The 288,358-nt window shown below is 41.1% G+C and overlaps 3 protein-coding genes and 1 pseudogene across 10 annotated transcripts; all 4 read left to right on the forward strand.

Annotated features, from left to right (window-relative positions):
- Positions 1-28,836: 28,836 nt before the first annotated feature.
- On the forward strand, positions 28,837-148,968 carry FCHO2 (FCH and mu domain containing endocytic adaptor 2). Of its 2 annotated transcripts, XM_028089651.2 has the most exons (26): positions 28,936-29,039; positions 43,845-43,936; positions 63,974-64,048; positions 65,842-65,983; positions 66,075-66,227; positions 78,466-78,570; positions 85,234-85,332; positions 86,253-86,349; positions 99,378-99,422; positions 102,645-102,717; positions 105,874-105,898; positions 107,852-107,909; positions 108,159-108,334; positions 109,777-109,788; positions 110,236-110,260; positions 112,392-112,434; positions 114,612-114,703; positions 118,813-118,916; positions 123,154-123,283; positions 127,206-127,317; positions 130,614-130,769; positions 131,100-131,232; positions 141,714-141,913; positions 142,597-142,661; positions 146,127-146,291; positions 146,620-148,967. In XM_028089651.2, the coding sequence occupies exons 1-26, from the start codon at positions 29,007-29,009 to the stop codon at positions 146,640-146,642; spliced, it is 2,433 nt and encodes an 810-aa protein (XP_027945452.1). In that variant the 5' UTR covers positions 28,936-29,006; the 3' UTR covers positions 146,643-148,967. The 2 variants fall into 2 exon arrangements, with proteins under 2 accessions (XP_087879471.1, XP_027945452.1); XM_088023345.1 differs by lacking the exon at positions 43,845-43,936 and having other exon boundaries at positions 28,837-29,039; positions 146,620-148,968.
- LOC114198286 (U4 spliceosomal RNA) lies at positions 98,366-98,521 on the forward strand (annotated as a pseudogene).
- Positions 148,969-174,554: 25,586 nt separating the features above from the next.
- Positions 174,555-183,024, forward strand: TMEM171 (transmembrane protein 171). 7 transcript variants are annotated; one of them, XR_003607071.2, is made up of 5 exons: positions 174,555-174,801; positions 176,921-177,626; positions 180,972-181,113; positions 182,491-182,614; positions 182,749-182,834. XR_003607071.2 is itself a non-coding variant. In XM_028089645.2 (4 exons), exons 2-4 carry the CDS (start codon positions 176,990-176,992, stop codon positions 182,528-182,530), a joined length of 819 nt encoding a protein of 272 aa, XP_027945446.1. In that variant the 5' UTR covers positions 174,555-174,801; positions 176,921-176,989; the 3' UTR covers positions 182,531-182,838. The 7 variants fall into 7 exon arrangements, 6 of the variants coding, with proteins under 6 accessions (XP_027945446.1, XP_027945441.1, XP_027945445.1 ...); XM_028089645.2 differs by having other exon boundaries at positions 182,491-182,838; XM_028089640.2 differs by lacking the exon at positions 182,491-182,614 and having other exon boundaries at positions 174,613-174,801; positions 182,746-183,024.
- A 31,821-nt stretch (positions 183,025-214,845) lies between these two features.
- On the forward strand, positions 214,846-215,785 carry TMEM174 (transmembrane protein 174). The gene is made up of 2 exons (XM_028089655.1): positions 214,846-215,468; positions 215,638-215,785. The coding sequence occupies exons 1-2, from the start codon at positions 214,846-214,848 to the stop codon at positions 215,783-215,785; spliced, it is 771 nt and encodes a 256-aa protein (XP_027945456.1).
- The last annotated feature ends 72,573 nt before the right edge of the window (positions 215,786-288,358 follow it).

Genomic DNA, 288,358 nt, shown 5'->3' on the forward strand with positions numbered 1-288,358 from the left:
GACGGGTTGTAGGAGAAGATACTCAAAAGCAGCCTAGTTATTAGTTACTCAGGATCCTGATTTGCTGCTGCAATCTCAGAAATCATTCCTGAAGCTAAAAAAATCCTTTTTTTTTTTTTTTTTGGTAAGTCTTTAACATTTTAGTGAGACTGAAATACAAACTTCATGATGTTTTCACTTTATACTTTTGAACTGACAGGCATTTTTATCCTGTGATGAGTTCATAATTCATGTGACTCCATAATGTACAGATGATGGGAAAAGAAGCACTTGAACTAGACAGCTCCTGAATATGGACTTTGCCTCATTCCCATACAGTTGAATATAGAAACTGCTGAAGCTGTGACTGCCATTTTGTAATCCTTGATCTGAGTTGTGTTCACTTGATGTAAAAGAACCTCTGGAAACTTCCACATTGATGTCCAGTCCAACACAATCAAATTACAATGTAGAAATTCAACACAAGTTCTAAGCCATTGGCAAAAGTGACAACTGGAAAAATTGGTATACTAAGAGCCTTTAGGCTTTTATGCAATTCATTCCATGCCTATTACAGCGATCTTTCCCTGACAGTTGGTTTTCTTATAAGTGTTCCCTTTCAAGCTTTATGTTGCCTTTTGAAGAACTTCGTTAAACATTTTAAGAATTGACTACTGTGCACACAGGAAGATAGTGAATTGGTGCATTGTTCTCGGTATCCAGATTTGCCTGTTAATATACATGGATGTGATAGCTACATTATTGCATGGACAGTTTATAGAACCATCTTACTACTAGTGATGGGCATTCAGAAGTCCTCAATTTTTATTCAGAAATAAAGTCATGATGAATGTCCCCATGCTGAAATGTTTGCATATGCCTGCAGTGATTTCTTAGTGCACTTGCCATATCGAAAGAAGATGGCTGTGGCCCGGCTTCCTTTCAGATAATATAACATTTCCATACCCGGCAGCAACTTAAGTGGGTGATACCGTGTGCTGTAAATTGTCATTTAATAGCAAGGTTTTCGAACTTTAGGAAATTCAATATACAAAATCTGTTTTCCTATTACATATTTAACAGTTGTCTAAGTCTTTTGTCACAGGCCCATTCCCTGGTTTCATGGAACTTAGATTCTCTGGTAGGAATGCAGATAAGAGTGCCATGGTGGCAAATGCCAGGGAGAAAACACAGATGGAAGATAACAATGGTGGGGAGAGAGCCTTGATATTTTTAATGAGGGGAGATAGAGAAGGGTCTAAAGGGTGTCATTTGAGCAAAAACGAAGGAGCAAGCCCAGGGATGTTTGGGAATGAGTATTTCAAGTAAAGGGAACAATAAGACAGATTCCTTAAGATGGTAGCATGTTTGGCATGCAAATGAGAAGGGTGTACCGTTAGAGCTGGCTGCAAGGGAGAAGAGTAGTTAGTGGTGATCCAAGAGGTAACTGAAGGGGCCTGGAGGTATAGGTCATTTTTGCATTTGAGTCAAGGAACCATCAAAGGGTTATCTGGATTTGTTTTAAAAGAATCCAGATTTGCCAACATACGGGTATGGGTTGTGAGGGAACTCAAGAGGACTCTTGCTTGGTCTGACTTGAGCCCCTGGAAGGATGGAAATGTCATTAACTAGAATTGAAAAAAATCTAGCATTTGGGTTGAGACATCCCTGTGGGGAGAGAAGTAGAGTAGGCAGTTAGGAGTACAGGGCAGATGACCTGGCTACAGATAGAAAACTGGTAATGTATAAGTGGTGCTTCAAACCATGAAGGTGAACATCGTTTGAGGACTGGGGAAGAACGGATGGTGACTAAACCAGACACACTCCCAACACTGAAGTGTGAAATGATGAAACTAGAGAACCATGATACATTGATGTATAGAATAAGAACTTTGCGTTTAGCTTAGCACCATGGAAGCCATTTGGGCAGACTGATGGGTATAGAAGAATCAGAATAGGAGCTATGTTCTTCGTCCAAGGGTTAAGAGCCCATAGGTTTTCCTTTCCCTCAAGGCCAAGTAGCTTTGTTTCCTAAAAACTGAAATTGTTCAAGAAATGTGGAAGCTTTTCAAGAGTGAGCAGGTCAAAGTGGCCAGAGATTCAGAACTTCCCTAAATAATAGGAAGCTTGTCTAAAGTTTAAAAACTTTTCCCCAAAAGATTAGCAACAGTTTTTTGTTTCGAGATAGGATTATTGCAGAGTTCGTAAGAAAAAGCAAGAGATGCCAGAAACATTGTGAAAGAAAGGTAGTGGTGAGGATGGGGCAAGCCCAATCAGCTGTTTTTTAATTATGGCTACAGGAATTAAAACTGCTTCAAGAAAAGGCAGCTCGAACTAAGTCTGGAAACATCTAAATATACATGAAACTAGTATATGACACTTAAGTGAAAAAAGATGGATTATTTGACAGCTGTTGGGGAAACTGGGTAGACATTTGCAAAAAGAAAGCTTACTCCTACCTCATATTGGGTAAGAAAATTCTAGACAGCTCTAAATGAAAAATACTAATAGGAAAACTTTAAGTTTCTTTTATATAATCTTGATGTGGGATAGGCATTTCTAGGTCTGACACCCCAAAAGTCTTGAGATTGGTTTAAAAAGCCTAAAAGTTCTGCATGACAAAGTAAAAACTTGGAGGAAACTTTGCAGCTCCTTTCTCAGAAAATGGTTAGTTTTCTTTTACAAAGACAAGTCAGTAAGGCAACCCAATAGAAAAATAGTCAAAGGATAGTAATAGTTCACAGAAGACTGACTATAGTTTTATACATATATTCAAATCAGTCAACTGAAATTTATACTTAAATTGCTTTGACATAGATGAATGTTAGAAAGGCTTGGTGACGGTGTACTCCTCCCTGGGGAATACAGAAATGGGAATTCATACATTGTTAGTAGGCATGAAATTAATACAAATGAAGGACAATTTAGAAATCTCAAAATACACCTCAAAATTACAAATACACATCTATACCCTTTGACCTTTAAATCCTTCTCTGAGTAGTCTATACAATAGCCCACAAAAGAAAAGATGCCACATATCTTTCACACTCACTAAATAAGCAAAAACTGAAAATAACAGTGCACAACAGAGGAACAGGAACTCACAGTGCTTATTTAGCGCAACTGCTTTGGAAGCCAGTTTGCCATTAGTTGAACACTTGTATGTGCTAAGACAGTAATTCTATGTATATACCTTAGAATAGCTCCATATATGTGCCAGGAAACATACAAGAATCTTCATATTGGCATTGTAATTGCAAAAAATAAAATAACAGTCGAAATGTTCTACAGAATGGATAAATTTAAAAGCAGAACTGAGCAGGGGCACCTGGCTGGCTCAGTAGGTGGAGCGTGCGACTCTTGATCTCGGGATTGTAAGTTTGAGCCCCACCCTGGGTGTAGAGATTACTTAAAAACAAAATCTTAAAAAAAAAAAAGTCCTGAGCAAATTAGCTAGTTTAGGTAGAATGCCTACAGAAAAACCATTCATATAAAATTCAAAAACAGCCAAAACTAAAAAATAACATGAATAGGGATGCATACATGTATAGTACAAAATACATGTATAATACAAAATGAAGATGATTACATCTTGGAGAAGTGAGGATGCAATCATGAGTGAGTTGTGGCTACATTTTATGGTTATTCTTTAAGTGGTACATAAATAAGTACTCATGTATATTTCACACATAAGTTCCTAGCAAATTCATCCTTTGTAATAAAATCAGACCTAAACTGAAAAAGCAGGCAAGTTTCTGGTAACACATCATGTGTTAGCTCAAGATCATTTCAATCCAATATACTTAGGAACTAAAGATCCATAAGAATTTTGTTGTTAAACTTCTGAGGTATTCAATAGTTTGTACAAGACCAGGTAATATAGTTCTATATTCACATTTCTGGCAGTTTTACTGATAAACTTCTCTAAGTATTTGATTTTTATATTTTCACTTTCAGGCACATATTCCCAAATAAAGTATATTTAAGATGTTGTCTTCTTAACACTTATTTCCTTATCACAACTCAGACTTTCAAAAATTTAACTCATGTTCGAAAGCCCACTCTTTATATGAGAGAAGGGAGTTTTTTGGGTTTTTTTTTTATGAACTTTGGGATTTTATAAGAATTTCTTTTTGTTAAGCCTCGTCCTTTTTGTCAGTTGTAGGCATGCACATTTTCTTTAAGGTTTTGTTTTTATTTTTGAGAGAGAGTGCCAAGAGGGGGTAGGGTCAGAGGAAGAAGTATGCTTCCTACTGAGCAGGGAGTCCAGTGCGGGACTCGATCCCGGTACTCGATTCCGGGACTCCAGGAGCATGACCTGAGCCGAAGGCAGTCAGCCAACCAACAGAGCCACCCAGGTGTCCTTTAAGGTTCTTAACATGAACTTTAATTGTACACCCAAGGATGTATAAATCAAAATATTTCCACTAGATGGAGCCATTTACCTAGATTAACCCTGTTAGTACACTGTTTTGTAGGAACATAATGCATATACATATAAAGTGCAGATTTTCACCCCAACACGTCATTATTACATGAAAATAATCTTGAATTTTTTTTTTCTGAATGCAATTTTTAAATTTCAATATTATTCTCCCTTAGAACATAGGGAATCTTCAAGATGCTTCCTTAAATTCACTACAGGGTATTATGGTCTAGGCAGGACATCTCACACTTGAACATGGGTACATGTTACCTGACAATCTTGTTTAGGAGCAGATCCTGATTCAGTAAGTCTGGGTGGGGCCCAAGAGTGTACATTTCTAATAGATTTCCAGACGTCACCATGGTGCTTGTTTACGGACCTTACTTTGGGTTGGCAAGAACCTAGAGAGTTCTTAGGAACCTGAAGTTCCCTTATTGACAGGAGGGACTAAATGGTTATGCAAACTTCACAAAAGGTTAGGGTCTTTGTGTGTCTTGTCTGCAGTGCCTGGAGCAATTCCTGAAACAAAAGCAGATGCCCAGTAAATGTTGGTTGAATGAAGACAGTGATTGCTTTGTGTACATTAAGTCATTTAATCTTCTTGACAGTCTATGAAGTCAGCTTTTTTTTTTTAGATTTATTTATTTACCTGAGAGAGAGTGAGAGAAGCAGACTCCCTGCTGAGCAAGGAGCCCAATGCAGGGCTCAGTTCTAGGACCCTGAGATCATGACCGGAGCCGAAGGCAGACACTCCACCCACTGAGCCACCCAGGCGCCCCCAAATCAGCTTCTATTATTATTATTATTACAATTATTATTCCACTTCACAGACAAGGAAACTAAACCCCTATGTAGTGGAACCGGGATTTGAACTCAAACACATAGTTGAACTTGTCAGTCTGGCCCCAGAGCCTGTGCTTCTAACAAAAATACTATACTGCCCCTCATTTTTAGGTAACCTCTCACCAACAGAGAGAAAAAGTCACAAAGTGATATAGACACTTACTGTCCAAAGGCTGTTGTAATGTATCGCTTTATGGCCACTTGTTCCTGACAGATTGGGGGTTTGCTTGCTGCTACATAGTGTCCCAACAATGGGAGTCAAGACGGCACACTATCAGCATGCTGACCATTTCCCCATTTTCTGAGTTGGCTTACAGATTGGGGTGGGAAAGAAAGAAGAGACATTCAACTAAGACCCACTCTGGGTTCATGAAGGAACAAGGTGCCCCCCCAGTACATACCTTTTATCTAATTTGGTTAAGTTTTGTAGTTTCATTGACCAAAGGAATGAACAATGATCCCAAATTAGAGATGACCAATAGACAAAAGCTCCTTACATGCCCCTTGGGATCCAACCACATGGAGTCATTTAACATCTCTCTCGCCGGTGTTTGCTGAGCCAGGATCCTGTGTTGGGCCATCTCTGGCTTTCTACTGGGAATTTCTATTCCAGTTATACCATCATATTGTCAGAAGGAACTTTTACTTTATATTTATTTGTATTATTTTTTCTGATCTTCTAGGGTTACCATTTGATCTCAGTGGCAAACCTGGTCAAAAGGAGATGGATCTACCAGAAGTCTACCAGAAGTCACTCATTATTTAAACAGTCATGGGGTGAGTTGTACTCATAAAGTTTATTCACTATTACTGGAACAAATTTCCTACAACAAATTCTATTTTATATGCTTTCTGGTGAAAACATAAATTTCTGTAGCTTTGCATTTAACACTGAATTAATACCCCAGTAAAAACATTTTCATGAAATAGTTTATGAAGACCCATGGATCTCTCAGAAAGTTCCTATCTTCTTCCTAGGAAACAGAAAAGTCAGAGCCAGTATAAATTCAAATTTCCATGAAACCTTTTCCCTACCTTTTCCGTGGCTTAGTTCCCTGTGATCCCAAGGTCCCTGGCACGTAAGTTCTCCAGTCTTCTCTTCCATAATGAATAACTATCCTAGCTCAGTACTTTGAAGAAATATTTACCATGTTAAAATTGTTTCCTTCCTCTGGTTCTTATGGGCCAAATCAAATTTTCAGAAATTTCTGTGTCATCTGCCTCTTGCTACATTTCCCAGCTCACATTCACCCTTGTCTTGACACTCCTTCCACACCGACATCGTTGTGCCTCCAACATGGGTGAAGTGAGGAACATCTTACAGTCTTCCCACCATCTGTCCCTACATCTCTTCCTTTTTGATTCTCATGGCTTATATTCTTTTTGGTCATTCATATTTTAGATTGGGTATCACTTCCCCATGGGAGCCTTTCCTCACCACCCAATCCAACCTGCAAGTCAGTTTCTGTCATATCTCGGTTTTATTTTTCTGCATCACTGGTTTAGGTCATCATGTTTCTTTGAATCCCCTCCGATCTTTGACAGTTTCTCAGTTTCTTCCTTCTTCCTGACCTTGACAATTTTGAGGAGTATTTGGTATTTCATAGAATTTTATTTTATACTTCTCAATTTTGGATTATCTGCTGTTTTTATTTTAAATTGGGGTTATGGATTTTTTTTTTTTTTTGGAAAGTACCGCAGAAGTGAAGTACCCTCCTCACTGCATCACATCAGGGTATTTGTGACATCGATGTGACTTATAACTGGTGACGTTTACATGGATCCCTCTGTTAAGGCATTATCAGCCAGATCTCTCCGAAGTGACATGATGTTTTTCTCTCTCCATATTCCATTCTTTGGAAGCAAGTCTTTAAGTCTAGCCCTCACTCAAGAGGAAGGGAGTTAAACCCCACCTCTGAGAAGGGGGAGTGCTTACATATATCATTTGGAATTCCTCTCTAAAGAAGATGTGCCCCTTCTCCCTTATTTATTTGTTTGTTTGTTTATATCAGTATAAACTCCTAGAGATTTGTTTTATTCTTTGGGTTATAATCCACTACTGCCACTATGTGTTGCTCAAATGGTTCCAGCTTTGATTATTGGGGACACTTTCAGGATGGTTTCTGTGTACTTTGGACATGTCCCTATCCTTTCTTATTTTTATTTTTAGTACTTCCTTACTTTCTGGCACTAAGTGATGCTCCAGATTCATCTTGTATATTTCCTGCTCCAGCCCTAGAATCAGCTGTTTCTCCAAGGAGCCCCGTTTCCTTTTTTGGAGAATAGAATTTGAAACCCAAGATCTGGGTGCTGGATGTACTAACTGCTACTGGAGTATAACTGTCCCTACATCCTCTCACTGGACAGAGCAAGGAAATAAATGTATATACACTAACCCATGTAACACGTATCTGTATTTATTTCTGTATCAGTATGTAAAAATAAACATAAATTTATACTGATATCTCTAACTCTAATCCATTCTGGTCTTCCCTTCTGCCCCGCCTTGCTTATTTATAACTTCTTTCTCTCTGAAAGTAATAACCCAGCACCACTTATCTTCAAAGTATTTACTTATTTGCTCAACTCCAGTAAACATGTAAAGCAGTTTCAGAATTTCTAACCGGAACCACTGAGAGAAACAAATTTACCACCTCGAGTGCAGTGCTCATGTATAGTTCTCTTTCTTCAGCCTTATCGTACCCAGTCAGAACACCACGTCCTCACCTTGCCTAGAGCTCAGCTCCTCTTTTCACCCTACACGTAGACATACAATTAGATTCATTTGTATCAATCTGCATTTCATACTTTGATTTCTGCCTCCCCCAACTTCTTGGTTGATTTTTTAAAATCAGCCTCCAGTAAAAGTTCTATGGATTTTGACAAATGTAACAAATCATTTCTCCACCACCCCAGTGTTACGCAGAACAGTTCAGTACCATAGAACATTTCAGTTCAGAACAGTTCAATACCCTAAAAAATTTCCCCATGCAACAACCCCTTTGTATTCAGCTATTCTCCTTTTCAACCCTTGGCAGCCTCTGATCTGTTTTCCATTCTTATAGTTTTGCCTTTCTAAAAACATCCTATAAATGAAATCATACAGTATATGTATGTAATCATACAGCCTCTTGAGTCTGACTTCTTTTACTTTGGTGAAATGCTTTTAAAATTCATCTATATTGCATGAATCAATGGCTCATTTCTTTTTATTGCTAAGGAGTATTCCGCTGTATGAATATACTACAGCTTATTTATTCTTTCCCTTGTTGAGGAACATCTTGGTTGTTTCCAATTTTTGGAAAATTCTGAATGAGACTGCTATAAACCTGCACATACAGGTTTTTTTTTTTTAAAGATTTTATTTATTTATTTGAGAGATAGAGAGCACGAGAGGGAAGAGGGTCAGAGGGAGAAGCAGACTCCCTGCTGAGCAGGAAGCCCGATGTGGGACTCGATCCTGGGACTCCAGGATCATGACCTGAGCCGAAGGCAGTTGCTTAACCAACTGAGCCACCCAGGCGCCCCCACATACAGGTTTTTGTGTGAACATAAGGTATTCCCTTGGGTAAATATTAATGGGTAAATGTTTTTGTTTTAAGTCTTTAAGTTTGGGGGCAATTTGTTACAGAGAAATAGATAACTAATATTTTCTTTTTTTCCTGAATCATTTGAGAGTAAGTTGCAGATGCTGCTTTATCCATAAACACTTCAGTAAGTATTTCATAAAATACTCTCTTGCATGACCACACGAAAGTGACCAAAATTAGAATCTAATTTGCATACTAATTCAATTTTTACTCATTGTCCCAATAATGTCATTTATAACAAAATAAAATGTTCATATCACTCGTTATATTCAGGCAGGCAGGTGCGTGTCTCTTTTTATCCTTTAATCTGGAAAGATTCCTCAGTCATTGTCTTTCATGATACTGACATTTTTGAAGAGGATAAACCAATTATTTTATAAAATGTCCCGCCATTTGGGTTTATCTACTGTTTCCTTACTATTGGATCAGAAATATGCATTTCTGACAGGTGCCAGTTTGTGCTGTTATTAGTCATGTCAACTTTGATCTCTCTCTGTCGCTCTCGCTTTTTTTTTTTTTTTCTTTAGAGAGCATGTGAGCTCATTCAAGGAAACTTTGAGATTTGCTTAAACAACACCTTCAGATTAGGGATCTTTAGTATTAGAGTGCTTTTATGTATTTCTGGTGGCTGACAAAACTGTACTATTTATTTATTTATTTTTTATTTATGTGAGAGAGAGAGAGCATGAGCAGGAGTAGGGGGGTGGGTTGGGAGGGGTAGAGGGAGAGAGAGAATCTTAAACTGGCTCTATGCCCAGTGCAGAGCCCAACCCAGGGCTCCATCTCACAACCCTGAGATCATGACCTGAGGCGAAATCAAGAGTCCCACGCTGGTGTGGCTGGGTGGCTCAGCTGGTTAAGCGTCTGCCTTTGGTTCAGGTCATGATCCAGGGGTCCTGGGATAGAACCCCACATTGGGCTCCCTGCTCGGGGGGGGGGAGGGAGTCTGCTTCTCCTTCTGTTCTCTGGCTCTCTCATTCTCTCTCTCAAATAAATAAATAAAATCTTAAAAAAAAAAGAGTCCCATGCTTAATTGAGCCTCAGGCACCCCAACTTTGATCTCTTAATTAAGGTGCTGTCTACCACATTTCTCAAATATAAAGTTGCTATTTTTCCCTTTGTAACTAGTAAGTATCTTGTGGGCAAATACTGTAAAATTATGCAAATATTCTGTTTCTCATTAAACTTTCACTCCTTCATCTCAGCTTTTTTTTTTTAAGATTTTATTCATCCACTTGACACAGAGAGAGAGAGTGAGCACAAGCAGGGGGAGTGGCAGGCAGAGGCAGAGGGAGAAGCAGGCTTCCCACAGAGAAGGGAGAGCCCGATGTGGGACTCGATCCCAGGACTCCGGGATCAACCCGAGCCGAAGGCAGTTGTTTTTAACCAACTGAGCCACTCAGGCGCCCTTCATCTCAGCTTTTATTGATTACTCTTAAGTCAATTATTATTATGCAGACTGTCAAATTGTGTTTTCCTACATTTTTTAGTTGGCCTTCTATTAGAAGGAAGGGCTTTCCTTTCTCACTGTTGTCCTTTTATGTGTATTATGATTACTACTGTGGATGGATTTATCTTTGCTTTTTATCTGTCCCAATTCTTTTTTCTCTCCTTGACTTTTTTGGGGGAGATTGATTATAGCTCTCTCTTCTTTCTTTAATCCCATTTTTTCCCTATTAGTTTGAAAGTTATATTCTTTGATGGTGATTTTAGCTTTTTTAATGTGCCTGTCTAATGTGTCACTCAGTGCTGTCTACAATTAACCAGTATCTTTTTTTTTTTTTCCTTTGGAACAGTGCTGGGAGCTTAGAATGTTGTAACTCTCTTCATCACCCTCTCCCACTTATGTGCCATTATTGAATATTACTTTAGTTTCTTGCTCTTTTTTTTAAAACTCTATAAAGTATGCATTATATTTACTTTTATATTTGACTTTTTGACTTTTGTTTGGGTTTATCCACGTATTTGCTATTATCTTTCCTTATCATTTCTTTTTGTATCTCTAATCCTTTATCTAAAGTCAATTTTTATATGCCCAAAGTATATATACTTTAGGATTTCCTTTAGTTGTAGTAAACTCTGTTTTTGCTTGTCTAAAAAAAAAAACACTCTTAATTTTGTTTTCTTTGTCAAAAGATATTTTGGCCTGGTAGATAATTCTAGGTTGACATTTATTTTTTCTTAGTACATTAAAGATATTATTCCACCCTCTTGAGCTGTACATTGTTGCTGTTGAGACAGCAATTTTCAGTACAAATGCCTTTGAGGCAAAGGGGTGGTGGGGTAGGTAATCTGTTCTTTTTTTAAGATCTTTTTTTGTCTTTGGTGCATATTTCACCATGATGAATCTGCATGTGGAAATATTTTTAATTTATCCTGCTTGTAATACACCGGACTTGCTAGGACTGATGATAATGTCTATTAATAATTTTTATCCATTCTCTTTGTTAAAATTAACTACTTTATTATTTTTTATTGATGTATAGTTTGCACACAATGTTACATTAGTTTCAAGTGTACAATATAGTGATTCAACTTCTCTATAAGTTATGCTATGCTCACCACAAGTGTAGCTGCCATGTGTCACCATACAGTACTGTTACAATATCATAGACTCTACTCCCTATGCTGTAAATTTCATCCCCGTGATTTATTCATTCCGTAACTGGAAGCCTGTGTCTCCCACTCCCCTTCACCCATGTTGCCCATTCACCTCCCAATCCATTCTCTTTTAAAATATTGAAACTTCGGGGCGCCTGGGTGGCTCAGTCGTTAAGCGTCTGCCTTCGGCTCAGGTCTGGTCCCAGGGTCCTGGGATCTAGCCCCGCATCAGGCTCCCTGCTCTGCGGGAAGCCTGCTTCTCCCTCTCCCACTCGCCCTGCTTGTGTTCCCTCTCTTGCTATGTCTCTCTCTGTCAAATAAATAAAATCTTTAAAAATAAAAATAAAAGCAACATAGTATAAAAAAATTTTTTTAAATAAAATATTGAAACTTCTCTTTCTTTATTTTTTAATCTCTTATTTACTTCTGGAACTGCCATTAAATGTTTGTCAGAACTTGCTCTATCATCTCTATCTTTTAATATTCTTTTACTATTTTTATCTCTCACTGTCTTCAGAGATTTATCTTTCAGATCACTAATTCTTTCTTTAGTTGTATCTAATCTGTCATTTAACCCTCCCATTGAGTTTTTTTCTAAAATTTTCTAAAAGATTTTATTTATTTATTTGAGAGAGAGCATGCACAAGAGCAGGGGGTGGGGAGTGGGTGGTGGGGAGGCAGAGAGAGAAGGAGGGGGAAGGAATCTCAGGCAGACTCCATGTCCAGTTTAGAACCTGAAGCAGGGTTCCATCTCAAGACCCTGAGATCATGACCTGAGCCAAAACCAAGAGTTGGACACTCAACTGACTGAGCCACCCAGGCGCCCCAGCCTCTCACTGAGTTTTAAGCTTTAATAATTATAACATTGACCAAAATTCTAGTTGACTCTTTTTCAAATTTGGTCATTTTACATAGTCTCTAATTCCTTGATCTTCAATCTTTTTTTGCCTTTAAACATATTCATTGTAGTGGTTCATACTCCACATCTGATAATTTCATTATCTGAATTTATTGTGTGTCTGACTCTGGGTATCTCTGATATCTCTATCACTTATGGTGCCTGATTTGCTTGTGTTTTGTGATTTTTAACTTTGCTCTCATATTCCTTGAAATTTTATTCACTGAAATTCTTGAGCCAGGGGTTTAAATTATTGTCCCCCAGAGAGGATTTTTAAAAAAATTTCTTTTATTTATTTGAGAGAGAGCATGAGCGAGAGGGAGAAGCAGACTCCCCACTGAGCAGGGAGCCTGATGCGGGGCTTGATCCTAGGATGCTGAGATCATGACCTGAGCCAAATGCAGACTGAGCCACCCATGCACCCCACCCCAGAGGGGATTTTTATTTTCCTCTGCTACTTATTTGGCATGTAAATAGCCCAGGGCCACTGAAATAAGTTCTCTGCTTGAGGTGTTTGTTTGTGTTTTCAAGCAGCATGAATCCAGACTACAAATTCATGTAAGTGCTAGCTTGTGTTTATTTTAGCAGAGATTTGCTTTCTCCATCCACTGTGAAGGCCAGGATTAACAAGTTTCTTTGCTTTTCCCTTCTTTACAGTAGATTTGTTTCTAGTTCACCTTTACTTGATAACATTGCCTCTGATGTACCAAATTATGCTAAATGTGATGTTGTAAATCAGTAACAAAATGAAAATTTAGTAAACACTTGTGTGATAACTTGAAGAAAATTCAGTTAGGTCCCTATACCATGCCTTAAAATATATTCTTAAGAGATTAAAGATTTGAAAGTGAAAAGTGAAATTAGGGAAAGATTCTAAATATACTCTTTATATTCATTTTCTTCTGAAGCAACTCAACAATTTGGCAGAAGTGCGGCAAATTTGGTCACTATAGAGTCCTCAGGGTAAGTACCACCGATGAGACTGAAGTTTTGGATTTTATGGAGTCAAGCAGGGGATATCCAGGAGTGTATCTATTGCTGCCTGACAAACCACTTCAAAACCTGGTGGCTTAAAACAACAACAGTCCTTTATTTTGCCCATTAATCTGCAATTTGGGCAGGGTTAGGAAGGGAAGCACATCTCTACTTAACATTTCATTGGCTGGTAGAACTGACCTGGGGACTGGAGGATCCACTTTCAAGATGTGTCATTCATATGACTGGTAAGTTGGTCCTGGCTTTTGGCTGGGATCTCAGCTGAGGATGTGTTCCTTGGGTTTCAGTTTCTGGCTGTATGGACCTTTCCATAGGCTATGGGCTTCTTCATAGTAGAATGGTTTGGTTTCAAGATGTAGTGCCCCAAGGTAACCAGATGGACGTGGTGTTGCTTTGTATGACCTAGCATCAAAAGTCACGTAGTATGATTTCACTGTAATCACAATCCTGCCCAGGTTCAAGGAGAGAAAACATAGACCCCTCCCTGCCACACCTTTCAGTGGGAAGAGTATTAAAGTCACATTATAAGAAGAGCATCCGGTATGGGAGATATGGTTTTGCCCATTTTTGGAAAACACATTCCCTTACAAGGGGATAGGCTGGCTGTAAACCTGGCTCTTTAATGTGACCTGGGACATAGCCTGCTGAGCTCCTGGATGATCCTGCACACGTGAGAAGGACCTAGGAACTGCTGCTACCTGATTGTTTCACAGTGCTTTTGGAGTTTTCCATCAGAGGGGAAACCACTACAAATCGTCCCACACACCTACCTGGAATCCACCTCCAATACTGACTCACAACTGTCACAAGACTTCTCAGTTTGGAATCCTGCCTCAACGATTTATTGACTGTGTGACCTTTCTGTGTCTCAGTTGCTCCTTCTATAAACTTGGGATAATAATAATACCTACTTTAGAAGATTGTCATGATGATTAAATGAATTAACTCATGGAAAGGCGTAGAGCAGTGTCTGCCATAGTTAACCTGAAGGAGATTCTACCTCAGGGAAAGACTCACTCTGTTCTGTCCCATCCCATCCCCCATGTTTCCAGAGTGAAGTAAAAGTTGCTCCTGGCCAAGGAAAGCCTTCCAAGTGTTGGGGTCCCAGTTGCATCAACCAAAGAGTCACATGGAGGAGATCTGGAATTGACTACCTTCTGAATAAATCAGAGCAGTCATCTCATTTGGCCCATGAGAGTGGAAAATGCTCACCTGGATCCTTCTGCTTTGGCCACTTGCTGCCCCTAGCTGCCCTCCACCCTGCTCCTCTCTGGCCCTTGAGAATGGCCTCCATGAGCACAACATTGTTTTCCCATCCAGAGCCCATGTGGGGATGCAGATAGCCTCATTCAATTAATTACCCAAGCTTCCTTAGAAATTTCTCAGCAGCCAGTGAGCCGGGTTACTTGAACCGTCCTTCAGGACAATGAGCCTACAGGAACACCAGTGATCAGAGGAGGACAATCAACCTTTGAGAAATAAGAGGAAGTGACTTCTAATGAAAACAAGTTAAGACATGAAATAGGAGAAGGACTTCTGCTTTGCCACCCCTTCTCCAAATCCCAGTTAAGTAGCAAAGAAATAGAAAAACAAACTCAAAACAGCACAGGAATACCAGAAAGGGTGCGTCCAGCAGACCAATATAGTAAGGAACTTTTTGAAAAGAATAAAGGAAATGGGAATTGATTGAGAGACAAATCTACCAGAGCAGAAGAACCTAAAATGCTTACAGAGAACAGGGCACTGGAGCAGTTAATGAAATAAAGAAACAGTTGAACCATACCCCTAAAACTCTGCCAAATCACCAACTCCTGGAGTTGCTCCTATAGCAGCTAACTCCATTGTATGGTCTTAGATGAAGGCCATGGGTATAGTTTTCCAAAGTAATTATTTATCTCAGCAGACGAAGGTTCTTAGGAGTCTATGTGCACATCTTTTTCCAACTCCCACGAGTGATGTGATGTTGCTAGCTTGAAATTGGCCCAGATAAGGAAAATTGATACCATGGAAATCAGCAAATGCTGCAAATCAAGGTGTGCTCCCCTCATCCAGAGCTGGTTGTTAAACATTTACCAGCATACTACTCCTCCAGGGTAAGCTAAGATTGGAGGAAAAGGACAATGCCCGGAGGGTCAGAGAGACTATGCTAAGAAGAGAAGTTACCTACATAATCTGCCTATCCCATGAGGCAGATTCCTGTAACCAAAGCATGCATTCACTGCCAGGTAAATAGGACTTCTTATTTGAAGTGACGAAATGCATTCCAACTATGAATGAAGTTCAGTTCAGACCTGCACATACAAATAGGAACAGAAAACTAAATTTTGGGAAAACCAAGAGCATGAAAGAGAACAGCAAATTCAACAAACAGAACTCGCCTGGGATAAAAATATAGAGTTAATGGAAACAGATTAAACATAGTTAATATGCTCAGAGTTAGTTGAAAGTGTATCATGCCCAAAAAAGAGACCACTGTTGTGAAATACAACCAGAATTGATGAAAAATTTAAAATACGATTTCTAAACCTAATAGTTGGGCCAAATATGCAACAAATGAGTTGGAAAACTGAGTTGAGAAAATTCTTCCAAAATGGTATGCCACCCCCCCAAAAAAGTAAGAAGAAAGACAGAAAGAGAGGGAGGGAGGGAGGGAGAAAAGGAGGGAAGGATGGAATGGAGAGAAAGAGCATGAGAAGAAAGAAAGAAAAAAGAGAAAGAAAAGAAAGAAGGAAAGAAAGAAAGAGAAAGGAAGGAAGGCAGGCAGGAAGGAAGGATGGAGGAGAAAAGAAAGAAAAGTAATGTTAAAAGACATGGAAGATAGATATAACAAAAATTGTAGGTATAGGACTGTGAGAATAAAAGGGAAGAAATTATCAAAGAAATATGAAGGGCACCTGGGTGGCTCAGTCGGTTAAGCGTCTGCCTTCAGCTCAGGTCATGTCCTGGGATCGAGCCCCACGTCACCTGCTTCTCCTTCTCCCTCTGCCATTCCCCCCCAGCTTGTACTCTCTGACTTTCTCTATCGCTCTGTCAAATAAATAAATAAAATCTTTAAAAAAAAGAAAAGAAAAGAACATTTCCCAGAACCAAAGAGGGACATGAAAAGAAGGGGCCTATTAAATGCCAAGGAGAATTAATGCAAAATTATCTTCTGAATGTATCCAAGTATTAACATGACAAAGAAAAGTCAAGTCTTTTCCTGCCTCTGTTTTTAGAAACCACCCATAAGTAATTTGAAGAATGAGAAACAATAACACCAACTCCATATCTGATGAAACTAGAAGGCATCTGAAGCTAAAATAGGAAGGAGTACTGCTGGCCTGGCAAAGGTCAAACAGAGATGCAGGGAAGTTTGGAGCCCAGAGCTGCAGAGCTGAGGAAAAGCCAGTAGAAACCATGACTCCAAAGTAAAGTACGTTGCTTGAAGGTGAAAATCGATAGTCCCTCTTGCAACAATGGAATGAAGAGGTAGGAACTCCTCTGGAATCAGTTTGTTACTGAGAAAAAGCTAAAGAAGTTAATTTAAGCATGAAATATCATAGACTAATGATATTTTTTAGGAAGTAGTCTGGTGTTGAGGGAGGAGGGAGAGGGAGAGAGACTGTGTTCTTGTCATCCCTTGCGTGCAGACCTCAAGTAGGCTACAGAGAAGCAAAATCTAAAGGAACTGATGCACACACATAACCATGTGTCATGAGGAGAGTTTCTTCTGACCATGAAGGCAGTCTTGACCTTTCTCACACAAAATTCCAGTAAATTGCTGTCTAAATAGCTTGTTTAAAGCCGAATAAGTTCAGAAAGAAAAAAAAAAGAGAGAGAGCTGTCGTAGGAACAATAGAAAGAGACAAGAAAGAATGGTAGGGAGGGGGAAACAGGTAAAACAAATGACAGATGAAGAATTCTCACCTGGAGCAGATAAAAATGAGACAAAACAAATTGTCATGAATTAAGTTTTAAAATTGTATCTCTATTAAATTCATCTGTACAAAATAAGAGCATCAAGCAGAAATATTTAAGGGAACATACGATAAAAACATGAAGACAAGTTTTTCTTCATGTTGTGATATAGGATAGTTGGGTTCAGGGAGAAATGGAAAGAAAAGAAAAATGGTAGAGAGGCACCTGGATGGCTCAGTCAGTAGAGGACATGACTGTGGATCTTGAAGTCCTGAGTTTGAGCCCCATGTTGGTGTAGAGATCACTTTTAAGTTGGGGGGAAAAAATTGCAGATAGAAACATGACATTGGAAGCAGCACAATGGAAGATAGGTTTTGCTGAAAGCACAATGTGGTAGGTACACAGAGGATAGGGTTAAAAAAATACAGAACAAAATGAAAAAGCAACACTATCATTTTGGAAAACAAGGAAAAGAAAATCTATGTATGCATGATTGGTGTCTGTCAGTCTAAACCTGAAATAAGGTAGTCAAGGTATCATTCAAATGAACATTTAAGAAGTATCTAAGATCTAATTCAAAAGAATATTCCAGTAACCAAAGACTTATACCAAGATTGAAGAGACACAACTTATTAGCCAAATCTACTTGCCAGATGCCAAAATTTGTTCTCCCCTTCTTCCAAAGAGCTGGGCATATGACTGGAAGCCCTGCATCACTGTTGGTGAAGAGTTGTCCTATGATCTGAAACACATGTTGCAGACAGTTCCCCTAGGGAGAAATAAACTTGATTTTGTTAGGACCATTTCATTTGTGATCTATCAATAATTTAGCCTATCCCAACAGACTCACAGAAAAAGTGAATGTGGAACATCTACAGGAAGATATATTGTAATACATTCGTTTGACTTCAAAGAAAAATAGATAACCTTTTGAACAGACAGGTTGAAAAAATAATGTAAAAAAGGAAAAATAATTCAGGCTAGCTTCAGACTTCTCCACAGGATATTTCCTACTAGGAGAGAGTAGAACAGCCCTATAAAATTGAGTAAATAAAATCTGACACAATAATTGTACACAACCAAAGTAGTCAAATAGTCACTGAAGCAAAAAAGGTAACAGGGGAACACTTTACTTTTGTTCTATTTTGAATATACCTTCGGTGGTGATGTTTGTATTTTTTCCTCCCAAGCATCCACTAAATTTTGTTACTTTTGGTTGTTGCCCTAACTCCCAATCCGAGTTTCACCACCATTTTTTAACATCTGGGAAAAAAATTATTTTGATTTCTTTCTTCCCTTTTAATATTTAAGTTCTTATCTACTTTTATTTTATGTATTTTTAAAATAGGCTCGATGGCCCATGTGGGGCTCCAGCTCACAACCCTGAAATCAAGACTTACACACTCTACCAACTGAGCCAGCCAGGCATCTTGTAACTTTTTATCGTTTTTTAAAATGGGTAGTGCATCCACATGGAACAAAACTCAAAAGGTATAAAAGCCAGTCTTCTTTTATTTCCTGTTATCTAGCTCCTCTCTTCAAAGATCATCACAATGGCTTCTGGGTCTTTTGGCTAAGACTAAATTCAAAGGCAGCAAGGTTACCAGTTTCTTATATATCCTCCCCAAGATAGGATATATACACATAAGAAAATACTCATAATATAATATACATAGATTGTGTATATATGTGTAAAATGTTTATGTATATATATAAATGTGTGCACATATACATATATGTTTGCATATATGTATACATATTATAGTTTTCTTTTTTTTAAGATTTTATTTTTAAGTAATTTCTATACCCAGTGTAAGGCTCGAATAACCTTGATAACCTCGAATAACCTTATAACCCTGAGATCAAGAGTTGCATACTCTACCAAATGAGCCAGCCAGGGGCCCCTATATTTTTTTTCTTTTTATGCAAATGGAAATTTGTTATACACTCTGTTCCACACCTTGCTTTTTTCTATTTATTAATATATCTTTTTTTTTAAGATTTTATTTATTTATTTGACAGAGACACAGCAAGAGAGGGAACACAAGCAGGGGAAGTGGGAGAGGGAGAGAAGCAGGCTTCCTACCAAGCAGGAAGCCCGACGCGGGGCTCGATCCCAGGACCCTGGGATCATGACCTGAGCCAAAGGCAGACGCTTAATGACTGAGCCAACCAGGCGCCCCTATTTATTAATATATTTTGATGAATCCCCATAACCACCAATACAAGCACGTGCACCTGCAAAAAGAAAAAGAAAAACAAGAAAAGATGCCATAAAGAACAGTATAGAGCTATTTTTAACAAGATATAAACTACTTAATCTAAAGGGTTTATCTGTGAATAATGGAGGAAAGAAGAAATACAAGTGAGATTACCCAGAAGGTAAAGGTTTAGCAGCTTTCCTTTTTTTGGAGGAGTTATACTTGAAGACAGATTGAAGAAAGAATTGGTTTTAGCTAGCATGTGGGAAGTGGGAAGAAAAAAGCAATAATAGACATCTTCTGGACCTAAATGAAAAAAAAAACTAATGACAGTTTGTTCTTGAAACTATTAAAAAAAAGCATTTTAAGGCAGATGTCATCCAATGAAGTTGCAAGGTTCGAAATGAAATTTTATTTTGTCGCCTTTTGATCTGGCCAGTTGGGCCCAGTCCAGTGGCCTCCCTGCAAATAGTTCATCAGAATTTGTGGTCTTAAGGATTTGATAGAGAACATTACTGTCATGCCTACAGACTGATTTGGTTGTCTGTTCCCTCTGCCTGTCAGAAGTGACTGTTTTTTAATACAATGACCAGACATCCTGTTTAGGGTGGGACAGCTCTAGATTTTGCCTGGAATCTGAGTTTTGGACAGTTACATTTTTTTGCATGTTTCAGAACTGACTGTGAGGAGAGAAAAGACTTTTTTTTTAAAGAGTAAGATATAAAAATACATTTGTTTGAAATTTTTATGGGATCCTTAGTACTTCACATTCGTATTCATTTGGAGAACCTGGGTTAGAGAGACAGTAACCAAGGAGCTTTCTGATGAACACCAGACCATGAGTTAAAAAAACCAAACACAGGGGCACCTGGGTGGCTCAGACGGTTAAGCGTCTGCCTTCGACTCAGGTCATGATCCCAGGGTCCTGGTATCGAGTCCCACATCAGGCTCCCTGCTCCGCGGGGAGCTTGCTTCTCCCTCTGCCTCTGCGTCTCTCTCTCTCATGAATAAATAAATAAAATCTTTAAACACACACACACACACACACACACACACACACCCAAACACAAATAAAAGCCTTCGTTGGATGAGTTTAACTTTCACCCTTGACCAGTCATCTTTTTTTGACCTCTTGTGTTTCTTGAGGACTCACCTACCTTCCTTCATAATACTTTGCTCATGCCACTGTTAACAGTGGTTTACCACTGTTAATAAGTTTACCACAAGTTAACAGTAGTTTACCATTGGCTAGTTGTTTGACCTTGGCAATGTTTTGAATCTTCTGGAGCATACTGTCTCATCTGTAAAATCAGGATCAAACAGTAGTGGTCTCAGGACACCTGGGTGGCTCAGTCAGTTAAGCGTCTGCCTCGGCTTAGGTCATGATCCCAGGGGCGTGGGATTGAGTCCCACATCGGGCTCCCTGCTCAGCGGGGAACCTGTTTCTCCCTCTGCCTGCCGCTCCCCCTGTTTGTGCTCTCTCTCTCTCTCCCTGACAAAAAATAAATAAATAACAGTAGTGGTCTTATAGGGTCGATGTGGGGATTCAAGCAGGTAATACATGAAAGGGGCATTCCTCATGCAGAAGTACAATTGCACATGCAGTTACGGGGACTTTTTCCAACTAAGTGATCTCGATCCTGTTAGACTTATTAGCTGTAAAACTAAAAGCACCCTCCTGAAGCTCAATTTTACTCTGGATCCCATGTCCTTTCCTCTACTCAAGGACCACATTTCTATAATTATCTCCCCTTTCCATCTCTTTGGCTCATCCTCTCTGGCATGCAAGCATGACTTACCACTGCTCATCTTAACACTGTACCCCTTTCAGCCCCGTTCCCTTCAATGTCTGCCTACCCCACCCTTCCCTTTCACAGCAAAACTTCTTGAACAAGTTGTCTTTACTTGTGGTCTTTACTTCCCCTTCTCTCTTCAACCCATTCTAATCATATTTATATCTTCGCCACTTCAGAGAAGGCTGGCTTGCCAAGACTCCTCCCTCCATCCTGCTAAACCCATTGGTCATTTCTCAGTGTTTGTCATCCACTGACCAGTTGTTTTTTTTTTTTTAAAGATTTTATTTATTCATCTGAGGGAGAGAGACAGAGAGCACAAGCGGTGGGAGAGAGGCAGAGGAAGAGGGAGAAGCAGTCTCCTTGCTGAGCCAGCCAGGAGCCTGATGTAGGACTCGATCCAGGACCTGGAGATCATGACCTGAACCGAAGGCAGATGCTTAACCATCTGAGCCACCCAGGTGCCCCCATCCATTGACCAGTCTTAAAACATTCTCTTGGCTTCAGTGTTGTCCCCTTTTCCTGGAGATTCTTCTACTTTGCTGCTCTTCCTTCATTTCTATTGCTGGCTCGGCTCCTTCTCCTGACTGAAAGTGTACAAGTGTCCCAGAGCTTTGTCTTCAGCTGCCCCCTCCTCTCCTCTCTCTCTGTGAGCTCATCTATATTTGTTGATGACCCTCAAATTTACGTCTTCAACCTCTGTCCTGAGCTCCAAAATCATACGTCCAATTGCCTGATGGACATTTCCCCTTGGATTTCCAGTAGGCACCTGAAACCTAACAAGGCCAATCAGAACCCTTGGGTCTTCCTTCCTTTCTCTGAAACAGCTGCTTTCCATATCCTTTCCATCTCTGTGGCACCCTTTTACATCTGAGTTCTCAGGCACAACTGCTGGGATCATCCTTGATTTCTTTCTTCCCCTCACACCCCATGTCCACTCCATGAGCAAATTCTGTCAGCTTCACAGCCAAAATAGATCTTAAGCCCGATCGCTTCTTCTTATCACTTCCACTGCTGTCGGCTAGTCCCTGCTGCTGTCTTCTCTTATCAGGACTACTGCATCTGTCTTCGGTGGCCTCCCCTTTACCACCACCTCCTCCCCCTCATCTTTTTGCACAGAGCAGTCAATGTGATCTTGTAAAACATAAATCAGGTATCTCTGAAGCTTTAAAACCCTCTACTAGCTTACTATGCTTGGAAGCCTAAGTTAGCTCATTGCTAACTCTGGGCTTTGCACGGTTTGATCCTTCAACGTGGACCTCTCTGCAGATGTTTGCCTGGCTCTTTCCTTTGGTTCATTCAGGTCTCTGCTCAAATGTCACTTCCTTAGGGACACTACTCTAGGTGAAGAAGTCACCACTCCCCACCACAATCTATCCCAATTATATGTCATAGCATGTATCACTATCCAAAAGGATCTCACTTATTTATATCCCTGTGGTCTGTCTTCCCACACTCAGTGCAACAAGAGTAGCAGTTATGTGTTTTTCACTGTTGGACCCCCCAGTGTTTAGAAGAGGGCCTAGCTTGATATAGGTGTTTGCTAAATGCTTGTTACATAAATGGTTGGGTGGAGCTCCCTCCTTCCCCTCAGTTGTCCGGGAAACTCAGGGACTATCCTTCTCACTAGTACACTGTGCTACTGCTGAAATCTAGTGCTATCCGGTGTGCAGAAGGTGCACCGAGGTCTCTGCTCAGGCTTCAGCAGATCTTCAAGGGAGACCAAGCCCATTCCCTCTATTCTTAGCTGATCTAAAAGTGCCTCTTCTTGTGGGTTCCTATGGTGACAATTCCTAGTACTCTGTTCTTCCAGTTCCCATATACAGCTAGCTCCTAGGTGGCTAGCCGAGCCCAGAAATACTGCGTTTTAAAAGTTGCTGTGGATTCTACTACCCCAGAGACCCAAAGACCTCTGTGCTAATGGAAGAAAGCCCCTGTGAATCCAGGTCAATTTCCTGTCACTTTCTTGAAAAGAGGGAAAGAGAGAGAGAGCTAGGGGGGAGAGGGAAAAATGAAAAAGGACAAATTGAATTTCTTTGAGGTTATCCTTCTGAACAAAGAGTGATTTGTTCATTTTTCATTTAATAAGTGTTTATTGATTCTCAGCTATACACCAGATACTCTTCTAAGGCACATTATTTTATAATTGTCATCATCTCTATTGTCTTATTTCTTATGAGTCTATATTAGATTATGAATTTTGTAAGAGCAGAGATAGTCTTTTCATTGTGTTAAGTGCCCGTAATTGTCTATTGCTTGAATCAATGAGAGGAGAGAGTTAATGAAAGACCTGGGAAAGATTTGCCCAGTTACATTTATATTTAAATGAAAACAAATAACAGTGATTGCTCTTTAAATCATACTATGTTATTACATTAGAATTACGTAGAATACGTTAGAATACATACCACCCTACCACATACATTTTCTGTTTTCTTTTGATTTTTGTCCACTTATATGCATATTTGTACACCCTTATAATTTTAATGTATCTTCCATGTCAACTTCTGCCTTTCCACTTAACATTAATGACATATTTGTATGTTTTTACATTATTTTACCTTCATGGCTTTCTGTAATTGAGCAATTTCTCTTTTCTTACTTTTTAAAAATTAAAAAAAAATTTTTTAAGTAATCTCTACCCCCAGCGTGGGGCTCCAACTCATGACCCCCCCGAGATCAAGAATTGCATTCTCTGCCAGCTGAGCCAGGCAGGCGCCCCTATCTTTGCTTTTTAATTTTGAGACCTGCGTTGGGTTTCCTGTGATGACTAGCACTGTAAAGCCCTGACCAACCTGTCAGGTGTTTTGTGTTTCTTTCACAGACGTTATGATGGTAAGAGAGTCCATTGGAAAGTACATCTCATTCTGGAGTTAGAGATGATGCACATCAAAGGGCAGGCAGTGGATCCCAGGTGCACTCAGGAGAGAAGAAGGGTGTGCCTAGCAAGCTGCTCTGAAATAAGAAGAGTGTATGTAGGGTGATATTTACCTCCGTTCTGCACTTTGATTAGCATGTTTCTGTCTCCTTGGCCTTGTAGAGCAGCCTGCCTGGCTACCACCTAGTAAGCTTTTGCTTTTCTTTCTGTTTTCCGTAAAGCTATGGCTTTCAATATGTTGCTACTGAGTAGGGAAAAACAAGAGAACACCAGACTTCAGGGATCTGCCTCTTTCTCTTCTGCCTTTTTTTTTTTTTAATAGATAGAGCTGCAAACCTCTATTTTTTTTTTTTTTTAAAGATTTCATCCGTTTATTTGACAAAGAGAGAGAGATAGCGAGAGCAGGAACACAAGCAGGGGGAGTGGGAGAGGGAGAAGCAGGCCTCCCGCCGAACAGGGAGCCCGATGTAGGGCTCAATCCCAGGGCCCCGGGATCATGACCTGAGCCAAAGGCAGACGCCCAACGACTGAGCCACCCAGGCGCCCCTCTCTTCTGCCTTTTAATGGAACTTAGTTCTTCTGCCGCTTGTTTTCGTCAGGTACAAGATAAGTACAGAGGACTATTGCATCTGACACAGGATGCTGCCCTTGAAGAAATTAGCAGGAAACAGGTGTTTATAGGAGCTTCTTCTCTGCCACTCTCATCTTGGAAACAACTAGAAGTACATTTGCAAAATTGTATTGAAAATAAATGGGGAAAATGTGTTTTACTTTATAGCCCACTTTTCTGGACCAGAACTAGTTTTGTTTTTGTTTTTGTTTTTTAATATTTTATTTACTTATTTGACACGAGGGGTAGGGAGAGCAAGCACAAGCAGGGGGAGCTGCAGGCAGAGGGAGAAGCAGGCTCCCCGCCAAGCAGGGAGCCCAATGTGGGGCTTGATCCCAGAACCCTGAGATCATGACCTGAGCCAAAGGCAGCTGCTTAACCGACTGAGCCACCCAGGTGCCCCCAGAACTAGTTTTAAATGAAGTAATGAGGAAATGGCCTTTGTTTTTTTTGTTTTGTTTTTTGTTTTTATTTATTTATTTGAGAGAGAGAATGAGATAGAGAGAGAGAGCATGAGAGGGGGGAGGGTCCGAGGGAGAAGCAGACTCACTGCTGAGCAGGGAGCCCGATGCGGGACTCGATCCCGGGACTCCAGGATCATGACCTGAGCTGAAGGCAGTCGCTTAACCAACTGAGCCACCCAGGCACCCAGGAAATGGCCTTTGTAACTAAATGTTGATTAAGGGGGTGTGAGCTGTGACCCCAAGATCAGAAATAAGAGATCAAACTAAGGAATGAAAAGGGGGACATTCTTTGGATATCTTGTCCTCAATTCTGGGAGACAAGTCATATTTTGTAAAACCAGAGAATGTAGATTTAGGTAATTTTGTGTTAATTTCTCCTGTCTTATTTGCTACCACTTGCCAAATTATGTTATAGCAGTTATGTTATAGCTTTGGTTATAACATGCATGCTTGGGGCAGAGTTTAATGGGGACCAGCAACATCCCCTGGGAGCCAATTTTGAATATTATTATCTCAATTTAATTTTATTTTTATTACAAAAGGCAACTTATCCTTTAAGAAGTGTACTCAAGCTGGGGCGCCTCGGTGGCTCAGTAGGTTAGGAAGCTGACTCTTGATTTCAGCTCAGGTGATGATCTCAGGATCCTGGGGTCAGGTACCACGCCTAGTGGGGAGTCTGCTTGAGAATTTTCTCTGCATCTCCCTCTGCTCTCTCTCTCTCTCTCTCTTAAATAAATACACCTTTTTAAAGATTATTTATTTATTTATTTGACAGAGAGAGAAAGAGCACACAAGCAGGGGGAGCAGCTGAGGGAGAGAGAGAAGCTGAGGAACTCGATCCCAGGACCCTGGGATCACGACCTGAGCTGAAGGCAGCCGCTTAACTGACTGAGCCACCCAGGCGTGCTAAATAAACCTTTTTTAAAAAAGAAGTATACTCAAGCCCCAAATAATTCTTTTGAAAATATTTAAAGTAATGTAAGAATATTAAATCAAGTAGAATGTAAATAATGCTATTTTTATGAGCTCTAAGACCTAGCACCAATTAAGAGTATGAGTAAAAAAATGGAGTTACTGCATATTCAAAGTCTCATCCACCTTGACGTTTCCCTGATAGGTTTAATCATTCACCTGTTGTTTCACCAAACATTTATTGAGTGACTATTAAGTGCCAGGTGGCATAGGCAGTGAGTGGAACAGTGTTGTTATCTGTGTCAGTTTTTAGTAATTTCAGAATGTGTTTGGATAAGCAAGGGCTAAGTGTGTGGGTCACAAATACTTAACAGCACATAAGTGAGCTACCTTCTCAGGGCCTTTATCTACACTCTGCCAGAGTGTATGTGCATCCCAGGAAACCTCACTTGAGAGAACAGAATGTGCCTGATACTACCCACATTCTTCTTCTAGTTCACCATCTTGTCTGAAATTTAGTCACCTTAATCGCTATTTACTCTAAATTCCCACAATTTAAATATCAGGCAATACCAGCATATGGTGTTTTGGCCCTAATGAACCTTGTAAATATCCAAATACACAATATTTATCTTTATGGCAAGACTGATTTATGAAATCAGAGGTAAGAGTACAAATGGAGACCAGTGTACTATGCTAAATTGTCAGTGTTAGAACACTAAAAAGAAGGAAAATCTGTGCTTGATACCACGTTGTTATGCAAAACAATATTCTGTTATGCAACAATCTATTGCATTCATGCTGGGAGGAAAAACTGAACAAATTAACTAATTTGTCTTCTCTCTTACTTAAGCACTTCTGCTGCTCAGATTCTGCCTGAACTCCAAAGGAGTCTGTCTCTGATATGGGCAGCTATCCCACCCACAGATCAGGAGTGGCAAAGGCACCTATTTGTTTTTTAATAAATTAATGTGTTTGTAATATGTAAGGTCCTTTAAAGCATGGGTCTAGGATCAGGCTTTTCCTCCCGAGGGCTAAGCAGGGTAGTGCCTAGGGACACTAGGATTTTAATGCCAACCTTATTTGCAGAGAGATCTAGAGGGCTGTATGGTTTTTAGAATTTTTTCAGGATGAAGAAAGATAGTGCTAGACTAATGGTTTAGAGAATTGTAGCAAATTTCTAAGTTAGACTTTCCCAAAGACTTGGTGTAAATGACAGTGTTATGAAGACTTTTTAAAGAAAAGGAAATAGCAAACATATACAAAATGAGTGTAGTACTGTATAGTGAACTACCATGTTTCCATTACCTAGGTCCTAACAATTATCAACTCATGGTCAATCCTGTTTCATGCATACCCCTACGGATTGTTCCTCCCTCAATGAGTTATTTTAAAGCAGACTGTTACATCCTATGTATTTCTAAAAAATATTCTTAAAAAAGATATAATCACAATATCAATATCCACTTATTCCCAATTCAACAAATACTTGACAGTTTCATCCATGTGCAAGGCATTGTGTGGTTTTTGCTTTTGAGGATGAAAATCTTTTCCACCAAGAAACACATGACATAGTGTTCATTATGTCTGAAGTCACAAGATCTGAGAAGGTGGTGATGTGTGTATATAGTTGAAGCTACACTAGGGTGCCTGGGTGGCTCATTCGTTAAGCGTCTGCCTTCGGCTCAGGTCATGATCCCAGGATCCTGGGATCGAGCCCCACATTGGGCTCCCTGCTCCGCAGGAAGCATGCTTCTCCCTCTCCCACTCCTGCTGCTTGTGTTCCCTCTCTTGCTGTGTCTCTCTCTGTCAAGTAAATAAGATCTTTAAAAAAAGAAAAAGCAACACTAAATCTATTAGTTGAGCTTGGTTTCAAGAACTGCAGACTTCGGATTGAGCTGACCTGGTGACAGTGAACTTGAGACCTCTCCACAAGGGTTTAATTATTTTCCCCTAATCTCTGGAAAGCAAGGCATGATAAGGGGATTTAGTTTATGTTATGCCAGGACGTGTTTAAACTTGTTTCTTTTTCCAAAATGTACAAGTTGCTAAGAGAACTAGGGACTTAAATGAACAAGTCCTGGAAAAGACTTTTTTTTTTTTTTAACTGCTTGGGTCAGGGAAATTCGTTCGTTTCGGGTCATGCTCCTGCCTGCCTCCGGCCGGCCTGCCCGGTGTCCTAGGGGCGTGCTAGAAGTCAGCGGCTTCGGCCAGGAATTTGGTGCCTGGGTCTCGCGCTGCTCCAGAAGACTCTCAGGCGACACTGGGCGTTTCCTCCTTTTCCGGCCTCGGAAAGTTTTGTTTTGGTTCTTAGTTCCCTGTCAAGGAAAGGCACCCTATTGACCAAAGGTTTCCCAGTCTCCTCCCGGTGGCCAGAAGCCAAATTTCCCCCATCCCAGCTAGACCAGCCTTGGTCCCTTCAAGATCCTCCAAGGCCAGGAAAGCGCGTCTTGCGTAGAGGAAGAGAGGAAGCAGCCTGGCTGCCGTATCCACTGCCGTTGGCCGGCCCTTTTCTTCGCTCATCCCTGGGCCAGTACCCATCGTACCGCAAAGGGTGCGGGCAGTCTCGTCTGTGACTCCTCAAGTACCCGGTTCTCCACCATTCCCAAGAGAATACTCAACTTGGCCGCGCCCGCGCGGGGGAGAGGTGTAGGTTACTAAAAATCCAGGGATGGGACGAAGAGCGCATGCGCAACCAGGCAGTGGCGTTCAAGAGTTCGCCCGGCGGCAGCAGCCGCTAGGTGGCGCATGCGCCCTGGAGGGTGCGGGCCGGTCTCCGGGAAGAAGGCGGCGGTGGCGGTGGCGGCGGCGGCGGCGGCGGCGGCGGTGGGGAAAGGCGGGGGCGCCGTGGGGGCCGGGCCCGTGTTTACACAGCGGCGGGCGGGCGCGGACGCGAAACCTGGCGCGGCGGCAGCAGGATGGTCATGGCGCATTTCGTCGAGAATTTTTGGGTAAGGGCAGGAAATTGGGTTTTGGGGTACGAAGCTTTCTCCGCGTGACCTCGGCCTGTGTGCGCTCCGGGCGGCGGCGTTGGCGGCCGCGGCGGCGGCGGCGAAGGCTCCGCGATAAGGGCTAGTGTCCTCGGACCGCCGCCGGCTGGGTCCCGCCTGGATGAAGCCGGGCGAGCGCCGGGTCTCGCAGGCTCGCAGCCCCTGCGGGGGGTTGAGGACTGTCAGCGCGGCCCCTCAGCCCGCGGCGGGGACGCCTAGGGGCCGCCCGCCGCCCGCGCTGGGACAAAGCGCCGGATGGGGCGGGAGACAGGACCCGGCCCCGGCGGAGGCTCTGGGCGCCCGGCGCGCTCCACGGCTCGGACGCGGCCGCCGGGCCCAAGGCGCGGCCGCCTCCCGCTGCGCGCTGCCGGCGAGCGCCGGCCGGAGCCGGGCGGAGGGGGCTCACCTCTGTCCCGCACCGCAGCCCCCATCTTAGCCCTTTTGCCCCCCACTGTTTCCACACGGAATCCCTTGCGGGCTTGGCCTGGATCGGCACTTCCTCTCGGCCTCGCAGCTCGGCTCTTTGGTCTGCGCCCAGGACTTTGCCTCTGGGCCTGTTCACAAAGCGTATAAAAGTTGAATTTAATGTAACAGGATTCCTTGGGCTTAAATGCACGTAGACTTCCCCTCGTGCCCTGTGCTCCTTCCCTTTCCTCATTCTTTCCACACCCCTTCTCTTAACTCGGTATTAGTATTAGGTGGTTCTTTGAGAATGACTTCCAGTCACCGTGTGGAGTGTTTTTCTGCAGTTATTGTTTGTTGTAATGGAAGTGCAGTTCAGCCGAGTGCGGGAAAAGTAGCATGTTTACCCCGGTATCTTGGGTGAATCTCATTTTAGGTCCTGACAGCTGCAAGTACTACAGTTCCATTTTAGTTTAAATTTAGAAATAATTAAAGGAGTGATCTTTCAGTGAAGAAGAGGTGTGTCTTAAATTCTTATTTCTAAGTGTATCACGTGTGGACTTAGTAATCAAATCAGTTCATAGTTGTCTTGAGTGATTCTTGTTTTCCGTAAGCGACATAAGTACGAGACATTAGGTTTTTCTTTAAAAAATAGCTTTGTAAAGTTACAGTTCCCATACTATACAGTACACTCAGTTCAGTGTACAATTCAGGGGTTTTTCTTATGTGCAGTCACATCACCACGATTTAGAACAATATCATTGCCTCAGAAAGAATCGCTGTATTCATTAGCAGTCATTACCTCTTTGGCCCTTAACTCAGCCTAGGCAGTTTACTAATCTATGCATTTGCGCCTGGATAGATTGGTCTCTTTTGGACATATCAGGTAAATGGGATCATACGTGTTATCCTTCGTGATTGGCTTCTTTTCCTTAGCATGCTTCCACACTTCATCCGTGATGTAGCATGTATCAGTACTTCATTACATTTTATGGCCAAACATTCCATTGTGTGTGTATACCACATTTTATCTGTTCATCAGTGATAGACGTTTGGTTGTTTCCACTTTTTGGCTATTACGAATAGTACTGCTATGAACATTTTTATACAGGTTTTTGTGTGGAAATATGTTTTCATTTCTTTTGGGAATGGAATTGCTGGGTCATATTGTTACTCTTTAACATTTTGAAAAACTGCCAAACTGTTTTCCAAAGTGACTGCATAGTTTACAATCCCACTAACAATGTAAAAATGTTCCAATTTTTCTGCATGCTGGACAACACTTGTTATCGGTCTTTTTTATTATAGTGGATGGGTGTGAAGTAAAACCTCATTGTGGGTTTGATTTCCATTTCTCTGATGGCTAATGAGCATCTATTCATATTTTTTTTGGAGAAATATCTTTTTAGATTCACTGCCCATTTTTAGATTAGGTTGTGTTCTTATTATTGAATTGTAAGTTTTTGTATATTCTGGGTAATCTTTTATCAGATATATGATTTTGTAAACATTTTCTTCTATTTTGTGGGCTGTCGTTTTTCCTTGATGGTGTCCTTTTTTAAAAAATTTATTAATTTGTTTTAAAAATTATTTTTAATAGATGACATATAACATGTTTCAGGTGTACAGCATTCAACAATTACATATATTATGACATGCTCACCAGTGTAAGTGCCATTAGTTTCTTACAGTATTACAGTATTATTGACTATTGCCTATGCTGTACTTTTCATCCTCATGACTTATTTTATAACAGTAGGATTGTACCTCTTAATCATCTATTTCACCTACCCCGCCCCGCAACCACCAGTTTTTTCTCTTTATTTGTGAGTGTTTTTGTTCATTTGTTTTGTTTTTTAGATTCCATATATAAGTGAAATCATATGGTATTTGTCTTTTTCTGTCTGACTTGCTTCACTTAACATAATATACTCTGGGTCCATCCGTGTCAGAAATGGCAAGATTTCATTCTTTTTTTTATGGCTGAGTACTCCATTGTGTATGTATAGCACATCTCCTTTATTCATCTGTGGATGGACACTTAGGTTGCTTCCATATTCTTGGTGATTGCTGCAGTAGACATAGGGGTCATGTATCTTTTTGAATTCGTGCTTTCATTTTCTTCAGGTACATACCCAGAGGTGGAAATACTGGATTGTATGGTATTTCATTTCTATTTTTAATTTTTTGAGGAACCTCCGTATTATTTTCCACAGTGGTTGCACAAATTTACATTCTCACCAACAGTGTGTGACTTCCCTTTTCTCCACGACCTTGCCGACACTTGTTATTTCTTTTTGATAGTAGCCATTCCAACTGGTGTGAGGTAATTTGATATTGTCCTTTGAAGCATCAAAGTTTTTAATTTAGATGAAGTCCAGTTTATTTGTTATTACTTATGCTTTTATTGTTCTATCTTAAGAAGTTTTTCCTAACCCACGGTCACAAAGATTTACTCGTGTTTTTTTCTACGGGTTTTATAGTTTTAGCTCCTATATTTAGGCCTATGATCCATTTGAAGTCAGTTTTTGTGTTGTGGTGCCAGGAGGAGGTTCAGCTTCATTCTTTTGCATGGATATGTAGTCTCAATACCTTTGTTGAAGGGCTCTTCTTTCTCTGTTAAATAATCTTGGCACCCTTGTCAAAAATCAGTTGACCATAGATAATATGGCTTTATTTCTTGATTTTCAGTTGTATTCCATTGTCTGTCCTTACACTAGTCCTACAGTATTTTGATTACGGTGTCTTCGTAGTAAGTTTGGCATCAGGAAGTGAGAGTCTTCCAGATTCGGTCTTTTTTTTCAAGGTTATTTTGCCTGTTCTAGGTCACTTGCATTTCTGTATGAATTTTAGGTGCAGCCTATCAACTTAATTAATTAGTTAATTTAAGTATAGTTGATGTGTACAACCGATCAATTTTAGACTTCAGGTTTTAGGCAATTTATAAAACTATTAATTGGATTTTAAATTGACATCCCAAAATGTTTTGCTTTTTTTTTTAAGTTTTTATTTTTTTTTATTTATTTAAGTGATCTCTACACCCCATGTGGTGTTCAAACTCATGACCCCAAGATGAATCATGCTCTTCCAACTGAGCCAGCCAGGCGCCCCTCGAATGTTTTTTGATGGATGAATGTGTTCTTGGGGCTCCTGGGTGGCTCAGTCGATTAAGCGATTAAGCATCTGCCTTCAGCTCAGGTCATAATCCCAGGGTCCTGGGATCGAGTTCTACATCAGGCTCCTTGCTCAGTGTGGAGTCCGCTTCCCCCTCTGCCTGCCGCTCCCCCTGCTTGTGTGCGCTTGCATGCACTTTCTCTCACAGATAAATAAATAAAATCTTAACAGAAAAGAATGTGTTCTTGATGCTTGCTAAGTTAATTCCAAATTGTATATTAAGATTTTTTCAGAAAGTGAAGCATAGTTTACTGCAAATTGTGCATTAACATTTTAAAGTTATCTTTTGTTTCTGTTACTTGAGCTGTGAACATAGCCTTGCCTAATGATTTTAACTATTACGAATAATGCTTTCTACAAACATTCTTGTACCAGTTTTTGGGTGCCCCTTGTCCCTCTTAAGGGAGGAATAGGAATAAATTTGGATATCTGAAATCTAGGGAATATTCCTAGTCTAATTTATGTTTTTGTCTTTGCCTTCACTTCCCCAACTATTGAATACAAACAGTTAAAAATAGATTGCATTTTATTTACTTCCAAGCCTGGAATTGGGGCTGAAAGCTCTAATTTGGAGCTTTATAAAAAATTCCAGCGGCACCTGGGTGGCTCAGTCGTTAAGCATCTGCCTTCAGCTCAGGTCATGATCCCAGGATCCCCAGTGGGATCAAGCCCCGCATCGGGCTCCCTGCGCGGCGGGAGGCCTGCTTCTCCCTCTCGCACTCCCCCTGCTTGTGTTCCCTCTCTCGCTGTGTCTCTCTGTCAAATAAATAAATAAATAAATCTTAAAAAAAAAAAAATGTTCCGAAGGAGGACTAAATGAACTGGGGAAGACTAGGAACAGGAACTAAATAACTTCTGAGAATTTAATAGTTGTCTAAGACAACTTAAAAATGTACATATTTTAGGATCATTTATAATTTCTTAAAATAGAGAAATTACAATATTAGTTTCACTTTTCTCCCCTAATATTTAAAGTAGCACTGTCGGGACAAATAAAACTTGTCAAAGTGAGGTAATGGGAAACTTTAAAGTTTCTAACCAAACAACCTATTAATTGTTGTTTTCCCTACATATAAAAAGATAAACCTTTTTGTTGTGGCATTTGTTAGAGGAAAGTTTGAATCATTCAAATTATTTTCAAGCCCTTTTGAAAGTAGCACATCCTGCCTTTTTCTTTAAAGTATAGTTTTTCTTAACTAAAACGGTATGCTACATTACGAATTAATATTATACTTTGAAGAGAAAAATATATTTAAGACTTCCTACACAACAGGTGTTTTGTTGCTGATAAGTCATTTTTTGCCACAAAGTATAGTGCCTTTGATAATTAAGTTGAAAGTGTTTTTTCTTTTCCACTAAAATTGGATAACAAAATTAATTTTGATAGCAGAAATCCACACTATTGCCTTAGTATATAAAAACAGTTGTTAGTCCTTCAAAAGATAGTGTAACTTTAAAAAAATTTTTTGCAGATATTAGTGTCTCTGTATACTGTTTCTCAGAGTAGGGTACTAATTTATAATGCTCTTGAGATTGTCTGTGTTAGCATTGCACTATAGTAACTAAAATGGCTTTCTGTTTTTATATAAACCCAGGTTATTTAATTGAGGAGTTAAATTTTTTAAAAATTTATTTTTTTAAATTCCAGTGTGATTAACGTACAGTGTTACATTACCTTCAGGTGTACAGTATACTGATTCAACGATTCTATACATTACTCAGTGCTCATCTTGATAAGTGTACTTTTTATCCCCCTCCCCCATTTCCCCCGTCCCCACACCCACCTCCCCTCTGGTACCCAGCAGTTGTTCTCTATAATTAAGAGTCTATTTTTTGGTTTCTTTCTTTCTTTCTTTGTTTTGTTTCTTAAATTCCACATACGAGTGAAATCATATGGTATTTGTCTTTCTCTGAGTTATTTCACCTAGCATTATACTCCCAAGATCCATCCACGTTTTTGTGAATGTAAAGATTTCATTCTTTTTTTATGGCTAAGTAATATTCCATTGTATATATCCATCTTCTTTTATCTGTTCATCTATAGAGATGGACCTTTGGGTTGCTTACATATTTTGGCTATTGTAAATAATGCTGCAATAAACATAGAGCTGCTGCATATATCTTTTTGAATTAGTGTTTTCATATTCTTTGAGTAAATACCTAGTAGTGGAATTACTGGATTATATGGTAATTCTATTTTTAACTTTTTGAGGAATCTCCATAGGGTTTTCCATAGTGGCTGTAGCAGGTTGCACTCTCATCAGTAGTGCATGAGGGTTCCTTTTTCTCCACATCTTTGCCAACACTTGTTGTTTCTTGTGTTTTTGATTTTAGCCATTCTGACTGGTGTGAGGGGATAACTCATTGTCTTTTTTAAGATTTTATTTTTTTATTTGCGAGAAAGAGAGTACATGAGTGGGAGGAAGGGCAGAGGGAGGAGGTTGCCCTAGCAGATTCTGCACCCAGCCCAGAGCCCGAAGCAGGGCTTGATCCCACAATCCGGAGACCATGACCTGAGCCGAAATCAAGAGTCGGATGCTCAACCGACTGAGCTACCCAGGCATCCTTCTCATTGTGGTTTGGATTTGTATTTTTCTGATGATGAGTGATATTGAGCATCTTCTCATGTGTCAGTGGCCATCTGTATATTTTTTCTGGAGAAATGTATGTTCGTGTCTTCTGATTTTTTAATTGGATTATTTGGTTTTTTTTGGTGTTGAGTTGTATTAAGTTCTTTATATATTTTGGATACTGACCTCTTAAATTTTTTTTTTAAGGAATGGATTTCATTGGTGATAATTATTTAAGGGGAAAAAAATAAAACATACCTGATTTAAACACCTTATAAATATTTTGTATAATAATCCTGATGTCTATAAAATATTAAGCATTCTCCCAAAGACATCAAGTATTCTTTAGCATATATCACATTGTAATGAACTGACATTTTTAGTTAGGTGACCTTTTCCAAAAATTATTTCCAGTCAGCATATCAAGAATGAAATAATTATCTTGGGTGTTTTTATCCTGAAGTATTTCTTTGTTTCTTGTCCTTATTTCTTTTATTGTTTAACCAGTACAGAAGTCTCTTTCCATTTGTCTGTTGGTTTCACTGGTATTGTCATGCTTTACTTTTAAATAAAATTGGAGCACTTGGTTATATATCCAGAATTTGATCCATCATTTACATGGATAAACTGGGAGGATTAAAATGTTTTTTAAAAACCTGGAATTGCTATTAGTAGGACTTTGAAGTGCAAAACATTGTATTTTTGCTTGATTTTTTAATCTAAATTTAGTATCCTAAATGAGATACTAACACCCATACACATACCCATACACACATATTCTTGGGGGTATATCCATATGCAAATTTAAATATATATATATATATTTTTAGAAAATTAGTTGAGGTGATCATAGAAACCAAGAATATAGACTTTCTTTTTATTACTTGAAATTTCCAAATACTGCTTATGATATGATCCCATTGGGTGGTACACTGAAATTTAAGTACGTGTGTATGCATACTTACATATACACTAATTAACAGATTTGCAAAATTTACGTGGTTCAGTATTCAAAAGTACCAAAGGGAAGACAGTATAAAATCTTTTTCTTTTTTCCCAGCCATCAGGATCTCCACAAAGGCAGTAGTTGTTACCAATTTCTTCTATAGCTTTCCAGAGATGATCTCTGTATAAACAAAGAAATTATATACACTAAATTAAAATGTGTTGTTGTTTACTTGTTAGCCAGTTAGCCATGCCCACATTGTTTTCAGCTGCAACACACTAGGAAAATGCAAACTACAGATTCATCTACGTTGGTTCAAGTAGACTTGACAGGTAGACATTATAAAATCATAGTATTTTATTTTATTTTTTTAAGATTTTATTTATTTATTTGACAGAGAGAGACACAGCGAGAGAGGGAATACAAGCAGCGGGAGTGGGAGAGGGAGAAGCAGGCTCCCTGTTAAGCAGGGAGCCCAACGTGGGGCTCGATCCCAGGACCCTGGATCATGACCTGAGCCAAAGGCAGACGCTTAACGACTGAGCCACCCAGGTGCCCCCAAATCATAGTATTTTAGGTAGCAGTAAATTTTATTGTGAGGCTCTTAGAATTTTGAAGGATGGAATGGTGGTTTTTTTTTTTTTTTTAAGATTTTATTTATTTGAGAGAGAGAGAGTGAGAGATAGAGAGCACGAGAGGGAAGAGGGTCAGAGGGAGAAGCAGACTCCCTGCCGAGCAGGGAGCCCGATGCAGGACTCGATCCCGGGACTCCAGGATCATGACCTGAGCCGAAGGCAGTCGCTTAACCAACTGAGCCACCCAGTCGCCCTGTTTTGTATTTTTGCTTTAATTGTAGGAGAAAGTTGAAAGTGAGAAATTGATACTGATTTAGTCTGTGTAAATTAAATTCAGGGGAAGGATTTTAGAACATTGACATGGAAAGGATAAAAATTTGCTGTCTGGGTTATTTTGTAGCTCTGTACACTAAACCCTGGATGCTCTAATCCTTTCAGAACTACTTAAATTATTTAGGCAGAGGCATGGGAGAACAGGTATGCTTTATATCATCCTGCACATTTGGCTCGCATAAGCCTTTTGGAAGTAGTTTTTTTGAGTACTGTTTCTTGACGTTATCCATCCTGGTTTGACAGTTCTAAAACATTTAACAAAAGCACCCTAAGAAATCCATATAGAAATATGGGGCCATGGAGACGTAAAGGGAATAAGAGTTTTCACTTTACCTAGTGTGGAAAGATGAAAGAATACTACAGTTGTAAGAATGTTAGTAGCAGTTTGGTCCACAGAGATGAGCATAAGTTGGTCAGATGTGGGGGAGAAACAAAAACAGTACTACAGCAACTAAGACCTAAAATGGTAACTGTTGGTTAAGTTGTTGGAGCATGTTGCTGGGATGGTCAGATTGAGAGGACTGAATTGAGAAGTGATTAATGAACTCTAAGATGAAGTCGAGACACCCAAGTTCATTTAGTTCTATCAGGCACATGCCCCTTGATGGAATAGCAGGAATAAAGGTTATGGCAGATAGGAGAAGCATGTTTGCTTGCCTTTAGGGATCAGATGGGGAGGTACAGCGTCAGTATAGCAAACTGGAGACGCTGGACCTTAATACTAAGAAGTGTTAGTTTTCAGTTGGTTGAAACAAGAGCCAGTGACGATGGTTTTCCTTTTTAATTATAATCACTGTTATGTGATAGGTAGAACAGAAGGAGTACAGAAGAAAATTAAAATTATGTATAGCTTTTCCCTGTGTCCTCTAAGGTTTTCTTTAGAAATACAGCATGCACAGTGGGTTCTGCTGTATTCTGTAGCTTGGTATTTTTCAAATGATATTACCCTCAGGCATTTTTCTCATATGATTAAGTATTATTTGAAAATATTTTGCAGTGACTTGCATAGGTTTCCATGGAATAAATAGGTAATTTTTTAAACTGCTCCTAAAAAACTTTGTTTTTTTTTAATTTATGAATTAGGAGATTTAACTATTAATATGAACAAGATGTCAGTTTAAGAAGGTAGCCTTTACCTTTGAATGTGCAGATTGAAGAGTTTTTGAGAAAGCTGAAATTGTTATTTTTTATTTTGAGATTAATGAAAAGTACATTCATTTACAGTATATTACAGAAAATTTGGAAGTTATAAAACAAAAAAATTATCTCATAATTCTTGGCTTCTGCTGTTTTTGTTGAAGACACATAATATCTTTTAGATGGCTTTTACGGATTTAACTTATTTCTGGAAGAGGTGATTTGAGAAAAATGGTTAAATGAGAAAAATGCTTGAAGAGGTGAGTTGTAACTGAAGAGATTAGGGAGTATCTGAGGGGTTAGAACATAATTTCTTTAATGTAATAAGATCTGTTTCCTTCAGTCAACCAACAAATGTGTTTGAGTGACTTTTGTACCTGCAGCAAATAGTTCTGACTGCTGAACAGTGCTCATTTTACATCTTTAATCACTGTTTTCTGCTTTAAAAACATCTTGCCAATGGTTCTGTAGAATAGTTTTGATGATCATGTGTGAAAATTTCAGTGTATAAATAGAAGGTTGACTAGAAGAGATTGTAACTTGGGGTTAAATGTGCTATTTACTTATAGAAAAACTGCTTACATAAGAACTGGAGCAAAAGGAAAATGTAGAGTGGTAGGAAGTGATGATATTTATTACCTTTGAGGCGGTTTGAGGTTGAAAGGAAGGTTAGGCGTGTTATTTGCTGTTCACATGACAGCACCTTCTGACCCTTTGATCCCCTGCCAAAAATTTTTTTAAAAATTTAAAAAGGAACAAGGTAAAATAAACTTATCAATTCGTAGTCTGATTATACAGTATACACTATCTTCTACCTGTTTTCCAGCTTCTTGGAGTCATTAGAAGTGAAAGGTATCAAGGCTTTTTGTTTTTAGTGTTTAATTTACCATTGCTCTTAAAAGGTTCTTTGGAGGAGAAGTTTCAAACCATTAGCTAAAATCTCTGGGGTTTATAACTTTGTGTTTTTCCACTATTACTATTCATGGGTCTTAAAAACCGAGGTACATTAAACAGTTCCATTTTCGTTAAAATAGGAATTTCATTGCTTTGTTAATAGAGATTTTTTCTTCAAGTGGGAAGGTGTTAGGTTGTATTTTATATCTCTTTAAAAAAATTTTTAAGTATAAAGTGATGTTATAAAATCAACCAGAAGATGCCTTTGAGTTTCCAAAATAGGTTTGATGATGTATTCAGACTTTTTTTTAAAAGATTTTATTTATTTATTTATTTGAGAGAGAATGAGAGAGAGAGAGAGCACATGAGAGGGGGAAGGGTCAGAGGGAGAAGCAGACTCCCTGCCGAGCAGGGAGCCCGACGCGGGACCCAGATCCCGAGACTCCAGGATCATGACCTGAGCCGAAAGCAGTCGCCCAACCGGCCGAGCCACCCAGGCGCCCTGTATTCAGACTTTTTAACTTGAAATTTCAAGTATGTCTTGTAGATTCTAAATTAGACTAAAAAAAATCTGAATATTTCCAGTGACTTGGTGACCTTACTTACAACTTAATTATCTTTTTAGCTAAATTTCAGTTCAGTTGATAATTTAAGTGCAAAACCATGCATGGTGTGATCTCATTTTTGTATTAAGTAACATGTACTATATGTGTGGGAAAAGGAATCTGGATTGATAAATGTCAAACTGTTAAGTGTTGTCAAATTAGAGTGGTAGAAACAATAGGTCTTAAGAAGTTGGTTTTCTTAAAAGACTTGTACGATTCTGGACTAAACATCTTCAAAGGATGATAAGGGTTTTTTTTCTTTTCCCTACTTTCTATTAGGAATTATTTCAAAGATTTTTAATACTTGTTTATACAGGATTATAACAAGATTTTGTTTGCCCCAGGCCATAATCATTGGACTTTTATGAAAGTGCTACCTCTTTGTAAAGTGCATGGAGACCAGCAGGTAAAGGATCCTATCTTAGTGTAAATCTTCAAAATAATGGTCTTCCTTGTACCAGCAATGGTGTTAATAGCAGCTTTTGTCAGTTAATACTGCAAATCTCTCTGCAAGAATGAATTGATTGAAATAGATAAAAATATTTGCTCATGCCTTTGACAAGTTTATCGTGATATGTTTTATATATTGTGCAGTTCACTTGCAGTGTACAGTTCAGTGGTTTTGGGTAATACAGATATATGCATCCATCATCACAGTCAATTTTAAAACATTTTCATTACCTTAAAAAAGAAAACTTGTACCTTTTATCACCTCCTACCTCACAGCCCTCCTCCCTAGCAACCCACTCATCTACTTTCTATCTCAGCATATTTGCTTATTCTGGACATTTCATATAAGTGGAATCCTACAATATGTGGTCTCTTGTGTCTTGACTTATTTAACTTAGTGAAATGTTTATGATGTTCATCCATTTATATTCTAGTTTATGGGTATACCCTACTTTGTCTTTTTATTCACTGGTTGATGGACATTAAGTTGTTCCTAACATTAGGTTATTTTTGGCTGTTAATGGTAATTGTGTCCTGCTTTTTTCCATTGACAGTATATCTGGACAGATTTTTAAAATTAACACTTAAAAATCTGCATTTTTTTTTTTACTGCAGTCTTAAAAAGCACCATATATATTTTTTATTGTAGGATATACTGTCATTTACTTAACCAGTAATATTAGTGGATGTTTTTGAGTTTTTTTCTGATTTTTCACTATTATAAATAGTACTTCAGTAAATATTCTTCCACATTTATCTTTGTATCTGTGTTTCTGTAGTATAGATTTCTAAAAGTAGATTTGCTGGATCAAAGGGCGTGAATATTTACAGTTTTAGTAAAATATTGAGGACCAGAAGACATGTTTAGTTGTAGTTCTATTTGATAATAAAGGTCTATTGTCAAGTTATTTGTGTGTTCACCATGTATTCGTAATTAGCCAAGGAAAGCAAGTTCTTGCTTGAGTTAAAAGAATATGTTAAAGGAAAAAAATATTTTTGTGTTGAAAATAACAGGAATAGATCCACTTCAAGGTCTAAGGTGATAAAATGGATATGCAATTCAGGAATACTTATTGCTATTTTACTTTTCTTTGAATTAGAGCCACCTACTAAAAACGTCGGTGGCTACTGTAAAAATCATAGAACCTGTGTGCAGGTAGTTCTGGGTAAAAAAAAATACTGGGTAATCTCAAACGGTGGCTGGATTATAATCAGTTATGATTGTCAGTTTCAAGAGTGGTCTCTCCCTGTCACCAGAATTTTCAGTGTTTTGTGCAGGTGAAGACACTGAAGCCAGATGGGTCTAGACCTGAGCTCCACTGCTCTTTATTTTTTGACATATAAATGTGTGTATATTTAATATTTATTCATCTGTTATCAAAGCTATAAATTAAGTTTTTGACAAGGTGACCATACAACTTGGGTTCTTTATTAGACACTTTGAAAATTTTTTTTAAAAGACAGTTGTATGTGTATGTAAGTGTGTGTGTGTATGTGTAGAGAGAGAGGGTGCTGCTAGTGCCATTTGAAGTAAAATTTTTGCTTAGTTTGTGCTAAAGAAAAGGTCACAAGTAATAAATATTTGTGTTAACAAGTTTGTGAAATTATTAAAGAATAGTGCTTGGAGTCAGATTCAAGTTTTTTGACCTCAGTAAATGAATGAATCCCTAAATAGAAATGATAAATGGATTTGTAATCATGTAGGGTGTTTATATTTAGTTGTTAATGCCTTCTGAGGCAGGCTTCTTCTATATCACATGCTTATTAGAATGAGTTTTCCTTGTCTTTCCAAGTGAAGACCTGAGGGATGGAATAGCTAGTACTGTTTCCCAGGGTGTATTATTGCTGCTATATTAATATTGTTATGTTGTATTAAATGAATTAATAATCCTCATTTCCTTATTGGGAATTTTAACTAATATGTTATTTGGATATCTGAAGTTCCTGGATAAGGAGCTTACTTCTTCAAGGTCTTCTTAATAAAAACCCAGATTTCTGAATATAATTTAACCTTTTCTTGATTGCTTAATGTTTATAATACTGTAGCAGTAAGCAAAACGCTCAGGACCTTATTACCTCAATTACTAGATGGTCTCCAAGTTCTTATCTCCATTAAAAAAAAAAAAAGATTTTTTTCTTTCTCTTGTAAGCCTGGTAAATAGTATTTCTAACAGTCTTTGTGCCTGTTTGAATAGCTCTTTATTCCCAACTCGCTTCTAATTTGAATATGTGTAATGCACCTTGGGAACCCAGATAACCTGACTGGTTAGATTTTTTTTTTAAGATTTTTATTTATTTATCTGAGAAAGAGAGAGAGTGAGTGAGTGAGCAGGAGTGGGGGGGTGGGGGAGGGGCAGAGGGAGAAGGAGAAGCAGACTCCCTGCTGAGCAGGGAGCCTAACTGGCTCCATCCCAGGACCCTGGGATCATGACCCCAGCCGGAGGCAGAGGCTTAACTGACTGAGCCACCCAGGCGCCCCCAAATATGACATTCTATTTTATTTTTTAAAGATTTTATTTATTTGAGAGAGAGTGCATGGTGGGGGAGGGGGAAAGGCAGAGGGAGAAGCAGAAGCAGGCTCCCCGCTGAGCAGGCAGTCCCACGTGGGGCTCCATCCCAGGACCCCAGGATCATGACCTGAGCTGAAGGCAGATGCTTAACTGACTGAGCCACCCAGGTTTCCCCCAAATATGACATTTTAATTTATTATATATATGGCAAAATAATTACTTTCATATTAGTTTACAAGTTTGTTAGGGATCACTTCAGCATAACTGGAAGTTCCTATGTTTCCTGTTTTTGGTGAACTGTGAAAAAACTAGGTTTCATATTGTGTAATTCTTGCTTATTGTATTGCTATTTCCAGCAAATATATTGAATTCTTCACTATTTTATTTTCACTGAAGAAAAAGAAAATACCAATTGTAAAGAGAGTTGTTGAGCTTAGTTTATTAATAGTCTCTATTTCATTTATAAAACTGGTATTTCTGTTTTCTTCCCTATGACTTACTAATTTAACATTTATTGGAATGAATAAATGGCAGTAAAGGTTTTCTAGGATTGTGTAGTGGTCTTGTTCTGTTAATTTCCCATTAGTTGGGGACGAGGACTAGCCGATGAATGTTACTGCTCTTTTGTTAAAATTTTATCTTTCTCACTTCTCAAGTTGTTTAAGTTTACTAAAAGACTTTTATTAGCTACTAGAAGGCATTTTGTGGTATTGAATGTGTAAGTGATTAGTAATAGACTGTCTTGACTCAGAAGCCAAGATTTACTTATTTTAAAGTAGGGACTCTGCCTTGAATAATCAGGAATCCCTTAGTGCATGTTGAAGGAATTGAAATGGGGTTGGTAATGTATTCAAAAAGATCCATGGTTATCTTTTCTAAATTATGCTGCATGTTGTTTTTTAAAATTTCAGACTTAATATACTGTCATGAGTGATTATAGAATGTGTGCATGTGTGTTTAATGTGTGTATATGTGTATATAATAAATTGTAAATGATGTCAAACTGTATTCCTTTGATACAGTATGAAGTCATATAATGAGCAACATTGGTTGAATTAAGGAGAAGTTGCTCACCTGAGCATTGGAGTTGCATATTGGTTAATATAGGGTTATTCTCAAGTCATTTTGATCTTTTTTTGTTGTTAAACTAAAAATTTTCTTCAATTTTAGGGGGAAAAAAATAGTGGCTTTGATGTCCTTTACCATAATATGAAACATGGACAGATATCAACAAAAGAACTAGCAGATTTTGTGAGAGAAAGGTATGTATTTTTTTTTTAATAAGTAATTTAACAGTCAAGTTAAATTTTAGAATATAAATGAGAAAAAAAAATTTGTTTTTGAGAGAGAGTGCATGCTCTAGTGGTGTGAGGGGTGAGAGAAAAGAGAATCTTATGCAGGCTCCCGGCATGGAGCCAGAGGCGGGACTCAATCTCAAGACCCTGAGATCACAGCCTGAGCCAAAATCAAGAGTCAGATGCTTAACCAGCTGAGCCACCCAGACGCCCCAGAAAATTTTAGTTAGATCTGGATTAAACTAAGTACACTCTTGAAAAGCATAGTTATTATAGTTTTATTTTAAAGTAGTGTGGTTATCTGGCATCTACACACTAAGGGCTGCATAGTGGCTCCAAGGAGCATTGCTGAACTCCTGGTTTGTATTCATTGTTTGTAAATAGCATTACAAACAATATGAATGTAAATACATAAATGTGATACAGTAGAAAAACTGAGGAATTTTGTAGGATAAAGTACCACCATTTCTTTAAACAAACATGTCATTAAACATACGAAAATAATTTGATAAGTCTAAGGTTTTTGAATTTGTAGTTTAATTATGTATTACTTATTTACTGATTTATTTAAATTTTAAGTAGGCTCTATGCCCAGTATGGGGCTTGAACTCACAACCCTGAGATCAAGAGGTGCATGCTCTACCAACTGAGCCAGGCATCTGCCCCTCTGAGTTTTATTTTAAAGCAGTATAAGTGTATATTTTAAAATTCTCCAAATTTATAAAATGTGATTGTCTTTAAGACTCTTAGAATATAGTAGTCAATTTAAAAACTTAAAAATCAATGTAATTTGATTTGATTAAAGCTATTTTGTATAGTACATTAAATGTTAAAAAAAAGCTCTTTTGTGGCTAGGCCCACTTAGTAATTTTTATATGAGCACACTTAAAATGTTTACCTTAGTAATATGGGGATGTGTGTGTTTGTGTGTGTGTGTATGTGTGTTTAAGATTTTATTTGTTTATTTGAGAGAGAGCACAAGCAGAGTGAGGGGCAGAGGGAGAAGCAGACTCCCCACAGAGCATGGAGCCCCATGTGGGCCTCATTCCGGGGACTCCAGGATCAAGACCTGAGCCAAGGCAGATGCTTAACCAGACTGAGCCACCCAGGCACTCCAGGGATGTTTTGCCTTTAGATATAATACTCCAATTTGGGGGGCACTTGGCTGGCTCAGTTGTTGGAGCATGCAACTCTGAGTCTCGGGGTTGTGAGTTAAAGCCCCACGTTGGGCGTAGAGGTTACTTAAGAAAAAAAAAAATACAGTACTCCATTCATTTATTCTTTCAATAATATATATCCCATGTCTGCTGTGTGCTAGGTACTTGTCTGGATTCTGGGAATATAGGGGTAAAGATACAGCTTCTGCCGTCATAGAATTTACCAGATGATAGGAGTTGAGGAACAAGCTGTTTTATGTAAGACCAATCCTCTTTTCGCTTTCACTTCTCTTTTGGAGTTAAGAGGGAGTCCAGAAGCTCTAAGTGCTATGGATAAAGCTGTCCTTCACTGGCTTCTGCCTCATCATTGGCAGGAGTAAAGAAGAGGTCTCAGAATGCTGTGTTTCCTGGCATGTCCTCTAGCCTTCCTTCTCCCCCAACACTTACATCACTAACTATAACCACTTTGAAATCATCAGGGCAATTGTCATCATGCCTTTTAGCCTATTTATGTCAGTCACCCTAAGAAGTCCACGACTCCTGAGTCATCCTTTCTTGTCTAGAAACTAACCCCTTTATGATTCTGTGGGCTCTAAGACAACCCCTCCTTCTGCTACTCCTTTCCTACTTTAATGTTTTCTTCATAGCACTTACAACCATCAGGTATGTGATATTTATTTATTTGTCTGTCCCTCCCCTCTAGAATGTAAACCCAACAAGAGCAGGATTTTTTTTTTTTTTTTTTTTTTTTTTTGGCGGCTTATTACTCTATCTCTTGCATTTGGGAGAGTGCTTGGCTCTTGGTAAGGATTTTTTGATAGATGAATCTCTGACTTTACTGCCCTGATCCAAGCTATTATTATTGTTGCCTGAACTGCAACAGTAGCTCCTATCTATCTATCTATGTTCATTCTTGTTCCCGTGCAACTTATTCTCTGCACTGTAATTGGAGTGCTTTTTCTAAACTGCAGAGAGGTTGCTTACCTCTCCTGTTTAAACCATGTCAGAGTCTTCCCATTGCTCTTAAGGTGGGCCTGCCTCATCTTGGTCTGACCCCAGACCACCTTTCAAGCTTTAGTTCATGCCAGTCTCCTCCTTATTCTTTCCTCTCCAGAGACATTAGCCATTTTATTGAAAGACATCTTCCAGTCCAGGCTTTGTACATGCTTATTCCTGTTTTTGCCTAATTAATGCCTGCTTGTTCTTCAGAGGTCAGCAGTGTGGTCCCTTCTTCACGGATGCTTTTCCTTATTTCCCTGACTTGGTCAAAAACACCTGTTATAGTATCTCTAACATCATGTAGCTCTTTGCAGTATTTATAAAATTTTATAATTACTCATTTTTTATTATTTGTTTCTATGTTTCCTTATAAAGGAAAAATGATATAGTATTCTCTTGTATCCCAGTGCCTAGTACAGAGCCTGGCACAATTAGATACTCCTGTTTCTTGAAGGAGTGAGTGAGAAAGAAGGGAAGAAAAGATAGACACATAAACATATAGTGTGCACTAAGGGGTGTGCATACATTACCTCATTTAACTGTGAAAAGTCTAACTCCCATTTTACAGATAAGAAAATTGGGGCCTAGAAAGGTTAATTTCCTGTCAGTCATTCAGAGTTTCTCTCCTCCGTTCATCCCCTCTTCCCTACTGGTCTGCTCCCTTTTTCCCTCCTCCATTCCTCCTCTGGTCCTTTTTTCCTGTTTGTCTTTCCTCCCTTATTACCTTCCTCCTTCCTCTCTTCCTTCTAACAGCTTTATTGAAGTATAGTTGACATACAGTATACTACACATTTAAAGTGTATGATTTGATCAATTTTGACATATACATATACTCATGAAACCATCACCACAATCAAGGTAGTGAACATACGCATCATCCCCTTTGTAATTTCTCTCTCCTGTCTCTCCCCCTCATCCCTGAGCACCCACTCATTTGCTTCGGGCATTTCGGTTAGTTGGCATTTTCTAGAATTTTATATGAATGGGATCATATTGGATATACTCTGTTATCCAGTACTTTCACTCAGTATAATTACATTGAGATTGATCCATGTTGTTGCATCTGTTAATAATTCATTCCTTTCTACTGTTGAGTGGTATTCTATTTATGGATACCGCCATTTATCCATTCATCTGGCAAAGGAAGTTAGTTGTACCTGTTTTTTGAACTTTGTATTAAGTATATCAATTTAATCATATAGAGAATATTCTTTTGTCTTCTTTTACTCAGCATATTTGTGAGATTCATTTTTGAGTTTAGTATAATCATTTTCAATGCTGTATGATACTAAATTTTATAAATATGCCAAAATATATTTGCTACTATTGACAGACATTTGGGTTGTTGCCAGTTGTTTTTGCTATTATAAGTAATACTGCTTTGAATATTCTTGCACAAGGGTCTTGCTACACATATTTGTATATTTATATTAGGTATATACCCTCGAGTAGAATTTCCAGGTCATAGAGTTATGTATGTGTAACTGTAGTAGGTAATGCCAAAGAATTTTCCAAGGTGGTTGTACCAGTTCACACCAGCAGCAACCTTGTTTCAGAGTTCTAGTTGTTCCATGTCCTCATCACCACTTGGTATTGCCAGTCTTTCAATTTGAATCATTCTTATAAGTAGTAGTACATGTCTCCCCCACTTTTCAGAAGTTTGTGTTATGCCACTTTGCTCTTACCTGTTTTTGCTAACCAAGAACAATCCTAAGAGGGTTTTCGCTTTTGCAAAAAATAGCAAAATGAGAAAATAGCATTTGGCATTAGTTTTGCAGTGAGCCCTTATGGGGGCAGTGTGCACAGGGAGAGTGGCGCTGCCAAGCTCCTTCCCTGGGAACTATGCTCAGCATCTCAGTATCAAGCCGCCATAGTTTTGAACTGTGTCTGTGAGCATCTGTGCCTTAGCTCAGTGTATTTTGTGCATCTGTTAGCAAGATGTGCCCTACGGTATCAGAAAAGCCTAAGAGGGGTAATTTTTTGGGTCTGTTAAAGCTCAAAAGTTTTTCCATGTAAATTAGTGGTAATTGCTTCTTTGCTTTATGCCATTTTGGCTTATGAAAGATTTCGTAGGAAGGCTGTACTTTTATTTATTTTGTTTGTTTACTTATTAAAGATTTTATTTATATATTTGATAGAGTGGAGAGAGAGTACGAGAGGGGGGAGAGTCAGAGGGAGAAGCAGACTTCCCGCTGAGCAGGGAGCCCGATGTGGGGCTTGATCCCTGGACTCCAGGATCATGACCTGAGCCAAAGGCAGACGTTTGACCAACTGAGCCACCCAGGCGCCCCAGAAGGCTGTACTTTTAGATGGTGAGGGATACCTGTATCTCATTGTGGTTTTAATTTGCATTTTCCTGTTGGATGATGAACTCGAGCATCCTTTCACGTGTTTATTGGTCATTTGCATTTTCACTTTTATAAAGTACCTGTTCATGTCTTTTTCTATAAACTATTTATTTGAGAGACAGAGAGAGTGCACATACACGTGCTTGTGGGGGAAAGGACAGAGGGATAGACTCCTCAAGCCAACTCCCTGCTGAGCCTGGAGCCCAATGTGGGGCTTGATCCCATGACCCAGGAGATCAGGACCTTAGCCGAAACCAAGAGTGGGACGTTCAACCGACTGAGCCACCCAGGTGCCCCCCTGTTCATCTCCTGGGTTTTTTTTATGTTTGTTTTTCCCCCTGTTTAAAGAACAAATTGAAGGAACTCCATATATTTTGGGTGAAAGCAGTTTGTCGGTAAGGTATTACAGATTTATATATAAATCCACTTGATTTTTATATATTGACTTTGTGTCCAGCAACCTGTTAGTCCTTGCTTATTCTGATAATTTATCTGTAGATTGTTTTGGATTTTCTGTGTGTGCAGTCATCTTGTACAAATTTTATATCTCATTTTCCAGTCCTTATACCTTTATTTTTCTTGACTTACCATACTGGCTAATAAATACTTCAGGTATAATGCTAAATAGAAATGGTGATGGCAGGCATCTTGTCTTGTTCTTAGTCTCACATTTATTTCACTCTTGCGTGGAGCCCAGTGCGGGGCTTGAACTCACGACCCTGAGATCAAGACCTCAGCTGAGATCAAGAATCAAACGCTTAACCAACTGAGCCACCCAGGCACCCCTCACCTTTCACTCTTAAATATGATATATTTATTCAAGTTTTTTCCTTACTGTTAATCAAATCATGGAAATTTCCTTTTATATACTTGTTTTGTAATGTTTCTCTTTTCTTTTTTTAAAATTATGAATGGATATTGAATTTGGTCAGATACATTGCCTGTATCTATTGAGATGTTTTTCTTTCTTTTTTCCCTGCCTTGTTAAAATCTGAATTACTTTGAATTTTGAATGTTAGACTAACTTTCCATTTCTGATATAAACCCAACTTGGTGGAGATATGTTATCACTTTTACATATTGGCGGGTCAGTTTGCTATTTTATTTAGGATTTTAGCATCTATATTTGTGATCGAGATTGGCCTGAAAAATTCCTTTATCTAACTGTCCTTAGGTTTTGGTATCAAGATTAGTTAGCCTTATAAAATGAGTATACCTCATTTTTTTATTCTCTGAAAAAATTTGTGGAATATTATAGTTTCTTCTTTATGTGTTTCATAGATTTTACTAGTAGATCCATCTGGGCTTGAAATCATCTTTATAGGAAGGTTTCAAATTATATACTTAATTTCTTCAGTAGTTAAAGGACTATTCAGATATTCCAGTTCTTCAGTGAGTTTGATAAATTTTATATATATATATATTTTTAAAGATTTATTTACTTATTTTAGAGAAAGCTCACGCATGTGTGAGTTGGGGGGAGGGACACAGGGAGAGGGAGAGAAGTGGACTTCCTGCTGAGTATGGGGGTGGAGGACTGGCTTGATCCCATAATCCTGAGACCATGACCTGAGTCACAATCAAAAGTCTGCCACTCAACTGACCGAGCCAGCCAGGTACCCTGATAAGTTATACTTTCAAGGAATTTTAAAATTTCATCTACAGTTTCGATTTTTTTTTTTCATTTTTAAATAAGCTCCATGCCCAGTGTGGGTTTTGAACTCATGACCCTGAGATCAAGAGTTGCATGTTCTACTCACTGAGCCAGCTGGGCGCCCCCTTTTAGAACTTTTTAAATGCCTGCTGGATCTGGATTAGATGTCCCCTTTCCATTCCTGACGGTTATTTATGCCTTCTCTATATTTTATGATCAGTCTCATTTGTCACTTGTTGGTTTTAATAGTTTTTATAAAAAAGCAACTATTGGCTTTGCTGATCCTTTTTGTATATTTATTTTCTATTTCATTAAGTTTCTGTTCCTTATTTCCTTTGACTTTGTGTTCAATTTGCTGTTCCTTTTCTAACTGTAAGATGGATGTTTGACAATGATTTTCAACCTTTTTTCATTTCTTTATTTTTTTTTAAATATTTTTTTAAGTAATTTCTGTACCCAAGGTGGGGCTCAAACTCAGAACCCCAAGATCAAGAGTTGCATGCTCCACCAACTGAGCCAGCCAGGTGCCCCAACCTTTTTTCATTTCTGATATATTCATTTAAGTCTGAAAATTTCCCTCAAGCATTGCTTTATTGTGCCTCACTAGTTTTGAGTAATAGAATTTTCATTATATTTAGTTTAAAGATAGTCTCAGTTTCCTTGTGCTTTTTTTTCTTGCCTCCCTGGATTATTTAGAAATATATTTTTAAATTTCCAAATATGTGTTGATTTTTAAAGGTATATTTTTGCTAATCTTAATTACATGTAGTTAGAGAACATACTCTGTATGATTTCAGCATTTTGAAATATGTTGACGCTTGGATTATGGACCAGGATAGAGTGAATTTTGGTAAATATCTGCATGTACCTGAAAAGTCTGTGTTTTGCATTTTTTGTCTATATGTATTTAAGTTTGTGTGTTCTTTTGTTCAATTCTAATATATACCCACTGGTTTTTGTTTTTTTATCCTGTTCATTTTATCATTTCCTAAGAGAGTTACATTGAAAATCTCTCATTTTGATTGTGATTTTTCTGTTTATCCATGTAGTTCTGTCAATTTTTGCTTTTATATATTCGAAGCCATATTAGTAGGTGGCTACACATTCTTTTTTTTAATTGAGGTGTAGTTGACACACAATGTTAACATTAGTTTCAGGTCTACAACATAGTGATTCGACAACTGTATACTTTATGCTATGCTCACCACAAGTGTAGCTACCATCTAGTACCATACAGTGCTATTATAGTACTTTTGACTGTATTTCCTCTGCTGTACCTTTCATCCCCATGACTTATTCATGCCATAAATGGAAGCCTATATCTCCTGCTCCCCTTCACCCATATTGCCCATTCCCCCTCATCCCTCTTGTTACCTTCCTTCTGGCAACCACCAGTATGTTCTCTGTATCTTTAGGTCTGTTTATGCTCTTTTTGTTTGTTTGATCATTTGTTTTGTTTTTTAGATTCCACATATAAGTGAAACCATATGGTATTTGTCAGACAGTTCACCTACTGTAATCCCTCTAGGTCCATCCATGTTGTTGCAAATGGCAAGATCTCATTCTTTTTTATGGCTGGCTGAGTAATGTCTGTCTGTCCATCCATCCATCCCCAAATTTTTTTATCCATTCATCTAAGAGTGGACACTTAGGTTGCTTCTATATCTTGGCTGTTGTAAATGGTGCCACAGTAAACACAGTGATGCATATGTCTTTTCGAATTAGTGTTTTTGTTTTCTTTGGGTAAATACCCAGTAGTGGAATCACTGGATTATATGGTATTTTTATTTTTAATTTCTTTGAGGAACCTCTGTAATATTTTCCACAGGGGCTGCATGAATTTACATCCCCACCAACACTGCGTGATGGTTCCCTTTTCTCCACATCCTTGCCAACACTTGTTACTCCTTATCTTTTTTGATACTAGCTATTCTAACTGGTGTGAGGTGATATCTCATTGTGGTTTTGACTTGCATTTCCCTGATGATTAATGATATTGAGCACCTTTTCATGTGTCTGTTGGCCATCTGTATGTCTTCTTTGGGAAAATGTCTTTAGGTGTTCTGGGTGGATACAACTTTAGAACTAATACGTCTTCAGGTGAATTGAACTTTTTATCATTGTGAAGTGTCCTTTATATCTCTGGCATTGTTTTTTGCCTTAAAGTCTACTTTGTTTTTATTAAAGTGTCATCAGTTTGCTTTTGGTAAGGTTTTTTTTTTTTTATGTTATGTTAATCACCATACAGTACATCATTAGTTTCTGATGTAGTGTTCCATGATTCATTGTTTGTGTATAACACCCAGTGCTCCATGCAGAACGTGCCCTCTTTAATACCCATCACCACGCTAACCCATCCTCCCACCCCCCTCCCCTCTAGAACCCTCAGTTTGTTTTTCAGAGTCCATCGTCTCTCATGGTTCGTCTCGCCCTCTGATTCCCCCGCCTTCATTCTTCCCCTCCTGCTATCTTCTTCTTTTTTTTTTTAACATATAATGTATTATTTGTTTCAGAGGTACAAATCTGTGATTCAACAGTCTTGCACAATTCACAGTGCTCACCATAGCACATACCCTCCCCAATGTCTATCACCCAGCCGCCCCATCCTTCCCACCCCCCACCACTTCAGCAACTCTCAGTTTGTTTCCTGAGATTAAGAATTCCTCATATCAGTGAGGTCATATGATACATGTCTTTCTCTGATTGACTTATTTCGCTCAGCATAACACCGTCCAGTTCGATCCACGTCGTTGCACATGGCAAGATTTCATTCCTTTTGATGGCTGCATAATATTTTGTTGTGTATATATACCACATCTTCTTTATCCATTCATCTGTCGATAGACATCTTGGCTCTTTCCACAGTTTCGTTATTGTGGACATTGCTGCTGTAAGCATCGGGGTTGCACGTACCCTTTCGGATCCCTACATTTGTATCTTTGGGGTAAATACCCAGTAGTGCAATTGCTGGATTGTATGGTAGCTCTATTTTCAACTTTTTGAAGAACCTCCATACTGTTTTCCAGAGTGGTTGCACCGGCTTGCATTCCCACCAACAGTGTAGGAGGGTTCCCCTTTCTCTGCATCCCCGCCAACATCTGTCGTTTCCTGACTTGTTAATTTTAGCCATTCTGACTGGTGTGAGGTGGTTTCTCATTGAGGTTTTGATTTGGATTTCCCTGATGCTGAGTGATGTTGAGCGCTTTTTCATGTGTCTGTTGGCCATTTGGATGTCTTCTTTGGAAAAATGTCTGTTCATGTCTTCTGCCCATTTCTTGATTGGATCATTTGTTCTTTGGGTGTTGAGTTTGAGAAGTTCTTTATAGATTTTGGATACTAGCCCTTTATCTGATATGTCATTTGCAAATATCTTCTCCCATTCTGTTGGTTGTCTTTTGGTTTTGTGGACTCTTTCTTTTGCTCTGCAAAAGCTTTTTATCTTGATGAAGTCCCAATAGTTCATTTTTGCCCTCGCTTCCCTTGCCTTTGGCGATGTTTCTAGGAAGAAGTTGCTGCGGCTGAGGTTGAAAAGGTTGCTGCCTGTGCTCTCCTTTAGGATTTTGATGGTCTCCTGTCTCACATTTAGGTCTTTCAACCATTTGGAGTCTATTTTTGTGTGTGGTGTAAGGAAGTGGTCGTTTCATTCTTCTGCATGTGGCTGTCCAATTTTCCCAACACCATTTGTTGAAGAGACTGTCTTTTTTCCATTGGACATTCTTTCCTGCTTTGTCGAAGATTAGTTGACCATAGAGTTGAGGGTCCATTTCTGGGCTCTCTGTTCTGTTCCATTGATCTTTGTGTCTCTTTTTGTGCCAGTACCATACTGTCTTGATGATGACAGCTTTGTAATAGAGCTTGAAGTCCAGAATTGTGATGCCACCAACTTTGCTTTTTTTTTTTTCAACATTCCTCTGGCTTTTCGGGGTCTTTTCTGATTCCATACAAATTTTAGGATTCTTTGTTCCATTTCTTTGAAAAAAATGGATGGTATTTTGATGGGGATTGCATTGAATGTGTAGATTGCTCTAGGCAGCATTGACATCTTCACAATGTTGGTTCTCCCAATCCATGAGCATGGAACGTTTTTCCATTTCTTTGTGTCTTTCTCAGTTTCTTTCATGAGTGTTTTATAGTTTTCTGAGTACAGATTCTTTGCCTCTTTGGTTAGATTTATTCCTAGGTATCTTATGGTTTTGGATGCCATTGCAAATGGGGTCGACTCCTTAATTTCTCTTTCTTCTCTGTCTTGTTGTTGTATAGGAATGCCACTGATTTCTGTGCATTGATTTTATGTCCTGCCACTTTACTGAATTCCTGTATGAGTTCTAGCAGTTTTGGGGTGGAGTCTTCTGGGTTTTCCACATAAAGTATCATCTGCAGAGAGGGAGAGTTTGACTTCTTCTTTGCCGATTTGGATGCCTTTGATTTCTTTTTGTTGTCTGATTGCTGTGGCTAGGACTTCTAATACTATGTTGAATAGCAGTGGTGATGGTGGACATCCCTGCCGTGTTCCTGACCTTAGGGGGAAAGCTCTCAGGTTTTCTCCATTGAGAATGATATTCACTGTGGGTTTTTCATAGATGGCTTTTATGATGTTGAGGTATGTACCCAGTATCCCTGTTCTCTGAAGAGTTTTGATCAAGAAAGGAGGCTGTACTTTGTCAGGTGCTTTTTCTGCATCTATTGAGAGGATCATATGGTTCTTGTTCTTTCTTTTGTTAATGTATTGTATCATGTTGATTGGTTTGCGGATGTTGAACCAACCTTGCAGCCCAGGGATAAATCCCACTTGGTCGTGGTGAATAATCCTTTTAATGTACTGCTGGATCCTATTGGCTAAGATTTTGGTGAGAATTTTTGCATCCATGTTCATCGAGGATATTGGTCTGTAGTTCTCCTTTTTGATGGGGGTCTTTTGTCTGGTTTGGGGATCAAGGTAATGGTGGCCTCATAAAATGAGCTTGGAAGTTTTCCTTCCATTTCTATTTTTTGGAACAGTTTCAGAAGGGTAGGTATTAATTCTTCTTTAAATGTTTGGTAGAATTCCCCTGGGAAGCCATCTGGCCCTGGGCTTTCGTTTGTTGGGAGATTTTTGATTACCACTTCAATTTCCTTAGTGGTTATAGGTCTGTTCAGGTTTTCTATTTCTTCCTGGTTCAGTTTTGTTAGTTGATACATCTCTAGGAATGCATCCATTTCTTCCAGATTATCTAAATTGCTGGCATAGAGTTGCTCATAATATGTTCTTATAATTGTTTGTATTTCTTTGGTGTCGGTTGTGATCTCTCCTCTTTCATTCATGATTTTGTTGATTTGGGTCATTTCTCTTTTCTTTTTGATAAGTCCGGCCAGGGGTTTATCAATCTTGTTAATTCTTTCAAAGAACCAGTTCCTAGTTTCATTGATCTGTTCTACTGTTCTTTTGGTTTCTAGTTCATTGATTTCTGCTCTGATCTTTATTATTTCTCTTCTCGTGTTGGGTTTAGGTTTTATTTGCTCTTCTTGCTCCAGCTCCTTTAGGTGTAGGGTTAGGTTGTGTATTTGAGACCTTTCTTGTTTCTTGAGAAAGGCTTGTATTGCTATATACTTTCCTCTTAGGACTGCCTTTGCTGTATCCCAAAGATTTTGGACAGTTGTGTTTTCATTTTCATTGGTTTCCATGAATTTTTTGAGTTCTTCTTTAATTTCCTGGTTGGACCCATTCATTCTTTAGTAGGATGCTCTTTAGCCTCCATGTATTTGAGTTCTTTCCGACTTTCCTCTTGTGATTGAGTTCTAGTTTCAAAGCATTGTGGTCTGAAAATATGCAGGGAATGATTCCAATCTTTTGGTGCCAGTTGAGACCTGATTTGTGACCTAGGATGTGATCAATTCTGGAGAATGTTCCATGGGCACTAGAGAAGAAAGTGTATTCTGTTGCTTTGGGATGGAATGTTCTGAATATGTCTGCAAAGTCTATTTGGTCCAGTGTGTCATTTAAAGTCTTTATTTCCTTGTTGATCTTTTGCTTAGATGATCTGTCCATTTCAGTGAGGGGGCTGTTAAAGTCCCCACTATTATTGTATTGTTGTCAATGTGTTTCTTTGCTTTTGTTATTAATTGGCTTATATAAGTGGCTGCTCCCATGTTAGGGGCATAGATATTTACAATTGTTAGATCTTCTTGTTGGATAGACCCTTTAAGTAGGATATAGTGTCCTTCCTCATCTCTTATTACAGTCTTTGGTTTAAAATCTCATTTGTCTGATATAAGGATTGCCACCCCAGCTTTCTTTTGGTGTCCATTAGCATGGTAAATGGTTTTCCACCCCCTCACTTTCAATCTGGGGGTGTCTTTGGGTCTAAAATGAGTCTCTTGCAGATGCATATTGATGGGTCTTGTTTTTTAATCCAATCTGATAGCCTGTGTCTTTTGATTGGGGCATTTAGCCCATTTACATTCAAGGTAACTACTGAAAGATATGAATTTAGTGCCATTGTATTGCCTGTAAGGTGACTGTTACTGTATATTGTCTGTGTTCCTTTCTGGTCTGTGTTGGTTTTAGGCTCTCCCTTTGCTTAGAGGACCCCTTTCAATATTTCTTGCAGGGCTGGTTTCGTGTTTGCAAATTCCTTTAGTTTTTGTTTGTCCTGGAAGCTTTTTATCTCTCCTTCTATTTTCAATGACAGCCTAGCTGAATATAGTATTCTTGGCTGCATATTTTTCTCATTTAGTGCTCTGAATATATCATGCCAGTCCTTTCTGGCCTTCCAGGTCTCTGTGGATAGGTCTGTTGCCAATCTAATGTTTCTGTCATTGTAGGTTACATATTTCTTCTCCTGAGCTGCTTTCAGGATTTTCTCTTTGTCTCTGAGACTTGTGAGTTTTACTATTAGATGTATGAGTATTGACCTATTTTTATTGATTTTTGAGAGGGGTTCTCCGTGCCTCCTGGATTTTGATGCCTGTTTCCTGCCCCAAATTCGGGAAGTTCTCTGGTATAATTTGCTCCAATGTACCTTCTGCCCCTCTCTCTCTTCTTCTTCTGGGATCCCAATTATTGTAATGTTGTTTTGTCTTATGGTATCACTTAGCTCTCGAATTCTGCCCTTGTGATCCAGTAGTTGTTTATCTCTCTCTTTCTCAGCTTCTTTATTTTCCATCATTTGGTCTTCTATATCGCTAATTCTCTCTTCTGCCTCATTTATCCTAGCAGAGCCCCCATTTTTTATTGCACCTCCTTAATAGCCTTTTTGATTTGACTTGGTTAGATTTTAGTTCCTTTATTTCTCCAGAAAGGATTTCTCTAATAACTTCCATGTGCTTTTGGTAAGTTTTTGCATGGTATATGTATTCTTTTCTTTGCTGTGTCTGTGTGGTGTAGTGTGTTTGTTATTTTTAAAGGCATTTTTCCTTTAATTGGAGAATTTAGCCTATTACATACAGTATAATTGTAGATATATTTGGGTTCAAATTTCTTGTCTCAGAGGTTGTGAGACGTTTGTGTAAAGGTCCAGGAAGTAAATATTTTAGGCTTTGTGTGCATCTTATCTCTGTTGCAGCTATTCATCTCTGCTGTTTTAGCACAAAAATAGCCATAGCCAACATATAAAATAAATGAGCTTGGCTGTGCTCTAATAAAAATTTTATTTATGAGAACAAAAATGGGCCATATTTGGCCAATGGAAGTGTAGGTTGCCAAACAATGCTATTTTAGTATTTGTCATTTATTTGTCCTACTTATATTGTATTTTTTTCCTCTTCTTTCTTGCTTTTTGGCCTTTTTTTTTTAAATTCTCTTTACTTCTATTAGCTTAGAAGTAATACCCTCTTCTACTTCTCTTGTAGTGGTTATCCTAGGTTTACAACAAAATTGAGAGGAAGATGTGGAGATTTCCCATTTGCCCCTTGCCCCTACACATGCATAGCCTCCCCCATTATCAACATCCTCCACCAGAATGGTATATTTAAAACATTTCTTTTAATTTCTTAATTTTTAAAATTTTTATTTAAAAAAATTTTAATTGTGGTGTCTGGGTGGCTCAGACAGTTAAGTGTCTGCCTTTGGCTCAGATCGTGATCCTTGGGTCCTGGGATTGAGCCCCGCATCGGGCTCCCTCCTGAGTGGGGAACTTGCTTCTCCCTCTCCCTCTGCCTGCTGCTCCCACTGCTTGTACTCTCTCTCTCTGTCAAATAAAAAACAATTTAACAAACTCTTAAACGATTAAAAAAATTTTAATTGAAGTATAGTTGACATACAAATTTGTCTTAGTTTCAGGCATACAGTGTAGTGAATTGACAATTCTGTGCATTAGGAAAAGCTCACCACTCTAAGTGTGGTTATGTTCTGTCACCATACAAAATTATTCCAATATTGTTGACCCTGTTACCAGTGCTGTATTTTTCATACACATAAGTTATTTACTATAACTGTAAGTTTGTATCTCTTAATCCCCTTCACCTATTCTGTCCGTATCCTCACCCCCCTAGAATATGGTACATTTTTTACCATGGATGAACCTACCCTGACACATTATAATCACCCGAAGTGCATTGTTTTGCCTTGGGGTTCACCCTTGGTATTGTACATTATACAGGTTGGACAAATGATAATGGCATGTATCCATCATTACAGTATTATGTAGAGTATTTTCACTGTCTTAGGAATTCTTTGTGCTCTTTTTCACTCTTCATAGTTTTATCTCTTCCAGATGTCATATGGTTGAAATCGATTGGCTTCTTTCACTTAGGAATATGCATTTAAAGTGCCTTAATGTCTTTTCATGCCTTGGTGGCTCATTTCTTTTCATTTATTTGTTTATTATTTAAAAAAATTTTTTTTCTAAAGATTTTATTTATTTATTTGACAGAGAGAGACACAGTGAGAGAGGGAACACAAGCAGGGGGAGTGGGAGAGGGAGAAGAAGGCCTCCCACTGAGCAGGGAGACCGACGTGGGGCTCGATCCCAGGACTCTGGGATCATGACCTGAGCCGAAGGCAGATGCTTAAGGACTGAGCCACCCAGACGCCCTTCATTTCTTTTTAGTACTGAATAATATTCCATTGTCTGGATGTACCGTAGTTTCTCCATTTACCTACTGAAAGATATCTTGGTTGCTTCCAAGTTTTGGCAGTAATGAATAAAGGTGCTATAAGCATCTGTGTGTGGGTTTTTGTGTGGACATGTTTCCAACTCCATTGATAACAGGGAATTCCATTGCTGGATTATATGGTAAGAGTATGTTTAGTTTTGTAAGTAACTGCCAGACTGTCTGCCAAAGTGGCTCTATCATTTGCATTTCTACCAGCAGTGAATGAGAATTCCTTTGCTCCACATCCTTGCTAGTATTCGGTTTTCTCAGTGGTTCAGACTTTGGTCCTTCTAATAGGTATGTAGTTGTATCTTGTTTTAATTTACTTTTCTTGATGATACATGATGTGTAGCATCTTTTCATATGCTTATTTGCCACCTTTATATCTATTTTGGTGAGATGTCAAGGTCGTTGGCCCGTTTTTAATCTTGTCTTATTGTGGTGTTCTAAGAGTTCTATGTATATTTGAGATAGCATTTTTTTTTTAGATTTGTCTTTTGCAGATAGTTTCTCCCAGTCTCTGACGTCTCATTTTCTTGACATTGTGTTTCACAGAGCAGAAATTTTTAATTTTAATGAAGTCCAGCTTCTTGATTTCTGTCATAGATCTTATTATCTTTGTTGTAAAAGACATCACTATATCCAGGGTCTTCTGGGTTTTCTCTATTGTTATTATTTTCTAGAAGTTGCACAGTTTTACATTTCACTGGATTTTTATTTATTTATCTATTTATTTATTTTAGAAATATGAGAGAGAGAGCACACGCATGAGCAGGCAGGAGGGGCAGAGGGAGAGGGAGAAGCAGATTCCTTTGCTGAGCGGAGAGCCCGATGTAGGACTCAGTCCCAGGACCCTGGGGTCATGACCTGGGCCAAAGGCAGATGCTTAACTGACTGAGACACCCAGGTGCCCACAGGATTTTTTTTTTTTTTAATTCAAGATCATTTCAGTATCTATTGTTGAGATGTTAGGTATCAGTAATTATAGCTTCTTTAAAGGTAACATTTGGTGATGTGAAGGGTTTAGCTGCTTTTAAGATTTTCTTTTAGTCTTTCAGCAGTTTTCACCTAGGTATAAACATATATCACCTGGGTATAGATAGACATAGTTTTGCTAGGTGATGAAATAAAGAATTATTTTTATTTTATACTCTTAGGGTTTGTTGGGCTGTTTGGATCTGTGGTTTGGTATCTTTTGTCAGTTTTGGAAAATTGTCATTATCTCTGGAAATAATTCTTGCCTATTTTTTTCCCTTTACACATTAGATTTTTTTTTTTTTTTTTTTTTTTACTTTGTCCTTTCTCTGTTTCCCATTCTTCCATTTCTCTTCTCTGTTTTCCATTCTTTTGTCTCTCTGAGCTTTATACCAGGATAAAGTCTTCTCACTTCTCTTCTGGTTTACTGATTCTCACTGTAGTGTATTGAATCTTCTGTTTAACCTCATGGGTTGAGATACTAATTTTTGATACTGTATTTTTCACATACGGAGTTTTTATCTTTTTTTCCAAATTTGCTATGATTTCCTTCACTTTTAAAAAAGGATTTCCATTTCTCTACTGAAATTCTTTTTTTTTTATTAAGATTTTTTTATGTATTTATTTGAGAGAGAGAGAATGAGAGATAGAAAGCACGAGAGGGAAGAGGGTCAGAGGGAGAAGCAGACTCCCTGCCGAGCAGGGAGCCCGATGCGGTACTCGATCCCGGGACTCCAGGATCATGACCTGAGCCGAAGGCAGTCGCTTAACCGACTGAGCCACCCAGGCGCCCTCTACTGAAATTCTTGATTGGTTGGTTGGTTGGTTGATTTATGTACGCTCTGCACCCAATGTAGGTCTTGAACCCAAGACCCTGAGATCAGGAGTTGCATGCTCTAGTGTCTGAGCCAGGCAGATGCCCCTGAAATTCTTTCTTAAAATTATTTTTTATTATTTATTTATTTATTTATTTATTTATTTATTTTAAACATATAATGTATTATTTGTTTCAGGGGTACACGTTTGTGATTCATCAGTCTTACACAATTCACCATACCACATACCCTCCCCAGTGTCCATCATCCAGCCACCTCATCCTTCCCACCCCCCTCCACTCCAGCAACCCTCAGTTTGTTTCCTGAGATTAAGAGTCTCTTATGGTTTATCTCCCTCTCTGGTTTTATCTTGTTTCATTATTTCCTCTGTTCCCCTATGATCCTCTGCTTTGCTTCTCAAATTCCACATATCAGTGAGATCATATGATACTTGTCTTTCTCTGATTGACTTTTTTCACTTGGCATAATACCCTCTAGTTCCATCCATGTTGTTGCACATGGCAAGATTTCATTTTTTTTGATGGCTGCATAATATTCTGTTGTGTATATATGCCACATCTTCTTTATCTGTTCATCTGTCGATGGACATCTTGGCTCTTTCCACAGTTTTGTTATTGTGGACATTGCTGCTATAAACATCAGGGTGCACGTACCCCTTCGGATCCCTACATTTGTATCTTTGGGGTAAATACCCAGTAGTGCAATTTCAGCGTTTTGAAGAACCTCCATACTGTTTTCCAGAGTGGCTGCACCAGCTTGCATTCCCACCAACAGTGTAGGAGGGTTCACTTTTCGCTGCATCCTCACCAGCATCTGTCATTTCCTGACTTGTTAATTTTAGCCATTCTGTCTGGTGTGAGGTGGTATCTCATTGAGGTTTTGATTTGGATTTCCCTGATGCCAGGTGATGTTGAGCACTTTTTCATGTGTCTGTTGGCCATTTGGATGTCTTCTTTGCAGAAATGTCTGTTCATGTCTTTTGCCCATTTCTTGATTGGATTATTTGTTCTTTGGGTCTTGATTTTGATTTTGATAAGTTCTTTATAGATTTTGGATACTAGCCCTTTATCTGATATGTCATTTGCAAATATCTTCTCCCATTCTGTCGGTTGTCTTTTGGTTTTGTTGACTGTTTCTTGTGCTGTGCAAAAGCTTTTTATCTTGATGAAGTCCCAGTAGTTCATTTTTGCCTTTGTTTCCCTTGCCTTTGGGGACGTGTCTAGCAAGAAGTTGCTGCGGCTGAGGTTGAAGATGTTGCTGCCTGTGCTCTCCTCAAGGATTTTGATGGATTCCTGCATCACATTTAGGTCTTTTATCCATTCTGGGTTTATTTTTGTGTGTGGTGTGAGGAAAAGGTCCAGTTTCATTCTTCTGCATGTGGCTGTCCAATTTTCCCAACACCATTTGTTGAAGAGACTTTTTTCCTTTGGACATCTTTCCTGCTTTGTCAAAGATTAGTTGACCACAGAGTTGAGGGTCCATTTCTGAGCTCTCTCTATTCTGTTCCATTCTTCTGTGTGTCTGTTTTTGTGCCCGTCCCATACTGTCTTGATGATTACAGCTTTGTGATAGGGCTTGAACTCAGGACCCTGAGATCAAGAGTCACAGGCTCTAGTGACTGAGCCAGGCAGGTGCCCCTGAAATTCTTTTTTTTTTTTTTTTAAGATTTTTTATTTATTTGTTTGACACAGAGAGAGAGAGAGAGAGAATTCACAAGTAGGCAGGCAGGCAGGCAGAGGGAGAGTGAGAAGCAGGCTCCCTGCCGAGCACGGAGCCTGATGTGGGGCTTGATGCCAGGATGCTGGGACCATGACCTGAGTCGAATGCAGACACTTAACTGACTGAGCCCACCCAGGCACTCCTGAAATTCTTGATTTATGTACTGTCTCCTTGAAGACAATACATAAACTCATAAAATCTAAGCTTTCTAATCTCAGCATTTGGAACATTGCTTATTTGTTCTTCCTGGTTTTTGTTCGTTTGTCTTATTTGCTTATGTGCTTGATGGTTTTATGAATGTATGTAAGACATCCATATAGGATCTAGTATCAGGGTTTGAAAAAGTACAGTTGGTAGTTCCTTTGAGAGCTTGCCTACTTAGGTTTATCCTTACTCATTGAGTCTCAACTTGAAGGTATGGGATTTCCCATGCTTCCCATCTTTGGTAAGTCTGAATCTAGTTTTGTCTCCCTTACCCTGTGAGGCTGTGAAAAGCTCTGCTCCTCTTCCTAGTCTCAGCTCCTGCTTCTAGATGCCCACCAGGGAAAAGCTAACCAACATATCTGATTTACTTCTCTGGATATCCTTCTCTTAGATCTTGGCTTACTCATTCTTAATTGCCTCCTGAGCTCTCTGATGCCTTTTAGTTAGCCCCTTTTCTCCATGCTTTTGTGGCTTTCCTCATCAGGAGGTTTTTGTATCAGTTTACTACTGCTGGATATTGAACCACTTTTTTGTGGCTGTTAAACTTATCCCATTGAGATATTAATTTTTTTCCTGTATTAACTTTTTTTAGATGATCAAAGTACCACCCTTGTGATATATTAAAAAGACACACAGAAGGTTAAAGGAGCAAAAAAAAGTCACAGTTCCATCAGTGAGAGACAGTTACTGTTAATAGTTCCTTTTTATTAGAGAGCTGGTTTTTGTTCGCATGGGGTTAGGGAAGAGTTTGAAGTAAGTTTGGTTTGGATATTCTGAGTTTGAGGGGAGTAAGATACCTGAGTATCATGACCACATACCTACTTTTTTTTTTAAAGTAAGCTGTATACCCAACCTGGGGCTTGAACTCATGACCCCGAGATGCAGAGTCGAATGATCTACTGACTGAGCTAACCAGGCACCCAATACCTACTTATTTTTAATATATAATTTGGGTTTTTTGTTTCAACAGTTTTAATTATATTTTGATAATTTTTCTATGTGTTTGAGAGCTCTTATCCTATGGAAATTTGATTTAACAGAGCTACAATAGAAGAAGCATACTCCAGGTCAATGACAAAACTAGCAAAATCTGCAAGCAATTATTCGCAACTTGGGTGAGTTAATTTCTCTGAAAAACTCTTTTTCAATATTGATTTAGGCACAGTTCTTGAGAATATTAAGTTCTTGTTGAAGACATAATGGTTCATAAATATAACATAATGTACTTATTTGGTTGTGGTTATATTACAGAAATTCTACCCTATTTTTAGTTAATCAGGTGGGAGATAGAAAAAACATGGGTTGACTTCACCTGTATTTCCTGATAATAAAGATGTTGACAACATTTCTGTTTTTGAAATGCGTGGTTCTCATAAATAATGGATGATATTTTACGTGTTGTGTCATTGGTTAAGATTATAAAGATTTTAAATATTAATGTTTTACTGATGCATATTATTCAAGAAATTGAGTTTCCTCTTTCTGTATTTTTTTGCACTTAAACATAACTTCAGATTGGTCAGTTTTCTTTCTTACTGCTTATTATACATTAATGTGTATTACTTGAACCCAAAAAAGTTCTGTATGTTAAACTTTTAAAAATGTAATGATATTTGACATTCCTTAAAGAAACCTGTACTTAAAGAAGTCTTATGTTGAACCCCTTTACAATGTAAAGAATCCTTTGGTAAAGGGACACTTCCATCTTCCTGCTTTGTGAAATCCACACTGTCATGTTTACATGAAGTGATGTACATGTATTTTGGTGCTGTAGTGAGTGGATACTTTTCAGTTACCTATTTTTGCTCTCAAAATGTTCCATTTAACTCCTTGCCAGATTTGATGCTGATTTAGATTTTAAAGTGTGAGGTGAGATCTAATCAGAACAGCCCTATTCTAAGTATCTTAACTTTCCTCTTTGAAATTCTTTACTATTGCTTAAAATGATCACTGCAAGTTAGCATTCCTACTGGATAGGAAATGTAGTGATTGGGACAGAGTACATATTAGGGTAAGTAATTTCTTTCTCTGCCCTTTAGCCTTGTGCTTCTGTTTGTTTTCTAGTAGAGGTCTGGTCATGGAGCAAAACAGGTGATGTTGAAAATATCTTAGGTAGTACCTGAGGAAAACGTAGGATAAAATTATCTTTAGATCATTCCTTATTGACTAGATTGTTTTAAGCTAACCATTGACATCCTAAGTACTATCTAGGATATAATAATTTAGTAATTCTTGGATATACTTGAACCTGCAGAAAATACTAAATTCTCAGTATTATGAAGAAATGGTAGGAAAGTAGGTCATGCACATGTACCATGTAGTGGAAAGGGGACTGTTTTAGTGTTAAAGTGCACAGATAAAATTATCTGAAACAATATTTCAAGTAACAGTGTTAAAATAATTCTCATGATTATTAGTGATGAGGACTCATAAAATCATGTGTGCATTTGATTTTGCATGTTTGAATTCAAAGGAACTTTTATTTTCTGGTGAAGCATTTTAAATGAGCCCTGCATAGTTGAAAATTGAAATTTGGTAAAAAGTTAATTTTTAACAATAGACCATGATTAGAAAGGCTTCTGATACAAGTGAAAAAAAACCAAATCAACTCAGAAAATAGTATGACATAATTAAGAGAGAGGGCCCGTGGCCAGACCTGTGATAAATAGTTAACTGATTTCTGTGTACTTAAGGTCCAAAAATATTTTAATTAACCAAGGAGTAAAAAAATCACTGTCAGAATGAAAAATCACTGTCAGAATGAAAAATCATTTTATTTGTGATTTATTTTAATTTCCTATTTTGTCTAATTAAAATTGCTCAGTATAACATTATTTTTTCTGTTGGTTTTGTTTTGAGCCTTAACCTTTTTTTTTATTAAATAATTCCCATATTTCCTTTCCCTTAGAACATTTGCACCAGTGTGGGATGTGTTCAAAACATCTACAGAGAAATTAGCAAACTGTCACTTGGATCTTGTTAGAAAATTACAAGAATTAATAAAGGAAGTTCAGAAGTATGGAGAAGAACAAGTAAAAGCTCACAAAAAGGTATCAGTTTTTTCCTGTGAAAGGATTGATTGATCACATATTGAGTGCATGACAGTTCAGTCATTTTGATGAATCATTTCATACCATACAGACTAAAGAAGAAGTTGCAGGAACTCTGGAAGCTGTTCAAACCATTCAAAGCATAACTCAGGCCCTCCAGAAATCCAAGGAAAATTACAATGCCAAGTGTGTAGAACAGGAACGTTTGAAAAAGGAAGGAGCTACACAAAGAGAAATAGAAAAGGTAATTGTAGTAAAAATAATATCTCTGTGGTTTCAAAGCACTTTCAAACATAAGACTGCATTTAATCCTCACTCAGGAATAATCTCATATTAAAGTTGAAGACACTGTGCCTCTGAGTGTTCATGATTTACCTAAGTGAAACAGAACTAGGTTTGCAGAATATGTCGTGTATGGTAAATACATTAGCAAATACATAAAAAGAAATAATTTCTTTATGCCGTTGACATTTGTAGGCTATTTTTATAGTAAGGTACTTGATAAGATACTACTTGGTGTGAGGTTTAACGTGAGGTAAAATTTTTTTTTAGTCAAGATTGGTATATTTAGAAAGGCATAGATACTTGAAGATACCTAAGATGTGTTGTGGGTGATGTATTGCCGACTTTGAAGACATTTATGTAGTATTGCGGTAAACCACAGTCCTTTCCTCCACTCGTGTTTTTTTTGAAAGTAGATTTTTTTCCCCCTTTCAAAACAGTTTAAATTAACCATTCACTTGTTTGATGTGTTATATCTCATTTAGGAGCACGCCATAGGGAGTGAAAATTTTGAAAGCTTTCTAAAGTATGTGAAATATCCAATAAAAAAATGAAAACCAAATTGTAACTGTATTATAGCAATTATATAATTATAGAAGTGTACATACATGGACAGAAACTAGAAGAGAATATGGAAAAATCAAAACAGTTGATGGGTTTTGGCATAACTGATTTCCTTTAATGTTTGTGCAATAAATAATAATTGGGAGGGAGAAAAAGATAAGGCACAATAAGTTTACTATTTTAAAACACCATTCCAGACACAGCATTTGTGAATAAAGTATAAGAAGGGAAAACAGAACAAAATCATAGGACCCAAAAAAGTAGAATATTATCTCCATGAACCAGAAACAGAACAGAAACTCAAAGTGGTGTGTAGAGATTGATTTTGCAGGTTTTGTTGGACTCAAAGTCCTAAGTTAGGCTGTGGAATTTATGCTCTTGTGTGGTAAAAGGGACTAAGTGTCTCCCATCTGAGATAGAGCACAAGGAGTCCCACTCACTACATGAAGCAATATTGGTAGGGAAAATAATCTTGGGCTGCTGACTAGGGCTAAAGCTTTATTGGAAGATGAGGGCTTATGGACGCAATTTTGGACCAGATCAAGCTAAGGAACCATTTCATGACTGTTTTGGCTTTATCCCCAATATTCTTCCAGGGAAGTAATTAAAAACTACTTTTATAAGACTGATACTAAATTGGGGACTTTGAGGGCTGGCAGGAGATGCCCTGAAAACTGCTAGGTGGGGATGGGTGAGCACAAAGGGTAGAGCATAACACAATGCTAGGTGGTAACATTTACATTGCTTTCTATGGCTCTGTCCCACAGCACTGATGGAGGGAGAGAGAAGAGGAGAAGGGGAAAAAACAAGAAACCTCCCATTTGAAATGAGCGAACAACCAAAATTCTAGAGTACATCCAAGAAATCTAATACTAGGACAGCAATAAATTTAACAATTGGAAAAAGAATTCACTCCACATAAAATTTAAATTCATAAAACAGGGGTGCCTGAGTGGCTCAGTCGTTAAGCGTCTACCTTCAGCTCAGGCCACGATCCCAGGGTCCTGGGATCGAGCCCAGCCTTAGGCTCCCTGCTCCCTGGGAGGCCTGCTTCTCCCTCTCCCACTCCCACTGCTTGTGTTCCCTCTCTCGGTGTCTCTCTCTCTGTCAAATAAATAAAGTCTTTTAAAAAAATACATACATTTATAAAACAGATGAACAAAAAAGTTTGTGTTCAGTATGTGCAAAGAGATAAGTGAATATAAACTAGTAAAGAGGATTAAGGAATTAAAAGAGGCATAATGGAATAAGATCTAGATAGGAAAACAGCTAATTAGAAAACTTGGAAATGAAAAATATGGTTATTGAGAAAAAAGTAATAGAAAATACAAACCTGGGTGGCTCAGTCGGTTAAGCATCTGCCTTTGGCTCGGGTCATGATCTCAGGGTCCTGGGATCGAGTCTTGCATTGGGCTCCCTGCTCAGTGGGGAGTCTGCTTCTCCCTCTGTGCTCTCCCTCTCTCTCTCTCAAAGACAAACTTTAGACTTTAGACTTGATGTGTCAAAGAATGAATTTGGAAGATGGTACTGAGGGAACTCACCCAGAACATAATACAAAGAAATAAAGATTACTGGGGTGCCTGGGTGGCTGGTTAAACCTCTGTCTTCAGCTCAGGTCATGGTCTTAGGGCCCTAGGATCAAGCCCCGGGTCGGGCTCTGTGCTGAGGAGGGAGTCTGCTTCTCCCTCTCCCTTTGCCCCCCCCCCACTCATGTGTGCCCTCTCATTCTCTCTCTCAAATAAATAAAATCTTTTTTTTCAAATAAATAAAATCTTAAAAAAAATAACAAATAAATAAAATAAAGGTTACCGACATTCATCTAATGTGAATTCCAGAAGAAAATGGAGAGAATGGTGGTCTAGTAGTATTTAAAGAGTTAATAGCTCAGGATTTTTTAGACCTGAGGAAATTCAGTAGTCCACAGATTAATACAACACTGTATGTTAACTGGAATTAACAAAAAACTTTAAAAAAATGTGTGTATATATAAGTATTAAAAAAAAAAAAAGAGTCCCCAGTTAGAACATTCTTGGTATTAAGCAGGTTACATAAAGATAAATTCAGACCTAGACTCCATAGAAAAAGAGAATATTGAAAGCTACCAGGTATTTCTTGTTTTCTCACATCTTTGAAATCAGAATGCATCTTCAGCTGATGATATCATATAATCACTGTTGGTAAGGTAGTTTATGTGTGTATTTTTATTGCCTTTGTGAACTTGGTTATTCTATGTGGTAGCACGATTAGACAACTGCAGCACTTTGATGTTTTAGTTAACAGACCATCTTAAGACAATTTGAGGAAGGAATTGTTCTGGTTTTTGTCAGAAAACCTTTTGTTGAGACCTTCTGGCAAGATCAAGAAAATGTGAGCACTGGTGTTTAGAAGAAAATTGGGAGATAATAATGGAGCATTTTTAAGAGGTACTACATCAGTAATGGTCTTGATGACGTTGAGGATAATATTGTGTGGGGAAAAAAACAGACTTCAGCAGTCTCTGAATTGGAAAGTAATTGAGAAGGTTCAAATCTGAATATGAGGAAGATACAGGAGTATGTCAAACAATTCATTTTGCTTTCCTTTTTATTCTGTATCACATGGGGTGGTAATAGAATAAAAATGTACTTCTAAGTAAGTCTCTCTTTTAAAGTATAAAATTAGAATTTTAAGTGATAAGAAAGCATTTTATGCTTTAGATGATAGCATTTTTCTATTTTAATGGTACACAAGATAATATGGTGTACTTTATAAATTAATGGCATGTCAGAGTTAGTAATAATCATGTAGGTACATTAAGCATAACTTCTAAAAGAATAGAAGTCTAAGTCTTTTAAATAAGGAAAAAGAAAAGAGGATATTAAAATTTACTGATAGGAGAGAGAGGAGGAAATAGAGAAAAAAAGAATGGTAGTCAGAAAGCTCAAAGTAAGCTGGAAGAAGTAAGTTCAAATATACCAAAGCCATAATATGTATATGAGTGAATTAGACTCCTCTAATAATAGGTTGTCAAATTGGAAAAAATTCTTACTATGTAAAACAACTTTAATATTTAACAACAGAAGACTGTTTCATATAATGGGACTATTCAGCAGTTAAAATAAATTTTATAGGGTAAAATGATAGATCTGGGATTTAAAATACTATATCAAAAAATATTGGAGGGGAAGAATGGATGGAATCTTGAAGTTACATGATGGGTTAATGGAGTTTATTGCACTTCTTTGATGTGTTCTAAAATGTTTATTATAAAAACAAAAAAAAAAAGCTAGAATGACATGAATTAACATTGACATGGGTAAAACTAAAAAGCATAATGTTGAGCAAGAAAAAGTTCCAGAAGAATATGTAGATTTTGATGCCTTTCACATAATTTTTAATTCTCTGCAAAAAAAACCTTTTAAAGTATAATTAACTGTATAAGGGACATGCATAGGGACAATAAACACTAAGTTACATAATGGAAGTTACCTTTGCAGAGCAAGTGGGGAATGGGATTGGTAAGGACATGGGGCCTCCCTTTGTCTATTTAATAATTTTTTTCCAAAAAAATGAAAAAGATAGGAACAAATATAGATAAAGCCAACTATATTTCAAAATAGATTTTTTTTTTAAATGTGAGCTATAGGAACAGTTCCTATAGGTCAGTAACATACCGGTCAATAAATTGGTATGAATCCCATATCATTAATGCGAAAGTGTGCTATCTGAATTTGAAATTTTCCAAAGGGTTCAAGTACTCCTCAGCTAAATACTGCTCTTTATTTATTTTTTTGTGAAACCCAGTGGGTTTAACTTAGTACCTAGTATGTAGTGACCACTTGAAGAATATATGGTACCTAGAAATTACACTTGAGGAAATGATTGTCTGAGTCCTTTGATATAAACTGAAAAAGGTTTAATATAAGGTAATGATTTAGATTAAATTAAAGGATTTCCTTTGGGTTAACATACTAGGCAGAGCTGTAGCATATGGTTGTGTCCAAGTGTTGTGATTTGGTGATCTTTGCTTCATTTACCTTGTGGTCGTGTGGACAGATTAGAGGAAATGGTGCTTTTTTCTTTTTCTTTTTTTTTTTTGTTAAGATTTCAAGAATTTATTTATATGAGAGAGAAAGAGCGTGAAGTGGGGAAGGGCAAATGGAGAGGGAGAGAGAAACTTAGCAGACTCCCGATGCAAACCTCGATCTCATGATCCTGAGATCAGGACCCAAGCTGAAACCAAAAGTTGGACGCTTAACTGACTGCACCACGCAGGCAATCATAGATGCTTAAACACAAATATTTCTCATAGTATATCAGTAAATTTATTTAAAATGCTAAGGAAATGAATAAAATGTGGGACCTATTTTATTATCAGTAATTTGTTAAAGTCAATCTTTTATTTGTGAGAAGAAATGTAGCTGTTTTTTTTTTTGAAAGCATAATTTCCTCATTTAAGAACAAATGCTCTAACTTCCCTTTTCAATAATGACTTTATGAAAGTGGTCAAATTCATTACTACTTGGATATTCTGTTTTTTATATTTCTACCCTAGAATTTACAGCATTTCTAAGTATATATACTATTTAGAAAGTTGTTTTGACTTAAATGAGTATTGCTGTTTAGTTGTTTCCTCTGAGGGCTCTTTCTTGCTTTAAAAAAATAAAGATGTTCCCAATACAATTACATTCTAAAATTGCCTCTGCATCTTTTTATATGATACCCTTCTTTTTCTTTAAATTTGTTTTTGTCACTACTCAAAACACTTTGTGAGTCAACAATTTTTTTTTCATTTTATTCCTTTATGATTAAGTACCCCTTTTGTTAGTTTTCCAAGATACTTCTCTAGGTTGGTACATAATTTCCATGATTCTGGCCTATTATTTTTACTTTTGAAGAGTGAGGGCTGATGTAAAAAATGTAAGTTAGAATTTTAAAGGGTATCTTCTCTCTTCTTTCATGCCTCAAATAAGAGAAGTGAAAATTTCCCCAGCTTCCTGGTATCAGAAAGTACGCTCCAGAAGACTTACCCGTCCATTTATATTCTGAGTTTGGTCCTGATCTGAACTTCTGAGATAAAGACAATAATTTTATGGTTGGAAATAGTGGAAAAATAAGTTTGTGCTGAGTTGAAAATTAAGTAGACTTAGTTTTATAGTGAGAATATTCTGGGAGGAAAAAAGAAAGTTAAGAAAAGTATGCTGGTTTAAATTTTTTAAAATTATTTCTAAACCTGTTGACTCAGTAAAAATTTGAGTACCAAAACTAGTTTGAATTCTAGAGACTGAGTGTTGGAAGAAGAAATGATGCTTCAGGAACTTCTTTCTATCTCTTAAAGTCCTATAATTATAATGAATAATGTAAAATAATTGCTTTGTTTACACTGTAGAATTATATCATAGAGACGTCTTCTAAAAGGAGGAATGCCCCTCCAGGCAGTCATCTTTTATTCCTGTTAGATTACAGATTCCTTGTGAGTGAGAAACTGTCATTGTATCATCTGCAACACAGCATGTATGTTTACTTGGAAAAATAATCATTACAGCAAAATATTATTTGAATTTTTCCTGTTTGTTAATATAACACAAATTAAGAGCTTTTTTTACTTTAAATATCGGCTAAAGACTAGAGTCTTGGCTTTTTAAATGTCTTATTCAAGTATTTTTCTGATTGTTGGATTATGAAGTGATAATTTGTATATAGTAGTAAGTGTTTTAGTTCCTACCCTGTGCTTGTCATTATGGTAGATGTTATGAAGGTGATTACAGGCTAAAATACATATTCTCCCCTTCTGTATTCAAGAAGCTTCCTTCTTTTTGGGCAGCATAAACATTGAATAGTGCAGAACAGGAGGTTAGAGAGAGGTTTTAATGGTAAGTTTAGAAGGGGAGGTATCCTATTTTGTATAGAACCTGTAAAAAGAAAACAGGGAAGATCTCATGAAATAAATTACTTTTAAAAGTTTAGCCACCAAACAGAAAATAAAATAGTATAGCCACAATCATTATAGCCCTATTTGGGGGGACTTTTCCATTTTTATGAATTTTTTCCAAATTGCAGATGTCTCTAGGGGTGATCACAACTCAAGTCTTCATCAATAGCTAACATATAAATGACTAGGCAGCAGAACAAAAAGAGTAGGTGTTAGGATAAGGAACAAGCAAAGAAGGGGCTGCTAGTGGGACTATGTTGTTTTGCTAGGCTCTGTCACTGAAAATCACTCCCTGGACTGTAGGTTGCTGATCCTTTTTTTTTTTTTTTTAAAGATTATTTATTTGAGAGAGAGAGCGAGAGCACAAGCAGGGTGAGGATCAGAGGGAGAAGCACACTCCCCGCTGAGCAGGGAGCCCGATGTGGGACTCGATCCCGGGACTCCGGGATCATGACCTGAGCCAAAGGCAGACACTAAAGGACTGAGCTACCCAGGCGCCCCTCATTCTTTTTTTTTTTACTATGCATTTTATTTGTTTTTATTAACATATAATATATTATTTGTTTCAGGGGTACAGGTCTATGATTCATCAGTCTTACACATGATTCACAGCACATATCCTCCCCAGTGTCCCATCACCCAGCGACCCCATCCCTCCTACCCCCCTCCACTCCAGGAACCCTTAGTTTGTTTCCCGAGATTGAGTCTCTTATGGTTTGTCTCCCTCTCTGGTTTCATCTTTTTCATTTTTCTCTCTCTTCCCCTATGATCCTCTGCCTTGCTTCTCAAATTCCTCATATCAGTGAGATCATATGATACTTGTCTTTCTCTGATTGACTTATTTCGCTCAGCATAATACCCTCTAGTTCCATCCACATCGTTGCAAATGGCAAGATTTTGGGTTTTTTTATGGCTGTATAATATTCCATTGTATATATATACCACATCTTCTTTATCCATTCATCTGTCGATGGACATCTAGGCTCTTTCCATAGTTTGGCTACTGTGGGCATTGCTGCTATAAACATCGGGGTGCACGTGCCACTTTGGATCACTACATTTGTATCTTTGGGGTAAATAACCAGTAGTGCAATTGCTGGGTCATAGGGTAGCTCTATTTTCAGCTTTTTGAAGAACCTCCATACTGTTTTCCAGAGTGGCTGCACCAGCTTGCATTCCCACCAACAGTGTAGGAGGGTTCACTTTTCTCTGCATCCTCGCCAACATCTATCGTTTCCTGACTTGTTAATTTTAGCCATTCTGACTGGTGTGAGGTGGTATCTCATTGAGGTTTTGATTTGGATTTCCCTGATGCCAGGTGATGTTGAGCACTTTTTCATGTGTCTGTTGGCCATTTGGATGTCTTCTTTGCAGAAATGTCTTTTCATGTCTTCTGCCCATTTCTTGATTGGATTATTTGTTCTTTGGGTCTTGATTTTGATTTTGATAAGTTCTTTGTAGATTTTGGATACTAGCCCTTTATCTGATACGTCATTTGCAAATATCTTCTCCCATTCTGTCGGTTGTCTTTTGGTTTTGTTGACTGTTTCTTGTGCTGTGCAAAAGCTTTTTATCTTGATGACGTCCCAATAGTTCATTTTTGCCTTCGCTTCCCTTGCCTTTGGCAATGTTTCTAGGAAGAAGTTGCTGAGGTCAAAGAGGTTGCTGCCTGTGCTCTCCTTCAGGATTTTGATGGTCTCCTGTCTCACATTTGGGTCTTTCAACCATTTTGAGTCTATTTTTGTGTGTGGTGTAAGGAAGTGGTCCAGTTTCATTCTTCTGCATGTGGCTGTCCAATTTTCCCAACACCATTTGTTGAAGAGACTGTCTTTTTTCCATTGGACATTCTTTCCTGCTTTATTGAAGATTAGTTGACCATAGAGTTGAGGGTCCATTTCTGGACTCTGTTCTGTTCCACTGATCTATGTGTCTGTTTTTGTGCCAGTACCATACTGTCTTGATGATGGATGACAGCTTTGTAATAGAGCTTGAAGTCTGGAATTGTGATGCCACCAGCTTTGCTTTTTTTTTTCAACATTCCTCTTGCTATTTGGGGTCTTACCTGGTTCCATACAAATTTTAGGATTATTCCATTTCTTGAAAAAAATTGATGGTATTTTGATAGGGATTGCATTAAATACGTAGATTGCTCTAGGTAGCGTGGACATCTTCACAATATTTGTTCTTCCAGTGCATGAGCATGGAACATTCTTCCATTTCTTCAGGTCTTCCTCAATTTCTTTCATGAGTATTTTATAGTTTTCTGAGTACAGATCCTTTGCCTCTTTGGTTAGATTTATTCCTGAGTATCTTATGGTTTGGGGTGCAATTGTAAATGGGATCAATTTCTCTTTCTTCCGTCTTGTTGGTGTATAGAAATGCCACTGATTTCTCTGCATTGATTTTATATCCTACCACTTTACTGAATTCCTGTATGAGTTCTAGCAGTTTTCCACACAAATTACCATATTATCTGCAAAAAGTGAAAGTTTTACTTCTTTGCCAATTTGGATGCCTTTTATTTTTTATTTTTGTCTGATTGCGGAGGCTAGGACTTCTAGTACTATGTTGAACAGCAGTGGTGATAGTGGACATCCCTGCATGTTCCTGATTTTAGGGGAAAAGCTCTCAGTTTTTCCCCATTGAGTATGATATTTGCTATGGGTTTTTCATAGATAGCTTTTATGATATTGAGGTATGTACCCTCTATCCCTACAGTGTGAAGAATTTTAATCAAGAAAGGATGTTGTACTTTGTCAGATGCTTTTTCTGCATCTATTGAGAGTATCATATGGTTCTTGTTCTTTCTTTTATTAATGTATTATATCACATTGATTGCGGATGTTGAACCAACCTTGCAGCCCAGGAATAAATCCCACTTGGTCGTGGTGAATAATCCTTTTAATGTACTGTTGGATCCTATTGGCTAGTATTTTGGTGAGAATTTTTGCATCCATGTTCATCAAGGATATTGGTCTGTAACTCTCCTTTTTGATGGGGTCTTTGTCTGGTTTGGGGATCAAGGTAATGGTGGCCTCATAAAATAGTTTGGAAGTTTTCCTTCCATTTCTATTTTTTGAAACAGCTTCAGAAGAATACGTATTAACTCTTCTTTAAAAGTTTGGTAGAATTCCCCTGGGAAGCCATCTGGCCCTGGGCTCTTTGTTGGGAGATTTTTGATTACTCCTTCAATTTCCTTAGTGGTTATGGGTCTGTTCAGGTTTTCTATTTCTTCCTGGTTCAGTTTTGGTAGTTTATACTCTCTAAGAATGCATCCATTTCTTCCAGATTGTCTAATTTGCCTGCATATGGTTGCTCATAATACGTTCTTATAATTGTATTTCTTTGGTGTTGGTTGTGATCTCTCCTCTTTCATTCATCATTTTATTTATTTGGCTCGTTTCTCTTCTTTTTGATAAGTCTCGCCAGGGATTTTTCAATCTTATTAATTCTTTCAAAGAACCAGCTCCTAGTTTCATTGATCTGTTCTACTATTCTTTTGGTTTCTATTTCATTGATTTCTGCCCTGATCTTTATTATTTCTCTTCTCCTGCTGGGTTTAGGCTTTATTTGCTGTTCTCTCTCCAGCTCCTTTAGTTGTAGGGTTAGGTTGTGTATTTGAGACCTTTCTTGTTTCTTGAGAAAGGCTTGTATTGCTATGTACTTCCCTCATTCTTGTACAGACTGAAAATACAAGTAGTTGGTAGAAGAAGCTTAAGTCTCTTGATTATACACACACACACACACACACACACACACACACACACACACATCTGTCTCCCAGATAGCCAGAGGAAACCCAGATAACCACACCTTTAAAATTTTTTTCTCAAATCTAGCAAATTTCTCTCTGCTTCCTATGAAAATACTTAGTAAATTTCAAATAACCATCTCATCTAATTGTTATGTGTTTAAGCAAGGCCAGGATGTTAGAGGAAGTATACTAACAGTAGTATAAATAATGTCAAATGGCCTGAGACAATGGAAAAAGAGTTAAAAAAAAAAATCCATAGGAGCAAACTAGAAAATCAGTATAGGTTTTACCTACTTACTCTAGGGATGGAGAACTCAGTACAACTGTCAGATACAATAACAACAAGATTCAGTTATATATCCTCCTGATGGTGTTGCTTTTAGAAACCATAATAATAGCAGATACCATTAATTTTGTATATTTAACTATATGCCAGTCCCTTTCCCAGTCATTTTACATAAGTTACATTTCATCACTGCTAAACCTTTAAAAAAATAGGTGGTATTCTTCCCATTTTAGGAATTAGGGAACTATATAAAACTCTTAGACAGAGTCTTCTGGCTCTAAAAGCAGTTCTCTTTATGCTACAAGATAAAGTGGCATCCTATATTATTTATTTAAGAATGCAGGAAAGCATGGAGCATATGTGTTTACTAGAATGTACATAGTTATATTTTAAGGAGCATACAGAGGGGCCTTTGTAAAGAGTAGAACTCTACATTTCTTGCCAATCCCAACCTTTCAGGTAAACCCAGCTTCTGTTTCTGCTTCTTATTTCTAGACTGCTGACCGTAGCTAGAGAGGATTACGTGGTGTTTGGATTGCATGTACACGAATTCTGTTTTCCAGCTTCACTGAGCCCTCAGTGACTCTTAGGAGTATTTTTACTCATCTAACATCATCTGTTGTACCTTCTATAACCCTGGCTTGAAATGTTTCTCATTCTTGTGAAGCTCCTAGCCCTACCCTACTCTTCTTCACTCTTAGCAGACCATCTCTTACTCATCAAGAAAATTGAGATATTTATATCTTCTCTTTTTTTGATCTTCCTTAGACTCTTAATTTCTATCAACACTCCTTACTCCCCAAGCTTCCCATGTCCAAATTGATCAGTACTTTGAAAATAGTCAAGTTTCTGGATAACCATATGTCTGCTTGAACCTACAAGTTCCACAAACTCTTTCTTCTTCTTCAGTGTATATCGTCCATAGAATTTATCTTTACTTCTGTGGCTTTGTTGCTTTCTGCTGTTTTCTAGGTAAAAATAGGTTCTACTACTTTCATGAAGTCCTTGAGGAAAAGATCCCTGTATAATTTGTCTTCATATTCCTCGTTGCCTAATATTTAATATATTAAGTTTTAATTGAATACGTAATTCTGATAAAACTTGAGTTATAATAATGCAATAACAATTTTTTAATAATAGAAATCTTGAAAAAATTAGGCAAAAATATAAACAAATTTATAGATTTATTGGAGCATAATGGAAACTGAGAAACATCAAAGAATGATTTCTCAACTTTTGAACTGCCTTTATAATTATTAATCAGACAGTAAATGGAATAAGTCTATGTCGTGGGAGGAAGGAAGACTTGCAGGTGTGGAAAAGAGTGTCAAGCATATTCTGATGGTATTGTCACATTTTTGTTGATTGAATTCTTAGAAACACCATACTATTATAATGTGGTTATATGATATTAGTCTGGGTTATAAAATGAGAGTATTTAACTTTTCAAAGCACATTCCATCAGACAGGAGAATCAGCATTTAATTTCTGCGTTATTCTGTGGCTATAATAAAAATATTACTAATGAGGAAAAAGGTGTTAAAGTTAGTTTATGTCATATTGGGCTCACCATAGGCCTCATCCCTTAAAATGCATTGAAATAGTTATTTCAAATGAACTTATATATCAGGAAAGAAAACAGGTCATTGTATAGTTAAAGTGTTTTTGTTTTGTTTTTGTTACAGGCAGCTGTTAAATCTAAGAAAGCTACAGATACCTATAAACTTTATGTGGAGAAGTATGCATTAGCAAAAGCCGATTTTGAACAGAAAATGACAGAAACAGCTCAGGTTGGTATTTTTAAGCTTTAAATCTAAAACAGGATATTTGTTTTACTGATACAAATAATATAATTCTTGTGTCAAATAATTTTTTAGTCTGTTTTATTAATGCTGTTTTAAAGATACACATCTTGTTTTGGAGATCGAGGACCAAGATGCAATAACTATGACATAAGGGATTATTTAGGTGTATCAGAAGAGGCTGTTTCAAGAGAATTGGGGCAAGTGAGGATATTGGTAGATGATGAAAACAGGGCTGATTGTTAGTTAGCCTTATGTATGAATTTTAAAATTGACTTCTGCTTAAGAAAAAACTGGAAATGATTCATTGCTGAGAATATAGCCATTAACAAAGAATCAAGAATCCCTGCTCCTCATAGAACTTCCATTTTAGTTAGGGAGGACAGACAAAAAAGTCTGTTTCCCATAAACTTGGGATCATTTATATCCCATTTGATGTTCTTAGAGCCTTAATTAAAGGCCTAGGTTTAAGATGGGTACCTTTTATGAATCATACCTAAAACTCCTACCCCCACCCTCTTGTACTTTTTTCTTGTTTTGTTTTTCTCCTTAGCACCTATTACCATGTAATATGCCATGAATGTTGTTTACTCTTATCAGTCAGGATAGGCTGGGTATGCTGAGGTGATGAAACCCCCATATCTCAGTGGCTTACAATAGCAAGGGTTTGTTATGTTCTTATTCATCATGGGTTGGCTGTAGCTATTCTGCTTATTCTTTACTCTGCTGTTGATGCTGGTGAAGAAACCTCTTCTTAGAACATTATTCTTAGTCATCATATTTGAATGTAGTGAGGCACACTGGTTCTTCTACCCATGTTTTTTTTTATCGTCTATCTTCCTCCACTAAAATATAAGTTCTGTGATAACAGGGGTTGATTTGTTTATTATTTCCTCACCACTTTTAAAATAGCTTCCAGCTCATGGTAGGCATTCAATAAGTGTGAAGAAGGACTTAATGATATGCCTTTTTAGATTCTAGGAAGTCTTCCTGCTTGGAGTGATGAATGATTCACATCTGAGAAATCAAAAGGCTTTCATGCTTGTTTGCAGGCATATATGCATCTGTCTTTACTTGCCATGTTGCAGGCACTGTGCTAGTTGCTGGGTATATAACAGTATATACATAAATAAAATATCTCCCTGCTCTAGGTGGAGTATACAATATAGAGGAGGGAGGCAAACATTAAATACATGATTAAATATAAAGTTATGATGAATTATTAAACCTGTTACAAGAGAAAAGAAGGATTCTATGAGATGGAATAATGGAGCAACCTAATTTGATTTGGATTTAGGAGTTAGGAAAGGCTTTTTTGGAAAAGTGAGATTTTTTTTTTTATTAAAGATTTTATTTATTTATTTGAAAGAGAGAGAATGAGAGATAGAGAGCACGAGAGGGAAGAGGGTCAGAGGGAGAAGCAGACTCCCTGCCGAGCAGGGAGCCTGACGCGGGACTCGATCCCGGAACTCCAGGATCATGACCTGAGCCGAAGGCAGTTGCTTAACCAACTGAGCCACCCAGGTGCCCATGGAAAAGTGAGATTTAAAACTGAGACTTGAGGGGCGCCTGGGTGGCTCAGTTGTTAAACGTCTGCCTTCGGCTCAGGTCATGATCCCAGGGTCCTGGGATCGAGCCCCACATCAGGCTCCCTGCTCAGTGGGAGGCCTGCTTCTCCCTCTCCCACTCCCCCTGCTTGTGTTCCCTCTCTCGCTGTGTCTCTCTCTGTCAAATAAATAAATAAAATCTTAAAAAAAAAAAAAAATACAACTGAGACTTGAAGAATGAGTAAAGAGACACATTCTAAGGCATGAGTGTTCCAGGTATTGAGGACCCCTGGATATAAGACCCAGAGGTATGAAAAAGCTGTTGAATTGTAGAAAGCAAAGAGTGCTTACTGAAACTGAGTGAAGAGAGAGAGTGGGAAGAAGTAAAAGAGATAGGGAAGGACAAGGCTCTATAGTAAGGGTTTATTTAGGTTTTCTTTTTTTTCTTAAGATTTTATTTATTTATTTGAGAGAGAATGAGATAGAGAGCATGAAAGGGGGGAGGGTCAGAAGGAGAAGCAGACTCCCCACTGAGCAGGGAGCCTGATGCGGGACTCAATCCCAGGACTCCAGGATCATGACCTGAGCCAAAGGCAGTTGCTTAACGAACTGAGCCACCCAGGCACCCCTTATTTAGGTTTTCTTAAGAGCAGTTGGAAGAGGGTTCCCCTTCTCCACATCCTCACCAACATTTGTTGTTTCCTGTCTTGTTAATTTTTGCCGTTCTAACTGGTGTAAGGTGGTATCTCATTGTGATTTTGATTTGTATTTCCCTGATGGCTAATGATGTTGAACATTTTTTCATGTGTCCAAATCCCAAGAAGTTAGAAATAATCTCAAAATTTTTAAAAAGAAAGAGAATAGGACGTAAGTCAAATAAAGGAGAGAAAAATTAAAAAAAAAAAAAAAGAAGTTGGAAGACCCTGAAAGATTGTATGCAGCATGGGGCTCGATCCCAGTACCCTGGGATCATGACCTGAGCCGAAGGCAGACGCTTAACCGACTGATCCACCAGGCGCCCCCCTGATCTGCATTTTAAAAGATAATTTTGTGGAGCATGGATTATAGTAGGGCCAAACGAAAATCAAGAGTCTAGTTTGGAAGGAGAGTATAGTGGTCAGGTGAGGATGAGGGGCTGTGTGGTAGTTGAAAGAGAGAATTGAGTGTGTTTGGAGATGGCAGGGGTTGGAGGATGGGGGGATTATTGGGGAGATCAGGATCTCTTCTGGGTTTTGGCTTGTAAGGTCGTGTGGTTAGAGATGAATGGGAAAGACTAGATGAAGAACTGTTATGTTAGTTTGAGGGGTTGGAAGGGGATCAGATGTTCCATTCTGAACATGTTATATTTGAGCTGCCTATACCTAAATGGAGACATCATGTGGGCAGTTGTGGAAGATCCAGATAATCTGGGCTGGGGATAATGTTCACAGTCCTTTGTTTACAGGTCTGAAATCCAAAAGCTCTAAAAACCGGAAGTTTTTTTTCTGTAATTCATTTGGCAGCAAAACTTGACCACAACTAATGTAAGGCTATTAATTTTATCCTACCAACATCGAATATACATGTTTTCCTTTAGAAATATTAACGTGTTTGATACAGAGATGCCACTGCAAATCCTGCTTGCAGTATACGGTAACAACACCACATTACCTTTATTTTAAAAATTCAAAATGTTTGAACTCTGAAACATCTGGTCCCAGAGTTTTGAATGAAGGATTATGAGCTTGTGTAAAATAAGGGCTTGCCAGTACTCAAAGCCATAATGACATCATCTTTCAGTAGAGTGTAGGGAAGAAAGGGCCAAGCTCTGAGAGACTCATCATTGACAGTTTGGTAAAAGAAGGGATGCTGAGACCCAAGTAGGAGAGGCCAGACAAGGAAGAAAACTGGGAAGTATAATGTCATGGCAGCTGGGAAATGATAGTATTTCAAGAAGGGTTTAGTTAATTGTAATAAATGAGCCTCTAACTCTAGTGAGAGAAAAAACTTCAATTTCTATAGCAACCAGCATTATTGTAGACTTCAGCAAGCGTTCTTTTGGCTTTTGAATCCTTAGGAACACTTGTTTATAAGACAATTACTGGTTCATTAATTTTGCATCAGTGTGATTAGTTTCTGTCAGAAAATGTGTACCTTTCAGCTATTTAATTTGGAAAAATTAGAATTTGCTAGAGTCAGTTTTTTATTCGTTCCTATTATTTTATAAAAGTGTTCTGAAAGAATTTTGAGCGCTCATCTTTCCCTCTCATTTCTTTCTATTTTTTCATTACTTTTTTTTTTTCCACATTGGCATTTTGTTTATTCTGGTACTTCCAAGATGGGGACATTAATATATTTGAGCAGATGTATAACCATGCTGCTTTTAAGTAAAGGTGATGGTTTACTGTGCTAATGTGTGTATGTTTGTTCTCTCTCATGTTCCCTCTTCGTCTCTGTCTGTCTGTCAGACTAGTACAACGGCAAAATGGGCTATCATTTCTTAATGGATAGTATACTTTAAATTTTAATTTCAGTTATTTAGAAGTGAAAAGAATTCTTTTACATTTCCATCTTTCTTTGTTCCAGGCCAAGCATGTTGACCTGATTCACTGTCAGTCTAGTGAAAATCAGATTTGGGTGACAGGACCTATATTTACTAGTGGGAAAAGAAGTTGAGTCTGTGGGATGAAGGAGGTTAGGATTTATTTGGAGTACTGTGATTTAATTATTTTCATTTGGGGTTAGGAAAAAACATTAAAATTGTGAATTTTCTTTGTTTATGCTTTCTACTATTATTTAATGACACTTAAGAACTGGAAAGAATATGAAGATTTTGTTTAAACAGATGGCTCATTCAAGGAAGCTTTGAGATTTGCTTAAACAACAACTTCAGATTAGGGACTTTTAGTATTAGGGTGCTTTTATGTATTAGAGTGGCTGACAGAATTGTACTTTTAATTTTTTATTTTTATTTATTTATTTTTTTAAGAGAGAGAATATGTGAGTGGAGCCGGGGGAGGGACATACGGGGAGAGAGAATCCCAAGCAAACTTCCCATTGAGCGTGGAGCCTTTTGTGAGCCTCGATCTCAGAACCCTGAGATCATGACCTGAGCTGAAATCAAAAGTCAGATGCTTAACCGACTGAGCCACCCAGGCGTCCCCAAAATTGTACTTTTTAAAAAAATTAATGTAAGAATACATATGAATGTGGTGAATTTGAAATTGCAAGGAGGAAAAGTCTGATTTGTTCAAGAAAGTTCATTTATTTATATCCAAATACTAGAGACTATAGTCCCATTGTTGAATTACTCTATGTTTAGTCATCACTAATTCTGAGGAATTGTGATATTTAGCAGATCCGCTACCCCCCCAAAAAAAACCCAGCACAGTTTCTAAATTGCATCTAAATCACGCTTTGAGTTTTTGTGTGGCTTCATGCTTCAAGATATTTTTAAATAATTAAGGATATGTCTTATTCAGTGTAGCTCTTTCAAAAGAGAATGAAGGTGGCACAGTTTTCTTGGAATTAGGGCTTATCCGTATGAAATTTGTGGCTGTTTGACCTAGCTTTTCTGGATTTGGGTCTTAACCAGTCTGTGAGAAAATATCTTATTCATTAAATTGCAGAAATTTAAGCTGAAGGCAAATTCTTATAATAGGAACATAAAATAGAATCATGCTTCTGTGGGTATTCCTCACTTCTTAAGAAAGTAATTCAGAATCTTGAAATTCTCATTGATTTGGTCAAATTTAGTGAAAGCAAGACATTTTAACTCCACCATTTCTCATGAATAAAATTGATTGAAGTTTTTGAACTATTGTTACATTATTGCCAAAACTATAATTTCACCATTACTGATTTTTTTTAAAAAGTTCAAACCCTTGTGATCAATGAATATGATCATTTAGCTTAGTGATTTTCTGATCACATAACTCAGTGCTAAAGAAAATTGTGTATTAAATATGGGGTGAGGAAACTTAATTTGATAATCTAATCTAACCAGAAAAAATAACAAGGCATTTAGGCCTATTCCTTAGAACTGATTAAATTTGAAAAAAAAAAAGGGTAATCAGGTTTGTGCAGTCGAAATGACAAATGTATTTTGTTTGAAAATAGCTAGTTCAGCATTTCCCAAATCCTGTTTTGAGGAATAGTATTGTTGTGTGAGATATCAATAGATACTCAGAGAAGAAGAAAAACACAAAGGACTGTGTGGTCAAAGAAATTTGGAAAACACTGGGTTAAGCAAAATGAAACATGTTTTATTTCAGTATTTCTTAGGCTTCTTAATTTGTTTATTGGAAACCAAGTCAAGCAGTGGTTTTCTTCCCGGGGAATAAATATCAGAATGACCTGGGAATTTTTTCCAAACAACATTCTCATCTTTTTCCACTCCCATTCCCCAGGGCATAGTAGAGGATCTATGCATTCTATAGTTTGAAAACATTTTCCTGGTGACTGGATGTATCCCCACCTTCTGTTGAGAACTGCTGAGATGGAGTATACAGCCTTTTCTATATTTCTTTGACCATAGATTACCTCTTTTGAAGGCCATGTATTAATATTTCAAGGATTAGAAAGACACTTTGAGAGTCTTCGGGCTAGATTATAAAGTCTTCAGAAGTAAACAGTAGCTTTTGCTCTGCCAACTAACTGCTCTTCAGTTGGAAACACTTCTGCCTTGGCTTTTGTGACACTTCTCATTTGGATCTCCTTCCAATTTTCTGACTGTAATTATAGATTTTAATTGTGGTGTCTTCAAACTCTGAACAAGTTCATACATGCCTGAGAAATGGCATAACAAAAAGTTAATATATTAAAAAGTTAAACATTTCCGTATATTTATTGGATCCATTTGTCTAGAAGTATTGTTAAACATTACATAATAATGTTAATTCACTAAATTTGGTTAGCTGTATTGAGATGATTTAAAAGGTCTTTTGATTGCAGGGGCATCTGTCTGGCTCAGTGGTAAAGCATGTGACTCTTCATCTCAGGGTCAAATTTGAGCCCCACGTTGGGTGTAGAGATTACCTAAAAAAATAATAATGTTAAAAAGTTTTGATTTCAGAGTGTGTGTATTTTTTATGTATATATGTAACTTTTCATATTTGTTTTCCAGAAGTTTCAAGATATTGAAGAAGCTCATCTCATTCACATAAAGGAAATTATAGAATCCTTGTCAAATGCTGTAAAGGAAATTCATTTGCAAATAGCCCAGGTAAGTTTTTCCTTTTGTTGAAGAACTGATTCATGAAAATTTTATGTTCATTTATGACTCTTTAAAAATCCAAAACTCAATTTTTTTTTTAGATAAATATACATTCAGGTAAGAATGTGTATTTACATGTATTAAATTTAAAATAAACTGGATTTTTTGGGACTCCTGCGTGGCTCAATTGGTTAAGCGTCTGCCTTCAGCTCAGGTCATGATCTCAGAGTCCTGGGATTGAGCCCCGTGTTGGGCTCCCCACTCGGCAGGGAGTCTGGTTCTCCCTCTCCCTCCCTCTTGTGCTCGCTTGCACTTTCTCTCAAATAAATAAAGTCTTAAAAAAAAAAAAGAACTTGTACTTAGAAATTTTCCAAAAATAGGGGCTCCTGGCTGGCTCAGTTGGTGAAGCATGTGATTCTTGATCTCGGGGTTGTGAGTTCGAGCCCCACGTTGGGTATAGGAATTACTTAAAAACAAAAAAATCTTTAAGAAAAAAATTTTTTTCCCCACAAATATAAAAGCAATTTAATTATGACAGTTTGGAGTGCATGAAATAGAGTAAAGATGAGGTCTGGTATTTTTTATTATTAAGGATCTAAAAATTATTAGAGATCTATATAAGTTTTAATTTATCATAAGAATTATGTGTCTAAAGCATTCAAAGATGAGGATAGTAAACTTCCTTGACTTCTAAAGACTGTGGGGCTGTATCTTCAGGGGTTCATGTAAACTGGTTGATACCCACAGGTCTACTAACACTACAAGGTAACAGAGCATGTTAGGTAAATGAAAGCTCTCAAAGGCTTTGGGTCAAAAAAACCCACATATTTTAGTGCAAGGAATTTTAATTTCTTTGTGCAAGTTTTGTCTGAAATACAATAAGAATTTTTGATGGAAAAAGAAAAAATATCTTCATTTCATTTTAATAGGTCCATGAAGAATTTATAAATAACATGGCTAATACTACAGTTGAAAGCTTGATTCAAAAATTTGCTGAGTCAAAAGGCACTGGGAAGGAAAGACCTGGTAAGATGACAAACTCTGGGGGCGCGTGGGTGGCTCAGTTGGTTGAGCATCTGCCCTCAGCTCGGGTCGTGATCCCGGGGTCCTAGGATCGAATCCCACGTCAGGTTCTCTGCTTGGCAAGGAGCCTGCTTCTCCCTCTGCCTGCAGCTCTGCCTGCTTGTGTTCTCTCTCTCTGTCAAATAAATAAAAATAACATCTTAAAAAAAAAAAGATAAACTCTGTAAGTAAATGTATACAAATCTCGCATCTAGCAACAAATATATTTTAATTTCCCAAACTGCAAAGTGGAGCTTAGGAGATACCTAAAAATCTGTAAAATACCAAGTATCATTTACTTTGTGTCCGATGATATGTTAAATTAATATTTTTATTCTGGCCTCTAGTGGTTAATAATTTAATATTAAAGTGGTTGTTATAACCTTAATTAATATGTTGTCATTTATTTACATTTTTCAAAGGCTTAGCAACAGAAGCCCAGTTTATTATTTTTATTTTTTTATTTTTAATTAAAAAAATTTTTTTAAGTTTATGGACGTTGACACAGTGTTATGTTGGTTTCATGTGTGCAACATGGTGATTCACCTTCTCTGTGGGTTATGCTATGCTCACCAAAAGTGTAGCTACTACCTATCACCATACAACACTATTGCAATATCATTGTCAATATTCCCTATGAACAGAGGCATTTTAGTAAGAGGAAGGTGGGAGAGAATATTGAGCCCTCAGAGCATTGAGGTCAACAGAGAACTTTTCATAAAATTTAATAACTTGTAAAATTTTCTTATATATATATTTGTTGCATACATATGTTGACTATATATATATGTTGGATATACATATATATATATGTTGAATATATTACCTATATATTTGTTGCATGCTCTAAAACATTCAATGTTTTACACACTGGAGATAACCAGTGAACAAATGAATACAGGAATCCTGGTTCCTGTTTTATGAACAAATAATGACAGTATCCTGAATCTTTAACTTTTAATAAGCATGTTATGATCTATCAAATGTACTAAGCCCATTGTCTTGCTCTGCTCAGCATAGTCTTCCAGATTTCTTGATTTTGTTTATTGGTTATGATACCATGTTCTTGTAAGATATTTGTTTCACTCTACAGGTAAAAATAATTCAGCCTAGTAAAGAAAATACGGTTTGGAATTCAGGAAAATGGTTAAGTGATTTGTCAGGAAGTCTGGGAGCCATTTTTCTTTAGTGCAGTTCCCAGAACTAAGGCTTGTAACCTAAATCTTCACTTTTTCTATTCAGATTTTATTAATTTTCATATCATTGGTTCACTTAATATTTTTCCCTTCAAATTTTCTTTTCATGCTTTCTCTACCTACCTGTTCAATTGCAGCATTTTGTTTCTGAATACTGGGACAGTAGAGATTTCTTCTCTAATCCATTTTACATGTTATACATCACATTCATATTTTGACTATACAATTATGAACTTATAATTGCACTACTCCTAAATCTTTGACTTTTCATTATAGACAGAATGAAATTTAGGCTCTGGATTTGGATTTAAAGCTTTTCAGGATCTGCTCTGACTAGTCTTTAGTTTTTCTGTTATTAGCCTTCACTGTAGCCAACTGGAACTGCTTGCTGTTTCCTATACATGCCCCTTTTCCTTCTTGGTACCTTAGTTGCCCTTATATTCTTATTCTAGGAAATGCTATATCCCATTTCCTTCCTGCTCCACATCTTCCTATTTGTCAAGCAAATAAACTCTTAAATACCCAGGTCATTTGCTACTTCCTCCATCGAAAGTGCCAGAGAACTTGAACTGTACTTTTTTCCCCTCCTTTGTTATTGGTGCTGTCTACCTTAAATTTTAATAATTGTGCAGATGTGAATAAAAGTTCTGTATTTGATTCATCTGTTTATCTTCTTTATGGGTGAACAGTACATTTTGGTTGAGTGAGTGAACAAATGGACATATCATAGTAAAGGTAGGATGTTGGGAAGGTTGCAGTGGATAGATTTGCTATTGCTATTAGAAGAGTCTTGGTGAGGACTAGTACATAATTATGGTTAAAGTTTAGTGAGACTTACTCTCTGCCATGTAATGTGCCAACCACTTTGCAGGCAAATTTTGATCTTCAACAGCTGTTTGAAGTAGGTACTATTATTCTCATTTTAAAGATGAGGGAAATGTTGAAAGGTTAAATGATTTGCCGAAGTTAGTACATGGCAGAGCAGATGGTAAAATGCCAGGATTCTTGACACCAGGGCCTGTGCTTTGGAGAAATTAGAATAGAACTGAGTAAGTTCACATATATAAAGAGAATGAGGATGTTGAGATATGTAACTACAGAAAAGTGTTAAACCCTAAAATTCCTTATAAAGAGATTAAATTATGGGGCGCCTGGGTGGCGCAGTTGGTTAAGCGTCTGACTCTTCACTTTGGCTCAGGTCATGGTCTCAGGATCGTGAGAGCAAGCTCTGTGTCAGGCTTTGTGCTGGGTGTGGAGCCTGCTTAGGATTCTCGCTCTCCCTCTGCCCCGACCCCCTGTCTCGCTCTAAAAAAAAAAAAAAAGATTAAATTTTAAGTGAAGACCAGTTAAGAGAGGTAAAAACAGTTGGAGAACAAATACAGTTTTTATATAGAGCATTGAGAAGTGCTGATAGATAAAAGCAAAGCTGTATTGCCCGACTAAAAGTGCCTTAGAACACTAAACAAGATCAGTAAATTGTATTATTATCGGTATCCTGTTTGTGACATTATGTTGTAGTTTTGCAAAATGTTATCATTGCAGGAAATTGGGCAAAGTGTACAAGGAATCTCCCTGTATTTTTTTTTTTTTTACAACTGTCTGAATCTAATTATCCTAATAAAAATTACAGTTATTTTAGGGGCACCTGGGGGTCTCGGTTGGGTGTCTGGCTCATGGTTTTGCCTTGGGTCATGATCTCAGGGGTCATGGGATCGAGCCCCAAGTCCAGCTCTGTGCTCAGCGTGGAGTTCACTTGGGATTCTCTGCCTCTTCTTCTGCCCCTCCCCCAGCCTGTGCTTGAACATGCTCTCTCTCTCTCTAAAATAAATAAAATCTTTTTAAAAATTTCAGTTATTTTTTTATCTGTAGTATTACTTAGCCCTGTAGTTTGTGGTCTGTTCTTTACTAGCAGTGAAATTTTTAAGCCTCATTGCTCTCATCTGTAAAGTGGGGATAATAATAGTATTTCTTCATGGGGTTCTGAGGGTTATATGAGATAATGTAACATTTATTGAATACTTAAGTGCTATGTTAAAACTAATACATTTCTGATAAGTAGGTAGCTACTAATAGATACTGTTTCTTTTATAAATTTAAATTTACTGGCCTCCGGATATATTGTGACATGTAGAAGATCCCTGTAGCTAAATGGTAAGGCCAGGAATGGTGATGACATGGACTTTCTTGGAATAATCACTAAGCCAAGAATTAGGTGACTGTTTTAGGGTGACTGTTGACACTGTGACTATAAATGACTGATTTTCAAAAAAAGTGATCCTAGAACTAACTTTAAAAAGAAAGAATGGTGTCGGAGTGGAGTGGGTGGAATAAATATTACTTCTCTAGTTGGCTTGCTATGGGTGACTAGTTAATAGCTCTTTCTTTGTATTTGTTCAGCTTATGGGCACCTGAACAAATTGAGTCTGGGGGCCTGTTTCAGTGATGAAAATTTTGTGTTTCTCAGAAAAATAATATACTTAAAAATTTGCATTTGATTGTATGGAATTCATAGACTTAAAGGATTTTGTTTTGTGAGATGTATTCTAACATTCAATTGTGTGAACTGCTAATTGCTGTTAATATTTTATTTCTCTTGTTTTGTAAGGGCCTTCTCTGGTGGATGAATTCCTTCTTAAACTAGTTTTCATCCTGTGGGATTTATATTTTAAAAAGAAAACAAGGTTGTTAAAAAATTTATATATCTAAAAATTAACCTATTTTTCTTGTGCTGAAAAATGACCATTTTTTCTTTAGTTATTCAAAGATACAACCTTTAACTTTATGTCCAATTTTCCTATGTAAATCAAACACTTTGAGAACATTAAAACTTTTTTTCCTATTCATTGAGACTATTTTTATACTACTTATTATATGAAGTGCTGTTTTTGTCATTACTTTTTAAAAAATTAAGATGGGGCACCTGGGTGGCTCAGTCAGTTAAGCGTCTGACTCTTGGTTTCAGCCCAGGTTGTGATCTCAGGGTTGTGAGATTTGAGCCCCCATGGGGCTCCATGCAGAGTCTGCTTGTCCCTCTCCCTCTCCCCATCTCCCCACTCATGCACGCATGCACGCACACACACTCTCAAATAAAGAAAATCTTTAAAAAAATAAAAAATTAAGATATAATTGACATATAGTATTGTATTAGTTTTAGATGTGCAATGTAATGATTTGATGTATGTATATGAGAAATGATTACCAAAATAAGTTTTAACATACATCCCTACACAGTTATTTTCCTGGTCATGAGAACTTTTAAGAACTACTTTCTCAGCAGCTTTCAAATACACAATACAGTGTTGTTAACTGTAGTCACCGTGCTGTATTATTATTACATCTCCAGGACTTATAATAGAAGTTTGTACCTTTTGACCATCTTTAATCATCTCACCCACTCTTCACTCCCCAACTCCCACTTTTAGCAACCACCAATCTGTTAACTGTATCAGTGAGTTTGGTTTTCTTTAGATTCCACATATAAGTGAGATCATACAGTATTTGTTTTTTTCTGACTTAATCACTTAGCATTATGTCCTCAAGGTCCGTTCATATTGTTGCATGTGGCAGGATTTCTTTCTTTTTTTTTAATGGCTATGTAATTTTCCATTGTATATATACAACACATTTCCTTTACCCAGTCAGTGGACAGTTAGGTTGTTACGCCAACTTGGCTATTGTAAATAAGGCTGCAGTGAACATGGGAGTGTATATATCTTTTTGAGATAGTGATTTTGAATCCTTAAGATAAATAGCTACAAGTGGAATTGCTGGATCATATGGTAGTTCTATTTTTAAGTTTTTGAGGAACCTCCACACTGTTTTTGTCATTACTTTTTAAGTACTACTGGCTCTTCTGGAGTTAGAGTCAGTGTAAGTAGATGCTTTGAATATCAAAGTGCCTGTGGTCTGAAGAGTTATGAATAAACAGGTGTTTTTTAATTGTGAATATCTTTCTGTGTTCTAATGACATCCTAGTATGTCTGGCCATTCTCATGTAGTTTAATTGCCAAAGGAAATTAAAACCATATTTTTGGAGTTTCCTGTTTTATAGTCATTCTGCTAATTTTGCTGTATGCTTTTTATAATTCATGAAAGTTAAGCAAGTTTCCATTTATAAGAAACAAAAGGATAAATAACCTAAAAAGTTGGTAGGCCAGTATATAATATGTTTAAATAAAAGATTTTGCTTAAAAACTTACCTGTATTTTCATTATATGATAATATAGGTTTATAGCTCTCATTTGAGGACTTCCAGGGATTATGCTGTGTAAAGATAAAAATATGAAAATCCTGAGAAAGGTACACATGAAAAACAGCCACAAATGAAAAAGGAAAAATAAGATTCCTGTGGTCATACTGGCTAAATGAAATTGATTGATTAGTTTAAATACTTGGAGAATTTTAGCTTCTATATTATGTTTATTATTTTATTTTTTTTTACAGATTTATTTTATTTTATTATTTTTTAAAGATTTATTTATTTATTTGACAGAGAGAGACAGCAAGAGAGGGAACACAAGCAGGGGGGAGTGAGAGAGGGAGAAGCAGGCTTCCCAAGGAGCAGGGACCCTGATGCGGGGCTCCAACCCAGGACCCTGGGATCGTGACCTGAGCCGAAGGCAGACGCTTAACTGACTGAGCCACCCAGGCGCCCCAAAGATTTGTTTATTTTAGAGAGCGCGTGCGTGTGAGGGCGTGAGTGGGGGGGGCAGAGAGAGAGGGAGAGAGACTGTTATGCAGACTCCTTGCTGAGGGTGGAGCTCAAAGTGGGGGGGCTCTCTCCCAGGACCCTGAGATCACGACCTGAGCTGAAATCAAGTTGGACACTTAACTAAGCCACCCCAGCATCCCTATGTTTTTTATTTTAAAATATAGGGTAAAGCAAATAATTTTTTAAAAATCTAAGGTCATCTTTCTGTAGAGCTCTCAAGGATTTGGAATAATGCCAAATGTACAAATAGAGCTTCCTACCACTCCCCCGACCAAAGTGTTCTTTTTTTTTTAAATCAGAGAAGCAAAGTGCTTGTGTAGAAAGCAAAATTAAAAATAGCTAAGAAGAGACAAAAGACCCACAGACCACACCAGTTAGGTTGTGATTTCTTGCGTTTCCTATTTCATAGCTTGGGGGAATGACTTAGAGGAATCCTCCTCTTTCATGATGATGATTAGGAAAGAAGATAATGTAGATTAGCACAAATAGAGAGTAAAAGAAAAGAGCTCTCTAAAAAAGTAACATAGAGGGCACCTGGGTGGCTCAGTTGGTTAAGCGACTGCCTTCGGCTCAGGTCAGGATCCCGGAGTCCCGGGATCGAGTCCCGCATCGGGCTCCCTGCTCAGCAGGGAGTCTGTTTCTCCCTCTGACCTTCTCCCCTCTCATGCTCTCTCTCTATCTCATTCTCTCTCTCAAATAAATAAATAAAATCTTAAAAAAAACAAAAAAAGTAACATAGAAAAGTAACATAGAAAAAAACTTCTGTGAAGAAGTATACGTTTACCTGTTGTATCTAGCCACTCAGGGCAGAGGCATAGAACTCTGCCCGTGGGATGTATATGGAACCTGATAATGATTTTCTTCTATATCTTTTAGAGCAGGAATCAGCAAACTGTGGCCATTGAGTTAAGTTTGGTGCTGCTTATTTTTGAGTTGGGTTATAGCAGCTTGTAGAGACTTACAAGCAAAGAATTTGGTTTACGTTTTTAAATGATTGGGAGAAAAAATCAAGAGAGTATTTTGTAATGCACAAAAAGTAGAAAATTCAGATATCATTGTCCATAGAAGTTGTTTTGAACAGTCGCACTTACTTGTTTGTGTATTGTCTGTGGCACCTTTCGTACTATAACAGCAGAGGTCAGGAGTTGTGACAGATGTTATAGCCCACAAAGTCTAAAATACTCACTGTTTCACTCTTTGCAGAAAATATTTGCCTACCCCTGTGTTAGAAAGTATACTTTCTATGGGATGTAGTAGTAGGTGTGTCATACTGCATTGGAATTGTGTACCTCATAATAGTATATAATCTTTTTTCAAAAGCTGATTCTGCTCTTCTTTTTGGGTTCAGAAATGATTTATTCTGATACCTTGCACTAACTCCATCTGCAGTCATATCACAGCATAGTAATTCATTCTTATAATAATAATCCTAAATTGTGAAGTAAAGATTAAAATGTGAGCAGGCTTTGTTTAAGAAAAGCTTATTTCATTAATTTGAAGTAGCCACTAAAAATGTTAAATGTATAAACACTGGCAGCAAAATAGAAGTAAAAAAGTAAGGTAAGCTGATTACAGTTTTTACATGTGCATAATAACAAGGGCAGAGTTTTAGTCCTTTTTGCAATATGTAAAAAGCTAGCTTAAACCACTTTGAACTTAAAAGGAAATTTATTGGAAAGAAACTGAGATCTCCAAAATCAGGAATATAGCCAGGCTGCAGAAGGAAACCTAAACCTGTAGGAACCCTAAGTATCATTTTTCCTTCATTCTGTTTATTTCTACTGCTTTATTTTTTTCTTTGCACAATGGCTTTCTTTGTTTTTCCAGGCATGTGACATAAGGTGACCTCTCTGTAATTTCTAGGTATTTCTATTTGTTCTTTAATTGCAGCCACAGCTCAGAATTAACCCAGGTTTTAGTCCCTTTACAGATTTCTGGGAGAAATAATCTGGTCCAGGTAATCTTGGATCAGGTAATTTTTCTAATTTAGTCAGTTCTGACTAGGTCATATAGTATAAACATGGCTTCTGTACCACTTGTGGAGAAGGGGGAAGTTCCCAGGAAAGAGATAGAGTGAGCTGGGTATAATCACCCTAGGTTTTATCAGTATCACAGAGGGTAAAAACATGACTCAGTCTAGGAGGTATGTCAGATATGGAGGTAGTGTCAGATTTTGGATATGTAGGAGATTATATTTCACTGTTAAGATTCTGTGTTTGGAGAACTAGATGAAATTTTGAAAGTTTATGAAGTTTTACAGTGACTGAAATTTCAGTATTGAAATTGACTATTTTTCATTTAAGACCGTGGTTCCTAAGTTTGCCTCATCACTGATTCTTAAGCCTTGGGAACATACGAGAATCAGTAGTGGAAATTTTTCTTTTCCTTTTCATTTCTCCCTTCTTCCTTACTTTTTCTGTCTCTGTGTCTCCCTCTTGGTACCCCCCGCCAGTCTCTTTTTAAAAAAAATGTATAGACAGTTCACTGCCCCAGAAATTCTGATTTCAGTGGTCTAAGGTGGTGGATCCTTGATACCACTATATTTTAAAACTTATCGGAGTCTAATGTGCAGCCATTGTTCAGAATCCATAGCATTTTATCACTGGATGCTTGTTATAAATTCAGAATCTCAAACCCTACCCAGGCCTACTGAAAAAGGATCTGCATTTTATTTATTTAAAGAATCTGCATTTTAATAAGATCCCCGGGCAGCTTATATATAGAGTAAAATTGGAGAAGCACTGTCTAGAATTAGTGAATTATCTGGCAATGGACCCAAGGGTTCCCTCAGACTGTAGTTCTCGAAGTGTGATCCCAGGACCATCTACAGTCACATGGGAGTTTGTTAAAAATGCACATTCTGAGCATCAACCTAGACTTTCTGAATAGGACACTGGGGAGATGGGGGCAGCAATTTGTGATTTAATGAGCTCTCTAGATGATTCGTAAGCAGGGAGCATTGCACTAGGAGATTCAAGTAGGTATTGGGATTTGGAACCACTGGATTGAGAGAATTCTTTCTACAAGCTCTTTATTAAAAGAAATACTCCTGAAGTGAAGGGGAATTAATGTTGCAACTTAACTTTCAAATGATTTAACAAGCTAAAAAAGAAAAAAAAACTGTATGTGTGTATGGGTATTTGTAGAGAAAGGAAAAGCAAATAACGGCAAAAGGTTATTTTCTACCATAGCATTTATGAAAATGATATGACCTAGGGGGACCTATCCAGGTCGCTCAGTCGGTTAAGCGTCCGACTCTTGATTTTGGCTGGGGTCATGAGTCTTGGGGTTGTGGGTTCCAGCCCTGTGTTGGGCTCCGTGCTCAGCAGGGAGTCTCCCTCTGCCATGCCCTAGCTCATGCTCTCAATCTCTTTCTCTCTTTAAAAAAAAAAAAAAAAAGACATGACCTAAGTTCAAGTAGAGTAACTAGTTTAAGGTAATTAGCCAGCAAGCAGGTGGCAAAACCAGAACTTGAGCCTCCATGCCCTTTGTACATCACCATAAGCTGGAGTTTGATGTTGTTTTTCATGTTAGCTTGCCTGAGTTCACCGTCCCAGGCATCTAGGAATGTGGCTGTGTGGCATTCTACAGGCCCAGGAGCAAACTTGAAAATTTAGTCATTGACTTCCATTATTATGACTAACTCTCCCCTCCCCACCCCATCTCCTCCTTCCCTCCCACTCTCCTGTTGTCATAGTTCCCTCCCTACCCCCTCTTATCATCATTCTTAATATTAGACTTTGGGATCTGGGCATGTTCATACATTTTATTTTGGCTTCTAATAGAACCAAGTGTTCTATGTTTTGAGTTGGGCATATGCAGAAAAATGCTTGATTTGTGTAGCCCAGACTTACTATTTCAGTTTTCAGGCCAGTTATTAACTAGATAGAGTTGCAAATTTGCCCTGATTTAGAATTGGTTTCAAAACAGTGGGAACTATTAAGTGTTTTACTTTTTAAAATACTGTACCTCATCCATAAAATGTGTTGATTGAAGATTGCTGTTAAATTGTCTCTCCTCCTGTAATATTTCTTAAAAGTTTTGATCCAAATTAGAATTGGATGAATTCTTTAGGTTGTTGACTTTCTCTTTTTTTTTTTGTAGCAATAATTTATTCCTACCTGATGATTAAAGAAAAATCCTCTGTAAGAATTGTTTTACTTTATTGTTGACCTCGTGGAGGTCTGCCTTTAATTGAACTCATGATGGCATTTTTATATAATGTGTAAAAGAGCATCCGGAGACAGAGCCAACATGGTCTTATTTGCTTTTATACAAATTAAATTGCCCTTGTGGCCCAGCCTAAAATCTAAGTGCTAAGAGCAGTTACTTATTTTGACAACAGAATTAATTGAGCCTAAAACAGTTGAGATTCCAGTTGTAGCAAACTATTCTTTCTGAGTCTCACTCTGGCTTTGGGACTGTCAAAAAAAGTAACTTGTCTTATGATTAAATAGCAGAATGATGGGCAGTGGACTTCATTTGAGGGAGATGCTGAATAAACTTTCTACTTGTGAAACATTTCAGAAGTGACATGCTGCAAGGGGGTCAGAATGCGCATTGATATCCAGCTGAGCTGGCAGCTGGCACAGAGCCAGGCATGCACAGCTTTGCTGTGTGAAGTGGCATGTGGAACATGTGCCATTCAATAAAGAAATATTTTTCATGCATGAGTTAATTTTTTAAAGGTATTTTTAGTTTTACTATACCAGAAACTTCACATTTCTGTCTTTAATAGAAAAGCTTATGTGCTGAAGGTACTCAGTGTAAAACTTTTATATGTATTTTACAATTTGAAAGGATCTGGCATCTTATATTTCAGAAATGTTTGTGATTTTGAACAGTTTATTTTTATTGGACATTTCCCTATTCCAAATGAATTTTAAGAGGGTGTTTAGAAAAGATAAAGGGAAAAGCAATTGAGATATATCTGGTATAGGAAAAAGGTTTTGTGAGAAGAAAGTGTACAATTCTGTTGGAGGGAACTTTGGTAGAGTTAAGGGGTGCCTTTGCTATTTCCATTTATATGAAAGCATCCAAAGATCTTAAAAATATATATATCATATTTGCTAAGATAATGTTATAAAAGTCTTTCTAGATACTCTATTTTAAAATATTTGTAAATAATGCAATTTGTTTGGTATTGATTTTTTGTTTTGTTTTTCCTCTCTAGAATAAGCCCATAGCCTGAGTAATTGATATTCTGTAAATAGTTACTGGGCACAGATTATGTGATACGTAACTGTAGGAGCTCTCAGATTTATTTGATAAGTTGTCATAGTCTCTTAAGGTTTATTAGTAAGTGATAAAGCTAATAATACATAATAAACTGTTGGTAATTTAGGTAGAGATATTTCATTCTTCATAATTTTTACATCAGCTAGTTGCTAATTATCAGATGGACATACTACAGTTCTTTACCTTTATAGATCTTTCAGTTTCATCTCTTTGTAAACTGTTAAGCCTCTAATGGATTTTTTTTTTTACAACAAGCTCAATATAATGAATTCTTAGCTTCCAGATTTGCAGAGTGGACTTGAAGTCTTTAAATTTTTAATTAGGCCATGTTCTGATTCTAAGGCTTTTTTGGATGGAAGTAGTGAATGTATTTTTTTCTTTTTTTTGGTCACATGATATATATCATAAGAATACTGTAGTAAGAAAGGTATTGCTAATTAATTGATTAGGACTTTATCAACTCACTTCTTTTGAGTTTTTTTAAAAGTATTTTGCTTATCCCTAAATGTTAAAGTACTGTATTTGAATAGAAACCGGAACTGAAGAAGTAGACCTTAGATTTGGGATCAGGAAGAAGGACATTTTAGCCAGTATTTTTAGGTGTTCCTACTTGTAGAGAAATCTTTCTTGTTAATCAGTGCCTTTCTTTTGTAATGGAATCATCAATGAGAACTCTGATTATGAACTATCATAGGTACAGTTAAACTTAACGTCTCAAAAGAACCAATAACAAAATCTTCCATTTTCTACTCTTCAAGCTCTATTTTTAAATTTTTTGAAATAATATGTTGAACCTATTACCATTCATAAGTTATTTCAGAAAAATACTGGACTTAGCTTTGTGCAGTGGCAGTATCATAGCCAATGAGGTTTATCCGAGGCACGATTATTGCTAATAGAAAAATACTGGACTTGCATAAATTTAAGTATTAAAAAACAGGGCTAAAATGACAGTTTAACAGAAGATAATTTTTTAGTCTGATACTTAGCTTTGGGGATGTTTCAGTAGAACAATGATTCATGCTTTTGCTAACTTTCTTACTACCTAAATAATTTAGTATTCCATGTAAATGAAATATACCATTATATGGGATTTAAGGCTAGTCTTAGCAGATCTGTTATTTTAGGGCTATTTTGTTTTTCACCTGATTTCTATTTTATCATCTTCTTCCTCTCTGTAGTCTATCCCTCATACCAGTGCTAAATTAATTTTCTTGTAAGCCACTTTGCAGGGGCATGTGTGTATCACCTCACATGAAAACTCTTCCCATTACCTGCAAACTACAAGTTCACATTCCTTGACCCACCGTACAGTTAGAGCATCACCACCTAGCTACTATGCAATTAGTGCATTTATTTATTCAGCAGATATTTGTTAAAGACCTATTATTTGCCAGTTCACAGTCGTCTACTAGACAGACAAATTCGCAAGCTTACATTCTAGTAGTATTTACTATGTTGGTCCCCCTGCCCTCCCTATTAACAAAACCAGGGATTCAGCAACTGCCTTTTATTATGCTTGTTTTCTCTCAAGTATCCTGCAAGCTCCTTGAAAGCAGAAACTACAGATTAGGTTTGTGTCTCCGGTTCTATAGTATCATATATAAAAGGTTTTCAGTAAATTGTGATCATAATAATAGGATCGTCTCAGTTTTTGTCACTGTTAGGATTATTTGAATTTTAAAATTATTGATATTTTAATTAATGCTATCAGATAACACTAGAACACATGTCAGGTCAGTTAAAAAAGCTGTAATGGGATCTGATCTGATTGCTTTCCATCAACTTGCCTTTTTTTCTTTTTAATTTTTACTAGCAGTTGTTCATCTGTTTTTTTGTTTGTTTAGGCCTCATTGAATTTGAAGAGTGTGACCCTGCTAGTGCAGTTGAAGGTAAGTTGACTACTTGTAATAGTGTTAACTAGCTAATATCTTCTGTTATTGAATAAGTAAAGAGTGGCTGTTATCCCTTGGTGTCAGCCTGTCTGTGGAGTGATACAGAACATCTGAATGTGGTTTCAAGACCTCCAGATAATATTCTTTACTTAATAAATAAACAGTAGGTTTGCCCAAAGGAATATTGAGTGTGTTAGAGTATATATCTTAAAAGATTAAATACAACATGTATTTATTTTCTTTTTTTTTTTAAGAAATTTAATTGTCTGCTGAGCTTTCTTTTTTTTTTTAGATTTTTATTTATTTAATTGACAGAGACACAGCGAGAGAGGGAACACAAGCAGGGGGAGTGGGAGAGGGAGAAGCAGGCTTCCTGCCGAGCGGGGAACCCGATGTGGGACTCGATCCCAGGACCCTGGGATCATGACCTGAGCCGAAGGCAGTCGCTTAACCAACTGAGCCACCCAGGCGCCCCAACATGTATTTATTTTCAAATATACATTGAGATTGTTTTCTTTATTTACATCCATTTTAAACATTCTCATCATAAATATGAAAATGATCACTACACATTTATGTATAAGACTTACTCTTTTTTTTTTTAAGTTTTTATTTTATTTATTTGACAGAGACACAGCGAGAGAGGGAACATAAGCAGGTGGAGTGGGAGAGGGAAAAGCAGGCTTCCTGCTGAGCAGAGAGTCCAGTGTGGGGCTCGATCCCAGGACCCTGGGATCATGACCTGAGCCAAAGGCAGACACTTAACGCCTGAGCCACCCGGGGCCCCAGTAGACTTATTCTAAAGTGAGAAACATTTCAGTAATTAATGAGGTTATATATTAATGTTATTATTACTGTCATTCAAAATGAGTGATGATGTGACTTGGAGAAAGGGTTCACAACCCTTCCTGTTTGTTTAAAGATATTATGCACCCAGTGTAGGGCTTGAGTTTACAACCCCAAGACCAAGAGTCCCATGCTCCTCTGACTGAGCCAGCCAGCTACCCCTCTTCCTGTTTAAATGGATGATTTTCATAGTATGAAACCTAAGAGATACCTATTTTTGTCATATTTTATGTATCTCACTTTGTGAGCTACTAGAAGTAATTTGAAAACAATCTTCTATTTTTTCTTCCAACATTTATGTAAGAATTTGGAGAAAAGGTTTGCTGTTGTGTATAAGGTTCTCATTGGAGAAATCAGGGGCTCTGGTGCCTAGACTTTTTTCTTTAAAATGGGGGTGGGGCAGGGAGGGTTAGAGGGGGAGAAAGAGAGGGAGAATTTTTTTTTTTCTTTCAAGATTTCATTTAAATTCAAGATCTCATATAGTGTAATATTAGTTTCAGGGGTAGAATTTAGTGATTCATCACTTGCATGTAATACCCAATTCTCATTACATCAAGTACCTTCCTTAATGCCCATCACCTAGTTACCCCATCCCCCCACTCACTTCCCCTCCAGCAACCCTCAGTTCCCTGTATCTAAGAGTCACGAGGCACCTAGGTGGCGCAGTCAGTTAAGCATCTGCCTTGGGCTCAAGTCATGATCCCGGGGTTTGGGATTGAGCCCTGCATCAGGCTCCCTGCTCAGCGGGGAGTCTGCTTCTCCCTCTCCCTCTGCCCATCCCCTCCCACTTGTGCACTCTCTCTCTCACTCTCTCAAATAAATAAATAAAATCTTAAAAAAAAAGGAGCCTCTTAGGGTTTGCCTCCCTCTCTCTTTATCTTATTTTATTTTTCCTTCCTTTCCCCTATGTTCACCTGTTTTGTTTCTTAAATTCCACATATGAGTGAAATCATATGGTATTTGTCTTTCTCTGACTGACCTAATTCGCTTAGCATAATACACTCTAGTTCCGGGAGAGAGAAAATCTTACGGAGGTGCCACAGCCAGTGTGGAACCCAATGCTGGGCTAGATCTCATGACCTGAGCTGAGATCATGACCTGAGTTTACAACCCCAAGTTGTAAAGTGGAGTGAGATCATGACCTGAGCTGAAATCAAGAGTTGTACGCTTAACCATCTGAGCCACCCAGGTGCCCTGGTGTCTAGACTTCTTATAGTTCCTAACTTCTTAAGTTCCTGTAAGCAATAATTATTTAAGTTCTCTGTACTTCAGCTTTCTTTGTTGTAAAATGTGGATAGTAGGGGCACCTGGGTGGCACCTCAGATCCTGATCTCAGGGTTGTGAGATGGAGCCCCACTTCAGGCTCTGTGCTCAGCTTGAAATTCCCTCCCTTCTCCCCCCCGCCCCACTGTACTCTCTCTCTCAAATAAATAACTGAAATAAAAAAAAAATTAGATAGTAAATAATACTCTGTGAGAAGAAAAAATGTATTTGAGTTTTAAAATATTATAACATGCTTATACAAATGTATGATTTAGGGAATTAGTTTTGTATGAAAGCAAGTACCCTGTTCTAAAACATCTGAATTATAATCCTGGCTATAGTATTTAGTAGCTGTATAACATTGAGTTAAAAAAACAAAAAACTACCCTTGAATTTCCTCATCTGTATGGTGCGGAGTTATCTTAGGTATGCCTGGCTGTCAGAGTAAGCAGCTAAGCTTTAAATGCTGAATTCCATCAACAATCAATAGCATGACTGATCTCTAAAAAATAAATTTGTCATGCAAGAAGAGGGAGGAAGAACTGCTATATTAGGCAAAACAAAGATGATCTTTGTTTCTCATTTATGGTAGAATCAGCTTACAACATTGTTTATATTAAAGATAATATATGGGCAAAAGTATGCCATATGTTTTCCGTGTTTACTGTTAATGACACTGTTGTGTCATCTTTTTTTTAAAACAACACGTTTATATTTTGTGACCTTCCAGACAGGAAACAAGACTTGACTTGCATTTATAACAGAATCTAATTTAGTAAATAATGTACTTTCTTTGACGTTTTAAGACATCTCCAAATACTTATTTTGTCTGAGGTAATTTAGGGGAGACTTAGAGGAAAAGAGAATTTTATTGATCAAGTGAATGTTCTATAACCTTTTGGTGCATAACAGACTATATTAAATTAAGAAAAGTCTAAACAGATTGTGACTCTGATTCAAATGTTAGGGTTTAGCAGTTGACACTTCTATTTCTTGCATCCAAATTTAGTATTGACATAAGCAAATTATGTGTCAAGATACAAAATGTATTCATAAATATATTGATCCGCAACGGTTATTTTTTCTGTAACAACATATATTTATTTTAAGGTGTAAAACCAAGGAAAAGAAAGACTTTTGGTTTGCCAGGGATAATTAAAAAGGAAAAGGATGCAGAGTCTGTGTAAGTATATTACATATTGTCAAAATCCTCTGTTATTAAGAATAAGACTGTTGTTTTGAATTTGAGAAGAAAAAAACTCCATCAGAAATAACTCATAGTATGTATGTCTAAGGTTTGAAAAATACAGTTTTCTAAATACATTTACTAGCTCCTCTGGCTTTAGATAAAAGTGTTAACTTACTGTTTTAAAATTTTAAGATGAGAGCTTTAGTGTCTTGAAATTGAAACTTTAAAGGTACCCTTTTTATAAAATGATACATCGTATTTTAAAAAAACCAAAGTGCAGAAGAAACGAAAAATTCTTCTAAGTCTTAATGCCAAAGAAAAAACCCATGGTCAACAATTTAATGAAAATCCTTCTAGATAAGTCTAAACATAGAGGCACACAGCGATATATGTACACATAAATAGAAAATAGGGGAGAACAAAGGTGCTAACATGTCTTAAACATTTATACTAGGTCACCAATTTTTAGATGGGGGATGGAGTATAAATATGATTTACGTATTTTTTAAATTAGGTTAATATACAAAGAATATATAATTTGCATATAATAAATTCAACGAGTATTGGGTAAATGAAGTTTTCTACCTTGGTTACGCATTAGAACTACATGGAAAATTAAAATAGATATATTTGTCAGGCCCCACCTCAAACCAATTAAACCAGATTCTCAGGGTGTGAGGCCGAGCATAATTTTGGTTTGGTTTGGTTTTAAGCAGCCTGTCTGATTCCTAACATACACCTGGGGTTGAGAATCTCTAAGAGCTATGATTTACAAGAGACAAATTGGAATCTTTCTTTCTCTGATTTCTTGACCTTATATAGATTGACAAGATGCTAATCAAATCTTAAATGATTTGTTAACTGCCTAACACTGGCTGAAAATTTGTTTAAAATCCCTACTTCTCTAGCATAATTAGCAGAGCTGTTATAGGCACTTATATTTTCAGTATAAGAGAACAATTTGTGCTTTGGGTGTTCTTATCTCCTACCTAGTTAGATTCTTTTATCTGAGTTTCTCAGAGTGTCTTACTGCTCCCAATTTTCTGTTTCTTCCTCTCTCCCAAGATTTACTTGGTTAACAAATTAAGACGAAGTGCAAAGTAATTTATATCTGTAGTTACCATCTCATCTGCAAATGTCTTTTCAGCATTTACGAAGGGGGTATTTTGCTAAGGAGATGGAATCCAATCTATTTTTTATAACATTGGAAATACTTATGGAAATCTAAACAGTTGATCTGTAAGTGAAATTATAAATGTAGCCAGTTCATCTGTGGGTATATTGTAAAAAATAAAGGCCTTAAATTCAAATATTTTTATAATATATGGTTTTCACAGCTGTCCATTCAGGGAGTGTACAATATTTTTGCTTATTCTGTGTTTTTAAAATAGTTTTTCATGATCAGTAATTTGCCAGTACTATCATTAGGCCACTTGGATATTGGAATGTTTTTTTTTACAAACACTGAGAAGACCAGAGCCAAAAACCAGTGCTTAAACAACTGCATCATGACTGCGTTCTTTCAACACCTGCAGGCAGGAAAAATGTTAGAAATCGCTTTGTTTGAAATGCCTGGGGCTCGTGGCATGCTTCTTCGCATAGCCTGAAGGCTTGGAATGCCAGCAGTTGTGGAAGAGGGGTCCTGCTCAGAGCTTGCTCAGAGCTTGCTCTTCCTGGGGCTTCAACTGCAGGTCTCATTACAGCCCACTGTGAAAGCAAACAGATGAGTGCTTTGCCACAAAGACTGGAGAGCTCTGGCTGAAAGCCAGAGAATAAACTGTTTGGAACTTTGACACTTTTATATTTAAAGTATATCTTTTTAAAAAAGAAGGAAGTAGAAGTGCTCCAGTATCTTAAATGATTAGATTCCGTAGATGGATTGAATTTATTATGGTGCCTTTTCTGGAACATTTCCTCCGAGTATGCATAGGAATATACCAGTAATAAGGAAGCTCTTTTTCAAAACTTGCAATTTTAAGTGACGTTTAAGTGGCTGTAAAGACACAAGAGGCTTGCGTTTACCCTCTTTGGTGCTTCCATTTGGATTAAGAGCAGTGTAGTCAGTCATCTCCCTCTATTTTCAGTATTTCAGTCTATTCCATCCTGTCTTCCTTTAACAAAATTCTTCAATTTGTAGATTTTTTCTGGTTTGTGCTTAGTCTTTGGGTAGATAGAGATGACCTATTTATCCTATATATTGATTTAGTACTTTTTATTACTGTTCATTGGGCTCTCAAGGTATACCTAATAATGTATGTTTTCAGTCTCTTACTGAAGTGGCAGATTCTGATATTATATGCATTAACTGTCTCAGGCCACCGAATATGTAACTAATCCAAATGCCTTTTAAATTTTCACTCTAATTTTTGTTAGTGAATTTGCTCTAGAATATGAATATAGAAATCTTTCTAACCTTATTCCTCATGGCCTCAGTGTCTTTATGGATTTAGGTCTTTATTTGGTTGAGAAAGTTGGTCTACTTTATGTTTTAGTTTTACATTCAAAACCCTTCTTTGCTAGTTTATATCCAAATTAATATTTATCAGTTAAGTGATAAAATACCAGTTTTCAACAACTTACTATATTAGACCAGAAAGCTTTTTCAAACAGAATTCTGACTACTCATTTAACATAATTGGAGAAAAATGGTTTGGCTTCTATATATGCTAGCTATGGATATTACTTCAAATAAAACTGAAGTTTTAACAAGAATATATTGTAAAATATTATTATATTTATCAATTAATAAAATTACAGACTTTTTAAAAAAGCCAAGCTTTCTTCTTAGAATTTCTTTTTTACAACTTTCTCTACCTGAAGAATTAAAAGCCAGTAGCAATCCTTATAGGACTGACAGCTTCCTTTATATGATTCATGTGTATACTCATGGAAAATAAGTGCTTTTGAAGTATAAATTTTTAAAATACTTGTAAGCTGTGTGAGTTATTTTGCCATGTATTGTGGATATAGGAATGCCTTCTTTTGAACTTTAAAATCATTTGGTATATTTTAATCCTCATGATTTGATTTTTCTAAGTATCTTTTTAAAGTTTAAATAGAAGTTATCTTTAAATAACAACATAAACACTTTCAGTATACTATAATTATAGATCTAGTTGATTATTTCTAATATTTTTTTTATTTTAATAGGGAATGCCCTGATGCAGATTCACTTGTAAGTTGATTTTACTTTGATATAAACCATGTAAATTAGCTATTTTCATTAGGAATAACCAGTATATTTGGGTTGAGTTGTTAACAAATCTTTCCAAAAAAAATAACCAGCTTATTGTAAATTCACTATTAAAATTATTTTACAGATGCATTTTTGGCTTTATATTACTAGATGTTTTTCTATTAAATAGAAGGCAGTTCTACCTACCTTTGTAAAGTGGACATTTTACCTAAAATTTGAGTGGGTACCATACCATATTGCTTTTTCTTGGGAAATACGCCAGATCTCAGATCTGCGTACTTTATTTTTTTATTTTTTTATTTTTTAAAGATTTTATTTTATTTGACAGAGAGAGACACAGCGAGAGAGGGGACACAAGCAGGGGGGGTGGGGAGAGGGAGAAGCAGGCTTCCCGCCGAGCAGGGAGCCCGATGCGGGGCTCGATCCCAGGACCCTGGGATCATGACCTGAGCCGAAGGCAGACGCTTAACGACTGAGCCACCCAGGCGCCCCTGCATACTTTATTTTAAAATGTGATGCTCTTACTACTGTATTCCTGATCATTAAAATATTATTTTATCTATTCAAGCATTTGAGTTTTAAGAGATTATCAGTTTAGAAAAACATAATAATCATGGTCAGTATTTTTCTGTGCTTTTTGTTTTGTAGAAAGTTTGTTTATATTTTTTATTTAAATATATTTCTTTATATATAATTGAGGAAGACATTAAATGGAGCTCCCTGCGGTTACAGTGGGAGAGTAGATTTATGAAATGGTGTAAGTAATGTGTAGACAGACACATTTTTCAAATTGTTCATTAGGCTCTGGTCATGTTGCTAATCGTAGTAGAGTCCAGCTGTCTGTCTCCTTTGCTTATTGTTCTTGCTTGCATAATTACTGTATTTTTTGGTCCCAAGTCATTTTGATCTTTTACAGCATAATGGTGTACCAAGATAAAGATATTTTGTGAAATACTGTGTTTTATGTAACTTAAAACTAGTATGTTTTCTTTAAAATAAGAAAATTATGATTTGTTAGTAAATGTATTAGTGAAAATAGAAAAATAGATTTCTAGTGAGCTCTAGGGTTAAAATCATCAGAGTGTTTTAGAATTACATTTAATTTACCAATTGTCTGTTTTGATACTCTTCGTTTACTAATTAATGAAAAAGTTAGCAGATGTGTTTGACATTTACTTTAGTATTCATCATGCATTTCATTTTGGAATTATTTATGCATAGCATTTATTTGATGATTGCAGTATTGAATTAAGTACTTTAATACTTCATGTTTTATATATACTCCCTTAAATAAAACATTTGTAATCCTCTCAGCTCATTGATACTATTCTGTAATGATCAATATTAACCAATTTTGAACTTTTAATCAGTACTTGTCTGGAATTAGAAAAGGACTTTTAAAAGGATGCATAAGGCCATATAAGAAATGATTAATAAATTTGTGTAGAAAGAAATCTAAAATTACAAAAAATACATCATAGAATTTGATTCAGTAAAGATAAATTGGCACTTTTTTTTTAAAGATTTTATTTATTTGAGAGAGAGAGAGCATGAGCAGGGCGAGGAGCAGAGGGAGAGGGAGAAGCATACATACAGTCTTGTGCTTTTATTTCTTCACTTTAAAGAATTGGGTGAAATTTTGGTTACAGAACTGCTGGTGTACCTGCCTGAATACCTGTTCTCTTCCTTGTAGTGTTTCTCCTCTTTCACTTTGCAGTGCTTTTCTCTTTCAGACAAGTGAAGTACAGAATGTGAGCTGAAGCTAACTTAACCAAAAAGATAGAACTTTCCCAGTGTTACTAATTTTATGAACCTGTTGTTATTTGATAAATGATGTAGCTGCTGTAAAAGGTAAAGCTGTTTTGCTAATCTTTTATATTTCTGTAGTTGGAGCCATCATTACAGTAAGTCTTTTTCTTCTTCTTCCCATAGAACATTCCTGATGTAGATGAAGAAGGCTATAGTATAAAACCAGAAGCAAATCAGAATGATATCCTTTTATCATCGGGTTATTCCTATGGATTGTGTCTATAAGTAGACCATTATAACACAATATTCTGTTTAAAAATGTGACTCCATATTTTTCATTTGACATGTTTTTACTAATGAAAGTTAGTAGTTCTGTGTCTGTTAAAGTCCATCTGAGCTCTTAAAGGTTTATATTCCTTTTAATAAATGTGTGAAAAACTGGTTATGCATTAAGATAGTTTAAAAACTAAATTCTTTAACTGACATTCACATACCAAAGAGAACCATTTCTACTCATCTAGTGATTCTGATTCTGAAGATGAAGAACCAAAGAAGTATCGGATACAGATCAAACCCATGCATCCAAATAACTCCCATCACACAATGGCTTCCCTGGATGAATTAAAAGTGTCTATAGGAAATATCACTCTCTCCCCAGCAATATCCGTAAGTAAGAAAATGAACAAGTTCGTGCTTTTTACATAGAAGCCTTTATTTATTTATTTTTACCTCAGCTACTTGCATCTGGTTAATTTTAGCAATAGTTAAGCGTATTGGATAAGGAAATATAATTTTTCTTCTATTTTATTGAGGTATATAGTTTTTAATTTTTATATAGGCAAATAAACTTGAGTTTGGCTTAGTTTTGCTTCCCTTTGAAAGTGTTTTACAAGGAAACAAAAATGTAGAAAATCTTTTTCTGCCATTTTATTTTATAAACTGTATGTTTCAGAAATTTGAACTGGCAGTATTAATCTTTTTCTTACCTAATTTTAAAGATTTTCATCCATACTTTATGAACCTTATGTGAATGGGAATTCTGTAAAAAGGGATTTAAAGATTAAATTATATGTCTACTGCTTTTGTAACTGCAACATTTGTTTTTCCATATGTTTTATATTTAAAAAAGGCAAATACAAGAATTTTTAGTGATCATGGTTAATTCCTCAATTCTAAGATACCATACTTAACAGCTTTTGAGGGAGGAAAAAAAGTCGCCGTAACTAATATTTCACTGATGTCATACTCTAAATTCAGGAATGTTAAACTATGGGGAAAAAAGCTTAGAATGACAATTTAGTCTATCTGTACATGCTCATCATAATTGATATTAAACCTGTTCTCCTCGATAATAGAGAATAAAAGTTCTCCCCATTTCATAATGTTACTTAATTACATATTTTAAATAGTCTGTATGTATTTGGGAAAAAGTGTTTTTCTCTGAGTCATGCACTTTTAACATTTAATTTTTTTCTACCGAAAAGTTCTGAAGTGAGGTTTGCTATTTTATTTATTGCTATTTTAACATTAAGATTAATGCCCAGATTCTTATATAGATATAATTATTATATAAATATATTATATATAATATATATTATATATAATAATATATATTATTATATATTATTATATAAATGAAGTTATGAAACCATTAAAAATTTTTTATTGTGTAAGAGCAAAACTAATTTAAAAAATATATGTAAATAAATAAAACCAAATTCTAGGGGAATATATATGCCAAAACATTAAACACCTACCTCTGGGTAGTGAGATCATTAATGGTTTAAAATTTTGTCCTTTGTACTTTTCTCTCTCTTCAATTTTTAAAAAAATGATGAACATATTACTTTCATACTGAGAAAGTAAATAATGAGGAAATTTTAATCCTTAATATTGGGTTTGAAAAGGGGATAGTTTGAGTATATTTTGCTGGCCAGTTTGCTTATCTAGCTCATGTCCCTTACCCTAACAATGTTCTGCGTGTGTTTTAAGGTGTATAGACTTTAGGTATGATTCAGAAGTGAATAGACAAATTATGAGACTAAGAAAATAAGATATTTTAAATTCTAAAATGTACACTATGTCTTTTTCTTTCCATGTACAACTAGAGACACAGCCCAGTAAGTACAAGATTTTATATTTTTACCTACTGACTTAAAAAAAAAATCCTTTTAATGTTTGAACATTGATTTTTCAAAGTATTTGTTTTAAATTGCTTAAATTAGCAGATCACAGTATCTTGCTGTAGGTACTAACGTTTTGATAATCTTTTACTATAAAACACTGAGAGTTTTTTTAATGTAGTTTATAATTGAGTAGATACACTAAAAACGACTTAAAATTAGATCCCGATTAACATTTTATGAAGTATGAACCTGGCTGGCTCAATCTGTTAAGAGCATGCAACTCTTGATCTTAGCATTGTGAGTTCAAACACTGTGTTGGGCATGGAACCTACTTAAAAAAATTAAAAATATATTTAAAAAAAAATTTTTTTTTTTTTTACCAAGTATTTCATTACCAGATTATTTGTTTAATGACACGTAGTGTTTGCATTTCTGTTTTAGGTGCAGATGAATCGGAATTCATCTAGTAAGTTTGACATTTGAATTGGTTATTTTATGTCTATTAATATTTATCAGGCAGGGGTGCCTGGGTGGCTCATTTGGTTAAGTGTCTGCCTTCGGCTCAGGTCATGATCCCAGGGTCCTGTGATAGAGTCCCGCCTGCTTCTCCCTCTCCCTCTGCTGCTCCCCCTGCTTGTGCGTGCTCTCTCACTCTGTCAGATAAATAAATAAAATCTTGAAAAAAATTTATTAGGCAGTTTGCTAAGCTTATTGTAGTCTTACATATGTAGTTAGAGAAATAAATGGTTTGTTCTCATCACAACTGTTAACAGACTAGATGGATACTAACTTTAAACAGAAGACAACTTAGGTATATTATTTCTTTTAGCATTTAGACATGCCTTCAAGTTTAATACTTGGCTACAGCATTTTTCAGAAATCAACAAAGCCAAAGATAACAATGTTAAAACTGTTTAACTGACATAACTCTGCCTCATGAACCAGAAGGCATTATGAGATGAGTAAGTTTTAGCTTTACTTATAAGTCATATCATAATTGCAATTTGTATTGTATGATTTTTAGTATAGTAACTTAATTATACTAAAAAATTGGGGGGTGGGTGCTGGCATCTTCTGCAGCATCATTAAAAATAACAAAGGTGGGAAAAAGTAGAGTTGAGGCAGCCTACTCAAAAGTTATGCAATTTTGTAAACATAAGGCTTAATAAAAATCATAACATCAATCCTATTAAAAATTCTACCCATAACAATTAGGGGCGCCTGGGTGGCTCAGTCGGTTAAGCATCTGCCTTTGGCTCAGGTCATGATCCTGGCATCCTGGGATCGAGCCCCAGGTTGGCCTCCCTGCTCGGTGGGGAACCTGCTTCTCTCTCTTCCTCTTCCCATCCCTGCCCCTGCCCCTGCCCTTCGGTTCATGCTCTCTCCTTCAAATCAAAATGTTTAAAAAAATTCTAGCGCAACTGACAAGACGTATTAAATGCATAATAAATACCAAACTAAAAGTAAGATTTTGGTTTAAAAAAAATGGTGAGTAGCTTGATATAGGGATACCAGCAAAATGAGGATAAAAGTGGGCTGCTTTTATGCAGTTACTTACATAAGGGCAAATTGCAGAAACATGGAGGAGAACGGCCCAGTAGGTACTTTGGGGCCAGAGGGCCAAATTGAGCTCAATGTGGGACAGTGTGGTAGGAAGGGACGTCATGTACAGTGTGGTATTCCTCATAGTTTGCTGCACTTATCCATGTTGGTGTATTTTCATTCATCAGCTATTGGTTAGTGATCTAAGACATTAAGGTGCAGGGAAATTTGCTTATGAACTGACATGACTTTTGCACATTACTGAGTCTCTTTACTTTTGTACAGTTGCTAATGAAATGATTCACATTACCAGTGCAAAAGGGAGCAAAACAGCCTATCTTATCAAGACTGTTGCTCTAGGTTCCTATAAAAATTTTAATTTTTCAAGATATCCTTCAAGAATAACTGTTTTTGGTCAACATAATAAATATTCTTAGAACTTGAAAAATGCTTTGATTCATCAACTATAATTCTTGAGTAATAAGTATTTCAACGTATGTTCTAACTTTTATAGTTCCAGCCCATATTTCAGTGATCCGAACGGCAGTTTTATTTTCATGAATATGATAGTTTCATTGACCTAATTTCTTAACCAAAGATGTTAGAAGAAATGAGGACATAGCAGAAATTCAGCTATAATTTTGATATTCTTAGATGATATTCTTAGCATGTTAGAAAACTTGTTGAAGTCTTATTTTCCTGGGGTGTTTGGGTGGCTCAGTCGTTAAGCGTTTGCCTTTGTTCGGCTCAGGTCATGGTCCCAGGGTCCTGGAATCAAGCCCCGCATCGGGCTCCCTGCTCGGCGGGAAGCCTGCTTCTCCCTCTCCCACTCCCCCTGCTTGTGTTCCTGCTCTCACTATCTCTCTCTGTGAAATAAATAAATAAAATCTTTTTAAAAAAGTCTTATTTTCCTTTTCTTCATAATTTAAAAAACTGTTATCAATTTCACAATTTTAAAATTGTTCATAGTAATGAGTTATGCATGTAATGTTTCTCTTAACATTTAAATATTACTCAGATTATGAATTTTTTCATATTTCGATTTTTTTAATTAGGTGAAGAGCTAACAAAATCCAAGCCGTGTGCCGCATCCATTGAGTAAGTTTCATAGTTAAATTTTATTTTTAAATAGACTGTTCATAGCAGTTTTAGGTTCATAGCAAAATTGAGGGGAAGCTACAGAGGTTTTGCATATTTGCTCTGCCCCCATATAAGCCCAGCCTCCTTCACTATCAGAATCCCCCAGTAGAGTAACACATTTGTTAGAATTGATGAACCTACACTGACACATCATTGTCACCCAAAGTCTGTGGTTTACATTAGGATCCACTCTTGTTCTTAATGTATCCTATGAGTTGTGACAAATGGGTAAGGACGTTTGTCTCTACCATTATGGTGTCATGCAGAATAGTTCAACTGTACTAAAAAACCTTTGTCCTCTACCTGTTCATCCTTACCCCTTTACTGTGTTTAAAATTAAATATCATTCTTTTGTCCTTTTTTTCTAGAGAGTTTTATTATCTTTGCAGTTTCAGTTTGAGTGTTGGTAATCATCCTCTTTTCTAAGCTGTGAAACACTCTGGAGTTTCTAGCTGTTTTAAATTCTCATTTGACACTATAATTTTTTTTAAAATCCTTATAAATGGCCTTGGTGGCTTCACTGCTTCTAAATAAAGGCTAGTGTCCCAAGTTCATACATGGCTCTATTTGAGCTAGTTATTCTCATGGAAATTTTCTCTTTCTTCCTTCAGTTTTGGCTGTGACCGTGTAAGATAGATTGTCCTTTTCATGAACTTCAAAACAAGGAAGTATCTCAATTAAGTTAAAAAGGCTAGAAAACATGTTGCTAGCTTTTTAAAAAGAAAAAAATGTTTTAAGCCAGTGTTTCATGGGTCCTTTTTCATTTCAGTATCTGTCAATAAGAATACGTTCTTTTAATTTCTTTTTTGCATAAGTAAAAGTATAGGCTTCATTAAATGGATAGCTTAATTTGATACTTTGAAAGCTAGGCACTAATTGAGCACAGTGGTGGTATTCATTTATCATTTTTAAAGGTAAGTTCAGTGTTTTAAAAATTGTTTTTAGTAATTTATGCAATTGTGATTCTATGTTTTATATACAGGATGTAGTGTGCTTCCATGTAGGTGCGTGTTGAGATACTAGATACGTACTTATAGATAATTGTACCATTTTCATTGTAATGAGCCTGTTTTCTGAGATTTAAAAACACCGCATTAAATGGCAGTTTGATACATTAACATATTGTTTTAATGGGATTAATCTTTTTAACACCTTCAATATATATAATTTTTACTTGTCAGTCATAGCTCAGTAAAGCTGGAAATAACTTAAGAGGTGGTGGCAAAGTTCAGGTACTTCAGGATTTTAGAGGTTAGACATCTTAAAAGGCGTACGACTGAAATGAAAAAGAGAAACATTCATATAAAAACTTTTATTAAAGAGCTGGAAGTTGAATCCTGAGAGAAATTAGTCCAATGGATTTCAAGGGGTCACGGTTGGGAAATCTTTGGTTATACAGCATGTTGAGTTTTTTGAAACTTGAAAGTTGATGCTCTTGATGATTTTGTCCATAGTCTTGATGACCTCTCGTAAAAAGACATGCATGATCCAAACATTTCACTAGACTGCCTCAGTGGCCCAGGCTGTGGATTGTCTAGGGAGAAGTCCTGCCCTTGCATGATCTACTATAGTAATCAGACCTTTGAAATTTATATCAAGCTGTTGGGCTTACTTCTGTACTTGATAATTTCAAAGATGAAGGAAAGGGTAGAAGATTTTTTTTAAAAGTACTTAATTAACTCTGACCTTATAAAATTTCTGCCTGATTTTCTGTGCATGATTTGGTGCTAGGTGTGAATGAACAGACCTGACATTACTGTAGAATTAAGTACCTTTGTGTCCTTGGGCAGCTCATTTAGACTCCAGTGGGCTGCTTTTCTTCATTTGTAAAGCTGAAATGATTTCTATTCTTACAGCCCCAAACACAGAGTATAAGAAGGTGTGACTGGTGCCCATTATCTTCTCTACTGCCTCCTACCAACTTTACATAATGTTACCAGAGGTTCTGCTTATAGTAGTTAAAAAAAAATTTTAAACCAGTATTTGTTAAGTTCCTTCACATATTCCATTGGCAGAATATCCAACTTTTAAATGCTATATATTTAGCTATTACAATTCTATGAGATAAAAATGACTAAATTTTATACTAATAAAAAATTCCTTTGTTAAAATATTTTTTTTAAATGTTATGGCAGGAAAGGGACCAGTGATTTACTTGCTTGGGATCCCCTGTTTGGACCATCTCTTGATTCATCTTCAGCTTCACTAACTTCGTCATCATCATCAGGTAATGTAATGTGTGTGTGTGTGTATATATTTAAACTGAGGAATTCATTAGTTACTTTTTTCCTGATTGATTTATTCATCACTTTTGTGTTACACTTAGAGATAAAAAATATTAACTTATCCTCTCATATTGCCAAAGTGATTTTATACTGGTTTTGTTAGCTTAGCTGAAAGACCCTGTGGCTTAAAGATTTATGAAATACCAGTTTTTTTAAATTTATGTATTTCTATGCATCATTCCCTTATCAGTGCCCAAATTCTCACTGTTCTTAGATAATTCCACTGCATAGATGTGCATTAGTGTTATCAGTCTTTTCTTACCAGACATTTGAGTTGCATCCAGTTTTCTAGTATTATAAACATCCATGGCTAGAATTTTGTGTACGTTTCATAATATCCTTGTAATTTATCAGTACATTTGAGTCTCAAGATATACCCACTGATATTTATTGCCAAACTGCTTTCCAGAAAGGCTTTAGCACTTCCCAAGCAATGTGTCAAAGAACTTGATGAATGCTTTTTAGTTGTTGTTGTTGTCAAGAATATGTTCATTTTCTCTTCTCTTCAAAATACAAAAATCCCACTAGCCAACAATCCAAGTAGGCATCAAAATGCTTGTTTAATAAAACCACTGCTTGTTCAAAGCAAGAAAATAAATTCCCTTTAAGTTGGTCTTCAGCCTTCTCTGGGATTTCATGAATGCCGTTCAGTATTTGGGGTTAGGAGAGTGATGGAATGGTGAGGAGAGAACTTGAATTGATAGAGTTCATGCCACGTTGCTCTGCTAGGAGTTACACACTGTTTAGTTTCACTTCATTAACTGCTCCATGAAGTCCATTTTAATGTCCCTGTTTTGTAGATAAAAAAAAAAAAAGTAAAGCTCATAGATGATCAGGAACTTCTCTGAGATCATTTCAGAGGAAATGATGAAGCATTGATTCAAACCCAGATCTTACTAATTTTAAAGTCTTCATTCTGTTCATTGCACTCTGACATATTAACTATAAGCCATTCCAAAACATTTTACTATTTAAAATTAGATTGTTCATAAATCAATTTTTAAAAGAAATTATAAATGGATGTTAGGCAACCTTAACTCCAATTTGGAATTTTGAAGGAGCAGTGATTTATATTTAATACTCGTAAAACAGCAAGAAACAATGAAAGATTGTTGAACATAATCTGAAGTGGCATTATAGCCTTCCTCAATGGGCATGTTATTATTTAGTTTTATAAAACTAAACCTAATAGATTGTGTAAGAAAATAAGTATACAGGAAAAACTGAAGTTGTCATTAGTCTCTTTTTTGTTTAGTGAAAATGTCAGAATGATATTTTGTATTTAGAATGAAGAGCGTTCTAAGTAGTGTTTTTCAATTTTGTTAATATTTTTATTTTTTCAAATATTGAATAAAAATTTTCACATTGGTATCACAGAGGCTTTAGTTATATAGAAATTTCTTCCTAACTCTGCCCTTAGTTTCTTACTCTTTTTCAGCAGTCTCTTCCTTTTCAAAAAAGTTCTTGCTTTTCCTCTTGCTAACTGTCTCAAGTATGTTTCACCCCTATCACTTTTAACTTCGGGTTAAAAATGATTGATTGTTGTTCAGTGGCCATTTGATGTGTAGTAGCTATTAAAAGTAACAAAAGGTTAATAAATGTTTTAAGTTCACTTTTGTATGCATTTTTACCTTCCTATACAGGCTGAAAAATGATGTCAAATTACTTTACCTTTCAAAGAATGTTAGTCATGTTGAAAAGCGATGATGGTAAAAATCTCAAAAGATTTGACAAGGTGAAAAGGTGATAGTGCTGTGTTACTCAGCAAAGTGCCTGACTGGCTAGTGATAGACTAAATCAGTGTTGGAATTAATATAAAAAAACTAGTCTAATATTTCTCAAAAGATAATTTTAAGGAATTTTTGCAGATTACAAGTGCTCAGTTAATTCATGAACAGAAGAAATGGTCTACAGTAAGACTTATCATAGGAGAGTTTTATTTATATATCAGTGTTTAGACTTTTACCAACTGTTAGAGATACCTTTTGCTCCTCTGAGAAAACAGGAATCATGGCTTTATATATTTTGGACCTTCAGTTTTACTCGTTTTTTTTTTTTTAAGTTTCTTAATGCACATACTTATTTTCCTCAGTTAATAGAAAATTTGGGCTCAGGTTTTTGTTTAAAAACGTATTACTGCATTTTTCTAGTTTTGAGTGATTAACATTAACCTGAAACAAGAAAACTATTTGGCTATGTAGATTCATGCTTTTGTTCAAGAATTTTCCTTTTGCTTCTGGTTTTCAACTGCTTTCCCCTCCTTCAGCTTAAGGAACTTGAAGAGTGCAACAGAAACTCTTTGTCTCCCAATAATTTGTTTGAGCGTATAGTAATTGAATCTTTACTAGAAACCAGCATGTATTTGGAATTTGAAAAAGCAAACCGTGATTATTTGAAAGAGCTGAACTTTAACAGTTCTACCAGGCTAGGTTTGTTTGGAGTCAATCTTACTGTCATTTGGACAGGCCATTTGTCAGTAATGAAGCTCGGGTATACATGTCTCTATGATGTTAAGCTCTCACAAGCTTGAAATAACTTGAATATCAGTCAGTGCTGTTTTGATTGATGATGAGCCTATCTTTAAAGTCAGTATGTCATAGCACAGGAAAATGTTATGGTTCTCAGTTGGTGCACATTTCTTCCAGTGTACTGTTTAAAGTAGGAGTGCAGCATGAAAGAAGTGGTGCTCACTGGAAGAAGGCAGCAGCCTTAGAATCTACACATGTTTCTTAGCAGCTTTATGTTGTTTCCTTCAAGCAACTTGAACTGTGCTTGTATGTATTATCCCTTCCTAGGACATGCTTTGTAAATGATTCCATACCCCTCACGCTTTGACTTTCACGCCTCTGTGACTACCTTTTTCTTTAGGTCTTTTCCTGTTGCCTCCATTCTCCTTCCTTTCACACCTACATTGCTTCATCAGTGACCATGGATCGTCAGTTTCTCCATGGATATACTGAGGCCTATTCATATATTTTTAACTGCACATCTGCAAACTTAATGTAATGATTTATATTTCTTCCCATCTATATTCTTCAGTCTGAATTACAGCCCCACCTTTTAGAATGAACCAAAGGGATTTGAAAATCCTTTAAAATAAAGATGACTTAATAAACAGGGGTGCCTTTGTGGCTCAGTCAGGTAAGCATCTGCCTTCGGCTGAGGTCATGATCCCAGGGTCCTGGGATTGAGTCCCTTGTCAGGCTCCTTTCTCAGCAGGGAGCCTGCTTCTCTCTCTGCCTGCTGCTCCCCCTCTCTGACAAATAAGTAAAATCTTTAAAAAGAAAGAAAAAAGATGATTTAAACGTATTTGCTTCCATTCTTCACTCTTGTTTTGATTATGCTAATACATTCATGACTTTTGATGATGTACATTTGGATTTCATTAATTTCTACCAAGGTGGAGTAATTTTTAATTAGGACTACTCGGGTTAGTGTCTGATTATAAAGTGGCAAAACTTGCAGATGGCATTGAAAAACAGTGAACATTAAATTTAGGATATTTCTATAAGGTGTTTTCTTACCAAAAATTATAGTGATTTGGGGGAATTTTTTTCATAAATATTTTTAATACTTCTAATTATCACCAGAAACTTTGCAGTGTAATTCAACTTGTAATTTGACTTTTAATTAAGGTAAGTGTTTTATTTAGAGTTCATGTTACTACTTTGAAGGTGTTACTTCAAAGGCTTGGTCTTACATTACTGTCTGTAAGTAGATGTACTGGCAATAAACTAAAGACCTTAGCCTTCAGTTGGTTTATTTTCACTAGCTTATTTATCAGATTTTATTTTTTTATGGGTATAAAGAACTGAAATAGGAATACAGTTGATGTGTGTCAGTTCTACTGAAATATTGTTTTTTTTTTTTCCAGGAATATTGTTAGCTTCAAGAAAAGCCTATTTGATAGATTCCCAGTATTTCAACAATATATATTTAAAAACTGAAAATGAGCTTTGAGTCCTAAGAGTTCCTCTATAATAGGATGTCTTTATGTAAGGATTGCTACAAACTAATGATTTTCTTCAAATTCTCTTTTTCCCCTTACCAGCCAGGCCCACAACTCCTCTTTCTGTAGGCACCATTGTCCCACCTCCAAGGCCTGCTTCCAGACCAAAGCTTACTTCAGGCAAACTCAGTGGGATTAATGAAATAGTATGTACTCAGGTGTTTGTTTTTTTTTAAATTATAACTGTTTGATGTAAGATGCAAATGGTATTTTTTCTATATGCCCCTTTACAGTTAAGCACTTGGAATTATCTACTTGAGTCTTCAAAGAATAGAAAAGTTTTCCATCCAACATTTCCCTTTACTCCCTCATATTATCTCAGTGATCATACACATGGATTGATACATTGTTTAGGGGGAAAGGATTCCTGAGAAAGTTAGCACATAAAAATACCATTCAGTACCCATTCTTTCGCATTTAAGAAGCAATACTCATGTAATTCTGCTTTAAGTCAAATACTAAGGAAGAAATGGTGGCCTGTTCTTAGGGCTTAGAAGTATACTGGCACTGGCAAGAGAATCCTGGAGGGCATCTAGTCCAGCTTTGTTTTATACATAAAGAAACTAGAGTTTGTTCAGGTCACTTAACTGACTTGTCAAAGTACATGTTGCTTCAAGAAAAAAGTATTGGCCTACAAAAGTTGTCAGATAATTAAAGAAAATCTACAAGTTACATTCAGAGTGAGGCTCTCCCAGACCACTTGCCTCTCATCTCTTCTACTTTGCTTCATGTTTTACACTAATTGCCAATGATACATTTCTAAAAGTCAAGCTTAACCTTTTTCCCCCAGATAGACGTCTCCAGTGGTTCCCCATTATCCATGTGGTTGAATGTTTCAGCTGAATGTACAAGGCTTTTTACCAAGTTGCCTCAACACCTAGGTTATTACCAGACTAACTGCCCAAGTTTCTCCTCTTTGCAACCTGTGTTCCAGCCCTTTGAAACTTTCCACTCTTCCCCCAGACACATCATGTTCTTTTATGCATCCGTGTCTTATTTTGCTCCCTTTACTAAAATGTCCCTCAGTTGTCTATGTAGGACACTGGTCTCTTTTTTTAAGAACCAGCTATCATCTAGATAAAGCCCTCTTTGATCATTACTCTTCCCCAAGTAGATTTAATCATTCTCTTCCTTATACCCCTATACTTTGCTCATATTTCTTCTGGTGCATAAATTACATTATATATACTTTCCTTGTGTGTTCCCTTCACCGGACTATACCTTTGGTGAACTCATACTTTGCATAATGCCTGTCACATAGTGAGGAGATGTTTCATGAATAAATGAAAAGGCTGGAGCACCAGGTGTTGAAATGGTGACATCTTTCTCCTCTTATCCTAACAAACAGGCCTAAGGAAGTGAACTCAAAGACTCTAGGTACAGGCTGCCAAGGAGATGATGATTATTTGAGTAATAAAAAAATGACTGCCTCTTAGTAACATGGGATTTTTTCCTAATTATAAGAGATCATGTAAAATTTGGGAAGTAGATAAAACAGAAAATTAAAATCCCTTCCATATTTCATGACCCAAAGATAGCCACTTAACCTTTCTTATATATACCCTTTCATTAATTTTTGAGTGCTTAAGTATTCATTTGCAGTAAAACATAGTTGTTAAAAAAGCACAGCTTATTAGTGACTAATTACCTGAGCAACATTAACCAAGTTATATATTTGCAGTCTTTGTTTCCTTATCGGTAAATGGGTATAAAGATAATAGGTGGTGTGAGACTTAAATGAGTTGCTTGGAATGCAAGTAATTGCTCAAAAAAGTTAACTGTGAATGATAAATCAAAGGTCATACCTTACATATTTTTTATTCTTCACTTGAAAATATTTTGCGGATATCTTTCTATTTCATGAATTATTCTATAGATTTCAAACTTCTTTCAAGTGGTAGAATCCTTTGTCAAATGATCTTAAGTTGCAAATCTATTAAATAAGTAAAAGTGGGACTTTTCTTGAATCTTTCACCCTTTACTCCCTGCCCTAGCCTTGCGAACCTTCTAGAAACCACCCTGAGGGCTTCAGGGAGCACCTTTTGAAACGACTGCAGAGCATAAATGCTCTGTCTTGTAACACCGTCAGCATTAAATTTTCAAAGGTTTTTAGAAATGTGATTATTTGACATTTAGTTTATTTTCCAAGTTTTCATTAATTCAGCATTGTCTTGAGATTTCATTATAAACAATGTCTTAATGAATATCCTTTTGTTTACTTCTTTAACTTAGTAAAAAATTTTAAAGTAAAATTCATGAACTAAAGGCACATTTTTAAGACTCTTGATGATTATTGCTGTATTGCCCACCAGAAAGGTTATGCTGATTTGAATTCTCTCCAGCTGTACATCAGAGTGCTCTTTTCCTTGCATGCTTGTATGTGCACTTTTCTGGGGAGACTAGATGTTCACAGGGTCTGTCATCACACCCTTTCACATTTCTATAGTGAATGCCTCATTGTTCTAGAGCAGTTGTTTTCAAAGTTTGGTCCCCAGACCAGCAGCAGCATTACCATCACCTAGGATCTTGGTAGAAATGCAGTTTCTCTGGCTCTACCCCAGACAAATCAGAAATTCTGTGAAGTGGCCCTCCGAGTGTTTCTGATGCATTTTAAGAACTGTTTTTAAGTAGTGCTGTTCAATAGAAATATCATGCAGCAACATATATTAAAGTTTTCTAGTAGCCACATTAAAAAAGTAAAAACAGTGAAATTGACTTTTTATTTTACTCATTAAAAAAAATCATTTTATAATGTAATCAGTATAAGGAGAGTATCTTTTCTGTTTGTGTGTGCTAAGTCTTCAAAATCTGTGCATTTTATACTTAACCTCATCTCAAATTTGGACTAGCCACATTTCTAGTGCTAGTGGCTACCATACTGGACAGTGCCATTCTAAAATAAGAGAAAACCACTTGAAAAAATAGGTGTTTTTGTCCTTTCATAAGAAATTATAAAGTACACATTCTAAATTGTAAATTATAAAAATGTAGCGACATGATATTGGTCATAAGGCCATGTTGCTACAGGACAAATTTCCCCCACAGTAGTTGATCAAGACTTTTTTCTAAGTTTGCAGGTTTCAGATTAGCTGTTGAATTTACTATGTGTTTGGCCTCATGCCATGCACTACTTCCATCTGTATATATAGGGAGCTGCAGTTTTACACCTTACTATATTTTTTCAGTCTGTTAGTCATCATTATCAGTCATAAAAAAGCCATTCTCTGGAACTAATCGTTTAAAAGTAGTTATTTGCGAGAGTGGGGGTTTACTTAGTATAAAACACTTTGGATGCTATCTAATTTTTATAAATGTATATTCATAGAATCAAGAGTTGACTAATTTTAGTGTATGAATGCTTAAGGGTTTTGTTTTTGCCATTTGTTTTTCATGTCCCTCAAATAGTTGAGGACAGGAACAATATCTTTTTTATTCACTGCTTTGTATGTAGTTCCTAACCCATGGCCTGACACAGTAGGCACTAAATAAGTATTGTTTTCACTTAATACTTTTACAAGCAGGAAAAGGTTATTTTTAAATAAGGTAAGCATGCTTTATTTTAAAAAATGAAATCCCTGAGGAAGTGTTGCTCATCTATTATTGGAACATTTAGGAATGTGGAAGGGAAAAATCCATTTCCCCAGGTAAAAGAAATGAAGTTCTATTTTTTGTATTTGTTTTTATGTTTAGAAAAGTGGGAACACAGTAGAATTACGATTTCTCAAACCTCTTTTATGGGGTAAACTGTCTCAATGAGGAAGCATTACAAGGAATTATAAAGGGAAAATGGACACATTTGTAAACACTGAAAATAAAGGGCAGGCAAGATTTAGGGTTTGCAGCAAATAAAGCAAGGGATTAGTGAAAGCTCAGGTTATACTAAGCCCTTACAAAACTAAATCAGAGAAAGCTAACAAAGACAGCTCATAAAAGGCGCAAAATGCCAATCTTATTTTTATCAATTTAAAAATTATTTTTCTTCTAATGCTCATTCATTGCTGACAAGGGTGCAGAGAAATACTCTCTTACATTTATAGACAGTAAAGTGAATAATCCTTTTGGGAAGCAGTTTGGCAGTATGTATGAAAAGCGTTCATACTGTTTAAACTTACAATTTAACTTCTGAGAATCTGTCTTAAACATACTTTTTGAAATAGAGAATATGTTCCATGTTTAAAGGTTCTCTTGACAGCATTATTTTAAAATAGACTTCTCAGCCTTTACTCTTGAAAATTATTTGACCTATGGCATTTCTATTTTTAGTTACAAGAAACAATAAATTTGATTTAGTATGTTAAAATTAATCTTACCTGATACCTAAAAATCTTTTTTTATAAGGAAGAACTGTTTTAGCATTTTGGTAAATAACTTTTTGTTTTTAAGCCCAGGCCATTCAGCCCACCTGTAACTTCCAATACCAGCCCACCTCCTGCAGCTCCTTTAGCCCGGGCAGAAAGTTCTTCCTCTATCTCATCTTCAGCTTCATTAAGTGCTGCCAATACTCCAACAGTAGGTAAGTGATTTTCATAGATTACATGTGATAGTTAGCATTCCAAGTATGGTCAGGCTGAATTTTGTTTTTTAATGAGCTCATGAAGAATTTAACATTAGAAATTTTGAATTTTGGAAACACACCTGGTGTTATCAAACTAGCCACATTTTCCTTTTCTGTTACACAGTTTCTTTTATTTGAATAGGTTTTTTTTTTTTTTTTAGCACTGTTAAGAGTGCATCAAATTTATAAACTACTGACCAGTATAAATAGTTGAAGGCAAAATATTATGCAGTCCTTTCTAATGTGAAGTGATACTTGCATTCCTTGGAGTTTTGTGCTTGCAATTAATAAGTATTTCTACAAGAATTTAAATCATAAAGATCTGAAAGTAGTAGATGTTAGGGTGCAGACGTATAAACCTAAATCCCACCAAATAAATCCAGTATTTTATTACATCTAGATTTTGCTCAAGACATTTTTCTATCTTCACTTTAATTTTTTCTACAAATTCTTACACATTTCTCACCCACTGTTAGTATAGTAAAGCACAAAGCCACTTAAAGCTGCTGTGTTATGGGAGTGACAACTTCTCAAAATTAGAACTGTCCCTGCCGCTGCTTCTAAGTAGTAAGGAGTTTATCTTTGATAATGCCAATCACTGATGCACACTAACTCAACATAATTGAGTAGTGCTCCAGGTGTGATCCTTGCACCTACACCATCTGTCTGCAGCGCCTGGGAACTTACTAGAAACAGAGACCTTTCAAATCCCAAACTTGGTGTGGGGCTAGCAATTTTTAAACAGGCCTTCCAGGTGATTGTGATGCATGCTGAGTTTGAGAATAGCAGCCATATTTAAGCAGATTTAATTATATCCAATTTGATTTGTCAAAACTCAGAAAGGAGAAGTGCATTTTCTAAGTGTGGCCATTGTAAAAATGACATAATATAGGCTAACGTAAGATTAAAAGTTCTTTGATTTTTACATGTCCAAACATGATGTTACCATCTTAGTTTATATACACCTTTATGAGCATATCATTTTTCCTATCTTTTAACTTCAGGTAGAATACATCTAGTAAGTTTTTCTCTTTGCTGTATTGAGCATTTTCTTCTTATATTTTGTTTGTATATGTGTTTTTATTAATTTTGGTTTTTGCAGACTCTTTTAGTCATAAAAAACAGTGTCCTTTAAAAGTTAGACAGGTGGTCTGGGTAACCAAAATTTGCTTTAGTTCTCCATTTTCCCTAGGTTATTTAGAAGGATTTCAATTTGTGATGGAAACTGTTTTTGATTGAGTAGGTACATACTTGTTTTTAGTTTGGGCCAGCACCGGCAATAGGGCAACCACAGGGAGGTGATAGCGACTGTACTGGCAGGCAAGATATAATGTGGATTTTGTACAACAAAGGCACTTTAAATCTACCATAAAAGTTAACTTTTTTTAATTAAGTTTTTTATTCTTCTTGAAAATGTTTTCTTTTCCTGCAATATTGTCTTTTATTTAAATATGATAGAAGATGATAATTTGATTGGGACACTCTCTGAAATTGAAAAGCACTCTGAGACTTCGCAAGGTATTGTATCAGAAGCAACGTATGTGTTGACTAATGATCCTAAAGTGTATCTAAAATACTGTTACCTCATTTTTCCTTTTTCAGCGATGTATGCTGTCTCAGAAGTCAAGAATAACTCTAAGGTTTAACCTTCTCGATTTTGTACTAATTATGTCCAGTTGCTGTACAGGATCTATTGATATCAGCTCCCCACTTATAAAAACCTACAGTATTTTTGTATTGCCTTCCATCTCCTTTTCTTTTCTCAACATTAAGGAATGTCCATAAATCATATTGCTAAAGTTGTCAGTACCAGAGAAAAAGTGATTAGAAAAGAAGCAGAAAGACTGTGTCAGTTAAAAAAAAAAATGGTAATACCTCAACTACCAGAGCAAAGACTGTCCTAGGAAAGCCATCCATATTGTGAGGTGAGGTTGGAGGTATAAAGGTAGCAAATAATTGGGAGTGTCTTTTAATCCTGAGCCAAAAGGAATTCCACAAAATTATCCATTGATTGTTACAGGAAGATACTTCTTCAATTTTATAAGCTCTCTGCATTTTCAAAACATACAGTTGTTTAAATATAGAACAATGACACCAAAATTAGAATACGTGAATCCTTCTAAAAGAATACAGGGAATTTTTTAGTTCTAAGAAATGATTCATTCTGAATAGTACATTATAAATTTAGACTTAAAGGACTTGATTACATATTTCCTATGTCATTTTTTTTGAACTATGCATATGCAATATGATCTTGAAAGGAAAACAAGAATAGGAAATACTCAAGGGGATATGCCAAGATGTTAAGTGGGTTTTGAGTTTTTTCCCCTACTGTTCGGTGTTTTCTACTTGCCAATATTTCAGTGGGCTTAACAATTTACAGACTATTTCAAGAATTCTCATTTTATATGTCCAAATTGGATAATTAATTTGGATAATTAACACCTGAGCCACCCAGGCACCCCTAGAACAATGTATTTTTTTAAAAGGTTCACTGAACTTATTCACATATACAGTAAAATTTTCCCAGTGCACAAGCATGTGTTTGCATAGTTGTATTCAGTTAATCTATACTTAGTCTTTTCTTTTCCACTTAACATTTTCTTATGCACATATCTGAAATTTCTGCCTCTTGATCAGTCCCTTATCTTTGATTTAATCATCTCTCACCTGATCCAAAATTGAATCCATGACAACAGACATTTTTCTCTTCATTCCAGGATCCACTCTGTGTTCAGAGTGATTTTAAATGAAAAATGTAGCCATGTTTCTCTTAAATATTTTTAGTGGTTTTTAGTGCCATAAGGATAAAATTAAACGTCCTCCGTGCTGTGATCTGGGCCTTAAACACTTCTCTAGACACATGCTCCTCCTCTCTCATCTTTCTAGCCATCCCTCATTCCCCACTTATGCTCCCGCTTTGGAAAACTAGTTTTCCAAAAGGCAGCATTTTTCTCATGCCACCTTAGCTCAGTGCTGGACACATGTTAGAGTTAGTAAATAGTAGCTGTTGTGATTTGTTGACATTTTTATATTACTGGCTTAACGACTGAGCCACCCAGGTGCCCCTACATTTTATTATTCTTTAAAAAAAAAAAACCCTGATGTTTAGGAGTGCCTGGGTGGCTCAGTCAAGCGTCTGCCTTCAGCTCAGGTCATGATCCCAGGGTCCTGGGATCGAGCCCCACGTCGGGCTCCCTGCTCAGTGGGAAGCCTGCTTCTCCCTCTCCCACTCCCCCTGCTTGTGTTCCCTCTCTTGCTCTGTCTCTCTCTGTCAAATAAATAAATGAAGTCTTAAAAAAAAACCCTGATATTTATATGATTTGACTCCAAATGTATATTATCTAACTAAGTAAATTTTATGTCAGGAATGTTATAAAAAAAATAACATTAATCCCATTTATCAAGGTAAGGAAATAAAATGTAAGCATTAGACGAAGAAGTAAAAGAATTATAATGGGTAGTGTATCATGTAGAAATAGTATGGAAGTAGCTGAAATACAAAAATCCAGTTTAATGCCCTGCTGTATGTGATTGGTAGAACCTGAAACAATTTAGTATCTGAAGGGTTGTGAAGAAATGTTTAGTAATTTTAGTTCTTCAGGGGAAGGGCTTTTTCCTTCTGATACTCCTTAACCCCAGTGTTCAGTGTCATTTCATTTAAAAGAATTCAGTGTGATGTGTTTTTTTTTTTTTGTCCTCTGTATTATGTTCCAATGTGTTTTATGCTCTATTTCTTAACCTCCAGATTTATACATGAGCCATCAATGGAACCAGTAATAGAGTCATTTGTGACAAGCTAACATTGTGAATTTACCTGTCTTGATACTTTATAAATGTCTTTATGTAGGATTTAACAAATGAATTGTATGTATTCTAGGTGTGTCACGAGGTCCCAGCCCTGTCAGCCTTGGAAATCAAGACACCTTACCTGTGGCAGTTGCCCTCACAGAATCTGTTAATGCCTATTTTAAAGGAGCAGATCCCACCAAGTTAGTTTTAAAAAGATGTGTGTGTGTGTGTGCATGTGTTTGGTGGGGAGAGGGCCTAGTGGTAAATTTTCAGAGTTACATTTTGATTCTGTAATAGAGTTTTCTGTTATTTATTTACCTGCCTTTTTTGCTATCAAATATAGTCATTTAGCAATTGTCTTTAAAAAAAAAAAATCACTGTAATCAGCAGTAATGGCTTTATCCCCCCAGTTTATTTATATTCTTGCCCTTGGTTTATGACCATTATGACCCATCTGTTGTTTGACATGTCTATAGAGCAGGATGATGGCAGCTGATGAGAAGGGAATCGAACTCTGAATCTTGGTTTAATGTATATCTTTGGTAAAGTGTGATATTTGCCAGACAGACCTAGAATATATGTCTCATTTATGAGACTCTTGTCAAGGAATCAGTTTAACCCTCTTCTTTTAAGAAAATGTTTTGGTGAATGACCACCCCTACTTTTCATGTATAACCATACTCATTCAGCATACATTCATTCATCAAATATTTGAGGGCTTACTATGTGTAAAACACTGTTATAAACTTGTATTATGCAAGAAGCAGCTTATTAGTTTTCTCTTACGGTAATGCAAACCTTTTAGAGAACTTTGTTTTCTTTATTGACGTATCCTCCACACTTAATTGATGGATAATTACATGTTGAACAACATGAAAGGGAGTGGTATTGATATATATGCTATGAAGAAAAATAAACTAGGGTAAGAGGAGACAAAATTACAATGGAGGGCTTTTTTTTTTTTTTTTTAGATAAAATCTTTAAAAAAAAATGGTTTTCTCTGATCATTTTATTTATTTGACAGAGAGAGACACAGCTAGAGAGGGAACACAAGAAGGGGGAGTGGGAGAGGGAGAAGCAGGCTTCCCGCCAAGCAGGGAGCCCAATGCGGGGCTCGATCCCAGGACCCTGGGATCATGACCTGAGCTGAAGGCAGACGCTTAACGACTGAGCCAAGCAGGTGCCCCCAAAGAAAACCTTTTTGATGTTAAATTTTAGATGTTTCAAAGACATTGTGGAGCAAACCATACAGATGTCTGAGGGCAGAGTGTGCTTGGCATATTCGATGAACAGCAAAGAGAATATTACGTCACTAAGTTGGAATTAGCAAGGGAATAATCAAAGATAAGTCCTTAGAGGGACCAGATCAGGTTGGGAATTGTAGACCATGGTGAGTTTAGAGTTTATTTTGAGCAAGGTGGGAAACCAATGAAGGCTTTGAGCAGAGAAATGATGAGGTTACTTAGGTTTTTGAAGGAGCACTGTGGCTGCCATATGGAGAATAAACTAGAAGGAGCCAGAGTACAAGCAGAGAGAGAAGGTTAACCACAGCAGTCCAGGTGGGAGATGGTGGCAGCTTATATAAGGTTATTAGCTGAGGAAATCGTGAGTAATAATGCAATATTGAATTCCTTTTGAAAACAAGTGTTGGCAAGATTTGCTAAGGGAGGAGATTGGTAAGTTTGAAGTACTTATTAAGACAACTAAATACATGATTCTGGAGTTCAGGGAATAGGTCTTAGGCTAGAGATAAAGTATTTAGTAGTCGTTAATTTGTATACAATCCTGAAAGCCATAGGCCTCAGGGAATACAGAAGAGATCTGATGAGAACTCTGGCTCCCTTCAGTGTTTCGAAAATAGGAAGATGACAGTGATTGATTTGGTAAAGGAATTTGATACAGCATGCAGCAAGAGAGGTGAGGAGAGAACCAGTAGAGCAGTGTCCCAGAAATGAAGTGAGTAAAACCTTTTTGTGAAGGATGGTGTGAAGCTATAACTGATGCTGATGATACGTCAGGAAAAATGGACCTTTGACATTATGGCGCTCATTGGTGACATTTACAAGAGTGATTTGAGTGTTGGAGCTGAAAGCATGCTTGGAGTTCAAGAGTAGGAGATGATGCAAATATGACTGTATTTGAAAAGGGCAAGTATAGAAAACTTTCAAGATGTTTTGCTCAAGTGGAAGGAGAGAGGTGGAGTGGTAACAGCAGAGAAATGATAGAATCAGAGAAAGTTTTTATTAATTTTAGTTTGTTTTTTAAAGATACACATTTTAGCATGTCTGTACACTAATGGGAAAGATCTGTTATTTTTGGAAAAAACTGAACTTGCAGGAAAGGGTACAATTCCATGAGTGAAGTCCTTTGATATGTAGAAGGAGATGAGCATCAGTGCAGGAGCAGTGAGATTGGCCTTAGGTGCATAGACTGATCATCTGTTGAAACAGGAGGGAAGGTATGAATAGAGAGTCAAGTAGGAGTGCAGTTGTGAGACTGAGTAAGTTCTTTCCTGATTTTATTTCCTCAGTAAAATTTAAAAGTCAATGGCTACGAGTAGGGGGAAGGAATATTGCAGGTTGGAGGAGAAAGAAGGTATGAGAAGAGGTAGCATTGCACTATGATGGGCCAGGAAATCCCAAGATATGAGGAAATGGGGATCTGAAGGAATGAGTGAAAAGGTAGTAGGAACAGTGGATTGTGGAAGCTTTGAGATTGGAGACTTGTTGGAGATATGGTACTAGACGGAATGAGCTGGGAAAAGAGGAAGTGGCCGTTAGAGGAGTGGGGATGCTGAAATTGAGATGATGGAGGGGCTGCGGTGTGTATGAGGTAGTCTGGAAGACAGGATCATTGGAGGTAAGGGGCTGAGAACTAGGTGACCAAAATATTAGGATTATCTGTGTGGATACTGAAATTGCCAAAAATTAAGATAGGAGCAGTGGTACAGAGACAGACTGACAGTGGGCCAAGAGCTAAAATTTTCAGGAAAATGAAAGGGAGTATTGAAGGTAACTTGAAAGGGATGGAATACCAAGTAGTATAGTTTGATGGTTTGGGTTACAAAAGAGTCTGGAGGTTTTTAGGAAGAAAGTGGAAATAGAGGGAAGGGGCAGTGAGAAGCAAGGAAGACATCTCCCACTGCCACTGTCAGGCCCAGGACTCTGTGGGGTTTTCAGGGAAAAAAAGCTGCAAGTGGGGATAGTGTTACTAAGGAAGCAGTGTCCTTATAGGACACCCAGGGGATAGTTTCCACAAACAAGTGAAGGAATATGATCTTTATGCTTGCATTTGTGTTTGGAGTTTAAGTCTAAGCAAAGATGATGATACATGCGTATGCCATTTCACACACCATAATTTTTTAAATAATTATATTGAAAAAATAATTGATAATTATGAAAGATTTTATGTGTCCTTTTTAAACCAAGTATGTTTTAAGTGGATATTAAAACGCCTTATATACACCACTTAAAATTTTCCAACTCCCTAATTTCAGGTGTATTGTGAAGATCACTGGTGATATGACAGTATCATTCCCAAGTGGAATTATTAAGGTCTTCACTAGCAATCCATCTCCAGCTGTGCTATGCTTCAGGGTGAAGAATATCAGCAGACTAGAGCAAATTCTTCCAAATGCACAACTTGTGTTCAGGTTTGTGTACGTTTGTTTTGAAGGTGAAATTTCTGTAAAACTTTTCCTTCTTTATTGAAGCAATAATAATTGAGTTGGGTGACAATACAGCCTTCTACTGCCTGTGTGTGTCTTGGGTGGTGGTAGTGGTAGTTGTTAAATCCTTCTCCCTCCATTATCTCATTGTTCAAGGAAGTTTCTGCTATGTTCTGTTCTTTATCCCCCTAACTTTAGTTTTCCCTCCTTTTGGGTTATTCCTACTAGTCTTTCCCAGGTCACCAAATGACAATACAGAGGCAAAGGATAAAGCCAAAGCAGATAAAATAACAAAAATATTTCTTACGCATACAGTGATCCATCGCAGTGTGATTCTAACACAAAAGATTTTTGGATGAACATGCAAGCTGTTACTGTCTACCTCAAGAAGCTATCAGAGCAAAATCCAGCTGCTTCTTATTATAATGTAGATGTATTAAAGTATCAGGTGAGTGTTTTATCCTTATAAAAGTCCTAAGTTAAAATATTAATAGAATCTCACAGATTAAATGAGTAATAGGTCATGGCCAAATGAGGTTTATTCCAGGAATTAAGGATATTTCTTTTTTTAAGCTAGCATTTTTTTTTAAAAGATTTTTATTTATGTATTTGTCAGAGAGAGTGCGCACAAGCAGGGGGAGCAGCAGAGGGAGAAGCAGGCTCCCTGCCAAGCAAGGAGCCCTGATGTGGGACTCCATCCCAGAACCCTGGGATCCTGACCTGAGCCGAAAGCAGACCCTTAACCACCTGAGCCACCCAGGCATCCCTAAAGATATTTCAAAATAAAATCTGTTAAGCAAGAGGAAACAGATGATCAAATTCACCATCTATTCCTGATTAAAATACTGAGTAAATATAAATACATGAATTTGTCCTTAACCTGAAAAGACCAGCAACATCAGTCTTAATAATGAAACACATAAAGCAGTTAAAGTCTGGAATGGCAAAGACAGCTATATTATGCTTGTTAATGGTATAAGATTTTTCTGGCGGTGTTAGAACAGGTAGACAAGAGAATAAACAGTAATAAATACTGGAAGGACGAACCCAGATATTACTTAGAAGTGATGTTATATTCCTGAAAAACCCAAGGAAATCAACTGAAAAGCTATTTGCTATAAGAGCGTTTAGTAAAGTTGAGTTTAATGCAAAAATTAGTAGCATTTTAAATAACCAGTTAGGAATTCTAATGCAGAAAAGATAATGATGATTAAAAAGAAAACAAACTAATCAGAGTTGGAGAGGTAGTATAAGATGGCAACATAGGAGGATCCTGAACTCTCCTCCTTCTATGGACACACTAAATCTACAGCTATATCTGGAACAATTTCCTCTAAAAAAGACCTGAAAACTACCTGAACAGTTCCTTCACGTTAGCAAACAAGAAAAGGGTCACATGGAGGCATGCAGGAGAGGCTGAGACCCAGTCTCCCCACAAACCCCACCTCCAGCACTGCAGTCCACAATCAGAAGGGAACTCACATACCTGGAGCTTCTTCCTGAGTGAAAGGTTCCTACTGCACATCAGGCATCCCAACTTTTAGGACCTGTACCTGAGAGAAGAGCCCCCAGAACATCTAGCTTTGGAAAGCAACAGAGCTCATGCCCATGATTCCCAGGGCTATAGTGATCTGAGAAACAGCTTTTAGAGGGCTCTCACAGAAATTCACTCACCCTAGGGACCAGGGCAGAAGCAGCCATTCAAAAGGTACCCAGACTATATGTGAAAGAGATTCATTTGCTAATCATAAAATGTGAGCCAGTGAGGCAAGGGCCTATAGGGATACTCTCCAGGGATAGAGGAGCTAGTGGGCAGCATTTTAGTGCTAACTTATGAAAGCTGGCAGGTGCCCTATATAAACATATATATACATATATATACATACATATATATACACACACACATACACACACACATACATTGTTTTATTCCAGACTTTTTTTTTTAAGTGGGTACCATCTTTACCATCCAGGGAACATAGGCTGAACAATGTCATTTTTGCACTCTCCCTCTGCCTTGCTACAGCTTGCTGGTATCTTCCACGAAGGAGATTATACACTTGTCTGGAGCCCTGGTTTTTTCAGCTGTTGCCTAGCAGATACCTGTAGATTGCCTGGTCTGGTGGCTAGCAGGTCTTATGCTTCTGGTCTTACAAGACTGTGTATATTTGTTTTATTTAAAAGCTGCTGCCTGATAGTTTGGCTTCCTTCCAATCAGTCTCAGTGTAGGTGCTGAGATTACCTCCTTTGGGATAATGACAGGTCTTGGCACACCTTCAACAATTGGGAGCTATTAAAAAAGAATAAGCTGCTTGGATAATCACGAAATGTCAAGAGACAAGTAGCAGCTAGCAAGGTTGGATGTTAAGGTTCATCTACATGAGGCTACTCCTTCAAGCCTGGGAGAGGTGGCTGTCTCATCTAATACATAGAGACAAACAGAGTCAAGCAAAATCGAGAAAGAAAAGAATGTTTCTAATAAAAGAACAAGATAAAACCTCAGAAAAAATCCTTAATGAAATGGAGGTAAGTAATTTGCCTGATAGAGAGTTCAAAGAAATGGTCATAAAGATGCTCATTGAACTTGGGATAAGAATGGGTGGACACAGAACTTTAACAAAGAAATAGAAAATATAAGAAAGTATCAAATATCAAATGTAAGTCACAGTGCTGAAAAATACAATACATGACTGAGAAACTAGAGGCATTCAACAGACTAGATGGAGCAGGAGGAGGGATCAGTGAACCTGAAGACAGGACAGTGGAACTCACCCAATCAGAGCAGCAAAAAGAATGAAAAAAGTGAGGCTAGCTCAAGGGTCTTGAAGGGGCAACATCAAGCAGACTAACATTTGCATTATAAGTGGTCCAGAAGGAGGAGAGGGTAGAGAAAAGCACAGAGAACTTATTTGAAGAAGTAATAACTGAAAACTTGCCTAACCTGGGGAAGGAAACAGACATCCAGATCCAGGAAGACCAGAAGGTTCCAAGTTAGATGATCCTGAAGAGACTTACACCAAGACATTTTATAATTAACATACCAAAAGTTAAAGAGGTCTTAAAAGTAGCAAGAGAAAAACCACTTGTTACATGTAGGGGGAACCGAGCCCCCCACTCCCATAAGACTGTCAGCATATTTTTCAGCACAAACATTGCAGGCCAGAAAGGGGAGAGCAGGATACATTCAAAGTACTGAAAGAAAACAGCTTCCAACCAAGAATACTCTACCCTGCAAAGTTATCGTTTAGAATTGAAGGAGAGAGAAAGAGTTTTCTAGATAAGCATAAGGTAAACAAGTTCATTACAACGAAACCAGCCTGACAAGAAATGTTAAAAAGACTTTTTTTAAGCTTGAAAAGGGCACTAATTAATAAGAAAACAAATGTAAGTATAAATCTCACTGGCAAAGGTAAGCATATGGTAAAGGTGTAGTGGATGACTTAGAAAGGTAGCATGAGGATTAAAAAAACAAAAATAGTAAAAATCACTATACAGTAATTAGTTAAGGGATACACTAGATAAAGATAAATGTGACATCAAAAACATCAAATGTCGGTGGGGGGAGACTAAAAATAGGTAGAGCTTTAGAATATCTTCGAACTTCAGTGGTTCTCAACTTAAAATAGACAGTTCTAAATATAGTTTGTTATATGTAAGCCCCATAGTAACTACAAAGCAAAAACCTATAGTAGATACACAAAAAATGAGAAAGGAATTTAAGCATGCCAGTAAATAAAGTCCTCAAACCACAAAGGAAGAGCACAAGAGACAAACTATAGAAACAGCCAGGAAACAGTTGACAACATGCCAATAAGTACATAGCTATCAATAATCTGTAAATGGACTAAATTCTCCAATCAGAAGACAGAATAGCTGAATGGATTAAAAATAATAAAAACATCTATATGCTGCTTGTAAGAGATTCACTTCAGATATAAGACCAAAGTTAAAGGAATGAAAGATGTTCCATGCAAATAGAAACCAAAAGAAAGCTGGGGTAGGTTAACAGACAAAATGGACTCTAAAATAAGAGGAATTAAGAGACAGAAGGACATTATATAGTGATAAAGGTGTCAGTCTACCTCTACGATATAATATATATGTGCCCAGCATTGAAGCACCTGAGTATATATATAAAGCATATATTAAGAGACCTAAAGGGAAAAATTGATAGCAGTATAATAGGGGAATGTAATACCCCACTTACATCATCTAGACAAGATACCAGTAAGGAAACATTGTTCTTAAATAACATGTTAGACCAGATGGACTTAAAAGCTATATACAGAACATTCCATCCAAAAGCCAGAATATACCTTTTTCTCAAGTGCACATGGAACGTTCTCCAGGATAGATCATAGATTAGACCACAAAACAAGTCTTAATAAATTTAAAAAGATTGAAATCTTATCAAGCATCTTTTCTGACCGCAATGATATGTAACTAGAAATCAATTAAAGGAAGACTGGAAAATTCACAGATATGTGGAGTTTAAACAGTATGCTGCAGGGGCACCTGGGTGGCTCAGTCATTAAGCCTCTGCCTTCAGCTCAGGTCATGATCCCAGGGTCCTGGGACTGAGCCCTGCGTCGGGCTCCCTGCTGAGCAGGGAGTCTGCTTGTCCCTCTCCCTCTACCCCTCCCCCTGCTCATGTGCTAGATTGCTCGCTCACTCTCTTGCTCTCTTTCTCAAATACATAAAATCTTTTGCAAAAATTAAAAATATGCTACAGAACCATTGGGTCAATGAATAAATCAATAGAGAAATTAAAAATTCTCTCAAAACAAACGAAAATGGAAATACAACAAAAATTTATTGAATGTAGCCAGAGCAGTTCTAAGAAGGAAGTTCATATCAATAAATGCTTACCTGGGAAACAAGAAAAATCTCAAATAAACTTAACTTTACACATCAGAGAATTAGAAAATGAAGCCCAAAGTTAGTGGAATAATGGAAGTAACAAAGAGCAGAAATGAAATACAGATTAAAAATACAATAGAAAAAACTAAGCTGGTTCTTTTAAAAGACAAAATTGATAAACTTTTAGTTAGACTCACCAAGAGAAAAGGAGAGATGGCTCAAATAAATAAAATCAGAAATAAAAGAGGAGACCTTACAACTTATACCACAGAAATACAAAGAGTCATGAGAGACCACTATGAACAATTTTATGCCAAAATATTGCACAACCTAGAAGCAACAGACCAATTTTTAGAAACATACAGCCTTGTAAGACTAAATCCTAATGAAGTAGAAAATCTCAATAGACCAGTTACTAGTAAAGAGACTGTATCAGTAATCAAAAACCTCCCAGCAACAAAAGTCCAGGACAATTCTACCAAACATTCAAAGAAGAATACTCATCCTTATCAAACTGTTCCAAAACAAACAAACAAACAAAAAACAAGAGAAGGCAGCAATTCCATTTTATGAGGCCAGCATTGAGGCCAGCACTGATAACCAAAGCCATACAAGGATACCACAAGAAAAGAAAATTATAGGCCAATATTGCTGATGAACATAGATACAAAAATCTACAACTAAATATCAGCAAACCAAATTCACCAGTACCTTAAAAGGATCATACACCATGATTAAGTGGGATTTATTCTGGAGATAACAAGGATGATGGTTCAACTTTGACAAATCAACCAACATGGTATACCACTAATGAAGTATAAAAATATCATCTCAGTAGATGCAGGAAAACCATTTGACAAAATTCAACATCCATTTATGATAAAAACTCCACAAACTGAATATAGAGGAAACGTATCTCAACAGAATAAAGGCCATATGGGACAAACCCACAGTTAACATCATATGCAGTGGGGAAAAGCGAATAGCTTTTCCTCTAAGATTAGGAATAAGAGAAGGATGCCTACTCTCAACAGTTTAATTCAACGTACTATTTTAAGTCTTAGCCAGAGCAGTTAGGCAAGAAAAAGAAGTAAAATGCTTCCAAATTGGAAAAGTAGTAAAATTGTCACTACAGATGATGTGATATATAGAAAACCCTGAAGACTCCACCAAAAAAACTTATGATAACTAATAAATTCAGTAGAGTTGCAGGATACAAAATCCATATACAGAAATCTTTTGCATTTTTGTACAGCAATAGTGAACTACAGGAAAAAAAAAAAACTATGAAAGCAGTCCCATTTACAAGTTGCTTCAAAGGAATAAAATGCCTAGTAATAAATTTAACCAAGGAGGTGAAAGACCTTTACACTGAAAACTTTGTAAGACAATGATGAAAGAATTGAAGGTGACACAAATAAGTGGAAAGATATTCTGTGCTCATGGATTGGAAGAATATTGTTAAAATATCCATAATAGCCAAAGCTATATAGAATTTCAGTGCAGTCCCTGAAGTTTCAATGCCATTTTTCACAGAAATAGAACGAAGAGTACTAAAATTTGTGTAGAACCACAAAAGACCCCAAATAGCTAAAGAAATCTTCAGAAAGAAAAAGCTGGGGGTATCACACTCCCTGAGTTCAAATGGTATTACAAAGCTCTAGGAGTCCAAACTGTATGGCATGGCCATAAAAACAGACACATAGATCATTGGAACCAAATAGAGTCCAGAAATAAATCAATGCATACATATTCAGTTAATTTGCAGCAAAGGAGCCAAGAATATACAATGGGGAAAGGGTAGCTCTACAACAAATATGTGGGGAAAATTGGACAGCTACATGGTAAAGAATCAAACTGGGCCCCTGTCTTATACCGTACTCAAAAATAAACTCAAAATGTCCATGTACTTGAATTTAAGACCTGAAACCATAAAACTCCTAGAAGAGTAAAAAAGTGGCTAAGTTCCCCTGACAGTGGCCTTGGCAATGATTTTTTGGATCAGACTCCAAAAGCGAAGGCAACAAGAGCAAAAATAAACAAGTGGGACTACCTCAAACTAGAAAGCTTCTGCACAGCAAAGGAAACGATCAGAAAAAGAAAAGGCAACCTACTTAATAGGAGGAAGTATTTGCAAATCAACCTGATAAGGGTTAATACCCAAAAGAATTCATAGCCAACAATCGGATTATAAAATGGGTATGGGGTATGAATAGACATTTTTCCAAAGAAAACACAGATGGTCAGTAGGGCACATGAAAAGATGCTCATCACTAGTCAGGGAAATGCAAATCAAAACCACAATGAAATATCACTTCACATGTGTTAGAATAGCTGTTATTAAAAAGACAGGAATTTACAAGTTGTGGAGAGGGTATGGAGAAAAAAATCTTTGTGTACTGTTGGTGGGGATGTAAATTAGTGCAGCCACTATGGAAAACAATATGGAGATTCCTCAAAAAGAAAAAAATATTCAAAAAGAACTACCATGTGATTTAGCAGTTGGACTCCTAGATACCTGTCTGAAGAAAATAAAAACACTAAGAAATTCATTTTCACTCCCATGTGTACTGTAGCATTACTAACAATAGCCTAGACATGGAAACAACCCAAGTGTCCCTCGACAGATGAAAGCATAAATAAGATGTTGTATGTATTTAATGGACTATTACTTGGCCATAATAAAGAATGAAATCTTGCCATTTGTAACATCATGGATGGACCTTGAGGGCACTACGCTAAGTGAAGTAAGACCAACAAAGACAAATACGGTATAATCCCACTTATATATGGAACTTAAAAAACAAAATGCCAAGCTCAGAGAACAGATTGTTGGTTGCCAAACAGAGGGTTCAGGGGGGTAGGCAAAATGGGTGAAGTGATTCAAAAGTACGAACTTCCAGTTATAAAATAAGTCATGAGGATGGAAGATAGTGTCCTAAGGTTAGTAAAACTATTGCATATTTCAGAGTTGCTAAGAGGGTAGATCTTAATCCTCATCATGAGAAAAAATAATTGTGATTTTGCAGTGTATACAAATATATTGAATATGCTGTCTGACTGAAATTCATGTCAATATACCACAATAAAAATTCTTTTAAAAATCTGTTACACCATCCTTTCCTATAGCCACAGTGAACAACAACAATAAAAACCAATTAGGAAAAAAACCTAACAATCTCTACTGAGCTGAATATAACTATAAAGGAATACTTTATTCAGATGAAGAGTTTAGGTGTTTCTAAAATAACTTACAAATTTAATGTAATCCTGATCACAAACTTAGTAGAAGTGTGTACGTATTGGTGTTTAGAAACTTGACAGTCATTTTCAGGTTCTCTAGAAGAATAAAGCTTGGAATAATCAGTTAAATGTCTTAAATGGTAATGTGGAGTAATGTTTGAGTTTTAATGGGAAAACTTTTTGTAAGGTGACAGTATTTATAGTAGTTTGGAACTGGCAGAATAGATGGCCAGATCAAAGGAAGAGTATGTCCAGAAATGGATCTAAGAATAAATGGAAAACTTGACAAATTAGCATTTCAAGGCAATGTGGAAATGATGAGTTTTTCAATAAATGGTACTGGGGCATCAGGCGGGAGATTTGGGAAAAAATTCACTGAATCCCTAACTCATACCTTTAAACAAAATAAAATCTGCATGTATCAATAATAGTAACAGATGAAACCATAAAGTTACTAAAATAAATCATGGGTGAATATAAATCTGTGGGTATATATGCAAGTGTGTATATATGTATAACTATATATATTTTACATATTTTGATCTTGAAATGTCAAGACCTAAGTGTAATACAAAACCCAGAAGCCATGAATGAGAGAGTGAGATCTTTGACAACAAGTAAATCAGCGTATATAAACTCTTTCTGTTAAAACAGATTCTTAAACAGAACCCATATTTAATCTGAGGGAAAAGTATTTGTAATATATAAGACCAAAGGGTTACTGTAAACCTTATAAATTAGTAAGTAAAAGGTGATTAACTCAATAGATAGGTAACTTACAGAAGATGCTCCACGTCAGTAGTAATGAGAGCAACGAATATTAAGACAGTGAGATATCAGTTTTATCCCATTAATTGATAAAAATGGGCAAGACTGCTCCATTAAGAGAGGTGTGACCACTTGTTAGAAGGTGTACAAGTTAATCAAACTGATTAGAAAGCAGTTCTTTTAGGTTGTTGAATTAGATTGCTGAATAGTCGAATTTTTAAAGAATTATTTAGAGAACACGAGCAGGCGGGGCAGAGGGAGAGAAAAAATTTCAAGCAGACTCCGTCCTGAGTGCAGAGCCCAGCACGGGGCTCCATCTCAAGATCCGGAGATCACAACCTGAGCCAAAACAAAAGTCTGATGCTTAAATGACTGTGCCACCCAGGTGCCCCTGAATAGTTGAACCTTTAATTTAGCAATTCCACCTCAAGAAATCAGTTCTTCAAATATCACAAAAATGGGCAAAAAACGAAGATTAAGGTACAAAGGATATTCACTGCAGCATTTTATGAGAAGCCACTGAAGTACACATCTACAGAAGAGATTCATTAAATGAGTTACTACAGCCTTTAAAAAGAATGAGATCCATGTATGCATGCCTCCCAAGTGTGTAAGGTAATGTACCACGGTGTTAACAATGGGGAGTAAGAATGTCAAGGGATAAGTTTCCTGTTTCATCTGAAATTTTTTTTTTAAGATTGTATTTATTAGAGGGTGGGGGGATGGGTTAGCCTGGTGATGGGTATTAAGGGGGGCACGTTCTGCGTGGAGCACTGGGTGTTATGCACAAACAACGAATCATGGAACACTACATCAAGAAGTAATGATGTAATGTGTGGTGATTAACATAACAATAAAAAATTTTTAAAAAAAGATTGTATTTATTAGAGTGAGTACAAGGGGTGGGGGGGGGTATAGAGGGAGAAGCAGGCTTTCTGTTGAGCAGGGAGCCTGACGTAGCACTTGATGCGAGGACCCTGAGATCATTACCTGAATCAAAGGCACATGCCTAACCAGCTGAGCCACCCAGGCGCTGCCCTCCTTGCCGCCATACTATTCTGAATTTTTAATAGAGTAATGGTATTAAAGTGGCTTGTGTTTCTAGAAAATAAATACTTTATAAAAAGTGCTGCCACTTAGGGCGCCTGGGTGGCTCAGTTGGTTAAGCGACTGCCTTCGGCTCAGGTCATGATCCTGGAGTCCTGGGATCGAGTCCCACATGGAGCTTCCTGCTCAGCAGGGAGTCTGCTTCTCCCTCTGACCCTCCCCCCTCTCATGTACTCTCTCTCTCATTCTCACTCTCTCAAAATAAATAATAAATAAATCTTTAAAAGTGCTGCCATTTAAATGGGCTTAAAGTTTATTCAAAGTATTCATTATTAATTCTGTACTATTCAGTGCTTGTTTACTAGGAATAGCATGAAAGTATATATCATAAGTAGATAATAATGTATGTTACTGAGAAAAGGCAAAGTGTGCAGAATAAAGAATGAAAATGTAATATTAGTGTAAATTTAGACAGGGTGATCAGGGTAGGTCTCATTAAAAAGGAGTTATTTGAGCAGGGAACTAAAGAATGGAAAAGAATTGCACCATTTACTATGGGTCATGTGGTTAAACACTGGCAATTGGAAGTATTCTAATTCTCGACTTGCGGTATTGCATGATTTTTTTTAATTGAATTTTCTTAAATTCATAAGAAATCTTAGAATTCTGTGTTGGATATTGAGAGATACTCAAAAGTTACATGCATAAATAAGAATCACCTCATATCATATTCTGGACCTTGTACCTAAGCTTCTGAGTCAGATTTTCTGTATTTGGATCTACAGGAATGTGTATTTTGCACAAGTATCATGGATATTTTGATGTATGTAGTTCTAGATCCACACTTGGAGAGTGACTCTTCCTCCTTTGAGATGAACCTGCTTTATTCTGCCTAGCAGTATTTCCGTCATTGTTTCTGATTCCAAGACCTCTTGTGGTCATGTATACATCTCAATAGCATGACTTGTTTACTTTTGGGGCAAAAAACTTTCTTGGGTTTTCTCTTTAAAGGTATCATCAAATGGTATTCAGTCCACTCCTCTAAATCTTGCAACATACTGGAAATGCAGTGCTGGCACCACAGATCTTAGAGTGGATTATAAGTACAACCCAGAAGCTATGGTCGCACCAAGTGTGCTTTCCAACATACAGGTGGTGGTACCTGTGGATGGAGGAGTCACAAACATGCAGTCCCTTCCCCCTGCAATATGGTAAATTTTAGATTTCTGAATTCCTGCTAAATTTCTGCTCCAAGTCCCAACTTCTAGAACCTATGTTCTCAAAGTTGTCTTGTAAGTTTGAAAAGTTTTAGTGCATTTTACCGTGGAAACCATGGTAATGTATGAAAGATGCTGTTCATCCTAGTAGTCAAACCACAGTAGTCTCATTCCAAAAGTGGGTTTGCTGTCACCACCCAGACCTGAATGATACAGTACAACTTTACCCTTAGGCAAATTGCTTAACCTCTGTAAACTTTTTCTTAAAAAAAAAATTACTTTGCGAGTTAAATATAGCATCTAGCATATCCGTAAGGACACCTGTCTTATTAGTTTAGTAACTCTCATCTCTTAACTTCCTCTCTTGTTCCCTTTATTAATATGAGATTCTGACACTATTTGCTTCACTGATTTTCTTCTTTAGTAATGAAGGTACCAAACCACCTATACATTCAGTTTTCCTTTCTCTGACCAGAAGAATTTTGTAATCTAGTAAATTTCCATTAATTAAGATATTAGCATATATCATAAACACATCTTCACCGGGTAATACTAAAAGTAAATTTAGCCCTATAGTTGTTCTGGTGAAATATTTAAAATACAGTTACTTTTTGACTGCCCATCCATTTATTAGGCACTATACTGGACACTTAATTTGAAGATATTTGTTGTTACAGGAATGCAGAACAAATGAAAGCCTTGTGGAAACTCTCTGGTATTTCAGAGAAATCAGAAAATGGAGGTAAGTGTGTATATGCTTTTTTGTTTGTAATGCAGTGCCCCTGAAAATGTATTTTTTTAGGCATCTTTATGGAAAGGTTTTTCTTGGATTTTCATGCCTTCAGTTCTAGAATTGACCACTAGGTGGAAGTTAATACCTTAAATAAGAGTGCACCAGTTGATATTCAGAACACATTTTTTCCCTCTAGATTGAATATGCTTTCTCTGTTAAGAAAAAGCAGTTGTTTCACTGTAACTTTATAAAAACTGTGTAAATGTGTGTGCTCACATGGTAACAGTCAATTTACTTTAGTAGGTATTTTCAAGTAGAACCATCTATCCTGCTGGGTAACGTGATAACTAACTGAAACTCTCTTAACACACCCTTTAGGTCGTTCTGTTATTGGGGTCCTGGCCTCCCAGAAATCATGCAGAAGCTTCCAGACTTTAAAAATCCTCTTTCTTTGCCTTCCCACCTTCCTAAGACAACTTCTCCTAGTCGTATCACCTTAGTAAAACCAACCATCAGCAGCTTTTACTTCTCTGCTTATTATTTTAAGGAGAAACAAGTTAATTGCTTACTCCCACCAAGTCTCCATCTGTTTGTGTTCAAAATGCAAAGGAAAAATCTCTGCTGGGTGGTCACCCTAGTGTCTCCTCTAAGTCAACTTAGAACATAATTTCCAGGACCATCAAGTCTTTACTATCATTTTCTCTTAAAGTTAAGAGAATTCTCCTGCTCTCCTTTTTTTTTTAATTAATATATAATGTATTATTTGTTTCAGGGGTACAGGTCTGTAATTCATCAGTCTTACACAATTCACAGCACTCACCATAGCACATACCCTCCCCAATGTCCATCACCCAGTTACCCCATCCTTCCCCCCCCCCCACCCCACTCCACAATCCTCAGTTTTTTCCCTGAGATTAAGAGGCTCTTATGGTTTGTCTCCCTCTCTGGTTTCGTCTTGTTTCATTTTTCCCCTCCCTCCCATGATCCTCTGCTTTGTTTCTCAAATTCCACATATCAGTGAGATCATATAATTATCTTTCTGATTGATTTATTTCACTTTCCTGCTCTCCTTTGAATGCCTAATTTAACCTTCAATAACTTTTCCTGTTAAGTAGGTTTTTTGGTTTTTTTTTTTTTTTTAGCTTTTCCAGTTTTGCTTAAGCTTTTTCTCTTTGAACATTTTAAGCATACTGTGATCAAAACATAAATCATTTTAGTAGGTTTTCTCATGTATTTCTTTATCAAGGACCAGCAACATATCTGTAGTGGCTATTTATTTATACATGCCATGCTGAATCAGACTTTTACTAGAGAAACATCTATTTGGTGAAATAGCCAAGATGATCTACAGTTCCTTTGTTGCTGTTTGCCTATTTTCAGGTGCCAGTGGTGCTGACTTTTACTCAAGCATTATGGCTTCTGGGGAGACAAATTTGAAATTCGTAGTTAAAACTAGAAGTAAACCAGAAATCCTGTTTGAATTGAGGGCTTACAACCAGTTAGCAGGGAAGGGAGGACATAGATTTTTTTCCCCTTAATGAAACCGTACTCTTTTAAGTACTAACGAGGGAAATTGTTCCTTCAAAAATAAGATACAAATTTTCTAACCAGATATTTTAATAGTTTGCCTCTGCTGTGCAGGTATGGAGTGCGTGAAGAAATGGAAAAATCTTTTAAATGTGGTTCTGATTTGGTTAGTCAGCCTTTAAAAAGAAATATCCAAATTAGAATACTGTAAAATAGGAATATGTTTCTACTCTGGCATTATGCCCAGAAGAGGGACAGGAAATAATTCTCAAGTTTAAAGACTGCCAAGGTGGCTGCTCTTGGCCTATGTAGTAGCACTTCCACAGAATTGAATTGCCTATCAAGAGAACTGTAAAAGTGTAAGGAGGGTTTGGACAGTGGTTAAGAATTAGACAGCAGTTCATCCCCCAGCTGGTCTGTGCCATCAGGTGCAGTCCTGCAGGCTGGATCACGGTTATGGTATCTTCCTCCAGATTTCCCTCTGTGGTGTTCAGCTTCTGTGCAAGGAATCCTAGAATGTCACTCCTGCTACCTAGCAATTCCATCTCTTTTCCTTGACCAGAAACCTGAGCATGCCCCTAGACGACTCCTTTCCCCCTCTTTTGACTCCAACTCTGAAATATCTTTCAAATGCACATACTTCTTTCCTTTCCCTTAGCCTAGTTGAGATCCCCTGTTTAATCAACTGTCACCTAGAATTCGACACTGTTTTATTGGCTTTTAGTTGGTTTCCCTACCTTGCATCTTGTACTTCTGTCCCCTTTTGAGATACTAATCTGAAATGTTTTTGTCTTCCTTATCTTAGCGGCTCCCTATGATTATTTCTTATCATGAATTGTACAGATACTTCGAACGTGTTCCTTCCTCCAACTCTAGTCTTATCTTCTGCCACTCTTGCATCCTGTTCTCCAGCTCTTCTGCGATGTATGCAGTTCCCTTAAAGGCCCTGTGCTCTCTCAGGCCTCCCATCTCTGTACCTGTAGTTACCGCTGCGTGCAATTCACATTGGGCCCATAGCTCTTGAGAGCTCTTTTACAGCATTTATCATATTCATAATTATTTGGTTTACAGTTTCTGGCACACAGACTGAGGTACGTTGAATAAATGGTTATATTGAAAAGAAAGCATCTCAGAACTACCTAGTTGACCCTTGACCAATGCAGGGGTGAGGAGTGCCGAACCCTCTGCACCCCAACCACCCTGGCGGCACTGTAGAGTCAAAAATCCACATATAACTTTGACTCCCCCAAAATTTTATTAGTAATAGTCTACTGTTGGCCAGAAGTTCTACTGATAACAGTTGAAAATACTGTTCTGTGTATTCTCTACATAGATATTGTCAAAATAAAGTAAATAAAAGAAAATGTTAAGAAAATCGGAAGAGAAAATACATTTACAGTACTGTATTGATGGGGGGAAAAAAATCCATGTTTAAGTGGACCCACATAGTTCAAACCCATGTTGTTTACAGGTCAGTTGTATTTGGCATCATAGTACCAGTTAAATTTGAAGAAGCGGAGTAGAAAATCATGTTGATACAGCTTTCCCAGTCTTAGCTGTCTTTCCTTCTTTACCTCTCCCACCCCCTTAATATGGTAGTTGCTGTCATTTCCTTTTGACTTTATTCCTACTCGAACTCCTCCTAGGGTTTCCCTCTGAACTGCCCTCATGGACTCCCTTTTTCTCTTTTGACTTACTTCCGCATGTGTCTGTATGTAGCACGCAGAATCTCAGTAGGAATCTACCAGGGTGTTTACTATTAAGTCAGAGAGAAGCAAGGATTAAATTAATTCAGATTCACTGAATAAAGTCTGCTTTGGAAACAGGACAGTGGTTTGTTTACTGTATACATTTTATGAATTTGGCATAGGACATAGTTCATCTTCACTTGTTTCTATGTCAATTTTATGTTGCCCTATGTAAGTTCTTTTATTCTTTGCCTTGTAGGTTCTGGGTCCCTCAGAGCAAAATTTGATCTTTCAGAAGGACCTAGTAGACCCACCACACTTGCAGTGCAATTCCTCAGCGAGGGAAATACCCTCTCAGGAGTAGATATTGAACTTGTAGGCACTGGCTATAGGCTTTCCTTAGTAAAGAAGCGGTTTGCCACTGGTAAGTTGGGAGATTTTAAGTTTTTAATGTACATGGGAAACATATTCGAACAGTAAGTTTCTAAGCAACTGTTTAAATTGTCAAGCAGTTTATAATCTAAAGTCATGGAAACTTTCTTCTTTGACCTTTGTACAAAGTACCAGGTAGAGACACACCTGGGAGAGAGTAATCATGGTCCGGACAGCTGGACCTGGACAGCTGTGATGTTTCTAATGTATTGTAAACAGCAGGTGGGAACTGAGTTTGTGTATCTGTACCCACAGTGAAAATGTCCTCCTTTGAGTTCATTTGAAAGTGTAATTGCTGGGGTCTGCTTGGTGTTTTTCAGGACGATACCTGGCGGATTGTTGATAGACCTGGGAAACTGGTTGGCTCAAGAGAATTACAGGCCTGCTATCCTGTGTTGTCTGTTCTTTCCAACTCTATTTTAGCTTGTATTAGGTCTTTGAACTTACACATATTTGAGAACTGATTACAAACATTAAATTGCACTTTTGAAGTGAGTCATCAAAAGCAATAGCACTGAAATGATTTTCAACTCTGTTAATGATCAACTGCCATATTCCAGAAGCACCTTTGTTGAGATTCTCAGTAAAATGAAGTTTTCCTAGGCTGAAATTTTACATTATCTTCAGTGTCTGAGTTGTAGCGTATTATCACGCCTAAAATTTCAGGAGAGCAAGCACAAAATAATTCAGCTTTCCATTAATTTTTAGAGTCAGAAATTTCCTAAGTTTGATATTGAATGGAGACACACAGAACGTGAATTGTAAGTTTTGGATAATGTTAATTTAGAATACTCAATCAAATTGAGTTATGTGCCATAATCAAACCAGAGTCCAAGGCGTATGCAAAAAATGTATAATTTGATTCTCATATAAACATTAATAAAGTGTAGATGGTGTTTTGTATGATTTTTTTTAATTCTCAAGTGCAATGTGTTTTAAAATAAGCTTGCAAAAGACCGCAGAGGAATTTACTTCTGCAGTTAGTTAACTTTATAGAATTTGTGATTGTTTTTAAGAATTAATGCTGTAGATTTAATTTATTTTTATATGGATTACATAATGTGTGCCTTTTAAAACAATAACAAAAGCCAGAAATGTGCCTATCCAGTTTGTGTTCATTAACGTGCCTCACTTTCCCCCCCCCCACAGTCTGGATCTTCTATCTTAGGGTGGTCATTTTTACAAGATAATTGCCATTTCTGTAAATACCTTTGGCCTCAGTTGGGAAGGGAATTCAGAGTAACTAAAGGGTAATTTGTACTTAAAAACCCTGGCTCACTTCTTTAGTAATACACTGTAGCCACTAGAAAGAGAACTATACCTAAGGGCATATGTTTACAGGGGGGAAGGTTACCTTCAGTTATTCCACCTAAGTATGTAAATCATAAAACAAACATTGAAAAACTGATTAATGGTTAATTGGTAACTGCTGTTTTATTTCTCAACTTGGCATTTCCCTTCATTCTGTTTATCATTGGAAATTTATATACATTTACTGAATGTGAGCATGAATTTTGTATTTTGTGAGGAACACATTTAAGAAATACTAGTTTTGGCATTGGAGAAGTACTGCCAGTTGTTTTCATTTCAACAGTTGGAAAAATTACCAATTTATATGTTTTTATTATTTAACTGCCACCTACTAGAAATGGGGAGATTATTTGAAGTGATGGATTGGGTTAAGCCTTTCTTGAACTACTAATATTAAATAGTAAAAAACCTAACTTTGTAGCAAATCCTGATTAACTGAAAGACTTAAAATATTTTGGACAGTTTCATAATTTACAAATGGGAGTTTTATTTATAAGGATAAATGCCAGTGTCTGCATTTTTACATAGAAGTGATAAATTGTGTTATATAATTTATATAAAACCACTAATTATTCTGTTAAGCTTTACAGAACATAAAACCCCTACTACTAGACACTTATGTAATGTCTTGCTCTACTAAATATAGCAGGAAATCTACTTATTAGCAATACATATAACACAATATGTGCTTTTTAAATATATTCAGTGTTAGCCCAGTTCTAAATTTAGATTTGACTAAAGCAACACATTAAGACAATTTGCTGAAATGTTCATCTTTACTACATAGCGAAATGAGAATTGCTAACTCTTACATTGTGTTCTTTTAAATGCCAATTACAGTCCCTTACTGGAATCTTAAATGTAACTGCTTTGTAATTGGGCTGCTTTTAATGGGCAGTTAATACTTTATTATTGGACTTGACACCATTACACTCACCATGTTTGTTTTTAAATCAAGTATTACCTGAAAATGTTCAAATTAGTGAAATGGTTAAACTTCTGCACTTTCTTAATTACCACAGTCTTCATACCAAGTGTTGATACCTACATTTGTATTTTAGGCGCAGGTTACAATTTTGAAGCCATATGAGTTTATATTGATTTTTTCATTTAAAAATCCACTAATGGTATAAAAAAGACCAGTAGATTTTCAATGGGAAATGTATTTAGCAAGCTGGTTCTTGCTTATGTATAGTGATAAACTTTGTAGCTGCCTTCTTTAACCAAGAATTTGTAAACACAGAACTCTAACAAATGTGAGTTTTTAAGAAATATTATTTACTACTTTGAGTTGTAATTAGAACAATGCAAATCTATCTTACACAATTTTGTAAATATTTTTGATTTTTCCATAAAATGTAAATTTTACATAAAAGTTGTGCCCTTAATAAACATGTAATATATAATTTATCTGTTGGTTTGTGTCTTTGTACCCCTACTGATAGGACAAGGCAAGCTAGGTAAGGAGTAATTGGTTTTGAACTTGGTATCACCATTTAGACAGGCATACAGATTGATCTGTTAATTTTAATTGGTTATATCAGAAAACTTTATTTGCAGTGTCACCTCAAAATGTAGAAATTGTTTAATAAGAGATTTTTAAATATATTTAAATGCATTTTCTAATGTATAGTTTCTAAATATATTTAAATTGATATTAAGCTTTAGCAAAGACTTTCCTCCTGATATAACAAGTGATTACTTGGCCTTTTCCTTATGGTTGCAGTGTGGCTGCCACAGGTCCAGAGTATATAATTACATCGGAAGCTGGGAGAAGGGGCAGTGCCTGGTGTATCTGTCCTGTCAGGGGAAAAAAAAAAAAAAAAGCTTTTCCAGAAGCTTCCACCACATTTGTGCTTATATCCTGTTGCCTAGTATTGTGTAAGAGAGGCAGAGTAAGCAAGTAGTCTTTATAATGAAAATGAGCGAAGGAGAAGGGACTGGACAATAGGTCAGCCACAGAATTCCTAACTGCCTAACTGGTACAGGAGTATTTCCTTATGGCTTATCGCCAGTCAGATCTTTGCATTATTCCAGTCAATTTCAAGAAAAAAAAAGGGGGGGGGTTGTTTGTTTTTGTTTTTTTAAGATAAACAGCAATGGGCAGGGCAAACTTGAAAATCTTCTGTTTTTATCTTTAGGAAGAATCTATCAGTATAACCTTTGAATAGAATAATTTGAAACCAAAGCACATCACTATCTGTGGTGAACATAGATGCCAAAATCCTCAACAAAATATTAGCAAACCACATTCAACAATCCACTAAAACGATCATTCACAACAGCCAAGCAGGATTTATTCCAGGGATGCAAGGATGGTTTAACATACACAAAATCAATATAGTATACTCTATTAACAAAATTAAAACTAAAAATGATATAATCATTTCAAAAGATGCAGAGAAAGCACCTGACAAAATTCAACATCAATTCATGATAAAAACTCCCAACTAAGTGGGCAGAGAGGAAATATACTTCAATATAATAAAGGCCATATACAGCAAACCCACTGTTCAGTGGGTGAAATGCTGAAAGCTTTTCCTCAAAGATCATGACAAGATTAGGATGTCCACTCACCAGAGTGCTGGAAGTCCTACTCATAGCAATCAGAAAGAAAAGGAAGTGAAAGGCCTCCAAATTGGTAAGGAAGAAGTAAAACTCACTAGTTGCAGATGAAGGATACTGAATATAGGAAACCCTAAATACACCAAAAAATTATCAGAACTAAAAAATTCAAGAAGGTTGTAGGATACAAAAATAAATCAGTTGCTTTTCTATACACTAAAAGCAAAATAGCAGAAAGAGAAATTAAGAAAACCAAAACCCATTTACAATTACATTAAACAGTATAAAATACCTAGGAATACATTTAACCATTGAAGTAAAAGACCTATACTCTGAAAACTTTAAGATAACTGATGAAACCAACAAAAGACAACACAAACAAATGGGAAAGTATACTATGTTCATGAATTGGAAGAATATTGTTAAAAATGTCCAACCCAAAGCAATCTACAGAGCCAATGCAATTACTATCAAAATACCACTAGTATTTTTCCACATACTAGAACAAAAACAATTCTAAAGTTAAAAAAAAAAGATTTTTTAAGTAATCTCTACACCCACTGTGGGGCTCAAACAACCCTGAGATCAAGAGTCACGTACTCTACCAACTGAGCCAGTCAGGTGCCCCATAAAAATCTCAAATTCTTAGGGAACTACAAAAGACCCTGAACAGCCCAAGCAATCTTGAGAAAGGAGAACAAAGCTGGAGATACCAACATCCCAGTTTTCAAGTACACTACAAAGCTGTAGTAATCAAAACAGCGTGGTATTGGCACAACAACAGAGATCAATGAAATAGAAATTGAGAACCCAGAAATAAATCCATGGTTATATGGTCAATTCTTCTACAACAAAGGAAGCAAAAATACACAGTGGGTTAAAGACAGCATCTTCAATAAATGGTGTTGGGAAAACTGGATAGCTACATGCAAAAGAATGAAACCACTTTCTTGTACCATACAGGAAAAACTCAAAATAGATTAAAGACCTGAATTCATAAAACTCCTTAAAGAAAACAGGCAGTAATCTCTTGGACATCAACCTTAGCCATTTGTTTCTGGATAGGTTTCCCCAGGCAAGGGAAACAAAAGCAAAAATAAACAACAGGCACTACATCAAAACAAAATTTTTTGCGCAGCAAAAGAAACCAACAAAAGCCACTGAGAGAAGATATTTACAAATGATACATACAATAAGGAGTTAACATCCAAAATATAGAACACCAAAAAAAAAAATAGTCTGATTGAAAAGTGGGCAGAAAACCTGAATAGACATTTTTCCAAAGAAGACATACAAAAATGGCTAACAGACACATGAAAAGGTGCTCAACATCACTCATCATCAGGGAAAGTCAAGTCAAAACCACAAGGAGCTACCACCTCTCACCTGTCAGAATGGCTAGAATCAAAAACAAGACCAAATTTTAGCAAGAATGTAGAGGAAAGGAAACCCCATGCACTGTTGGTGGGAATGCGAACTGGTATAGCCACTGTGGGTAGCAGTAGTATGGAGATTCCTCAAAAAAAAAAAAAAAACAAAAAAACAAACAAAAAAAAAACCTAAAATAGATATACCATTCAACCCAGTAATTCCACTTCTGGATATTTAGCTGAGGAAAATTAAAACATTAATTTCAAAAGATACAGGCAGCCCTCTGTTTGCGGCAGCATTATTTACAAATACAATAGCCAAGATATGGAAGCAGCTCAAGGTTCCATGGATAGATGAATGTGGTGTGTATACAATTACTATTACTCAGTTATTAAAAAAAATTAGATCTTGTTATTTGAAACAACATGGATGGACCTGGAGGGTATTATGCTAAGTCATTATGCTAAGTGAAGTAAGTCAGAGAGAAAGACAAATAGTGTATGATTCCACTTGCCTTTGAAATCTAAAAAACAAAAACAATGAACTAAGAACCAGAGACAGATTCCTAACTACAGAGACCAAACTGATGATTCCCAAAGGAGATATGGGTATAAGGACAGCTGAAATAGATAAAGGGCATTGAGAGGTAGAAACTTCCACTTATAAAATAAGTAAGCCACGAAAAGTACAGCATAGGAAATGTAGTCAGATCTGTAATAATGTTGTATAGTAAGTGCACATAGTACGGGGAACATTGAGTAATGTATAGAATTATCCAATCACTATGTTATACAGCTGAAACTAGAATATCAACTATACATCAATAAAAATTTTTACAGATGTGCATGCAAAACCAAAAAAAAAAAACAAACCAGAAAAAATACTGGCATACCGAAGAACATATAAATTAAACGTTTACAAATAAAAGTATATGAGTAAGAAATTTTAATTGGTGCTATAGAGAAAGTACTATATTTCAGTACTTCCAGGGAATTTCAAGTGAAACACCTTGAAACCAGAGGAGTTTCTATGAACAATTTTTAAAAACAAACTCATCGATGTAGCAAAATAATGAGATTCGGAAGTAGAAGTAAAAAGCCTCATGAGCCTGGTAGCGGCTGGTAGCCAGAACAGAATTCTAGTTCAATTTTAAATTTACCTAAAAAATAATAATTCTAACATAAATTTAAGTATTAATCCTAAGAGGTATAAGATGTAGGATACAAGCTTCTTTGGCAAATAAGTATCAATAGTATCACAGTTGGATTCAAAGCAAACAGCAATTAAGAAAGCATTCAAGCTCAATAATATACTTAATTCCAATAATAAAATGAACTCCTAATTTAGGACTGGATCAATTCATCAAAGCGATACTGTTTGAGTAACAAGTGTTACTTCCCCTCACATAAACTTAGAACGGGTGATCGCTGACAGTTAATAAAAAAAGTTAATTATTTATTAAAGCAACTGTTAACCAGGCACAGGTGTGCACTTAGGGGACGTGGGAAGGTAACAGTAACTGGGCAAGCACAAACCCCACCTGTTTACCACAAACATCACCTCTGGCATTTTTAGTATTGGAGGCACGGCTGTGGCGGATATAAGGGTGGTGGGATCCTGACTGTGCAAAGGAGGCCAAATCATTTCTTCTCTAAATAAGGACTTGTGTGATTGGCCACAGGAGGGTTTCACTGTCTCTTACTTTTCGTCAGAGAAGCTGACCTTGCTGTGAAGACGGGGGAAGGACAGATGAAAAAACACTACAAATTGTAACTAATTAGCCTACCAAACCCCAAACTTCAACAGAACTTTAAATAGACTAACAACATAAGTTGGCGTGACCGTGGTGAATAAAACAAACTGACTAAAATCCACAAACTAGTCAAAATATTGTATCATCTACTGATCCAAAAACTTTATCAACAGAGCATGTTACGCTAGGTCTGACAGCACCATCCTATTTTAGAGTTCGCATTGACAAGAGGGTTTCTGACTTCGATGTTAGGTCCAACATCCCTAAGAGGTCACGGCTACTAATGGTTCATTTGTTCGGTGGTAGAAGCCCCACATGATCGGAGTTCATACCTGAGTCATCCAGGTTGGATTCCATCTCCTATTTCTCCCAGTACGGAAGGACCAGAGAAATAAGACCTACTTTATAAAAGCACTTTTGAACAGAGGATATGATCTTAATCTAATTAATTTATACCAGCCCTGCTCGAGAACAGAGTTTGTAAGGGCGGCAGAGCCGGTAACTGCATAAAAACCTTTTATAGCCAGAGGTTCGATTCCTCTCCTTAACAAGGTGTATCATTAACCTTAATTCCCCTTCGACACACCATAGCATTCCTTCCACTAACTGAATGAGAAGTACGAGGCTATGTGCAACTCCATACAGGGCCAGACATCATTAGACCTCAGGCCCTGCTCCACCCTATGGTCGAGACTATTTTGTAAACAAGTTTATCGTACAAGTGTATTTATAGGCATTCATAGAACTCTCTTTCCGCAATAGTTTCTTGGCCTTTCAGGGATACCACGAGTTCACTTTGATTATCCAGATGCACACACACCATGAAACACCATCTCTTCAATAGGTTCATTCATTAACAGCAGTACAGGAAAAGTCCTAATTTGAGAAGCATTTGCACATCAACAAGATGTATCAGTGGAATGACCCACTACCAATCTGGAATGATTGCATGGTTGTCCTCCACCACATCATACCTTTGAAAAACCTACGTCTGTAAATTTCAAGTAAGGAACTGAACCTTCTCATACTGGTTTCAAGCCAACCTCATCATCACTAGGTCTTTCTCAATAAGTGAGATATTAGTATAAATTACTGTTTTAATGTTGTCGTTAAACATTAAAAAAAATTGCCAAAGTGAAATTGTAGATTCAAACCCCTGATGTCTTCCTGGCATATCCATTCCAAGTAGACTTCCAAGAAGCAACATCTATTAGAGAAGAACTTTCACATTTTGATGACCATACACTAAAAATTTTTTCCCTAATTAGCTCTTTAGTTCTTTACATCATTTCATTAATAGTAACTAAACTAACTCATGTAAGTATAGTAGATACCCATACAGCTTAACTATTTAACTAATTTTAATTGTTCTACCATCAGAAATTCTAAAATTGAAAATCCTTTCTTAGCTACAGAAACTATAGGTCACCAATGACAGTGAAGCTCTGAATGCACAGACGACAAAGATCTAAGTGTTGATGACTAGCTACTTCCAGCAATGGCGCTAAAGCCAGGAGAACTGCAGCCACCACAAGCAAGTCATCAAGCAGTCTTACCTATAGACATAACAATCTGGATCCTCAGTCGGAAGATGTCTTACAGTCATGAGCCGTTCCCTCCTTAGGGCTAAAGACAAATGCCACTCCAGGGGACCTGAATCAAACAACCCTCCTGTCTACATGACCAGACATATACAATGGACAAGGTTCGGAAATCTGTGGTTCAAATTATGGCTTCCTGCTTAATCCCCTTGAATTAGTTTCACTAAAATATCTCAAACCATCTGCATCTATATTATAAAATCATTAAGAAGTTAAATAGCATTAAACCTTCCAAGCTCAAGACAGAGTTACACCTTTTCCTGAATGGTATGCCACGACAAGGTGAGTCAACGTGATTACTATATTTCAGTAATTGCAGTACTCTTCATTTATTTCGGTAAAAAATTTCAGCACATTCTTATCCTTTAACTCAGAGCTAAAAACAAAACATTAAAACATTGTACCCCTTAAGAAACAAAATGAACAAAGATTTATTCACCTCTTTCACGACCCCAACGTATCACTATTATTCTATTTTACCTCCAAGGATTTTACTGCCCATACTTAATCAGCTAGTTAACTGCTTAATTTCTATCCAACAATGATGAATTCAACTCACATCAAAACAAATCACAGCCATTCAAAATTATAAACGACAGGCCCGATGCCCAATACATTACCTATTTTACTTATTGGCCAACGAATCTACTAGGCCTTCTACCACATTCTTTTACACCTGCTATACAGCTCTCAATCAGTCTAGGGATGGTCATTCCCCTATAAGCAGGGATAATGATTATCGGTTTCCTCCACAAAACAAAAGCACTGCAGCCCATTTCTTGCCCGAAGGGACACCCACACTTACTCCTCCATTAGTAATTATCAAAACCATTAGCCTTTATTCACCCAGTAGCCTTAGCCATAGAACCGGAGCCGACATGACTGCTGGCCCCCTACAAATTCATTTAAGTGGAGGTCCAACTTCAGCCTTAATGATCATGAGCTCTTCTATGGCTTTTACAGTTACTCTTTCGATCTTATTACTGCATACCCAAAGGCTTGAATTCCCACTGTCGTGTTTACACTACGAGTAAGTCCTTACTTACAGGATAGCACATGATGACCCACCAAACTCATGCACATCCTCTAGTAAGTCCCAGGCCCTGGCCACTCAGCGGGGCCCTGCACTTCCAAGAACGCTCCTTTGGAAGGGGTCAGGGCTCTTTTTCCCCCAGAGGCAGGGCTGCCCTGATGCTTCCTGCTACCAACCCCCTTTCAAAGCTTGACCCTGTTCCCAATCCCCCCTTTCCCAGGGGACTTCACTTTCCCCTCTCCCTTGGGAACGGGCCAGCTCAGCTCACAGACGTGCAGAAATTCGCTGTCCGGGGCGGGGCGGGGGGGGGGCCTCCCTCTGGCTTCTGGCTGACCCGCTGCCTCCTCCAACCATTTCGCTTACTTACGTGTGCTCCCTCTGTCCAGCGGCCCACGTCTCCCGGCTTGTCCCGAAGTCCATCTTCTTCGACGTCAGGGAAACCCTGGGGACTGTTTCTATTTTGCTGTGGCTCTGTCACAGGCCCGCCGTGCCACCCCGGCCAGCACCGGCTTCTCGGGGCCTCGGTGTCCTTGTGCGTAGGGAGGAAGGCAGGTCCGGCGGGATCCGGGCGAGCAGATGGTGTTCTGAGGGTGCCCGAGGTTCGTTTTGCCAACTGGGCTTTCCTGGCACTCTTGAGCTTGAAAAAAAGTGTTTTAGGCCAAAAAAAGACTTTCCACTCCTGAGCTCCGGAACCCCTCCTGCCCGGCTCCCTGTAAATCTGAGGCGGTGGTGGGGTCAGGATTTTTCCAGAGCCTCTCTGCTCCTTTCTGCTTGTGATTGGCGTGGGCCCTCTGTTCCCATCGTCAGGGGCAGGGCTGAGGGCCCCCCGGGAACCGCCCAGCGCGCCTGGCAGTCTCCCGACCAGCGGCCTGAGCTCGGCGGCCGCCTGCCGCCCCTTGCACACCAACAAATGTTCTTCTCTTCTGTCGCCTCCCAGTGGAGGCGGACAGGGAGACTGACCGTTATCACCTCATTCACAGGAGAGGAAACTGAGGCACAGAAAGATTAAAGTGCCTAGCCCCCGCTCAGAGCCAGGACGAGACGCGGTCTGCCGCTTCCTGTCCGCCTTCCTTTTATTGGCCCCAAAGGGAACCCTCACCAATATCGTTGATGTTCCCCAGCTGGCAGCCCACGTAAGGGCTTTCACATGGGAAGAGAACGCGTCTCCCAAACTGAAAATCCCGGAAAGATGGAAGCAGGTGAAGACGTAGCTGAGGAGAGCAGGCCCCCGCGGGGGTAAACAGCTACCAGCTGGGGTAGAGAGAGAGTGTCGCAAAGGAAAGGAAACCCATCCGCTTGCAGAGAAAGAGAGACGGTTCTTTCTGCAGGCCAGGGCCGGGAGGGGAGACACGTGCCTGTCCCGGCATCTTCAGCGGTGCGGCCCCTTGCTGAGCATGACTCCCAGTGTCTTAAGCCCCATTTCCCCCTCAACTCAGAAACACCCCAGAGCAGCCTCTACGAGTCTGGGGGACGTCCTTGTGGAATCAGACCTAGAGGTGTCAAGAGGACTCCAGTGCCCCATTTTAAAGTCCCTTCCACGAAAGGGAGTCCACTGCTGTCCTCAGTGGCTCCTTCTATGGGCCTTCGTTGGCCTGCCCTCTGCAGAGATCAAGCCAAGTCTCGCACGGGTGGACTCGGCCCCTTCCTCCTCGAGGTCTGTAGGCGGAGCCGGCACCCGACCTGGCACAGTGGGCCGGGCCCCGGCCGGGCCTCCTCGGGAAGCCGCCCCAGGGCGCCCGCGGACGCCCCGTCCCACGCAGCCGGCGGGGGGCTCGGGTTGCTGGTCGGCGTCTCAGCACACCCCGAAGCTGGTCATGGGACTGCGGCGGCAGAGCCGGGCAGGAAGAGGACGTGTGCTCGGCCTGAGGGAAACGCCGAGCGGGTGCTACAGGGAGACGCGCCGGGAAATGGGCGATCCAGTCAGATCCGGTCCTCTTGGAAAGGGCTCGCTTGGGTGTGGTCAGTGAGAGAGCTGCCTTTGCGCACCTCGTGCCCGCGGGCCGCGCTCCCCGCAGCCCCCGTCAGACCTTCCGTCCTTGCCCTGCAAACCCGCACGGTCTCCCCCGTCGCCGCTCTTCTCTAACCTCCCGCTCACCCTGCTCGTTCGGCGAGGTTAGAGGTTAGCCCCTGCTTTGCTGCCTCTCCCCCCCGCCCCCCGCCCCGCCTGCCCCGGCTCATCAGCCGCGCTGATTTCAGCCGCCGTGTCAGCCTCTCCGTTCCTTGACCTCACACCTGGAGCCACTCGCCGCCATGAGCACGCCCTAGACTTGGTCGTCACAGCTCCAGCCCCTCCATAACCTCAGTTTTAACCACCACTTTTATCTTTCCAGAGCATTCCATCTAGTACCCCACTTCTAACACTCTCCATCCTCATCGATCTCCTGGTGGTCCCCATTCCCTTGTTACCCACCTCCGATGCTCTGGTCTACCACCAGAACCACTCCTGGCAAGATTCTCAACGCCGCCGCCCCTCTTACAGGGATGGAAAACCACTTAGTCTTGTCCGGACCCCACTCTCCTCCTGCCCTGATCTGCTCCCACTGCCTCCGAAGAGACACACGCTGCTCAGCCCGGCCTTAAGTTCAGGACCACCAGCCCCAAGCCGGCCCGTCCACCTGGACACCTTCGAAAGAGTTCCCAGCTGATCCCCTCTTCCGCTCTCTTGGGATGACTGTTCCATGCCTTCTTCTTTCTTCCCACTCTTCCCTTGCTCCCCCTGCTCCAGCCGCACAAGCCTTCTTGGTGCTCCCCGACACGCCACGTGCATTCCTGCTCCACAGCCTCTGTACCTGCTCCCTCTGCCCGGACCCCCCATCCACTCTCTGTGTACCCCACTCTCTCACTTACCTTGCATGTCTGTCCACACGTCGCCTCCTCAGGGAACCCTTTCTAGACCGCTCTCTCTGATAGAGTGCCACTGCCACCATTCTGTACCCATACACGGCTCGGTATTTTTCTGCATAGTTTTCAACTCTGCTGGAATTTACATCTTTGTGTGTTTGCTTGCTTGTGCTCTGCCTCCCCATCTAGAATGCAAGCTGCCCAAGGGCAGGACCTCTCTTTGTCTCTGTCACTTTTGCATCCGAAGCACCTGGACCAGGTCCTGGCGGGTAGTGATCAAAAGTATTTGTCAACAAGCGAGGGAATTAATACATACTGCTTGTCTGAAGGCAAGAAAACTGTATTTCTTTTTAATGTAAACTTTAATTCAGGCTCGCCAGGAATAGATTTTCCTTTCTCCAATTACTGAGTTTTTATTTATGAAGCTGAGATTACAGTTATGGCCTACTCTGAGGACCTTGATTTAATATTCATCAGCAACCTTAGGAACAGGAGGGAATTGAAACTCTGACCTAACAGCCAGCTATTGTATCTCTAAGAATTTATGTGATGAGGAACCCCCTCCCCATAGACTTACACATTCTCTTTTGCTATGGCTTTATCGATATTTAATTTATTTCTGCTTTGTGTTTTAAATGGGTACTTTTCTCTGATAGCTTCCAGTTTTTGGGTGTTGAGAGATATGCATCTGATCATAAAGTACATAAAGAACTGAAGGTAGATTTTTCGTCTGAGTAATAGTCAAAGGTCGGATGAAAACAAAACTCATATTACAACTCTGGGGCTGGTAATGGGAAGTCAGGCTTGCTAATGATCTGTGAAGTTGTACAGTTATTTCCAAGATTCCTTTTTCCATCTTTCAGTCCTGGTTGGAGTCATAAACTGCACAGTTGGCTAGGCAGAAATATCGGAAATATGAGCTGATAGTATTATTCTGTCTCCAAACCAGTGAGATGCAGTGTCTGATAGACACACACCCAGCCTATCAGCAGAACATGTTCTTAGCTAAAGCCATTATATTTTCTACCTGATCAAGTCTCCTAGCTGATCAGGAGCACTAGACCCCCCCCCCCACCCAGGGCCACGGAGAGCCTGTCGCCATGGTCCGCCAGCATGGAAAGACTGCACAGAGAGCTTGGTCAAGCTGACTGGCCAGGAGGCTGCACAGGCTGCAGCCGGTATTTTCCTTAATTTTCCTGGACTATAGAAACACGCAAGCTTCCAGACAGCTCCACCCCGCCAAGCTCTCAGCTCCTAAGGCAACCAATTACTCAACGGCTTGTAGCAAAACCCATCCCTTACGGTCCCAGGACCGGGCAGGCAAGAGATGGCTGGCAGCTTCCCATAGACCTGCTCCTTTCCTCTCTTCACCCTTATGCATCCTCCTTCTATAAGGGAGGAAAAAGACAACAAAATACAGTCTTCTGGCCTTGCAGGAGCTCGAATCAGGTAGAGGAGGTAGGCAGGATTGTGCTCTAGCATGGTATTTGTTAATTCACTTTATATTGTTAGGTTGTATGTACTTTGGACACCAGCTTAAATTTTTTGTTGAACTACATAGTGTGTGAATAAATCAATGAAACTGTAAGAGTGTGTATGTGTATGTGTGCGGGGGTGGGGGGCTGGTTAAGCTTGATTCTTCAGTACCTCCCTTCTGAGAGTCAACACTAACTCCTCACTGCCCTCTTTGCTGCCCGAGGCCCCCTCCACTTACCCCCATCCTGGAAGCTGTGACTTCACTAATTCCCTATCTGAGAACTTTCAAAAGTTCTCCCTTGACTATAGAATTGAATAAAACCCTCTCAATCTGACACTGAAGGATTCCAAAAGTAGCATCCCTCTCTGACTTTGCCAGGTAAAATTCTTTCCCGTTTCCCCCAACTTCATCCCATATGTTAGCCAAACCAGTCTGATCATTAATTCCAAAGCACTCTTCAAATCTCTGACCTTTGCCCACTGTGGACTCCCACTCCACTTGAATGTCTTCCCCTTTCCCTTGATGCCATCTTTGACATTCAAAATCTGACCCAAGGAGACTCCTAGTTTATTATTTTTTATTTTTATTTAAATTCCAGTTAGTTAACATACAGTATAATATTAGTTTCAGGTGTACAATATAGCAACTCAACACTTCCATACATCACCCAGCACTCAGCACAGCAAGTGCATTCTTTCCTCTCCATCATCCATTTCACCCATCTGCCCACCCACCAGGAGACTCCTGCTTTAAAATAGAGGGAAAATAATGCTGCTCTCTTCTCTCCTTCAAAATTGTCCCCAACAGTGACAACAATGAGAAACAGAAATGCAAATTCCCCTTTGACAAAGGGGACTTCTATATCTCAAAATCACAAAACATGATGAAGAGCTATCAATGCAATGGCACTCAAACAGAATATGAGAAGATCCTGAGAGTATTACAGGCTGGAGTGAGTGAAGGCTAGATCCCCCCATCACCTCATTAACAGGTAAAAGCAAACATCTCAAGTGGGAAGAGTACCCTTGGTACCCTTGGGAATGTAGGCGCAAGTCCCAAACAAAACTGGTAATACATGGTTCTCCAAAAGTTGGTGACCATTCTGAGAGGCAAAACTAAAAACCTGTTTAGCAATGAGACTAAGCAAGTGCCCTGGCAGCAGGAGTAACCCTGGGCCTGATTTGTCTCCAAGATAATGCTGGGGAAGGAGGACCAGATGTAGAAGCGCATGTTTAAGCCATAGCGCGGTCCGTCTGAGGAACCATATAGTTGCAACTTGGTTGGCTTGGGAGAAGTGAAGTCTAGAAAATTAACTCATGCACTTCAGCTCATGTCATCGGAGAATTGCTGTAATGGCCTGGAATACAGGCCTGACCTCTCCCCACACACAACTCCTAAAAATATCTTGCCCACGAAGCACTTACCTTATTCAAAGAAGGGTCATAATTTAAAATGTCTGTATAATAATAGTTAAACAAAAAGGAGAAAGAACAAAAGATTGAGAAACATGACAGGAAAAACAAATGGCAAATGAAGTATACTCACCAGAACTATCTTTCCATGGAACAGATGCAAAATGAGACCAAATATAAAATCATGAATTTAAACATTTCATGAAGTAATGACCTCCAGAAAATAAGAGCATAATAAAGACAAGCAAGAACTCATGTTAAGGCTAGTAAGAAAGTAAGAAATGAAAGATGAGCTGGCAGGGCTGAAGAGAGAATTGGAACGAGTCATTGAAGAGAATGTTGAGGTCCAGCATGAGCAACGAGGGACAAATAAAATGAAATTACTATTTATGTCATAAGTCAGTCATGTAAATTCATACCTAGGCTCAGCCTTATGAACTCCCAGGACCCTTGGCTGGCTTTACTTGGATCCTGGTGTGGCTGGTTTATGTCTTCTTTTGTCCTTTGGTCCAGTTTCGTATTCCTATATCCTGTTGGTTGACTGCTGGCCTAGTTCCTCTTCAGTTTTGACAGCAGATATCTTCTGGTTCTGTTTTGCTTCCATCTCTCAGCAGCTCATTTCATCTCATCATTCAGCAAATATTTACTGAGCACCTACCATGGGCCAGCCAGGTACTTGGCCAGGCACTGGGGACTTGGCAGTAAATAATTTAGACATATCCCTGCTACCATGGTGCTTATAGTCTAATAAGGCACATGAATCCTTAAAACAAATAAATATAGAATCGTGCTGTGAAGAGGGTGTAGATAAAGCAAAACTTATTTCATCCTAAAGAGAGAAGCTGCTAAGTTACCAGTGCTTCTCAGTTTAAGTGGAATAAGCCCAACACCTAGGGGCAGATCTTCTTCATTCTGGAAGAACCTCCTGAGAAGCCTCACTCAGATATAAACCAAAAGGCCAGAAGGCACCTTCTGCTTGGGAGAAGGTGTCACAGGAACTTGGCTGTTTCCAATCCTTTGGAATGCAGAGTCCTGAAGGCTCCCGGAAGAGGGTTAGGAAACAAGCATGGAGACCAAGGAGACATTCTCTCCCACCACCAAAGAGAGTTCTGCTGCAAGTAACCTCTGAAAGAATTTGTAGAAACTACCCTCTTGTTCATTGGAGAGTTGACTTGTAAAATAAATTTAAAAACCAAAAAAATTAAGTGGACGTTCAGAACTTTCTTCATACATTTAAATACAAAGGCCTTCAGGGCACCTGGGTGGCTCAGTTGGTTAAGTGTCTGCCTTCGGTTCAGGTCATGATCCCGGGGTCCTGGGATCGAGCCCCGCATCGGGCTCTCTGCTCAGCGGGAAGTCTGCTTCTCCCTCCCTCTTTCTCGCTCTCTCTGAAATAAACAAATAAATAAATCTTAAAAAAAATAAATAGAAAGGACTTGTATTTATGGCATGTTTTAAATATTGACATTTTAAAATAAAATGTATGTCATTTTTAAAGATGCCTAATGGGATAGAAGTACCTCAGAGGTTTGATGCTCACTGCTAGACGTTTGTATTTGATGTTAAACTTTGGCAGGCCAAGTGTGATATTGTGCTACTTGGGTTAAACTACAACTGGGTCAGCCAGAATTTCCAGACTACGGAGTCTGGGAAGTTGGCTAAGATTGGAAAGGCCACAGGCCAGGGGTTTCCACATGTCCACCTCATCTCAATCCATCCCTGGGGTGCTGCTTATTAGCATAAAGGTCTGCAGGGAAAGTGGTGGCCTAGGAATTATGGTGCATGCAGCCACAGGCTAACTTTCAGGGATTAGAGGTATTTAACACATGTGGGTTGGCTACGAGATTTTAGAGGTACTATCTCTTTCCCTCATAGGAACTCAGGGCACGGTCAGTTTACCCGGAGGGAGGGCACCGTTGGCTCATCTCATCCCCTAGCGGGCCAGTCAGCAGCCACGGATGGGACAAAGCTGACCAGGGGCCTGGTGCATGTTGAGTACTGGAGAACCCTGGCTCTGGAATGTCATGGTGCTGACTCCAGTCAAGTCAAGGTAATCACGCTCATGGGGCAGGGCAGCTGTATAAACTGCTTTGTGCCTGTTTGTTGATAAATGTTTAATAAATGTCTGTATGTCCAGTAGAATTGATCTGAGGTGTTTGAGACATTTGCTTTCACCTGTTAGCAAGACTGTGTGGGAGTTGCTAGCCTTCAGTTAATGCAGACATCTTTGGTGGCATACAGAAAACAATCTGGGCAGTGTGATATGATTAAGTTGGTTTAGCTTAGTTCACGACATAACCATAATCTATTTTTTTTAATTAGCCAGCTTTTTAAAAATGGTAATACAGGGCGCCTGGGTGGCTCAGTTGGTTAAGCGACTGCCTTCGGCTCAGGTCATGATCCCGGAGTCCCAGGATTGAGTCCCGCATTGGGCTCCCTGCTCAGCGGGGAGTCTGCTTCTCCCTCTGACCCTACCCCCTCTTGTGCTCTCTCTCTCTCTCGCTCTCAAATAAATAAAATAAAATCTTTAAAAAAATTAAAAAATGGTAATACATTTTACATATTTTTATTATAAATTTCCTCCCCAGAGAATCGTTTTTTAAAGATTTTATTTATTTATTTGTCAGAGAGAGAGAGAGCACAAGCAGGGGGAGCGGCAGGCAGAGGGAGAAGCAGGCTCCCCACTGAGCAAGGAGCCTGATGCAGGACTCAATCCCACGACCCCAGGATCGTGACCTGAGCTGAAGGCAGATGCTTAACTGACCGAGCCACCCAGGTGCTCCCTTCCCCAGAGAATTTTATCCTGATGTAGTGTTTTTATGCAAGAGCATTTATTAATCACCTTCTTATATTTCTTTGAGATGCATATATTTTGCTTTGCAAGAAAATAGATACATACGTAACCTTTTTTAGTTTCCTATAACCATAAGTATTAAAATGATTTTGGATTGGATTATCAGTACAATTATTATTAGCACTAATTGATCAGATATGAATATATCAGAAATATTGGTAATCATTAAATACAAAAGCAAATTATTACTAGAAATAATAGCTCCACCTTGAACCTGGCGGAGTTCGGGGGAGGGGCTTGTGCTGTAAAAAAGTGTGGGAGGGTGGTCCAGAGGGAAAGAATTTGAACTATATATAAAAAGGCCCCATTGTGGCCCCAGAGGATCATGGACTGGGGAAGGTGGTGACAACGTGGGGTAAGATGAGCTCAGAGCCATCAGGGAGCCTCCTTCTTGGATCCCTCTCAGCATTATCCTTGTCTGCGTTAACTGGGAATAACCAGAGAAAGTCGGCAGGGTCAACACCTTAGTGCAGAGTAAGCGAACTACAGCTTATGGGACAAATCTGGCTGCCTCCTATTTTTGCGTGACTCATGAACTAAGCATGATTTTTATACTTTAAATGGTTGAAAAGAATTTAAAGAATACTTTGTGACATGTGAAAATTGTATGACATTCAAGGTTCAGTGTCCATAAGCAAAGTTTTATGGGGACGTAGCCACGCTCATTTGTTTATGTATTATCTGTGTCCAAGGCTGCTTTCCCACTCTGACAGCAGAGCTGAGCAGTTGCAATAGAGACCAAATGTCCTGCAGGCCTAAATTTCTTATTATCTGGCCCTTTACAGAACCTGTTTACCAACTATATTTTAAACCTTTGAAGGGCAGCAGAATATGACACCCCAAAATGTGCCAATTTGGCATATCAATAGTTATTTTGAGCTGTAGGCACTTGAAAAACAGCAAAGGCAGAGAGAAGTTTTCTCTGAACTCCTCTTGTCTGCCTGAAGTCAGGTTCTCCAAAAGGAACTCAGCTGTCATAAATCCTCTCCCGGGGGGCCTCATCAACCAGGGAAGATCAACTCTTACCGCAGGAGAGCAGGCTGGAAATTGACACAGAAGTTGATACCACACCCAGACTTTGTCAAAAAATATTATACCTTCCCTCTGTTCTTCTAAGGACCCACTCATCTTTCTTAAAAATCACTTATCCTCCCTAAGAGGTCACCATCCTTCATGTTGTTTCCCTATTAAGATGGTATTAAGCCTGAATTCTAGGCCACCATGGAGAGTTACTCATTTCCCCCTGGGTCTCTCCCAGGTATACATGGTTGTCCATGTTAGTAAGCTTGTTTCTCTCTGGTTAATTTGTCTCTCATTAAAAGGTTTCAGCTGAGAATTCAGAAGGGTAGAGGGAAAATTATCTTTCCTCTCCTATACTTCGGTGATGGATGGAGGTGGTTCTGACTTAGGTCTTTGGCAAGAAGTATCGAGAACCCTCAAAGAAGAGCTCACCATAAGGGAGGGGAGCTGGAATGGTGACATGGGTCCAGTGTCAGGGCAAAGTCACGGTAAAAGGAAAACTGGCTTTGGCACAGCGGGAGACTATGACTTGAAGTTGCCTGATTTATGCTTTGGGAGTCAAGCCCTCGAGAGAAAATTAAAGCGCTGTAAGCTGAGGACCCCGAGCCAGGGGCATGAAAGGTGGAACACACTTGGTCAAGGGTTGTCTTCCCTTGAAGAACTATGCTGGCCAGGCAGGGATCGGGCCCATCAGTGGTGCGGCCATCGGAGAGGACAGGGCTCACTAGGCTTTGGGCCACCTGCCCAAACAGTCGTATGGAAAGTGAGTCTAGGAGCAAAACGGGCTTGGGTTGCCAGGCACAGCTGAGGGCCCTGCAGTTTGGGAACACTGATTTATGCAGACAGTGGTTGACCCTGGGGTCGTGTCTTTTACCAGCAGCACGCGGCCACCGAGGTACTGGCTGAAAAAGGGGGGCAAAGGCAGCACTGCCAGATGCGGGGATGGAAAGACACAGGCTTGGACATCATTTAGGGAATCAGAGAGAGTGCCACGGGACGGACAGGCCGTAGAATCTACACTACACAAGAAGGACGTGAAGCGAGGAGAAGAGCGTGGACCGCCGCAAGCCGGGGTCCGGTGGGGAGCGACAGACAGCGCAGCCGCAGTGGCGGCCGGACGCACGGGAGGAAGGAGACGCTCTAGCTCCCGCTTTTGCAGGAGGAGCTGTTTCGGATCATCACGCGTCCAGCGTGAGCTGGCAGGAGGCGTCAGCGGAGGTGGACGCGAGCAGAAGGTCTGGATGTCACCTGGGTCATCCCTGTGAGGTTGAAGGCGCCCGGGGTTAAGGCAGGATTTGAATGGAAGAGACCTGAGCACCAGGTGCCCAAACCAGAGCTGAACGGTGGGAGGTCTGGGAGGCCCGGGATCGTAGCAACGAGAAGGGCGGAGGGTGACATAGTGGTGTAAACGGCAGAGGGTTGCGGAGAAGGGGTCTCAAGGGGATCATCAACTACGTTTCTGGCAAGTGCCCTGAATGAAAAATACCAAGAACTCTGAAAATCACCAGGCGGTGTGCGGAGTGGGGGCTGATTCAGATCTGGGGGCTCTCCGGGGAAATGACTTTTAGTTGGAGAATTAAAAAATGAAGAGGAGTTTGTTAGCTTGCCCACGAGTGAACTGACATGGAAAAAGAGCCACAGCTGCCTCCCATCGGCACTGAAAAAGGATGCTGTGGGCAGAGCTCTGGGCTCCCTCAGGAGAGGGGACAAGCCCCGTGCTTCCTGGCAAGATAAGGTCGGAGCTGCTCACTCCCTCTTTGCATGTGTAAAATGGGTAACAACAATACTTATGCCACTGGCTTGTTATGCAGTGCAAGTAAGAGGTGTGCGTCACTATAAACACAGAGCATGCTTTATGTAGGAGTTAGCAATTATTATTATTGAGGAGAAATTATTTCTTCCGGAATGGCATCCAAGCACAAATTACAGTAGGTCTTTCTCCCTGGATTCATTTAATGCTTTCAATAACTCTGTGAGATAGGTTCACAAGAAAAAACCCCACAGAGCAGTTTTCTTTTCCTTCTTTTTGAATCAACACCACCTCCAGCCCTGGCTTTACCTGCATTCTGTAGCTGCGACAAGGGGCCTTTTGTTAAAATCTGGGGCATTTAGGAGGTGGCTTCCTGCCAAACTGCCTTTTAAATTATCAGATGGCCAGCTCTCAGGTGTTCAGATTCTTACTGCTTCAGTTTTTAGGCCAGCAGTTGCTATGGGAGAAGCCGAGGGTTCGAGTGTGTGTCCGTGAGGGGACCACCTTGGAAGGCTGCACTCTGCCCGCTCGCTGGTGTGGGTCCCCACAGACAGCACCTCAGCAGTCAGATGGCCCCTCCTGGGGGTCTGCGTTGGGCTATTCTGAGAGCCATCTCCAAGTGTCTCAGACAAGGGTCCACGTCGGATCCTAAAACAGCCAAGATCCTGTACGGATAATGGCAAAGGGATTCCACCCTGTTCCTCGTACATTACTGACAAGTTGTTGGAATGAGGCAGGAAGGACAGCCAACCTTTTTTTTCTTTCCTTTTCTCATTTATTTTCAGGTTTACTTAACCTGGCTCTACTTTGGGAGCACTGTAATCTGAATTGACTCCTTTTTGGAGTCATCAGCGGCAAGCAGGAAGTGGAGGGTCAGAACCAAGGGTGTAGTGATGGGGCTGCAATGTGCAGGTGGATCCAGGAGAGGCTAGCGGGTGGATCCCTGGACCCCGAGGAGCAGCCTGCAGGGTCCCCACATATCCCTCCAGGGACCCACAGTGACAGGGCCCTTTCCAGAAGCTTTGGTGGCTGGGCGCGGTGATGGAACAGAGGCAGACAACACTGGGTGATCATCTGGACAGCTGTTTTTGTTTTTTTTTTAAGATTTTATTTATTTATTTGAGAGAGAGAGAATGAGAGATAGAGAGCACAAGCGAGAAGAGGGTCAGAGGGAGAAGCAGACTCCCCGCTGAGCAGGGAGCCCGATGCGGGACTCGATCCCGGGACTCCAGGATCATGACCCGAGCCAAAGGCAGTCGCTTAACCAACTGAGCCACCCAGGCGCCCTGGACAGCTGGTTTTTGAGATGAGGGGATACACACCTTTGAGGACTCGTAGCAATAACCGGGAAATGTGCTGAGTTGAGCTGGCAGTGGCTCAGACCTTTCCAAGTCAGCAAGAGAACTCAACATGACTCATTTTGCTCTCGCGGAGCATCCTGCTCTCCCTCTTCATGCATCCCTTTACCTTCTCCATGGATGGGTCAGATCAGCCTTGCTGAAGACTGTGGGCCAGGGAGGAGCCACAGATGGAAGATGAGGTAACTAGCTGCAAATACATTGATTGGTGGCCCATCTGTGCCAGAAATTGATTCTTCAAGACATCCTTTGAGGTAGGTCTGCTTATTCCCATTTTACAGATGACGATACTGAGGCACAGAAAATTTGTTTACCTGCCCAAGGTCACACGGCTACTAGGTGGCAAAGTGAGGATCTAAACCGAGGTCCATTTATGCCCTTTTTACACACTGGGGAGAAATATTTTGTTCTTTGCAACCCAGTCAGTGCACTGATGGAGACAATGCAAGCCACCAGGAGACTGTGACATTTCCAGAAAACTCTTGCTGTCTCTGTGCTGGTCTCTCCTCCAGCCAGCTGCCGCCACCGTCGAAGTGCCCTCGCTCTCTCTGGCAATGTGGAGGCCTCTGCCAAGACCACGGCAAATGCTCATTCATTCTGTCTGAAACAACTCCCCACATTCCGTAGCCCTGGCTCCGCTCACTGCACTCAAGCCGAGCTGTTATCACCCGTGCGAAATCAACAGGACAGTTCCAGGCAATAAAACGACCTGCGAAACACCAGTCTTAAACTGGGGGTCAGCTAAGGTGCCAAATGTAAACCCTCCACTCAAGCCTGCTGAGTCAGTCAATCCCACCCATCCTATCTCTCAGGCCTGGCCTAAGTCCAATATGGGCGGGGAAGAGGAGAACGCTCCAGAAACCTCGGCCTCCCCTGACCACAGCCGCCTTCGCAGGGGCAGGCAGCTGGATGGCAGCCCCCTAGGTTCAGAGCTGGGAACACCAGCTGCAGTTTGGCCCACGACCGAGCACTCAAGAGTAAATTCCTGTACCCCAGCCTCAGCAGAGTCTCAGGAAATGTCAGGAACTGGAAAGAGGAATGCATGCTTCTGGGCACTGAGGTTAATCTGGGGCAGAACAAGAGAGAGTCGACCAAAAAAGGAAAGAGAAACGAGAAGGTGGCTCACTTGGTTGCTTAATTGTCTTCCTGCAGTCTTGTGAATCCTGAGACTGTGATACTCAGTTCTACCAGCCAGTCCACACCTCTGGCCCACAGCCACTTCTCAGCTTGGCAGCACTCTGGGGAGTGTCACGTGGCCTGTCCAGTGGGAGCAGGGGATCCATGCTCCTTAGGGCACTGCTGTGGGCACAGAACAGCAGAAGCCCCTGCACCAGCAGAAAGTCATCCCTCCCAGCCACGCTGGCCCCCCGCTGCCCCCTGCCCGCTGGAAACGTCAGAAATCCCTGCCTCAGAGAGCACCAGACTGCTCACTGCTTTGTGTCTGCTTGAAGCCCTCCGTAGCACCGAGTGCTGCAAGGCGCGTGTAGCCACACATGCATGTGTAAACTCTTCCCGAACAGGGGCCCGGCCTTCTTGATTCTGTAATGACCAGACCTTATGGAGCACAGGAACATAGTCCTCCTAGAATTCCCTAGCTCCAGGCCCCAGTTGTGCCTTTGCCTGCTCACCTTCTCCACTCGGATGGAGAAATGGACATCTCAAATATGCCCCAAAGCTTCCCTCTCAAACTTGTCCTGCCTTCCTTCTTCCCCATCCTGAGCAATGCCAGAACCATCCTTCCAGTTCCTCAGGCCAAAAATCTTCAAGTCAAGACCCACATCCCGTCCAACAACTCTCTCTTCGAGATATATACAGAGTCCCACTGCTTTCTCACCCCCAAACAAAAACCACAGCCATTTCTCTCCTGGGTTACTATAATAGCCTCCTAAATGTCTCGCTTCCACCCTTCCCTCTCCTCAGACTATTCTCACCTGGAAGCTACTGCTGCCTTAAAAAGAGTAAATCAGACCATGGCACACTCAGTTAAAAAAACCCTCCAAAGTCTCCTCCTCTCACTCAGAGTACTTACAATGGCTCACAAAGCTCTACACAATCTGGTACATGTGGACACACACACACACACACACACACACACACACACCTTTCCTCTCTGACCTCCTCTCTTATTCTTCATCCCCTTGCTCACCCAGTCATCCTGGCCTCTTGTTCTTCCTTGAATATGCCATCCCTGCTTCCACCTCAGGGCCTTTGCACTTGCTATTTCCTTTGTCTGAAGGGCCCTTCCCTTCTTCGCCAAAATATCACTATAGCTCTCTGTGATGGTTTTACAATATGCTCACAGGTTCTTTGATAGTCTCCCCCTTCAAGAGGTGGAGCCTAATTTCCCTCCCCTTGACTTAGTGACGCAACTCTAAGGAACAGAATAAAGCACAGTGATGGTGTGCACCTTCAGGGACTACATCATAAAAGGCACTGCACCTTCCCCCTCATTTGCTCTCTCTTGGATCACTCAGTCCAGGGGAAGTCAGCTTCCATGTGATGAGGACAATCAGGTGGCTCTGTGCAGAGGTCTACAATGGTAGGAAAGCGAGGCCTCCTGTCCAGAGCCGCAGGAGGGAGCCACCGTGGAGGCAGACCCTCCAGCCCCAGGCAGGCCTGCAGGGGATGTGACCCCAGCCATCAGCTGGACTCCAGCCTCAGGAGAGATCCCGAGCCAGAAGCACCTGGCTAAGCTGCTCTGAAATTCCTGACGCTCAGAAACTGTGAGAGGTAAGAAATCTTTGTTGCTTTAAGCTTCTAAGTTTGGGGGTCATTTGTTATGCAATCATAGATAATCAGTATGCTTGCTTCCTCATTTCCTTCACTGCAGTGTCACCTGCTCAGAGACGACTTCCTTAACCACCCTCTTGGAAGCAGGATTTCCCCAGCCGCCTTCTGTGCTTTCTTACTCTCCGCAGCACCTACCTACCACCTTCTAACACCCTGTATCATTTCCCTGTTTCTTTCATTGTCCTCCTTTTCCTTAGAATATAGCTTCCATGATGGGGAAGTATTGTGTCTGTTTATTGGCCTGCAGTCAGCACTCAGTAAATACTTGCTGAATGAATAAATGAACGCATGCCACAGCTTCACCGTCTGTATTCACTTCCTGAATTCAAGATTCATCCTTTTTTTTTTAATTTTGTTTATTTATTTGTCAGAGAGCGAGCGAGAGCGCGCACAGAGCAGGGGGAGCAGAGGGAGAGGGAGAAGCAGGCTCCCCGCTGAGCAAGGAGCCTGACACAACGCGGGGCTGGATTCCAGGAGACCTGAGCCGGAGGCAGATGCTTAACTGACTGAGCCACCCAGGCGTCCCAAGATTCATCCATTTTTAAAAAACTTGTTCTGATGCTGTTTTTCTAAGGATTCTGTCTGGTCTTCTCTTTTTTCATGACCACACAGGCTGGAAAAGGCCAGTTTGTTTTAGAGAGGAAGGAGGTCACCCAGCCTCTCTCCTCAAAATAGGTCTGCCCCCAAGATGGGCACCTTGCAGGCTGGTGGCTTTGTCTTTCATGCTTGACTGACGATCGGTTTCCAAGGATTTTAATTTAGTCAAACAGGCTCCACAAGGCAAACAGTCCAAGCAGCCGATATCCCGAGCAGAGGCTAATCTGATGGTCCTTGGTGTCTGTACATTCACGGCCGTCATGTGTGGCCAGCCTGCAGTCATGTGGCACCGGAGGGCAGCTGTATCAACAGGCCCCTTGCAGGTCCTCACACGACGCGGCCAGAGATCGAGTTGCACACACAGGAGAAGGAAAGCATGAGGGCCCAGTGGAGACGGAAACCCTCTTGTACACGAAAGGCCTGTGTAGGGAGAACACATTCTGTATTCGGGGCCTGTGTTCTTAGAAAGCTCGGTGTCAGCCACTGTTGTGCAATCACCACTCTTGCTTGTCTGCTTGTTAGCTGGGCCGACTTTGAGGTCTCTCTACCCTGGGATATACTGACACTTAGACCAGGAGAGCTCCACCCCAGATGTAGATGGCCACAATGTCCTTGGGATACAGTGTCTAAATTGTCATAATGATTAAAAAGCCACGTAATCAGGGTGCCTGGGTGGCTCAGTCAGTTAAGGGTTCGACTCTTGGTTTTGGCTCAGGTCATGATCTCAGGGTCATGGGATCGAGCCCTACGTGGTGCCTAAGATTCTCTCTCTCTCCAAATAAATAAACACCATACATACATACATAAGACTCTCTCTCTCCCCTCCCTCTACTCCTCCCTTACTCTCATGCACTTTCACTCTCTCTTAATAAAAAAAAGCCACATAATAAAAAGGCATTTCTGTGTTCATGGCATTGTGTGTTCTCTGCGTGACAGGTGTATCTGGGAGGAAGAGCCAGTACATCTGGTTCAGGCCCAGGCTCCACGCTAATCAGCTGGGGAGGTCAATTTTTGCCTTTGGGCCTTGGTTTCCTCAACTGAAAACTGACTGGTTTTTAGCCCCCATCCTCTTCTGGCTCCAGCCTTCTCTGAGTTGCTGGGAACACACATTAAAGAACCACAGGCTGTAGGTAAAATGGGGAACACAGAGCCTGGCACAGAGCCAGGGATGTCAGTACTGTTCATCATAGGAATAATCAGCAATATTTAGTTAGGGCAGAGATTCTCACTCTGGCTGTGACAAAGGCCACATCTGGCCACTGGGGCAAGTGCCCCCAGCAAATTGCAAGGCTGGAACTTGTCCGGTATGCCTCCCTCGTGAAGCCTCGTCTCACCCACCCAGCCATCCAGCGCTCAGAGTCCAGGGAACCCCCCCTTCCCTCTTTGCCTCCCTCTGACCCCTTCTTTGAGAGTCTCCCTCTCCCCCCTGGTAACTGGCTAAGCCCATCTCACTCTTTACCGTCAGGGAGACCTACAGACAGAACCACTTGCTGTATTAGGTGGGCAAAGTGTTCACACTTTAAAAAAGCTGAAAGCGATCGGCATGAACTCGTGACCGGGTTTCAGGCAAAGCCGACAGGAAGACGGGCGAAGCGGCAGGATGGGTAAGTCCCCAGGGCTCCATCGCGCAGCTGTGCTTGGGCTGAGCCCTTGACTCACCTTCCACAGCGCCCTGACCTCTGAGGTGGAAACTGGCATAGTTGAGTCCGTGTCACGTGTCACAGGGCAGGTTACAAATAGCACCGGGATTGGCAAACCCATCCTGAAACTCCTGGTTCAAGGGCAGGGAAAGTTACCGCTTTAATTGCTGCCGACCATTAACAACTGAGAAGCGGAAGAGGGGGTTCTATGGCAAAGAGCGTTAGGTGTGAGGGCGGAAGGGACAGAGCTGACCTGCCAAGGGCCTGCTTCAGTCTTGGAGCGAGGACCTCATGCCTGAATGGCTCAGGTATGGAGCACCTCGTCTCACATTCTAAATAGAGCGCACGTTTCAGTGACCTGGTGTCTCCATAACGCGTTCGCGGTCGGGGAGCTGGCAGCGGGGGACTCGCTCCAGTGACCGCCGTCAAGGTCTCCGGAGCGGCAGGAGAGCCACCCGCCGCCAGGGAGACCGGTCCCGGACCGCGTCGTGGCCGAAAGCGCAGCCTCAGGAACGCGGGGCCCGATCCTGCCTGGGCCACGGCCACATCGGAAAGAGGCCAGGCGCTTCCCCCGCCTCAACTCTGCGCCCTGAGCGCCCGGTTCCCTTCCCGCTGCCCGGATCTCGGCCCGCGCGGCGCGCAGTTCCGGCAGCCAAGAGGAGAACCTCAACTCGCCTCCCCCCTACCTCGCACGGCTGAGGGCCAGGGAGGTGGCGGGGGTGCCCATTTTTCCCGGATTCCTCGCGCGCACGGTCACGGGCGAAGCGGCCACATCTGCCAGCCTTGGGCTCCGAGGCCGCCCCTCGTCACCCACCGCCGCGCGGGACGCGCCTCCGGCCCCGCAGGGCAGCACCCGGTGGCGGCCAGCTCCCGCCAGTCCGCCCTGCCCCGCCGTGCCCCCGCCGCCGCGCCCTCTCTGGCACCGCCTCCTTCTGTAAATACAGTGGCGGCCCGCCCTCCGCGCCCGGACGCGCAGGTGGAAACGGGCGGTACGGGCTGCCACTGGAGGCCGCGCCCAGCCGGGTGCCCACGGCCAGCGCCGCCCCGCCGAGCGCCCACCCCGAGGCCGGCGCCAGGCTCCCGGGACGCGTGCTGGCGCAGGCAGCGCGCACGCAGGACGAAGCCTCAGGTGAGCGTTCCGGGCTCCGCGCTTCTCCGCACTCCCGCGCGGCCAAGTCTTGGTGCGGGGAGCGGCGCCGGCCCGGAGGACCCCGAGCCGAAGCTGCGGGGGTGGGAGCCGCAAGCCCAGCCCCTGGGGGCTGTTGTTGCGCTCGGGCTCCCTGAAACCCACGGAAAGATTCCCTATACAAGACTCGGGGCTGGTTTTACCTCGATCCCCAAACGCAGCAGAGCCTTGGGCATGGTGAGATGCTGCTGATTTGGAATTGTCCTTTGGAAAACAGTGGTGGAGAGGTAGATTTGGCTTTGCGGAGATTAAATGTAGGTTGGCATTTGGAAAGGGTTTAATTTTCTGTTAGTGTAGATGTTTTTTGTGTCCGTTCGTGAATGCGTGTATGAGACAGACAGACTTGACTGCCTACATTATTATGGATGAGGGATTGATACGTATGGCAGGTGTTTAGTCCACTTGTCCGTGGACAAGAGCTACATATCCAGTTTTAGGCTTACTTTTACTTTACTAGTATTTGGGGAATTCGCCTTAAGACATTTGAAGCCTTGTGACTCGCTTCAGAGTTGAAGGTACCAGGAATTCAGTGAATTCCTGATAGGACTTTGTAACAGAGAATCACCCTTATCTGTGGAACCAGCACAAGAGATTACATGATTCAGATTTCTGTTTTTTAAATTAGTTCAATATTTTCTTTAAGTGTTTGTCTCAGCATATTCCGTCTTCACAAATACAGTTTGCCCAGGCTTAAAATGGAAGCTTATTTCCCTCCTAGATTTCCTTTCTCCAGCTTCCTTCTGATTCGATTGTACTTTTTCCTGGAAAAGTACTTCCTAGTATAAGACCAGCTATTTGTTTTCTTTACTTAAATTGACCCTCCTTGGACATGACTTGGGTTTGTCAGGACGGCCTTGGCTTTACAGCCTCAATCTTGAGCTCCTTCATGTCATCGTGGATACAAATGGCACAAAATATTTTAAGTTTTCTTTCATTGAGCCAGTAAAAATGGTCTTCACACTTGGGTTGTCTTTTCCACTGCCCCAACTTGAAGGGTCCTGGTAAAATACTCCACTCATGAGAGTAAGACAAGATAACCAAGATTATAAAGTCAATCTGCATACGCTAGACAATTATTAACAATTGATTCGGGTCCACTTAATATATGGTGATACCAGCACAGGGCTTGGGTGATCTTGTGGGGAGGTGCTTTCCCACTTGATCTCACTTACACTCTCCGTTCAAAGTCAGGTGCTGTTGCTGTTTTGTGCTTTTTTAACTGGTGATTTTATCAGCTGCTTATTTTTAACGGAGCCTAAACCTTTTTGTGGAAGTGAGAGGCACCTTGGAGGGGGGTACGTGAGAGGCCACCTGCACACCTGGGAGACAAGGCTCCTCCTGACCGGCTGTGCCAGACTCCCCTGGGTCACCCCGGCCTAGTCAGCCCGGCCCTGGAGTTCCAGTGCCTGTGTGAGAACTCAAGAATCACATTTTGACAGAGTTAACTTAAAATCCCCCAAACTCGCTGTGTTCCTGAACTGCCTTCCCCTTCATTGGAAACGACTGAATTGGGCCTCCTGCAGGTGTCATGGCCTTAGAAGAAGGGGAATGGAAAGTTGCCGCAGTCTGAAATAGGAAATGGAAAGTTAGTTACTGAACATAAATTTATCGACTCGGAAATGCTCAAAGCAGCTGTGATGAAACGTGGGATATCTGTAAATCAGAAATAATCCCTGTGGTTCTTCCCTTACTCACCACTGTTTTGGGGGTGGTTTTGTTTTGGTTTTTTTGCCCCAGGGAAGGGAGTTTGTAAGACTCATAACAGGAAAAGCCACACCCAGTTACTTCTCTTGTATGGGGTTTGTTGTTCTTTTTTTTTAAAGATACTCTTAGGTGCATGTTAATTGCATTTCCTCTTCTTGAATATCTTCATAAAATTACATATTCAGGAGTTTCTGAATGCCAGTGCTTCTGACTCATAAACCAACTCATTGTTCACCAGTGTATCACTTGCATCAAGTTCTATCCCCTATGATTTCATCCTGGAGTGATTTCTGAAATGGCCAGGGCGGGTCAGGAACACCTGTGCCCACTTTAATTTGGTGTTTGGCTGTATTTTCAGAGCTATTGAAACCACTGGAGGGAAGGAAATCCATCCTGCCTGGTTCTGGGGAAGGGGCCTCTCCTGGCCATGTCTCCTGTAGCTGCTGCTGAGCCAGATGGGGTCCAGCGAGATAGGCGTGTCAGCAAGTTCATTTTCTTCCTTTTTGTCTTTGGTGGCATCCTGTTGTGTGTGGGAGTCCTGCTCTCCATCTTTGGGTTCCAGGCATGCCAGTACAAAATCTTCCCAGACTGCAGCATGGCGCTGAAGGTCGCTGGGCCTGCCTGTGCCGCGGTTGGGCTTGGGGCTGTGATCCTGGCCCGCTCGCGGGCACGACTTCAGCTCCGTGAGGGACGCCTGCGGGGCAGCCAGGCGGACCCCGACCAAGCCTTCATCTGTGGAGAGAGCCGCCAGTTTGCCCAGTGCCTCATCTTCGGGTTTCTGTTCTTGACAAGTGGCATGCTCATCAGCATTCTGGGCATTTGGGTCCCCGGCTGTGGTCCAGACTGGGCGCAGGAACCCCTGAATGACACAGACACTGCCGACATGGAGCCCCAGATCTGTGGATATCTGTCCCTGCAGATCATGGGGCCCTTGATTGTACTCATGGGACTGTGTTTCTTTGTGGTTGCCCACGTTAAGAGAAACAACTTGAATGAGGGCCAGGATGCCTCCGAAAGTGAAGACAGACAGACGCAGAGCATGGAGCCTGTCCATGTCACTGTAGGTATGTAGCTGTCATTCCTGGGCACGCTTACATCACGGTGGCCGTTGTATCAGGGCTTTGCTGGGTTGTCCTTGGGTCTGGCCTAGGTTCTCCCTTTTCTCTGTCTCTCTTACACAGCCATGCACTCATGCACATGCGCGCACGTGCACACACACACACGCACACGCGCACACACACACACATAGCTGCTGCTGTGCTAAGCCCTGTAAGCATCCTTGCGCACATCATCTCCTCCCAGCAATTCCTTGTGATCGAGCAAAAGCTTTGGGACATTAAGTCATGACCTTGACTGAGGTCACAGAGCAAATTAGGAGGAAAGTGAGAGAAAGTGCTAGCATAGCCTGGGAGCCTTCTGTCACGTTAGAGACCCGCCAAGTGACCTTGAAAGCTAGGGCACTTTGTGTTGGACGTGTAGATTCTCATCTCTGGCTGTCGCTGGCTGGCTGTCCTTGGTAAGTCCTTAACCCCTTCTGGCCTGAGTTTATGCATCCATAAAATGAGCATCGCATTGCTAGGATCCCTCCCAGAACTAACATTCTAGTATTCTGTCTGCCCCAAGTCCGTAGATCTTCTGTGTTTTGAGGGGGCTTTCCATACCATTTCCCACATTGTTCTCTATTTTCCGTAACTTTATCCTTGGCTTCAGGGCGGAGGCCACGTTTGGAAATAGTGGCATCAACAGTGATAAAGCATGATCGCACCTGTCACTTCTTTCCCCCATGGAATGCCGAGAGACGACTTTTGCGTTCTCTGGGTTCTGCAGAAGAGATGGATTACTATTTCCTGGAGTCAGCCCCCTACAGCACAACATCAGTAGCTTTGGCCTCAGTTTCACACAACCAAGGAGAAACCCCACCGCTGCTCATTTTCAAAAATCACTTTGTTTTTTCAGTCTCCTACTTTTGAAAGGGTAAAGCTCTGAAGCCATAGCCTGACATCTAAAAGGCTAGGCAGAGAGCATTATGGGGCAGAAACCCCGGAGGGAAGAGAGGAGTGTGGTGAAAGGGATGTTTCTCATGGTTGGGGCTGTCTGCTGGAGGAAGTGCTACTCACTGGGGGAAATCCCTGGACTTTCAGCCTTGCGTGGCACCGGCGTTGGTGAGCAAGGGCAGACGGACTTACAGACCAATCCTGGAGCCGCGGGTGAAACTCCCAGGCTACTATTTGTGTATTTATATATTTACGGTGACCACACCGATATCAGTTATATATTAATAATAGCTAACACAGATATGGGGCTCCTTCCAGGGCCAAATACCCATCCAAGTGCCCTTCAAGGGCCTACTCTGTCAAAGCTGTTCACACCTACAACAACCCAGTGAGGCAGATACCCTTAGTATCTCTGTGTTAGGGATGAAGAAACTGAGGCACAGGGATATCACATAACTTGCCAAGGTCACAGACTAGCAAGTGGCAGAGCCGGGCTCCAAACCCAGGCAGGGGACACGCATGGACTCTGGCCCCCACAGAGCACCAGGGAGGGCCTCTGGGCACATGGCTGTGATTCTGTTTCAGCTGGTTTCATCCTTCCCCAAGTGTTGTGGGTAGCTGTTACATGACTAAAGGGCTTGCCCTACATTATAGATCTGCTCAGGCCTTTTGGGGAATGCAGTGGGGACGAGTAAATACGCTCACTTGAAGATCATAGTATTCCCCGTAGTTGGGAGCATTTCAGCATGTGCCCTGTGGGTTTACTATCAGAGGATCTGTGGGGCCCGGCTTCCCTCCTGATGGCTGGAATTGGGGGGCAGCAGAAAGCAGGGCTGCTGGTGCTGGGACATAGTGATTCCCGCTGGGGGCGGGGGGGGGGAGGTTGCTTAAAATCTTTTCCACTAACCCTTTAAGTTCCATCAAACCTGTGGAAGTCTGGTAGCCTAACTCCTTGTTTTTCTCTCCTTTGATATTGTGGGATAGGGTTTAAATGTTTAGAAACCATGCCTGTTAGCCTAACTGATAAGAACCTAGACACTGTCAGTGGTCGCTTCTGCCTTATGAGGGACTGGGGTGAAGAGAAGCAGTTCTTGGCTAAGTCCCAGAATTCAGCTGTTCCCCAAATGGAAGCCCCTCCTCCCCAGACACATGATACCCCCACTGTGGGCACACTCAGCGCTGGGTCCTGGACACACAAGCAGGGGCATGAGACAGCCCTCCCTTGAGGGATGTCTGCTGTCAACTCAGAGGACATCAAGTCCTGCAGGACATAGTGAAAGGGAAACCCAGGGGGGATGGGACTGCTTTCAGGGAGAGCAGGTTGCAAGGCTCGTGGAGGGAAGGGCAGGGAACTGATGGGCAGAGGCTTCGACGAGCCTCAAACACGGCTGGTGACTGCGAGCACTTCCTTGTTTGCGTTGGAGAGGTGGCTGGCCTGCTCTGGAGGCTTGTTCCCAGCTCCTTTGTTCTACATTGTGTAATTAAACAATCGACCTTGCTTCCTCTAACCTACCAAGACCTGTGAAAAAAATTAAATGAGAAGCCCGAGATAACCGTGACCTGTTATCAAGTTTAGGTGAGCGCTATCTTAAGCCCTCGTGGTCACATGCTTGTAGGAGGAGAGAAAGAGTTAACACATTTTCGGAAGGGCTCCCTCCCCTCTGGGGGAGCCACCGTGGCAGCAAGGAGAGGGGCTGCCTGCTGGGAGGGTATGGTCACACATGCATATTCTGGAGTGAACAGCAGCTACAGAAATGCAAACAGGAAAAAACAAAACAAAAACCAAGCTTAGCTTTGAGTGTGACTTTCTTTTGTAAAGTGTGGCTGAAATGTTGGCAGATAAAAGCTGTGAAGACGGGCTGTGGCCTCGCCTGTTGTCCTCTGTTCAGAGGCTAAAACTGCACATAAGGAACAGGCACTTTATCCAACTGCTAAGGGTTGACAGTTTAAAATTTCAAGTTGAGAATGAGAAAGGCTTTGCAGCAGGAGGCATCCCAAGGAAGCAAATACTTAGAAATGCTTGAGCTCAGACTTACTAGGAAAATATTGGCCCACTGTTTGAAAAAGTTGTGGTACAATATATGTAACATAAAGTTTACCATTTTAAGCATTTTTTAGTGGACAGTGACATTAAGTACATTCGCAGTGTTCAGCCATCACCACTAACAAGTTCTAGAAGTTTTTCATCATCAAAGAGAAACTGCCCCCATTAAACACTCACTCGAATCCCCCAAGCCTCGGCCCAGTCCCTGGCAACCTCCACGCTCCCTCTCTGTGAATTTGATAGGCCCACTTTTAAATTCTGGAGTTAGCATAGGGGTTTTGACCTTTTATATTCACAGGCCAAATATATAATTAATTTATTTTATTCTTGCTAATGTGCTTGTCTTCAATGAAATAATTGTGTTTCCTTAGGTGATGCCGTGATAATATTCCCACCCCCACCACCACCTTACTTTCCTGAGTCTTCAGCTTCTACAGTGACTCCGAGTCCTGGGGCTAATGGTTTGCTTCCAAATGAAAATCCGCCTTCATATTACAGTATTTTTACCTATGGGTAAGACTTTGCATTTGAACTTCAAGAGTAGGCATGTTTAACTTTCTCAGGCTTGTGCCTGAACTCAGGCCAAATTAGCTTTGTACCATAGTACAGAAATAAACATTACAGTGTATCTTTTTTGCTGACATCATATCAGAATTATTGCCTTAAGATTAAGAGTACCTTTGGGGATACGTTGTGCAGCACATACATTAAAAATTATAAAAGTGGTTATGCCGGGTTAAATACGAAGCCTCCTTCATGCACCCCTGGCAGGGGTGATCCTCCAAATGTTTAACACTTTATTAGCCAGACTGAGCACCAGAGCAGGGCTTGGGAGGCCCCCTCCTATGTTAGGCTTTGCCACTTTAGATGAAGGGGAGACACGGGGGTCCTAGGGGACCTCCAGCAGGTACAGAGGGTTTCAGCATCTCACGGAGGAAGTTGGGTGACTGACTGATAGCCTGCACCCTGACCCAACCAAGCTGGACTTCTCCTCTCAATCTGAAGTTGTCCCCTGGGCCTCAGAGCCTTCTCAGATTGAATGAAGGGAAATCCAAGATTCACACCCCCATCCCCCATGCTCCCCATATGCCACAAATTAGGAGGCATACCTGGGGTCAGATTAAACGCCATCCCTTCAGGCAGAGGGATGCAGTTGAAGGTTTCAGACCTTCATGGAACCAGTGCAGCTCACAATGTGGGAAGGCTGGTGGTGGCCAGACCAGTTGGGGGGCTGGCTTCTGTAGCCACTGAGAAGTAGGACCCAGGAGACCCAGAGAGAATGCTGGGGATGGACACAGCCTCACCTGGTCATTCATGTTTTAAGGCACACGTTCTTGAGCTTCAGACAGGGTGGTAGGCCAGAGATCCAGACAGAGACGGGTATAGGAATTGTCCTGCATGGATGAAAGGGAGGTTAGGTTCTGGACATTTGTATAATTCTGTGAGTGAATTTTTGTATTCTTTTCTCCAATGATGAACTTCCCCAAGCCCTAAACAAATGTCTTGTAACTTAAAACAAACTCGTACTTGCTACCACCACAATTTCTGTGTGCCACGGCCTGGCTTTACTTGCATTCTCTCAGGTCATTCTCCTGCGTAGCCGAGACAGCACTCTTGTCGTCCCCCTTTTACAGATGAGGAGACCAAAGCTTAGTGAGGTGAAATTACTTGCTCAAGATCGCACAGCTGGAAAGCAGTGGAGGGGCAGTTCAGAGGCATGTCTGCCCGTTGCTAGAATGCACCCCAGTACCCAGTATGCTTTCTTGCCTCCCTTCACGTTTTTGGCTTACTGATTTAATTTTCTCTTCGTATAAGTTTGTCTACCTTACGTTAGCTGTCTCTGAAGACAAAACAGTATAGAACAGTAACTGCATGTGAATATTCTTTTAGGACGGCAGTGACACGTTCCTACCTCGTGTCTTCTCAGTGACAAGGGAAACAGCCACGGGGTGAGACTCTCTTAATGTGACAGCAGCTCTAAGGAAGGAAAGGGGCAAGGAATCAAGGCGCATCTGTAAGAAACAGAATAGGGCAGAAATTATTCCTTCGACCCTTGCAAATGCTCCAAACACCTATAATCAAACATCATCCTCACGATGTGTTACCGTTCCCCTCTCTTCCCTTTCTGTCCTCCCTCCTTTTAAGTAGGACGCCAACTCCTGAGGGCGAAGGCGCGGCCTCCGAGAGAGATCGTGAATCGGTGTACACCATTTCTGGGACTGCTTTGTCCTCTGAGATCTCAATCACTCCGCATCTCTCCTCTGAACTGCCTCCCAGATACGAAGAAAAAGAAATGGCAACCACAACCTCATCTCCATCTTCTGAGCCTTCCCCACCGTGAACTGTGGACTCCAGTTCCATTTTCTATAAAATTGATCACTATTTTATTTAATTTGTTTTTTAATAAAAAAAAATACAGTGGCATAGGCTCTGTTCTGATTTCCCTGCATGTTCTGGATCAAGCGTGCTCTGGACCACGGGAGACGCCGTGCGCCTCGAGCCCGCCCGTAAGCTGGTTCTCTGAGACCTGCTACATCCAAAGTGGTGGATGAAGAAACAACGGCCCTGAGAGGCTAATTAACTTATTGCAGGTCACACTGCTTCTAAATAGTGAGGCTGGGTTTCGCGCCAATGCCGCTGGGTTCCGGAAGTCGTTACCCTGTGCTGTTCAAAAGCTGACCAGACGCAGTTGTTCATGGTTAGCCTGGTCCATTCTGTTTTCCAATGTTAACTGCTTCTGGGGCAGAGAAACTAGATTACTCTCTTCATTTCTTGGTTATTTCTTCTTCCTCTTCTTTTCTTCCCTCTCTTCCTTCTTCCTCTCCTATTCTCCTTTCTTTCTTTCATTTTGCAAGAAGGTAATTAGGCCTTTCACACTGGGGCAGTTTCAGCCCACTGATACCCGGAAGTCTCCTTATGGTGAAGTGATACTTTCAGAAAAGAGGTTTCTTGGGCTCCTGGGATAACTCGATTCCCCTGGAGAGGTCCGGGAAGGAGGTGCCTTTCTGTTATAACGTACTGCTCCGACTGCGTGGACCGCCAACTTTTATTCTCATAAGGCTACCGATGAACCAAAGCTTCTGTAGAGTTGGGCAGCATGGTAAGTATTTAATTCTATATATAACCCAGAAACAATCACTAAGTATTAGCAGTTCTACCTGGGAGAAACTGCCTTTGGGAAAATGCAAATCTATAGTAACAGCAGTGTTAATAACACAATTTGGTGTAGCAAAAATGTGAGCTTTTTATGCCTTTACACAAGACATAATCCCTATAAAAATCTGTATTACCCAGCAGTTAAGTGCCTAAAAGCAGAACTTAAGGGCGCTGATACTCCAGTAGTTTGACTGAAGTAATGACTGATTTCACGGGAATTGCCACCACAATAAATCCTGGGAGGTCGTCTGTACTAGCAGCACTAATCTGTCTCCGAATTGGACATTTATTGGATTGAACTGCTCTTAAACTTCTGCTGTTTTTTTCTCCTGGCAGGTTAATTATTCACATTTTAAAATTAGAACAAAGGGTAGATTATTACCACTTCCTACTGCTATTATTTGTTTAAAATGATGCTGAAATTTCTAGGTAGACTGACTTAGTTTTAAACACTTAAGAGTTCTCCTCAATAACCAAGGATGGCTTGGCTTGGTTCAATGGCTCAGAGCTGGGGTTTGTAACTATTTTATCTTTATATGCTAATAAAATTAAAATGCAGTTAGAAATTCTTAGGCGTAAGTCTGACCTTCTGGTTAGGGAAGTCTATTCGGCCTCTGTCAGTCTCCATGGTGTTCAACAAGGTGAAGCCTGGTGGAGCCTGGAGAAGCCAGAGCATTGTGAGAGGTCCCCCAGGGTGAAGCTGTTTATTGCCGGACTGAAGTCACAGGTGGCAGAGCTGGGGCAAATTATTTAGTCATGGAAGATGCATCCTATGCCTATCAAGGTTCTGGCAAAGGGTGACAGCTTCCGAAAACCTACCTGGTGGACTGTTACTTGACTTTTCCTTCGTATGTGTTAACGTTTCTTTTTAATTGAGGCAAAATTAATATAACATAAAATGAACCATTTTAAGGTGAACAATTCAGTGGCTTTTGGTATATTCACAGCATTGTGTAACCACCTCCTCTATCTGATTCCAAAATATTTTCATTACCCCCAAAGAAAACCCATTAAACAGTCACTCCCCATTGCCTCCCTCCCCCTACCCTTTGGCAACCACCAATCTGCTCTATCTCTGTAGATTTACCTTTCCTGGGTATTTCATGTTTTTGAGATTCATCCACACCATAATACATATCAGTACTCCATCGCTTTTTAGAGTGGAGTGATACTGCCTTGTATGGATATTCCATAGTTTATTCATTCATCCATTGGTGGATATCTGTTGTGCCCTCCTTTTGGCTGTTCTGATGAGTGCAGCTATGGACATTCATGTACAAGCTTCGATTATTCTAATTCTTTTGGTTGTACACCTTGGGAATGGAATTGCTGGACCATAGGCTAACCTTAAGTTTTTCAGGAAATGAAAACTGTTGCCCACAGAGGCTGTACCTTTTTCCATTACCACCGGCAGTGTATGAGAGTTCCAATTCTTCCACACCCCCACCCACACTTGTTATTTTCTGTCATCATCACCACCATCATCATCATCACCATCACCCTCATCACCATCATCATTACCACCATCACCATCATCAACCCCACCATCGCCATCACCACCACCACCGTCATCACCATCACCATCATCACCATCATCACCACCATCACCTCACCATCATCATCACCATCATCACCATCACCATCACCATCATCACCATCATCACCATCACCATCACCACCATCATCGTCATCATTATGACTATAGCAACCCTAGTTAGCATGAAATGGTGTCTCATTCTGGTTTTCATTTCCATTTCTCTAGTGACTAAGCATATTGAACATCTTCCCACGTGTGTTACCTGTTTTTGAAGACCCAAACGTTATCGTCAGTAGCATAGAAAATCTTATTCCCAAGTTCCCTCCCATGGTGTTGGGATGTGTGAGAGCCACCTTGTGGAAAACCATGATGAGCTCTGCAAGTTCACGTGGGACAACCCACACCAGGTACACTGTGTTGCTACACTGCCTCCATGCCATGAGAACCTGTTCTTGTGAATTCTTTGTCCTCTCCTGGGGTCAGTGAAGTGGACTCACCCAGTCAACAAATTCTACTGAAACGAAAGCAAATGTTGGACTAGGCAAAGTCCCTTGGCTATTTCTTCAGTTTACAGGCTAAGGAGGAATGCAACAGGCCAAGGGAAGTGTGTTTTCAGAGGATGAGAGCTGAGGGGGAAGCAAGTATGTGGTCATCCAATTTCACCTGAGAGATTCCACCTGAGAGGTTCCATCTGAGAGCGGGATGGGGCAAGGCCTCTGGGACATCCTGGTGTGATGTGACTATTGTTTTCTTATATGGTTGCTTTGCAGAGGAATGAGGCCAGGAGGGTGGTGGGTGGCCCCAGAAGGGAGGCACCATTCCAGAGCAGGTCATAGGAAAGGAATGGGTCTAAAGATAGGAAGTGAACCTCAGAAGGTGGCCTTAGGTGGGCAGAAGACAGACTGTAGTCTGGTGGAATCTATGAGGGTCCACAATGATAAGAACCAGTATTAATTGTTGAAAAAGTTAATGTCCTGAGTTCCATTCCAGACTGGGCCAATAAATCCAAATCTCCAGGAGAGTAGTGTTTATCAACTGGGAACCTGGGAAACACTGCCACTGGGGACAGTAGAAACTGCAGAGGCCATGCCATGTGGGCCGGATTATCTGGGATTATGAGCCCCTTGTGACTTCTAGGCCTTCCAGAAAGCCCTGTTTACACATCCCAGCCCATGCTAAGGGTCCTAAAAGGGAAGGATGTGGGTTTGTCGTCAGCCCCCCAGTGTGGATGGGGGCTTCACACAGTCTCACCAGTCCAGTCTTCAGGGCAGCTCTGTCAGGGATGTATGAGACAGCCCCAGGGTCATGGGGAAACCAAGTCAGAGGGCCTTGCCTCCTTCATATGGGGAGTCCTCCTGAATTTCCAGACTGGGGGATATTGGACTCATTTATTCGGGAAGGCATGGTTTTGTCTTTGCTTCTTTGTGTTGGAAGCAGTCAGGACCACTGGGTGCCTACAGCTGGGAGCATTGATGATGTTTGTCCAGACCAGGCGGAACGGAGGAAAACGTTACTCAGGTTGAAATGGAAAATGCTTGAAAATGTCCAAGTGGGAAATAGTATGGGAGTAGTATGAGGGTTCCTTCCTCTCAGTGCCTCTCAGCCTCTGATAGGTGAGTTAGGAGAGCTCCCCCAGTCAGACTGGTGGGCTGGGCTCCACCTGCTGCCACCCTGGGAACAGGAAACCCTGATCCTTGAGCCTCTGGTGTCGGTACTTCTCCAAAGAAGAGAGAAGTTGGGAAGCACACTGCAGGGATGGTAGGTGGGCCAGAGGGGTGAAGTGTCCTCTGGCCCTTGGTGGGGAACGATGCATGGTCTGTCTGCTTCATGCCACGAGCCCTCCTGGGATCTGGCATACCTTGGTTTCTTGGAGCATGCTGCCAGCGACACAAGTACCCCAACAGGAACAAAGGAGAGGCTTGGATGCAGCTTTGTGGGGATGGGGGGGCGGAGATTCTGGCTGGGTAAAGCATGTGATTGCTTGAAAATGTCGTCTGTCCCTCACCTCACTCAGAGGAGTGCCCATCCCTGCTGCGGGGTGGGGGTAGGGGCTGAGATGGGGTCAGTGCTGGGAGTACAGCGACTTCACTACTCCATCTGTTTTCTGGAGGCTGCTTGGGCCTGAAGGGGCCAGAAGCTGGGTAAGGTGGGTCGGTGAGGGTAGATGAGCCACCACTGATGTTGCGTGCCCAACCACTCAAAGGGCACTTATTCAAAGGCCCTTAGGCACTAACTTGCCTCCAAGATTCTCATCCTCACGTTCTGAAACTTTCTTCCCCCTTCATGGGGCTCAGGTCGTAAAATTGCTAGGAGCGGAGCCCCCCGCTGCTGCTCTCTCTAGGGAAACTGCTGGGTCGGGGGGCGGGGGTCTGGAGCCCAGCTCTGACAGGTGCAAGGCCAGGCCAAGCGGTTTCCCTGCTGTGTCTCCTCCCTGCTGCTCTATGAGAAGTGACAAGTTATTACAGGTCCCAGGGGTGCAGTCTGGCAGAGCCTGACGTCCTTCACCAGGCCTGTGTCCTTCACGGCTGTGCCCTGCGAAGGGAACTTGATGCCCAGTTAGACGTGGCCACGGGGAGGTTACTGCTCCGTTCCCACGCTGGCCTGTTTCTGGGGTGCCCTTCAGCCCTGGAAAGGAACTAGACTGCAGTCCAGCTCCTATAAGGGCCTCCTCTCTTCATAGTAGGCTGCTGGCTTTGGGATTCTTTCTCCCTTTGATTGTAATTCAATATTACTACTAATAAAATTATTGAGTAAAGTAAAAGAGTTTTTAAGTATTTTAAAACCTTAAAATATATTTCATTAAGCCCAAATGTAAACTTAGAGTATTACATTGGAAATCACTTAAATAATTATTTTTCTCTGTATTACTAATCTGATATACAATTAGGGTCATTTATCCCCATTTATATTTAATATTAAGGTTAATTTTGCTTTTAAATTAATTTTTTTTAAAGATTTACTATTTGAGAGCAAGAGAGAGAGAGAGAGCGAGCAAGCATGAGTGGGGGAAGGGCAGAGGGAGAGGCAGAGAGAAAATCTCAAGCAGACTCCCCACTGAGCGTGGAGCCCAGCCTGGGGCTCGATCCCATAACCAAGATCATGACCTGAGCCGAAATCAGGAGTCGGATCCCAACTGACTGAGCCACTCAGAGGCCCCAATTTAATTTTATTTTTGAACACATAAAACATATACTATATTAAAAGGGGTACATAAAGGATGGTTCCATCCTTTAGTCACCTGTCCTACCCCACCTACCAAGTCATCTTTCTTTTTATCATTCCTTTTATTAGTTTCAGTTGTATCCTCCCAGTGTTTCCTCTTTGATACATATATTTTGCAATATATATTTACATATAATATATATTATTTTATATATGAATACTAATATACACTGCAACATATGTACTGATATATGGGATACAGTGTATACTAATTTTATAGGCCTGTGTATATACATATGTACACACACACACACACAAATATATGCTGTTCAGCACCTTGCTTTCTTCATCTAATACTATCTCGTGGTAATGACTCCATAGGGAGAGATCGTTCTCATTTTTTGGTAGAGCTACATGGTACCCCATTGTGTGAATATACCAGTTGCTCAGCCATTCCTCTAATTGTGGACATGTAGGTTTGTTTCTAATCTTTTACTATTATAAATAATATCACGGTGAATAACCTCATGCTTATGTTGTTTCTGATTGGACAAGGTCTAGGTTCAGTGCAGACTCGGGGTGATGCTGCCACTTTAAAAGGGAAATGCGGACGTAGGCCTCCTATGCTCTAACCGGCAACATATACGAGGGCCAATTTCTTTACCACTTCAACAACAGAATGTGTTGTCCAAACCCAACTTCTGGATTTTTGCCCGTCTGATAAGTGAGAGATCCTAGTCCAGGGCCATTTTAATTTACATTTTTTTATGAGTGAAATTGGGAATCTTCAAATATTAGGAGCCTTTTGAATCTTCTTTTCTGTGAACTGTTCATATTCTTTGCCCATTATTTCCTTGGTTGTCGTCTAATTAAAAAAAAAAAAATTAACTCAGATCTTTGTGGAGGCCAGTGAAGTCCCTTTTCACTCCTACCTTCCGGACAGATGTCAAATACAAACTCAGACCAATGAGGAGTCACCAGAATACTGTACTTTGCTCCCTCCTTCCTAAACTCACTCTAAACCAAGAAGTATTGGTGACTCCTTACATTTTAACTTTTTTTTCCATAGGCCCTACTGAGTTGACTGGAGTATTCTGGCACCAGCTCACTGTCTTATTATTTTTCAAAATCATGGCCAGTCAGCCGGCTTTGTTAGAACAGGGTGTTAATGAAATAAAGGTGCCAGTTTTGATACCCATATGCACTGCTGGCTCTGCCTTGAGGAAAGCTGTTCCCCTGCCAGAAGGGGGGCTGCCCAGCTGCCTTACAGACAGTCAGACAGAAGTCTCCAAAGAACACTCTGTGGGGAAGGAAGGGGCAATGGCGTCATCTTCACACACAGTTCACCCGGGGGGTGGAGGTCCCAAGTCCCGATTCTTTGGAGGCCTGTGTAGGTCTCTGCCTGGGGATTCCACTGTGAGGTTGAGAAGACACATGTGTCAAACAGGAAAGCATGCAGAGCCCTGCACAGTCTCGTTTTTTCAAGCTGGCCGCCTCAACCGGGGAGGCAGGGAGAGGCTCACTGGCGCCATTTCAGTAGCGGCCTTCAACTCTGTGCAAAGCCCCTGTAAGAGTTACCTGTTGCGGCATAACAAACTATCCCAAAACAAAAGGCTTACAACAGCAATAAAAATCTGTTGTCTCGCATGTTTCTGTGGGTCAGAAATTCCAGAGCAGTTCAGCGGAGGCATTCTGGCCTATGGTCTCTCAGGAGGTTGCGGTCAAGATGTCAGCCAGGACACAGTCCTCTCCAGGCCACTTCGGACATGGTCACGCACGGGGCTGGCAAGTGATGTTGGCTGCTAGTGGAATACCTCAGCCTCTCTCCATGGGGACAGCCACAGGGCTGCCGGAGGGTCTGCGCGACACGATGCCTGGCTTCCTGCAGAGCAAGGCTCGCAGAGAAAGGCAGGAAGAAGCCGCGGTGCTTTTCAGGATCTCGTCTTGATGGCCAGCATCATCCTTTCGCCCTCATTCTGTCTGCTAGAAGCAAGCCGCGAGGGCAGGGCCACACTCAAGGAGAGAGGCATTAACTTCTATCTTTTCAACAAACAACTCTGTCTCAAAGAATTGTGGACATATTTTTTAAATCATCACAGTCCCTGAGACCAAGAGGCTTTTTCTCCTCTAACTGGAGGGCTGCCTGGCCCCTGGGCTGCAAGGCATGTCTGTCTTTCTGGTAGACCCAGTGGGAAATCAGAGGAAGTGCAACCTCCTCCCAGGTGGAGGGCTTCCCCCCTGACAAGGTGACTTTCATCACATCTGCTTTCCTTTGACCTATTTTAACAATGGAACTGGTTACAAATGCAGATTTCTGGATCTCACCAAGAGATTCTTTCTATCTCACTGGGTCTGAGGGGCTGGTGAACCTGGATTTTTACAACTACCTCAGATCAAGCGCCCCCTGACAATGGCCTTGGAAGACAGAGCGAGGGGCTGGCTTTTTAGCACTGTGCTTTTCTGTCCCCCAACAGTCCTGCCCCACCCCAGCGAGGGCAGGTCCGGCCACATCGCTGGGCTCCTCAGGGCACCCAGCACTGCACAGCAAAGAGAGGGCGCACCGCGGGTCATCAATGGCTGGATGGTTCATGGCTGAGTGAGTGAATTCATCAAGGAGTGAAACACAGTCGCACTGACTTTGATGCTGCTTTGTCAAAAGCTAATATTCCCAGCATTCCCTAAGACAAAATTCTTGCCCCAAAATATTTAACCTCACTCTTGTAAAGCTTCTTGGCCTACCTAGCAGCTTACAGAAAACACAGGGATGAAGGAATGTATTATGCACACAATACCTTCGGAAAATAACTCCTTGAACCCAGAATTTGGGGGATTCGGAAGATGACTGGGGTGGCCCTTGAGAGAGTCTACGACATGGGGGAAACAGGCAGAAGCACTGTTCTAGATCAAAGGTTGCCAAACCATGACCTGCAGGTCAGTTGTCTATTTTTGTAAATAAAATTTTACTGGAATGCTGTCATGCTTATTAGGTTACGTATTGTGGGTGGCTGCTTTCGTGCCACAATGACATAGCTGAGTGACTGCAACAGAAACAGTGTGGCCTGCAAACTAAAGTATTTACTATCCTTCCCTTTCAGAAAAAGTTTGCTGAGCCCTGTTCTAAATTAAGATAAGACCAGTGACTCTTCTCCATCAATGACAGAGTAAGTAGTACTGGCTAGCCATTCTGCCATACACAATTAGAACCCCGGATAAAACATTGAATAATTGTTTTCAGACATGAAAAAATTGGCGGCACAGGGGTGGACTTCCTGAGAGAAAGGAAACAAACACGGTGAGGCTATAATCACCCAGGCTTTCTCACAGGGGCATCTGCATTTCCCAACGCAGGCAGGAGGACACACACGGAATACAGCGTTCTCACAGAACTGACAAGACAGGTGATTGGAGTTGCGGCGGAGGCAGAGGCTGAGGCAGCTGGATTTCCACAGCAGAATATTTTTGAGGAAGAAACTAACCAGAGAAAGAGTTCCAGGCCATTGGATTCCCTCTGAGTCTTTGGCTAAATACTAGGTTCTACATGTATAGGGGGACATGCCACAAGCTTAAAAGAAAGGCTACCATGGAGCTGTAAACATAACAGCTGTTGGAACTCACACAGAGGTGAGAGATGCTTGAGTTTTGACCAACCAGCGTGGAAAGGCCTCATTGAATCCCAAGGGCTTTGAGTAGACTACCAGAAAGGTGACACCTCAGGATTAGGGCTAACTAGCTACTCTAGATCTGCCTCAATAAAGCTTAAAAGTAAGTCTTCAAAGAATCAAGTTAATCCACATGCAAATTAACTATCCGTGAAATCAAAACTCAACAATCTTCAAAGAAAACAGCAAGGGTAGATGCCTTTGACTTTTTAGTCCACATTTGCCAAGAACTTTAATCATGAATGGATTTTGAGTTTTGTAAAATGCTTTTTTTCTGAATCTTTTTCTTTTTCTACATCATACTTTTTGGTAAATGGCAGAATATTTCCCTCCTAATATCAGAGACAAGGAAGGAAGTTTCCTTTCACCATTTCTAGTCAACATTCTGCAGTGGGTCCTCGCCAGTGCCAAAAGGCAAGGGGAAAAAGAGCGCACACGTTGGAAAGGAAGAACTAAAACATGGTTGTGAACATAGGAAATCCTCAGGATTCCACAGAAAAGCTACTAAAACCAAAAAGGGACACCTAGTAAGGATGGAAAACACAAGGTCAATATATAGTAATCAATTGTATGTCTGTATTTCAGCATAAACAATTGGGAAAGGAAATACTATTTACAAGGTCAAAAAATTAATGTTTCAGATAAACGTATATATAAACATATATGTATATGTGCATGTGTATATGTGTGTGTACACACACACACACACACACACACACTCTGTGTACTGAAAATGACTAAACACTGTTGAAATTAAACAAGCTCCAAGTGAATGGACAGATTTTCCATGTTCATGGATTGAAAGAATCAATATTGTTAAAATGTCAGTTTTCCCCACAGATTTGTAGATTCAAACCATCCCAATCACCATCTCAACAGGCATTTAAAAAAATAAAAATTGGGAAGATTATTACAAAATTTACGTGAAAATGTAAAGGACCAGAAGACTCAAAATAATTTTGGAAAAGAAGAACAAATTTGGAGGATTTCAAGAGCGACTATAACACCTTGGTAATCATTGTGATATCGGCATAGGATACACAATGGGACAGAACAGAATCCAGTGTAGACCCATGGATCTATGGTCAACTTATTGCTTAAGGTAATCCAACGGGGAAAAAACAGTCTTTTCTACAAATGGTACTAGAACAATTGACCATATATATGAAAAAAATCTTAACTCCAGTTTCACACTATATATAAAAATGAACTCTAAAGGGATTATAGGTCTACATGTTAAAGCTAAAACTACAACCCTTCTAGAAAAAAAACATAGAGGAAAACCTTTCTAACCTTGGGGTAGGCAAAGATTTCTTAGACAGAATAGAAAAAGCACCAATCTTAAAAGAAAATATTGATAAATTGGATTTTTATCAAAATTAAAAACTTCTCCTCAAAAGACACCATTAAGAAAATGAAAAGTCAAGTCCCTGGAAGAAGTTATTTATAATGCATAAACCTGGCAAAAGATTCACAGGTGCACTTCAACAACAAATAACAACCCAATTTTTTAAAAGGGCAAAGTTGTGAAGAGACACATCCCAAAAAGAATATACAGTGGACCTTTAAATAAGACGGGGGCTGGGCTGCCAGTCCCCTGTGCAGTCAAAAATCAGCGTATAATTTTTTACTCCCCCAAAACTACTAATAGTTTATTGTTGACTGGAAGCCTCAACCAATAACATAAATAGTCAATTCACACATATTTTGTATGTTGTTAAGTATTATGTACTGTATTCTTATAATACAGTAAGCTAGAGAAAAGAAAATGTTAGGAAAATCATAAGGAAGAAAAAATGCATTTACAGTACTGTAAAAAATCCACATATTAAGTGGACCTGCATGGTTCAACCCCACGTTGTCAAGGGTCACCTGTATACGATATAAGTGAGCAATAAACCCATGAAAAGACATATAACTTCTCTAGTTATCTGGGACATACAAATCAAAACCACACTGAGATACCACTACATCCCCAGTAAAATGGCAAAAAGCAAAAAGATTTTTAATATTAAGCATTGGTGAGGATGTGGAGAAACTAGAGCTCTCGTATATTCCTGGTAATAGTGTGAAATGTTATGAACAATTTGGGAAACAGTTTGGCAGCTTCTTATAAAGTTAAACATACATTAACTATATGATCCAGCAACTCTACTTCTAGATTTTTACCCCAGAGGAATGAAAACATATGTCCACAAAATGACTTGTACATGAATGTTCATAGTAGCTTTAATCATAATAACTTCCAACTAAAAATAATCCAGATGTTCATCAACGGGTAAATGGATAAACAAACTAGTATATTCATACAATGGAATATTACTCCGCAACAAAAAGGAACAAGCTACTCATATATACAACAACATGGATGAGTCTCAAAAATATTATGCTGATCAAAAGAAACCATACAAAAAAGAATATAAGCTATATTGCTGGATTTCTGAAGTTCTTGACCAGGCAAAGCTATTTACGGTGATAACAATCAGATCAGTGTTTGCCTGGGACAGGGGGTGAATGGGTGAATGGTTGCAAAGGTGGCATGACAGAACATTTTCTATATTTTGATTGAAAGGTGCATATATATGTGTGTGTGTGTGTGTGTGTATATATATATATATTTATTTATTTCAAAACTCACCAAACTGTACACTTAACACAGATGCATTAAAATTACGTTGATTTTCTATCAGTAAACAAGATTTTTTAAATAGACCCAAAAGAGGGGCACCTGGGTGGGTCAGTCAGTTAAGCGTCTGCCTTCGGCTCAGGTCATGATCCCAGGGTCTTGGAATTGACCCCCACATTGGGTTCCCTGCTCCTCGGGAAGCCTGCTTCTCCCTCTGCCCCTCCCCCTGCTTGTGCTCTCTTGCTTGATCTCTTGCTCTCTCTCTCAAATAAATAAATTAAATCTGTAAAAAAATAAAATAAAATAAATAGACCCAAAGGAAATAATAACAAAATGTAATGTGTGAATCTCAGCTGAATCCTGATTTGGTGAAAACAAAGCGATAAAAGATTCTTAGGATGATTGGGAAATTTTAAATAGGGCATGGCTCTTAGATAATATTATGGAATGACTGTTAATCTCCTTAGGTGTAACATTGCTTTTGTGGTTAGAGAGAAGCATGTCTTTATTCTTAGACGTGTGCTGAAGTATTTAGGATTCAAATATCATGATGTCTGCAACTTACTTTCCAATGATTAAAAAAAAATATGTACCACTTTCTCACATCACAATGTAAGACTTGAAACCATAAAACCTCTAAAAGGAAACACAGGCAATAATCCCTTGGATATCCCCCTGAGCAGCATATTTATGGACATGTCTCCTCAGGCAAGGGAAACAAAAGTGAGCTATTAGGAATTACACCAAAATAAAAAACTTCTGCACAGTGAAGGAAGCCATCAACAAAACGAAAAGGCAATCTACTGAATGGGAGAAGATATTTGCAAATGATGTTTCTGATAAGGCATTAACATCCAAAATATATAAAGAACTTACACAACTCACACCAAAAAACCCAAATAATCCAATTTAAAAATGGGCAGAGGACCCAAATAGACATCTTTCCAAAGAAGGCACGCAGATGGCCAACAGACACATGAAAAGATGCTCAACATCACTGATTACGAGGGAAATGCAAATCAAAGCCACATGAGATATCACCTCACACCGGGCAGAATGGCTAGTGTCAAAAAGACAAGAAATAACAAGCATCGGCGAGGATGTGGAGAAAAAGGAACCCGCGTGCACTGATGGTGAGAATATAAATTGAGGCAGCCACTCTGGAAAACCGTATGGAGAGTCTGCAAAAAATTAAACAATAGAAATACTGCATGGTTCAGTCATTCTCCTACTGGATATTTGCCCAAAGAAAACGAAAACACTAATTTGAAAGGATATATATATACACCGCAATGTTTCTTGCAGCATTATTTACAATAGCCAAGATATGGAAGTAACCCAAGTGTCCATCAATGGAGGAATGGATAAAGAAGACGTAGTAAATATACACTGGACTCAGTTATAAAAAAGAATGAAATCTTGCCATTTGCAACATGAATGGACCTAGAGGGTATCACACTAAGTGAAATCAGTCAGGCAGAAAAAGACAAATACCATATGATTTCACTTATAACATGGACCCAAAACAAAACAAAACAACAAAAAAACAGGAACAGACTAATAAATACAGAGAACAAGATGGTGGTTGCCAGAAGGGAGGGGTGGGGGCATGGGTGATGGGTGAAATAGGTGAAGGGGATTAAGAGGTACAAACGTCCAGTTATAAAATAAGTAAGTCACAGAGATGAAAAGTACAGCATAGGGAACAGAGTCAATAATATTGTAATAAGGTTGTATGGTGACAGATGGTGACTACACTTATCATGGTGATCACTGAGTAATATACAGAATTGTTTAAGAGCATATGCACACAGATACAGAGAGGAAACAAAGCCGGCAGATATTAATAATTGTTGAAGATGGAGGGTCTATAGATTTTCACTGTACTTTCAACTTTTCTGACTTTTCAACATTTCCCACCAACATTCCATAATAATAATAATAACAATAATGACAATAATTGGGGGAAGAAAAGCTCATGTTGAGGTGTTATGGCTTACTCTTAAATCTGCACATTTTTCTTAGACCAAGACACTTACCAAGCCATGATTTTCTCTGAGTTCTTCTAAGTGCTTGTTTGTGAACAGAATTGCAGCCCAAAGCGCATTAGGAAGACCTGGTTGCAGCTCGGGGCTTCTGGCTTCCGTGCCTCGCGGGTGCAGCGCGGGTCGCGAGCACCACTGGGGCGCCTCCGCTGCCCCCCCCCATAGGAGGGAGGTGAATGGTTAACTAGCTACACCCCCCCTCCCCGCACTGTTGAATCTTCTCTGAGCCTGCACAGGGCGCTCCCCAGCTGAATTCTGCCTGCCAAGCCCAAAGCCTCAGAGCCAAAGCCCAGGAAGAAACAAGGCCCAAGTGGCCCTGTTTGCTAAACAGTGAAAACCGGGTTGACAGGAGCACCTTATAGAAGGCTACACACATCTTACAAAAGGCGACATTTGTGCATAAAAATGCCTCCCTTCAGACCCCAGGCTCACTCACTGATAACCCTGAGACACCGCCCGGGGCTTTGGCAAGTGAGGTCCTGGAGACGATGAGGGAAGGTAAGAAATCCGGGATGTGCTTCCTCAGGAAAGCAGGCCTTTCACAAGCAGGGGGAGGAGCCAGTGAAGGGAGGAGAGCAGAGTCTCAGGGGGAGAGAGAGAGAGAGAGAGAGAGAGAGAGAGAGGGAGAGAGGGAGAGGGAGGGGGAGGGGGGGAGAGAGAGAGAGAGAGAGAGAGAGAGAGAGAGAGAGAGAGAGAGAGAGGCAGTCTGTGCCTTCACAGGTGAGGGAAATGAATGAAGGACACAGGTGCATCGTTGGTATGAGATATTACAGAGGCCGCCCCCGCCCCGGAATGAAGGGCTGTAGAAAGTTCACTGGATCAGGCTGCTCCGCTGGCTTGGGGGTCAGGGCCAGAGTAATTTCCCGGGGTGGGGGGCTGAGGGGGTAGTGGGGGGAGAGCTTAGGGATTGCACAAGAGGGAGGATATGGAGGCACCGTGTGCTGGCGATTTTTCAGGGAGTTTTGTGCAGTAGTGCGATGGCTGGGAAGGAAGGAAGGGAGGGAGGGCTTTAGTGTCTGAAGACCAGAGGGGAGAGGCTAGGACGGGGAGAAGGACAGTTAAGGGAGGGGATAAGACCATAACCCATGTGGGAAGGGGCTTAGCAAGAAGAGACTTGCCTGAGATGGAGGGGAGGCAGGGGGTGGGGGTGAGATACCAGCACCACCCAGCTAGTTTATCCACTACCGCATGGTACTTGTACAGCTTCAGAACGGAGCGACTAGTTAATAACACTGTAGTGCTTGTTGAAAGCTGCTAAGAGTAAATCTTAAAGGTTCCCATTAGGAAAAAAAAAAATGTGTAACTATGTATGGTGATGGATACTAAGTACATTTATTGTGGCGATCATTTTGCAATATATATATATATATATATATTATATATACACACAAATGTTGAACCATTGTATACCTGAAACACATAAACCTCAAAAAAAAAAAAACAAAACCCAGAAAACCTAAACCTCATTTTATGCTTAGATGTAGATCTTGGCGTACTTCTAATCCCAGTTAATTCAGGAAGAGAGTCAGAAGGAAGAGGGGAGAATAAAGAAAGACATGAGAAGTCTAAGATGATGAATAAAGTCAAGCCTTGAAGTGATCGAAAGGCATAGGAAAAGTAGCAAAGTAGAGAAAGATACAAAGGAAGATCGCGTGAAAACTCCCGGAAGGATGGACAGTTAGGTCACCCACGCACAGAGACCCGTCTGTGGCAAAGCAGGCTGGGAGTGTCCCTCTGGGTGAATCGCTGACTTTCACAGGATCATAGTCCCCTTTAGGGTCTTTTCAGTTTCTTGCTGTCGCCTCCTTGCATGGCTAGGGAAAAGTCACATGGCTTGCACCTGTTATAGGCGACTCAGGTACTTTGGTCCCGTACACCTGCTTTAAAAATGTTTCTAACTTGACTGGGATCCCTTCTCGTTGGGAAGAGACTGGCCGAGCAGGTAGATCAAATTTTATTTTATAAACATTAATTGACCTCCTCTGTGCAGGGCACCATCCCAGTACCCGTACTTACGTAAATATGAATAAAAGAGGCTCTATCCCTGAGGCAAAATGGTTCTGGACACAGGCTGTGATGGGCTGCAGTGAGCCAGCTCTCGGGGGGAGTGCCTGACAGGCTCAAAGGCAGGTGACCCAGCTACAGAGGTTTGGTTTGGGGGCTCAGAGGTGGTGATTACCTGGAGGGAGGTGCTTTTGAGTAGACATCAGACTAGGGTTCTCCTGTCCGAAGATGATGTTGACTTAAGGCTAGAGCCGCCAGCCAGGGCTCCTGTCATTCCTGTCGCCACATATGGTTGGGAGATCCCTGTGGTGGTTGCTGTAAGTAACACCTGGTGGTTTTGCTATCAGTATTTTGGGCTGTCATAGGGCTTCCTTCCAGAAATACACAAGTAAGAGAAATAATATTGCCCTCTACGAGTTACACCTAAAAAATATCCACTCAACACATACTGGACAGAACAGAGATAAGCACATTTACTGCAGGACACAGACTGCTTCTCAGGAATGTCAGAGAACACAGCATGCATCCCCAGGAATGGGTGCCTTTTTCGTGGTGGTCCTGTTTTTGGAAAGTCCTTTCTTGCATCCTCTAGCTACCAAAATGCTACCCCCTTTGGAGCCTCTGTTGAAATGCTCCCTCCTCATGTGTATTTCTTTCCTGATTTTCTAAGTCAAAATCAATCACTCCTTTCTCTACATTCTCGATATAGACTACTACTTTGCTGTAGTTCATATTTTATTCTATCTTAGGGTTTGTGGTGACATGTAAGTCCTCCCTACTACAACATACATTCCTTCACTGTAAAAACAGGTCACAGGGCACCTGGGTGGCTCAGTGGGTTAAGCGTCCAACTCTTGGTTTTGGCTCAGGTCGTGATCTCAGGGTCCTGGAGTGGGGCTCTGCCCTGAGCACGAGTCTGCTTGAGATTCTCTCTCTCCCTCTCCTTCCCCTTCTGCCTCTCCCCTTGTTCACATGCTCTTTCTCTCGAATAAATTAATAATAAAATATTTAAAGAAACAGGTCTTACTCCATATTGTATGCATATCATGGGTGGCCAATCAATGCTGTTAAATGACAGACTGAGTGAATGAATGAATGATTTGAGAAGTCTGGAAGCCAATACCAGTAGAGCACATTACTAAAAAGAAGACGCTCTTTATAGCAGCCAATCACAAAAGACCACACACAGATTTCAATCAATCGTGCACAATTGCTCCTTTCCCCAGGAGAAGTCAGTCCTAGGTTGGGATCCCCAGAAGTAGCCCGAAGTGGCGGATACTTATCCATGCGATATGTTAAGGAAATACTTTCAGGAGAAAGGGTGTGAGGAAAGGAGAAAGGAAGGCAAGGTTGTGGGGATGCTAAGCAAGAATGTGGCCTCAGCTGGACACCAGCCTCAGCCTGGCTGGCCGTATGTCCCCCTGTGTCAGCTTGGCTTTGGCTGAGGGGTCTCTTGGTTTTGGGTGCAATCCTCTGGGAGAGAAGGCTCCCCGTGGCTAAGGACAAGTCTCTGGACTGGGATCAGCTGTGAACCATTAGCAGCGACATTCACAGTAGCTCCAGGGTGTCAAAGTAAAATGTCAGAAGAGGATGAGAAATGGGACATGTTGTCACAGCTCCCTTTGGGAAAAACAATCTGCCACCTCAACTTTGGCTGATTAAGAGCTTCATGAGCTCCAAAAGATGGGAGGTGGGGGTCAGTTAAGAGTCGCTCTGGGGTTTCCCAACTTGGAAATCTCTAAGTGTGCTGGATTTTGCTCATTTCTTTTTCATTTGGAAGATAAGCAGCATGATTTGGAGAGAACTAGCTTTAATACAGAAGAGAAGAGTCTGCTGTAGCCCTTTCCTTGGCAAAGAAAGCATAAGTAGCAGCAAGAGCAAACAGAAGCATCTGGAAAGAGTCTCCACAAGGATCTGCAATTGGCCACGGTGGTTTTTAAGGAAGAAGCTACTGAAAGTCAGCTTTCCTAAAATATAATCGGTATCCTCTACTTGCTCGTGGTTCCTACTTGTAAATTTTGTTTACCTGTGATCAACATGGCAGCTCTTCAACTCTCCTTGCCCTCTTTGTATACCATGGCACTTCTCTTTCAGGCAAGGGCCTCAATCTTCTAGTTTCCCAGTCTCGGAGAACCTGCCTCTTCTGCCGTTCTGAACCTGAGCACACGGGTCCTAAGTCCCTTGCTGATGGAATGAACAACTTATCCCAGTTGGCGCAGGACTTTCCCGGTGTTTGCCCACTGGGAGTCTGGCATCCTGGGAATTCCCTCAGTCTAGGGCAAACCAGGATGGTTGGCCACCCTTCTCCCCATCTGTGGAGAGGCAGCCCTTGGGTCAGACGCCCACCTCAAGAGGAAGAGGGCTGGGTCCGCTGGTGTCCAGCAGGGCTACTGTCTTTCAGGAGCGTGGGGCAGCTTCTCTGGGGAGGAGGTAGGAGTTAGATCAGCAATGAGCTACCTCTCTAATTAGAACTAGAACTCAGTGAATTGCTCATTAGAAGGGCAGAGATCAATGTATTATAAATACATGGGCAGCAGTCTGACGTAGGATAAAGAGCAGTGGGGTGGGAGTTCGTGCCACTGATGACAATGGAACCTCAGAGCCACGGAATTCATCTTTCTGAGCCTTGGTTTCTCCATCGGCCAAGTGAAAGAACTAGGCCAGGGCTTGCTTCCTCTTTTACCTTTTGTTTTGGAACTTCATTCTAGAGGGTAGAGTGACTCATACTCCTTGAGACACAGTTTGCTCTCATCATCATTACAAGTATTTCCCTCCCCTTCCCCTCCCCTCCTGACCCCCTCTCCCTGCTTTCTCCATTCCCAGCACTAATCTCTTTTCTCCAATAGGCAACCATATCAATGTGAAAAATGTTTATCATTGAATAAGGTGTAGTTTTTGTGAGTTTTGTTCTGTATATGGATTTTTAGAAAAGATTTTATTTATTTGAGAGAGAGAGAGAGAGAGGTGAGGAGAGAGAGAGCGCACAAGCAGGGAGAGGGGCAGCCAGAGAGGGAGAAGCAGGCTTCCCACGGAGCAGGGAGCCCGATGCGGGGCTCGATCCCAGGACCCTGAGATCATGACCTGAGCTGAAGGCAGACGCTTAACAACTGAGCCACCTGGGGGGCCCTTGTGTATGGATTCTTAATTTTCATATGTTATATTGTGCTACAGACTTCGTTTTATTCCTAGCACTTTTTTACTCAGTGCCATTTAAAAAAATATCTTCAGGATGCTGGATATTGTTCTCCAAGGGTCCTTCCTTCCACAGTGACATTTTATGAACATTGTTTAGTATTGCAGAATGTTCTGTTCTCCAGTGTGCCAGCTAACTGGAATCAAATTATTGGTGGGCTTTCCAGAGCAACAGAGTGGGGGAAGAAAGTATCTTTAATCACCCCCCAAACTGTTTAAACTTGGTCTGCACGAAGGGGACCAAGTAGATTAGTACGTAGAACACATTCATGGGGAATACATGAAGTGTGGGATGGCTAAGGCAGTCGTGAGTGCACCTTTGGGCCTCTCGCTCTCTGAAAGGTGAGGCCTTCCAGTAACCTCGCAGATCCGCAGTCCTGCAGTCCTGGGAGCTCTCATGGGGGGAGCTCACCTCCCGCAGAAAACTGGTGGACATACGGCAGCTGCTTAAGACCGCAGCTGGAGATCAGCCTCAAACAGTGCACAGAGCTGCAAGCTCAATCTCCTCTTGCTGCAGGGGCCCCGGCCAGCGTCCCGTCCCAGAGTTCCTGCGGTTATTAGTGGTTTTGAGCAGAGCAGTGTCCCCCAGGCTGAACCACTCACTCTCTTGGTGGCACTGAGGCCAACGGAGCCATGTGGTGCCTGGGAACGGGCCGCAGGTGGGGAGCAGCTGCGGGGGTGGCCCCTCACGTCGCTGCCGCCTACGCAAGGGAGAATGCATTCCTTTTCAGGAGGCAGCAGTTCACACTGGGTGGCCTCTGCCTTCCCTCCCACATCAGTGCACTGAGAAGGACCCAGAAGGCCGAGGAGCCCGTAGCTCCCCGTGGCAGAAGCAAACCCTGCTGTCAGGCCTCTCCTCTCCCCGGGTCTCTGGCTCAACCAGGGCTTGGTCTCCACTCAGACCTCTTGGGAAGCTCTGGCCAGAGCCCTCGAAGCTTGAGTGGGGGGGCCGTGAAGTCAGGGGCAACAAGCGATGCAGAGGGGCTCTATGTCTCCCCACGGACGCACTTGCTCCCCTAAACTTCACACAGAGGCGCATCCCAGGCCTTAACTTTATTTCTGCTCCTCCGAAGATGCAGAACAAACATATAAACAGACACACACAGATAACAAAGGCCTGCTGTTTCCAGCCTCTTTCTCCCCATTTCAGTGGATTCTATGTTGATATGTCATTTCCTCTTTGTGTTTTTAAGCTGCCCAGAGGAGGAGATTGACGCAGTCAAGGAATTATGTACGCACTCTACCTATGTGACTCCCTTTGCTGTGGTAAGACTTAAACTGACCCTAAGAGTCAGAGAAGGTCCACCTTCAGGCCTAGAAGCAGCTGATCCTGAGGGCCCAGGCAATGGTTTCAGGGTCGCCTGACATGGAGAGCCTGGGTGCTCCAACCCTCCTAGGGACCCAAAGTCAAGTACCCAAGGGGAAAGCTTAAAGAAATGTAGCAAGATAAAATACAGCTGGCAGTCACTGAGCTTACTAGGCTATGTGCTCTTGCTGTATCATCTTGCTTGATCCTCATACCCTTCCGAAGTAGGTACTGTCATTAGCCTTTTATAAATGAGGAAACCGAGCTTCAGAGAATCTAAGCAGCTGACCCAGCGACACAGCTAGTGATCAGTGGAGCCAGGATTGTGTTGCAGAGAAACCTCCAGAGCCCATGCCCTCAACCACTGTGCATGTATAGGCTTACACACACACACACGCGCGCGCGCACACACACACACACACACACACAAGATGATGTACACATGTGCCTTTTGGTTTATATTCAGTTCAGTAATATTCACAGAACCATAGCTTCTTGGAAGTGGAAGTCAACTTAGAGATGGCCTGTTTTATATACACACACACACACACACACACACACACACACACACACACACAGAAATGAAAAGAAACAAAAAGGAAGCTGGGGACTTGTTTTAGAGAAACAGTTCTCAACTGAGTAGTATCAGAATCACCTGGTTAAAACACAGATCTCAGGACCACAGCCCCAGAGTGTCTTATTAAGTAGGTCTGGGGTGGGACCCCAAATTTGCATTTCGGACAAAGTCCCAGATGCCGCCGATGCTATGGTCCTGTGCCCACACTGTGAGAGCCACAGCACTGGACAGTTTGCACACATTGGGGACCATAAGACCCATTGCAATTGTTCCTTAAACGTACCTAGCAATGCCAATGAAGCCTAGACAAACATCCCCTGTAGGGTCATTCTTAACCTGAGTCACTTGTTCTTAAATACCTCTCTCTGACTCCCAGCAGAACCAGAATGTGGTAGTCGGGATTCTAAAAATGCCCTCCCGTCTCCCACCCTCTCTGTACCACCCCGTACAGGTGAGTGTAATTTAATCATATGGTTCCTTAAAAGCCCACAACTTCCTCTGGCTGTATACACAAGTACATAAATTCCTGAGTTTGGAAGGGAACTACAGCCCCAGCCCCATTCAGAAGATCCTCCGGCCCGGGGGCTGGGCCCTTGCCCCGCCCCCCTTACTGCCTGCTGAAAAAGTCAGTGGCTGCCACCTACATTCCAGTTAACATTCAGTTCAGTCAAAAAAAGCAATGTAAAGGTTGTCGGAGAGAACATCCTAAGAACCCCCTGCCCTAGCAACCCTCAGCTGATGCAGCCTGGCTGAGGAATACAGAGCTCACTCTATCTCTCTGTCAGCAGGCGCGTGCCCTTCACGGAAGAGCAGTTTAAAAACAGTTTAGGAAAACAGATTGTCTTCCTGCACTGCTGGTTGGTCAGATAACACACTTGCCTGTTGCTGGGATTAATCATCTGTAAAATTGAGGCACAGTTCCTCACATGGATATTAGGAAGTGCACTCAACAGAATGGGATAAATGCACAGAATCCATAGGGCAATCGCCCCCCGCCCAAATACTCTTGTTATTCTTATAACAAAGTAAAATACATGGGGACAGTTTTGATTTTCTGCATGACCATAATATAGCTCGGATTCAACCACTGTGTCTTTTTGTTGTAAAAGGAGGAATATAACTATCTGCTGTCACAGCTATAATTCAAGTAAATAAAACAGGTTAGCAGGAGATAATTCTTAATATTGAGATTCTTCTCAAATACTCACCTCCCACTGATTTATAGACATCTGACATTTATTTAAGTGCAGATTCATCTCTCAGGGGTGAGGCTCCAGGCATTTGATATCTCATACACACACGCACATGCTCCCACAAAGCAATTTCCTTCCCACCCGCAATGTGTTCAATCAAATGTTTTGTTAACAAATGCGTGACCATGCTTAGTTTCACTTCCCACAAGAGTTCTCCGATAACCTCTGAAAACTGTTTTTGTGGTTTTAGTGTCACTTTTCATTGACTTCTTCGAACTATAATCATTTCAAAATTATAATTTTTAACTGAGAAATGTGGGTTGGTGGTTAAAAACAGGAAGTTTGATGGGTAAGTCTGACAAAACAGTGAAAATGTGCCAGAAACTCCAGGAAAATTCAGAACTTGATATTATTGATGACTGTGACAGTGTTGCCCCCGTGAGTCCCCTGGAGAACTTGCTTGTAAAGAAGGGTGAGGTTACTAACCAAACATAAGTGAATGAGTATACAAATGTGGTTGATCTAAAATCTTGAAACACACTTGGACAAAAGTTCAAGCAGGATCACAGACTAAACAGTGGAAAAGTCAGTATCTCTCTGTGGCAGATTGTATTTCCAGAGGATGGCAGTATTATTTCCTACCCGATAGGCTCTTCTGAACTGTGACCTTGACACTTCCCATAGAGAAGAAGAATCTAATTCCATTCCTTTTGCGTCTGGGCTGGTTTAGTAGCCTGCTTGAGCAACAGAATGAAAGAGAAGTAATATTCTGGGGCTTCCAAAGCTAGGTCATAAGATCCTTGCAGCTTCCATGTGAGACCCATGGAATGCTCACTCTTAGGACACTGCCTCTTGAAAGCCGGGCAGCAAGCTGGGAGAAATCATGTGGAAAGAGCACAGGTAGAAGCTCTGGTAAACAAGCCTCGCTGAACTCCTAGCAACAGCCAGTGTAACTCTCAGCCATGGGAGTGAACCATCTTGGACCGCCACCTCAGTCGGTCAATCTTGGGCTTACAGAGGACTGCCACCCTAGTAGGCTACCCCGCAAAACTCAGTCAACCTACAGAATTGTGTTTTAAGCCACAAAATTTTGGGGTGGATTGTTATACAGCAATAGATAAATGGAACCCCTTGCCAATTCTCTTTCCCAATTTATTGTGTACCCTTTCAGTGATATTCCAAGCACCATACATTCAATGACAAGCATATACCTCTCTCCCCTTGCAAATGGTAGATAGGAAATACACTATTCCCTCTTTTTTTTTTCAGTCAATAACACATCTTAGAGATTATCCCATACCTGTCCCTACAGACCTGCTCCTCTTTAACAGTGGCAGATACCCCATCGTTATCACCGTAACTTATTTATCCAGTCCATGGTTGATGGACATTTAGGGATTTGTGTGTGTGTGTTACTATAGACAGTGATTCATTGTCTGCTCTGTGAAGACACTCTTTTGTGTAAAGTATATATGTAGGTTACATTCTTAGAAGAAAATATTTGCATCTTCTTCAATTCAATTGTATGTGCATTTTAAATTTTAACAGATATTACCAAATTGCTCTCCTCCAAAAAAAAAAAAAGGCTGTACCAAGTCATGTTCTCACCAGTCAATTTAAAGATTTAATTTATTTATTTGTTTGAGAGAGAGAGAGAGCGCGCATGAGCAGGGAGAGGGGCAGAGGAAGAGGGAGGGAGAGAGAGTCTCAAACAGACTCCACGAGCGGGGAGCCCGACTCAGGGCTCAACCTCACAACCCTGAGATCATGACCTGATCTGAAATCAAGAGTCGGACGCTTAACGGACGGAGCCACCCAGGTGCCCCCTCACCAGTCAATTTAAAGGTGTCTGTTTTCTGACACTCTTGACACAACAGTGCCTCACCAAATTTAAAAAAATTATTTACCCTGGACTCTTATTCAGATTATGGATTTTATTATTCTGGCAAAAAATGAGCTTAATCCTTGATCTCTATTTGCTATCGTGATATATCATGTTTCAGAAATTCCCAGCTGTAATTGCCCCAAGCAGTCATTTTTGTGAGAATGTTAAAAATAAATTATATGGATTTGGGAAGGATGACATGAGCCATTAGGCAAAAAGAGAGTTAAAGACTATTACAGTTTAATGTGATTTCATTTCCATAAAATGTGTAAGTTTGTTGTAAGGGGAAAACTGGAAGTATATATACACAAAGTGTTAAGAAGAAGCAAGGTCCATCGTAATTATAAACCACAATCAAACCAGCAAATAAAACACAGCCTGGAATTTCCTGCAAGGTCAGTGTCATGACTGCTTTGGAAGGAGGTAGCTCTGTTCCCTAGATGTGGCTGGGAAAAGTTTAGGTTGAAAGAGTCAGCCATATGGAAAAGAATGCTCTTATCAAAAGATACATATAGAGTCATGGATCTGGGTTGATTTCCCAAATAACGAATCTGCTAAATGACCTATTCAGCAACCTTAGTTGTTTCTTGGAAGTATTTAGTTTTAGGTGACTAGTTTTCATTTGTCATTATAACTGCATCTTAAGGAAAGTCATTTTGTCTCTGATTCATTTAGTTTCATGTCTGCTGCAAGCGGAGACAGAGGGAGGGGCAGAGCACGGGGAGCCCAAGGGGGACAGCTTCAGTTTATAATGCTGTCTGTGGGGACGTGCCCAGGTGATCACATAACAACGGACACAGAAATCTGCAATAAGATGGGGTCCTGAAGTGTCTCCAGCAGCCACCGAGTTCATTGAGAACCATCCCAGAGAATGTGCCTCTGCATTTTCTTAAACAGAAGTCAATTTTGTTGAAAGAGGAAATAGCATATTGAATGTACATACTTCCAACAAATTTAAAATGAGTGATCAATAACTGTGAAAACTTACCAGCCAGATTTTCTGAACTCAGAGTTGAATTAGTAGTAGTAGTTTTTTGTTTTTTTTTTAACTAACAGCCCAAATCTGCCCGCCCCTCTCCCAGATAAAGGTGTGGCCAGCGAGGCGCCCGTCAGGGTGGGGTGTGACAGTGCCAGCGTCATCCCTCCCTGCATCACCATCACCACCCATCACCACCCCTGCTGTTGCCACCAACCTCCACGTTTCCCTTTGTCACTTCCCCCCACCACCTGACACTACCTCTCTTGCCCCTCACCCTCCAAAGTTGAGTCAGATCCGCTGCGGGGCACTTGGGGAAGCACATTTCGGAAGGCAAGATGAGGGTGTTCTCATTCCGCATTCACAGTCCCATGTCTGGGAGCACAGGGACACCTACTTCTGACCCCGACTTCTTTTTTTTTCTCTTTTTTAAAAATTTTATTTATTTTGAGAGAGAGAGAGAATGAGAGAGAGAGACAGCATAAGCAGGGGGAGGGCAGAGGAAGAGGGAGAAGCAGGCTCTCCGCTGAGCAAGGAGCCCGATGTGGGGCTCGATCCCAGGACCCTGGGATCATGACCTGAGCCGAAGGCAGACTCTTAACCTACTGAGCCACCGAGGCGACCCTGCCCCTGACTTCTTAAGAAGTTCTGCAAACTTGGTTAGAAGGTTAGGCCTGTGGCTTAAAGGTCCTGCCACCTTTGATTCTACAATGAACGGAAACCCCAGTGGAGTAAGAGACCTCTTGCGCAAGCAGTAAGGGCCACCACAAAGCATAGAGCAATGGTACAGGAGCTCATAAGATGCGGTTGCTCCCTCCTCCAGGCCCGGTATTTCTGTGTAGGGAATGCTGACTGCACTCCTCTCCACTGTCTGGTCTTAACAGGTTTTTTTTATATATGCTGAAATTTACTTTCTCTTAGGTAGCCAAAGGATAATACTAAGAAAAACTATGGACCAGAGAGTTTTTTCATGAAGCATAACCTGAAATATGTTTTGAATTGAATGTACTTGAAATCATTTTCTCTAAGAGAGTCACAGCATTGTCACTTTCAGTTCAACATATTTCTTGATTGTGGTGGTTCCCAAACTTCAACAGGCATGGGATTGATCTGAAGGGCTGGCTCTCACTCACAGAGCTGATTCTCTAGGTTTAGGGAGTGGCCAAAAATTTGCATTTCTATCAACTTGTGAGATGCTGATCTGGAGATCACGTTTGGAAAACCACTGCTCTATGAATTACTATTATTTTTATTCATTGAAGAAACATCCTACGGTACAAAGGGTCAAATTTTGTATAAAATGAACGAATCAGTTGCTCACCTTAAAGACAGAGGGCTCACAACAATGGCTTAGTCAACAAATACTTTTCAAGTTTCAATGCTAAATATTCTTGAACAACAAGTGCAAGGGGAAATTAGATGTTTTTCTTGTACATGGTGTCACTGCAACAAAAATTAAATTTAAAAATTGAAGGAAGAGACTTACTTGATCACAGAGACTATAAGCCATTTGAGACCGTTCATTTAAACCGATAAAAATTTTGAAGAGAGTAGAGAAAGAATTGGTTCTTATAACTTGATGTACAAGAAAACTGTCAGGGGCACCTGGGTGGCTCAGTCGTTAAGCATCTGCCTTCGGCTCAGGTCATGATCCCAGGGTCCTGGGATCGAGCCCCGCATCGGGATCCCTGCTCAACAGGGAGCCTGCTTCTCCCTCTCCCACTCTCGCTGCTTGTGTTCCTCTCTCGCTGTCTCTCTCTCTGTCAAATAAATAAATAAATAATCTTAAAAAAAAAAAAAGAAAAGAAAACCGTCATTTGCCAGAATGATCACTGCATACCAGGTGCCGGGGGCTATGAGGATTTGTTCCAGCTAAGATCTACATCTGGAACACCAGCTATGACTGGAGTCACCACTGGATTAAACTTGTACATAATCATTTATGATTTATCTGCCTTCTTCATAGGCCAAATAGGTGAGTTCAACAGGGATGTGATAGGTATCATCACCCCGACTCTTTCACCCCTGTGTCTTTGATGGTGACATTCATTTCTGTCATTCCCCCAGGAAAGTGGAATTACTTTTGTATATCTATCATAATAAGGAAGGACTTCTACGTGGCTCTTCCTATCAGAGTAGCCCTCACTCCACAGGTTAGGGAGCCAATTGGGGATTTGCCAATTGCCAAATATTGTACATTCAAGAACTAGTGAAATAAACACACGGTGGACTCATAGACCTACTGGCCCCTTTGTCATTTAAACAAGACAAAACTCCATGTATCACCTGACCATCAAGAGCCCCCCCCACTTTGATTTTTGGACTACAGTGGCATTTTGGGTCCCTAGAAATGAGTATCAGCTCAGAGTCAATGTATATCAATTCCCAAGAAGTAAGGGCAAATGGCTGTAGGTCCTTGAAGGAATAGCTGGAGGATGATTTAAAGAATATCCTTGAGGGCGCCCGGGTGGCTCAGTCGTTGAGCGTCTGCCTTCGGCTCAGGTCATGATCCCAGGATCCCGGGATCGAGTCCCACGTCGGGCTCCCTGCTCAGCGGGAAGCCTGCTTCTCCCTCTCCCACTCCCCCTGCTTGTGTTCCTGCTCTCGCTGTGTCTCTCTGTCATATAAATAAATAAAATCTTAAAAAAAAAAAAAGAATATCCTTGAGACAGTGTTGCAGAGTTCTTTATCAAGGGGAGGGATCCCAGTTTCCTCTTCAGTCATGGAGCTCCAGGTTTCTGAGCAGCTTAAGTATGAAAACTTGCTAAGAAACCTTGACTCTCTGTGATGATAACACAAGTCAGGATTTTGGACCCCAGATCTGGATTTTTTTCCTGTTCTACAAATCCAGTAACATTTTTGTAGGATGTTCATGCATTTTGTTCCTAGGGACGCTATGATCAGTTTGCCATAAACACAGATTATTGTGGGTCAAAATATTCTAGTAATCCTTCATCCCTATTGCCCATTAGTGCTTTCACTTGGCCTCTACTAGTCTAAAATTTGCACGTCATCCCCATTAAAATCAGGGAGCCTACCTCACTGGCAAAATCTCTTAACATCATACCTGGCCTATAAAAGACAGCCATCAGAAAGCTTTTCAAGGGCGCTGGTGCTCTCCGTGCTGGGGTATTTGTCAATGCCTTAGGGAAGGGATCAAGGGGTGGGAAATTGGTGTGCAAATCAGTCATGAAAAATTCACTCCAACATCTCTATCTCCCAATGTCTTTGAATTTCTCTACGTTATATCACAGAAACTCTGGTATCTCAGTCTCATTGAATATAGGCCACCGGAAAGCCCAACTTTCAGTCAACCAATCATGTACACCTTTAAAGCCACTCTCAGCTGTACAAATTAACATATTAAATCCAAAATATCTGGTAAGTGCACCTCCATGGAGTTGGGACCCAGCTTTCTGAATAGAAAATGCCACTCAGCTAGTGCTGACATCAGAGGCTCTTGGGCCAAGAAGCCCTGGGGAGACTCCATAAAACCCAAAAGGATGGATTCAGAGAACATCCAGGGTTGTGAGCACATGGAGCATTGGGGAGAGTGGTGTGCTCTGAGAAAGCATGGGAACTCCCTGCCCTTTCCCCAGACCATCTGCCTGTCACTGAGTTACATCATTTTCTAATAAACTGGTGATCTAGTAGACAAAACCAAAACCCAAAAGCCTCCAGGGAGGAGCCACTGTCTGACTGCTGCTGGTAATTTTTAAAAATTAACATACATTATATTAGTTTCAAATGAACAGCATAATGATTTAATATTTATAGATATTGTGAAATAGTCATAATAATTCTACTTACCATACCATACACAGATACAGAATTTTTTTTTCTTGTGATGAGAATTTTTAAGATTTACTGTCTTGGCAACTTTCAAATATACAATATGATGTTGGTATTTCTGAAGGGGCCAGTGAGGCTGGTCTTGGTGTGTTGGGGGGAACCCCCTGGAAACTGGAACTGTTACCGCCAGGATGATGAAATCTCCTGGAGTGACAATGACAGTAAGAGCAAGCAAAATAGGACACAGTAATTTCTTTCTCCTTGCTCTTCCCTTGCAGTCTCCCTCCAGTGCCCCCAGTACCAGAGCCTAACATGGAGCCACCTGGCAAAGGAAAAATATACATAGTAGAGTCTCAGCTAAAGCAGAGTATCTAAGGATGGTTTGGAGCTTAATTATCAGCATAGTTTTCTTTTTTCATACTAAAATAATTTTATTGTTTTAAAGGTCTCTTCCCATGCTGAAATACATTAATGGTTGAAATAACATGCAATCTACTAAATTTTAAATGTAATACACGACATAACTCTAGAAGTTATCTACAAGTGGAAATAATGTGTATATATATATATAAGAATCATATTAAACACATCATTAGTTAATAAATAAGATCTAAACAAAGAAGAGAGAAATCAAAATGACTTTAGAGTAAAAAGCGGAGTCCGATGTTCTTTTGTGGTTGTGGGTGCCCAAGGCCCAGCAGCTGTGAGGCTGCCATGCCAGCATAGTTTTCGTGATTGATTATAACCTGGTTGTTGAAAAGATGAAATGATACCATGTATATTAAATGATACCATGTATATTAAATACCTAGAATCATGCCTGGTCCATCATAAATGTTCAATAATCCTTAACATTTGGGGGCATGGCTTAGTTGGTTGAGCTTAGTTGGGTGGCTTAGTTAGCTGAGCTTCTGACTTGTGACTTCAGCTCAGGTGGAGATCTCATGGGTCCTGGGATCAAGCCTCGAGTCAGGATTCATGCTCAGCAGGAAGTCTGCCTGGGACTCTCTCCTTTTGCCCCTCCCCTACTGGTGTGCACTCTCTCTCTTTCTCTCTCTCAAATAAATAAATCTAAAAAAAAAAAAATCCTTAACACTTTTTTTCTGATATCAGTTGAGGTAAGTACATAGGGTTTTTTCTCTCTCCTTCATTCTGTTGATGTGATTACATTGTGATTACATTGATTGATTTTTGAATGTTGAACCATCCTTGCATTCTAAGAATAAATCCCACTTGGTCATAGCATGATCCTTTTAATATCCTGTTGAATTTGGTTTGTTAGGCTTTTAAAAATTGTTATTTACCATATAGACAGAGTTTAAGCTTTTGGAGTGAGAAGCTAAATCAAGGTGACCTTGGAAATTTAGAGAATTTCCTGAACTGTCTGCTCTAAAAGTTATTCCAGTTTTGCTCTCATGGGGTATTTTCCTTAACGTGATCTCTCTGCTCTGCTCCTTGAGTGCTCCCAGTCATTCTCTTAACTGCAAGTGGATGTAGCTTAAGACAAATGAGAAACATTTACTGAGTGATTGAGAAGAAGAATTTTGAGAGCCTAGCTTTTTCTAAATGCCAGGGACTGTTTCAGCTGTTAACTCAGGGATTAAGAGCATGAAAAGAATGTCAGGCTAGCTGAGCAGAATTTTGATGATTAGAGAGAAAAGCTGGCTTCCCTGGATCTTTGATCCAGCTCAGTGGGGAAAAGGGCAGACCACTCCAACTGCACCACCACTCCATCCTGGCTGCTCAGGGACACACCTGGGAAGACTCCCTAGGGGGTCACCTGCTTGCTTTCCCATCTGGCAATGAAGTTGGAGACTACAGGCCTTATCTTGTAGCAGGGGGAGGCATTTCTGGTGGGGAACAAAGTCTCCTGGTCTCCTAGGAGCACTTGGGATTAACTTGGAGTAGAGTTTACCAAGATTCCTGATGAGAAAAGCCACTTGGGGCTCTTAGACTTCCTTGGAAATTTTATTTTTGCTGGTCTGAGTAAGGAACTCAGATTTTGCCCTTTAAAAAAGTGGACCTGGTGATTTTTATCATCAGGAAAGTTTGGGAATCCCTGCCTAGGGCAAGAGGGCAATTGTTTTCCTGGACCTTCTGCTCAATATTGGCAAAGGGAGCTAATATAACATTTAACCACTGAAGAGAGACATCTGTTTGGATAAGACTTGTGCAGGAAAGGAAAAAGGGGCTACACCTACCATTCTGCGGAGGAAGACATTCATGGGGCCGCCTTGCAATTCCGTAGTTATGAACGACGGATAATGTCATTAAAGACAAGCTTTCTTCTCTAAATTAGCTTGGGTTTGGTTGCAAAACACAGCAGCCTTGAAAATGTAGCTGCTGACTTCACCTTGGAGACCAGGGGCTGTGCTGCCACCATGGAGGGAGGGTCCAAAGCAGGTGTCCCCTGGACGCCAGGTCATACCTGATGCTTATTCAACCTCTGCCAGTGATGTGGTGCGTTTCCTAAGCTGTCCTTCCTCACCCACAGCTGGAGCTATTCCCCACATGCTGAAAGCAAAAGGCACATGGACTGGTCAGAAGACAGCGCCTCAGAGCTCAGTGAGAGGTGTGGGAGATTAAGTGTCATCCCAGCTCAAGCTCCTGATGTGGGAAGGGCAAACACAGTCAAGAAATGGGTGTCTGCTTACTTCCTGTGAGCTGACTCAGGAGGAAAAGTGGGTGAGGTGTCTGAACATGTAAGGGGTACATCAAGGGCCCCCATTCCACCAGAGGCCCGGATGTGGCTCTGCCATCTCTCCAGTCCTGGTTTTGGTAGGATGCAAACGGCCTTGGAGCAATGCCTTTAGCATCTAGGAAAGCATCTCCTAGCACATGAGGACAGGCTCAAATACTTTTGAATGAGTGAAGGAATATGAATGAGAGAGAGCTTGTCACTGAATTGTAAAACAGAAACCTCCAATTGTTGACAGAGAATAGAAAACTTCAAGCTTCATTTCTCAGACCTTTATTCTTCTAAACAAAGTTCAGGCCTCTGCATGTTATACTCTGTTAACCACAGGGGCCCAAAGTTCTTCCATAACTAATCTGAGCCTATTATTACTCCACTCGGCTCTTAGGAGCCCTCACATTCCCTTCCCCTCCAGGAAGCGGGGTGATCACGGGCGGACGATGGAGCAAGGCAGCAGCCACTTGGAGGACTCCCCTCTCAACGTGTTTTCCGTCACTCCTTACACACCCAGCACCGCTGACATCCAGGTGTCCGATGATGACAAGGCAGGGGCCACGTTGCTCTTCTCAGGCATCTTCCTGGGACTGGTGGGGATCACGTTCACCGTCATGGGCTGGATCAAATACCAAGGTGTCTCCCACTTTGAATGGACCCAGCTTCTTGGGCCCATCCTGCTGTCAGTCGGGGTGACATTCATCCTGATTGCTGTGTGCAAGTTCAAAATGCTCTCCTGCCAGGTGTGCAAGGAAAGTGAGGAAAGGGTCCTGGATTCGGAGCAGACGGCAGGAGGACAATCATTTGTTTTCACTGGTATCAACCAACCCATCACCTTTCATGGGGCCACTGTGGTGCAGTATATCCCTCCTTACGGTGCTCAAGAGCCCCTTGGGATGAACACCGCCTACCTGCAGCCAGTGGTGAACCCCTGTGGTCTCATACCACCTGGAGGGGTGGTGAGCGCCACGCCAAGCCCTCCTCAGTACTATACCATATATCCTCCAGAGAACGCTGCATTTGTTGGTGACCAAGACTACCCTTCCTTTGTGGCCAGTGGAAATGACAGGTATGTTGAGTGGCATGGGGACACTCCCCTTCCAGCTGTCACAGTCGCGGCCCATGGCTTTGTCTGGTGTGTAAGGAAGGTGTTGGGAGAAGGCAAGCATCCGTGTGGCCTGGTTCCAAGAGAGGTGGCGTGGACTGTACCGGGTCTGTGTTTTCCGCTCCCATTTCAGATCCAGCCCTGATGCTGACCAGCTAGAAGAGACACAGCTGGGAGACGAGGACTCCGCCTGCTTCTCTCCTCCCCCCTATGAGGAAATATACTCCCTCCCTCGCCAGACTATGACGCTGAGGGAACAGCATTCAAGTCATTGTTGCTGACAAATGAGGTGTTCAGTGCTGTGACCTTCAGAGGTTAGACAGCAGAGCAGCCCAGGCAGCCTGACAGATACCATTCGAAGGGGGCCGGGTGGGGGTGGGGCGGGAGGAGAAATGGGAAGGAAAATAGCTCAGGTGGGTAAAAATTAGGCAGGGTGGGGAAATTTCCTTCTGGTACAGCTGGACATCCCCTGCATATGGCTCATGGGTAAGAATTTCACTTGGTCCACAACCCACCCCTTTTCTACTGGAAGGCACTGGTGTCTCAGTTTTAACTCCAGCAGCCAAGGGGGAAATCACTGCTGCTGTAGCCCTGGGAGTTTCCATGGCCATGAGAAGGGGGGTGGGCAGGGAGCAGGGAAGAGAAAATAGGCTCCTCTGGAGATTTCCTAGTACCTGTTTTCCACCCCCCGGAGGGGGTTTGCAGATTCCCAAACAACATGTTTGCCATTTGGTGTCCCTGGAGGACTCTGGGTATCTTAAAGGCTGCAAAACATTTTTTTAGTGGAATAAAATAAAATAATGTCTCCTGTTAAAAAAAAAAAAGTAGCTGGCTACAGAATAAACTAATAACCATACAAAATAAATATGATAGGGCAATGATGTCAATAAATCCTTAAGTTATCACTGGGTCACAGTGACTCTTGGCAAGGGCAAAGCTTGGTTTGCCCACCCAGGCTGGGATCTGTGTTGGACAGGAGCTACCTGGGCCCAGCGACCAACAGAACATGGGGACTTCTGTAAGCACCTGTCTATGAGTTCTAAATTAGACAAAATAGAGCCTCATGTCAATACCTGGATAATGATGAATCATGGAAATGATCTTTATGGTCAAGACAAGCTCACCTTCTTTATAAAAGAAGTTGGTGCCCTTAATCTTCCTGAATCTGAACTGTATAATAAACAACCACGACAGATCAAAGACTTAAGAAGAGACAGTTACAACTGTTGGGTTTTAAAAGAAAATATTTTCCTTATTTCCTGCCCCTCGAGATAAGGGACACTCATCCCAGAGGAAGATAGGATTTAGCAATTCCTTAAAATTTTGGTACCATGTGTATATAGGAAGTGATTTTAATTAATTTTTATCAAAAACATCTAGTTTTCCAAGGATATGAGTAAGATATGCTTGGTAGATTATTTTTGTGATTTGTGTTGTATCTTAGGAACAGAACGTTTTCATGGGAGAATTCATTTTGATGTGTGATGATAGAAGGGGATGGAAAAATAGGATTCCATTTACAGAAGCAATATTCATCAAACATTGGATTTCTGGCTGAGGGCCATCAGTTCTGGGGAGGAAGTGTGGTGACAGGGACATAGCCATGCGCATCACCCCAGCATACCCACTGGTAAGGACGCCCGGCATGCCTGCCTCTCTGACCCCTTCCCCTGCTTATCCTCACTCAGCCCACAGCTTCAGATTCCTGGATTTGGGTTACAATGAGCATCGAGGGAAGCTCAAACTGGAAAAGGATGTTAGGAAAGGGTGTCCACGTGTGGCAGCAGGAGGCAGGACCACCGATTTCTCCCGAGGATGCCAGGAGTCCCACATGCAGGGAAGGGGCCTTGGGGAGTCTTTAGCTCCAGGCAGCAGAATGATTCGGCACAAACTGTCCCTGTTCTCAGAGAGAAAAAGGGCTAACATAGAGATAACTGATGCCTCCCAAACTGCATCAGATCTTTAGGAGCTCAGGGTGGGGGGCTGGCCTGCAACAGTCGGGAGTCAAGTGGGTGGGATGGGAATGTGTTCAGTCATTCAACATTTATTATCTCCTCTGCGGCCGGACATGGGCCATCAAGTGGGGATATAACAGTGAAACACTCAACAAATGCCCTCACAGAGCTTCTAGTTGGGGTGTGTGTGTGTGTGTGTGTGTGTGTGTGTGTGTGTGTGTGTGTGTGTGTGTGTGTGTGTGTGACAGATCTGACCACTCTCTGACATCCATGAGGAGTCCTGTAGCTTCAAGAGGGATTTGGACTGGTCAGGAGGGTCATGGGGGCTTGCTTGAGGAAGTGAAGTCAAGGCCCTTGACTTGCATAACCCCAGGGAGCACTGTTCATACTGGGTCGCCATGCGACTGGTGTCTCTTGACCTCTGAGGACGTTGCTGGGAGCTGAAGGAACAGTAGCTGATACCCAGTCAAAGAGAAGGAGGGAGATGGCTGGCAACCCCTCGGAGCATCAGGGGGCGCCTTGCAGGCTGTGTAAACCGTACCGCCCTGCTGCCACCGTGCTCAAACTCTGGGAGGTGTCTTGCTGAGGTGGGGCACTCCCCAGAGACCGAGGTCCTCCTCCCGTTGCTCCACTGCGCCAGGCACGAGTCTAAGCTTCACTTGCACTCAGTGGCTCTCGACAGCAAAGTCAGCCCTTTCAATGCTCTCCCCACTTATTTGGCAGAGGGTGGGGGTACAGCATAAAAATAAAGCCTCTTGTTTGTGAAGAGCTGGCTGTGGGTGTCCGTTTTCAGCTTCTGACCTCTGGGGCGCCTCATTGGCCTTGTTGACTGTTGGATCCCTGGAGCAGGGCCGGCTGAAGCCCCATGCACCCTCCCCAGGATGGCTGGTGTTGCACCCCAAACAGAAGCTCCTCATAGGAACCGGGGAGTAGACTTCTTACCAACAAAGAGAGCTTCCTGCCTGGTTCTCAGTAGTGTCCCTACCTGTCAAGTCACCAGGGCGCTGTATGCAGACCTCAACTCACACCACTCGGCCTCATACAGACCCCTCCACACGACCAGCACCCGGCTCCTGTTGAACAACAAATGTGAAATAAAGAAATTATCTATCAGATAGATAATTCAGGACCACTCTAGTGCAACTTAGCTGTTCTGGTGTTTTCTACATTATGCAAAATTTCAAACAAATACAAGAGTAGAGAGAACAGCAGTATATCAAACTCTGTGTGGCCCTCATCAACCTCAACTCATGACCAATCCTGTTTCCTTTACACCCCCACCCACAATCCCGCAACTGGATTTTTTTTTTCAGGGTTTTTCATCTTTTTACTTTTTTAAAGATTTTTTTTCTTTTTTTAAATGGAGGTATAATTGACAGACAACATTTTGTTAGTTTCAGGTGTACCATATAATGATTTGATATTTGTATCACCCAACTGGACTTTTAAAAAGCAAATCATGTCATCCTAAAATATTTCACTGTGTATCTTTAAAAGGAAAAGACTCAAAAAAAATCACACCATTAGTATGTCTAAAAACTTTATACTTACTTAATGTCATCAGATATCTAGTCCGTGTTCAACTTGCCCCAGTTTTCTCTATTTTATTGTTACCTCTTCATTTTGCTTGAATCAGGATCCAAATGATATTAGCTTTTTGCTAAATGCATCCTAAATTTCTAGTTATATATTATACTATATTCTGGGAGGCAGAGAGTTGGCAAATTATTCACAGTAGCAGATTCATATTTATTAAATTTCACTTTCCAAGCAAAAATGTTCTTCAAGATTTTTCACTTTGTATCTCCTTCTCTGTCAGTTCTCTGAAACTCTAGGAGTTCCCTGGAATTAGAAACTTATTTTTTCTGATTTTAGCACATTATTAGAGATTTTCCTAAACACGGGCCTAGAAGAAATATATACATGAAAACAAAAGGAGATCTTTAAGTGAATGTTTAGTTGAGAAATATCTGTTGCAGAATAGTTTCAAGAGTATCTGAAAACTCTGACGACCTTTAGCATTTTTGACTTGGTAGGAAAAAAAGGCTCTTTCCTCTAGAAATCATAAAAACTCCTTTGAACATTTCAGAAGTGGGAACCAGAGTCTCCTCTAAGAATTAATAGGCAGGGGCGCCTGGGTGGCTCAGTCGGTTAAGCCTCCAACTCTTGATTTCAGCTCAGCTCATGAGCGCGGGGTCCTGGGATGGAGCTCCACGTTGGGCTCCACTCTCAGCAGGGAGTCTGCTTGAGATTCTCTCTCTCTCTCTCCCTCTGCCCCTCCCCTGGTTTGCCCTCTCTCTCTCAAATAAATACATTTTAAAATAAATAAGTAAATGATGGGCTAAGCCTCTTGCTGAACGTTAAAATACTACCTGGTACAATTTAATTCACAGAGGTTATTGATTATGGACCTCTCACCAATGAGATTCTCCTCAAATTAAAAATGGAATATATTTTCTGGACATGCCTACAACTCTTCCTTTGAAGGTGGTTAAGTATAAGTGTGTGTGTGCGTGTGTGTTCACCTATCCCTCTTATAGAATGTGATTTATGGATTTCTTGCCCATTTACTACCTGTAAATCATCAAGAGTTTCTCATGTCCCAAGCAGTCAGCAGTTGGTTATAAAGCCAAGAGAGAGCTGTCTAAATAAACCTTTCCTGGACTGCTCTTAAGAACTGATGACAAATCAGAAAGTGAAGACAACTCCATGGGAATGATTCTCACCTGCCTCTGGGATACCACAAAGGTCTCAGATACGGGAATTTTATTTGTCTTGAGCTTTTAAGAAGATTAATGACCAGATGAACTGGGAAGGAAATCAGTTTTCTGGGTTCCAGAAGTTTTCTCCTGAAACAAAGAATTTGTCCTCTGGCACAAAACTTACACTTGTGTAAATCATAGACACAACTATGTGTGCCGGAGTCTGCTGATACACAAGGGGCTAAAAATGAAGCTTATGTAAGAAGTCCACAATCTTCCTGTTGGAATCCTCACATTTATTAGCTTAAAGAAATAAATTTAAAAAAGGAATGTGTGTGTATGTGTATACACTTTTTTAATATGTATGTTTTGATGAATATGTAAGAACTGGTAATAGTCATTTCTGATACAGAGGATGGGAGGCTCATTTTTCACTTTAGTCTATGCTAATTAATAAATTTTTTTTTACCAAGTCCATTTACTATGTGTTCATAAAATTATTTTTAGAATAGAGGAAGAAGAGAAGGAAATGATCTCCCTCCATGTACTTTTACTGTTAGCATCATCTTCTTGAGTCCTGAGGTAAATAATGTTCATTGTCACTGCTGCTTAGCTATCCCACAGATAAACACACAGGACATATTGCTGCAAATATGGTGTGTAGATAGACATGTGGACGCAAGTACCTTGGAATATGAACAACACTTTTACATGGACACACACACATAAGGGCTCGGGGGAGAGAACAGAGTGTTCTCTGTCCATCGCTCACCCTGAGTGTGAAAGATTTTTCACACATCCCTGCTGTTGCTGAAGTCCTCTGCGGGCTACTGGTCAGTGTTAGGCAAACACGGACCAGTGTCAACGGAGCAGCACAGAGAGTCGTGAGGCTGATTCCACAGGTTCTTCCTTTGATCATTTTCTCAACCCAGCCTCCCCCTTCACACCTTGAAAAACTGCTCACCACGGCAGCCGTTCGTTTACCTCTGTACCTTTGGCGGTGAAACGGAGAGGAACCTAGGTTACCTGATTCCTCAGCAGAAGTTGCTGGGGGCTAACCATTTCCTCCTCCTTCCTCTCTGGATGGGTGTGCAAGGACATCAGAGCCTGTAGCAGCCACCCTGGCCCTTTCCCTCCTAGGCCCCCCAGGCCCTCCTGCTATCCAGCCTCCTTCTGGGCCTCTGGGCCCGGCCTGATCCCACTTCAGCCAGGAAGGATGTCCTGATCCCTCTCAACTGTCTGAACAGGAGCCACAAAAACATGTTTGGAATTTCTCAGAAGGCAAACAGACTACGAAGGGAAAACAAAAAGTTCTGTCTACAAAGCTCCAAAGAGAACAGGTTTAGACTAGAGTGTGTCTGCGTCTCATTCGGCCCCTTGAGGCCACAGGGACTCACCCTTAGGAGTCACCTTTCTGGTCCCTTTGCTCAGCTGACCCCCTGGCCGACCCCCGGCTTACTCTGTGGTTCTCAAAGGCCTGTGGCAGGAGGCACCATGGCTACTTAGACTTGCGTATTTGGCAGACATCTTCTCAAACCTCAACAAAGTGAGTTTGTCACTTCAAGGGAAGTGACGGACGGTGTGTGTGTGGCCCACAATAACATTCAACCTTCCAAGTGAAAATGAGAATTTCTGAAAAACTTTTGTCATCATGAGCTTGACAACTTCCCCAAAAGTGGACTTTGATTTTGAGATCGAAGTGGTATTTAAAAATGTGAATTGAAAAAATATTATATAATGAGGTGTCAACATTTGAAAAGGCCTGTATAACTCAGTGAAAATTTTCCAAATGAGCACTAGATGATATTACAAAATCATGTGCATGTACAACATGTGTTCAACATGCTAGATGGACCAGTGGGTTTTCATGTAATAGAGTACACAATATTCATTGAAATGATTTCTTTTTTTTTTTTAAAGATTTTATTTATTTATTTGACAGAGAGAAACACAGCGAGAGAGGGAACACAATCAGGGGGAGTGGGAGAGGGAGAAGCGGGCTTCCAGCAGAGCAGGGAGCCCGATGCGGGACTCGATCCCAGGACCCCAGGATCATGACCTGAGCCGAAGGCAGACGCTTAACGACTGGGCCACCCAGGTGCCCCTCATTGAAATGATTTCTGATTCCACTTTGTAACTAACCTTTAAGAAACTGCCGTGTGAGTTTTGGTGTAGTATCAAAGAATATTATCTACGATTATCTGAAAAGCTTTAAAAATACTTCTATATTTTCCAACTTACATATCTGTGTGAAATCAGATTCTCTTCATGTAATTCAACCACAACAACACACTGCAACAGATTCAATGAAGAAGCAGATATGAGACTATGGCTGTCTTCTGTTAATAACGTTAGATATTTTTTAAAAATTTGCAAAATTGGAAAGAAATACCACTCTGCTCACCTTTTTTTTCCACATTGGAAAAAATATGTTATTTAACACATAAAGGATATATAATTGCAATTTTTATTTATTTTTTACTTTCTCTATTTTTTTAAAGTTTTTTTGTTTGTTTAAGTAATCTCTACACCCAACATGGGGCTCAAACTCACGATTCTAAGATGAAGCAAGAGTTGCATGCTCTTCCAACTGAGCCAGCCAGGTGCCCTTGTAATTTTTATTTTATTTTATTTTATTTTTAAAAGATTTTTTACCTATTTGAGAGAGAGACAGCATGAGCAAGAGAGAGACAGAAGGAGCAGGGGCAGGGGGAGAGGGAGAAGCAGACTCCCTGCTGGGATCATGACCTGAGCCAAAGGCAGATGCTAAACTGACTGAGCCACCCAGATGCCCCTGTAATTTTTATTTTTATGTTTTAATTTTTTTGAAGGTCCTGGAGCTATTTTAAATTTTTTTCAGCTTTATTGAGGTATAACTGACAAGTAAAATTATAAGATTTTAAACTAAACAATGTGATGATTTGATATAATGTAATTTTTTAATGATTAAACAAATAAATATTTAATCTTTTTTTGGTTTTAATTTCTAATATGGTAAGTACTAATAGATATCACAACAACAAAAATTCTTTGGGTTTCTCAATATATTTCAAGGGTATAAATGATTTCCAAAGTGTTGAGAACAGCTGGCCTATATGATTAGGGGCAGAGAAGAAGGAATGGCAATGAGCCTACCTAAAACACTACATTTCTCAGCCTCCTTTGCAGCTAAGTTTGAGCATGTAATGAAGTTCTGGCCAACTGGATGTAAGCAGAAGTTTGGGGGTGGGGCTTCCAGAAAGTCTCCCTGGAAAACAGATGGCTGGAGGAATTCCTTTTTCAACTTTCTGCTTCTCTTCTTTCTGAAAGACTACAACTTGTATGTAGTCACAGAACACCCAGCAGCCAGCTCAGACCACGAGGTGACCCTGAGGATAGAAGCTACTTGTTACAAAGATGGAGCAGAAAGACAGAAAAGGTTGAGTCCTCAATGACTATGATGCTGCCTGATTGTCTACTCTAGACTTCTTTTAAATGAAAGAGAAGAAAAGTTTTAAATCTTGTTTAAGCAACCATTATTTTGATTTTTCTGTTACATGTAGGGAAAGCTAAGTGTCTCCTTTAAGTGTGACAGGTATGTTAAGAGTAGCCACAAAGGGCCCATCTTTACATGGATTATATAACTATTTCTTATGTATTTTTAAGATTGGGTTTCACTCCCATGCCAACCATTGTATCAAGGTATGATATTGAGAAAACATTACTCAGGGTTAACATTACAGGCACTCAGAAATTCGTTCAGCTCTTTAATCAGCAAACATTCAGCAGGCTCATGCTCTTGGCAGGCAGAGAGCTGGGCACTGCGTATACACACCCTCAGAGCCCTTGGAGTCCATGGAGGGAGCCACCTCACCCCAGGAACTAGTACAGCCCTTGAGGCTCTGCTGTGGGCCCCACGGTAGGATAACAGACTATTCTCAGTAAAGCGAGAGAAGCGGACAGCTTGTCCCTTAACTGGTATTTCTGGGGCAGGACTTAAAATTCTCTTGAGCAAATTTCACTGTCACCCACACTCACTGAACCAGAATGGCCCAAATAAACGAAGAGGCTTCCCTCTCCCCTCTCCCCTCTCCTTAGGGAGGATGGGTTGACAAATCTCATTTCCATGACGAGCCACGTCAGCTACTCAGTGCTCTCATGCTACACTATCAATATAGTAACTGGCCTGATTTGAACGTACTGTTGCAGAAAGCCAACAAACCTTGTCCATCTTCTAAGCAAAGGTAAACTAAAATCTTCTAAGCAAAGGTAACTTTCTGTGGAACCTTACAGCAGTCTCCTCCCTCCTGTTATACAAAGTCTCTTACCATTTCCTGGGAGCATCATAGGTGAGGACTGGGTGAAGGAGAGACGTACAAAAGCCTTACTCTTCCCTTTGCAATAGAACAGCAGTAACAAAAAACAACTCTGGGCGCCTGGGTGGCTCAGTTGGTTAAGCGACTGCCTTCGGCTCAGGTCATGATCCTGGAGTCCCGGGATCGAGTCCCACATCGGGCTCCCTGCTCGGCAGGGAGTCTGCTTCTCCCTCTGACCCTCTTCCCTCTCGTGCTCTCTATCTCTCATTCTCTCTCTCTCAAATAAATAAAATCTTAAAAAAAAAAAAAAAAAAAAAAACTCTGTTTCCCAGAATGCCTTGGCAGCTTGGTGAAGCCACGGAACCAAATTCCAGATTCCAAATGCAGATTCCAGAAGGGGCAGCATCTCCAGAGTAACCAGGCTTCTCCCAGGCTCCTCGGGTTTGGGGTGGACTCAGGCCAGACCTGACCACTGCACAGCCGGCTGGGGATTAGACATGATGATATTGTTGGTCAAAAACTCCAAGTCTGCAGAGTTGTGATGAGTAAAGCATGCTCCCCTGACAGGGAAAGCAGGGCCAAGTACAAGCCTAGGTGGGCTGCCACTTATTAGCTTAGTGACTTTAGGCAAGTTACTTAACCTTGCTGAGCACAAGAAATGTACGGTTTCCCAAATAATGCTGTTCACTCTTGCAGGTGGACAAACATAGGCCAAAATGTGCTAACATCATCAGAGAAATGATTTTTCTATTAATTTTGCCCTACCATTATCCATCACTTGGAATTAGATTTGTTTTCATATCATTAAAAACCCCCAATAACATTAACTCGAACAGGAGAAGTTTATTTCTCTCTTCCCTATAAAAAGCCCAGACGGAGGTAGGACAGGGCTGATCCCTATCGTTGGTGGCCCAGATGTCTATCTTTCTGCCATTTTTATTGTCACCTTGCTTTCTTCTTCAAAGTCATCTCATGGTGCAAGGTGACTGCGGAAGCTTGGCATTATGTCCCCATTCTAGAAGGTAGAAGGAGAGAGGAAAAGACAAGAGGAAAGGACACAACTCAGACCTGATTCAATTCTCTTAAAGAAAGCCTTCCTGGAAGCTCCGTGTTACACTTCTCCTTCCACCTCACCAACCAGAGTTTGGTCCCGTGGCTTCACCAAGCTGCCAAGGCGTTCTGGGAAACAGGGTTGTTTTTTGTTACTGCTCTATTGCAAAGGGAAGAGAGTAGGATGGATGCTGGGTAGCAACTAGCAGCCTCTTCCATACTTGGTCCACTCTCTTTCCCTCAGTCTAGATTCAACTATCTGCTCAAGAATGTGGAACTTTTCAGAAAATGTTTGTTTTGAATCCCTCTGCTGAACCAAAAACATTAACTTTGAAATGCCAAGTCTAAATACACATGCCAGATACAAGGTTTCAGCCAAGGAAGCTTGCCTTGTAATTTTAGAACGACAGATGCACTCATCCGCAGGAAGCATCAGTGAGTTACAGAGCATCTAACTTGTAAAACAGGCAAGCTTTTGACTGCACCACGACACCAAGAACTTGCTGTGTCACATATTTGTCTCATTCCTCTGGGTTTTTGTGGGATTTTCGGTGTCCCCCACTTTCACATTTGAAGGACATTAGTTGTTAGGAAAACAGTGACATTAAATTCACATGGCAGGATTTAATGATACTGACATATTCAAAACAAAGTGCGTTCATTCAAGAAGCTGGGATTTAATAACTGGAATTGTTCAGAGTTTAACTGGTTCTCTGAGTTTGGGGTGGGGAGAGAGGGGGGAGAGTACAGGAAGCCAGACCCCTTTGGGAGCTGCCATAACTTCTTTGGGGCATTGGAGCTATATTTAGTGCAATTAAGTTGCTAATTCAGTAAAACCTACTACAGTTCCCTTGTGGCCTGAGAGAGTAAGATGCAGCTGCTAACAGTGGCTGATTTATAACCTAGGCACCAGGGGAAATATGCCAGATTCTTCTGAGGGCCTAAATCACTCAGCCAGGAGATCAAAACAGCATGCTTACCCTGGGCAGAGCACCAGAGTTATGCAGCCTCCAAAACTAGCCTTGACAAACTCCCCATTTTCAGCAGGATTAGACCCCTGCCTCTCCCTCATTCTTCAGAAGGACGCAGAAAGTTTAAGAGAGCCTTCAAAGGCTCAGAGGTCAGTACCTACACTCTCTTCAACCTCAGTCCCAACCCAAGGGAAACTGTGACTCAAAAGACAGAGAAGTATGTATTTAGTCTGTGATCTCTCCTACTAGCAAGTTCAGGTCATTGAAGATGATATATGTGTATGGGCAGGGCCAATTTGAAGGGCTAAGACATTGTACACCACACATCCCCCAGTGGACACCATCCACAGCATAGTCTAATTCAGTGGTTCTCAAACATGCCTGCTTATTAGAGCCTCCTGAACAGCTTGAAAAATCCCAATGCCCAGACTGAATCTCAGACCAATTAAATCAGACTCTCTAGAGAAGGGACCAAGATGTCAATAATGTTTAAAGTCTCCCAAGTGACTCCAATGTACAACCAAGTTTAAGAACCAATGGTCTGACTCACATAGACTTTGATGTGAATGGTGTCCCCTGCAGCTATATTGGGGGTAAACTGCACAGACTTATGTCACAGCCCTGGGTGGCAGAGGACAGTAGAGAAATGAGTATGCCTTCCTGGGGGGCAAAAGAAAAACTGAGAAGGAAATCTAGAAATTGGACCTCAAACCAGCAATCTGTGCCTAGGGTAAAAAATGAAGACATTGTATAATTTGGGATTCCTGGATGGCTTACATGATCCTCAATTTTACTTCTAATCTTCCCCAGATCCTGAGCTTCCTTTCTTGGGTATTTTCTAAGATTTGTATTTTATGTAATTAAAACAGCAACTCCCACTCAATATCACGTCACAGTTCACAAAGCACTTTTTCGATACCCATCACTCTTACCAGGTCATGTAACTCATCCAGACTTGGCCCCAGACTGTGGGGATTGAGTCCCCTTCCCTTTCAGACCCAAAGATCATTAGAAGCAGAGGACTGGTTTTCCATGAGCTTCTACACAGAGCTTTTTCATTTATTTGTCTGCTGGGAATTTTTTTTTCTTTTCATTTTCTTCTTTGAGTTTTCAATTCCTACGCAAAGACTCAGAGGCTAGAGTTTGCAGGTGAAATCAGCACTTGTGATGTAGCCTTCTCCTTGCAAACTTCTCCCTCAAGCTGGGGCCTCAGGTCGGATGGCCCCGCTGACCCCTCCCTGCCACCAAAAGGCCCCATGTCTGGCACAAGGGAAACACTCAGTGGCACTTAGGAGAACATGTGTGTAGGGGAATAATGCAGGGGCAAACCATGAGAGGAGAAGAAGGTTCTGGGTGTTGAGAGGAAGAGTATGTCCCAGCAGAAGTGGTGTTAAATAGCTGTAAATCTGGCTGAGGCTTCTCCCAGCCTCCATCTCCCCTCAGCCTTGTGAAAGGGGCCTCCAACACTGTCCTGCTGAACCAGGTGGCCCTCCCGCTCACCTGCAGTCACCAGGTCTCTGGTCCACATGCAGAAGAGCAGAGCAGTCAAGGGCTGACTCCCGTAATCCCAGGATTTGGCTCCTTACTGCCTGAGTAACTCTGAGTATTTCCCTGAAAGTTGTCATACCTCTGTCCGCTTTATCTGTTGAGTGGAACAGTCTGGGCCTCTTAGTGTTGCTTAGCACGTGCCTGGAGCCCTGGTAGGAGCTTTGTAAAGTAAGGCAATGGTATTCTCGCACAGGCTCCGGTCTAAGATTTCATTGCCTTCACCAGGGAAAACCAGCAGAGGGAACCTGGTCATGCTCCAGCTACCCCACGCCCACCCGCTGATCGGTTGGGTGCTCTGTCACCAGACCATGGTGTGTGTTGCGTGGATCTAGAGATAACAAAACACTTTGAGCCAGAATACTATAAACTCTGAGGCTATGGTTCCACCTTTTTTTAGGGACATGGAGTGGTGTTTAAAAAAAAGTAGGTTCTGGAGTCAGAATGGGTTCATCTCACGCCATCATCGAGTTCTCACCTTCCCTTAGTCTCAGTTTCCACATCTGTGAGATGGAAGCAACACTACTATTAGGTCAAACATACGGCTTATGGAGAGAACCGAAGGGTATAATGTCTGGAACATAACTAGCACCTGATAAAAACGGCTGATATTACTGGGAAGTCTTATTTACACCTCCCGTCCCCATGAGCTAGGCCTATGGCTCTCTTCTGGCCCCATGGCTTCCCACAGCAGTTCCTGTCAACCTCAGACCTGCTCAACTCCAAGCACTCCCAGAGAGCCCCATTTTCCAGGAGTTCCCATTCCAAAGGGTCCCCACCTGATAGAAATTCCTTATGTAAAAGAGAGTTCTTGCTTCCTAGGGCAATCATCACTTAAGAAAATCTTCCCACAGTGGGTCACTTATCTTCATGTGCCCCCATTAAATCACTTCTTTCCCATTGCTCCTGTGGACAGACCGTGTCCTGTTTCAGCAGGGCTGATAGCTTTATTCCAAGACACTTGTGCCATTTAAAAAGGACACTTTCTCCCAAGTGTGCCAGCCCACGGCCTGCCAGCCTACTCCCCACAAATTTGGGGGGGTGCCTGCACAAGCTGGAAACTCCTAAGCCTAATAATAATTTGCACCCTGTGTGATGAACTATTTTGTGTTTATTCATGGCCCGAGTCCCACCCACATCAACTTGACATCACTGTTTCCATAGTAAATAATAATCTTCAAATGGAATACAGCAGGAGCTGAAAGCCCCACAAAATGCAGCCAAATGAGACAAACATGTTCTTTACACAATGGATACAATGGTGTGGTATGGCCGCAAGCCTATGTATTTATGTTCCAGATGACTTCCATATCTCAACCCCTGGTTCTTCCATTCAACAAGGAATGGGGAGGACTTGCAACTATGAAAACAATACACCACAACCTCACAGATCCTATGGGAGCATATATTTATATAGAGAGACATGACTCACATTAACTGTTAAGACTTATTTGTGCAATCCCGCATCTGGAGCATGTGTTAATCCTCAACGTTTCAAAGTAAGTATTTGGACTTGAGTTCTCTACAGCATTCAAAATAGACCCTGGAATCCTGCTTTCATTCACTCACTGTCTGGAGCCCTCAGCACCCAGGATAAATTCTTTTCACAGCTGCGAACATTTTTATGCTTAGGTGTTGAATGCAAGCTCCTTAAGGGCAGGGGCCCTCTCTTGTAACAGATACCCTGATTTCCCAGAACCCAGCACAGGGTCTTATACACAGAAGTAGGTGTTTATGTTTACTGATGTCATTTACAGAATGACAGAGTACTGCCCAAGGGAGAAGAGAATCCTTACAACAGGTAACATCTGAATACATTTAAGGGCATTTTGTTCCTGGACATTGTAAAAAGACATTAACTCATCCTTACCTTCTTGTCTCAAAGTGTGGTCCATGGATCAGCAGCGTGACATCACCTAGAGGTTGTTAGAAATGGAGAATCTTAGGCCCAGACCTCCTGAGTCAGAACCGTCATATAAACAAGATCTCCTGGTCATTCATATGCATGTTAAATTTTGAGAAGCCTTGGTGGGTCTACACCACCTTCATGTAGATGGTCGAGAGGGCTGTTCATGTAAGGGTCTGGTGTTTGTGGAGGGGGGAGAGAGAGAAGCCAATAATAACACCTACTGAGTTCCAAAAAGAGCCTAGACGGTAGGTACTATCATTATTCTGTTTCACCAGCTATCAAGATATGGAGATAGAATCAAACCTGGAGGGTGCACGCTCATAAACCATTATGTTATATACACCAGGAACTGTAGAAATCTATTATTCCAGTAATACCTTGGAAGAATTCCAACCTACAGTCAGGTAGTAGCTTCCTACATGAAACATTTACATATTGACAGGACTTAGGGCAGCCTATATTCCATACCTTACATGAGTAACACATGCTTATTGTAGAAGAATTAGAAAATATAGTTAAGCAAAAAGAAGTAAAAACTACCCAATAATGACAGCATAGTTTAGATTTTAATAAATGTTCTTCCATATATCATTATTTTAATATTTATGAGTAGCTATATACTCATAACTTTTAAAAGACTTATTTATTGGGAGCCTGGGTGGCTCAGCCATTAAGTGTCTGCTTTTGGCTCAGGTCATGATCCCAGGGTCCTGGGATCGAGCCCCGTGTCGGGCTCCCTGCTAGACAGGAAGCCTTCTTCTCCCTCTCCCGCTCCCCCAGCTTGTGTTCCTGCTCTAACTCTCTCTGTCAAATAAATAATCTTTAAAATGAAATAAAATAAAGGATTTATTTATTTAGTTATTTATTTGACACACACAGAGAGAGAAAGAGAGAGAGAGCACAGCAGGGGAAGGGCCAGAGGCAGAGGGAGACAAGCAAACTTCTTGCTAAGCAGGGAGCCCAATGTGGGGCTCAATCCCAGGACCCTGAGATCATGACCTGAGCTGAAATCGAATCGGATGCTTAACTCACTGAGCCACCCAGGCGCCCCTATTCACATGTTTTTAACAAAAAAAGGAATCATGGTTTCCATACTATTTTGTGACTTTCCCTATTTTAAAATACCTTTAGAAGTTTAGATCTCTCCATCTCTCACCATCTCCCCTTCTCTGCATATGTTTTGAATTCCCACCCATCCTTGAAGGATTAGCTCAAGTTTCACTTCCTCCAAGAAGCCTCCCTTGACCCCCCCCACCCCACCCCTGGCCCATGGGCAGCATCGATGCTTAGCTGACAGCCTGGCCACATCTACCTGGGTGTGAGTACAACCCTCATTCCTGGGCCACCCCAGCTCACAACAAGGGCTGAACGATAGTCACAGGACACTGACCTCCAGCTTCTGCTCATGGGAATGCTGCAGCCACAACAACTTTCTTCCTCCAGGTTCAAGGGCTCTCTTGAATGTCTCAAATGTGTGTCCTATCTGTCCTCTGCTGTGACACAGTGTGTCTGTCCTCCCCAGGCTGGCTGCTCCCTGCTCCCTGCACTAACTTGTCCACTGTGTTCACCTACTCCCTCCTAGCCACCGTGGACAGTCAGCTCTTGGATGGGTTGGATTAGAATTAACAAATGAAATTGCCAATATTCTGTTTTTGATCTACCTCCCTGGCATTTTCATGAGGTTCACCTAGATGCTCCCACTCTTGCACTGGATGTGACCACTCCTCTGCCGAACTCTGATAGCTGTTCCAAGGACCTAGAGCAGACTCTTCCCACCTGCCTCATACTCCATCATTAGGGCTCAAAGCAGAGCAAGCTCTCCTCTTGGCTTCCCTCAAGTTCTGGGGGACCAGGTCTTTCATTGAACCTGGTCTTTCTTTCAGGTGATAGTACCTTCTGCTTTAGAGGCTGCCCCCGTGCCTTTGGGCGAGCTGAACCAGAAGACAAGCTGAGTGAGCTGCACTGGGCAGTGCTCAGAATGGTCCCTCTTCACTCACTGCACACCTATGAGCCTGGCCCGGCTTGGGCTCCACGGGGGTGGAGCCCATCCATGGTCACCGTCTGGGGGGTTAAGGGTGTCCTGCTTCCCTGCTGCTTGGCAGCACCACCTCCCCCAAGAAGCTTCTGCCTCCTGGCCTCTCTCATGCCCAAATGCCCCACATTTCTCATGGATGTCAACTCGCACCTTTGCTCTGGGGTCCTTGTTGTAATTAGCCTCCTCTTTCTCCCCACATGCTGGACAAGTGAGCATGAGATCACACTGACGGGCTCTGCTGGGCTCTGAACTCTAGCTCCAACACTTGCTAGCTTGTGTCAGTTTCTCTGGCCTCTCAGCCTCTCATTTTTCTTATCTGTTGCAACGCGGTAGTAAGAGCGCCTGCTCCATTGGGCAGTTTGTTGTTGTTGTTGTTGTTTTAAGATTTTATTTATTTGACAGAGAGAGACACAGTGAGAGAGGGAACACAAGCAGGGGAAGTGGGAGAGGGAGAAGCAGGCCCCCCGCAGAGCAGGGAGCCCGATGAGGGGCTCGATCCCAGGACCCTGGGATCATGACCTGAGCCAAAGGCAGATGCTCAACGACTGAGCCACCCGGGCACCCCAACTATTGGGCAGTTTTGAGAGTTAAACAGAATCACCTGTGAGAGAGCTTAGCACCGTGCCCCGAACGCAGTGAGCACCTAAACCCAGCGTGAAGACACTGCCACGTCCCTCCCCTGAGCACTTGGGTCTGTGCCTGATACATGACGGTGGGTGATGAAGGCTACCTGTGAGAACCAGAGGCCTCTGTCCCGTGCTAATTACAGAGAAAGTGCACTGCAGTGAGGGAGAGTGAGCACGTGGGCGCATGAAGAAGTCTGTGTCCCAGGGGTGCTGCACCCCGGTCTCCTAGCCCCTGGTCATACCAACACACCAGACCCTTCATCTCGGGGGGACACTTCTGTCCAGCACCCACAAACACCTAACCACCTGCAGGGTGCTTCTGTTTTTTATTTTTATTTTTTTTAAGATTTATTTATATATTTTGAGAGAGTGAGAATGAGAGAGAGAGTACATGAGAGGGGGGAGGGTTAGAGGGAGAAGCAGGCTCCTCGCTGAGCAGGGAGCCCGATGCAGGACTCGATCCCGGGACTCCAGGATCATGACCTGAGCCGAAGGCAGTCGCTTAACCAACTGAGCCACCCAGGCGCCCCGCTGCAGGGTGCTTCTGGAAGCTTCCGACTAGAGCAGTGCAAATTTTGGAACCTTGGAAAAAAGCATCCTCTCTCCATAAAGCAGTCATTTAAGCCCCAAGAACCTGGGTTCCTGGGTAGATCAAAAACAGAAACCATCTGATGGCTTCAAAAGCAGATTATTCAGTTCCAAATATATACAAAGACTCTAGACTGATGGATAACTTCTGAAGTTCTGTGCAAATTTCAGGCCAAAAAACAAGCGGGGATTCTGCAAGGAGAAACGCCCTGAACCGTCCGCATTCCTGGGAGCTGTCAGCGCTGGGTGAGCGCTTGTTCCTGGGAGCAGGCTGGGGCTCTGGAGACACATGTGTTACTGGTCAGGGCTCCCTGGCCCTTTCTCGAGCCTTCTCCATTGAAACCCACTGAAAACACACCCCACCCCCAGCTTCCACCCCCAGCAGCTTCGCTTTCATCTTGGCTACCCCCTTCTATGTACCACCATGGTTTTCATATTTAGTGTCATAATCATACATATTCAGTTTATATTTAGCCCTATTTTCATGGGAGAGATGTATGTAACCAACCCGACAGTGGGCTTGGCCAGTGGTTAGCATTCTCATTAACTGCTCCAGGTCTCGGTGAGGATTTCTTCTAATGACAGAAGACTTTAGAAACGTCTGCCATGTGGGCATGCAGTAGGCACGCATTTGCAAGGACCAGCTACATAATTTGCACATGAGTGCAAAATGAAAATGTGGGGCTCCTTCTTCAAAAATTTACCAAGAGTTTCAAGATGGTGACGGCAGAACATTAAATCAAGGGCCAAGGGCAGGGCTCTCCTAAGTATGAGGCTCTGGGTGACTGTACAGGTCGCATACCTGTATCATCAGCCCCGAGTTTTAGGCCACAATATCCAATTCAAGGAATGGCACATTCCTTTATTGCTCCAAAACAAAACTTAGCATCCCAAAACTTAGGTTGTTCCCTCCCCCAATCCTGGGAGCCTACTAGAAATGTGGGCTTATGTGGTGCTACCCAATGGCACGGTGGGAAGGGAGGCCATGTCCTTGGGCCCTGGTGGTTTCCCTCTTTACCGTTGCTCCTTTGGCTATGTGAAGCCACAGCTGACCCAGGCTCCTCACCATCTGTCTTCTGGGCACTCCTGGCAGCTCAGAGAGGCACTTACCACAGACCTGGCAACCACTAGCTACCCCAATCTCTGCCTCCCTGTGTCCCTTGACCCTCCTACCCCTTGCAAGTCTGGGATTGGTGGCTGCCTCCACCTAGTCAAGGCATGGCCCTTTGCCCTCTCCTCTGAGATATTTCCAGATTAATGCCCCTCCGAGGGCCTTCAGGAATACACTGCTGCCCCCCTGCCTGAGGTGGGAAGAGGGAAAGCAGATGCTTACCTCAGTGAGGCAAGGTTTTTATATTCTCACCCCTGTTGGCTTCACCAAGGTTGGGGTGAGATGTGGGCCTCCCATCTTCTGGGTCTTCAAGTGCCTTTCTCCCTTTGCATCTGTAGAGGACTGAGGGAGCCCCGTGGGAGATGAGGAGGGCTGAGCAGGTGGAGTAGATGCAGTGGGATGAGGGGGAGACCTTACTGAATTCCAAGTCCATTGCTTCTGTTGCTATGACCCTAATTTCCCCATCCGTAGGATGGGTGGTAGCGCCTGCATCCCTGGATGGTTGGGATGAGGAAATCAGATGGAGCATGTGCCAAAGCCTTTGCCACTATTAGCTCTCTCTCTTCCCTTCCCTTCCTCTCATCTTCTAACCTCAAAGTGACTCCAAGCCAGAGGAAATCAAGGAGTTTTGTAGATTTGGAAAATTATCTCAAGGTGTTCATAACAGACTGTTGAGTGAAAAGGCAGGGGATAAACTAGCCTGCCTGACTCCATTTACACAATGTTGCACACATATCCATTTGCACCAGAAATGTTTGGAAGGATATTCATCAAAATGTTAATAGTGGTTTTCTTTGAGTGCTAGGATATCGGGTGATTATTACCTTGTTCTTTACACTTTTATGAATCACCTGAATTTTTTGCAAGGAATATGTCTTTAAAAGAAAAACCCTTACTGTGTCATAACACATAGCTATGTAGGATAAGAGTGGTGAGTTTAGAAGATTTCTAAAGGTGAATGCATGACATTGTCTACATGAGGACCCAGGGCAAAGATAGGAGCGTAAAATGTAAGCTCTAAAAATAGCTGCCCTCAGTATAACCTTGTGCAGCCACTTTAAGAATCATTTGGCAATATCAAGCAGTACTGAAAATCGATATTCTCCGTGACCCAGTAAATCCACCTCTTGTTATGTTCTCTGAAGAAACTCGCATGCATGAACACAAAGAGATACTGAAAGGGTGTCAGGCACAGCCCTGGAAACTAGAAACGCTACAAACATCCATTGTCTGAGTCCCTTTTGGCTGCTATAACAAAATTACCCTAAACTTGGTGGCTTACCAACAACAAACATTTGTTTCTTACAGCCTGAAAGCCAGGAAGTCCAAGATCATGCATCAGCAGATTCAGTGTCTGGCGAGAGGAGACATTTTGCATCTTAGTGGCTAGAACTAGTCACATGTCCCTGCAAGGAGTCCTTTTAAATGGGAATAGAGCTAAATGTATCTTTATGTTGCAATTGTTCTTTAAAAGGGGTCATATGCAGCTTTGTCTAAACATGGGAAATCAGATTCCCTGCATGTTTTCAATCATTTTTTACAAATGGGTTAAAAAATCTTGTAATGATTTCTGGGTGGGTTCAGTAAACTCATTGTTATGCAAAGAAACTGCATTCTGAAGCAGGAAACTACTATATTTGTCTAAGAAATCATTTCACTATCCCAGACAGTGGCAATGTGCATTTCTGAAACTCATAGTTCCTGTACGGAACTGAACCACTGTGGGAAATAGGTCTCTGACTCCACGCTTCTCCTTTCTCGTAAGCTTATTTCACTGTTAATTCCTGCTATTACTGAAGAGTAAAAGTCCCTGTCAGCCTGCACATCTATTTCTGCCTCCATCTAACTACAGATTCACTCTTGGCTTTGTTTTTTATTATTCATTTTCATATGTTTAATTGTCATTAAAACGTTCGGCAAATATCTGCAAGGCATCTTGCCCTGCAGTTGCTGAAATGCCTTGTCTGTTTAAAGAACCCCAATCTCACCTTATGGTGTTATTCTCTGGGCACAGCAGACAGAGGGACCTCCCTCGCTGGAGAAGCAGGGAACACAGGGACCCTGCCTGCAGCATTTGTCTTTTAACTATGCTATAAGGAACTATGAAGACACTCTTACTGGGAGGAGGCATCAATGAGATAACCTAGGGGGTGAGCCTCCCTGCCTCCCGCCAGAAGTTGTCTTCACACTTCAGACCCTGTGAATTCCAGTTCTGTCCGCGGAGCCACCATTGCCCAGCACCCTCTGGCAAAACCAGAGCTCCTCTCTGCCTCCTTTCTCTCCCCCAGACCCCTAGGGGAAGATGATCCTGCTTTCTTGGAATCTGCCTTCCCCTGGCCCTTGTCCAGGCTCTCCTCCTTGCATCTGCCTCTTTGCACTTGCTGCTTGGCTAGTCTCCCAGGCTCCAGTTTCTCCACACCCCGAGTCCTCTGCCCTCTGCCCTCTGCCCTCTTGCCCTACTGGGACTCTACCTTCCCTCAAAACTGCAGCAGCTCCTCCTAGAGGAAATAGGAGGAAACGCAGTGGGGCCTCAGAGCCTTCTCCAGTGGGATCCAGACATTTCCATTTCCCCCACTTTATGCGGCACAGATCTTCAAGCACACTGTGACATGGTCTATCACTGGGCAGGAGTGCCTTTGGCTCAAACCTCATTTTCACAAAGAGCTTCAAATTTAGACTTCCAACCGTAATCTGCAAATGAGGCTATGCATAGAGTCTCAGAGATAAACGGAAAGATGTTCCCACACAACCTTATCGTAGGTCTCCTGTTACTGGGCCACGTTCTCTGTGGGGAACCATAAATTAATATATTTCAAGTAAATGATGTAATTATTCTGTAATTATCTTTTTCTGTAATTGTAAAGCATAATTATCTAGCATTATGTTTTATGTTAAAATAGTTTAATTGTTCAGTGTAACATATTTTTAAATGATCACAAAGTTTATCATTCTGTTGAGCATTTCTTTCTCTTACCTTCTTCTTTCTTCCTTCCTTTTTTGGGGGGGGCAGGGAAGAGGTTCATTTTTTAGCACACAAGATCTTTTTTTTCTTTTAATGGCTTGGTTTTCCTTGTTTCTGCCTTGGGTGTGGCTTTCTCCCCTCCTCCCCCAAAGTATCACTAAGTTCCCTGTGCCTAGACTTCTTCCTGCCGAGTTCAGGCCAGGCTCCTCCAAGGCCTCACCTCCTCGCCTCTTAGCCTTGCCACAGAACACAGCTTCACCTCCCTGAACTGCAGCACAGTGTCAACCCTACACTACCTTGAACCTCAGATTATCTTTCATCCTGCGCAGTCATGTCTTTCCAACTAAAGTGGAAGCAGGGTCCATGTTTCATTCTCAGTTCTTGGATCCACAGCTTCCCTCCAGGTGCCCTAAGATCCCATAAGCCCCACAGTGCCCCATAAGCCTTAACTCAGCCTGCTGAGGATCAAGCTCATCGTGCCTGTCTGTAGACTCTCCTTAGGGAATGTCCTTTAGGATGGACATTCTTTTTTTTTTCTTTTCCTCTTTTTTTTTAAATTTTTTATTATTATGTTAATCACCATACACTACATCATTAGTTTTTGATGTAGTGTTCCATGATTCACTGTTTGTGCATAACACCCAGGGCTCCACGCAGAATGTGCCCTCTTTAATACCCATCACCAGGCTAACCCATCCCCCCACCCCCCGCCCCTCTAGAACCCTCAGTTTGTTTTTCAGAGTCCATTGTCTCTCATGGTTCGTCTCCCTCTCCGACTTACTCCACTTCATTCTTCCCCTCCTGCTATCTTCTTCTTCTTTTTCTTTTTTCTTAACATATGTTGCATTATTTGTTTCAGAAGTACAGATCAGTGATTCAACAGTCTTGCACAATTCACAGCGCTCACCATAGCACATACCCTCCCCAGTGTCTATCACCCAGCCACCCCATCCCTCCCACCCCCCCCACTCCAGCAACACTCAGTTTGTTTCCTGAGATTAAGAATTCCTCATATCAGTGAGGTCATATGATACATGTCTTTCTCTGATTGACTTACTTCACTCGGCATAACACCCTCCAGTTCTATCCACGACGTTGCAAATGGCAAGATCTCATTCCTTTTGATGGCTGCATAATATTCCATTGTGTATATATACCACATCTTCTTTATCCATTCATCTGTCGATGGACATGCCTATGTCCATATGACCTATGTACATTCTTAACCAGAGGTCCTTCGATAGGTTTCAGGGGGCTTCCCATAAACCCTCCAAAACTGGGCAAAATCTTCTGTGCATGTGCAGTTTTGCTTTATGATGAGAGTTAACAGCTTTCATCAAAGTCTCAAAGGCCTGTGACCTAAAAAACATGATGAACTCCTGCCCTGAGGTGCTCTGGCGCACAGTACAGAAATGAAGGAAAGAACTCAGTTGCCTCATCTGTAAAATGGGAATAGAGATGCGTGCCTACATGTGAGGGGTGCCCAGGAAATGGCAATTATTAGTATTCCTGACCTAGTCCCAGAAATTCCTCACAGGAAGGAAGCCCCCACCATAATGCCTTAGGTCAGAGGTTCCCAAACTTGGGTAATCATCAGAATCACCTGGGGTGCTTTAAAAATACAGGTTCCTGCCCTCCATTCCAAGCCGAAGGAAAGAATCTCCAGGAGAGAACCCAGAGATCTACATCTCTATCAAGCCTCCTCCCTGATAATTCTGATGGTCAACAAGGTCTGGGAGTCATCTATCCCTTGCTCCCCGGACTTGCACCCTACCTTCCACCGGGCTTCCTCACCCCTGCCTTTGCTCGTTCTGAGAGGGACACGTGTTTAAGGAAACGGTCAGAGCCTCTGCGAGAACAGCAGGCTGCAAAAGTCTTTCAGAACAAAGAATTAAGTATCTTTATAATTATATCCAGGCCTATATTTAGGCCATGGCTCACATGGCCTCTTGAACTTCAAATAAATACCTATTTTGTTCCTTGTTTAAACAGGTGTAGCAATATCGGGGGATACTAGATTTATCCAGGCAGGAAGGCAGCTCCCACAGCTGTCAGAAAGCACACTGCCCTTTCATTCCTCACAAGAGGAAAAGCTCATTATACTGTCATAGAGCAAAATAAATGTACAATTTCTACCCCTGAGCTCACTGAACCACTCAGGGCAAATTTTTTTCTGGGCTGTTTTCTGGCAGGACTCAGGGCCAGCTGGCTTGGCCCATGCTCAGATGTTTTAGAAGCCACTGTAGTGGGCAATTCTGGGTTGGTGAGGCCTCTTGTCCCCAGAATGCCTACACTCTCACTCGAAAACACACACCCACACATGCTCAGTCACACACTCCCATCCACACGCACGCACATACTCTCATATACTTGCACACATTCCCATAAACTAATGGGCAAATTTCTCACACACACTCATGTCACAGTCACACAAACTTCCACACATGCGCACGTGTGCACACACACACTTTTGCACACACACACACACACACGCACCCCTCCTCTCATGCCAGAATGCACCACCCAACAATGATACTTTGTTCCCGTGGACTTCTGACTTCCAGTTCCCTGTCAAAATCCCTGAGACTTTCCTGTTTGGGGGACTTAAAGTCTCATGTCTGGGAACACCTGTCTCCCCTAAAGTCCTGGGCAAATGGAGATGGCTGGTCACCCTAAAAAGCATCTGCTCAGGCAGACACCCAATACGCTTTCCCAGCCATGCAGTGTCCTGTGAATGAGGGTCTACCTGCTCTCCTGACAGGCGCACTGGGGCCCTGACAGCTCCCATGGTTACTGGCTTGGCAGAGCTGACACACCCAGACAGTCCTCCCAGTGACAGCAGGCTCAGGTAAGGGATATAATCCAACTGAGTAGGGATCCTACAGTGGTCCTGACTGTACATCAGAGTTGGCCTGTACCTTGATGCCCAGGCCCCACCATACACAGTACGGTTTAATTGCCTGGGGTGGGACCTGGCATTGACAGGTTTCTCTAGCTTCTGAGCTCATTTGAATGCAGTCAGGACTGAGAGTCACTAAATCCAGGCAAAGTGTCCATCAGCCAGCTCACTCCCTGGAGCCTTCCTTACCCCTGGCGAGTACGTGTGGGGCTTACAAAGCTGGCGACACGGCCGAGGTCATGTCCAGAGAGAGGATTACTAAATCTCCCCACTTTTGGACTTTGAAATGGACATGTTATCCTGTAACTGATAGACCCAAGTCCAGTTTGCACATAAAGAATGTCCGATTATGCCACTCACTGGAGGTTCAACCCAAACTTTATTTGCAACCTAAAGGAGTTTTCCAAGCAGCAGTTTTGACTGTGGCTTGCCACCTACAATGGCAGAAAAAGGCAGTTCTTTGGCTGTATGAGAGGGAGCATTCCTGTAGATGGAACAGCCTGGGGATGAGGAACAGTGGCTTGGAGGGGCAGCAAATGGATTGGAGGAAATAGCAAGGACTTTGGAATTCACTGGAGTAGAAGGTGTACCCTTTCTCTCACCTGTCAGCACTGGTGTGTGAACTACACTGAGCCTCAGTTTTACCAGGTGCATAACAACACCTATCACAAAAAGTTCTTGCTACTTTATCAGTGACTAAGCGCAGGACCTGGCTTAGCGTTGGCGGTAAGTTAATGACAGATGACAGCTCTTGGAACAAACGAATGGGGATGTTGTCTTATTCTTCATGTTGTACCAGTGTTCCCATCAAATCCAAAAGAGAGGATTCTACTCGCAAGTCACAGAAACAGTTAGCGGAGACTACTGATTTCCTGTTGTCATTGTAACAAATGACCATGAACTTAGTGACTTAAAATAATGCAAATGTATTATCTTACGGTTCCGGAAGTCAGAAGTCTGAAATGGAGTTCACTGGACTAAAATCAACATGTGGGCGGGTTGCATTTCTTCTGGAGGCTCTGGAGGAGGATCCATTCCCTTTCCTTTTCCATCTTCTAGAGGCTTCCAGCACTCTTTTGGCCTCTTTCTCCATCTTCAAAGCCAGCATCTTCAAATCCTTCTCTGATTCTGACGCTCCTGCCTCCCCCTTTCACTTACAAAGACACTTATGATCTCACTGGGCCCACCCAGGGCCATCTCCCCATCTCAAGATCATTAACTTAATCTCATCTGCAAAGTCCCTTTTGCCATGTAAAGCAACACATTCACAGGTTCTGTGTGGATGAAGAAGTAACTTTTGGATGGCCACCCTTCGCCTGCTACACAGGGACAGCTTTGTCACTTTTAAGCTTTTTACCTTCCAAAAGTTTTCCTCCAGTCTTTGACACCTGCTCCCACTTAGCTGCTAGCAAATGCTGACAGACAGCTAAAAACATCATTGAACAAATTAGCATCACCAGAACATTCAGAAACTGCCAGTCAGGAACTTCAATCGTTTCCTTTGTGTGTGTATGTGCATCTGTTTATTGATGGTTGTGATTTCATGGTACATGCCAGAGCACAGGCATAGCTTTTGCTTGTAAAATTGTTTCTAGCACATTTGAGGGGACTAATCGGGAACATGGTGCCCTGCAGAGATGACCTTGACAAGTCTGAGGACCTCTGACCTCTGACAAGTTTGAGGACCACCCCCCCCCCAAGGCTGCCAGGTTTAGAACTTTACAAGACCACTCTTCCCCTGAAAGGGGGACCATTGGCAACTCCTCCTGTGCGGGTTTTTGTATTTCTGCTGGAGGAAGGAAAGGCCTGAATATGCAGCAAGCTCTTATGTTCTTCAATTGAGTCGAGAACTTAAATCTGGAGTTTGGACAGGAAACTGGAACTCAGTGGGAGGTCTGTGAGGGTGGAGGATGGGGGTGCTTCCAGGCTTTCAAAACACAAAACAGGTGGTTTTCAGCGGTGCTGGCTGGCTGGGGAGAGGTGGGGAGGGGAGGGGTGAATACAAAGTAGGCAGGATTCTGGATGGGTGGGGCTGGGGCCTGCTGCCAGGGCTGGCTGCCTGAGAGTGGAGGGTGACAGGTGAGGGCCCAAAGTTCCCTGCATGCCGCTCTGGAAAATCCTGGGACTGCCAAGAGGCTCAGGGAGGAAGCTTGACTCCGGACTGGGAAATGCTCAAAAGTGGGAGTCCAGCCAAGCTGAGGCCCCTGAAGAAGACCAGGGAGCAGAGTGGCATGAACTCCTTCCTCTGATGAATCAGCAGTGATGTGGGCGACAAGGAATCTGAAGCCATGACCTCAGCCAGAGGCAGCATCAGCCAAGTCTGACAGGCTTTAATTATTTTAGGGTAAGAAATCTGTGCTTTGTAAACTTGCCAGATGTCTATGCTTTCGTATATTTTGATTTCTTGTTTTACTTTTTGTTGTTGTTGATGATGTTGTTTTGGTAAAACTCTAAATAAGAAGAGGGTTACAGAGTCCTTGCCCTTTCCTGGGAAGGCCAACAGGAGATTCAAGGAATCCTTGCGCAGCTGAGGCCCCTGGTGAGGTGAATCATAGGAATGTGACCAATCTCAACTCCAGCAGTGGCTGCCCTGCTCCTGAATATCCTGGGAAGTCTTTAATTACCTCTTGAACACATTGTGTGAATGACAGAAATGGTGATTTTAGTGGCACATTAAGCATGTGGACAATAAGCACGGGCCCTGAAACGCACAACTTAGCCATGTCCCATCCTGATCACCAGGTTGGATGACAATGCTTTTTTAAGTAGATTGGCAGATCATGCAAAATGCCGCCTGGCTCCCCAAAGGGCCTTAGCTGCCCATTTTCTCTTTACCCTCTCTAGCCCTTATACAAACAAAAAAACAAATAGAAGTCTACAGTCTTTGCAACAGACCTGCCTGACATCAATTAACACTAACCTCTGGCAAGTGGCAATCCTCACAGAAGCTCCAAGATGTTTTCAACACAAGGATTTTAATGTGCTCTCTAAAGTCTGAGTAAAGTATGAGTATTCTAATGGCCATTTTCCTGACAAGGCGACCGGGCTCAAGATACTAAATGGTGACACTAGTTGAGTGATCCTGTGAGAAAGGGATAAATCTGTGCACAGAATAAGGTCCAAGGGCCCCAATTCCCTGCATGTTCCATCAGACATTTGAAATCTCTCAGTCAAGCATGTAGCAAATGGGTGTCCCAGGACCGGCAACTGACTGATAGGTCCCAGAGCAATCATTCCAAGCTATTGTCCAGAGAACATCTCCACTGTTCACACATGAGGGGGGCAGGGGGAGTGGCGGCAGAGAGAAGGAGTGAGTAATTTATTCAGGAGCTGGAAGCTGAGAAACAGATTTGGTAAGCAAATACTTCAAAGCTCACTAGAGAACTCCCATAAAACACAGACTCTCTGCAGCAACCAGGGAGTGATTTAAATCCACTTGGAATTTCTAGGAGGAAAGAGGAAGACTTATCAACTCTGTGCAGAGCCTCATGAATAATTTCACCTGACACAGGACACTGAACCAGCAGAAATCTGGGATGTACAAAGGAAAAGGGGTCTCCAACTAATCTTTGTTACTCAAGTCTTTATTCCTAAGTGAGGAACCAGGGTGGGTAAGGGAAGCCTAGACAGGAAGTTCACCATTTTTAGCCACATTATTTTTTTGCCTTTGTGCAACAAATGCTGGATAGGAAACACATTTTCTGGCAGCCATCACCTCACTGGCTGCGTGGGCTGAGAAAAAGGCCGCGCACCCTCGGACTGCCAGGATGTGGCCATCACTCGTGAGTCCCTCTAGGCTAGCAGACAGTGAAAGGGGGACTTCGAATGAAGTAAACCCCTAAGCCGGATCTGCAGAGGTGGTGGCCACAAGTTACTCCTGTTGACTTAAACCCCAGGCTGCGATACCCTCTCACCCCACCTCCTCTGTCCACACTGCAGACCCACTGCCCCCACCCCTCACCGGCTCATCAAGTTACTGTGAGGAAGCGGCCAGCCCTGGCCTTGTGAAAGGGTGTGTCCCCGCGCGTCCTCCCCATTCTGGGATGGGCCGGGAGGGGCGGCGGTGCGGAGTTGCCTGAACCCTCTCGAATATCCCAGGGGGGGTCCCTGTCCACAGGAATCACCTCTGCCCCCTTCCTCCCTCCCCCCCCCAGAACGCAGCCCTTCCCGCCCGCCCAAGCACAGCGCATTCGCGCGCGACCCGGGGGCCCACTGTCGAGGCGGCCGCGCCGGCGGCCCTGGCTGCCAGGACCGAGGAGAGGTCGTGCTGCTTTCCCCCCGATGGCCGCAGGGGGGCAGGAAAGAAGGACTAAGGACAGGGGCCCGCCCGCCGAGGAGCCAGCGGCGCGCGAGTGAGGTCGAGGGGAGCCGGGGGGAGGAGGGGGCGGCGTAGGCGGCGGGGACCCCGGCGGGCGGAGGGCGCGGGAACCGCCGCTCGGAAAGAGCTCGGCCCAGACACCCGCCGCCAGCCGCCTCCACACCCGGCCCTCACCCCCGGAGCCCTGGGGGCGCCGCACCCTCCCGCCGCTGCCCGCGCCGCGCGAGGAACGCTCGAGAGCCAGATGGCTGTGCCGGCCGAGGGGCCCCGCAGCCCCCGAGAGCCGGGGGGCAATCACGGCAGCCTCCGAGGGAAGGGCCCTGCGTCCCTTCTTGCCCAAGGTCCACATCCGCCCTCCCAGCCTCTGGCGTCTGGGCATTACCCTCGGTTTGCAGATATCGAGTCCTGGAGGTGCTGTGAGCCTAAGGGACATAATTTAGAACATAAATCAGTTATGCTAATCCTGAGCTCTGTGGTTCAGAGAGTTTAAATTCAGGAGCAGCTTTTTACATCTAGTTGGCTGGACACCACTCCTTGTCTCCTGTTTTGGCCAACTGTAGCTCCACCACGCCAGCTCTTTTATCTCCCAGTACAGACTTCCACAGATTTCCATCATTCCACCCCAAACGTTACAGTAAACGGGCTCTCTTCCCTTCATCAAATCGTCTCCACCTCTTCTCTTCCTGCTCCCAAATTTAATTCCTGACGCATTTGAACCAAAACTCCCCAAAAGACCTGGGTTCAAAAGGATTGTGAGACATTGCTGTTGTGACCTTAATAAGCCACTGTGTTAGAAAAACCAGAAAGCACCAAGTGGGGAAAACCAATAAAATGTAAACCAGTGGGATTTACAAGGTGGTTCTAAAAACAAAGTCTTTATTTTCTTCTTCCTTTCCTCATCCTGTTAGCAAATTGTATTCAAGTGAGGGGAGAGCACTTGGATCAGTCCACTGCCTGGTCCTTCCTACTATGAGCCAGGAAACCAGGCTCCTGATTATAGCTTGGCCTTGTTCACCCGGGTCACACTGGGCAGAGTGTGATCTGAGTGTGGCAGCACTGCCAAATAGGACAGTCCTACTCCTTCAGGAACTGCAGCCCAGTGCTCCCAAGGCGAAGCTCTGTGGGTTGCTCCTTTATGCTGGGACTCCAGGGCCTTCCAGCTCCTCGGCGTCTGCTTTTCTAGCTTGGCAGTGGCCCAGGCTCCTGATTTTTCACTTTCTCTTCTGGTTTCTTTTCCGGCAGTTTGGCTGATTCATTAACATCATCAGAGGGTGGGCAGGAGAATAGGGAGCCTGAAACTCCGCTCAGCTCTTCTTAAAGGTCCTTCTAGTGCTGGGCTTGGTGGGAAAAGAGCAACACTGTTGGCTAAAATGAGATTTTGGGATTATCTGTGGATTTAATCTGGTCTTCTCACATCTACCATTTCCACAAATAATTAGAGATTACTAGATACAATCAGAAGTTGCTTTAGCCTTAAAGAATTTGGAGAAAATCTAAATAGGCTTAAATGCCATCTTGGAGTCCAGAATGTTAAGCTCTATGCTCCAGATAATTAACATTTTTAAGGCCTTCCCCCCCCTGCCCCCAGGTCCCCGTGGTTAAATCACTACTAGGTAACAATTTACTGAACACATTTTAAATATATTTCGCAGGAAGGGTGAGCCGAGTAGAAAAGCAGTAAATGCACTACTCTTGCATGAAAGAGAGAATAGGTCAGGCAGCTTCGGCGATCTGAAACTTCTCTATCATCCGAACATATATTCTGATGCGGGAAGTTTGAGAGGATTTTTTTATTAACCTATATGGGAGACAGGCAGGTGGAGGATGATTTGTAGAGCCATGCCCTCTCTGTGGGCCCAAGTGTACCGCCCGCCTCCTGGAGAACACCCTGGACACAGAGCAGTGGGTGATACTCAGAGGGAGCAGGGCCCTTCCTCCATGCTGTCAGAGGGCTCCTTCCAGAGAGCAGTAGTGGAGGCAATGACATTCTTTTGATTTTTCTTTTCCCAGTGGGAGTCCTACATTAGCAGTGACATGAAAATGGCATCCTGTTATTGCAGGATGGTGGAGAATATGGTAATAATAGTATCTTGTGCTTCTGAGGGTTTGACAGTTTTCAAAGCAATTTTGTATTTGTTCTCTTATTTGATCTTCATAATAATTGTGAGGTAAGGATGGGTATGATCACCTCCGTTTCTTTCTGATGAGGAACTTAGCCACAGTCAGAAAGCTAGTAAAGAGCAGAGTAGAATTAGAATCCAGCCTTTCTGACATGCCTTTCTGATGTACCATTAAAGTTCTGTACTAGGGGCACCTGGGTATCTCAGTCGGTTAAGTGTCTGCCTTCGGCTCAGGTCATGATTCCAGGGTCCCAGGATCAAGCCCCACATCAGGCTCCCTACTCAGCAGGGAGCCTGCTTCTCCCTCTCCCTCTGCCTGCCTCTTTGCCTGTTCGTGTTCTCTCTCTCTCTCTCTGTCAAATAAATAAAATCTTTTTAAAAATAAAAAATAAAGTTCTGTACTAAAACATCATAGTTTCTTATGTGACTGCATTGTCACGCCTGCTCTGTGTTCATTAAATATACTGTATTCAAGTATGCCCATTTTATACTGATTTAATTAAGCAAATTACACTCATGAAAAAAATGTGTCATCTCTAACACTCTGTCTCCTTCGGAATACCATGATTGCAACTCTGCCATTTAGTTGTATTTCCCCTCCTTAATAATCAGCAAGGTATTAATCTAGCTATGTGGGACAATTTCCTGAAGTCACTTAAATTCACTTACAAAATATCACCCAGTATTCACTTTATCCGTGGCTTTTCTTTTCCATTACTAGAATCTGAGTGCATACTAAGATATTCCCCAAAGGAATGGGTCAAGATCACACCCTACCAAAAGCAAACAAAACAAGCAAAAAACTCTGGCACAAATAAGATGTTTAGTACGTATAACAACTATAAATTTTATATCTATAGATGTTTTTAGAAAGATTGATAAATTCTCTGACATACCCACGTGGCGATAGTCCCGATTCATGTTCAAAAAAGCACTTCAGCTTTTTCCATCAACACCATTCATATTTTAGAAGGCTGAATTTGCAGGGGCCTCCCCAAAGAATTTCCTTAAACCTCTGCCAACCTGCAGGGAGAAGGAGTGGAGATATTACATAAATATCTGCATCGAGTTCTTGGATAGAGTTGCACAATGGCCATATATGGTGAAAGGTAGATTTTCCCTTGTGACTATACTCTTGGAATATGTTAAATGCATATGTCTCCATTTCTGCTCTCAAGAAGCTGGTGTACAGATGTTCAGTATTGGGGTGGTAGAAACGCTGCTGTCTACAGTTTACATGATGTCTAATAGGTCTCTAGAATGTGCTTAAAAGGCAGTGTTCAGAATTAGGCCTCTAACCTTCTTTGACGTAATTGTCTTTCTCTGGAGTCAGATCTTGAAGGAAAGGATGAAGATTTGGAAAGAGAATTAATTTTCCCAACCAGACTTACTATTTTCATTCTGTACTTTACAGTAATCCTTTAAACTCAAAAAAATTCAGCTAATTATGGATTTCTACCTGAATATGTTGCCATTTGAGTGGCTGCATGTCACTGTTTCTGGTTTCTGACCCCCTGTCAGGCCAATTCTGCCTGATTTCACTCATGTGCTGCTGCTTTTTATAATCTGAACATTATTTCCACTCAAATGTTTCCAGCTTTGCAGAAAACCTAAGAATTTGGAAGGGGGGAACCTCTCGTAACTATTACTTGGATAATTATCATTTGGGGTTATTCCGATTTTTTCTGCAAAAAAGATACTATGAGAAGAACATTTGAAAAAAGTGAAAGGTTTTAGTTTGAAAGCTAAATTTTCACATTTTAAAAATAGAGCTTAGGCAGTCTCTCTGGTAATTAAAATATGATTTCCCCTTTATTTTCTATGCTCAATAAACTCAACTATTACATTATATTTTGAAATGTACAACATTGAGTCTAGGGCATTAAACAAAGAAGTTAAAAGGCTTTGAGGGAATTTTTAAAGATCCAGTTTCCTAATATGTAAACTGAACCCTGGAAAGACTTTATGGTGTATAATATGTTTTTTCCCTATCTTCTAAACACAATAATCTCTAACCGCCACTTGATCATTAGAGATTTATATTCACTATAATTTATGTCAACTTATATCTGGGATTCCTTTTTTTTCTACAACGTTTGGCAGCAAACTGCTGGTAGAAACTAGAATGTTTCACATTAGCAGCCCTCTTAAATTATTTCTGTGAAATAATTTACTGTGGATTACAAATTCTTATATGGCATTTCAAGTTAATGATTAGGCAGAGAGATATATCAAAAATATGATTAGTCACATATGTACCTGACTTGCATGGCTTTAACTCTATGTGTGTTTCACAAGAATTGTTTTTTCAAAAAGGTATTTCAGGGCTTACATATTTTTCCAACAAAAGCCAAGAGATTTTCGAAGGAAAAGAAAAAGATATATACATGCTCTTATAAACTATCTCCTCTAATTCAATGTCTATAAAATTATTTTCTATTTCATGATGGCCACTGACGGCATAGGTACTGCTGTGTGGTCCAAAACTACAAGAACTCACAGTGGTGAAGACCTCTTGCAGAGTGACTTGAAGTCAAGATGTAAAAATCCTAAGAAAACATGAGATTTTTAATGAAAATTTAATGTCTCTCTTTCACTGCAAGGAATTAGTCATGAAATGGTGTACCCCCAACAGAAGACGAAATGAAATGAAACCAGGAGCTCCTCATTCAAATCTCAGAATGAGCTACTTCCTAACTCATTTTCATTTTTCTACATAGTTAGAGTTAAAGCTTTAAGAGATTTCTTTGTTCAATTTCAGGAAAGTAAGACTTAGAAGGGTGGCTATGAAAGTTGGGTTCCAATTTTATTTGCATTGAAGCAGCTCCCAGACCACCTCTTTTGTATCTCAGACAGATATTTCTATTTCTCTTCCCTTCCTCTCTTTTCCTCTTTAACAGTGGTTCTCTTAACTCAACTATTTATGATTTATTTCATGAAAGGCTAGGTTATTTCTGAGGGTACTATAATGTCTTACAGTGGTTTTAGAGACTAGCAGCAACAAGGAACTACTTTCTTTGGTGCCGTAAAATAAAGCCATGGTTAATAGCCTACAACCTGCAATAAACTATTAAAAAAGGAATTTATGATGGCTGGTTATTATCCTCCTGAAATAATGTTGTTACAAGTCTGCCCTTGTCAGTCATCCGCAGGATCACGTGCTGGATCTCAAACAAAGGGAGGGTCTGGATCCACACAGAGGCTCATGGCAAATTACCCAGGGATGGGATGGCGTGGCCTAAATAGTCCCTTATGCCCTTCGTCACCTTTTCAAAGCAAGAGAATAATAGCCATATGTGTATTTTATCCTGATTGCACTAAAAGGCACCTGTTTGTGAGGCTGAGTTTGAATTTCGATTTAGAAAAATATTTGCATGGCCGGTAACAACAAATTATGTGGGAGTGCCTTGGGGACAGGCAAGGCTTTTAGAAAGACAACTGGAAGTATCCTGTACACACTGAAACCTGCACGTCAACTCTTTTCCTTCTTTTTAACATTAATTTAAGTCCTGAGAAGAACTGCTTCTTCCTTTCCTTGCTCTGTAAGCACTTTCCTTCACTAAAGCTGGGTCTCTCTGGCAAGCTCCTTGCGAGTCCTCTTTGGCATCAGCAAGGAAGAGAGGAAGACAGAGCAGCCTATCATGCCACTGAATGTGTTTGGGGGTGGGGGCAGGAACAGGATGATTCACCAGAGGCTGGGTCAGGCTAAGGCCCAGGAACCACAACAGGTCGGCTGATGCTGCAAAATTACCATAGATAAGAGGATCTACCTCAGAGAGTTACAGAGAATTAAGAATAATGAGATCGTGTGTGGCTGGGGAAGGATGGGCGATGGTCCAGGAGGTGGATGGGAAGGAGGAAAGGTGACAAGGAGGAGGATTAAAAGAGGAGCCAAAGGTCTGGAAATGGTTTGATTGATTTCCAAAGCTGAAGATATAAAATTCCAGGTTCTAAACCCTTACAATATAAATCATCATTTCCTGAAGAAAGTAATAGAATTTCACTGGCAAAGTCATGGGTTTCCTTATTTAAAAAAAAATTTTTATGTTGTGCCTGCAAATGTGAAAAAAAAAAGCGCTCTCCTAGAGTTGGATGAATGTTGCTTAATATTAAATGCTAAAGCACAGAAAATTGATTTTAAAATGAGAATAAAAATGAAAAACCAAGAACCATCACTTCTTAGACCTTCATTTAAATAAGCATACTCTAACATACTATGCTGTTTATTACTTGTTTCAGAAAGTTATCAGAAGCATCTGTTCAGTATGTTTCGAAAGCCAACTTGCTTAGTTCTGTGAAGCAATGTCTGGGTTGGTGCCTATGGAAAACAGAATAGCACACACACGATTTTAATCCTGTTATTTTGAAAACTTGGAAAAGCTTTGGTATCATCTGAAATGGCTGATTTTTCTTATTTTGTGTAAGTACACAAAAGTACACACATAAGACGAACATTAACAATTTTTTAGGAAAAAATTATGTAGCTTTAGAAAATTGAAAATCAAAATCTAGAATCGAAATCATCACTTAATATAAAGCTCTGATTTGTAATTGTCTCAATATAAGTGACATCGTTTCACCATTCCCTCATGGGATTATAACTCATCTCCAAAGGAAAACCTAAATTCCATGAAAATAGTGTTATAAAATTTTTGAAATTAAAGACCTAATAGAAATTAATATAATAAAACAATACATGTCATCTGCCAAAGTAATGCTAATTTATATACTAGCAACCTATTCAGCTTTTTTATACAGAATTTCAGGGCAGTCACTATCCACTAATATTTATGGAATGATGGCCTGTGTAGCAGTCCCTTGCCCTTCACTTAATCACCCAATAAATCCAAAGCTGGAATATTTTCAACAACATTCATCAGGGATCACTTTTAAGTGACTGAAACTATCAATGATAGCCTTTTAAAAGACCATCTACTTTTGGTCAAAATGTTACTATAGAAATCATCCCCCTTAAAAGTGCTATGTAGTAATTACATCTGCAATCATTGCTGTCAAAATAAAGTGCCTTGAAGACATAGGAAGAGAATTTCTTAATTAAATGTAGAAGAAAAGCACAGAAGGTGATGTTCGTTTTGTAACATGCTCTTATTCCATGACTATCTGTAAAGAGCCAGAGCAAAAGAGATTCTAATAAGTGGCCGTCTGGTCAAAAGATGGAAACTGATGTTTAGCCATTGAAAACTTATAAGAACTTGTCACTGTATTGGAAAAATAAAATCCAATAGAAAATACAGTTTTCTAAAATGTTTTTCTAATTATCACCTTGGCTCTCTGCGGCTCTGCAAATACAAATAAATAGAAAGCTAAGTTCTTCATTTCTTCCCAAGTCCCAGCTTAGCTACAAAACTCCTAAATGAAAACACAGTTTTCTGGTGTTGTCGAAGTCAGGAGTGGTAAAGACCAGAGACGTAAGAATTCCAGGAAAGGCTGTGGAGGGGCGCAGAGGACTGTGGGAGCAATTAGGGGGTGTGCTGGAGAGTGCTCCTTTGTTTCAGACTGTTTACTCCTCATGTTGATCCACTTGCCACACTCTTTGCTATTTCAGAAAAGTGGAGTGGGTGATGTTGGTTCAATACCACAAGAAATACTGAACTTGCTATCACCAGCGTCACCATTGCTCCCTGGTAGCAAGAAAAGTTGAAGTGAGCAGTTGTTGAATCGTAAGATGTTAGAGCTGGAGGGGACATTCACGGAATCTCTTTGGGTACAGTTTCCAGCTACATAGGGGCTAAACTGGAAATAGAGTAACTCTTGACTCTCAATCCACAGTTGTTTAATAAGAAAATATCACAAATTGGTTTAGCCAAGGGGTTATAGATTTTAACGTATTTTTTTAAGATTTACACCTAAATAGTTCATGGTTTTCCAAATCATGAACTAGAGTCCAGCTCCCTAGAGTCTCAAATTAAACATGGAGCACTTGTGTCCCATCTGAGCCACAGAGACCAGTGTTGTCCAAAAGAAATACAATGTGAGCCACACACACCATTCAAAATTTTCTGGTAGCCACATTGCTTTTTTTTTTTTTTTAAAGATTTTATTTATTTATTTGACAGAGAGAAACACAGCGAGAGCAGAAACACAAGCAGGGGGAGCGGTAGAGGGAGCAGCAGGCTTCCCGCTGAGCAGGGAGCCCGATGGCGATGCCTGGGCTCGATCCCAGGACCCTAGGATCATGACCTGAACCGAACGCAGACGCTTAATGACTGAGCCACCCAGGCGCCCTGCACATCGCTTTTTTTAAAGAGGTGGGGGGGGGAGAGCGCGTGCAATAGTGGTGGGGGCGGGCAAGAGGGAGAAAGAGAGAGAGAATCCTAAACAGGCTCCATGCCCAGCGTAGTAGAGCCTGACGTGGGGCTCAATCTCACAACCCTGAGATCATGACCTGAGCTGAAATCAAGAGTCAGACGCTCAACAGACTAAGTCACCCAGGCAGCGACATTGTAAAATGTAAAAACTGAAATTAATTTTCATAATTGTGTATTGGTTATTTATTGCTGTGTAACAAATTACTCCAAAACTTAGCTTGAAACACACATTTATTATCTTATAGTTGCTCTGCATGAGTGATTTAGCTGGATCATTTCTGGCTCAGGGTTCCTCCTCAGTTGGCAGTCAAGCTATTGGCTGGGCTACACTGACTGGGACCAGAGGGTCTGCTTCCAAATAGTTGTTGCTTACATGGCTGGCACTTGGCTGACGTGCCTCAGTTCTCCTCCACATGACTTCTCATCCTCCAGGCCCTCTCATCTCCATTTGGCGTCTTCAGCATGTCCTTTACTGGTGACAGGGCTCTGAAATAGAGGAGAGGGAGGAAACTAATGTAGGGGAGAAGGAGCACCCAAGAGAGAAAGTTGCATTTTATACATTTTGTAATCTCATCTTGGAAGTTATGTTCTACCACTCCTACCATATTTTGTTTGTTAGACTTGACCCATTAAGTCCAGCCTACATTCCTGGGGAGGGAATTACACATATAGGTTATTGGGAGTCATCTTAAAAGTAGTCTACCACAAACCAATTTTAATTACCCCAATACACCTAAGTATTATTTATAGTATTGTTACATAATCAATATAAAAATTTTAATGAGATACCTTACATTCTTTTTTTCATACTAAGTTTTCAAAATCTAGTATGTATTTTATACTTACACTACATCTCAATTGGATGAGCCATATCCCAAGCACCAGTAACCACATGTGGCTCACAGTTATGATAGCACAGGATGTATCTAGATGCTCTGCAGCCACCTCAAGACTCACAGACCCTAACTAAGGAGAGCTTTTTCACCAGGAACTGAAAAACTGAAGTGATTTATCAGATCTGTACCAAGTGTTTACCATGTTCCAGGCATGGTGCTAAATATGGGGAACCCCAAATCAGTAAATTATCATGCCTGCCCTAAAGGAACTCAGCCAGACAGAGAAGTTAAAATCTAAATAGAATCAACCATTCTGGGCCCACTCAAGGAACTCTAACCTGTGATGGGTCCTAGAATGAAGCAGCACTCAGTCTCTCCCCATTCCTTGGGAAGGAAGATAACCCAGAGTCTTTCTGGCTCAGCCAAAACCTCTGACAATGACCGTATGCATCATTCATCCCCAGGCCCAACCTGAGGCTATGTCTCCAGCACTAAGCTGGAGCCCATATGTTGGCCTGAAATCTGATTTCCCTTGGACATGGAGCAAATTAAATATTTGTTTAACTCAGAACATTGTACTTTCCACTATTCTCCATAAGCAAGACCTGTAGGGGAAGGGAGATATAGGGGGTACCTTAACTATTTCAGGTTTCTTGGGTGCTTTGGAGGTACACTTCATACTTACACCAAGCTTCATCTATATGCAACTAAAGTTATATGGAAAAAATGTCCCTAATGATCTTACCAGCTATGAATGGATTTAGCAATGGGGAGCATTATTTTTAGTCTATTCTCTGCCCTAACTCTGATAATGCAAATTTCTTTGCTTTTGCAGAATGTACTTATGTATTTGACTTGAATCTTTTCTCACAGTTTATGTCCTGAAGTATATTTGTGTTGTTATAAGCATGACTCTGTGCAGCCAGGACCTACCAGAGGAGCTTCCCATCTCCCAAAATAGCACTTACATGCTATTTATTAATAGTGATATACCTGGCAGTCCAGTTAAAGAATTCTGGGTTTCATTTGGGGGAACTGTAATACACTTTCCATTAGTGGGGGGGTGGGGGTGGGGGGAAGCAGTTTTCTGAGTGGTTTTCCTAACCAGGGAAAATAGTAGTCATTTATTTTCAAGTTAGAGGAAAACCCATGCCTGTCTCAATGGGAAGAAATCAGTTTCATTCAGATGGTGTCTGGAAAAATGGTCTTGAAAACATTGTTTCCTTATTTCTTGTCTTCATAAAAATATTGTTTAGAGAAAAAAACTGTGTGAAGACAGTTTCAAGTAAAGGACTACACATAAAACATGTCTTTCTTACACATAAAACTCATTTCCAAGTTTTTATCATACATATATGTATATATGCACTGTTTCATCAAGTTTATAGTAGCTGTATCTTTAAAAATAGAATGTCTTTGTTCAACAATGTGGACACACACACACACACACACACACACACACACACACCTGATGACACATCTCATTTCTGTGCCGAATATGTCATGATTTTAGTTGAGCTGCCACAGGCTAAAGCTCAACCATTCAACCTGGAAAAACATTCAGGTGGTCTGGAACATAGAAAAACCCCTAAAACTGTTCAGCTAGAATTTGAAGGGTGAGAGTAAAGCTTCTGTTCTGTGTAAATCTGTCCAAATTTAGTGTTTTACAGTATCAGGCACTACTCTAGGAGCCAAGAACTGACTTGGCCTAAAGGCCCCTGCAAGAAGACAAACCCCCACACCCTGAAGTCAGCTTACATTAGAGAAATAAATGAATTTTAAACATTCCACTGTAAATACAATGTAAGCACATCATTTTTTCACATGTAGAGTAGCTTCATCTAAAAGCACAGTTTGCTCCTGTTTGGGAGATTCTAAATAAAATAGCATTTTAACTGGCCTTTGGGAAGGCCAGCATGCTCTAGCACAGCATATGTGATGGGATCCACGACAATTTTTGCGGAGTTTTAGAATGCAAATTTAAGCCCACAGTATACACTCCAGCAAATATATATGCATCTATCTATGCACAGACTGGTAGATACAGCACACAAGCATATGATGTGCAGAGGACAGTGACAAAAATATCTTTTTAAAAAAATTATAGCTTTGGTTGAGATTTATTCTAACATATCCCACAAAAGAAACGTTTCATCGCTGTAGTAGTGGAGGCAGTGTGAAGGATGGGGCGTGTACAACTCTTTGGAGAAAGAGGGGAACTCCTTTAGCCTTTTCCATCAGAATTTTGATTTGCTTCTTAGAAGTAGAAGCTGAGTTCATCAGCTAAACCGCTAAACTTGAGATTTGCTTTAAAACTGGAACTCACCCCATTTGGCCGGCGCAGGCGGCTGCCAGCAATGTCCCTGGGCTTCCAGTTCCCTGGAACGTTTGCGTGGCCTGTTTACCCGGCCCGGTTTGGCGGAAAGGGGCGCTTCCCATCCCGGGAAAGATCTTGTTTGCTGCCCTCTCTTCCAACCCCCAGGCCAACCGTGCGGCGCGAATCCCGAGAAGCTCGCCCTCGGCGGGGCCCCGGAGCCCGCTGCGCCCGGCGCCTCCCCAGCGGGAGGCGGGAGCAGGCCCTGGCTCGCCCGCTAGTGCGGTATCTTGACATTGCGCCCTTCTCGCCGCGACTCATGGGGCACAAGAGCAACCGCTGCGGATCCCGACCCGCGCTGGGAGACCGAGACTGCGGGGCAAGGCCTCCCGCGCCGTCCTCACAGCCCTCCCGGCGCTGGTCCGCGCAGCGCTCTCGGGCCGCGGGGTCACAAGGGGAGGGGAGCCGGTCGAAGCCCCTGGCTGGAGGCGCTCTCGCCCGGGTCTCCCCACTCAGACCTTCGAGACTTTCTTTTAAAAAGTCCTAAACTGGAGGACATTCGTGCCGACGCAGACTGTCCTCACTGCCCTAGTGGCGCGTCCACGCGGACCCCGCGCCTCATAGCACTAGCTGGCTTCCACGAGGGCCGGCGCAGTTCTGTGGCGGCCCTAGCAGCGACTTGTGGAGCAAAACTGATACGCGTTTCGAACCCCAAAAGGAATGTATCGTAAAACTTAAGAAAGTTAGGCTCCCGGTCCTTCACTGTCCTTCCCTGCGCTCCCCCTTCTCAAGCCTGGGGAGGGGCGCTAGCAATTCTGGACTCCGAACTGTACGGGTTCTCCTCCGCCATCGTCTAAGTGCAGGCCCACACTCCCCGCGGCTGCCCACCCGCCTCGCCGCCCGCCCGAACGGCTCAACCCCCGCCCCCACCGTCTCCGGGGGCGCCCTGAAGGCGCAGCCAACGCTAACTCCGAAACGCCACGCTGAGTCACGCGGGGCAGAAATTCAGACGTATGACGTCATTTTCACACCTCCTTTCTCGGATTGTCTCGCGTATTTTGAGCCCACCAGGGGAACGGGCCCGCACTGCAGTTTAAGCAAAAGTGTTACAATTCCGAGGAAGTGTAGATTCGGCGGAAGTTCTTATTTTCCTAAACATCATTTTTAGTTTCTTCGTATAATAATCTCATCTTTTGGCCAAGGTTCTGAAATTGAATATTAAATATCATAGATTTTATTTTTAAAGATTTTATTTATTTGAGCGAGAGAGGGAACACAAGCAGGGGGAGTGGGAGAGGAAGAAGCAGGCTTCCCGCGGAGCAGGGAGCCCGATGGAGGGACTAGATCCCAGGATCCTGGGATCAGGGCCTGAGCTGAAGGCAGACGCTTAAGGACTGAGCCACCCAGGAGCCCCAAAACATCATAGCTTTTATATGTTGTTGAAACCAGTGTGGTGTGATGAAGTCTATGCAGTATTAAATCTCAGAAACAAAACAATACCCCCAACCAAAGGCTTCTCTTTAGGGCAGCCTGATTAAGCAGTCGGAGAGAGAAAAGGGAGGATTTCAGAATCACCAGAAAAGAGCAGGAAGGTCTCCCTTGCTGTCATCAGAATATTACACACACCGACTTCTAGAACAAATAAATAAAGCATTGATTGCCTCTAAACCTGAGGCCTCGCCTGAAAAAAAAATGTGATGGCAGTCTGCAAATTCAAAAGAGCTTCGCCATTTCTATGCAAGGAAACGGCACAGTACTTTGCAATCCAGGCTTTTAAATTTCCTGACTTTCTACTGGGGCGGGGTGGGGTCTGGGTAGGTGAGATAGGTCATCCTTATAAGGCAAAGAAACAATACCTTTCGTCATTTAGAATCTTCGCAACTATTCTCTGGCCAAGGAAATCATCAGAAACCTATAGTTACAAAAATTTAGAAATCTACCTACAGTTTTAAACTGTATTTTGTATTTTATCCTCAACAGGCTGAGGGTATTTTAATAAAAGATGAAAATAGATATTCAGCAAATAGTATTCTTTCTCTATTTGTTATCAACGTTCTTCTCACAGGATTTTTCCAAAACCATAGGGGTGGAAGGAAAGAGAAAAATGTGAGCAAGTTTGCGTTTTGCTTGCCTCTGAAACTTTCTGATTTGAAATCTTTGTCTCCATCGCAGTCATGTCTAGAGCCAAAGCTGGCTGTGCTTGGCTTACTAACCTGGGTTTCTGCTGTATAGACTCAGAACCACCCAGTGCGCTTAGCTGATCCCTGTGGGGTGGGTGCTATGTCTAACGCGCCTGTGGAGAACCCAGGTGGCCCCAGCCAGCCAGTGGGAAGCCCAGTTTTCACCCCAGCTATTTCCCTCAGTCACAGGCCTAACCGGGGAAACATTTAACCTTGAGCTTTATTTAAAGCACAGTTTTCACAAGCCAGGTTCTCTCCTCTAGACCAGCAGGCCCCAGCGCGTGGCCTCAGCTGCATGGGGAGGGCCTGGCAGCTGGTGGATCCGTCTGGGCCACAGCTGCAGGGTCGGGAGCTCCTCTCAGTCTCGGCTTCTTTCAGAAAACTCTTTTCTTGTCGGATGTGGTTTCCCTTTAATTAATCACTCATGCCCGTGTGTCGGCCGCGCAGCTTCCCCACTCTTCCTCCAGTCCGCATATGATCCGTATTTGGAAGCCGGAGCACAGGCCGAGCAACTGGGGGCGGCGTGGGTGTGGACTCCGCCGGCGACAGGGCTGCCAGCTAGCTACCCTCAGAGACCCGAGTTCGTGGTACTCCGTAAGACAGGCTTTCTGGAAGATCCACACCCGGCTCCCGGACTTTCTCGCCAGTTGGCCACGCGGTTCCAGGCTTCGGCCTGGGTGGTCCAGGTGTTCCGGGTGGTCTGGAATATTTCCGTCAGGTTCTCTTCTTTCTCCACCTCCCTCTCTCCCCTCCCCTCGCCTTAGGAGCTGGCATGGCGCTGGCAGGAACCACCTTTTGCCCCCCAATACCCCTCCCACTCCTTCAAGGATCCCTCCAGGCCTGCGTTGGCCTTCTCGGGTACTGTGGTTTACTGGACTTCGCATGGGAAACTGGCCAAGCTTCTAGAAAGTTTGGCCCCGGGAGATTGTTGACCGAGGCCTATGCAGTCTCCTCTCCGGAACGCCCTCGCCCCAAACCCCAATATCAAGGTAGTCTCAGGACTGTGGGCCCTGACGCAACGGGTGTACGTTCAGCCCGTTTCCCTCGTCGCGTTTCATTCTGTTACTTACAAGCCACAAAAGGAGGCCTCCTGAACACGGGCCTCAGCTTTAAGGGCGCAGCCGGTTGTGGCAAGGACCACCCCGGGACTCGGGTGTCTCCAAATGTGCCTCATGCCGCCCCATGCCGAGCGAGGTGGGACGCGATATTCGCGTTTGTCAGCGGTGGTGGGTCTCAAGAGACCACGTGGGGCTCGCTGTGCAAATTTAGTACAGTAGCGACCCGGGTGCGGCTGCCTCGATGCCTCCCTCAGGCGGCTCGGGCGCCAAATTCGGGCGCCAGGTTCTGCCGACCCGCGGCGGGGCGGTGGGCGCGGGCTTCGGCCGCCCCCACCCCGCCGGGGGTCCCTGGGCTGCAGCAGGCTGCCGAGGCCGCGGGGACCCCGCTTGCGGGGTAGACAACCCGCTTTCCGACCCCTCCCCGCCGCCCCGCCGAGCGCCGGGAGGGCTGAGTGCGACAGCGGGGCCCCGCGCGTGGACTCCGCCCGGCCGTTCGCCTGCCCACCCGCGGCCCGGCTCGGCCGCGTTCCCAGCAGCCGGGAGCGCTTCCCCCTCGGTCACGGATCCAGGCCGCTGGTCCAGCTGTCAAAACAGGGGGTGTCTCTTTCATTCTGGCTCACAAAGTCCCAAAGGGGAACAGGGGGCCTTAATGCTTGTGTTTGGACACAAGCAATTATCCCTAATTATTCTTTTTCTTTTGAGCCTGCCCGTCCCGCCGGCGAGCTCGCCGCGGAACGGGCCCCGTAATCCTCCCCGGTCGGCGGATCGCAGTGGGTTCTGTGCGGCCCGAAGCTCGGGCGCTTTCATGTCACTGCGGGTTTAGAGCTGATTCAAACTCATTGCGATGGGGGAATTAACCCCAGGGCCCGGGCTTTCAGGGGCCTCTGATAAGAGATTATACGTGTTGATGGCAAGCTTTTCTTGGCAAAATGTTTTCAAAGGGCTTGGACTTGTTAAATCAAAGCGCCATTGAATTGCTCCGGACCGCCCCCGCCCCCTCCCCTTGCCCTTCCCCCTCTCCATCTCTTTTCCCTTCATCCCTCCGCCCTCCTACGCCGCCCGGGACTGCCCATGGTGAGCCGCCCAGCCTTCCCGGAGTTGCAAGACACTCTCCTTAGTGAGATTTTCCCTCCGTGCCTCACCATGTGAGGATTGTTTTTGTAGGTGCTCCTGCTGCTGGGCACGTTGGTACCCCCTTCCCATCTCTCTCCCTCCCCCGCCCCTCTCCCCCCACTTGCTCTGGTAAAGAAAACACATCCCAGATGAAAGACTTTTTTTTTTCTTTTTTCTTTCTTTCTTTCTTTTTTTTTTTTTCCCCAAACGTGCATGTGTTTTGTGGAAAAAGGTGGTGCCAGGGTGGGATAACGAGGAGTAAACGAAGGGTGGTTTTCTTGCTTCCCCCCGCCCCAAAGGTCAGCGCAGTCAGAGGGGTAGCCCTGGGGTTAAACAGTGTTTGGGCAGAGTTCAGATGTCCCATGAATCTCACGGTCCTGCCCTGGAGGCGATCTGGGGCTGCCCAAAGGAAGAAAGCAAGTGTTGGGAGGACTGTGTGGATGTAAATTCTGCACGGTGGAAAGTCTCTTTATTCAGAGAATGGGGCCCAATTATAAATCACAAAGGCTTATTGGGTATTCTGAAAGGCCCTGCTAGGGTGCAGTGGGGAATGCAAAACTTACCTAGGGACAGTAAAAGTCCTATAGGAGCTAGATAGACATCTCCCCTTGAAAAAAATAAGATATTAAAAAGCAAGTGCCAGATATGTAAAACTGTGTCCTCTGCCCCCTCCTTCCCACCTCCAATGCGTTCCATATACCACACTCTATTGGTCACTTTCCATAGCTAGGCTTCTTGGCCATCGCCACCTTCATCCGCTCCCCCCATCCACCGCCCCTCCCAAATGCCTTGCCTTCCACCCATCTGGTTGGTCTGACACCCTGCCTGGTTCCTGCCAGGAACCTGGGAACAGGATCCTATTCTTTATACCTTGGCCAGTGGCTGGGACCCTGCTGGGAATAAGCTGGTTACTGGGAGAGCTGACTGCCTGACTCTATCCACACCCCACACTGGATTGGACCCCATGGCACACCAGCTGCTGCCTAAAGTTCACTAGAATTCTGCATTGCATCAAGCCTCTAGGCTAATAGCTCCCCACCCTTGCGTCCCCTTCCTGTTTACTTTTCCTTCCCACTCTCGCTTTGCTAAGACCCTGTGCAGAAGCCTGTACATGAGTCTGCCCAAGTTATAACAAAACTTGGTGCCAAGTTGGCCCCCATTTGGTCTGCTGGCTTCCTGAAGGATAAACTGGTCCCTTGATTTGTTTTTCTGCTTCTTTCATAGTTAATGAGCTATGGGCCCTGTAGGATGCAAAATTCAGTTACGACTTTTTGATTACACTACCATAGAATCTTTGGCCCTGTGACTCTAGTAGCTGGCTAATCTGTAGCTAGCTTTGTTTTTTTTTTTCTTTTTTGCTTATATTGTCTATCTAAGGTACACATGGTTTTTGTCATCTTAATCTTCATTGTTAAAGTTTTATTTAAATTTTTGATTCTGCTGAGACTCATTCATACTTCCCCTTTTCACTCTGTTGTCTAGTTTGGTATTATTTATACTAAACACATTTCATTCCAATCCACAATTATTTATTGAGTGGGGGTGCCTGGCTGGCTCAGTTGGTAGGACATGTGATTCTTGATCTCAGGGTTGTGAGTTTCAGCCCCATGTTGAGTGTAGAGGTTATTCACAAAAAATAAAACTTTAAAAAATATATCTTTGTTGAGTGCTTCCTATGTTTCAGGCATTCTTAATAGTAAACAAAACAGATGAAAAATGGCAAAAATCCCTGCCTTCAAGGAGGTCACATTGTAGTGGAGAGACAATTAAAAAAAATAAGAAAGAAATGAGATAGTATGTTGGAAAGTGAGGTGTGGGGGAGGATGTGGGGATGGTATAAGCCTTCTGCCTTGCTGGAGAGATGTCCTTTAGTAGTAGCCTTAGGTAAGCAAGAAGAAATAATACCTAGTTCTGAGGTGGAGAGATTGACTTTGGATGGAAGCAAGACTAGGTCATGAATAATAACAGGTAAGAAGAGAGAATATGTGGACTCAGACTGTGAGGAGGGAAAAGGTAGTTTGGGAATCTGGAAATTCTCCCCTGATTGCTTCAGTTTTCTCAGTGAAGTACAAAGCAAGATTTTCAGTGAGTGAGGATGTGGGAAGAGGTGTTGGGAATTTGAGAACAAAGAAAAGGGTATAAAATGGTCAAGTATGACAATAAGAGATAAGAAATATAACATGTCTGCCAGGGAACATCAAGAGTTCACTTGAGGTTTATGATCTTGAATTTAAATTGGGCCAGTCAGATTACTGCATCATTTCACAGTACATGTCCCTTCTGTAGGCTCAGAGAAGGGGGAAAGTTGACCTAGGATCACGGTTTGGCCAAGGAAATGGAACTAAGAAGAAAGGGACAATGACATAGAGGAATTTCAGCTGGAAATTCTTTCGGGTGGAAAGAGAGGAGAAAGCAGGGTATGAGAGGTAGGGAAAAAGGTGCCCAATGAATAGAACGGAGGTCCTGTTCAGTCAGAGGGTTTGCTGAATTCAGAGTGCTATAGTGAATGAGATGGAAAGGTAAGAGGGTATAAGAAAATCTTTATTTCCCCTTGACTTTTCACCCAATAGTTTAGCTGCGTATAGAATTCTAGTAGTCAGCATTTAGAAGGTATTATTCTATTGTCTTCTGGCTCCTGTTGAGAAGTCCAGTAACCTAATTGCCATTCTTTTTTCAGATTATCTGTCATTCTTTCTGGTAGCTTTTAATATCTTTTCTAAGTTTTAAGGGTTTCTCTTTCATTATGGTATGTCTGGGGATGCCTTCATGTTGATTTATACTGTAATTTCTGAAACAATTAGTGATTTCCATAACTTGTGAAAATTTTTCAGCTGTTATATTTTAAAAAACCACCTTTATTGAGACATAATTTGCATACCATAAAATTACCATATTTAAAGTGTACACTTCAATGGTTTTAGTATATTCACAGAATTGTGCAACCATCACCATCCATTATCTTTTGAATATTGCTTTTCTTCCATTCATTTTATTCTCATTTAAGAATTTCTTTTAAACATATTGGACTATTGGGGTTTGAACAGGCCTGATCTATAACTCTCCTTTCCCACGAAAAGTCAGAATTGAGAGATAGGCAAGGAAACTAAACACATGGAAATAAAAATTACAGCATTTATTAGCAAGGATGTGGCTTAGATCTTTCAGAACTAAACCCTAGAATTAGAATCACCCACATCCTTTCCACAGGTAGCACTGGATTACCACATGCTCCCCATGTGGATCTCGCCCCACAAAATCTGTGGCCAGGAGTTGTAGATGAGACAGCATGTTCTCTGTGGGCAGAGTGGCTCCCAAGAGGAAGGCAGGAGGCAGGGTCCTGCTCTACCCCAAACTCACCAATAAGATAAGTGACTCTGGCAGAAGGAAGACACATTGTCGCACTGATGGATGTCCCTCCACATGCATGCAAGACTACCCAGATTATTTGGTGAAGGAAACACAATGCTGATACCAAACCCAATAAATAGAAACAGACAAAAACTCTAGGTATTTTGAAAATGGAAAAATTTGGGAAACAGAATTGAACATTATATGTTGAATACAAAAATAATACATAAATATATTTATCCAAAAATTCAAGAACATTACAGTTTAGAGAAATATATTAAATATAGTGATATAAGTCACTAAGAAAGAATATGATCATTTTAATAGAGGTTCATAGAAAAACATTAAAGGACAACAGAAGAGAAAGATACATTCTTAGGTCAGTATCCAAATTCATGCAAAGAAGGATCAGACATGTTCACATGAAAATCCAGAACAGGGCGCCTGGGTGGCTCAGTTGGTTAAGCGACTGCCTTCGGCTCAGGTCATGATCCTGGAGTCCCGGGATCGAGTCCCGCGTCGGGCTCCTTGCTCGGCGGGGAGTCTGCTTCTCCCTCTGACCCTATCCCCTCTCATGTGCTCTCTCTCTCTCTCTCAAATAAATAAATAAAATCTTTAAAAAAAAAAAAAAAGATTTAAAAAAAAGAAAATCCAGAACAGAGTTGTCCTCAAAAACATTAATATCATTTTGGAAATTTTGGCTTATAAAAGATGATTAAAAACAAAATGAATAAATATTTCATCAGTCAAAATGTCATTTTTGGTAGATGACTATCTAAGAAGAAAAGACAAAGGAACTAACTGGAAACTGCCTTGGAGTAAAGAGTAAAACAGAGGAAATGTCACTTGTCCCAAAATTAATGGTTAGTTTTTAACCCAACCCCAGTTAAAAAAAAAAACCAACACAATTTTTTAGAAACTGAAATTTTAATAGAATTGATAAGAAATATAAATGGGTAGGAATATCAAAGAATATTTTGAGAAAGAGGAGCAATGGGGCTGTCAGCTCTGAAAATATATTTTAAAACAATAATAATAAGATCCAAATACTAAGTAACACTAAGCACAGATATCAATTAAATAGACTAGAATGTCCCAAAATAAATCGTATTATAAAAATGTAGTATGTGATTAAAAAAAGTAATAACCAAAGAACTGTAAAATTTAATAAACCCTATGGGGACAACAGATTACTATATTGGGGGGGGGAATTTAGGTATATGTTCCCACCAAACCTTTCCCCTTAGTTTTAAGCGTAACCAGAGAATTAAACTAAAAAGAAAAATCACAGAAAAAGTACAAGAAAAGATTAATACTTCTTAGTTCTTTGGAAGAGTAAACACACTGTATGCTTTGAGGCAATGCAAGAAATGAGAGAGGAAAAACAAATCAACAGATTTAACTCTATAAGAAAGTTTACACTTCTACATAAATAAAAATAATTAAAATGAGACATGGAGACATACATTGATAGTGTGTGCATGTGTGTGCATGCACACACACACACCCCAACCAAAAATAGAGTTAATATATATAATCATATAAAGAGTTCCTCAGATGAGGGTGCCTGTGTGGCTCAGTTGGTTAAGCGACTGCCTTCAGCTCAGGTCATGATCCTGGAGTCCCAGGATCCAGTCCTGCATCGGGCTCCCTGCTCAGCAGGGAGTCTGCTTCTCCCTCTGACCCTCCCCCCTCTCATGTGCTCTCTCTCTCTCACTCTCTCTCTCAAATAAGTAAATAAAATCTTAAAAAAAAAAGAGCTCCTCAGATGAAAAACATAGTTTGTGGTATATTCATACAGTGGAATTCAATTTGGCCATTAAAACGAATGAACTGGATCTCACAGTTCATCAAAAAATGGATAAATCTAGCAAATTAAACATTGAGTTTAAAAGGAGCTATTTGCAGAATGCTAAGCTTAGTATATTATCACTTATATAAAATATAAAAACTTACAATAATCAACACTATATGTGTGTGTGTGTGTGTGTGTGATGACCAAAGACTAAAAATATTAAAATGTGGAAAGGAAAGATATACAGCAACTGTAAGTGGTTAACTCTCAAAGAAGGGGTGGGAAGTGGGATCTGAGAAGTTTATAAAGGAGTTCTAAGTATATCTGTTATTTTCCTTAAATCTGAAATATTCCATAATAAAAAAGGGGGAGGGTTATGAATTGCTAAGAAAAAAAACCTTAAAACTCCAAAATATGTATGTGAAAAACAACAGGAACAAACAATTTACAGGACAGGAAATACACACACAAAAAGATGTATAGCCCCTTAGTAAGCAAAGAATTTAAGACTAAAATGAAATAGCAATCACATTTATTAAATTAAAAAATTTTTAAAAGAAGAAAATTGTCCCATATAGTCCAAAAGTTAGTGTGATGTTTTAAAATATGTATACGACATACAGAATCTTCAAATTTCAGAGTGGATGATCTAGTCATCTAGTTCAAGAATTTCAAGCAGCATTTGAAATTTTTTTCACTTGTCTGTTTCTTTATAGTTAAGACCACACTCATCACCACTCCAGAATCTCAGGAGCAAATTTCTCTTCTAAAGAACTTCAGACTTTCCTAGAAACAAAGAAGACTCATGAAAGTAGCTAGGGACAGAGTCTGCCCTAAATGTTTCCCAAATAACCAATGCTTAATCCTTAAATGTCTCTCAAATAAAACTTTTCATTCTCAAATACCCACCAAATCCTCAAAACTTTTCTCAGAACATTTGAGATAATTTATAATCCTGCAAATCAAATCCAGACTCTTGTGGAACCCTCCTCCCACCTATCTGTGAGTGTACACACACACACACACACACACACACACACACACACACACACAACAAAGTTAACTTGTGGTTTTTGTTTTTAAGGCCTTGTCAGTCAAGACAAGAGCTCATCTTTTGTGAAAGAGCTTGCCTCTTCTTTACTGGAACATACTTTAACCCCCCAGCGACTGTCATCAACACTTGGCTTTTTCCATTTGTTTTTAAAGAGAATGGTGGGGGGCATCAGAGGAATAGAGATGTTTAAGCAGTGGGAGGCATTTTTATTTTTGTTTTTGTGTTTTCACAAGGGAGCCCTAAATATATTGAATTTCTGGCTCATCTCAGCTCCTAAAGTTGTTTCTTTGGGATTCCTTTCTTCTGCAAGTTTCTTCGTCCTCCCACTCCTCCGAGGTGGCTAAAAAGAGAGACTGCAAGGAAAAGTCTCTCTTCCTTTAGAATCTAAATATTTGAGTTCATGAGTAAACGGAAACATGTTTGTGTGACAGTTCTCACCAGTTCATGCCACATAGCGATTTCAAACTAAAATAGAAGAGAAGTTGGCAGTTTGCAGGTTCAAAGATGTCGAAAAGAGAATGCCCAGAGCCTATATATTGACTGAACAGGGAACAAGTCAGGACACCAAGTGTTAGCAACAGAAGAGTAGTTCGAGCAAAGCCGAGCTGAAGCTGAGCCAAGAGCTTAAAGCAGGTTATGCACTTGGGCTAAACATTCTCAGCTCAAGGGCATGGATGGCAGCAATGGAATAGTAGGAGCCAACTTTCCCAGAAGCTGTACCACGCACCAAATACTATTCTAAGCGCTTTCCATGGATTCATTCATTTAGTCATCCTAAAAACCTGTGATGAAGATATCACTACCACTCCCCTTGTCTGGACAAAGAGACTGAGGCTCAGAGAGATTACTTCACTTGCTGAAGACCACATAGCTAGGAAGCAACAGAGCTGGGCATTCTAGTTAGAAGCCATGTTATTAGCTCCAATGTGCCACAGCGCCCAATACTTGATCAGAATCCAGATGGGAAGATGTAAAAAAAAAAGAGAGAGAGAGAGAGAGAGTTAAGTTGAATGTTCTTGGTTAGTTACTCCCAGGTGTCTTGCAGTTTAGAGTACATTTTCAGCACTTAGGGCACGTACTCTGTGCCCTCAGGTTTAAGGAGCTCTGGGGTTACACAGCTGAGAAAAGCTCACGCTCCGCTCCCCAGGTTCTCATGCTCCGGTGAGATGCAAGGCTCAGATGAACTCAGGGGATATAGTGGCATATTAACCTCTGAGACCCAACAGTTAAAATATTTAGGAATATTTTTACATCAACTTTTTATTTTCGAGTAGTTTTCAATTTACAAAAAAACATGCAAAGATAGTGCAGAGTTTCATATACCCTGCATCCATTTTTCCCTGTTACTGAGGTCTCACATCCATATAATACATTTGTAAAAATTAATGGACCAATGTTGATACATTATTACCAACTAAAGTCCATACTTTATTCAGGTTTCTTTACTTTTTACTTAATGTCCTTTTTCAAATCCAGGATCCCATCCAGGATACCACATTACATTTTGTGGTCATTTCTACTGAGGTGCCTCTTGACTACAACAGCTGCTGAGATTTTACTTGGTTTTGATGACCTCGACAATTTTGAGGAATACTGATTCAGATATTTTCTCCACTGAGATTTTTGTGAGGTTTTTCTCATGATTAGAGTGGAGTTTTGCATTTTGTGGAAGAAGACCGCAGAGTTAAAAGTGCTGTTTTCATCACACTATATCAAGGGTACATACAATCAACATGGGTTATCGCTGTTGGTGTTGATCTCGATCACCTTGCTGAGATAGTGTTTGTCAGATTCCCCCGCTGTAAAATTATTCTCTCCATGCTGTCCTCTTTGAAAGGAGGTCATTATGCACAGTCCACACTTAAAGAGAATATTCAAGAATTTTGTTAGCCAGTTGTTGAATCTTTGGTATCTTAAAAATCAGCCGGGATGAGAGTACAACATAGAAATCAGCAAACTCTATAAATCTGGGCTCTTTTTGGAGAGCTGGGTACTAGCACACCATTGGATATATGGCTTGGGCTGGGCCTCACAAGATGGTGGGCAGGGAGGTGGGAAGACATTTGGATGAAGGGACTCATTGGGTGGGAGTGAAGAAGACTCGGAGGCAGGAGGGGTGCTGTGCTTTTAAGACACAAATTTGGGATTAAAGAAGTGTGGCACAAGCATACAGCCACCTGACAACCGGACAGAAACCATTACCTAAAGGGTTTTAACATCAACAAGGCTGGGACCCTGATGGACCTACCTTTGTGTTTGCATTTTCATAATAGTAATGATTATTATTGATTACCTCCTTTGTACAAGGTGTTTTCTAAAAACACAACCAGCAAGCAGCAACACTGAGATTTACGCTTCCTCTTTAACTCTAAGGCACGTTTCTGCCAGCCACGCTATTCTCTGTTTTGATTCCTACCTCCTTCCCTGAGTATTGGTTTACTCATCAGATCTGTTTCAAGGTGGTGGAATGGTGATTGATGGTGAGTTTCCAGGAGTTGATTAGTGGTGAGAGTGTGCTGCCAATTGCTGTTCAGGACATTCTGTCTCAGTTCCTGCTCCTGGAAGTGAGTGAGAGCTGAGACAGGCACCTCGCTCTAGGCTCTGGAGGTTTCATTTTGAGTCAGGCAAAGTACACTGACATTTTACCATGGAGTCTTCCAGACCAAGGTCTTCCTTCTTAATACTTTATTTTTTCCTGTGAATGTATCATTAAGGAAGCAGAAACTATGACACCCTTCAGCTTTGGATCGCCACTGAACTCTGTGGTGTCGTTATGGTTTAACTTGATGCACGACTTCATTCTTTTTGAAGGCGGTTTTTAAGAAACAGATTTATAAAAAGTCATCACTAGACTCAATCAGGGTTTTGGTTAACTTTACAAAACTGTACAATCTATATGCCTATTGAGGAAATACATATAAAAAACACAATATATTTTATTTTAAAATTCAAACATAAAAATCACTTAGAGTTCATGTAATATTTAAGGCAAATGAAATGTTACTTGGCCTGTTTCCATTTGAGTCATTCAGGGAGTTTAAAGATATTTTAGGATAAATAGTCTTAAAGAAGACTTAGAAGGTTAAAATGGGACTTGCTTGGATTAGGGGCGGTAGAGTCATAAATTTCAGTTACTATTTTGAACTAAGACTCCACTGGATTTATTAAATCTGAGCAATATTTGGGAACTGTTCTTAAATGATGGTAATGCTATTTTTACTTTCTTCTCACATCACTGGGGCTGTTTTTTAACAGTACAACTAGAGGTGAGGTGGTACAAGAGTTACATTCAAGAGAACTTTGTTTTATTTGGTCCATTTCCCTCTCCCCACTGCTATAACCCCGCCCGCACCCCTAGCCCCAGCTGCCTCTTTTACTCAGGGATCTGGCCTGAGATGATGGGACCCAGGACAGACACCTGACCCAATGGGGAGTCAGTTTATGGACCAGCTGAGCCAATCCTCCTCCCAAAAGCATTTGCATTTGGTGACAAAGAGTGAGTCAGCCTGTTGATGGATGGTGATGAACCAAAGGTCATAGGGAGTCAGAGCTGGAGTCAGTCCCTCTGCCAGCTGAAGTCACGAGGTGGTCAACACCAGGAAGCAGCAGAAGCTGCTCTGTGCAGAGAAGTGGGAGAGCAGAGCCAAGGCATGAGAGAAGGAGGGACAAGCCTAGTTCTTGATTTCCTGGTTCAGACCCCTATGACCAGATGACCTTGGTTTTCTAGTTCTGAATGCCTGTAAGATTGCTTGCTCATTTTATTAAGTTCTTTAGGTCAGTTTCTCTCCCTTACAACCCAACTGATTCCAGACGAAGATAACTCCATATACCAAATGTCAAGTCCAGCCTACAAAACAGTTCCCACCCCTTCAGCCTCACATCAAAGTACTCAAAGGTCCACAGGGCAACACAGGGATGATTATGGGAGACAGGCAGGGTATAGGAAATGGGTATAGAAGGAGCTTTGCCATCTGTTATGGTTTATAAAATGCCCAACTTTCAGGTTGACATTTCTGATAGCATTTCCCATTAGTCTTTCTCACTTGCAACTGCTGTGGGCCAATGAGTATGTTCTGCCAAGATCAGGGCTTGGCACCCTCAGCATGGTCTCTGCCAAGTCATGAGTGGCATCATTCCAACATGGCAGTCTCCTCCTCTGTTCCTGATAGGTGATGGCAGAACTTTATGGGGACGCTTGAGACAGAGGCTCATTTATTCAAGAAATATTTATTGACTGCCTGCTCTGCCTCGGCACTGTGCCAGGTACTAGGGATACAGCAAGGAGCAAAACGGTAAATCTCTTACCTGAGTGGAATTATATCCTGGTGTGTGTGAGGGGGTACTTGTGATAAACACTAAGAGAAACATAAATAGGGCAGCCTTAGAGAATGACTTGAGATGGTAGGACTGGATGAGGAGCCTACTTAGATGGGCTGGTCCATAAAAAATAGAAAAGTAGGCATGCACAAAGGCCCTATTGTGGGAAAACGCTTGGAGTGATCAAGGAACTAAAGGAAGGAATGGGGATTGGGTCACAGTGACAGAGAAGGAGCACAAGTTGTGAGGGGATAGGCAAGGGCTGGTAGACCATGGTGGGGGAAGTATGTTTTCCAAGGGCCTCATGTGTTGATAAATTTGTGTCCACCTGAATTAATCTGACACTACTACTGATGATGTCTTATGCTTTTATAACTTAGGGTATATAACTTAGACTACAGTTTAAGACAGTAAAATTCCAGCTTTTAAAGGTAAAGAAATGACCAGTTTTAACCGATGTGTTGGACTGAAGATGGCTGCAAATTCTTTGAAAATCTTCTCGCTTCCCCTCGCTTTATCTGGGCTGGCCTGTGACTACTTTGGCCAACAGAATGCCGCACAGTGATGCAACACAAGTTCTCAGCTGAACCTGGAAGAGAACCAGCAGTTTCCTCTTGGAGGCCTTTTGGAACTAGAAGCTGCCATGGAAGAAGTCTAATTACCCTCCAGAGAGACAACATGGAAAAGGAGAGGGACCCAGTGGGGCCCAGCCTCTAGCTATCCTCATCAAGGTGCCAAGCATGTGAATGAAGCCATCTTGGAGCCTCCAGACTAGGCTCACCGCCTGCTGAACACTGCCTCATGACTTCAGGTACGGCCACATGGAGTAGAAGAATTGCCACACGATGTGAGATACAACAACAAGGTGGTTTGTTTAGGTCAGTGGTGGCGGCTTAAGTCTTGGGGTAGTTTGTTACACAGCCACATATAGCCAGCATAGTTAGCATCTGCCTTCTTAATACGAATGACTTAGTGTGTATTTATATTCAGCTTTTTAAACAATTGAAAATAGTTCACAGACCTTCCTTATCAGTGGGAGCCTTAGATGGGGAAACACTGATTTGTGGTCTCCCATATGCATCCCCTAGGTGCCATGCTATGCCATATAGTTTCCCTCGTCTTCTGATGTATTAGTCTTGTCTGGATTACTTTTCCTCCAGAGGAAAATATATTGTCCCCATCAGGCCTCCCCATCACACATCTCGACTGCTGCAGCTACCTTCTAACCGTGGGGGCAGTGACTCTGTTCTGTTCACTGCTGTAAATCAGCATCTAGTATTTGGCATCAGTAGGCACTCAAAGATATATGCTGAATGAATTAACGAAAATTTCCCTTCAGATTTCACCCCACCTCCCATATCCCCCCATTCTGCATCCTCATCTTGCGTGCTTCTGTCAGGATTATGGTTCTAAAACAGAGATCCAGTTACATCACTTATCAAACCAAAATCCTCCGGTGAGTGGTCCCATTGACAAAAGAACAAAACTCTCATTACAGCCTTTATGAGACTTCATAATTTGATCCCAGCTGCCTTTTAGACTCATCTCCTGAACACTAAGGCTAGCCACCCTGAGGCATCATCTTCTGAGATACCATGCACGCCCTCTGCTCATGGTTTGCTCTCGCTACTGGGATTGCCTATCTGCCACCTTCTCAGCCAAGCTAGATAGTCCCCATTCTTCAAATGTCACCTCCCACGCATGTTCCTATTACCGCTTTCTTCAGCTAGTGAAACTCACCATCCCGTCTGAGCTCAACATGCTTTGTTCATATTGTTCCTATGGCATATGTCTCTCTCAAGAGACGGCAAACTCCCTGAGGGCACAGGGGTCACATCTTATCCATCTTTGTGTCCCCAGTTCTTTTTTTTAAGATGTACTTATTTATTTTTAGAGGAGGGGGAAGAACAGAGGAAGAGAGCAAGAGAAACTCAGGCAGACTCCGCACTGAGCATGGAACTGGATGCGGGGCTCGAGCTCACGACACTGAGATCACAACCTGAGCCAAACCAAGAGCTGGCTGTTTAACCAGCTGCATCACCCAGGCACCCCTGTGTCCCCAGTTCTTAATAATTAAAGCTAAAAATCTACTGAGTGCTTGCAATGTGCCAGATATTCTACACAATTATCTCTTAAATCCTCAAAATAACCATAGGAGAGAAGTCATATTTGTAGCTCCTATGGCAGAGTTGAGGAGACAGAAGCTTGGGGAAATTAAATGAATTCAGCCTGGAGGTGCACAGGCAGCAAGCTACCACACGGCCCAGAGTCAAACACAGGCAACATGACTCCGCATCTTCCAAGTGCAGCTAAGGCGCGGGCTGTGCCCCAGAGTTAACTCTTGACTGCTGACCAGAATGCCCCAAGGAAAACTCACTGATAGCTGTGTGTCCCACAGCTGAAATGCCACACCAGTGGAGCACTGGATTTGGGCCTAGGCATTTTTCAAAAGCCCCTCACGGTTGAGAACCCGGATGATAAATGTCACCTGGAACATTTGTTAAATATGTTGATTACCATGTCTCATTTCCAGAAAATTTTGTTTCACCAGATTGGGGTTGGAGCCTAGCAATCTGTGGTGTAAGGAGCAGCCCAGGTAATTTTCATCCTAAAGGGAGTTTGGGAAATACTGCTAGAGGTCAGGGTTTCAAAGACATTTCAATAGGTCCTTAAAGGTCAATCCATCGGGGCGCCTGGGTGGCTCAGTTGGTTAAACCGCTGCCTTCAGCTCAGGCCATGATCCCAGGGTCCTGGGATCGAGCCCCACATCGGGCTCCCTGCTCATGCAGGAAGCCTGCTTCTCCCTCTGCCTGCCACTCCCCCTGCTTGTGCTCTCTCCCTCTCTCTCTCTCTCTCTCTCTCTGTCTCTCTCTCTGTGTCAAATAAATAAATAAAATCTTTAAAAAAAAAAAGAATTCCTTAAAAAAAAAGGTCAATCCATCAATGATGGTATGAAGACTCTGGACGATTTCTGGGTCTGTCTCATTGCGTGAGCCTTAAAGCTTCATTGGCACTGCTCTGGAGGGGAACTGGGCTGGAGTAGTTAAGAGCACTGCACATGCACACAACTCTAAAACTGTCCACTGACAGTGCCTGACGTCAAAACCCAATATTTTGGCAGTACTCATTTATCTTGAACGTTCTATATACCTTAGACAAAAATGGGAAGAAAGGCCTCAGGCCTTCTTAATAAGGGTAGAAGGAGATTGGGCAGGCACCAGGCAAGCAATGCTTAAGGCCAAGGACTTCCCACCCCCTCTTCTGGGGCCTCCTGAACTCTGTCTGCCAGTGCACGCACACACATACGGACTGGCGCAGTAGGTGATACAGTAAGACTATGGTCATGGCCTCTATTTCCCTGGACCTATAAGATGCCTGATGTAAAGCAGCCATCTTGCCTGTCCCTGTCTCCCAAAGAGTGCACTCATGTTCCCTTTCGATGGTCTCTTGTTTTATTAATGACTCTCTGGAGTCTTGGTTGGCTTGTTTCTGAGCTATTTCATGAACACCATTTTGACCAACTCCATTTTATGTTTTCAGACTGTTGTGTTTACTGACCCCTTCTCTAGATTCAGAAGGAAATGCCTGATCTTTCAGACTTGATGCATACAATTTCACTCCTGCTACCAAGAAAAATCTCTCCCTTGCAGCTTTCTCTTCTTTCCCCCTTCCTCACCCCAAGAAAAGTCGCGAATCTATTTGTGGACAATGTTCCAGTTCTAGAATTTACCCTGCCAGAATAATCTTCCTAATGGGAAATCTAATGGGGCCTCCCACTGCCAGAGGAGACCACCCCATCTGCAGCTGGGGACAAGAGACACTCCCAGCCCAGATGTCAAGAGACGCAGCAGATCAGTGCTTGATGTATATTCATTGCTTATTTAATATTCGAGCATCTTTTTCTAAAGATATTTCTATTGAACTCACTTGTGGTGTCACCATCTGGAAAATATCAAGCCTCACCCCACTGAGGTAAACCCCTATTGCGTATTTTTTCCCTTTTATGTGAGCCCAGTGGGCATGGAGCGTGTATCTCTATGTTTAGCAGAGTTCCTTGCCAAGGCAGCTCTCAAACATATGATATTCTCTAAATAAATCAGTGTTGTAGAGACACATTAACAACCCCTCCTAATTGATGCTAACAGAGAGTTTAAATGGGGCTCTAAGGAGCTCCCATGACTTCTTGATGTGAGGTCCTTTTAAATTTTAAAGTGGTGGATTAGGGTTTTAAGAGAGAATAAGCTGTCCAAAAATTCATTTATTTCATTACAATCAGTTTTTAAATTGGGCCAAATCTTCTCCCAAGGTCTAGAATAAGATCTGTGTCTAAACCTACCAATAAAGGATTTAGTTAACTCTCAAGGACACAGACCAAGAGGCAAGCATTGTGCTACAGACCATTCAACCAATGGGAATTGAAAAACCATAGCTGTTAGACAATAGGGATGATTAAGATGAAATTTATATTTGGGTGGGGAGAGTAATCATATTTTGCTCAGCAAGCTTATTGTCTTTGTGTTTTGAAATAAAATTAATTTTCATTCTCTGGGTGTTCATAAACTACTGGTGTGGGGAAGTATCTCAGATATAATGTAATTGGCAAATGAAAAATGAGTCCCTTTTTTTTTTTTTAAAGTAAGCTCTAGGTCCAATGTAGGGCTTGAACTCATGACCCTGAGATCAAGAGTCATATGCTCCACTGACTGAGCGAGCCAGGTACTCCAAAAATGAGTCTTAATTTTCAAGTTTGTTGCAGATAAGGTAAAAGTGAATACAATTTATTAATCCAAAATTTCATATAAACAGTTGCTATGTGCCAGTGGTAATGTGGTTCCTAGAGAGAATAAGACACCCTCACAGGAAACGCTACCCACCACACGGAGTTCACCTCAAGTAAACACTATGTGGGGCAGTGTATTATGTCTCACAAAACCGTATTTCAGGCTATTGCTCTAAAAAAGTATCCATTCATTTGGTGATAAGCTCATTTTCCTCTATGCCTAATGAGTACTGCATGGAGGTAGTAAAAAAAAAAAAAAGCGATTCTAGGTAAAAAGGACAAAAGTGAATAATTTAGGAAGGAGGAGAGAAACATGTCCTTTTTTTTTTTTTTTTTTTTTTTTTATGTAGGGTATGGAGGCCAACACAGGGCTTGAACTCACGACCCTGAGATCAGGAGTCAGATGCTTTACTGACTGAGCCACCCAGGCACCCCAAAACTTGTCCTACTTTTGACCTGAATTACCACGGAGAGGAAATGGGGAAGTTGTTGTAAAGTAGCTGACACTGACAAGGATGAACCCCATGCGGGCATTCTCGTCCCTCTCCACCAGTGTGGCCTGGATTGCAAAGGTGAATCCCGGGTGAGTGTAACAGACACGTTGGCCCCTTCAGAGCCCCAGGCAGCGCGCAGGGGCAGGGAAGGAAGCTGCGCACACGTTACTTACACTCCCGCCCTCCTTGTGCCACCCGTTCCCACTGACTCCACTGCTGCACCTGGCCGGCTCCCCTCTCGGGGCTCCTTCCATGTCAACACGGACTCATGATTTCTGGCACATTCCTCTTCCTGAGGCCATTTGGCAATTCCTCTGGTATGGCACTTGGCAACACTTTTCCCTACAGCATGAAATCATATCAAAAACCATTCTGTTGACGTTAGGACTGAGACAATGTTAGAATCCAGATGTGATGTGATGTCATCTATTTGTCGTATATACATTTGGGGGCTGAATTCTAATTGTTTGCTGGCCGTCTCTAAGATTATTAGACATATCAAATAGAACAGCACTGTCCTAGCACAGTTGGTTCTAGCACAGATTTTGATGTTTCTGAAGAGGGAAGTAAAATAATGTTTCTCAAAAGTCTTGAGACTATCATATGCATTTCTCCTTTCCTTTAGCAAAAAGAGCTTTTGTGGGAAATGGCAGGTGAAATGAGATTTTCACCAGGAGGCTTTTTGGAAGAGTAACCCACTCTCTGTTCTTGCGCACACAACACTGAACCAACAGTCCAGGATTTGTATGCGCCGGGAAAGGTGCTGAGTATCTGGACAGAGAGGGGTCTGAGCCACACTCGCTCGTGCATGCAAGGACCTCGCAGACCAGGGGGGTCGCTAACAAGTATCAGCGAATCATGACCTCACAGTGTGGAAAGTGCTAGAACACAGGTCTGTACAAGTATACTGAAGGGCCAGAGGAGGAGTTACTAAGACTGCCTGATAGCGAACAAGGAAGAATCAAGAGATAGGCTTCACATAGTCCCCTTGTGCTCTGCCGCCCAGCTACAGTGGCGAATTTGTTTGGGGAGGGTTTGTTTGTTTGTTTTTGCTGTTATCCATTCTTTGGGGTTTTCCACATAGATGGTTATGGTATCTGCAAACAAAGACAGTTTTGTTTTGTTGTGAGACGTCTGAGAGGTGCATTTTCAAGGCCACCTCTCCAAGTTTTGAAAGAAGGAGAGAAGGAGGCAGAGCACCCCCCCACACACACACACAAGCCTGAAGGAACTCAGCGTGTGTGAAGTAAGTAATCCTGTGGCTGGAGATTAGGCTAAACAGTAAGAGGGACAAGAGACTGGTAGATGAGTATGAAGTGGGCCTCAGAGGACAGAGGTGGGCCAGGATCTAGCGACAGCCCTTGTGGGCCGCGCGGAGAAATTTTGGATTGTATCCTGAGGGCAAAGAAGAGCTAGTGAGGGGTTGAAACAAAAGAGCAACAAGGTCAGATGAGTTGCGAAAGGATTCTGGCAGCAGTGGGGAAGATCGAGTGAGGGCAGGTAGAGGGTGGGAGACAAGTGAGGAGACCATGGCTTTGGTCTGATGACAGATGATGAGAGCCTGAACCAGTCTCAGCCCCTGTAAACTCAGAATGTGACCTTTTTTGGAAGCAGGGTTGTGGCAGATATAAATAAGACACCAGCTAAGATGAAGTCCTACTGGAGTCAGGTGAGCCCTTCATCCAATATGACTGGTGTCCTTCTAAGAGGAGAAGAGGCAGTTCAAGAGAGAAGGGGGCCTGTGGTGCAGATGGAGCAGAGACAGGGCCGGTGCGGCTGCCTCAAGGGTTGCTGGCAAACACTGCAGCCAAGAAGAAGGTGTGGGACATCTCCTTCCCTCGATCCTTCAGAGAGAGGATGACCCTGCTGACATCTTGATTTTAGACTTCTAGCCTCCAGAACTATTAAAGAATAAATGTCTGTTCTTTTAAGCCACCCCAGTCTGTGTACTTTGTGATGGCAGTCTTGGGAAGTGAACATACAGAGTAGAGTGGGAAAGCCTTTATTTTGCTGCAAAGCCAGACAGGTGAGTCTTCTTTAAGACCGGAGGCAAGGTAAGCGTAGCGCAGAGCTAATATGTTGAGAGGTGGGAGAGATGGAGGGGGAAACCGAGAGAGTTACAGCCTGTTGGCATCCTTGCTCTAAGAAGGCAGGGAGAGGATCACTTGCTGAGAGTGAAGGGGGCTGAACGAGGTCACAACTTCAGTTACCACCTGTATTACTCCTCTATCACTCTATTGCCCCCATATTTAGCAGCTTCAAACAGCAAACATTTATCATCTCACATAGTTGCTTTCTAAGAATCAGGAATCTGAGACTGGCTCAACTGCATGGTTCAGGCTCAAGATCTCTCATGGAGGCTGCAGTCAAGGTGTCAGACAGCTGCAGTTTTCTCAGGTTTCCACTGGGGCTGGAGGATCTGTTTCCACAGTGGCTCATTCACATGGATCTCTCTATGCGGTCCTCACTATGTGGCAGCCTATTTCCCCTCTTGCAAATGATCAAGAGAGTGACCAAGGCATAAACCACAGTGTTTTCTATGACCTAAGCTTGGTAGTCACACCCCATTGCTTCTGCTGTGCTCTACTGATGAGACAGACCAATTTCGATACAACGAAGGGTGAACTACACAAGAGAAAATACTAGGAGGCAGGGATCATTAGGAGCCATCTTGGAGCCTGGCTATCACAACCCTGCCAGACTGAGATCTCCCGAATCTTGTACAGTCCTGGTATTTCCCCCTGAGTTTCAGACACACACCGTTAAGGTGTCTTCTGGCCATCCCCTTTTAAAGGTCCCACGAGCACTTCAGTGGCAACCTGTATAAAACTGAACTCTTCATTCTACTTTGGGAGTAGAAGCCAGATTCCTTCCTAACACTCTCTTAGTCAGAAACTCCAGTACAGGTGACTCAAATACCCAAGCTATAAGCTGACATCATCCATGACCATCCTCCTTCACCAGCTTTTCCAATCCAAACCATCAAAAGTCCTAGCAGTTTTACTTTCTACATACTCCTGGAATCGATTGCCTCCTCTCCACACTTACTTTCACGGCCCCAGTTAAGGAATTCATCTCTCACCTGGACCACTGCAATAGCCTCCAGAATATTGGACCAACATATAGATGTCAAGAACCATGAAGATTCGGGACGCCTGGGTGGCTCAGTCGTTAAGCGTCTGCCTTCGGTTCAGCTCATGATCCCAGGGTCCCGGGATGGAGCCCTGCGTCGGACTCCCTGCTCCACAGGAAGCCTGCTTCTCCCTCTCCCACGCCCCCTGCATGTGTTCCCTCGCTCGCTGTGTCTCTCTGTCAAATAAATAAAGTTTAAAAAAAAAAAAAAGAACCATGAAGGTTCTAGGATTTACCATACTTGTGAGCCAACAATTTAGCTTGGATTCTAGCAGTTTCATGGATGCTGACAGAATACACAAGATTCCTGGGTCAGAGATAAAGGACTTAATAACTCCAAGCATAGCAAGCGGCTTGAAGCCTGTGTTCATCTCAGTTCCCCTTGCTTCCCTGAGAACCACAGGGACAACACGGAGTGACCCAGGCAGATGCTACAAACAGTAGGATTTTTGCCTCAACTGAGAGACCCCAAGCTTAGAGAATAAGGGAATATTTATAGCAGGCTGTAAGCAAAGCTGCCTGCCCTTTGCTCCAAAGAGAGTCACTATCTCCATCTTCCAAGGACGCTTTGGAACCTAGGATCCTTGGAACAAACATCCTTGAAAGAATAATCCAGAACAAAAGGGCAGTTAGTACTTCATTCGCAATACATGCAAAAAAAGTGAGAAACTCAGGGGGGATTGTCTCCCAACAACAGCCAAACTCAAATCAGGCCATTGATTGATTTCCCGTACTTACAAAATAAAATCAGGTTTCTTAAAGCAACACTGTCTGCCTCTGCAACCTTGTCCCTCATACTCCCTACCTTACAGTGTGAGCCAGAAATGATGCACAGCCCCTCCTCAAACAATCTGTGTTGTCTCCGGGTCTTTGCTTCGGTGATCTTCTTTGCCTGAATTTCCTCCTCCTTTCCCTAGGATCATTCATCTTATGCTCTGTGAAGTAACTTCTGAGGCTCACATGCATTTGGGGTGTTAATGGGTTAATGTTTGTCTCTGGGGACAGGGGTCAGCAGTCCTTACTCTTTATTGGACTAATTTACCACTTGCAACCATTTTCTTCTTTCTCTAAGTGTAACTGCTCTTTATGGGATGAAGTCACTGCATGTTCCAGTGAAATGAGTCTCTAGGATTTTCTTGGCAACTTCTATGGCTGTGTCAGGTCAATACCTCATTTCTATTCTCACTCCTGGTTCTACTTTGCCTCTTGATTGCACTGTCTCCACAGCAGGGCTGGAGCAGCTCCTTTCGGGTTCTGGGTCTGGTTGTTTTCACTCTACCAAATGTCAAAACCAAATACATATTTTCAGTTACACCATACTGCCCCTCACACCATAGCTTTATAAACTTCCAACGGGAGGCCTACTGCATGGCCAGAAGGAGCAGAAGTAAGGTTTAGAACAGTGGCCCGCTGCTTCTCCTTGGAAAGAAAGTTGAATAGAACATGTCACAAAAATAGTGTAGCTTTGAGACAGCTTTGAGAGATGCTGTGAGAAAACTATTAATTCATTCCAGAAGTGAACTCTGGTGGTCATTTCACCATGTTTCAGGAATCCATTGGTTGCCAAAGAATTCTTAGGAGTGGCGCCCAAGCAACACTGACTTCATCTAACTCCTTTCTTTTATTGCCCCCATTTGTTTTGTTTGCTTGTTTCTGCTTTTTTGTTTTTTGTGAAATGAACTTAAGAGCATGAATCATCAACCTGGCTCTGAGTAAAGAGAACTAACAAGGAGTGATAGCATTAGGCTTGTAATGCCCTGCTGGAACGTGAATGAAAAATGTCATATGAGATCATGCCCATGTGCGTGAACTAAAAAGGCACAATTTTCCCGTTTGGCATTTTCTTTTTGGTTGTACGCGTGTCACCTTCTGGGGTGTCTGCCCGGCTGACAATGACTCTTCTTACTGAGGCCTCTATGAGATCTTTAGAGCTGAGCCCCTAACAACCATATGTATGGACCATGATTCTGGTCCCCTCTCCCACCCCACAGGCATCTCCTTCATTCCCTCCTATATCCCAAGCACCGACAGCGGTGACTGGAACACAGCAAGTGTTCGAGAGATATGTGCTGAATGGGTAATCGTGGGAAGCGAGACTAAATGGAAAGGTCCCTCCTGGGCTTGAGGCTGGAACTAGAACATGTGGGCTCTGGAGCTGGAGGCAGCCTCACCCCATCATCGGGGCTGAGGAGCAGGAGGTGGAGACCACGGACACTTGGAGAGAGATCTGGAGAGTGAGAATTTGGGCTGGCTCCCACTAATTCTCTAACTCCTGCTACCAGGCCTTTCTAAGGTCAAGCTGTGAACCACAATCTTTGAATAAATTCCTTTGTCTATGCCTAAACTAGCCCCAGGGTGTGAGCCCAACACAGCCTAGAAAATTTGGAAGCTGACATGGCAAAATCTAGAAGCGATTAGCAGAAAAGTAGGTCCCTCACTACCAGAAGCCCTGGAGCAAAGATGGGTTGTGACATCTGGGAAATGCTGGGTGAGCTAGCCACAACGCACCCCTTTTTCTCCCATTCTCCCAAACTCACAGGTGTGTTCCGACGACCATGTAAGGACGCTGGCTCCACGCAGCGGAGACATGAAATGGTGAAACAGTAACACTCCCGTTTCCACAGAGATATTTGGTAATGTTATACAGGAAATCTTGTGAAGCCCATACTGGAGCTCTAAAAGCATGGTCTCAAGTGGAAAATTGTTTTCTCCCGCCACAAAGTAAAGGCAAGGAAACACCATCCCTCATTGCCATAGCTCCATGGAGACACTAAGACAGACCGAGCATGCTTGGCGCAGAGAGTTACACAAGAGGCTGGAGCGCCCCACATACAGACTGGGGTCCTGCTCATCAGTAGCTGGTGGCAGGCCACTCTGCCAAGTATTTGGGAAGTAGAGGGAACTTCCTAGATTCTTTGCAATTAGGAATTAACTTACAGAGATAGAGCTGTTGATGGTCTGGAATTTCAACCCTGAACTTGGAGCATTTACAAGATGGCTTACGATTTTCTGCAGTTAATACGAAATAGGCCATTCAAAGGAAACACACACTGGTGTGGAGCACAAAGAATTCAGATGACGGACGGACTCAGGACCAAGACCTTTCCCTTCACCACAGCCAGCTTATTATTTCGCTGGTACTGATGAGCAGCTGTATTACCTAGTAGTGGCTGGTTTTGCTGAGTGAGGCGGCAGTCCCAAACACCCCCTCGGTCTCCAGGGCTTAAGGCAGCCTGGCGGGGGAGGGGGGTGGATTTCTCACTCCCAGAACCTGCAGCTTCTGTGCAGGTCGTGTGTAGCTCCCCTGCCAGTCTTTCTGGCTCAGGTACAGACTGAAGGAGCAGTTCCTATGTGGGAGGTGCTGCTTGCCTGGCAGAGGGAAGACAGAGGGCAGAACCACATCGCGGCTTTTAAAGCTTCTGCTCAGGTCTGTGATTCATCAGTCTTACACAATTCACAGCGCTCACCATAGCACATACCCTCCCCAATGTCCATCACCCAGCCACCCCATCCCTCACAGACCTGTACCCCTGAAACAAATACATATGTTAATCAATCAATCAATCAATCTTCTGCTCACAAGGGCACCACGACTTCTACCCTCTACCCGCATGTCACGGGCCGAAACCACTCCCCCGGGCAAAAAGCTGCCTGCAATGGGGCAGGAAATTCCATCTCCCAGGGACAACCACTAGGGTGGGGCTAAGTCACGAGGGCAGCCAGTCTGCTGACAGTAAGACAATATAGCACAGCAGGGATGAGGTGTGTTTCCAGAACCACGTTCTCTATTAATGGCAGTCTGATCTATGTAATTACGCTTAAGTTAATTGTTAGTAAACAGTTTACAGACTCAATCCATAATGTGGGCTTGGCCATTTCTAACGACTCCTTTTGTGGCTCCCCAAAGGCATGGGTATTAAAGACTCCCTCAGGTATTAATAAAAACCACAGGAAGCACCAGATGAACCCCAATTGACAACTGCGGGCGGGCACAATTCTGACACTGGGGAAATGACTTCCCTGGGGCCTTTTAGGGGAGTGTTTTTCAAAGTGTGGTTCATGCTCCTCCTGCAGCAGAAGGACTTGGAATGTAGGCTCAACATACAGACTGGGGGGGCTCCAAACTGAAGCTGAGTTTCTCGGGGTGAGGCCTGGGGATCTGCACTTAACCAGCATTCCAGGTGATTCTGACTTGTCAGCGCAGAAAATCTGCCCTCACCTGGGCTCACTCCAGTCAGAGAGCGTTACGCAGGACACCCATGTCATCAGTTGTTGTCCTCGTGGGCAGGGCCATGTGCCAGCTACACCCACATGCTGGGGGTCCATCCAGGACTTGGAATTTCCTGCCAAGTCCGACAGGAGGAGGTGCTTTTTATGGAATGGCTTTTAATGAGAGCCTCTACCCTTCCTTCATATACATTGCAGTTTATACAGTTCACTATTCTTCTCATAAATCAACATCTGTGAATCATTTTGTCATTTGTCTATTTTTAGAAATGAAATGTGACTATATTAAACAATGTTCTCATAAAAAATCCTCTTATAGTAGTAACAATTGTTTGAAAACGTATATTTTAACTGCTTTTCCTTGACAGTGCACATTTGGAACAAAATCTGTGATGAAAGCTTAACCGTTAAGTTTCCAAACCTGATTTTTTTGTGAGGTTTGTACATTGTTAAATATTTCAGTTATTGGTCCCTAAAATGAAAAATAAAATTTTAAAGTTTATATTCTGGCTCTGCCTATGATTTTCCAGGGCTTTTTAAAAGAGAAAGCAGTGTTCCATGTGGGATGATTTTGTTTGAGAGTTCTGTTGCAGTGACCTCTGCCCCTGCCTGGGTCATTAAATTCAATACACTTCTTCCAACTAAAAGTTTCCTCGCCTCATTGTGCCTTACCCAGGCCTGGTTGAGCACTCTCCTGACATAAGCTGTCCAAAAGCTGCCAGCTCATTTTAGGACAGTTCGGCTAGCAAGGAGTTTTGCGAGGCTTGTCTGCTTCCCTGTGGACTCTGAGGTCATGGCTGTGCTCTGGAAGAGGGGACAGTTAGGCACAAATCCCGTCCAGGTCTATTCGGCTGTCCAACCCCCACCTCATACATGAATTACTTCCTAGACTGGGTTGAGCAAGAGAGTTCATGACATTAAGATCTCAAAAGTTATTTTCACATTATAGCTGCGTTGAAATCCTGCCCCGTTGCAGGCAGCTTTTTGCCCCGGGGACTTGTTTCAGCCAGTGATGTATGTGTAGAAGCCGTGTCGACTGTCAAAGTGAGGAGGAGACAGTTTACTACAAAATTCAGAAGAGAGGAAAGAAGAGAGAGAGAGAGAGAGAGAGAGAGAGAAAAGAAGGAAGGGAAGGAAAGGTGTTTGTTTGTTTTTTTACTAAACTTGACTGAATAAACACAATACCAAACAAATGCACTCAAATACTTTCTAAAATATCAATTTTAAAGGCCTTTCTTTTCAGGCTAATGACAACACCATACAGCTGCCATGCTCGTATAGCATAATTGGCTGATTTTATACAGCACTTACATCTTTTAGTTCACAAGGATATTATTAAATAATAGAGGATATCTAATACCACTATATCTAAAGAACTAGGAAATAAATTCCTAAGAAAGAAAGATTTTACGGACCCAATATTTTATACACCATCCCATTAAGGGAAGGGGAAGGGAGGGAAGGAGGGAGGTAGGCTGCTTGGTCCACTTTGCCTCCACGTTGTTTCTGCTGTGCTGCCTGGCCTCAGAGCCCAAACATTCACATTTCTATGTCTCTCCAATGATGGGCTCTTTTTCCTGCAGCTCCTAAATTCTGCAAGTTGAGCACAGCCAGAAGCATGTCACAAGATGAGAAGTGTCATGCCCAAGGAACTTCTGGATTTCTAGGAGGTTGGCACCAAAAAGGACAGAGGACAGCATGAAGTCTAAACTCAACCTTCATTGTCATGAAATTGTCGTGAGGCTCACTCTCCAGAAAGGACGTGCTCCCCTTTATACGGACCGAAGAATGACAACTCATTAACATGGCATCACAACAAATCATGCGAGCACCTGCCAACTGTTTTATATTCAGCTAATGTAGACTTAGTTTGGTTTCTGGAAATTAGAATGTTTCAATATATCCTTATAAAAACACTCCACTCTGGTTCCTGGGCAGAGTATCAGTTCAGAAAAGTTGCAAGGTTTGAGCTGCCAGTGTCTCTTGCATTCCTGGTTTTGTCTGTAATTTCTGAAGACTAGTAAGTAGACATGGCATTTTACAAATACACAAAGACAAGGGCCTGGCCTTCGGTCAGAAAAACACAACCCAAATGAAAATAATCCAAGCAGAAGCAGTAACAGACAGTTACTGTTTTGGGGGAAGGCATTGGCTTTGGAAAGCTAAGTTGAAAGTATTTCTGTTTTTGTTTTTGTTTAGAAATGGGCGTGATTGGAAGGGAAAGGGGGCGGTCCCGTCCTGAGGTTTGCTCTGTGTTTAATCTACACGGGCTAGTGGTCTCAGGAGGTCACTCGATTCAAAAGCAAAGTTGTTCAAACTGACCCCCACCCCCGCAAAGAAACTGCTTTCTACGGCAGACTTCTTTTTTTTTTCCCAATGGCTTTGTGGCTGACCTCAGCTCCCCAGACAAGTGTAGGCTTAAATAAGATAATTGCTTTCCAAGGCATTATGCCTCTCTTGTAGAAAATCTTCTTGAACACAGAGCACACCTCTACTGGGAGGAGACCACACCTGAAGTCATGGCCCTAATTGGTTGTTTTATTTGTCTTCATCAGAAAACTCTACTGGCTGGATCAAACAAAAGTCAGGCATATTTAACTTCCTAGAAACAAGCCAGTTAGCCGGCACTGTGGCAGAGTCACTTAATCCAAGACACATTTTTATGCAAACCTCAAGTTATAACCCACATATGGTGGCAGATCATTATCCTAAGACTCTAAATTGAACCAGTTATATAGTTGGAGGGGGATCTATCAGAATCTGGAAAACTTCTCTTTTTACTGGTCTATTTTAACAAGTGTAGGGAGGAAATAAAACTCAAAAAGCATAAACTGTTTTACATTTTGAATTGAACTTTGATAAAAATGGAAATACTCCAAAATAAAGAAAAACTGGCAAAGGGGGAGGGAAAGAGGCAGACAGAAAAAAAGGAGAAAATGTGGAAATGAAGAGGTTCTGTTACTGCTTTTACATTTCCTGATTTAGTTAAGTGAAAGGCAGGATACACAATTATACAGAGATACAATCCCTAATGAAAGAGAGAGGGTGCCAGAGAGAAACACAGACACACAGACAGACAAATGTAAAAGACTAAAATGAAATGGATCAAAATAGACTCCCGTGACAAGCCCTGGGACCTGGAATCATAGATAACTTTCATTTTGTCTTTGGGGTTTTTTGTGTTTTCCAAGCTCTCTACAATGAGCATGTTTTTCTTTAACATAAAAAAAAAAATCAGTACAACTTTTAAAAAACTGGTTTCTGATTCAAAATGCAAAGATCTTTAACTCCACATCTGAGCACATAAGCTGACAGACTTCAGGGTTGTTAAAAGTGCAGTTTCTATGTGTGCTAGTGCACCCCCGGGGCCCAAAGGAACAAGGGGCACCCCCTAACCCCCCTTTTGTATACAGCTCACAGATAGGTATTAAAGACTCCTCGGGCCTAACACACTTGAATAGTTCCAATACCCCAGGCTGCAGGAACAGACGACAAAATAAAGGGCTCTTTTGTGCTGACCTATTGCAAATTACTACCATGGTCATCTCTGGGCACCGTCTGCAAGGTCAATTCTGTCACTGACGCGTTGCTTTATACCTTATGTGTGCTACCTAATGGGAGCCTAACGCTGTGGAAGCTGATGCGCTGTGTGGAAGCCAGGCCCGCCGTGCTTGCCAGCTTTCATTGGATTGGTTGTTTCTGCAGCCACGATCTCTAGACGCCGGGGCATCCCGGTGCCTGGAAGAGGTCTAGCTGGGAGAGCATGTAGAAACTTGCTCCGGGCATCTTGTTCTGTCCACATCCGGAAGCTGTCTGCACAGAGTCTCCCACAGACTCATCTGTTTCTTGGCATTTGTCCTTCGGATTGCTTTGTGGATAAAGGATACCCCTGGAGGCAGACTCCAGGTAGTTATCCTGGCACGCTGCCTAAAACTATTCGCTGCATTTGTTCCCCTACTTGAAACCCCTTGAATGCGAGGTTTATTCAGGTGAACAAGATCCTTTCCACGGAAATGCAAATGCCTCAAATAGGGTTATGAGCTGTCTGTCATTCTGACTTGAGCATAAATCTGTTCAATCTGATCGCTTCCCTTCTGACACCTCGTAAGCTAGACTGTGAAGTGGAAATGCTGATGATCTGTAAATGGAGCTAAGTGGCAGGTAGGGATGGAAGGGCGCAGCTTGAAGATAAAGATACCAGGTGGGCACTCTGACCCTGGGAGGCTGAGGAAAGAGACACGCAAAGGGATTTGAGGAGCAGCTCTCCCCTCTCCTCAAACCTCAAAACCAGCCTCCTCCCTCCATTTTGCTTTCCTTCACCGGTTCCACACCTCCTCCCGCATTGCCCTCCCCGACAGCTGTGCCCCCTGAACTACCCACATCTTCCACCATCCTACCATCTGGAGCTAAGTCCTCTGCCTGCTGGGTCCCACCTGCACTGCCTTCCCGAAGACCTCACCCTAGCTCCTTCCCGCTGTCTCCAGCATCTTCCACCTCTTTCTTCACTGGCTCCTTTAATCTGTTCTGCCATCTAAACAAACAAACGTAAAAAACTCTCCTTAAACCCACCTCCCAGTCCAGCCTTGCCCGCTCTCTCTCAGACTTCTCGGAAGAGTTGCTTGCACTTCTTGCTTCCATGTGCTTACCTTCTACTCTTTCCTCTTGCCTTCACTGCTCTTCTGCTCACCGCCCCCACGATGAAATTGCTCTTACCCAAATCACTAGTGGCATCGTGACGAAATGCAATGGCAACTTTGGTTCTTGGCTTATGTGACCTTTCTAAAGCCCTAG

This window comes from Eumetopias jubatus, unplaced genomic scaffold (assembly GCF_037043125.1).
Source record: "Eumetopias jubatus isolate StellerSeaLion01/CBP00866 unplaced genomic scaffold, mEumJub1_p1.0 scaffold_5, whole genome shotgun sequence".
Taxonomy (NCBI): Eukaryota; Metazoa; Chordata; class Mammalia; order Carnivora; family Otariidae; genus Eumetopias; species Eumetopias jubatus.

Bases quoted from the DNA above. Each gene is read 5' to 3' on its own strand.
- TMEM174 (XM_028089655.1), top strand. From the start codon at position 214,846: ATGGAGCAAGGCAGCAGCCACTTGGAGGACTCCCCTCTCAACGTGTTT. The intron at 215,469-215,637 runs GTATGTTGAGTG...CTCCCATTTCAG, and splicing joins GTGGCCAGTGGAAATGACAG to ATCCAGCCCTGATGCTGACC.
- TMEM171 (XM_028089640.2), top strand. From the start codon at position 176,990: ATGTCTCCTGTAGCTGCTGCTGAGCCAGATGGGGTCCAGCGAGATAGG. The intron at 177,627-180,971 runs GTATGTAGCTGT...GTGTTTCCTTAG, and splicing joins GCCTGTCCATGTCACTGTAG to GTGATGCCGTGATAATATTC. The intron at 181,114-182,745 runs GTAAGACTTTGC...CCTCCTTTTAAG, and splicing joins TACAGTATTTTTACCTATGG to TAGGACGCCAACTCCTGAGG.
- FCHO2 (XM_088023345.1), top strand. From the start codon at position 28,837: ATGCGCCCTGGAGGGTGCGGGCCGGTCTCCGGGAAGAAGGCGGCGGTG. The intron at 85,333-86,252 runs GTAAGTTTTTCC...TCATTTTAATAG, and splicing joins TTCATTTGCAAATAGCCCAG to GTCCATGAAGAATTTATAAA. The intron at 86,350-99,377 runs GTAAGATGACAA...TTGTTTGTTTAG, and splicing joins CACTGGGAAGGAAAGACCTG to GCCTCATTGAATTTGAAGAG.